The sequence below is a fragment of the Grampus griseus genome, assembly GCF_964374135.1.
Source record: "Grampus griseus genome assembly, chromosome: 3".
Lineage (NCBI taxonomy): Eukaryota > Metazoa > Chordata > Mammalia > Artiodactyla > Delphinidae > Grampus > Grampus griseus.
The window spans coordinates 28,941,809-29,201,109 of record NC_139019.1 but is presented as its reverse complement, the minus strand read 5'-3'; the positions used below and the strand labels follow the sequence as shown (position 1 = coordinate 29,201,109).

The window sequence follows — 259,301 nt, the reverse complement described above, 5'->3', positions numbered from 1 at the left end:
GACAAAAATCTAAACTGACAAACTTATCAGTTGCATGTCTGGGGTGAGTTTTGCTTTAAAGAAAGATTCTGCACTTAATGAAGTCATTTATTGCAGGTATATTTTAAATTGTCTACCTCTCATCTCAGAACATACACGCTAGAGAGTTCCACAAGCACAGTGTCTTTGTGTATCCCTGGTGGTTACTGATGCCTCACCCGTCATAGTAGGCGTTCAAGAATTATTTGTTTAATTTAGGAGTTGGCAAGCTATGGCCTAGGGGCCAAATTTGGCCTACCACTTGTTTTCGTAAGTAAAGTTCTGTTGTAACATGGCTGCTTTGGGGCTGCAAGAGCACAGTGAAGTCGCTGAGACGGAAACCGTACAGCACACAAAGTGTAAAATCTTCACCATCTAGCCCTTTACAGGAAAAGACCCCTTGTTTAAATAGTCTTCCCCATGTATGTAAAACGGGATTCTATTTGTGAAGATCTGATTGCCGCACTGCTTTGCAGTAACATACGGTACATGCAGACCACACTGGTACCTACTTATATGGGGCAGAAGCCTGAGACAATGACAGAGGTCACTCAGACTCTCCTTAACTAGTTTGTCCATCAAAATTGTCCCCAACGTGGCCTCATGGTTAAAGCAGTGATATTTGTTAAGCCTGGCTGACTTTTTAGCAATTGTTGGATGTTCCCCCTTAAACCATCATTCACGTTTGAAGGCACAGGTACATAGAGGTTCTGTCATCAACACACAGACAGGGCTCCTGAAGGGCATACTTCTTCTGCTCATGTCTTCTCACGGATAATCTAGCCCGGATTCTGGCCATGAAACACCACTGTCTTGATTCACCTTGGCTCTTTAAGAAAGAAGCCACTAGACTAGGATTATAAAGTGACAAGTACAGAGATGCTGAGTGGACAGTGACTTTTGAACTTCTGTTTAATTCACTGTTATTGGGTAAAATCGGTCCTATGGGCTTGTAAAAATGGCTATAGTAACCAAGATGAACAACATCTCCCCAAGTGTAAAACAGAGAGTCTTTGAAAGCTGCATAAGTTAGCTTGTCATCATTACAGTTACTGTGACAATCTCATAAGATGAGAAAAGAGGAGGTGGGGCATTTGTATCAGCCCCTGGAATCCCCTCTTCAGGGTTGAGGCAGATCCGTGACAGATACGGGATGCCCTGTTTATAGTCACACTCTGGACTACAAGCTCAAGGAACATTTCAGAGCAAGAAGCCAACTGAATGGGACATAATCTACCTCCTCCACCTGTTGCATCTTTCACACATCTTCCAGACCAAAGAAACGGTGACAGTTTTGTGCCTCAAATAATAATTTGTGTTCTCGTCTCTGATTGTGTTTTGAATGCTCAGTTAGAAAATCATAAGCCTGATTCACAAAAATCAGTGTGTTTTGCGTCTTGAGCTGAATATCCTTTCAAGAAAGCTCTAATTATAAATTTCCATGAACTAAATAAGTCCTCAAAGAGAAATCACAAATCATATCCATCCACCAACACAGACCTCATGAACTGCTCACAGACTGTCACTCCACAGGTGAGTAACTGGGTCATGTCTCTTTAAATTCTCTTGTTTATCATTTAAGTGGACTATCATTTTGATTGTATCTCTTTCCTTTAGTTGTGAAGATGTAAAAGAACAAAGCCAAGACACAATATTTTGGTACAGCATGTGCTAGTTTGCTCAGGGGATTTCCACGGGTGTACTTACTCTCTTTGGGTGGGGCAGGAGTTGCTGAAGGACCTCAGAGAGGAACCTAGATTAAGTGTGGGGCGCTCAAAGAAATGAGAAGCCTCCTTAGTCCTTCTAGACATTCTGGGGAAACAATGGTACCTTCTCTACTTTCTCTACCCAGATCTTTGGAAGCTTAGAAAAGCTTCCTTACTCCACCTATCCCCCAAAAGGAGACATTTACTATATTGCCTTGTCATTATTGGCTACGGGAGAAGGGAGAGTGGAGAGATGAGAACAGCAGATGTGGAAAGATGCTCAAGGCACCTGAACCTCCAACTGTGGAATCAGGATCTGAGCAAAAAAGCAGTCTTTGATGGGGCAACTTGATCAGAGCTTACATTTTCTCCTTCTCTTCTCTCATCATTTCTCCTCATCGCTACCTTTCTCTTCTTTCTGATGTCTTCCTTTAGCTTCTGGAGTTCCTATGATATGGTGAATCATAGCAAAAGCATTTTATTATTTCTCATATACAAAGAGAACAGAGTGACCTTGTGAGACTCCCAGGATCAGTTGATCCCATCTCTCCTTTCTGCCTTTTTTGTGATTATTTGGACCATTTGTGAGGCTGACAAAACACACAAAGATTTTCTTTTATTTTCATACTGTAAGAAGTTACGTGCCCTCTGTGTATAACTGGTCAGGGTCCTAAAGAGCTCAGGGAATTGACCTTCTAGCAAGATTTGAAATTCTGTAATGTTTGAGTTGGAGGAGTGCGTACACTCTTTGATTGTTTCTTGTTTGTTCACTTGGTAAAAGTCCCCTCAGGAAGTCCCATGTTTTCTGTTTTTCCCCAGTCCACAAGGACAAAGATATTGCTGAGCAAATTCAGGCTGAGAGCTTAACTTATTGATAATCTTCACTATCTCGACTCTTCTCTTAGGAAGAGAAATTTTATTTCCATCCTTGACGGAAATTATAGAGTTAGTGGGATAGACACCAACGTGTTGCCTCTTTCAACACCCTTGGGAAACAAACTGTTTCAAAAGCAGAAGTATTTCTCTGAGTCAGTTTTTAGATGAAGCTTATAAAATAGCCCCAAGCATTTAGTAATTTTTCCTAAATGAGAAAGATGTAAAAGTCACTCACCTTGAGATTGAATATTAAAGGAGAATAAAGTGAAAACACAGCAACAATAGTAATAATAGGCAGTATGTTGCTATAGGAATATACTGGGCAAAATCTGACGCTGGAAAAAATACTCAAAAAGTCCCAAAATAGATTCTTTGAAATCTGTAATCTGTTTTAACCTCCCCTCTGCCCACTGTCACTTTCCTTTTAAAATTAAAGATTAGATTTTACCCATAACAGGGAAAGCAATCATTGACCCTGCCTTCTGCCGGAAAAGAGAAACCAAGGTGAGCTCAGTGGTGTGACTGGGGACCCCCGAGCACTATGGGAAAAGAGAAATAAAAACACTCAAGGGTGTCAAGTGGGCGAAGAAGGCTGTGGGGAAATCTAACTTTGCCCTAGTCCTAAGTCATTCGTCTTTAGCATTTTATCAGTGTGTGCTGAGTCAGGCCCCAGGCTTCTAAGGGGGAGTCCCAGCATCGTGAAGTTTCATTTCCAGGAGCACAATATTTTCCTTGTTGTGGCTCTTCTTTCATTTCCCTTTCCTCCTTACCCCACGTCTTCAGCCTCATGACTTGCTGTTGCTTGTGTTTTTTCTGGGCAGAGTTTGACATGCCAGAGCTGTTTTGTCTTTACAAGATTTTAGTCTCTGTCCTTGGAGGCAACAAAAATGGAATATTTGAGTACCAACTGGTCACTCTTTGCTAAAGACATTTCTGCCAGAAAGTGAATAGTTTGATGCCAGGACATGCCCTCATTTTGATAAAAATGTGATCGCGAGTGCCGATCCTTCGGGAAAGTGGCACACCTTCTGGCCATGGCTGTAGACCCCGGAGCTTCTGCAGGCATCTGGCAGGACATGGGTCTACCTACAGCACATGGTTTCCCTTCGAGCCCTTCCTGAGACGGTCCACGGCAGGGTCCTGCTCATAACTGTCAGACACAGTGCCCCACTGTGCTTTGGAGAAAAATCTGGATTGACACCATCCTAGACTGTGGCCCATGGCCCTGCACAGATTTCTTTGCCTTAGGGTGAGCTCCTACCCTCCCACAGAACACTTTCTGAAGGACTGCCATGCTGATTGCATCCAAACCCAGACAACTGGGAAAATTGGCAAGAGCCCTCAATTCTACATCTTACACTTCCCCTGCCCTCTTAGATCCCAGCAGCTCCAAGAACAGCACTGGCATCCTCTGATGACCCAAGTGGAATATGCAAAGTCCACATGAAAAGTGACCCTGACTGATACGGTTCATGGAATTGCCACAGAGAGACAGCATTGTTCCCATACGATTTGACCCTGGGCCAAGTTTTTAAGATACAATTGTCACTTCCAGAAACTTTCCAAGAAAGTACTTCCTATTTTGGCTTACCCACATGTAAGCCTTTATGCTTGTTCCTTACCAGTCTCAGGAGACTTTGGAATGGAATATAACATGTTTTCATGGTTTTTGTATGTATTACTTGGGCCATGCTGCTGAAACAAGGAGGCCCAGAAATACAGTGGCTCTAAGACAGATGCAAATTTCTTACTCTTTCATAGTAGATGATCCTTGGCAGCTGGAAGTTCCACGAGTTCTTTAGTTAGGAACCCAGCCTACTCTTTTATTTCCTGGAATGTTGCTTGTGTCTACAGATTTGAGGTTAGTTTACCAGCACCATGATCCCACTCCAGCCCTTGGGAAATACAGACAACAAGTATGTGAAGAGAAATCAGTTTCCTTTTTAAGGACATGATCTGAGAGTTGCATATATCACTTCTCTTATCCTATTGGCCACAAAATAGTCACCATCTTTAGCTGCAAAGGAAAAAGGTAAAGGTAGTCTGCAAAGGGGTAACTATGTCCCCAACTAAAACTAGAGGTTCTATTAGTAAAAGGAAGAAGGGAAGAATGAATGTTGGGGAGAACAAGTAGCCTCTGCAAGAGCTGTACACTCAGTAGTTTTGCAAAATTGTGCTCGAGGAAGAACACAGGTAGTAGTATCTCTCTCCACCTGTGGGAGGGGAGGGTAGGCATTCCATCTTGGGATTAAAGTATTTGAAGTGACCTATCAGGAGAGTGGCCCTAAATCTGGGCAGGGCAGAGCTGGAACTTGGCCACTGGGGAAGTAAGACTTTTAAGGCTTATATCAGGGCCATTTTCTCTGATCTCCAATCTCTGATCCCGAGAGGCTTTAAAGAGAATCAAAAGTCTAAAGCCAGGGTTCCAAATCTGTGTACTCCATCTGAGAATCTCCTGAAACTTTAAGCAATATATAGGGGTAAAAGGTCCTTTTCCTTTGTTAGAATCTCAAAAGGGTCAGTGATTCAAAATTTTAAATTCCCACACATTGACCCAGAGGGGGATACCATGTCAAAGCAGTTGACTTGTCATCATAGGTCCTCTGGACTATGAGAGACCGGGCAGCTGTGTCTGAGACTCTTGATTTGGGTTTCTGTGTGTTGAGATACTGCAGAATCTTAGCCAGTTCTCTCCCCTCAGTCTTGGCAGGTGAGGGGAGGTATGTCCAACAGTGCAACTCACGCATTGAGCACGTGGGCTGGTCCTACCTTCCCTACTCAGGAGCAGATGGCAGAAGGCAGTCCTTTCTTATTCCAGCCCTGAGACAGGAGGGAGGTTGGTCTTGTTCCTAGGGAGGCTTCTCACCATTTTCTCCTTTGTAAACCCTGCTTGTGCCTTTTCCAAAGCAACTCTCTTCCTCTTTACAAACGACATAGTCTATTCCTTAACTCTGACCAAGTTGTGTGCTTTCTTAGCTAAACTCTCCTGCACTGCTGGAAACAGAGAGGATGGGATTTCTTTCTGCTAAATGTGGAATAATAAAGGGGCAGGGGCAGGCAGGGAACTTTAGACTTTATACCAGTGCACATCTTGTACTTGTTTTTTCACTCAAAAAACTCAGTTTTTCCAGTTCCTTATGGGAATCTGAATTTTGCTTACCCTGATCATTTTACAGTGTCTCCCCCAAAGGAAAAAATCTATTTTAAGTAACATATCAGGTCATTCTGGGCAGTGTTTTATGCGCAAGTTTCCAGAGTGTCCTTCATAAAAGCCTTCATAAGGATGTGGGTGGGAAGAGGCAGAGGCTGAGCCAGCATGCTATGCTAGCTCCAGCATGGTGGTGTTTAGGAAATATTAATCACTGTCCCTCCCTACCCCTGCCCATGGGTTTTACTTCCTTTTTCTTTCTTTCTTTCTTTTTTTTTTTTTTTTTCTCTTCTTATCCCCTGCTCCTCATGCAAGAGCCAGGCATTCTGAACTCTTGGGGAAGAAAGGTGCCAGTTGAAAACACCGAAGAGAAGAATCTCTTCCAGGCTTTTGAATTTCAAAATCCTGAGCATTAGAGGTAGTTAAAGAGAAAAGTGGCATAAATAGGGTCACAGAAGAAAGGATTATCAACTCCTCTGGCCCTGAAAATACCATTCCGTCCATCCCTCAGACTAGAAAAGGATTCATATTGGGGGAGAAGTGAAGGGAGAGAAGGATGGGGAAAGAGGGCAAGTTCCCAGGCTATGAAGGAGCAATTGGAGGAAATCAGGTGGGAAGTGATGGAGCCCAGAGCTGCAAAGTATCCACCAATATCCAGGGCCTCCTTGCAAGGTGAACCAGAGCCCCATCTCTCCACTCTGGGGTCCCCTGCACACCGCATAACTCAGAGCTCTGCCATATGTCCTTCCCATGGGACCAGTGAGGACTTCACTTCAACACAGCCATCAGTTTCCCCTCCAACTGCCCAATAAGGACAATACTCTAAGATGGTCTGGTTTTCCCCCAAAAAAGTTTCAGGTAATTGCAAAGTCCCGAGAAGAAGAAAAGTACAGCCTTGGATATTCAGAAGAGGTTGGAAATAGGGAAATGAAAATCCTGTTCTTTTATCCTCACCATGGACATGGAGGAAACAGAGTGAGAGTACTCTGGGTCAGAATGGTAACCTTCCTCCCGCACAAAAACCTGTTTTATAGTGTAGTTATCTGTGTAGGATTTTGTTTGAAAAATAAAGGAGTTCTGCTGCTTCAAATTTTTCAATCTCTGAATTCTAGTGAATAGCGATGGTCTCAGAATCACACTTGAGTTCCAATTCTGTCCTTGCCAGTGCTCACCTGCACTTGCCTAATCTGAAAAATGGGGCAATAGTACTTAATTCTGAGGGTCACTCTGTGGTTGAAGTACATGGTTCAGTGCCTGTCACACAGGTATTTAGTGCACGTAAGTTTTCTCCACCATCTGCTTTCATCAAGAGAGTAACAAATGTGGCAAATGATATTGTAAAATGTTAAACCACATGTCTCCCCTCCCATTAACTTTTACCCCTTCCTCCAGAAGGTCTCCAACACCCCAAGTGAAAATTGTGATACTAGGAAACAGAGACTTTAAATTCCTAATTTTCCATTTCAAAAGCCACACTCCATAAGACAAGGAAAGATTTGGAATAATTGTTTGCCAGGTCAGACACTTCTCCCTTCCCTCCCTCATCCTGAGCCAATCCAGATCTCTCTCTCTCTCTCAACTAAATAAAGAAAATCTAACTGGAAAAGGGGAGAAAAACAGTGGAAAACAGAGACTTGAGTGCTGATGAACACTTATGAGAAATGTAGACTAATAAAGGGGCAGGGGCAGGCAGGGAGCCCAGCATTCTAACACCTCCCGGCAGTGGGCTGTAAATCCAAGGAGAAGGAGAAGGTCCCTGGACAGGCTTGGGGCATTCACGAGTAGAGGGAACCTATGTTCCACTTCTCACTTGCATGCTTGGAGGTGGCCAACCCCACAGGTTTCCCTAAACCACTAGGGCACTGGAGAACAGAGTAGAGATGTCTGCCAAGGGTACCAATGCAGAAAGGCTTGAGCTAATCTCAGAGTCTCTGTGTGTCCCAAAGCCCCAGGGAGAAGCCTGAGGTTTCTCTCAGCATTTCTGACAGCTGTGCAGATATGACACAGATGCTCTGGGGTGAAGGACTGTTGTCAACAGATTTCACATGCATGGAGATGTTGGGGGCTGGATAACACCTAAGATACCTCAGCAGATGATGATATTGTAGAGAGATGATGTGCATGATGTCTGGGTAAAATGACATTCCAAAAGATGCCATAAAGGGGAAAAAGCGCTTTTGGAGAATCATGGGCTCAAGGGCTACTCGTCTGATGACATGACATCACAAAACCATCACTCATGTCAAACCCCAGACAAAACTAAAAGTCAACCATAGAAGAAGAGCAAGGAAAGGAGAAAAAACCAAACTAATTAATGTAGCTGAACAGTAGAACCTCAAAACTGGAAGTGGGGCAGTGTGTTTAGGAGACTCTTTACATGGATCCCCTCTTACTAAAGAGAAGCAAAGTAAAGCAAGCCCAAGTTTCAACGCCTGCCTAAAGCATTGGCTTCAGAGGTTACAGGGCAATTTTATAGGTGGAGTTCTTCTAATTGCTGCAGGTAGATGAGTTTGGATGTTACCTAAAATTGGTTTGGTTCTGTGAGAGCTTCTGGAAAACAAGAGATTCCTGATGAACTCTGTTGAGTCCTGGATGTCCTGCCCTTTCTACTGCAATTTATCTTTGTTTCTGTCCATATGGAGATTGCACTATTTTTCCATCATCAAAGAATGCTTTGATGTTCAAGAGATGTGATCCTTTATTTTTGGAACTCAGTTTTGTTTTTACCAAGGGTCCCTAGTCTAGCAATGGTGAAAAATTTGACCTTGCCAATTCAGAATAAAATTCATATGTTTAAATGATAGTTGGGTCCCATGCTTAACTATGGTTTGAGTTTCCGGAGATGGTTGTATGTAAAGAAAAGTAAATCTTGTGGAACACACTAGAATAGATTCTTTTAAAGCATGGAGAAGATCTATAGGTTTCTCCAAATTCCCAAGAGGTCTGTGACCTCAAAGATGTTAAGAAGAAGTGCTTGTATGGCTGAAAGCGGGAGGTAGGAGGCTGGACACAAAAAGGTCAGGTCAAGGGCTCAGCCTCCACTGTTGCTCCTGACTCCCTCTAGAACAGGGGTCCCCAACCCCCGGGCCTCGGACAGGTACAGTCTCCATCACTCCCCATCACTCACATTACTGCCTGAACCATACCACCCCACCATCCGTGGAGAAATTATCTTCCACGAAACCCGTCCCTGGTGCCAAAAAGATTGGGGACCGCGCCGCTCTAGAATCTGCTTTTCTAGTGGTTCTCAATCCTGGCTGAGCATCAGACTCACCTGTGGCACATGTAAGACTTAGCCTGCCCAGTCTTACCTTAGATTTGCTGTCTCAACATCTGCTAGGGTGGGACTGGGGAGTCCACTGGGGATTGTGGATGCAGGAGCGAAGGAGAACCACTGCCTTTCTCTTTCTCTGCCAGCTCCTTCCAACAGGCTGAGCTGGTTGCAGCTTTGACCACTGACTCTGAATGCTAGCGCTTCTGGCCCCTCCCTATCCTCAATGCTAATCTCTTTCTCACAGTTTAGTGGAACTGAAATTTTGAAAAGGGATCTTAAGAAATTTTTTTAAAAAAGAGTTTAGGGAGCATAGTTTTCTTTTCCCTGTTCAGATTTCCTAATGAAGTCTAATGAGCAATTGACTTGAGTGGCTACTCAACTCAAGTTGCTTTCCCATGCCTCCATCGGTCCTGACTGGCAAACATTACCTCAAAACCCCCATTGTCCTTGAAGGTCATTCCTACCTGCTTTCATTGCCTCTGGGAATGGCCAAAACTCTCCCCACTCCACTACCAAATAAATTCCATCTAAAGAAGAATTAGGACAGCTATATCCCCTCAGTGTTCCCGAATACCTGAGCCCCTAGACCAGTGATGCAGGGCTGGTCCACCACCGTCCTGGTTGCTGTGCTGTCCTGCTCTTTCCTCCATTCTGTGTCACATGTATCATTGTTCTCACATGCAACATTGTCATAGTCATGAGACAAGGAGAGAAGGCCCTCTCTGAATCAGGACTTCCAACTAAGTTAGCCTGCCTAACTTGGTACCTTCTCTAGAGACAGTCATGGAAACTCCTCCACAGCTTAGTTGGAGAACATGTGAGTGTTCCTCACTGCTGATCATCATCTGTATACTCTCACCCCTATCATCCAAGCCCTTCCATCACCTCTCATCACCCCTCACCCTCACTCCAGGCCAGGCTAGTGGCAGCCTTTGGATCTCTTACTGAAAAGTCTTATCGATGCAGTCTCAGAATATAACAGCTTTCCCAAAGTTCTCACCATTTCTCTAGGAAGAATTCTACCATATACAAAATGAAAAAGAACCTCATTCTTTTGCATATGTATATACCATCTTTGGAAAGGCTATTTGTTGAAAAGACTATTCTTTCTCCTTTCATTTGTCTTGACATTCTTGCCTGAAATCAATTAACCATAAATACGGTATAAGGTGATTTTCCATGGCCAGTACTACACTGTTTTTATTACTGTAGCTGTGTGGTAAGTTTTGAAATCAGGAAGTATGAGTCCTCTAGTTTTGTTCTTTTGTTTTCATTGCTTTGGCTATTCTGGGACACTTGCATTTCCATATGAATTTTAGGGCCCACTTCAGCTTGCCCATTTCTACAAATAAGGAGGCTGAAATCTGATAGGATTCAGCTGACTAAACATCTACTTGGGGAGTATTGACATCTTCACAATATTAAGTCTTCCAATATGTTAATAAAAAGTGTTTTTCCATTTTAAGGTTTTTATTAATTTCTTTCAACAATGTTTTATAGTTTTCAGTGTAAAAGTCTTACACTCTTTTTTTTGTTCTTTTTATTCCAAAGTCTTTTAATCTCTTTGATGGTCTTGTAAATGGACTTGTCTTCTTAATTTCTTTTTCATATTGTTAATTGCTTGTATAAAAATACAGTTTCTGGAAGGGCAAGCTGGGACAAAGTGAGAGAGTGGCATGGACATATATACACTACCAAACATAAAATAGATAGCTAGTGGGAAGCAGCCGCATAGCACAGGGAGATCAGCTCGGTGCTTTGTGACCACGTAGAGGGGTGGGATAGGGAGGGTGGGAGGGAGGGAGATGCAAGAAATATGGGGACATATGTATATGTATAACTGATTCACTTTGTTATAAAGCAGAAACTGACACACCATTGTAAAGCAATTATACTCCAATAAAGATGTTAAAAAAATACAATTGCTTTCAGAATATTGATCGAATGTCCTGCAATCTTTTTGAACTCATTAGCTCTTATAGCTATTTTTTTCTTGTGGATTTCTAAGGATTTTCTACCTACAAAATCATGTCATTTGTGAATAGATGGTTTTCCTTTTCTTGTTCCAATCTGAAACACTTTTATTTCTTTTATTTGACTAATTGCCTTGGTTAGAATCTCCAGTACAATGCTGAATGGAACTGGAGAGAGTGGACATCCTTGTCTTGTTCCTGATCACAGGAGAAAAGCATTCAGTCTTTCATCATTAAACATGACATTAGCTATGGCTTTTTCTTAGATAACCTTTATCAGGTTGACTAGTTCCCTTCCGAGTCCTACTTTGTTGAGTATTTTAATCATGAAAGCATGTCGCATTTTGTCAAATGCTTTTTCTGAATCTATTGAGGTGATTATGTGTTTTGTCCTTTATTTTACTAATATGATATATTACTTTTATTAATTTTCAGATGTTAAACCAAACTTCCATTCCTTGATTATGGCCTAATTATATTGCTGGATTCAAGTTTGCTAGTATTTTGCTGAGGATTTTTGCATATATATTCATACTGAACATTGTCTGTAGTTTTCTTGCAATGTCTTTGTTTGGTTTTGGTATAGGGTAATATCGGCATCATACAATAAATTGAAAAGTCTTCTATCCTCTTCTATTTTTTGGAATAATTTGTGAAGAATTATCATTAAATCTTTAAATGTTTGGTGGAATTTATCAGTGAAGCCATTTAAGCCTGGGCTTTTCATTGTGGGAAGTTTTAAAATGATTAATTCAATCTCTTTATTTGTTTAGGGTTATTCAGGTTTTCTATTTATTCTTGAGTCAGTTTTGGTAGTTTACATCTCTCTAGGAATTTGTCCACCATATAGGTTGTCTAATTTATTGGCATACAGTTGTTTATTGTATTTCCTTATAATTCTTTTGTTATTGTAAGATCAATAGTGATGTCTCCTCTTCCATTCCTGATTTTAGTAATTGGAGTCCTCACTCTTTTTTTCTTGGTCTAGTTAAAAGTCTGTGTAAATTTCATTGATCTTGTCAAATGTGTTTCTAATTTATCATGAGTGTAAATATTTTAAGCGAATAGTTAAGAGCAAAGAGGGGAGGGCAATTATCTCTGTGAGATTATCCCATAAAGTCCCATTCTGATATCTAATTAGGGAAAGTAACTAACAAGAGAAACTAACAAGAGAGTCATATTTTAATATTCTAGTCTGAGTAGCTAGAATCACAGCACAAATACAGGAAGAGATGAATCATAGTTCAGATGATGTGATTTGAAAAATTATATATTGTTCAGGGGACTGCAGTGGGATTGACTGAAAACCTCTCTTTTCATATTAAGTAATAAACTCACAGATATATACAGGGAACAGTGATCTCTCTTCTTTGAAACTGCATTTTATTTCATGGTAGCTACAAGCGTGGTGGAAAGCATATTGGAATAATAGGACACTGAGATGTTCTCTTTGGGTCTGAGAAATTGGACAAGGTTAGCGTGCAGCTGAAGGAATGGTGGCTGGCTCTCCAGGGGCTTGGTCCAAGGCACAGGGATCACGTGCGGCTGAGAACCAGGTGTTAGTATTGGTGGACAGGTGACTTGCTCTGTTTTCCTTAAGGAAAGAAATGGCTGTTGTATGTATGTGGGGAGAAACATGAGTGTGGATGTGGAGGACTTGAGCAGCCAGAGAAGAGAAGGGGATGGGAGATGAAGGACAGAGGGAGATACACTGAGCTGATATGACAACTGCCATATGGCGTAAAACTTTGGATAAACTGAGAGTCTTAGGTTATGTTATGGTGTGTTGTAACATTTGATAGCTCTGCTCCAAATTCTCAAGAAATCTGCAGTAAAATTATATTGGATATCAATGCCTTTACTGTGTGTGTGTGTGTGTGTGTGTGTGCGCGTGTGTGTTTGATGTGACTAGTTTCAGAATGGCTGTTTGGCAGGAGCAAGGTTATGAAAGGTATTTGATGGCTTTCACAGAGCTCTAGGCCTCTGTGGAGGTCCTCAGGGGACACGGAGAAAGGGTGGCAAGAGCACTACCTGCTTCCTCTATAATTAGTCCAGGTCCCTTGATAATTTTTTTTTTTTAAACATCTTTATTGGAGCATAATTGCTTTACAATGGTATGTTAGTTTCAGCTTCACAACAAAATGAATCAGTTATATATATACATATGTTCCCATATCTCTTCCCGCTTGCGTCACCCTCCCTCCCACCCTCCCTATCCCACCCCTCCAGGCGGTCACACAGCACCGAGCTGATCTCCCTGTGCTATGCGGCTGCTTCCCACTAGCTATCTACCTTACGTTTGGTAGTGTATACATGTCCATGCCTCTTTATGGCTTTGTCACCGTTTACCCTTCCCCCTCCCCATAGCCTCAAGTCCATTCTCTAGTAAGTCTGTGTCTTTATTCCTGTTTCACCCCTAGGTTTTTCATGACATTTTTTTTTCTTAAATTCCATATATATGTGTTAGCATACGGGTCTCTTGTAGACAGCAAATATATGGGTCTTGTTTTTGTATCCATTCAGCCAATCTGTGTCTTTTGGTGGGAGCATTTAGTCCATTTACATTTAAGGTAATTATCGATATGTGTGTTCCCATTCCCATTTTCTTAATTGTTTTGGGTTTGTTATTGTAGGTCTTTTCCTTCTTTTGTGTTTCTTGCCTAGAGAAGTTCCTTTAGCAGTTGTTGTAGAGCTGGTTTGGTGGTGCTGAACTCTCTCAGCTTTTGCTTGTCTCTAAAGGTTTTAATTTCTCCATCAAATCTGAATGAGATCCTTGCTGGGTAGAGTAATCTTGGTTGCAGGTTTTTCTCCTTCAACACTTTCAATATGTCCTGCCACTCCCTTCTGGCTTGCAGAGTTTCTGCTGAAAGATCAGCTGTTAACCTTATGGGGATTCCCTTGTGTGTTATTTGTTGTTTTTCCCTTGCTGCTTTTAATATGTTTTCTTTGTATTTAATTTTTGACAGTTTGATTAATATGTGTCTTGGCGTATTTCTCCTTGGATTTATCCTGTATGGGACTCTCTGTGCTTCCTGGACTTGATTAACTATTTCCTTTCCCATATTAGGGAAGTTTTCAACTATAATCTCTTCAAATATTTTCTCAGTCCCTTTCTTTTTCTCTTCTTCTTCTGGAACCCCTATAATTCGAATGTTGGTACGTTTAATGTTGTCCCAGAGGTCTCTGAGACTGTCCTCAGTTCTTTTCATTCTTTTTTCTTTATTCTGCTCTGCAGTAGTTATTTCCACTATTTTATCTTCCAGGTCACTTATCCGTTCTTCTGCCTCAGTTATTCTGCTATTGATCCCATCTAGAGTACTTTTAATTTCATTTATTGTGTTGTTCATCGTTGCTTGTTTCATCTTTAGTTCTTCTAGGTCCTTGTTAACTGATTCTTGCATTTTGTCCATTCTATTGTCCATTCTATCTCCAAGATTTCGGATCAACCTTACTATCATTATTTTGAATTCTTTTTCAGGTAGACTGCCTATTTCCTCTTCATTTGTTAGGTCTGATGGGTTTTTATCTTGCTCCTTCATCTGCGGTGTGTTTTTCTGTCTTTTCATTTTGCTTATCTTACTGTGTTTGGGGTCTCCTTTTTTGCAGGCTGAAGGTTCGTAGTTCCTGTTGTTTTTTGTGTCTGTCCCCAGTGGCTAAGGTTGGTTCAGTGGGTTGTGTCGGCTTCCTGGTGGAGGGTACTAGTGCCTGTGTTCTGGTGGATGAGGCTAGATCTTGTCTTTCTGGTGGGCAGGTCCACGTCTGGTGGTGTGTTTTGGGGTGTCTGTAGACTTATTATGATTTTGGGCCGCCTCTCTGCTAATGGGTGGGGTTGTGTTCCTGTCTTGCTAGTTGTTTGGCATAGGATGTCCAGCACTGTAGCTTGCTGGTCGTTGAGTGAAGCTGGGTGCTGGTGGTGAGATGGAGATCTCTCGGAAATTTTTGCTGTTTGATATTATGTGCAGCTGGGAGGTCTCTTGTGGATCAGTGTCCTGAAGTTGGCTCTCCCACCTCAGAGGCACAGCACTGACTCCTGGCTGCAGCACCAAGAGCCTTTCATCCACAGGGCTCCTTAATTTGGGATGATTGGTTGTCTATTCAGGTATTCCACAGATGCAGGGTACATCAAGTTGATTGTGGAGCTTTAATCCGCTGCTTCTGATGCTGCTGGGAGAGATTTCCCTTTCTCTTCTTTGTTCTCACAGCTCCCAGGGGCTCAGCTTTGGATTTAGCCCCGCCTGTGCGTGTAGGTCGCCGGAGGGCGTCTGTTCTTTGCTCAGACAGGACGGGGTTAAAGGAGCCGCTGATTCGGAGGCTCTGGCTCACTCAGGCCCGGGGGTAGGGAGGGGCACGGAGTGTGGGGCGGGCCTGCGGCGGCAGAGGCCGGCGAGACGTTGCAGCCTGAGGCGCGCCTGTGCGTTCTCCCGGGGGAGTTGTCCCTGGATCCCGAGACCCTGGCAGTGGCGGGCTGCACAGGCTCCCCGGAAGGGCGTGTGGCTAGTGACCTGTGTTCGCACACAGGCCTCCCGGTGGCGGCAGCAGCGGCCCTAGCGTCTCATGTCTGTCTCTGGGCTCCGCACTTTTAGCCGCGGCTCGCGCCCGTCCCTGGAGCTCTCTCAAGCAGCGTTCTTAATCCCCTCTCCTCGTGCACCAGGAAACAAAGAGGGACGTAAAAGTCTCTTGCCTCTTCGGCAGTTCCAGACTTCTCCCCGGACTCTCTCCCGGCCAGCCGCGGTGCACTAACGCCCTGCAGGCTGTGTTCACGCCGCCAGCCTCAGTCCTCTCCCGGCGCTCCGACAAAAGCCGGAGCCTCAGCTCCCAGTCCCGCCCGCCCCGGCGGGCGAGCAGACAAGCCTCTCGGCTGGCGAGTTCCGGTCGGCCCGATCCTCTGCGCTGGAATCTGTCCGCTTTGTCCTCCGCACCCCTGTTGCTGTGCTCTCCTCCGCGGCTCCCAAGCACCCCCACTCCGCCTCCCGAAGCCTCCACCCGCGAAGGGGCTTCCTAGTGTGTGGACACTTTTCCTCCTTCACAGCTCTCTCCCGCTGGTGCAGGACCCGTCCCTATCCTTTTGTCTCTGTTTAGTTTTTTCTTTTGCCCTACCCAGGTACGTGGGGGGTTTCTTGCCTTTTGGGAGGTCTGAGGTCTTCTGCCAGCGTTCAGTAGATGCTCTGTAGGAGTTGTTCCATGCGTAGATGTATTTCTGGTGTATCTGTGGGGAGGAACGTGATCTCCGCGTCTTACTCTTCCGCCATCTTCCCGGAAGTCCCCCTTGATAATTTTTTGATATATTGCAACTCTTTTTAAAATTTTCCTTTGAAGAGAAAATTTCACTCTTAAGAGCTTTTCACTGAAAAACAAGGAACTAGATGATCTCCAAAGTCATTGCTGTAGAGTTACAGGATAAATGTGAATACACTGAAGAATGAAATCAGAAGACACATCTGAGCTTTTAATTTTCCAGCAGTTTTGTTATTAGCAATAGTAAAGGAGAGACAGATGGGGGCAGTGAACACTCAAGAGTGACAATTTAAATTCTTAAAAAGGCAAAGTTTATTTCTTCAACTTATTTATCCTGTCCCTCTACTTTGGACTCTCTTCTTTGTCTAATTGAAGATTTGGCACTACTTCCTTTACGTTTCCTCTTGTTATTTGACATGAAATGCAGGAGGTACAGCAGTATCAGTAACTGATAAACTGATTCAAGAAGGCAAAAGTCGGCTGTCCTCTCTTCTTTTGATTATAGTGTTTAGTACATTCTGTCCTAGGCTGTGTGCAAAGAGAGAGAACAGACAGTAATAACAGCCTTGTATAACAGACGCTTCCCATAACTAACTCTTTAGATTAACCAATGGTCTCTGTCTGCTCCGTAAACATAAACTTGGGGCACACTGACCATCCCAGGTGCTCTGACCAGTAGAGCTGTTTATTTACCGAAGATAAATTGCATTTGCCACATTGTATTGCCAGATGTACTTATAGTAATTATACACATTAGTTACACACTACATGAACTGATGAACTATTAATACAATATACAAATTGTTATTTCTATGAAGACACGTTTGAATTGTCAACCACAAATTGGCACTTGCCATCTACCTCTACAAGGATTAAATCAAGAGCCACTGTAGCTGCTGACTTTCAACATCCCCTGAAAGGAGTTCAGGGTGGAAAATAGGAATGAAGCACTCTGTGCTCTGGGAAAAATTAGCAGAACAGGTCTTTAGATAGTTAGATATTTCCAGGAGAAGATTGTATGAGCCCAATTCTTGCATCTCTTAGTATCTAGAAAAGCACTAGAATTCTTCATGGTGACATCTGCTCCTTGTGACTAGCAGTAACTTTCTTCAAAAAATATGTACTTGATTGCATGCACTCCCCCTTCACCAAAATCACATATATACTGACCTTCCCCCCTACCTATTTGAAGCAGTTTCTCAGAGCTATCTGAAATGCTGTCTCCCGGCCTATAGTTGTCATTTTGCCCCAAATAAAACTTAACTCACAACTCTCATGTTGTGCATTTTTTTTCAGTCAACAGAGTTATTGAAAAAAAAGTTGATTCATTGAAATATTTCAATCAAATTAGGTGTAGGACAAATGTTAATGATTGTAAGGAAAAAAATTATAAACATCTAAACACATTCTTTACTCAGTTTCACAAGTATAATTAGCTTATTAGTCCATTTAAAAGAAATATAAACTGGAAATTATTGGATGAAGCCTTGGGAGTGTACATGAGAAACAACACCAAACTCCAATAAAATAATCTATATCACCCCCCCCAAGAAAAACCTTTAGTCTTATATCAAGATATTGTTAACTGAATTCACATTAATTTTTTTTATTAAACAAAAGAAAAATTTAGGTTATGAGTTTTAAATGATTTTACTCTTTATTCTATTATTTTTGAAATCAAGTAGGACACTGGAGGCCCTCTTGGGTACAAATCCTTTCCTTGTCTTGTTTCCTTTTTGTAGGAAATAGGCTTCATACAACCTCTGAGCCTTCCCTGAGTTTCAAAGGGCAGATTCAAACAGTTTCTAACTAGGGAACTGAGGGGATGCAGAAACAAAGAAGGAGCAGTCAAAAAAACACCAAAACTAAAACCAAACCAAACAACAACAACAAAAACCCCCAAACAAACGGAATAAAAAAGCAGAGTCTGGATTTCCTCCTCAAGGAATATACATAACAATATATCTTTGAGTTCTTCTACAAGAAATAAGGCCCCCAACCATGTAGAGGATAGTACTTAAATACTGAGACCCCAGACTGGTTGAAACCAGAAGGCTGATGATTGAGATTCATGGAACACCACCCTGAAAACCATTGGAGAGTTTGGATTTTTTGAACACAAGCTGTCCATTCTCCTTGCTTGACTCTGCAATAAACCTTTCTCTGCTCCAAACTCTTAGTTTTGGTTTGTTTGGCCTCACAGTGTGTCAGGCACACAAACTTGCCTTTGACAACAGATGCAACCCTTGAGCATTGTCTCCAAGTTAACCTGGCCCCACAAGGCTGGAGGAGATGGGTAGCTGGGGAAGAAGGAGCAAAACTGCACCATCTCTGGAATGATTTTAAAAAGTCGTCTTGCTGACAGAAGGAGGGTAGGAATAAGCAGTCTTCACTACAGTCTGAATTTATTTCAACACTTTATGGTAAACAAGTATTCCCTACATGTTATCTTTTCTTCTTATGTGAATTTTTATTTGCCCCTCACTTGGCAAAAAAAAAAAAAAATTTTAAAAAATTGTCATATTGTCAGTTTTTGTGAATGTAGATAGAGTTTTTTCCCCTTTTGTTTTCCCATCAACTTTGGCTCACTGTTGTGCAGAACATTTTCTCCTTTTTGGTTCTCAAGATGATAATTCATCACTGTGCTTCACATTCACAAATGAATAGAGAAATGGGATCCCAAAGTATATTTCACTATGTTTAAATTTATAGTTATTTGGAAATTTTAAATTTCATCACTTGGAAAATTTAATCAAAAATTTAGTTACAATAATAAAAAAGAATGTTGGAAGTATGTACTTAACACTACCCACCAACTCCAGACAAAGACGTCATCAACTTGAATAGTCTCATTTCTTCAAAAGTTTAGTCATAAAGCATCACTTTCAGTCTTTCTCTGATTAACACTGAAAAAAGAAACCGGTACCACTCCTCCTTTCCCTCAACTTTCTAGGTAGATGTTTTGCAATTACAAGAAATGTTTGTTTATGAAACGTTTAAGGGATTGACTATGATGCAAAGTAAAAATTCATTATTAATGCTAGCAGAGAGTTAGGAATCGCTAAGATCATCACTGAGGGTGGGAAATCATGAGTACTTTTATCAAAAGAAAAGTCTGAAAGTTCTGAAAGGTGAGTAGAAAGAACCCCAGGCAGGAGAGAGAAATATAGCTCATAGTAGGAAAGCTACGAGTGAAAAAGCAATTCCCTGAAGGGAAGGGCAACTCTAAGTAGGCTTGTAATTAGCAATGGTTCCTAAAAGAGCCAATTAGCACGTGCCTATGCACCGGGCTCACTATCCTACATCATCGTCATCGTCATCACCACCATCATTGCTAATACATGCTGAGCACCTTGTTTTATCTCATTTAATTATTACAACCTTACTTAGTAGGGGACTGAGACTTTGAGATGTTAAATAACTTCCCAGGACCACGCTGCTATTTTAAGGAGAATGCAGATTTGTATGATTCCAAACCCATCCTCTTAAGTGCTATACTAATCTGTCCTAAAGAACACAATTTAGAGATAATGTTTATACCTTGGAATGAGCCAAACTCTAAAAGTTAGTCTGGACCTAGAAAGACTCTCTCAAAAGCATCCCAGTAAGAGAAATCTGAATTCCATCTCAGAGAAACAGACTCCATAAGCTACTTTGACTCCGATGCTAGATGGTCCTCTTATATTGAACACGTACACACTTCAGTTGTCCCTCTGCTGCATTCCCATTGCCTCCTAAGTGCTCATGGTAATGGGAAGTAATGGTCTGTTTATTGGTCAGTGTCCTTCACTAAGTGGGGAGTTTCTGAAAAAAAGCTTGATGCCTTGTCCATTTCCATAGCACTATCATAGTACCTGGTGCATAATTGGTACTCAATAGGTATTGAGAAAATGAATGCATGGGTGAATATTTGTAGGTTTTTTTGTGAAGTAGGAGTCACAGAATCGTAACCATATGGAACTTCATTAGAGGTCTTCTAGTGATAGATTAATTCCTCATGAAAAGTTCACTGAATAAAAAGAGCTAAGCTAATTCCTTCATGCAGGGTTTAGGCTCATTTTCTTTTGTTAAGGTCAGTAAACATCAAGAGTTGCTACTGATTGATTTTCAGAGGAGCCTTCACATATACAAAGAGCATAACTAAATTATGTGCACACCTCAAATTATTTATGTTTTTATTGCCTTGTCATCTCCCAGCCCGTTAGCTCTCTGAATGGTTTTCCAATGTCTCTCCAAATCCTTCTGCTCCTGCTCAGTTTAAGATCACAGAATGGGATTTGGGATGCCAGCAAATGCCCATCAGCACTGACTCTTGAGAGTCCTACCGTATTTGCTATAATCTGAAAAAAATACCCCTGCACCTTCCATGAGGGCAAATGCATATGTTGATATTATTTCAATGAAACAAGTAGAAAATAACAATTTTTCAGTTTTTCCAGGGACAAGGTAGCTTTTTATATAAAAATTTTAAATATGAAAGTAAATGGATTGGCTTTGAGTTTAAAAAGAAAATTGTTAATCAACCTGTTTCAATATGCCCTATCATTCATATTTCAATTAATGAAAGCAAGACACAGTCTTAAACATGTTTTTGCTCCTCTTTCTTCCTCTTCAGTCCCTTCCCTCTTTTTTTGCAGATAACACAATTGGCTCAGGTCTGATTGGCTACAACTATTCCCATCTTGTTACCTTGCTATGATTACTATGAGTTACTCTGCGAATGACTGCGTCAAAGAAGCAATATCTCAACCATTGCAGGCAGCATCTTGATTTACCAACAGGTTTGCTGAACAACAACAAAACGTGCTCAGGTAGGAAACTTCAGAGAGATTAGGTTTTCCTGTTTATGTAGTTTAGAAAACAGCTCTGTCTTGACATATCAGCTTTTATTTTTGTGATGTACCAGAAGTTGATTTGGGTTGAGCCACTTTGAAGTAGTAGTATGCTATGAGACTGAGTTCAAATGTGTAGGGTTTGGTCTTGTTTTCTAGGCAAGAAGAACAATAAAAATCTTGAGCCAATTTTGAATTGAAATGAAAAGGATTCCCCACATTTCTCTTCTGCTTCGTTTTTGAAGTCCAGTTAATCCTAAACCCTTTATATCTGTAGACCCTTTACCTTTTGAGCTGTTAACCAGCATCTGTTCTAAGTCAGCACTTTGGGCCAGAACCATGTTGATATCAAGTTTTGCTTACGGATACAAATTGTTCTTGAACAAACTGCGGGAACAAAGAGTTTGTTTAATCTGACACTCTGCTTGTGGTTTATAGGTGTTAGAAACATTTTCCCCAATAAGGGAACACCCAAAATACATGTAATTAGCACTTTGGTAATTATATAATAAAAATGGATGGATGGATGATTTATCTGGGTAATTCTAGAACTTACAAACACTAGACCCTCCAAAAGCTTAATCTTGTACCATTTTGAGTTGTATTTCCATGTGTCCTAAATAGAGAACATTTTACGTGCAGCAGTGTTCAGGATCAAAAAAGTGATATTTGGGCAGTGTCTTACATGATACTAAAAAACAAAAATGAAAACGAAAAACAAACAACTCTACCAGATAATTTGTTCAAGTCCTGCAAACAGCTTTTTAATTCTGGGATTAAATAAATTCATTCAGCTATGAGTCATCATTCTAGTAAGATGAATTAAACTGGTCACTTAAGAGGAGGTAAGAGTTGACTAAAGGAGCAATTTGGTTCTTAAGGATAATTCTTAATGAATCATTAAGAACACACAAGGAGAAAAAAGAGGAATACAGAAAAGATGTCGCCCTCTGAATAGCAGAGTAGAATAGACTTTTATAGTAGAATTTTCTGTCATTTTGCTTCTGTCTAATTGAAGAGACAATTTCATAATGATTTTAATTCATGTGCCCTCTCAGTAAGTGTTTCAGAGAAACCTTATAGAATTGGAAAGAGGTCAGCCAGTGTTTGTAAGTGATTTGCAATCGTACAACCCATTCCCATCAAAGTAGGTCAGGTCAGTGTCCTGCTAAGCGCAATGCTACTTGTGTAAGAAGTAGCTCTGCTCTCACAATAAAAATCTATGTAACATTTGAAAACAAAGAGGAATAAAGTTAGGGTTACATAGCTCTTCTTCCAAAGTGATGCAGTATGAGTTGCAATCCATTCAATGGAATTGGGTAGAATGGCCCAGCCAGTCAGGCTTCAAGCCAAGAAGGAAACAGATAGACAACAATGGTAACAGTAAAAATTACCTTTAAAGGAAAATATTTTTAGTGTGGCACCAGATACTTCAGAATGTTGGTCAATTAGGTAAGCTAGAAGGATGTTTAATTAGGTAGTATCAATAAATAAAATACTTCCTAGGTCAATACATTTAAAACAAACAAACCAAAAACCTGAGATGGTATAATTGAGAGAACAACTTATTTTACAAGTACTTATAATTGCTTTAGAACCAAAAACATTTGTATGTGAATTACTTATTGCAATGCATCAAATCTAGATGACATTAATTTTAAGCCTCATTCCAATTTCAGAGATGTTAACTTGTGGGAAAAAAGTTAATTTATGAAAACTGTCGTTTGAACAAGAAGCACTTTTGTCACCCTAGTTCCTGTAACTGTTTGTCCTTAATATTTATAAACAATAGAATTGTACTGCTTGGAGAATGTCATATTGCTTATTCTTGTCCTTAATTCAGAAAGGAAGCCCTAGTAAATCATACAAATTACTATGTACCATGCTATGAAGTTATAAGACAGGGGGCACTAAAGCTGTAAAACACATGACTTGTATGTGCTAAATCTTATATCTTATCATGGGTTGTCCCTCCCGATCCATGGATCACCCTAGATTCCCCTGCAGTACTCTTTGGCTGCATTTCCAGGAACAAGCAACAGGTGTAGAACTCTGAATTCCCAATTGACTTTAATATTCTTAAGGTGCTGGGGAAAAGTCAGAGTGGGACTTTATCTCCCTGGTGCCTTCTTAACCTATCGAGGCTAATACTTTGTTGGGGGTGGGGTATCCTGGATACTTACTGCACAGGGGCAGTGTAATATTTGGCTGGAAGGGAAAGTTATGATGGATCAGCGGCTATGGTTCTTCCAATTGCCTTGGTGATGGCTCTCATTATCTTATTCAGACAGGCTTGGGGACTCTTTTTGTACTTGATGTTTCCCACAGATGGAGGGAGGGACACAAAGTTATTTGCCAAGGAAGACTAAATGTTTACATCTGGTAAGTGTCTGAAGCCCTCAGAACATCAACTTTTACAGACTCACCTTAACAAACCACGAGTAAACAGTATGCTGCCCATCAACACTATTGTGAGAAAAGTTAATGCAGGTGACAAGAAAAATGAGACAAGGAAGGCTATCTTTGTCCTAATCTTTGACTAGAAATTTCCTTTATGAAGGAAACTTCTCAGAAAAAGAAGGAAGCAGATAACAGATGTTTTGGATGTCTGGATGTCTAGATGTCTTAGTTCTTGTGAATTCGCCATAAAAATAAACATTTTAGGTGATAATAACTGAACGTATTAGATTACATGTTTGTTTACGTCTAATAATTTTGCCATTGAAGTCAAATTAAAATCTGCTCTGCATTTTGGAAGGAGAAAGAACTAGAAATCTAGTTCCATTTCTGAAATGGTTAAAACATTGCCCTGGATTATAAAACCAGAACAGTGGCTTGGAGGCAATCTTTGATATTATCTGAAAATCTTCAAAACAAAATGCAAGTGTGGCCATATTTTTTTCTAGCTGATCTGCCGTATGTGTATTTTAGGTGTCTGTCTGATTGCAGTCAGATGTGGGTAAGTGGTGGGGAGGAAAAAATAATGTTTCTTAACTCTGAGGATAAAAAGACTTGAAATTAGGTGCACCTCACATACTTTGGTAATCTGCCCCACATTCTGCACCGTGATGTGGGATAGATACTGCTAATTTGGTGTTTATTTCTTTGGGGGAGAACAAGCTTTGAAAAGAGCACTCTTACGGATAGGTGACAACTTCTGTGCTATATGAAGAGAAATGGATGGTACTGCTCAATGAAGACTTCAAGGGGATTTAATCAGTTACGGAGGCCACTCTTAGGAGCAACTGATTTTGGGAATCTCAAATCATGTCCTCTCTGGTCATTATTGAGATATCAAACTTCACTCTTTTTCTTTTTCTGCTGAAAGCAGCCAAACTGGGAGGTACCATGTAAGCACCAAGGAGCTAGGAAAAGCTTCTTGAACATTCATACCAAAGCCATTTTAAAGCAATTAAGAGAGGAAGACCATGTTCTAAGTACATCAAAGTCTCCTGTTTTAGCTTGAAACGTTATGTGTAGTTTGTTCCCTCTGGGCTAGAGCCTCAGAATGGAATTGCTGGGTTGATGACTTCAAATCTTTTTAATTTTAATAAATGTTGTCAGATCACTTTCCAAAAAGGAAGTACTAATTCACGTTACTACCAGGATGTATTAGAGTCAATACAGTGTTCTAAATACTTGCTATTCAATGTGTGATCCAGGGACCAGCAGCCTGGGCGTCACCTCGGAGCCTGTTAGAAGTGTGGAATCTTAGCCCTACTCAAGATTGACTCAATCAGAATCTTCATTTTAATAAGATCCCTGGGTGATTCATACATGCATTACCATTTGAAAATCACTGTTTGAAATCACTTGCAATCTGTGTTAAACTGAGAAGGATTGTATCGATCAAATATCTTCTCCGGAAGGATAATTAAGAAATTAGTACAGGTAGTTGACTCTTGGGTGGAGCATTGTGGGACTGACAGAGAGAACGGAGATGGGAACTGGCTTTTGACCATATATTCTTATAAGCTTTGAACTTTTCCATGAGCATGCATTATCTATTAAAAAAAATTTAAGAGCAACTTCTTGCAAATATAGAGATTACTTTCCACCCGCAAATCTCCAGGGAGATGGCAGCCCAGTGGTTCCACGTGTTCTCCTCACACACGTCTCCTGACTTTGTCATGTTGGTGTACTCTGGGTTAAGCAACATGGTGGAAAAGGAAAACTTTCCAAGCCACACAACTTCCTTTTTGAAGATATGAAAATGTAATGATGTCAATGGGGGTTTAATATGACAAGGGAAGCTTTGACTGAGCAGACAGAGTGAGTCAGTGTCATGGGGCACCTTTGAACATTTTCTGTAACATACCCATAGTTTGAACTGTGATTATCATCCCCCTGTTCCTTTTTGCAATACTATATGATTTCCCAGCACCAGAAAATTGCATTTAAAATGTTACGACTGATTCAACTTCTTGAAATACAAGAGTTCTTGGGTTTCTTGTAAGTCAGAGAGCTGGCAAGCCAGTCTGGAACATCTCAGTTTCAGAGTCCACACTGGATCTGCTGACACCAAGACGAGGGCAATTTTCAAGGAGTAAGAGAGGCAGCTCTACCTCTGGAGGATAGAAAAGGAGCATTCTCACCGCCCTCTCGCTTCCTGGAAATCTTCCTAGGACAAGAATCCCCTTCTCCCTCAGTGATCCATTGTTTATAGTACAACTTATTCTTAGGAAACGTTTCATACAGGCTAAATTGAAAACATACGGAAGTTTTATACAGGCTCTGAAGGTTAAAGTACATGAATCTTTTAGATCTAGTTTCTCCAGATGTTGCCACCTTACAGGTCTAAATAGTTTGATAAGAACAATAATTCAAACTTCCCTGGCGCTTGAACCCACCTACTCTCTCAGGACCACCAGCCTCCTGAAAAAGGTTGCCCAAGTATTCTGGGGAATCTTTGGGAGGATAGAGGTAGTTTTTACATGTGCTCGCAAACCAACGAGGTGGGCCACCAAAAATCCGCCATTTCTTTCTTTTCCCTGACTTTGGCCCCTTCCTCTGAGCATCACCCCTCCTGTCAGGGATTTTTTTTCCTTTTCTACAGAGTATCTTCTTTCCCCTAGTGGGCATCTGTCTCCAGCTGCATCTGGGACACCGGAGCCTCAGCGTATGTGGGGAGTGGAAGGGATCGAGGCTGCAGGATTTTCTGCTGGAGAGGAGCAAACAACTTAGCCCTCTTTTGGTGTCATTCTCTTTTAGAGACACCGTGTCCCAGGGTTCTTGTGAAACAGCCCTTGTAGCATTTACTTACATCACCCTCTGTCTTGAGTTCACAGCCATTTCATTGTTATTGAATCTACCTGCTCTAGCTCCTTCTATGCTCAAGGTACATTTTGTCTCAGGATTTTATCTTCTGCCAATGGGCTTCTGAGTCTCGTAAACCCCAAGTTTATGTTAGGGTTCCTGCTACACCCCCAGCAGAAACTCTAGGTTCATGAGAAATAATGGTTTATTGCCTGGACCTTTCTGGGCTCTGGGACCTAAATAAGAGGGTTCCGTGGCCAAACAGATATCACCTACTCAATTATTGCGGAGCTTCCTGGGGCAGGGGGCCAGCCAGCTGTTCAGTCACGGGCTTCATGGTGGGGATGTTTGGTGTCGGTGGGTGGGAGGGAGTGCTGGGATGGAGGTGGGGAACCAGAGAATGGGAGGAGCACAGCGGGAGTGCCTTCGCCCACAGAGCCCCTAGAATCAGTAACAAGCTTTTCAAAAGATACATTTTATTTTCATAAAATATTATTTTATTTCCCCAAAGAGTGAAGGTGGTGTGATGGTGGCAATGAAAGGGGACAGGGTGATGGGATAGGCATGGAGAAAACATCTCCTGACAATGCTCTTCTGTCTCTGGGAATTTCTGCAAAAAGAAGGGGGCGCCTTACGAAGTGAGTCTGCAGCCAATTTGGCGAGCGATCCACCAGCTGTGGTTTCCGGAACAACAGTGTGGTCACAATTGATACGTGCGTTGTTAATAATCACTACCTCCGTGGTCTTGCCTGTTCCTAGACATAGGGGGAGGGGTGGTGACAGGAAGCCGTGCTGGCTCTTCCATCTCAATTTAGTCTTGCAGGTGAAATTGAGAGTTCGGTAAGAGGTGCATGGCTAAGCAATCCCAAATCCAGGGAATGTGCGGGCAAATGCCTGGGCAGATGGTGGGCGGCTTTGTATGCTCCTTCTTGGATCTGCCCTAGGTCACCACCTCCAGGTTTCTTCAAAGCTCAGCCTTGTCTGTCTCACGCATAGCTCTCTTCTACCCTTCCGTGTCTAGCATAGATGGGAGATGCAGGCAACAAGAAGACGGGCTGCAGAGAGGGTGGTACCTCTGATCTTGGTCTAGCCGTGCACTCCTAGTCTACCGGGAGGTCGAATGCCTGGCAGCCCAGGATTTGCAGAAGGATAGCTGGAGAACCGTGGCCACTGACTGCCTTCCTTCTTCAGATTATTGTTTCTTTTCGTCCACGTGGTTGGAGCGTCCAGTTGTGCTGGATGGGACCACCTCAAGGCTGCTGTGCACGGCTGGGCAGTTTGTGTACTGTGAAAATGGGACCAGCTGAGAGGAGAGTGAGGGTGAGCTCTGTTAGCCCTGAACTAGATCTGCCGTGGCCTGCCATGGTGCCCTATCAGGCTGCAGGAAGGGGTGTCTCCCAGCAGGTGCCTGGTGCCGTATGAGCTAGTGGTGGCCATGGCTCAGGGTGCATTTGAAGCTGTGAAACGTGGGGCTTGGCAGCAGCCTCTGCCCTTGCTACCCCGACCAGCCCTCTGACTTGCTTGGAGTGAGCCCCTCTGGGAAACCCAGCCGTGGAAAACTGATAGACCGTGGGCCACACGCAAGGCCCACGAACGTAATTGTCTGGCTCACACAGAGTTGACCCACACAACGTTTTAAACTATTTGAACTAACTGTCAATATTTACAATTGAAGAGATTCTGCATGAGGATCAGAATCTCTGGCTTCCCACGGCCCTGCCAGGTCATATTGGGTCGCAGCCGATTACTGTGTGACAGTCCTCGACATGCCCTGCGGCCTCTCCAGCACTGAGGATGAGTGCTAATTGCTGTTTATCATAGTACCTGTGCTCTGTTCTTTGATAGTAGAATAAAGAGAAGGGAAATCTATCCTGTGCTGTCTTTGAAAAGTGGGAAAATTAAAGATAGGCTAAGAAGCCATTACAAAGATATCCTGACCTGCTATGTATTTTTTAAACACCTGCCAAGTCCTTCTAGCGCGGCTCCTCTGCAGGCGAGGGCTTAGCTTGGGAGGTGCGTTCTGGGACTTCATCTGTCCCTCTGCCCTCAAGCGTTTTTGTCAGGACAGAGGGTTTAGACCCTTCCTGCTGAACTGGGGGGCTAGGTCACATGCGGTCTGGTTGAAGGTCAGAGAGAGAGATACCGTGATCAGACATATGGAATCTGAAGGGGGGGGGGGACGAAGGACAGAGGAATTGAGAACACAGACATACCACAAAAAATACCTGACATACCACAAAAAAGTCAGGTATGTAAGTCAGTGGCACCAGATTGCATAAGGCAAGGCCCCTGGTGGCAATTTTCTATCGGTAGGGAGGCATTGCTCAAAGGGCAGAGGGCTGAATCCTTAGCTGAGGGAACTATTGGGAATTTTACACACGTGGTTATACCTTGGGATGCCTCTACCTGACGCCCACATGACAGAGAAGCAGCGTGGTCCAAGGGTCAAGGGCAAAGATCCTGGAAACAGATTGCTTCCCCCGCAGGTAGGAATCCTAGTCTCTTACTAGCTGTGCAAGTTAGGTGAGCTCCTTACCCCTTCACGCCTTAGCTTCCTCTGCTTTATAATGAGGATACGTATATACCTACATTTTAAGGTTGCCTATAGATGAGAATTCAATGAGTTAATTCTTAGAAAGTGCTTAGAAGAGTGGCTGGCACTTGTCAAATACTCAAGAAGTATTTATTACTACCAGCTTGCTATCTCTCCCGCCTCCCCTAGGAAAATGCAATATTTAGAAACATGGTTATCAGCTTGGAGGAAGTTGTACTCTGAAAGAAATAAAAGCAGCATATTTTTAGAGTTACTCCATTCAGAAAGAAGTTGTAAAGTTCTCCTGGAGCATGAGAAGCTAAGAGATGTCTTCCATCCAGGGCACTCTTCCTGCGGACACTTTTGCAAGGCGCATGGTGGCAAAGGCTCTCCTTGATTTATAGGAGCTTTACCGTGAAAGGGGCTCGAAAGGCGGTGACATTGGTGGGAGAAGGCTCAGCCCTCGCCCTTGGGAGTACATGGCGCAGTCTGCCCTATGCAGAACACAAGGATGTTGTGGTTTCAGCCTGGTTTGTGGGGCGCATAACAAGGTGAGGCTGCTTCAGACAGCGCTCAGTGTCGCTGTCTCCCTGCGGTTAGCCGTGAAGTGAGCAAAGACACAACAGTGTTTGTTTGGAGCTCAAGTGCTCGGAGTGCTGCTTTGAGCCCTGTGAGGCCCTTGTGGGGCTTTGAACTGTGGCCACAAGACGCTAGTGGCATCTCTTTCCAGATTTGTTTTGACACACGCTTGAAAACAACATTTCCCTCTGTCCTTCTGCTAAGAATCTGACAGTGAATGTGCTGGTAGATTTGTTTAGCCCTGCCTCAACAGAATCTTTGATGATGCCTTGAGTAACAGAGGATGCTCTAAGTCTGTATCAGAGAACATGGCAGAGAAAACTTTGGAGGTGGAAGGAGCTATCCAACAGGCAACGTAAATTTCTTACTAAGTCAAACGTGCCAGCTAAGTACAACAGGAGACAGAATAAGTTGCAAAAGGTGTTGGAAGCAGAGTTAGGGAACCTTTTATTTAGAGAAAAAAAGGGTAGGAGCAAGGGAGGAGCCTGAGGGAGCCCAGACGGCAGGGGTTGCTGCACTGACCTGTTCAGAGTTAGACTAGGCTCGCAGTGCTAAAAGGAGGTGATTATAATAGGATTCTTAGTTCTCATTAGCTTCGTGAGTCATTCAGCCTCTAGCAGATGTTCCCTGATGTCACTCAGCCTCCCTCCTCCAGAGCTGCAGGGGGCCATCTGGGGAGGAGGAAAGTGACCCTCCTTACACAGACACAGACACACACACACACACACACACACACACACAAATAATATTGAAAAGATTAAATCGGTTCTCTCCACAGATCTAGAATAAGGGACATATAAAGTTGTAGGAACATCTTTACTGTAAAAAGGTACTCTACACCTGCTAGAATTTCTGTAAAAAGGAGACATTCCTCTTCACTCATTAATCCATTTCGTATTTATTGAGTATCTAGTAAGTACCAGAAACCATGCTGAGGGAAGTTGTATCAAGTTGAGTGTGAAAAAGATGATAGGCATAGAAAGAGAGAATCAGATTCTAAATAACATCCTAAGAGATGCGGAATCTATTTGATAACAAGGAAGCAGAGGGAAGGTTTTTAAACAAAAATGTGACGTGCTTAAGTAAAGATTCAGAAAGATTATTTTGTGAACAGTGTAGAGGCTGGATTGGGGTAGAACGATGGAGGCTTTGGGAGAAGATACAGAAAGTAGGCGGGTCAAATGAGGACCATTGCAAGAGTCTAGAAGAAGGATTTTGAGGGATTTTGAAATAGGGTGGTGAGTGGGCGCTGAAAGGAAAGGAAAGATGTGAGAGATATTTGTAAGAAGTGATCAGTAAGATAGGGTGTGAAGGCGGGAAAAGGATGAAGAGACAAGGATACAGCCCCATTTCTGAGAATAGGAGTCCAGGAGAACCACAGGTGCTGCCATTAGTATAGCATGGGAGGTTGGGAGGAGAAGCTCTCCCAGGAGAACTTCAGAGGTGGGCTGGGCCATATAGTCATCCAGCCAAATGGTTCGTCCACTGTCTGTATCTCCTCTATTCCTATTTAATCCTCCCTTAGACAGCCCCAGGCTGGCTTGCACAGCTAAGTGGCTGGAGTGTGGTAATGGACGCCATGGGTAGGAATTCTAATGCAAGGAAATAGGGGGTGCTCACACAGTGGGATGAGCCTGCTCAAAGAGCTTTAAAGAAAGGAGAAATGCACACACGATGAAGAGGGCACTGAAAGGGCTCTTTGGAGAGATCGAAGTTGGGGTTGCAGAGCTAAGGAGCTGACTCAGTAGAGGTAAAACTACAGTCGGAGGAGGACAAAAGGGTAAAGTCCTAGGTTCCCTTCATGGTACCGCATGGTACCCTGCATCTGTCAGAATAATCCTGGCAACAGGGAGCTTGTCGCTTCTCATGGTCAGCTGGAATCTGCCACGCTGCAACATGCACCACTAGAGTTGGTTCATCCCTGGGGACCACAGAGAAGCTACTTCATCTGGACAGCTTTTCAAATAGTTGGAGATGGTTCCTTTGCCCCTTACATTGGAAGTTTCTCTACTTAAGGCTAAGACTATGGGGTTTTGAGTTTCCTCCCTTCTGAATATATATATATATATATATATATATATCAGTTCCTCTGCATACATAAACTGTGCATATATTCAAGTGTGTGGCCAGGAACTGCACACAGAATTGCCAGTGAGGTCTAACCAGCACCGATCAGAGGAAAATCAGCATCTCCCTTCCTACAAATGTTGCTCTGAGGACACTGGACTCTTCAGGGGACACAACACACAGCAAATTAGATTCAATTCACTTTGACCAAAACCCTTCTGTTTTTATTTTTAAACATCGCTAAGTCATACTTCTTCCATCCTGGGCTTATGCAATTGGTTATTTGTACTTCAAGTTGAGCAAACTAGGTAAGAGGATGGCTTTGGGTGTTCATATTGGGTTCCTAGTATATGTCTATAATTTACCAGCTGTGTGACTTTGGGCAAGTTACATAATCTCTCTACTTGTCATTTTCATTATGTGTAAATGGCCATCTTAAGAGTACTTACTTCACAGAGTTACGAGACTAAATGAGATAATGCCTCAGCACTCAGCACAGTGCCTGACTCATAGTAGACCTTCAATAATATTAGCTATTATTACATATTGTTACCTATTGTTAGTATCCTAACCTTGTTATTGAGTCCTCTTTTTCTTTTTCTTTTTTTTTTTTTTTGCGGCACGCGGGCCTCTCACTGTTGTGGCCTCTCCCGTTGCAGAGCACAGGCTCCGGACGCGCAGGCTCAGCGGCCATGGCTTATGGGCCCAGCCACTCCGCAGCATGTGGGATCTTCCCGGACCGGGATACGAACCCGTGTCCCCTGCATTGACAGGAAGACTCTCAACCACTGTGCCACCAGGGAAGCCCTCTTTTTCTTATTAAGCGTAATTTAATTCGAATTTCTTCCAACATTGTACCAACCACAATTATAATTCACATGAATTCTATCTCTCTCTTTGAATTTCTTTGTTGAAGTTTTGTAAATCACAGAAGTAAGAGAGACATAGTCAGTATTTCCTATAGCTAGCAGCCCATTAAGGGAGAGGGAAAATAAATAACTCATGTCATGAATCTTCTGTGTTTGAGAACCTCACTCTACTGGTTACAAATTCACTTGTCATTCAGTCCATATTTGTTTACCTTGTTCCCAAGGATAGGGTGAAGGTATCATGAATAACCCTGTAAAATGTCACATTGCTGTCCAGAGGAGAGCAACCAGGATAAGATTCAGATTCATCTCATAGAAATGAGAGCTGGAGAACATAGTCATATTTAGTGCCGAAAAGAGGGGAGATGGTGCACATAGTGGGAGATGTTGAAGAGGGTGACAATTTGGTGTGTGGGTTGGATGAGGGTGGAGAGAAGGTGGACATGGATGACGTGAACGTCCACTGAGGCCAATGGTATGTTGGCAGCAAATGATTCTGGAAGTAGCTATTTCAAGCAGCCCATGGTGATACCTCCTTGACCTATGATTTAGAAGAAACAGCGGCCCCCTTTCGGGTTTTTCTCATGAATTAGTCTAAAATATGTCTTTGTTAAAGAGGAAGAAATGGATCTGTGAAATAAGTGGACATTGACAGCCAGGCAAGAAGGAGGAGGAGGCCTATTCATGGGAAGAAAGAGAAGAAAAATTCACGGTAAAGTAGTGAACGTCCCCAGCTTCACTGCTCTCTCATTCATCTTAGGCATGCCGGAACCCTAACCCTTTGCCTGTTGCGTTAACGGACATTTTGTTTGCTTGACCATCTTTACCCAGGTAATCCCTTCATTGAGACATCACTGGTGATATATTTATTTTAGAAGAAAATAGCATCAGCTTCCTTTTCTTTTCATAGGAAATACTATATTATTTTTTGACAGCTTTAAAATGAGTTCTGGGTGATCCCCGAATCTTATAATCTAACACACACCAAAAGTGCAATGATGTACATCAGACCATCGCCTGGTAGAAAGGTTGGCTCAGCTGTTAATCATGTGACATGATGGCCTCTTGAAGGTTGGCTTTTCGAGATTGGTATTTGGGTTGAATGTACAGAGTCCTGAAAGGGATAGCCTCCTCTGGGAGATTTAAAATCAGATTAACTCTTTTGTTTTAAATTAGATGAGGACTTACAGGGGAGCATAGATGCCGCCACAGGAGATGGCAGACAGTTCGAGACTCCAGGAGTTTCCCAGGAGGGAGTGAGAGCCTTCCTGTCCCAGGGCTCTGAGACCAGGACAGCTATGCCACCACGTAAGTAGACAATACACATGTACTAGATGGTAGAATTGGGTTATAAATTTTCTTTTAACACCATGACAATAGAATACAAAAACATATTTGAAAGATGAATTTAATAGGGTTATATGTAAATACCTGTACTTTAATATTTTTAAAAAGTGGCCTCTGTTAAGACAGGTGGAAGTGTGGTTGAACTAAAGCACATGAAACAAAGGCTTAGAAGCTTTAGTTATTTGTAAGTTTAATATAAGTCATCAGTTTCTTTTGGTTACCTCAGACTCCTCAAAATCTGCAGGTGTGGGTTCATGTGTGTGTGTGTGTGTGTGTGTGTGTGCGCGTATGCCCATACACAATGGCTTTGACGTCCCGGTCTGCATTAAGAGAGGTATCTTGATGGTGTATCCAGAGTCCGAGATCAGAGACTTCAGATCCATCTCGCAAAAGCAGTAGCCGGAGGACATGGTAATGTGCAGGGCAAAAGCAGCCTCAGAATGACCTGAAGGTGGTTGGGCGTTCACTAGAATTATAAGACTTGGAAGGCTCTTGGGGAAAGGAGCTTACAGTACGTTCTTTCTTCTTCTGGCAGAATCCCATGCAGTCTGTGCTTTCAGTGTGAAGTTTCACCCTTGCCCACTCCAGAACCTGCAGTGCGAGAGCTCCATTTACATCTCTAGGTCATGTTCCACCACCAGGTCTGCTCCATCCTGCTGATGACTGGAGACTGACATGGTGGCAAATACCCCCCAGGGAGACCTTTGTGTGGGTTGCTCTCCTATAGTTCAGATGAGATAATGGGCCTCAGGAGGGAAATTCTGCAATTTCCTTCGTTAACTACACTGTGCAAGAACATTATTACAGCAAGCAATTACAAGGAAATATAAGGCATCATTACAGAGCCATTGTGTCTGCTTTTAATTTTTTTCTAGTGCAATGTAATGTTGCCTTGTCGTCTTCAATCCTTAATAAAATGTCGGTTGGTTGGCTGCCTGTGTCCTTATCATGATGTCTTATTTATTTGAATCCTATTTTCAGATGTTCCTCAGCTCCCTTCTCTAGAATAACTAGAACTACAAGTGAATCAGCTAGCTGAAACTGTGAAATCTCTGGCTGGGTTTCTTCTCCACCTCCTAAGCTTCTGCATCACCATCCTCCATCATCTTGAGGACAAGGGTTCTGGGAATGGAACCCACAAGAAGCAGATTTAGGCAATGTGTCACTCTCAAGAAATAGAATATAGGGCTTCCCTGGTGGCGCAGTGGTTGAGAGTCCGCCTGCCGATGCAGGGGACACGGGTTCGTGCCCCGGTCCGGGAGGATCCCACGTGCCGTGGAGTGGCTGGGTCCGTGAGCCATGGTTGCTGAGCCTGCGCGTCCGGAGCCTGTACTCCGCAGCGGGAGAGGCCACAACAGTGAGAGGCCCGCGTACCGCAAAAAAAAAAAAAAAAAAAAGAGAATATCATTCTCACTGACAGTTGAAATTGTCTTCGGAGGGCTCATTTTTTCAGTGATCAATCCAAATGTGATACCTCTACACGTTTTGCACAAATGTATTATAATGCCACTTAAAGCTGGCTATGATTTTTTAGTCTTAGGTTCAGGAGTATAGCAATAAGGAAAATACACAAAATCCCTTACTTCATGGAACTTACAACCTAGTGGAGTGACAGACAAACGAAAGAGTGAACATGCATTTGTCGGATGTTGATAAGTGCAATGGAAAAAAAAATTAAAGTGGGCATGAGAGGTATGGGGATGGTGGGTTATTTCTATGTTGTATTATGTGTTGAGGGAAGGCCTTGCTGACAAAGTGTCATTTGAACAGAGGCCTGAAGGAAGTCAGGGGGCAAACCATGCAGATATTTGGGACCAGGCAGAGAGAAAAGCAAGTGCAAAGGCCCTGAGGCAGGCATGTGTCTGTTGTGTTCCAGGGTCAACAAGGTACAATTGTTGCTTAAGCAGAGCGGGCTGGGGGAAAATATCGGGAAATGAGATCAGACAGGCAGCGAGGGGTAAACTCAAGGTAAGGACTTGGACCAGACTCTACATGAGATGGGACTCCACTAGAGGGTTGGAGCAGCGGGGTGACGTGAAGGCTCCCTCTCTTTGGCTTGGGTATGTTGAGTTTGTGATGATGATAAGCCATTCCTGTGGTAATCAAGTGGACAGTAAGAGAGAAGTTTGGATTTTGGGGGAAGATGGGAATAGAAACTTCACTTTGGCCCAATAAAGTAACGGAAATGGACGACTCCTCCAGAAATTGACTGTGGACAGAGAAGGCTGAGTGCTGGGGCCCTCCAACTCTTAGAGGCTGAGTAGAAGAGGAGGGTCCAGCAAAAATCCACAGAAGGAGCAGCCAGTGAGGAGACCCAGAGGGGGTTTCACAGAGGCCCAGCCACTGAAAATACATCAGTGCTCACTTAAAAATGCAACGAAAACAACAAAAACAAAATCACTTTCTTCAGGTAAGTATCACTGAATTTGAGTCACTAATTTATACAAGTGCTATAATTGTACCTCTATCTATACAAGAAACATATTCTATTAATAAAGAATTATGAATAGATAATAGGATCGTGACTATACCAGCAGCTGGTAACGCAGCCTTCTCCTAGGCTAGTGAGATACACCTTGGAATCTTATGGAGCGAGAACGACAAACTGTATGCAGCCATGCTGCCCTGACGTGGAGCTTTGGGGGAATTTTCACTGTATCTGCCTAATGTAGATACTTCTCACAGGGACTGTTCATGACTTAATGTGTATGTTTATATTTGAACATATTGTTCTGGTGCCTTTTGTTTTCGGAATCACTTCAAAATGCACTCCTTCTTACTTCGGATTTTTGCTTGGAAATTTAAAGTTTATTACAGAATATTCTCCAAGTTGAGGAAGACTCCCTTTTCCGTGCCCCTCATAGCCTGGTAGGGGTCATTTCTACACTTATGATGATAATGTATACAACAAACACCACGTTTACACTTGATGTCTGGAAGATTCATTGCCGCTCTCTTGTCTTCATTTCTTTTCCTCTGTGAGTCTGGAAGGAGACCTCTCTTCATCACTTCCTTGTACATGCTCACTCCTTTGGAGAATTATTTTAACATCCTAAGAGAAGAGATTCAAAGAGAAGTCACAAATATTAGTAAATGAGTTAGAATGAATGATCACCTAATATGTGGCAGTGATTAAACAGTAAGTTGTTTTTATTTTTTCCTTTGAGAAAATTGTTCTCTATTTAGCTTGAATCCTGCCTTGCAACTTACTAGTTGTGCCCTTGGAAAGACAGCAAAGATCTTGGAGATTCCATTTCCTCATCTAATAATATCTAATAACAGAGGTGTCATATCAGATTAAATAACATTTGTAAAGGCAGAGTTTGTCAATAATGGGAAAGGCAAAACATTATTTCCCTATCAATCAGTAACAAACAGTATCCACCTTCTATTAAAGGAAAAGTCTAATGCCAAGTTAATCATGTCTACAGATTTGTAGAATTTTAGAACAGCAGATTATTTTGAGGGTGGGGGGACTATCTCATTTCAGTTTTTTTTTTTTTAACATTAGAGATTGAATGATCTGTTTTTTCCCGCTTAAAATACCCAGCTATGTTACATTTTAAATCATAGATGTTTGTAAAATAAATTTAAGACATTATCATAAGGTAGAAGGGGTACAAGCACGTGTGAAAAATGTAGAATTATATTTATGCAGTTTCTAATTTTTTTTTTTTTAGGCAAGTGCTTTAAGAATATGTTTCTTTTCTTCAGCGCTGAGTTCCAAAGGTTTCTATTTTTGTTTAATTAATTAATTAATTTATTTTTGGCTGTGCCGGGTCCCTGCTGCTTTGAGCGGGCCCTCTCCAAAGAGCAGACACTGAATTCAGGAGTTGAAATGCCAGCTTTTTAGTTCATCCATGTACAATTTTGCACGGCTCAGAAATATTTCCTGTGAACTGCAACCACCAGCAGACCAGCAGTAATAATTATAGTAATAATAATTACTATGTATTGAGTGCTTTCTATCTACCAAGCACGGAGCTATGCACTTTATATGGATTAAGTCATTTCATCCATACAAGGACCCTGTGAGGTATGGTTGATAATTAACCCTATTTTACAGGTGGGGAAACCAAGGCACTACGAGGTCACTTGCCCAAGGTCACACAGTTCGTAAGTGTGAACCCAGTCAGCATGGTCCCTGACTCTGCTCTCCTAACCACAAAGCCAGGCCACCCACCAGAAGGAGCAAAAAATACAACGTATCAAAATAATTACGCACACTCGCTTTTTTTTCCACATGTATTTAAAATGCGTGTTGCTTCCAAACATGAACCTTGTAAACACAGAGCTGTTAGGCGACAACCTTCACTTCCCACTGTTTATAGCAGCAAACAACATTTTAACCTGAAAAACCACACTCTAGTTTTTGCTCTACTTATCTTGAAAGATCTTCAAATAACATCACTGTGGTTAAAGTTCATTTTAAAAATGTGATCTATTTACTTGTACATGGATATCTGGAGCAAAAAAATGATGACAGGATGAGAGTGTTGGTAACTGAGTCTTCAGAGATTTTTTTTTTTTCTTTTCCTTTCTTTCTTTTCTTTATTTGCTTAGTGAAAATGAGAATAGAGCACCTTACTGGAAAGGGAACCTCTTTGCTTTTTGAACATCACAGTTAGGCTTTTCAGGTCCAAGGCTCAGCTCTCCTTGGGTCACAATCAGATGAAAGCGCCCGGATTAGATGATAGCGGGTGGTCCATCGCCCTCTCATGAGATTCCAGGGTGGAGCGACAGGGAGGAGATGCAAAGGACCAGGATGGGGAGGGTTGAAGAAGCTGACTCAGTAGAAGCACCTTGGCAATGAAGGAATGAACCATCGGACAGACAGACAGACAGACTGATGAACTCTTTTTCTACTGTTAGAGTATCAGGTGATACCTGAGCTATGAGGCTGGTTCATGGGAGGTCAGATACCCTCCATTTGGGGGGCTCTCAGCCAGAGGAGTCTGCGCACCAGAGAGGATTTGGGGAATGTGCAGAGGTCATTTTGGTCATCAATGCATCAAGGTGCTCCTGGAATATAGTGGGCTGCAGCCCAGAATATCAGACATCCTGCCACAACGGAGTCGGTCCTGTGCTGCTCAAAAACGTCAGGAGTGCTTCAGCTGGGGTGCAAGTTGATAAAACTCCTTCCAAAATGAGGGAAATATGCAAACTAACAAAAGCCCTGTGGACTTCAGCTTTCCCTGGGCGTCAGAACACATCTTCAAGGGACTTGCCTTCGAAGGCAGTCAGTCATCTGTTGGTGGGTTTCTTTTTTCAGGAAAGTGCCAATAGAATCTTCTCTGCAAGTCAATCATATTAAGTCATTCTAAAGTCTCCAGAAGTAAGAATGTTCCCCAAATCGTCCTGACTTTGTAGGGAGTTCTTCTCCCATTATAGGAGGAAATAAGCGTGGCATCGTTTTAGGGTCCTAACTGTTCTTGGTAATGTAAGATAAACCCTATTATATATAATTCTAAGGATTTGAAAATTATTTTACTGGCTTAAAATAGGAGGGCCGTTCCCTGAAATGTGGAACAGAATGTGTAGGATGAAATGCAGTCTCAAGTGATTGGCTTCTGGAACACATCTCACACAGAATGACGGTTGCCCAGGGGAAGGCAAAAGCAGGGAGACACCCACAGCTGGCAGAATGCTGCCCATCCTTTCTGTGACACCGACCCACCCACTTCTCTCCACCCTTTGTCTAGCTCTGATGTGCTCTGTTCCCACTAATTCCAGGGTCATACTGACTTATCCCCTCATCCTAAGTGGGGAAGAAAGCTGGTCTTTATTAACGCAAGTATGGAGTATAAGATGCCGAAAAGGGACCTGTGACATATCAGTCTCAATGTGAAGAGTAAATGCTAGTGGGATGTATGAGTACAATGACTTAGAACATTGCCAACCACATTTCCAAATATTTTGGGCCTGTTTAAATAAAGAGACATAAATAATTTAAAAAAGAGGTCTGTTAAATGTAGAGACATAATGATATGATATGCTTAAGACGCAAAGAAACACTTAGGGACGAAGAAATTCACATCACAGCATGCCCCTGCTCAGAAGCCCTGCCATTCTCCATCGCTTTTCAGATTGAAACTATATTTCCCCACGTGATGTCTGGGTTCTTTGCGATCTGGCCTGATATTACTAATTCAACGGGATCACTCCAAGCCCTTCACAGCCTGCTGTCTGCTCTTCAACCAGTGGGGTTCCACTCCTCCACGCTGCCCAGCTTCCACGCCTTCCCCCGGGCCTCTCTTTCCAACCAGGATGTGGTCTCCTCTCCACCCCTACAGCAAAATCCACATAGACCTTCTCTCCCCACCCTCTCAACTTTCTTAAACTCCAGCCATCTTTGAAGACTCAGTTTCTAGCACAAAAAGTCCTATGTTTTGAATTCCTGTAATTTTGCACTTGGGTGTGGTTTACCTTCTATCATTCTGTTATTGATTTAATTCCTGTGAGTAAACATTCTGTTGCAGACAGAAGTGGAATTTGCCTGGGAACAGCAACTGAGTTTGGTACTCATGTTGCTGTCTCCCATGGAAACTTATTTTACTAGCCTCAGTGGTAAGTGCTCAGTATTGAATAGATATCCTAACAGCCATCCTTTCTGTAGTACTTGCCATGTGTCAGATACTGTGCCCCATGCTTTAGAGGCACCATCTCCTTTAATCCTTTCCACAACCCTTTGAATTAGGAATGGGTGTTATCCCCATTTAACAGGTGAGAAAGCCCGGGTCAAGAGAAAGTTAAGGTCCGGTATCTAGTGAGTGGTGGATCCGAGATTCAGTCCCATGACTTTATGAGTCCAGAAACTATGTTCTTAAATGCTGTCATCATACTTCACTACTGAAAGTGCTTAGTGTCTGCCAGCTGGTTAGAAATCAATTTCAATTATTGCCAACAGAAGTAATAAAATGTAAAAAGGATCATCAATTGAGAACAAATAAATGGAGGTACAAAGATATTTAAGTCTGGATAGACTGATTTCCGGGCATAGCAGGTTATCACTGAGGGGTCAGGAGAAACGCCTCTTAGATCACTTGCATCTTATCAAAGTGAAAGCGTTTTTATCTTAAACTCAGCAAACTCTTCGTAGTCCAATAAACAACTAACAGGAGGCAAATAGGAAGACTTCACGCTGTTAAGTGTGTGAGGCTTGTGAGAGGGTTGTAGCAACCTGCCACACTCTGAAAGGGGGTCACCCCCTGCTTTCTGTAGCCCTTACTGTTGGGGACCCGGGACCTGCCCGGTGGGTGCACATTCAGCACGTGTGTTTGAGATGTGCGTGGTTAAGGTAGCTCTGAGACACAGCTCTTCCTCTCTTCCTTCCTTTGTTCTGCTGACTTGGTCCGGTCTCTTTAGGTTTTGTCCTAAGTTTTCCCATCTTGAACAGTTTCTCTGAGGGAACCCTCACACATTCCTTCATAAGCACTGTCACTGCATGAGCTACAGAGACAATGTGTACCATGATTAGAGTACGGTGAACAAATCAGCACTTGGTTGGGGATCATGGTCCCCTTAGTTCTCTTCGGCAGGGGGACTCTATTTTCCATACTCTTCAATCATAAGCCAGGGCCATTCGATGGCTGGAATAATGCAGAACATGAATACGGCCACCCACCCAACTTTAACAGCCACCTACCTCCAGCCTTCTGTGGTAGACCCAAGTCCTTAGAGTCCCAATGGGGCAGCTCCATGGTACTATCCCTAGTACTGGTGGTCCTATCTGTAGTACTAATAGTATTATCCATACACTGATAGTCCTATCACGGTACCGGTGTACTGATAGTCACCTCTACTCTGTCTGAACTTGCTGCCATTTGGTTATTGAGGGCTGGCCTTTCTGGCCTGACACCATTACCAGTTTAGCTTCCTCAGACCCTGTTCCAGCCTAGTTCAGCTTCTTCCTTCCTTCTGCTCCTCCACATTTGTGATATCCCACCAAGCCCTGAACCTGAACTCAACCAAATTAAGACTGTATTAGGACCTTGGGGTAATACTCACAGGGATTTTATAGTCTGGATAACTTGAAATCAGATCTTGAATAAAAGGATGCTTCAGAAGAAGAGCAACTTCAATTGGCTCCAGATTCTTGGAACCTAGGTCCTGAAATACTTTTATGAAGTTCTTAAAAGGAAAAAATAAAGAAAGTTGATTAACTTTACAATCCTGATGATGTTAAAAGTTTTGTTTTTGAAAGGAATCATCATAATTTCTATATGATGATACATTTGGGGAGAAATTCTATGAACATAGGCTCAAAATTGAGGGATACTTTTCTTGGGTACAGGTTGCCCCTTTTATGAAATAATCTAACCAACCTCTGAATACATGTTCTCTGTCTCTTGGTGGCTGGCAAATCTGTTAGCGTCCTGAGCTTCGTTTGCTCCTCGGAACACTCTGAGTAGTGTTTCCATGGAAATCATTTCCGTGTTCGCATTTTCAGAGATTTCTTCTGCCTTTTCCTCCCCTTCCTCTTGTAATTCCCTTTCTTCACTTATAAAATTTTCCTCAAGTTCAGGATATTCCTCAATGGGTCTCATATGAGTAAAGGAGGAGGTCTGTGCAATTCAATGAAGAGAACATGAAGTCTTTCCAGGAATAGAGATCTTTAGAAAACACCAGTTTGGTCCCGCACTTTTTATGCCCTGGGATGATAGTGCCTACTGCAAACTAGCTAAACAAATCTAGAGATAGAATATGCTGGCTGCACTGGAAATCATGTTGAAATCCCAGACCAGTTCTGCTGGTAGTTGACAAAGGCCTCAGCGTAGGGGCGTTTTACTCACCTCCATACAGGCTTCTGCTCACTACCCTGCCAGATACACCGCATTCCTCAGTGAAAGGACAGTGGAATGAATTTGTGTAACCACTGTTTTACACATGAAGCTAGATTTCTGAACAGGATTTGCTTTGGAAATTGCCTGCAGTCGAGAGGTTGTGGGCAAGTTAATTTCTCAAGCTTGACAGATTCTAAGAAGCTTTGGGAATGTTTGTTTGGACACTGGAGGTTAAACCCGACTAAACATCCAGAAGGGAAAATAGAAAACAAATTGAATACGGACAGATTGGGATTCTTATTGCTGTTCATTGACACTTGGCCAAGAGCCATGAACTCAGACACCGGCATTCTGAGCATGGGAAAGTAAATTGTTCCTGATGTAATTTCTTACGTATCAAAAGCCTGAAAAATATGCCTACACTTTGATGCCATAATTATTGATCTAGGAATTGATTCTAAAGAACTATTCATGTACACAAAGACTTTTGTATAGGGATGTTCATTCCATGTTACTTACAGCACAAATAGAAAACCTATGGCTCCAAAAATGGGGAATGGTGACATCAGTGATAGAGTCGGTCTGTGGCAGAATACTATGCTGCTGTGAACATTTTGGTTTAGAAGGATACTGAGTGACATGAGAAAACGCTCATGGGATGAGTGCAGAAAGGAAACAGAACACAAATAATAAATATACCAGGATCCTCATTTTCTTATATAGCTATACTTAGAAATGAAAAAAAGAGAAACAGATACATTAAAGAATTGAAAGTAGTTACCTCTGATTGGTCAAACAGCTGATTTCTTTTTCACTTTGTTTTGTATTTTTCAAATTCTTTACAGTAGATTTGTACTTACTGTATTTACTGTTATAAATGTATGTGTGTGTTTCTGATGATGAGGTAATAGATATTCAACAATTTGCCATAGGAAAATGGGCATTTTCAGAATGTTGACTGGTCCAGTGTCAGAGAACACCTGAGGGCTGATTCTCCTTTATTCCGATGAAGGAAAAATGCTAATTTAGGCTTAAAATCAGAGCAGGGTGCCAATACCTGTAAACGCTCAATTCAGTAGAAGCATTAAGTGCATAGATCGCGCAAGTTCTTTCCAAAGAGCCACGTAAGTCCCATGTGTAAAAGGATTATAACACAGCACAGAATTAAGCCTCTGGTTGTCATAAGCCCCTCTGAGGGATTTGCAGGGGCTGAGGATAGTGCAGTAGAGACAGGTTGTATTTGCTCTAGCTCTGTGTGGTCACCTTGCTTTAGTTGGGTTTCCATATCCTTTGGTAAATTGGGAATTTAATCTAATCTTGGAGGGTGGGGGGAGAATGCTCTAGCAGCTGAAGTTTTTGGAATTAAGTACAAATATCTATCATCTGCCTATCTATCATCTATCTATCTATGTATCTATTTATCATCTACCTATTATCTATCTATCTATCTATCTATTTGTTCATCCAGCCTCTTATCCATTTTAAACAGTTGAAATACTACTCGGCAGAAATGTGAAACTAGCTTTTTTTGTCTCCATCTAAGAAGCCTGGGAATCATCACACTGGCTACCCGTCAATAATCCCCCCGGGGCGATAGAATATTTGGTGTACTGAAATGAACATAGTCGAGATGTAGAACATCTTGCTGAATGACTGAAGGATGAATGAATTTCTATTCAGAGGGCAGCACAGGTGCTACGTGGAGAAGACAGAGACAGAACCTGTGGGTGAGCACATGACTAGCTGGGCTGGATAAGCAGGCAATACCAAAATTGAACAGAGAAGGAACCTGCTCTCTCTGCACTAGTTCCATAACTACAGAGGGTCCAACTTCTCAAAGACTTGCTATAATCATCATGGGATAAATAGATTTTTTATTTTAGTCAAAAGATAACAGTTTAAACATTTGAGTGAAGAATCCTTAACTTGTTGTATCTGAGGATGCTTTATAAATGTTTGCTATTTTCGCTCTCTAGGGGGCTGGAACAGAATAGACTTAGTGGTTCAGTGGGAGGGGAGGGAGAAGAGGGAGGCCAAGATCAGGACCAAAGGAGCCAGTTCAGCATCCCGGCCGGACTGCAGTGTGTGCGCGAGAGGGGGCTCCCAACAGACGCTCTGAAAGACCACGACTGTGAATGTGGGTGGATGAACAAAACCAGGGATGCTGGTTTGGAGAAAAGCCAGGGCTTCTGAATGAGCAATAATTAGTGGCATCAAAACTCTGTGTGAGTCACATTATCTTCCAAGCAGCGGGGCAGATTGTGGCGCTAGCAAGCACTATGTCACACTCTCAGAGACGGCCCTCGAGGACTCCCAGCAAACGTGCCCCTGGAGTGGTGCCTGACTGTGCATTTCTTCCATTCAGTCTGTTTAGTTCCACATCTCAGAAGGCAGAACAGAAGATCAGTCCTTAGGACTAATGTGAGCAAAGCATCAATGAGCAGAATGGGATGCACATTTAAGTTTTTTGAAACCCAAGGCCTCAAACCATCTCTGTCAAGATGCTTTAACAAGACTCTCAAAATGTGGGAGGTTCAAGCTCATAATTTATTAACGTCCAATATCACAACCCCAACCTCCACAGGTCAGGGTGAACCATTTTCTCAAATATCAACTTATCTGAAGCTTCACGATGACTAGTGCCTGCTCCCGAGTGCTTTGCTCTTGAGCTTCTTTTAAATTACCCAGAAAGCCGTGGGTTTTAACAGGAGGTCTGTGCCACGGTGAATAAAACAGTGTGAGTAGCAGATATAGACTCAGAAAGAATGAAGTATCAGGGAGATTTCCAGTTGTTTTTTGGAAGGTAAAAGCCGAGATCCCACTAAATGTCTTGGGAGTGAACATAGATCTATTGGAGGTGTTATTTCTGAGCAGGCTCATTTTGCCTTCCTGGGATAAAGTTGCCCAGGGAACTAGAATACAGTTGGAAAGGGCACAGAAAGGGGGCGGCATAATTGGAGGCAGGATGGCGAGGGCTATAGGAGTAGGCAAGAATGAGGAAGGTGGGTGGGTCCTGTATTTCAAAAGCTCCTATGGTTCACTCCCAGCCAGGAGTAGTCCTGTGTGTGTGGTGTGTGACAGACCTGTGCCCCATCCCTGCCCAACCATGGTTTCATCTCTGTTGTGCAGTGGTCATGGGGCAGTTCCTGCGCAGTGTCCTTGGGCTTTAAAAGAGCTCTTGAGAGAAGTACTCCAGGGGAGTTGCTTCCTGGATGGGCACGAGCTCCCGGTGAATGACCCACCGGGTCAGGGACAGAAGGGATGCAGTGCCTTCCTGTGCTAGCTGGCTTGGCTGCTACCCACCCAGAGAGCTGTCTGTTGCTATGGCAACCATTGTAGCACATACTTCCTTTTCCTGGTCTTTCTGGCTAGGTGCGGCCTCCTGACCCTGCTGTTGCCTCTGCCTCTGGAATGTCTGCTCTCCTCCTCTCTACCTGGGAGACGGGAGTCCCTCCCTTCCTTCTCTCTTCGTCTCTTTCTCCCCTTCTTTCCCTGCCATGTTCACAAACACTAATCGAGTATTTGCTGTGTGCATTACTGAGGACATAAAGATGGGTAACAAGTCATCCCCAACTTGTTGGGGGACATAAAGATGGGTAACAAGTCATCTACTTTGGAGGACATAAAGATGGGTAACAAGTCATCCCCAACGCAAGGTAGGAAGAACAGCAGTAGGATTCAATAGATAAACCACCCCCTGCCTGAATGACTAGTTCTCCTTACTTCCCTCCTTTGCCCCCTACAGTCTGTCCTGTATGGGGGTACATTTTAAATCAAACGACCCTGCTCCGGTGACTTCTCATCTCATCTCTGGACACAGTCAAAGCCAGCGCCCCTCCAGGGCCCCTCGGAGCCCTCTCCCCCTCACTAGCCTTGCCTGCTACTCTCCTCCAGCTCAATCCTCCCCAACTACGCTGGCTGACTTGCGGTTCCTTAGGGTCCACCGGGCATGACCCACTTGAGAGATTTTGCACTTACTGCTGTCTTCACTTAAAATGCGCTTCCGCCAGGGGTCTATCTGCAAGGCCCTCTCCCTCACCAGTCTGGGCCTCTGCTTCCATGTCTTTTCACAGAGAGACCTTCTGTGACCATTCTATTTAACACGGCAACTCCCACCCAGACTCCTATATTTTTCCCTCTATTCTTTATTCCCCATGGTGTCTATCACCATTTGCCGTAGTCTTTATTTTACTTGCTTTATCCCCAGAGGTGCTGGATGAATGTTTGCTGAGTAAATGCACAGGTGCATGTGATGGTGCTCAGCCTTGCCGGAGAGGATCTGGATGTAAATGGGGCCCAGTTGCGGGAATGCCCCGTGGGTCAGGGGAAGCTTCATGAATGATCTGGCCTTGGGTACTGGGGAGCCCTCGAACCTTTCCAGATGAGCTGACGCGTACTCCAGGTGGAGGGGATAGCAAGAGCAAAGGTACGGAGGTGGCAAAGAAGAAGGTTTAGACCCCTCTTTTGATCTGTAAAGCCCCATGTTAATCTGTCCTTTATTCTGTGTTCCCTCCATGTGTGGGCCATCATTCTCCCATTCTTTCCTGTATGGATAAGGGCAATTAGATGGAATCCCTTTAGTGGAGCAAATTTGGCTTCTTCTATATCCTTTGCAGATCACAGGGCTACACAGAGGGTAGGATTTACAAAGCTAATTAATGAAGTGATTGATTGTTCCACTAAGTGAAAGGTTTACTGAGCTCTGTAGCAGTAAGTGAGATTCAGGAAGGCAGGTTAGGGGATGCAGAGCAAGACAGATGGCCCTGCCCACAGGGTGCCCAGAGTCCAGAAAGGAAGCTGACCCTGTAGACGTAGTTATCTATGAGGATTATGGTGAAGGGGGGCGCACAGCATGCTATGGGAACACAGGGCAGGGTTGCCTGCCACCATTCCAGGTCAGGGAAGGTCTCCCTGAGGACAGGTTGAGACCTCCAGGCAGGTTATGATCCATGCCAGTGTTGGGTGAAGGAGACCCAATCTGTAGAGAGATGTAGGCAGACCACATCTAACTCATCATTTATTTGGGAAAATGTAAATGGTCTTCCTATGTTCTAAGAAGACAGCATTCTTGAGTGGAAATAACAATAACTCCTTCCTGAACTTTCTGTCACTGTGTCAGTGTTAACGCTGAGTCTAAAGTACATCGAGGTGAAGAGCCTTGAGTTGTCAGCTTCCTAGGCAGCACTCTGGTCTCGCCCTGCCCCTGATGGAAGGGGTAGGACATCCTCCGGGTCATCTGCTCAGGGCTGAAATATAGGGCTGCCTGTAAAAGAGTCTATGTCTTCTGGGGTGTGAAAGCTGTCATAGGAACTTCCCATTGTTTTCTCAGACAACCCATTATACTCTGTTTTGACAAACATGTGTGAAAGGAAAAGAACTGCAGCTAGGACATCCGAGGAGTCTGAACTGTGCAGCATCCCTCTCCCCTCTGGGTCCACAAAGAGCAGAAAAAATCGTTCCATCATGAGGGCCACTGCTCTGTCCCAAAAGGTCAGGTGAAGAGTAAAAAGTCATGCCAATGGACACCTAATAAGTGTATTAGTCATTTCCCTGTTCTGAGGCTTTTCTACCTCCCCCAAAACAGGAAATGTCAACCCTTTAGAAATCGACAGGGGGATGTGAGGTTTTATTGGGCATTAAGCTTTTCTGTCACTGGATGCAGGTGATACAAAGTGCCTGTGGAATTCAGGTGGCCGGGTTTGGGCCTGAAATACTATCAAGTGTCATATGCATGTGGGATGTGTCTGAGGCCTGAACTTGTTTTACATAGAATTTCCACAGAGTGTGACAAATAGTCTGGGTTGATACCCAGTTCTTTCATTTCTCAGGATCAGCACTTCATGCAAAGTAAAGGCTGCCCTTTACAGAGCAAACTTCGGTTTCACCAAAGAAACTTTGAGCAAATTTGGATTTAACTACCAAAACATTTTTTAGATAGTGGGTCCCTGGTTCTTAATCCAATTGAGTAAGGCGTTATCGAAGACCTAGTAAAGCATCGTGTGAGGAACCTGGGAAAATACAGAGATTGATAAAAGCCAGTCTTTGTTCTTAGAAGTTTAGGATCTTTTGGAATCCCCTCCAGACCCCAACGCTAGTCCATTTCTGGACCACAATTACCTTTTCTGCACCAAGAGGAGGCCTTTCAATTGGCTGGAAGACGTGAGTCCCAGTGGCCACACTGAGGGCCCTGTAGACCCCTTCCACACTGTCTGGATGGCAAGCAAAATAAAGCAGCATCTGTGTATAGTCAAGCTGAGGTGGATCCTTCTCACAGTCAGCAAATAATCTAAAGAAAAACTGTCACACAAAAGAATTTCAGCCACAGGTCAAATGCATACACTTCGGTAGACAGTAGATGGACGGGCAATGAAGAATCCCTCCCAAAGTTTTGGAATATGGTCACTTTCTGAGGACTGAATTACTATAATTAACATGTAATGAATGGTATGAACTGAAGAGTATGCTAAGTAAAAAAACATAAAATATAGGGCTAGAAACATTCTGATGTTAAAGAAAATTGTATGCTAATCAATGGTACCGACATACTTCGGAATGAATGTGCTAATTAAGGTGGCAGGGATGACATGTTAAGTACGAAAAGGGAGCAAGGACCCCTCTGTCCATCCTCAGCTCCATCCTGACAAACTGGGCCCTGACTCCCAACCATGAAGATTCTGGTACATCTCACTCCCTGGGGAGTAGGGAGAAGGCAGGGAACAATGCCCAAAGTCACTGGAACTTGAGCCATTAGACTCTTTAAACTGGCCCACGTTGCACTGAACTCCCCAGACTATTGACTGTAATGTGACTTCTTCCAGTGTAGACTCCCATGCGGAAAGAGTGTGCTTATCACTGAATATCAGCTTGTTTGGCAAGTCTCTCTCGTATCCTAAATGACTGAGCTGACGCTCAGATCTAGATGCAGTGTCTCATGCATTTGACAGCGTGAGGAGTTAGTGCTCCGGGACCTAATATCCTCTGGGGCCCCGCAAATCCTAGGCCAAGCTCTGGGACACAGAGGTCACACTTAAGCAACTACGCGGCCCTGTTTGGGGAGGTGACTGGCTCTTCTCAAACATTTGCATGCAGTGACCTGGAGAATCTTTTTTTTTTTTTTTTTAATAAATATGTCTGTTTATAAAGTCATGGAACTGATTTTTTTAACATCTTAATTGTAGTATAATTGCTTTATATTGTTTAGTTTCTGCTGTATAACAAAGTAAATCAGCTATACGTATACATATATTCCCATATCTCCTCCCTCTTGTGTCTCCCTCCCACCCTCCCTATCTCACCCCTCTAGGTGGTCACAAAGCACCGAGCTCATCTCCCTGTGCTATGCAGCTGCTTCCCACTAGCCATTCATCTTACATTTGGTAGTGTATATATGTCCATGCTACTCTTGCACTTCTTCCCAGCTTACACCTCCCCTCCCCATGTCCTCAAGTCCATTCTCTATGTCTGCGTATTTATTCCTGTCCTGCCCCTAGGTTCGTCAGAACCATTTTCTTTTTTTTTTTTAATTCCATACATATGTGTTAGCATACGGTATTTGTTCTTCTCTCAATTTCGTTTCTTTTTATGGCTGAGTAATATTCCATTGTATATATGTGCCATGTCTTCTTTATCCATTCATTTGTCGATGGACACTTAGGTTGCATCCATGTCCTGGTTATTGTAAATAGAGGTGAAATGAAGATTGTGGTACATGTCTCTTTATTATTATTATTATTATTTATTTATTTTTTTGCAGTACGCGGGCCTCTCACTGTTGTGGCCTCTCCCATTGTGGAGCACAGGCTCCGGACGCGCAGGCTCAGCAGCCATGGCTCATGGGCCCAGCCGCTCCGAGGCATGTGGGATCTTCCAGGACCAGGGCAGAAACCCGCGTCCCTTGCATCGGCAGGCAGACTCTCAACCACTGCGCCACCAGGGAAGCCCCCGTGTCTCTTTTTAAATTATGGTTCTCAAGGTATATGCCTAGTAGTTCTATTTTTAGTTTCTTAAGGAACATTCATACTGTTCTCCATAGTGGCTGTATCAATTTACAGTCCCACCAAGAGTGCAAGTGGGTTCCCTTTTCTCCACACCCTCTCCAGCATTTATTGTTTATAGATTTTTTGATGATGGCCATTCTGACCAGTGTGAGGTGATACCTCATTGTAGTTTTGATTTGCATTCCTCTAATGATTAGTGATGTTGAACATCCTTTCATGTGTTTGTTGGCAATCTGTATATCTTTTTTGGAGAAATGTCTATTTAGGTCTTCTGCCCATTTTTGGATTGAGTGCTCTGTGTTTTGATATTGAGCTGCTTGTATATTTTGGATATTAATCCTTTGTCAGTTGCTTCGTTTGAAAATATTTTCTCCCATTCTGAGGGTTGTCTTTTAGTCTTGGTTATAGTTTCCTTCACTGTGCAAAAGTTTTTAAGTTTCATTAGGTCCCATTTGTTTATTTTTGTTTTTATTTCCATTTCTCTAGGAGGTGGGTCAAAAAAGATCTTACTGTGATTTATGTCAAAGAGTGTTCTTCCTATGTTTCCCTCTATGAGTTTTATAGTGTCCAGTCTTACATTTAGGTCTTTAATCCATTTTGAGTTTATTTTTGTGTATGGTGTTAGGGAGTGTTCTAATTTCATTCTTTTACATGTAGCTGTCCAGTTTTCCCAGCACCACTTATTGAAGAGCCTGTCTTTTCTCCAATGTATATTCTTGCCTCCTTTACCAAAGATAAGGTGACTGGGCTTCCCTGGTGGTGGAGTCCGCCTGCTGATGCAGGGGACACAGGTTTGTGCCCTGGTCCAGGAGGAGCCCACATGCTGCGAAGTGGCTAGGCCTGTGAGCCATGGCTGCTGAGCCTGTGCGTCCGGAGCCTGTGCTCCGCAACAGGAGAGGCCACAACAGTGAGAAGCCATGTACCACAAAAAAAAAAAAAAAAAAGATAAGGTAACCATATGTGTGTGGGTTTATCTCTAGGCTTTCTATCCTGTTCCATTGATCTATATTTCTGTTTTTGTTCCAGTACCATACTGTCTTGATTACTGTAGCTTTGTAGTATAGTCTGAAGTCAGGGAACCTGATTCCTCCAGCTCCGTTTTTCTTTCTCAAGATTGCTTTCACTATTTGGGGTCTTTTTTGTTTCCATACATATTGTGAAATTTTTTGTTCTAGTTCTGTGAAAAGTGACATTGGTAGTTTGATAGGGATTGCATTGAATCTGTAGATTGCTTTAGTCATTTTCACAGTGTTGATTCTTCCAATCCAAGAACATGGTATATCTCTCCATCTGTATCATCTTGAATTGCTTTCATCAGTGTCTTATAGTTTTCTGCATACAGGTTTCTTGTCTCCTTAGGTAGGTTTATCCCTAGGTATTTTATTCTTTTTGTTGCAGTGGTAAGTGGGAGTGTTTCCTTAATTTCTCTTTCAGATTTTTCATCATTAGTGTATAGGAATGCAAGAGATTTCTGTGCATTAATTTTGTATCCTGCTACTTTACCAAATGCATTGATTAGCTCTAGTAGTTTTCTGGTAGCATCTTTAGGATTCTCTGTGTATAGTATTATGTCATCTGCAAACAGTGACAGCTTTACTTCTTCTTTTCCATTTTGGATTCCTTTTATTTCTTTTTCTTCTCTGATTGCTGTGGCTAAAACTTCCAAAACTATGTTGAATAATAGTGGTGAGTGTGGGCAATCTTGTCTTTTCCTGATCTAAGTGGAATGGTTTCAGTTTTTCACCATTGAGAATGATGCTGGCTGTGGGTTTGTCATATATGGTCTTTATTATGTTGAAGTAAGTTCCCTCTATGCCTACTTTCTGGAGGGTTTTTATCATATATGGGTGTTGAATTTTGTCAAAAGCTTTATCTGCATCTATTGAGATGATCATATGGTATTTCTCCTTCACTTTGTTAATATGGTTTATCACATTGATTGATTTGTTTATATTGAAGAATCCTTGCGTTCCTGAGATAAACCCCAGTTGATCATCATGTATGATCCTTTTTTTTTTTAAACTCAAAATATAGTTTTATTCACCATACTCTTGAATGTCTCAAATACTTAAGTAACATATTTGTGCATTCATCTAATATTTGATGCATGCAAAAAGAACAAATCAAATTATGTTTTTCACTACAAAAATAAATTAAAAAACAGACCTAAAATATGTTCCATCTAGAAATGTCCATCTCGTTGCCTTTAAGCTTATTTTCTTCTTTTGTGATGCGCTTGCGATCTTTGCTCTTTCTGATTTCTTACTGTTAATTTACTGATGGTTTTGAGACATGTTTTTGTGCTTTGCACATGAATAACTATTAAACCAGCAAAGCAAAACGTAAACTACAGTTCTTCTTACGGGGAAATAATAAACCCTAAAACAAAGCAAAACCCAAAATAACTAGAAAAAAACCCATTTAAAACATTGTCTTTTTTTTTTTTTTTAAACATCTTTATTGGAGCATAATTGCTTTACAATGGTATGTTAGTTTCAGCTTCACAACAAAATGAATCAGTTATATATATACATATGTTCCCATATCTCTTCCCGCTTGCGTCACCCTCCCTCCCACCCTCCCTATCCCACCCCTCCAGGCGGTCACAAAGCACCGAGCTGATCTCCCTGTGCTATGCGGCTGCTTCCCACTAGCTATCTACCTTACGTTTGGTAGTGTATACATGTCCATGCCTCTTTATTGCTTTGTCACTGTTTACCCTTCCCCCTCCCCATAGCCTCAAGTCCATTCTCTAGTAAGTCTGTGTCTTTATTCCTGTTTCACCCCTAGGTTTTTCATGACATTTTTTTTTCTTAAATTCCATATATATGTGTTAGCATACGGGTCTCTTGTAGACAGCAAATATATGGGTCTTGTTTTTGTATCCATTCAGCCAATCTGTGTCTTTTGGTGGGAGCATTTAGTCCATTTACATTTAAGGTAATTATCGATATGTGTGTTCCCATTCCCATTTTCTTAATTGTTTTGGGTTTGTTATTGTAGGTCTTTTCCTTCTTTTGTGTTTCTTGCCTAGAGAAGTTCCTTTAGCAGTTGTTGTAGAGCTGGTTTGGTGGTGCTGAACTCTCTCAGCTTTTGCTTGTCTCTAAAGGTTTTAATTTCTCCATCAAATCTGAATGAGATCCTTGCTGGGTAGAGTAATCTTGGTTGCAGGTTTTTCTCCTTCAACACTTTCAATATGTCCTGCCACTCCCTTCTGGCTTGCAGAGTTTCTGCTGAAAGATCAGCTGTTAACCTTATGGGGATTCCCTTGTGTGTTATTTGTTGTTTTTCCCTTGCTGCTTTTAATATGTTTTCTTTGTATTTAATTTTTGACAGTTTGATTAATATGTGTCTTGGCGTATTTCTCCTTGGATTTATCCTGTATGGGACTCTCTGTGCTTCCTGGACTTGATTAACTATTTCCTTTCCCATATTAGGGAAGTTTTCAACTATAATCTCTTCAAATATTTTCTCAGTCCCTTTCTTTTTCTCTTCTTCTTCTGGAACCCCTATAATTCGAATGTTGGTACGTTTAATGTTGTCCCAGAGGTCTCTGAGACTGTCCTCAGTTCTTTTCATTCTTTTTTCTTTATTCTGCTCTGCAGTAGTTATTTCCACTATTTTATCTTCCAGATCACTTATCCGTTCTTCTGCCTCAGTTATTCTGCTATTGATCCCATCTAGAGTACTTTTAATTTCATTTATTGTGTTGTTCATCGTTGCTTGTTTCATCTTTAGTTCTTCTAGGTCCTTGTTAACTGATTCTTGCATTTTGTCCATTCTATTGTCCATTCTATCTCCAAGATTTCGGATCAACCTTACTATCATTATTTTGAATTCTTTTTCAGGTAGACTGCCTATTTCCTCTTCATTTGTTAGGTCTGATGGGTTTTTATCTTGCTCCTTCATCTGCGGTGTGTTTTTCTGTCTTTTCATTTTGCTTATCTTACTGTGTTTGGGGTCTCCTTTTTTGCAGGCTGAAGGTTCGTAGTTCCTGTTGTTTTTTGTGTCTGTCCCCAGTGGCTAAGGTTGGTTCAGTGGGTTGTGTCGGCTTCCTGGTGGAGGGTACTAGTGCCTGTGTTCTGGTGGATGAGGCTAGATCTTGTCTTTCTGGTGGGCAGGTCCACGTCTGGTGGTGTGTTTTGGGGTGTCTGTAGACTTATTATGATTTTGGGCCGCCTCTCTGCTAATGGGTGGGGTTGTGTTCCTGTCTTGCTAGTTGTTTGGCATAGGATGTCCAGCACTGTAGCTTGCTGGTCGTTGAGTGAAGCTGGGTGCTGGTGGTGAGATGGAGATCTCTCGGAAATTTTTGCTGTTTGATATTATGTGCAGCTGGGAGGTCTCTTGTGGATCAGTGTCCTGAAGTTGGCTCTCCCACCTCAGAGGCACAGCACTGACTCCTGGCTGCAGCACCAAGAGCCTTTCATCCACAGGGCTCCTTAATTTGGGATGATTGGTTGTCTATTCAGGTATTCCACAGATGCAGGGTACATCAAGTTGATTGTGGAGCTTTAATCCGCTGCTTCTGATGCTGCTGGGAGAGATTTCCCTTTCTCTTCTTTGTTCTCACAGCTCCCAGGGGCTCAGCTTTGGATTTAGCCCCGCCTGTGCGTGTAGGTCGCCGGAGGGCGTCTGTTCTTTGCTCAGACAGGACGGGGTTAAAGGAGCCGCTGATTCGGAGGCTCTGGCTCACTCAGGCCCGGGGGTAGGGAGGGGCACGGAGTGTGGGGCGGGCCTGCGGCGGCAGAGGCCGGCGAGACGTTGCAGCCTGAGGCGCGCCTGTGCGTTCTCCCGGGGGAGTTGTCCCTGGATCCCGGGACCCTGGCAGTGGCGGGCTGCACAGGCTCCCCGGAAGGGCGTGTGGCTAGTGACCTGTGTTCGCACACAGGCCTCCCGGTGGCGGCAGCAGCGGCCCCAGCGTCCCATGTCTGTCTCTGGGCTCCGCACTTTCAGCCGCGGCTCGCGCCCGTCCCTGGAGCTCTCTCAAGCAGCGTTCTTAATCCCCTCTCCTCGTGCACCAGGAAACAAAGAGGGACGTAAAAGTCTCTTGCCTCTTCGGCAGTTCCAGACTTCTCCCCGGACTCTCTCCCGGCCAGCCGCGGTGCACTAACGCCCTGCAGGCTGTGTTCACGCCGCCAACCTCAGTCCTCTCCCGGCGCTCCGACAAAAGCCGGAGCCTCAGCTCCCAGTCCCGCCCGCCCCGGCGGGCGAGCAGACAAGCCTCTCGGCTGGCGAGTTCCGGTCGGCCCGATCCTCTGCGCTGGAATCTGTCCGCTTTGTCCTCCGCACCCCTGTTGCTGTGCTCTCCTCCGCGGCTCCCAAGCTCCCCCACTCCGCCTCCCGAAGCCTCCACCCGCGAAGGGGCTTCCTAGTGTGTGGACACTTTTCCTCCTTCACAGCTCTCTCCCGCTGGTGCAGGACCCGTCCCTATCCTTTTGTCTCTGTTTAGTTTTTTCTTTTGCCCTACCCAGGTACGTGGGGGGTTTCTTGCCTTTTGGGAGGTCTGAGGTCTTCTGCCAGCGTTCAGTAGATGCTCTGTAGGAGTTGTTCCATGCGTAGATGTATTTCTGGTGTATCTGTGGGGAGGAACGTGATCTCCGCGTCTTACTCTTCCGCCATCTTCCCGGAAGTCCCATGTATGATCCTTTTAATGTGCTGTTGGATTCTGTTTGCTAGTATTTTTTTGAGGATTTTTGCATCTCTGTTCATCAGTGATATTGACCTATAGTTTTCTTTTTTTGTGACATCTTTTGTCTGGTTTTGGTATCAGGGTGATGGTGGCCTTGTAGAATGAGTTTGGGAGTGTTCCTCCCTGTGCTATATTTTGGAAGAGTTAGAGAAGGATAGGTGTTAGCTCTTCTCTAAAAGTTTGATAGAATTTGCCTGGGAAGCTGTCTGGTCCTGGGCTTTTGTTTGTTGGAAGATTTTTAATTTCAGTGCCTGTGATTGTTCTGTTTATATTTTCTATTTCTTCCTGATTCAGTATCCAAAGGTTGTGCTTTCCTAAGTATTTTTCCATTTCTTCCAGGTTGTCCATTTTACTGGTATAGAGTTGCTTGTAGTAGTCTCTTAGGATGCTTTGTGTTTCTGCAGTGTCTGTTGTAACTTCTTCTTTTTCATTTCTAATTTTATGATTTGAGTACACTCCCTCTTTTCCTTGATGAGTTTGCTAATGGTTTATCAATTTTGTTTACCTTCTGAAAGAACCAGCTTTTAGTTTTATTGATCTTTGCTATTGTTTCCTTCATTTTTTTTCATTTATTTCTGATCTGATCTTTATGATTTATTTCCTTTTTCTAACTTTGTGGTTCTTTTTGTTCTTCTTTCTCTAATTGCTTTAGGTGTAAGGTTAGGTTGTTTATTTGAGATTTTTCTTGTTTCTTGAGGTAAGATTGTATTGCTATAAACTTCCTTCTTAGAACTGCTTTGGTGCATCACATAGGTTTTGGGTCGTCATGTTTTCATTGTCATTTGTTTCTAGGTATTTTTTAAATTTCCTCTTTGATTTCTTCAGTGATCTCTTAGTTATTTAGTAGTGTATTGTTTAGCCTCCATGTGTTTGTATTTTTTACAGTTTTTTTCCTGTAATTGATATCTAGTCTCATAGCGTTGTGGTCGGAAAAGATACTTGATACAATTTCAATTTTCTTAAATTTACCAAGGCTTGATTTGTGACCCAGGATATGATCTATCCTGGAGAATGTTCCATGAGCACTTGAGAAGAAAGTGTATTCTGTTGTTTTTGGATGGAATGTCCTATAAATATCATTTAAGTCCATCTTGTTTAATGTGTCATTTAAAGCTTGTGTTTCCTTATTTATTTTCATTTTGGATGATCTGTCTATTGGTGAAAGTGGGGTGTTAAAGTCTCCTACTATGATTGTGTTACTGTCAATTTCCCCTTTTATGGCTGTTAGTATTTGCCTTATGTATTGCTGTGCTCCTATGTTGGGTGCATCAATATTTACAACTGTTATATCTTCTTTGATTGATCCTTTGATCATTATGTAGTGTCCTTCTTTGTCTCTTGTAATAGTCTTTATTTTAAAGTTTATTTTGTCTGATATGAGAATTGCTACTCCAGCTTTCTTTTGATTTCCATTTGCATGCTATATATTTTTCCCTCCCCTCACTTTAAGTCTGTATGTGTCCCTAGGTCTGAAGTGGGTCTCTTGTAGACTGCATATATACAGGTCTTGTTTTTGTATACATTCAGCCAGTCTATGTTTTTTGGTGGCAGCATTTAATCCATTTACATTTAAGGTAATTATTGATATGTACATTGCTATTACCATTTTCTTAATTGTTTTGGGTTTGTTATTGTAGTTCTTTTCCTTCTCTTGTGTTTCCTGCCTAGAGAAGTTCCTTTAGCATTTCTTGTAAAGCTGGTTTGGTGATGCTGAATTCTCTTAGCTTTTGCTTTTCTGTAAAGGTTTTAATTTCTCCGTCAAATCTGAATGAGATCCTTGCTGGGTAGAGTAATATTGGTTGTAGGTTTTTCCCTTTCATCACTTTCAATATGTCCTGCCACTCCCTTCTGTCTTGCAGAGTTTCTGCTGAAAGATCAGCTGTTAACCTTATGGGGATTCCCCTGTATGTTATTTGTTGCTTTCCCCTTGCTGCTTTTAATATTTTTTCTTTGTATTTAATTTTTGATAGTTTGATTAATATGTATCTTGGTGTGTTTCTCCTTGGATTTATCCTGTATGGCACTCTCTGTGCTTCCTGGAGTTGATTGACTATTTCCTTTCCCATATTAGGGAAGTTTTTAACTATAATCTCTTCAAATATTTTGTTAGTCCTTTTTTTTATTCTCTTCTTCTTCTGGGACCCCTATAATTCTAATGTTGGTGCATTTAATGTTGTCCCAGAGGTCTCTAAGACTGTCCTCAATTCTTTTCATGCTTTCTTCTTTATTCTGCTCTGCAGTAGTTATTTCCACTATTTTATCATCCAGGTCACTTGTCCATTCTTCTGCCTCAGTTATTCTGCTATTGATTCCTTCTAGAGCATTTTTAATTTCATTTATTGTGTTGTTCCTCACTGTTTGTTTGCTTGTTAGTTCTTCTAGGTCCTTGTTAAACGTTTCTTGTATTTTCTCCATTCTATTTACAAGATTTTGCATCATCTTTACTACCATTACTGTGAATTCTTTTTCAAGTAGACTCCCTCTTTCCTCTTCATTTGTTTGGTCTGGTGGGTTTTTACTTTGCTCCTTCATCTGCTGCATATTTCTCTGTTTTCTCATTTTCCTTAACTTACTGTGTTTTGAGTCTCCTTTTTGCAGGCTGCAGGTTCGTAGTTCCCGTTGTTTTTGGTTTCTGCCCCCAGTGGATGAGGTTGGTCCAGTGGGTTGTGTAGGCTTCCTGGTGGAGGGCACTGGTGCCTGTGTTCTGGTGGATGAGGCTGGATCTTGTCTTTCTGCTGGGCAGGGTTGCATCCAGTGGTAGGTTTTGAAGTGTCTGTGAACTTACTATGATTTTAGGCAGCCTCTTTGCTAATGGGTGGGATTGTGTTTGTCTTGCTGGCTGTTTGGCATAGGGTGTCCAGCAGTGGAGATTGCTGGTCATTGAGTGGAGCTGGGTCTTTGCATTGAGATGGAGATCTCTGGGAGAGCTCTCGCCGATTGATATTACATGGGGCCAGGAGGTCTCTGGTGGTCCAATGTCCTGAACTCAGCTCTCCCACCTCAGAGGCTAAGGCCTGACAGCTCGCCAGAGCACCAAAACCCTGTCAGTCACACAGCTCAGAAGAAAAGGGAGGGAAAAACATTACATAAAATAAAATAAAGTTATTAAAATAAAAAGTTTTTAAAAAATTATTTTAAAAAGAGTAATTAAAAAGAAAAAGAGAGCAGCCAAACCAATAAACAAATCCACTAATGATAACAAGTGCTAAAAACTATACTAAGATACACATAAAAATCAGAAACTATTCAATCACATACAACAAACCCCAAGTCTACAGTTGCTCTCAAAGTCCACCACCTCAATTTTGGGATGATTCATTGTCTGTTCAGGTATTCCACAGATGCAGGGTACATCAAGTTGATTGTGGAGATTTAATCTGCTGCTCCTGAGGCTGCTGGGAGAGATTTCCCTTTCTCTTCTTTGTTTGCACAGCTCCTGGGGCTCAGCTTTGGATTTGGCCCCGCCTCTCTGCATAGGTCACCTTCTGGCACCTGTTCTTTGCCCACACCAGAGGGTGTTAAAGGAGCGGCTGCTTAGGGGGCTCTGGCTCTCTGAGGCCAGGAGGGAGGGGCACGGAATGTGGGGCAAGCCTGTGAGGGCAGAGGCCAGCGTGACGTTGCACCAGCCTGAGCCGTACTGTGTGTTCTTCCGGCGAAGTTGTCTGTGGATCACGGGCCCCTGGCAGTTGTGGGCTGCACAGGTTCCTGGGAGGAGAGGTGTGGACAGTGACCTGTGCTTGCACACAGGCTTTCTGGTGGCTGCAGTAACAGCCTTAGCATCTCATGCCCGTCTCTGGGGTCCATGCTGATAGCCGCGGCTCGCGCCCATCTCTGGAGCTCCTTTAGGTGGTGCTCTGAATCCCCCCTCCTTGCACACCCCAAAACAATGGTCTGTTGCCTCTTAGGCAGGTCCAGACTTTTCCCTGGACTCCCTCCCAGCTAGCTGTGGCGCACTAACCCCCTGCAGGCTGTGTTCACGCCGCCAACCCCAGTCCTCTCCCTGCGCTCCGACCGAAGCCCGAGCCTCAGCTCCCAGCCCCCGCCCGCCCCGGCGGGTGAGCAGACAAGTCCCTCGGGCTGGCGAGTGCCGGTCGGCACCAATCCTCTGTGCGGGAATCTCTCCGCTTTGCCCTCTGCACCCCTGTTGCTGTGCCCTCCTCCACCGCCCCGAAGCTTCCCCCTTCTGCCACCCACAGTCTCTGCCCACGAAGGGGCTTCCTAGTGTGTGGAAACCTTTCCTCCTTCACAGCTCCCTCCCACTGGTGCAGGTCCAGTCCCTATTCTTTTGTCTCTGTTTTTTTGTTTGTTTTGTTTTCTTTGGCCCTACCCATGTACGTGGGGAGTATTTTGCCTTTTGGGAAGTCTGAGGTCTTCTGCCAGCATTCAGTAGGAGTTGTTCCACATGTAGATGTATTTTTGATGTATTTGTGGAAAGGAAGGTGATCTCTACGTCTTACTCCTCTGCCATCTTGAAGGTCCTCTGGAGAATCTTTTAAAAATGTATGTATATGTATAGCTGATTCACTTTGTTATAAAGCAGAAATGAACACACCATTGTAAAGCAATTATACTCCAATAAAGACGTTAAAAAATATAAAAATAAAATGTAGATTCTTATTAAGTAAACGGCTCTGGAGCAGTCTCAGATTCTGCATGTTGAGCAAGCTCCTATACAATTCCCAAGACACTGGCCCTGGCCTACACTTAAAGAAGCAAGTGCCTAGGTCTAGAGACACCATGTTATTCTTTATTACTGACAGTCCTTACAACTATGAGCAAGTCCAATTATATATCCATGAGATAACAATTGGAAAAATTATTTTCTATTTGACAAATCCAATAAAATTTAAATAAGAATAACTTTGATAGGAAAATACATGAAGTCTGTTATGCCATGAATCTGAAAAGAATCTTAGAGGTCAATGGGCTCTGCAAGCTCGTTCATTCAGTCACCCCTTTTTATCAAACGTTTACTGAGGGTCTGCTGTGGCACCGAGCTAGGCTCAGATGCTTTGAAACACTCTCTGATGGTAAGGCAGCCTTAGGCATTTGAAGAGTCATGATCCAGCTTTTGGGTTCCTTTAGGACCTTATATTTTCTTCATCTTCCCACTTGCCTTTGGAAGTCCTCAGGGATTCCCAGCAGGACTAGGGGTAGAAGGGAGCTGACACCAACAGATAACCATGGCATTGTCCTTTCATGTTTATCTTCCATTTCTTTCATATGAATCCTTGAACTTTAATACTATTTTCATTGAAATGCTCTTAAAAAGGCTGTGTAGGTGCAACCCATTATTTCCATTAACAAAGAAGTTCAATGTGATATACTGAAGGAAGATGGGCAAAAATAAAATAAGTTGACATGTGAACTCTTCCTGTAATTACACAGGCTTGATTTTAAACCAATGGATGAGACATTCAAAAAAGGTGAGGCCTGCTATGTTCTTAAGATCATTTAAGATGTTGTTATAGGAAGACTCCTAAGGAGGCTTCAGAGTTTCCCTGGAAAACCCCCTCAAATACATATCTTGTATAATCCCTTGCCCCTGAGTATGGGTGGGATTTGTAAATATGATGGAAAGCCAATTTTCAGGAGTAAAGGTAAAGAGATTTTGCAGACACAAGGTCCTTAATCAGTTGATTTTGTGTTAATCAAACGAGAGCTCAACCTTGGGCTCTGATCTAATCATGTGAGCCGTTTTAAAAAGGACCCAGGACTTCAGGGAGAGATTTGAAGCCAGCAAGATGCTTTCCTGCTGGCCATGAAGAGGCAAACTCTGAAACTGTGAGAGGGCGTGTGGCAGGGAACAACAGGCAGCCTCTCGGAGCTGAAGTTCTTAGTCCTACAACTGCATGGATCTGAATTCTGCCAGCAGCGCACCTTGGAAGCCAATCCTGGAACCAATATAGGAATTGGCCTCAGCTAAGATTGCAACCCCAGCTGACACCTTGATTTTAGCCTTCTGAGACCCTGAGCAGAGGACCCAGCTAAGCCATGACTGGACTTCTGACTTACAGAAACTCTGAGGTAATAATTGGGCCTTGGTTTAAGCCACTAAATTTGTGGAAGTTTCTTACATAGACTCAAAACCCAACACAAATACTATGGTTTCATTCATTCAATAAGCACTTATTGACTATGCAGAACCTTAGACGGCTCCAGAAAAGTACTTAGGACTGTTCTAGACTGTTCTACGTGCTTGAAATGCACTTACTAGGAAAGAGATAAAGATGCATGCTTTTAAGGAGCTTAATTTCTAGAAGAGGAAGACAGACAGAATAAATAAAGTAAATTAGATAGTCATTATGGAAACACAGGGAAAAAATGGAGGTCAAGGAAAGGGGAATTGGAGTGAAGGGTGGGGAAGAGGGGCAGGTTGCCGAATTGAGAAGATGAAAATTGGACAAAGGTTGGAGGTGGGCAGGGAGTAGGCAGGTAGGACACGCAGGGGAAGGGCCACACAGGCAGAGGAGAGTGCTGAGGCCAGTGTCCTCAGGTAGGAGCATGCCTGCACATTTGATCAACAGGGAGGAGGCCAGAGTGGCTGAGGCAGGGGACAGAAGAGGCAAGGCCGGTTGGTTTCTTGAGGACTTTGGGTTTTCCTCTGACTAAAACGCAGTGCTGTGGGATGACTGGAGTAGAGGCTGCTGTGATCTGCCTGTGACCTGAGCCAAGACAAGGGAGACATGGAGGACCTGTGATGAGGCCGCTGCTGTCACGCAGGTGAAGTTGGCTGGTTTGTTCCAGTGACAGCAATGGGACTTGGAACAGGTGGTCTGATCCTGGACGTATTTTGAGGGTAGAACTATGGGCATTTCCTGAAGGACTGGATGTAGGGTTTTGAAAAGGAAGAGAACTGGGGATGACTCCTAGGTTTTGGCCTGAGCAAGAGGAAGGACAGAGTTGCCACTGACCAACATGGAGAGGGCTCTAGGTGAAGGTGGGGCAGTGGGGTGGTGGGGATGGGAGGTCAGGGACCCAGTCTTGGACATGATGAGTTTGAAATGTCTACTAGAACATTCAAGTGGAGATGTCCAATAGACAGTCATGTCTAGGAGTCTAACGTTTGGAAGAGAGGTTAGGGGTGGTGAAAATAGACACTTGGGATTTGTTAGCAAAAAGCTAGTATTTCAAACCACGAGCCCGGCTTCAACAAATATTAACAGCCCAAAGAAATAGAAGGATTTCATGTGGACGGAAGCTGTGGAGAAGAGATTAAGACAAAACCGTAAATTTGCATACGGTGAGATTAAATTGCCTTTTCTCAAGAAATCCCTATGAATTTTTAAAACACTGGAATAGTTGCCCTTGATGTTGTGTGGAAAGCTGGGCAGCCAGGCCATGGCTGAACCTTGTCAGTTATAAGGAAGTGAGTGGTCACTGTCAGGGGACAACGATGTGATTGCAACACGGACGTGTCTCAGGGTTCCTTTTACGGATGCAACTGGACCTCTTACCCAGTGCCTAGGACTCTGAGGTCATCTGAGCCCACAGACAGCAGGAATTACAGTCTGTCCCTGGGACCCCTGGCAGCCCTGGATTGTAGAGAACACAGATGACAAAGCAGGGGAGCTGGGTGTGGCCAGCTAGATCGTAGGTCAAGCCCTCTTTTTAAGAGCTAGCAGAGGCCCCCGCAGGTGAAGAAATCCATTCAAGGTCCTACAGTGGGTCATGTCAGAACTGGGAGCAGAGGCCAGGGGTCCTGACGCTCAGAATTCCTCTTCATGGGGTGTTTTCTCCCCTGATTTGGTCTTTACTTACTCTAATTATGGCCAAAAAGGTAAACGTATTATATTGTTTTATGTTTTCCCTTTGCACCCCTTTCTTTAGCTTCTTAACCATTAACTGGTGTTTTACCATGTAGAGTTAGCGTGGTTAGCTTCTGTTTAGCTGACACTGACATCGGGCTAACTGTGTGCCAATCACTGTTCTAAAAGTACCACACATATGAACTCACGCTGCACAACACTCCCAGCAGAGAGGGATGAAAATAAAACAACAGCACAGAGAGGGTAGGTAATTCCATCGAGACCTCGCAGCTTGTCAGCCGTGGCATCTGTGCTTTTAATCCCAGCTGAAGGGTGTTGAGATTTATGAAATGCTGAGCATCCAGTCCATGGGGCAGAGAGGACACCACCCTCTTCTGTCCTCTGGACAACACACACACACACACACACACACACACACACACCTGTCAACCATCCTTTGCCCTGTAAGAGCGCTTCTTTCTCAGGCTCTGTGGTCCTGCCTCTGCCCCCCACTTTGTTCCTTTCCTATGTTCACTTTCCAGCAGTTTGGGTAGCAGCAGGTGGGAGCCACACCCTTCCTTGGCATCCCAAGGCCCTTTCCGGCCTCACTGTGTCGCAGTCCTCGGGACTGACCAACACAGGCTGTCTCCCGCCTTTAGCAGCTCTGTTAGCCATGGAAGGGCTCTGCTCTGATAAACACTTCTAAAAACTTGTGGCTGAAAAGGAAGTTACTTGACATCGTATTCAGACTGCTGGCTTCTTCCCAAGGAAGGAAGAACCTGTTTATATTGTTGACAGATTTGTTCAGAGAATCATATAGAGACACCTTCCAAAGCTTTACAGGAGAATTGAGCTCAGTTCTCCAGTTTATAAAACAACCAACAACCAAAACAAAAAACTGCCCGTGCAACTGCCAGCCTCATGTCTTGGACATTTTTTGGTAACTCCCTGACCCCTTTCTTTCACCTGCTCTCCTGCTAGCATCTAAGAGAGATGCTCAAAGAATATGCGTCCAATGGAAGGGAATTGCTCACTTTCAGGTTACGACTGGAGTCATGTTCAATTTTGCACTGCAATTTTTAACCCATGGCGGGCTGAATTGATCAATCGATAAAAAAGTTTGCTCTCATGTCTGAAACTACCATTCAACTTCTCTCATATTTTATTGAGCTTGGATGTGTTGAAGTCATAGTGGTTTTCAGATTTTAAGGGCTTGCATTCTATTGTGGCCTCAGGGATAGAAGCTAAAGATAACAATAATGATGATGATGATACTTCTGATGATAATAATGATAATCTGACAGGTAGTGGGCAATACAGTAGGCAAATTCTTGGAATGTTGCTCAAGTTAGTCAAAATCAAAGAGAAATGAACAAAGACATATATTGGTGAAAGTCAGTTCTTATCCAAAGCTTTTACAATTGGAAGGGCATTTAGCGAAAAGTGTGTTCAGTACCAGCTTATTTGCTAGATGAGAAGAGTGAAACCCGGAGAGCTCATGGATATTGTCTGGGATCACATAGTGAGTATACAGGAGAAGGCTGTCTAAGATTTTTGTCCCTGCTTCCCTCCAGACTCTCCTATGCTGTCGCCATAGTGAATATAAAACTCTGCACTTGGGGGATACAGCAAAGGACCCGGGAGTCGGGGTGGAGTCTAAGACTAATTACACAAGTGGGAGAAAAGACAAGAAATGGATCAATGTTATGGAATTACCTCTATAAGATGCTCCTGCCTATTGAATGGCAGAGGTTCAAGGGGATTTTCTGGAATTTTTATATCTTCGTCTCCCGTAAACCACAGACCAGCCTACACAGAAAACAAAAATGAGAATCATTAAAGTTACACTGAGATGTAATTGTTCCTCTGAAAACCACAGAGATTGAAGCCATCTCTGCAGGTGTCTAGAGCAGTGGTCTCCAAAGTAGGGTGCAGAAACCATGGGGATGCTGGAGAAAATACTAGAACTTCCATTCACATGTATTGGATCTCATTCTTTTGTAATTTTTATTTTAAAAAATTTGATAATGTATAGAATGCATTAGTGCAGTAGTACACATGAATAATTTATAAATGAAACCCCACACACTGGGGTGCCTGCTGCACTGTAACTGTTGCAGCATGCGATGAAGCTGGGAGGTCGCCGCCCTGGATGTTGCTTGCATAGCAGTACTTTGGAGGGGTCAGTGCCCTCCACTAGCTCATATCGCTCATGTCCTGTTCATGTTGCTCTCTGTTCTTGGAGCCTAGCGTGGTGCTGGGGCATATTGTTGGTGTTGGAAATCTTTGCTGAGTGAGTGACTGACTGAATCAAGAGCTCAGGACCTACTTTTTAATGACAACCTTCATTCTCAGCCCATGTCTGACACTAATTACCAAATCCCTCGGTTCCCATTTGGCGATGCCTCACCCCTTCTCCCTTCCCCTCACGTCTACTGCTGCCATGCTGGTGTACAGCCTCATTGCCTCCATCACAGGCTGCTCCAGCAACCTTGGAGCTGTCTTCATTTCCAGTCTTTCTCTTATTTGTTTCAGCTCAGACCATTTGACCATATCAGTTTTCTCAAAACTTTAATCTTGTCATGTCATTCTCTGCTTAGAACCATTTCCTACTCTTGCTCTTTTGCTCACATCATTACTCCTACCTGAGGTGACTACCTGTTCACCAATGTAAACCTACTCATCTTTCCAGACCCAGCTTAGATCACACCTCCTCAGGGAAGCCCTCTTTGATCTCTCCTCGAAACTCCAATTTGACTTGTTTATACCAGATATTTGGCATTCAGTTCATTCCTTTGGCTGTTTTCATTCATGTCTGCTACTGAACATCAGGTATTAATTCCTCAGGTTCAAAGAATGTGTCTTGCCAATCTTAACTTTTAAACATGTCAAGCACTTCATATACATAAGCATCTTGTTCCTAGGTCTTTCTCCCTTACCATCTTCCAGAGGGACAATCTACCCTTGGCACTGCCTACTTCCAAGAACCATTGGCCAGCCTAACCTGACTCTGGCCTGTGCTTGTGCCTTCTTTCCTTTGAAGAATCACCCGTGTTTTGAGAGAAGGCTGGAGTGACACTAGGTAGCTTGTAAGGGGATGCAGCCCCCAGAGGTGAGGACCGGGTTTTCTTTTCATTTAGAACAGAGGAGTGCTGGCCATGCAGAAGCCTGTGAGGGAGAAGACACAGAAGCAGCTAAGGTCCAGCACGGGCTCGGGCTTTGAATGTAAGTGCTTTGCACTGACTGGGAAGAATCCTTGCCCAGTGGTCAATCTGTGGACCATAAGTACCACTCCATGGAGAATAGAGAGATGAGGAATGTAGGTAAGATTTATGCTTCAGGTCATGATGGAGTGACAAAGCTCAGAATTACCCTCCTGCCTTAAACAATAAAAAAAAATGACCAATATATATGTAACATAATTTTTTCAGATGTTAGACAACAGGCAACTCAGGACAGTAATTCCTGAAATAAGGAGAACAATGAGGACCCAAGTATTGCTCAGGCTACAGTGTCAGGAGAGGCACCCAGATAGACCTGGCACATCCTGCTGGATTGACAAGATAGATTTGGAGCTGGGGGAGGCCACGATGACTAGAATTTTCAGGGCAAAACACTAGAGATGCACTGAAAGAGAGTGTGAGCCCTAGAGATCTGTAGAAAGATCTCCTCAAGTCTTGACTGAAAGCCAACCTCTGGATGTATGTGTGGAAAATGCCAGAAGCTGGAGAAAGAACCACAGGAAAGGAGTAAGCTGAACTGTTCCTGAATCTCACGCAGGGCTGGGACTATGTTACCACCAGGGAAAATTTTACCACCCGGCAGAGTGGAAGGACCTCCTGATACACAAGGCATTGGGTAGCACTCCCAGGAGGATATTGCCTTAGTAGTGGGGCTAGATTAGCCCTAAACTAAAGGTTGCTCTGGACCCACCCTTATCAATCTTAATGTAACCTTGAAAGGATAAAACTGATTGCAAATAACATTATTGCATGCCCGACAATATTTAAAGGTATATAAAATTGGACACCCACCAATATAAAATTTATAACATCTGGCATCCTATACAAAGGCATGCAAAAAAGCCAGAAAATATAACCCATAGTCAGAAGAAACATCAATCAATAGAAACAAACACCGAAATACACAGATGATAGAATGAACAGACAAGGATGTTCATTTAGCTGTTCTAAATATATTTCATTTATTCAAGGAGACAGAGAAAAATGCATATAATGAAGAGAGAAATGAAGAATATAAAAAAGACCCAACTTAAAGAGATCAAAAATATATTTCAAATAAAAATGCTCTGGATTGTATTAATAATAGATTTGACTCTGCAAAGGAAATGATCAGTGAACTAGAAGATGGAGAAGTAGAAATGAATACAAAATAAAGTCAGAGAGAAAAAAAAATTGGAAAGAAAAAAGAATCCAGGATCAGCATCCTGTGGGACAAACATGTGACTGGATTTTGAGAATGGGAGAGAGGAGTACAGAAAAAATATTTGGAAAAAAATTTCTGAAAATTTTCCAAATTTGACAAAAACGGCAAGCCCACAGGTGCAGGAAACTCAGTGAAACACAAGCAAAAGAAATATGAACAAAAGCACACCGAGGAACACGATAATCAAATTGCTGAAAACCAGTGATAAAGAGGAAATATTAAAAATCATCCCTGATTTCTCAACCATCAATTCCATATCCAATTGTTTCAATGCACAGGAGTTTTCCCTTATTCTTAAAACCAAGAATTCAGTCATGTTAGTTTTTAAAAAATAGATGATATTTTAAAGATTAGGAAACTGTTTCAAAGTGTTTCACATACAAGAGGGTCACATGAGAAAGAAGAAAGAACCTAATCAGAGAACAACTTATATTTTTAAAAAAGTCATCCATGAAAACATTAGCAGTGCGAAATGTTAAACGTGAACTGTAGGTTGGGTTTAAATTGATCAAGCAAGGTTCTGTCAACCACATCTTGCCCCACTGGATAATCAGGTGATTTATCCTTGAAATGTGGAAATGTCCTTTGTGGACATTTGGTCAAAGAATAAATAAAATATGGTCAAAGAATTTTAGGTTAGTTTACTTTTCCTTAGAGAACAAGTACTGTGCTGTTTGGATCTTAGAACATCTGATTCATTAAGCCTATGATAACCTGCGTTCTCATGGACAGAAGTTGAGTTGAGAGAGTTCACCATCAAAGCATTCTGCATGAGTGTGACTAAACCTCCACACGTGACAGAGGCAAGAGTGTGACAGCTGCAATCGGGCTGCAGCAAAGGCAGGTGCGCTTTTATGCTCGCGTGGCTTAGCCCAGGTATGCAGCCGCAGCAGCTTCACTAATGCTGTATCTTATTCCATGTTAGAAGCTGGGGAAATCAGCACACTCTTAAGTGGCGGTTATGATGAACTTGCAGTTAGTCAAAAGAAAAGAAAAAAGACAAAATAAAAAGCAGAGTAGGGAGCTTATTTATTTATTTACTTTCCCCCCAGAGAACTTCATTTCAGCAATGTAGTTGTACTATTCGACTACTGTATTCGAAGGTGGCATTTTCAACAAATCATAAAATTTTACCCTAGAAGCTGTTTTGACAGTCCCATGAAAGAACGCTGTGTGTGTGATGTGGAGAGCGCTAGAGATCTGTGAGTCATGTGGGGAGGTCAAGCGGGCCTCTCCAAATGGCCACCTTGTCCTGAGCCTCCTGAGGAGTGGGCGTTGGGTGCGTAAGCTGAGAGGGCAGAGCTCAGAAATCAACTGCTCCCAAAACCCAGGCAGTGTTCTGATAAGTATTTCTGAGTTTCTGTTTCATGCAGCAGCCAACTTTCTCTAAGAAATTCATGCTTTTGGTGAGGAAGCTTTCTGGTTTTGCTCAGCACTGTGGTACAAATTACAAACACCTAAGTTTGTCTCACGTTTGTGCAAAAAGATGTTTAAATGGACAACCTGTGTTCATTGACACATACTGTAAAGAGTGAAGGTTGGTACATTCACGAGAGCCCACTTTTAAAAATCTTAAGCCAACAAGAAAATAGAGTAAGTTTTGCCCTGCTGTTTATGTTTTTACACAAAACATCTCTATAAGTTGTAAGCCCAGGTCCAGGACAATGAAAGAATTCACAAAGTGCTTTACTTGGGAAGCATATAAATTAGAGCCCAATCAGCTATGTGCCTTTCTTGATCAGGCTGGAAGAACCTCTTCGATTTCCTCTGGCTCAACTGTCTGAGCGTGGGAACGTCAGGGCTGTCTATGAGCATGTCTTTCATTAATCAAGGAAGAAAAGAGAAGCAGGAAGAGATGTGATCTTTCAATGGTGAAATATACACGAGCTACAGGCACCTAGAGATTATCACCCTGTTTCAAAATCAGCACCATATAAACGTTTCCACCTTTCGTGTCTACCAGCAATGTGAAGTGGTGAGAATTAGGATGAATTCGATTAGTAGACACAAAATAAGTCATTCAGGCCCTTCTTAGTTATGGCATTTCATTCTTCCTCCCTCCTTAGTCAAGCTTCTCAAAAATGAATCGACTGTCTTATCTTCACTTCCTAAAGACCTATTTATTCCATCAATCCTCTGCAATCTAGACTCTGTATGCTCCCAAAATTGCTCTGGTGAAGGTCAGTAGTTACATCCTATCTACAAGTCCAATGGCCAGGTACCATGTTACTGGATTATCCATCACTTTACACACTTCCCTCGGGGGATCTGGTCCATTCATAACCCCAACAACTGCCTACGTGATAGTGATTGGCTTCTGCATCTGCCGTATCAGATGGGACATTTCTGTCTGCATTTCCCACAGACATTTCAAACTCAACGTGTCCAAAAACATCTTATCGTTCACCACGCTTGTGACTGAAAGAAAAAAATAAAAAACCCTTCCCCTTTCCCTGTGTTCATTGTAACTGCTGTTGCTACTCCCGGAGTATTTGGTATTGGGCATTGGGCTGATTAAAAGCTCTGCAGGCAATTCTAATGTACAGCCAAGGTTAAGAACCACTTGGTAGGACGACAATGATGTTTTCTGTGATTTCTTTCAGAACCCTTAGCTCTCCAAGCAGTTCTGACTTTTTCAGATCCTTCCCTGGGGGTGGGAGCCAGACTTCTACCTGGGACTTGGACAGTGCCTGTGCTGACTCTAGGTGCCTAGACATGGGCCATGAGACCTGGTGTTGTGAGATCAGGGAGCTTCTCAGGTCAGAAGTACTCTGGTAGGGTTAGTGCCACCAGGGGCTGGTAGTGACCTGCATATACTGCTCGAAAGTGACTGTGCCCAGGTGTTCCTCATCCACAGCCTGGAACCTCTTCAGGGTCTCCAAGAGCTCCTCCTCCAGAGGAATGGGCCAAGGCAGCGCAACTACTAACAAGAATTTCCGCCAGTCCACGAACTCCGAGTTTGTTACCAATAAAGATGTTAACTCCTGCAACTAGAAGAAAGCAGGAAATGCCATTGGAATGTTTGTATGACTCTCTTGTGACACTCTACCTGCTCGTGTTTCTTAGTAAGAGATTCTGATGAAGGAAGTAAGATTTTAGCTTGGCCAATAGGGTCAGTTCTCACTTTTGTTCCTTCAGGTTCTACCAAGCAATCCATGCCAGACAGAACTTAGAGAGTGTTTTTGATTTTTGCTTCCTTGACATTTGTGGGCTTTGCTTACCGTTACACAAGGAATTAACACTTTTGACTGTACTATACTTTGTACCTTTTCAGCAGAGAAGGAATAAAGAGGATAATTACGATTGTGGGAGGGCTCTACAACTTGTAGGGAAATACTCTTTACCACTTTGTTTTCTTAAGGAACAGAATACAAGGAAAAGAAAGCACCACCAGAATCATCTACTATTACTGGTTAGGATCACTCCATCTGGTAGTAATAAATACAAACTCACTGGCCGAGCCTCGTGGTCTCTGTAGAGTTTCATTGACTGTCAGCATCGTCACTTATTTTCAAATACTGAGCATGAACATACTAAGTGTCTTAACTTGAAGTTCATTCATTTGTTCATCCAGGTTTATTGGCTGCTACTACATGTCGGTTACTGTGCAGGTACTGGTTATTTGAAAACTCTTGACTTATTGATTAAAGAAGAAGAATTCTCAAAGCTTGAAACCCAAACAAAATAGAAGCTTACTTCAGGTTGAGTGAGGTTCATCCAACTACTAGGAAAGTTGTTTGTTCCAAGGTTCATGGTTACCAAATCCAGCAGAACGTCAGCAAATGCTTTGTTTCCTATCATGCCTAAAATACAATGAGAAATATTTTTCCATTTTATTATGTGATTTGTTTCTTTCACTAAAATAGAACAAATAATGGATATTTGTATAATCACTTTATTCATTCTCTTTAAAACTTTAGCCTTTAGAGAAACAGAAGACACTTTGGAAACATAAAAATAATAATCAATTTCCTGATTTTCTCCAATGGTTGTTTCTCAGCTAAGTCAGCACGTCTTTTTCAGTGAGTAATAAATTGTTCAGACTGAGTAAGATACTGAGGCTTTATATTTTAGTTTGGAGTCTTCTTTGACCTTGTACTCAGAATAGGTTGAATTTAAAAAACTACTGCAAATGGTTTCCCTGGTGCTGCAGTGGTTGAGAGTCCGCCTGCCGATGCAGGGGACGCGGGCTCGTGCCCCGGTCGGGGAGGATCCCACATGCCGCGGAGCAGCTAGGCCCATGAGCCATGGCCACTGAGCCTGCGCGTCCGGAGCCTGTGCTCTGCAACGGGAGAGGCCACAACGGGAGAGGCCACAACAGTGAGAGGCCCGCGTACCGCAAAAAAAGAGTGAAACGTAGATGTAGAATCTCAAATTTTTCTTCCTATATCTAAGTTTTTAGCATTTCTAAAGTCCAACATGAACTTTATCATTTCCTCTAAACTTCAGGAAAATGTAGTAATCCTTTTAAAATTTCAGTGGTTCAAATAACATGCGCAAGGTTCAGATCTGGAAGGCAATTTTCTGGGTAGCAAGAGCAGAATCTTCCTTTCTTTGATAAGACTGTATATCCAGCAGGTTGTTCAGAAATAAATTCTCTATCCTTTTTGATCAAACCTGAGTATCCAATTTTATAGAGATGAGAATAACTTTCCCAGGTAGTGGAACTTTTGGTAAAATGATCTTTACATGATACTATATTGGTTTACAGACAAGTTAGAAATTATCCATTCATGTTTCTCAAGATGAAACCACAAATAAACTCAACTGAAACCATGAAGAGGCTCAAAGTATTTAAAAATTCTGGTAGATACGTAAAATATTTCCACTGTCTCTAACAGCTATGGTGCAAGCAAAGTGTAAGAAAATACTTTCAGTTCACATAGGAATTGTTTATCTGGGAACCCTAGTGTGAAATGTGAAAACTATTTTGACATTTGGCCTTGTTACTTAAATGACCAAGGCATATAATAATATGGCCTTCACATATAATGCAGTAGCGGAAACAGATAAGCTTACAAATTTTGTTTACGGATCAAAAAAAATTCTCTTTCCATTTGGCCCTAAGTTAGTTACCTAATGCAACCGTCATTTAGAATTATCCAGGAAAAACTGTTAATTGTAAGCCAGGCCTAAAGGAACTCAGAACATAATTATAGTCTAGTTACCCTTAGCAGTAACTCTCAGAAAGAGGACATCAAAATAATACCATTGCTTAGAAGTATATACTTCACCCAAAGAATGTGTGAATATAGAACTAGAATTAGAAAGTCAGAGGAAAACCAATCTTTGGAGTTTTGCTCTGTAGGTCTGGATGATGCCAAATGCCTTTTGTGTTTGATATGAAGACTGGTGACTTTTACTTTTAACTTTCAGGTTTTTGAAAATAGTTCTTTTTGCTATGATCAATGATGAGGTCAACATTTGACACATTACTAATCACTTTCATCAAGCCTTTCTGAGTTTGATGAACAATCCGAGATAGGTCTTGTGTCACCAGTTGAAGACGGTGTTCTTGTATTCCATCAATGAATGGCTTTCCTAGGGTCAAAGTCATAAATGTCTGGAGAATTCAACTGAATTATCAGGAGATCTGTCATGCTATCAGCCTTGACCGTGGCATGCATGTGTGGCTTAGTGCCCTTCATCTGACTAAAGCCACGTTCTGCTTCAGCTGAACTTGCAAGGAGGCTCAGCGCTAGGTCCACGAGCGTTAGGATGTTCCGATACTTGCGTAAATAAACAGAATTCACAAAATCCCAGGTCAATGTGTGGATGTTCTGAAATCTAGGAGGAAAAATGAAAAATGTCAAAGATGGAGACTCCTAAGTTTTACTCCAATATTTATAAATATCAACTAGGTTACTTATGCTCACCTAGCATAAATCTCTAATTTCAACATGCTCCTTTCTGTGTCTACGTCGTCAATTTTCACCTTGGCAGCTTCCAGTACTGGTTTGTAATGTGCAATCAGGATGGACACCTCCTTTTCTCCAAATTCTGCAATCAATACGCCCAACAAAACGTCACATATCTTAGAGACATGTATACAGACAATCAAAGAACAACAGATTCAGAGCCGGAGTTCATACGTTACCTTGATTTATCTTTGCTGGCCGCAGTTGAAAGCTCCCAGTCGCGGCTGCCTTCACCACATCTTGGTTGACATCTCTGAAACAGCCTCGCAGCCTCTTGATAAGATGTGTTAAAACCATGTTTCTCACATCAGAAATGTTTCGCTTTCCTGCGAGGAGGCAGTTACACTGAAAGTGTGTGACTGAATCCACTGGGCGTTCTTTTGACCCTGGTCTGGGGAGGGGAAAAAAAAATCCCCCGAGTAGACAATTATGTGCAAAAGCACCTAGCAAATGGTTTCCCAAGTCCATCTGTCTGGTTGGATAGACTCTCAGATCATCCCGGACTCCTCACCTTGTCTGATATATTCTGAGCATTTCCAATGTTGACTCTAGGGTGGCAAATATATCAGCAATTGAAGAGTTTCTGTTCTGATTGACACGGGACAGAATGCTGAGGACATCAGTGACATCCAGCAAGAAGTGGACACATTTAACAATGTCTGCCTGCAGGAGGGACTCTACAAGGTCTTTGGCTTTCTGATGATTGGTGTCACTTCTGCCTTCCCTTGTCTGTAACATGGGCTAGGAAAAACAGTGGTTTATCTTTCTCAAAATTATTATTTCAAATGGCTCAGTAAAAGTATTCTTTTTATTCTGAAAAAACTAAAATAGTACAGTATTTCAAAATTACTTACCGAATGCAGCTGCTGGACAATTGATATCCTTTGAGAAGATTCTGGAGGGAGGCCTGTAATCCTTGAAGCCACCTCTGGCCTCCTAATTGAGAAGGTATCACAGGTCGAAGGTGAAGGCCTTTGAAAGTACCAGAGTACTCTTATGAACAGGAGAATTGTGATAGAAGTGGTAAGTGCTGCGGAGAAGGTCTCTGACATCGTTGTACAGGGGAACGCTCTGGAACGCCGCTTAGTAAGATACCTCGAGATGATGTGCAGAGCAATACACAGTCAGCGCACATGGCTGGATTTCTCTTAAAAGCAGGGCCACCCCGCTGCCGTCTTCTTGCTCTGAGCCATGGGCACCATCACTTGCGAAACCAACCAGTTTCTTTGCCCAGTCTTGGTTCGATAGTCGAAGTTGAAGATTTCTCTCTAGAGTGTTCTCAGGGGCATGTTTTATTGCCAGAGGTCCCTTCTTTCCCCCTGTCTGTACCCCAACGATTTGTCAGTGTCCTTTCCCTGCGCACGCTCACTGCTTGTACACAAGGTCAGCTTCCTCGATTGAACTGTCTGTGATCCCATCACTGAGGACGGAGAAAAACTTACTTTTTTCTAATTTCTCTTTTAGAGTTCTCTGTTCTACTTCAGCAATAAACTATGTAAACGTTCTGGCTGATTTGTTCGTTCTGAATACCAGGCCAGTATCATCACCCTTCATATCATGCAACGAGCACATCCAGATAAAATCATTGAGGGGACGTCCGATCTTGGCGATGGCATGGCAGGATGGGAACAAGTTCTCCACCCTCCTGAGGGTAACCGTGCTCATGGTCATCACCATCAGCTCGTGGTGGTTTTGCTCCCTGGGGAACCACTTGTCACTTCCACGAGGGAAGCCTTGGTGTGAGCCTGGCTGAGATGGTGCGTGTTGAGGAATTCAGTCCGGAAGTTGTTGGTGCTATAAAAAAAACCTCACTTGGTTTCCCTTCGACTTCACTCCATGTTTACGACACAGACCACAGAACATAAGATCTAGTATCTCATCATATACAAGCCAAGGCTATTTTTTAAGACAAGTTTTCAAAAATTGATTGTTCCTCTTTGGGAGGTTACGGTCAAGCTTCTGAGGACTTTTCTGCTTTTTGGTGACTTGACTCAGAATCCCTGCCTTTAAAATAACTCCATGTGGTTATTTTAAGTAATCACCAATGCCTATCTGCAGTTTTGCTTAATCCCTGTCCCCCCTACACTTGCTCATTATTCCTGGAACAATCTTAGTGAGTGCTTACTACTTAGCAGGCATTTTGGTTAGTATGTCAAGTGCTGTACATCATTTAATCGTCATCACCCAGTATCCCTATTTTATAGTTAAGAAAGTAGGCCAACTACTAGTATCCATCACCATTTTATGGGTCAAAAACCTAGGGCACAGAGAGGTTGATTAATTTGTCTGATGTCACAGTGGTCATATGTGGTGAAGCTGGAGGTCGCTAGCAGGCAGTCTTACCCTCCACGTTTACACACTTCATATTACAGGTTTCTCTTATGGGCAAAGGGTGCTATGGTCTCCTTCCCCCTAGAATCCATTTCTCCAGGCAGGAGAGGGGCACAGCATTTTGCTGTCATTTCCTTCCCGAGGTGAAAGACAAGAATCACAGGACATGCAGGGCAGTGTGTCTGCAGGATTTGCTTTGGACGCCTCTCCCCTCCTGCCTCAGCCCTGTCTTCTCTGGCAGCGGTAGGGCCAACTGACTACAAGAAGGGCATCCTTCCCGGATGGGTTTGAGGGACGATGAGACTGTTTCTGAGAGCGGCAGATGGCTACTGTCTCCCCCAAAAGCCTCAACTAACCAAGAGGCAGGGGTAAGCGTACCTGGCTTGTTCCCTAAACGGAGTAACTAGAAAGCTCTGTGGGTTTTCCTAGGCTTAGCATCTCTGAGAAAATTCTAAAACTATGATACTATATATTGGCAGGTAAGTAAGCCCCCTATTTTGGTCTGAAAGGTAGTTCAGTTAGTCTGACATTTACACAAATCAAGAAATACAGAAAGATTTCTGAGAAAAGGTACAATAAGAAAGGACTGATGCTATTGACAGGAATAGCTCACCAGGGGGCAAAATCTAGGGATCAGAGCAGAAAGGAGTGTGGCCCCCAGGTGCCCTGTGGTTTTCTCAGTGGGTAAACTCCTTCCGCTTGCTTAGATTCAGATCACAGAAATATGTCATGCACCTTCAAAATCTCAATGTAGATTCCATTTTCCCCGGTGCCTGGAATACTCCGCCCCTGTTTTGCTTCCTGGAAAGTTCTATCCAAAAGTTTCCCCTGGGCTACAGCCTTTGCTGACCCACACAGACAGCAACAACTACTTCCTCCTTGAATTCCTGTAAAAACCACGTAGCTGGATGATCTAGCCTGGCCAGTACAGCCTAGACTTCCTGAATTTGTGCCCTGTCTCTGAGACCAGTCACTGATTCTAAGGGTCTCTAAGAGCAGTTTGAAGGAGGGACCCTTGTCAGTTTTTAGAACCAAGTTATAGGCCTTGAACAACTAAATGCTGTGCCTCTTGAAGAAGGAGTGAGGGTAAAGAATTTGCTGGATGGTGTTCTCTCCTGATAGCCTCTCAGCAGAAGCCAAAATAGCTATGAACTGAATCTCTATAGACATTACATGAAGTACTGATGGGCTTACAAGGAAAAGGAGTTCTTATGGTTTAAGTGGGGACTTTGGAACACTGCAAAAGTGTTCTAGTTTCAACAGACTCCAGATTGCTTCCCTTGGAGAAAGACTGTCTTCCTGATGTGCTGACACTTGATGTTTGGGACAAGATGTACCTACCCAGAGCTCACTGCAGTACACAAAATGAGTGTTTTTGTTTTGGATGTTCACAATCCACAGGGAGCCACATACCTCATGGTTCAATTCCACCAGGTATTGTGGTTTGTTTCTGAAATTGCTCTGGGGTAATGCTGCAGGTGCCTACTAGGGTATGTGCACCTTCAGGATACTGAGCTCACATTTTGGATAATAATAAGTGTAGTTTGTATCAATATTGTATACTGTTATATATTATATAGATTCCACATATGTACATTAATATACGATATTTGTTTTTCTCTTTCTGCCTTATTTCCCTCTGTATGACAGTCTCTAGGTCCATCCACGTCTCTACAAATGACTCAGTTTCGTTCTTTTTTATGGCTGAGTAATATTCCAGTGTGTATATGTACCACATCTTCTTTACCCATTCATCTGTTGATGGGCATTTAGGTTGCTTCCATGACCTGGCTATTGTAAATAGTGCTGCAATGAACATTGGGTGCATGTGTCTTTTATTTTTTCTTTTTCAGTGTGATGTTATTTACTTTTTTTTTTTTTTAAATCTTTATTGGAGTATAATTGCTTTACAATGGTGTGTTAGTTTCTGCTGTATAACAAAGTGAATCAGCTATACATATATATATATATCCCCATATCTCCTCTCTCTTGGGTCTCCCTCCCACCCTCCCTATCCCACCCCTCTAGGCGGACACACAGCACCAAGCTGATCTCCCTGTGCTATGTGGCTGCTTCTCACTAGCTATCTCTTTTACATTTGGTAGTGTATATATGTCCATGCCACTCTCTCATTTCATCCCAGCTAACCTTTCCCCCTCCCTGTGTCTTCAAGTCCATTCTCTACATCTGTGTCTTTATTCCTGTCCTGCCCCTAGGTTCTTCAGAACCTTTTTTTTTTTTAGATTCCATATATATGTGTTAGCATATGGTATTTGTTTTTCTCTTTCTGACTTACTTCACTCTGTATGACAGTCTCTAGGTCCATCCACCTCACTACAAATAACTCAACTTCGTTTCTTTTTATGGCTGAGTAATATTCCATTGCATATACATACTACATCTTCTTTATCCATTCATCTGTTGATGGACACTTAGGTTGCTTCCATGCCCTGGATATTGTAAATAGAGCTGCAATGAATATTGTGGTACATGACTCTTTTTGAATTATGGTTTTCTCAGGGTATATGCCCAGTAGTGGGATTGCTGGGTCATATGGTAGTTCCATTTTTTTTTTTGTGGTACGCGGACCTCTCACTGTTGTGGCCTCTCCCACTGCGGAGCACAGGCTCTGGACGCACAGGCTCAGCGGCCATGGCTCACAGGCCTAGCCGCTCCGCAGCATGTGGGATCCTCCTGGACCAGGGCACTAACCCACATCCCCTGCATCGGCAGGTGGACTCTCAACCACTGAGCCACCAGGGAAGCCCCTATTTTTCATTTTTTAAGGGAACTCCATACTGTTCTCCATAGTGGCTGTATCAATTTACATTCCCACCAACAGTGCAAGAGGGTTCCCTTTTCTCCACACCTTCTCCAGCATTTATTGTTTACAGATTTTTTGATGATGGGTATTCTGACTGGTGTAAGGTAATACCTCATTGTAGTTTTGATTTGCATTTCTCTAGTGATTAGTGATGTTGAGCATCCTTTCATGTGTTTGTTGGCAATCTGTATATCTTCTTTGGAGAAATGTCTATGTAGGTCTTCTGCCCATTTTTGGATTGGGTTTTTGTTTTTTGATATTGAGCTGTATGAGCTGCTTGTATATTTTGAAGATTAATCCTTTGTCAGTTGCTTTGTTTGAAAATATTTTCTCCCATTCTGAGGGTTGTCTTTTAGTCTTGGTTATAGTTTCCTTCACTGTGCAAAAGTTTTTAAGTTTCATTAGGTCCCATTTGTTTATTTTTGTTTTTATTTCCATTACTCTAGGAGGTGGGTCAAAAAGATCTTGCTGAGATTTATGTCAAACAGTGTTCTTCCTATGTTTTCCTCTAAGAGTTTTATAGTGTCCAGTCTTACATTTAGGTCTTTAATCCATTTTGAGTTTATTTTTGTGTATGGTGTTAGGGAGTGTTCTAATTTCATTCTTTTACATGTAGCTGTCCAGTATTCCCAGCACCACTTATTGAAGAGACTATCTTTTCTGCATTGTATATTCTTGTCTCCTTTGTCATAGATTAGTTGACCATAGGTGCATGGGTTTATCTCTGGGCTTTCTATCCTGTTCCATTGATCTATATTTCTGTTTTTGTGCCAGTACCATATTGTCTTGATTACTGTAGCTTTGTAGTATAGTCTGAAGTCAGGGAGTCTGATTCCTTCAGCTCTGTTTCTTTCCCTCAAGACTGCTTTGGCTATTCGGGGTCTTTTGTGTCTCCATACAAATTTTAAGATTTTTTGTTCTAGTTCCATAAAAAATGCCATTGGTAATTTGATAGGGATTGCATTGAATCTGTAGCTTGCTTTGGGTAGTATAGTCATTTTCACAATATTGATTCTTCCAATCCAAGAACATGGTATATCTCTCCCTCTGTTTGAGTCATCTTTGATTTCTTTCATCAGTGTCTTATAGTTTTCTGAGTACAGGTCTTTTACCTCCTTAGATAGGTTTATTTCTAGGTATTTTATTCTTTTGGTTGCAATGGTGAATAACATGTTTTCCTTAATTTCTCTTTCTGATATTTCATTGTTAGTGTATAGGAATGCAAGTGATTTCTGTTCATTAATTTTGTATCCTGCAATTTTACCAAATTGATTGATTAGCTCTACTAGTTTTCTGGTGGCATCTTTAGGATTATCTATGTATAGTATCATGTCATCTGCAAACAGTGATGGTTTTACTTCTTCTTTTCCAATTTGTATTCCTTTTATTTCTTTTTCTTCTCTGATTGCTGTGGCTAAGACTTCCAAAACTATGTTGAATAAGAGTGGTTAGCGTGGGCATCCTTGTCTTGTTCCTGATTTTAGAGGAAATGCTTTTAGTTTTTCACTATTGAGAATGATGTTTGCTCTGGGTTTGTCGTATATGACATTTATTATGAAGTAGGTTCCCTCTATGCCCACTTTCTGGAGAGTTTTTATCATAAATCAGTGTTGAATTTTGTCAAAAGCTTTTTCTGCATCTATTGAGATGATCATATGGTTTTCATTCTTCAGTTTGTTAATATGGTGTATCACATGGATTGATTTGCATATATTGAAGAATCCTTGCATCCCTGGGATAAGTCCCACTTGATCATTGTGTATGACCCTTTTAATGTGCTTTTGGATTCTGTTTGCTAATATTTTGTTGAGGATTTTTGCATCTATATTCATAAGTAGTATTGGTCTGTAATTTTCTTTTTTCGTAGTTTCTTTGTCTGGTTTTGGTATCAGGGTGATGGTGGCCTTGTAGAATGAGTTTGGGAGTACTCCTTCCTCTGCAATTTTTTGGAAGAGTTTGAGAAGGATGGGTGTTAGTTCTTCTCTAAATTTTTGATAGAATTCACCTGTGAAGCCATCTGGTCCTGGACTTTTGTTTGTTGGAAGATTTTAAGTCACAGTTTCAATTTCATTATTTGTGATTTGTCTGTTCATATTTTCTATTTCTATTTTCTATTTCTTCCTGGTTCAGGAACGTTATACTTTTCTAAGAATTTGTTCATTTCTTTCAGGTTGTCATTTTAGTGGCATAGAGTTGCTTGTAGTAGTCTCTTAGGATGCTTTGTATTTCTGCAGTGTCTGTTGTAACTTCTTTTTCATTTCTAATTTTATTGATTTGAGTCCTCTCCCTCTTTTTCTTGATAAGTCTGGCTAAAGGTTTATAAATTTTGTTTATCTTCTCAAAGAACCAGCCTTTAGTTTTATTGATCTTTGCTATTGTTTCCTTTGTTTCTATTTTATTTATTTCTGCTCTGATCTTTATGATTTCTTTCCTTCTACTAACTTTGGGTTTTATTTGTTCTTCTTTCTCTAGTTCCTTTAGGTGTAAGGTTAGATTGTTTATTTGAGATTTTTCTTGTTTCTTGAGGTAGGATTGTATTGCTATAAACTTCCCTCTTAGAACTGATTTTGCTGCATCCCATAGGTTTTGGATCATCGTGTTTTCATTGTCATTTGTCTCTACATATTTTTTTTATTTCCTCTTTGATTTCTTCAGTGATCTCTTGGTTATTTAGTAGTGCATTGTTTACCTTCCATGTGTTTGTGATTTTTACATCTTTTCCCTGTAATTTATTTCTAATATAACGTTGTGGTCAGAAAAGATGCTTGATATGACTTTAATTTTCTTAAATTTACTGAGGCTTGATTTGTGACCCAAGATGTGATCTATCCTAGAGAATGTTCCATGTGCACTTGAGAAGAAAGTGTAATCTGCTGTTTTTGGATGGAATGTCCTATAAATATCAATTAAATCTATCTGGTCTATTGTGTCATTTAAAGATTTTGTTTTCCTTTTTAATTTTCTGTCTGGATGATCTGTCCATTGGTGTAAGTGAGATTTTAAAGTCCCCCACTATTATTGCGTTACTGTCGATTTCCTCTTTTATAGCTGTTGGTATTTGCCTTATGTATTGAGGTGCTCCTATGTTGGGTGCATATATATTTATAATTGTTATATCTTCTTCTTGGATTGATCCCTTGATCATTATGTAGTGTCCTTCCTTGTCTCTTGTAATGTTCTTTATTTTAAAGTCTATTTTATCTGATATGAGTATTGCTACTCTAGCTTTCTTTTGATTTCCATTTGCATGGAATATTCCATTCCCTCACTTTCAGTCGGTATGTGTCCCTAGGTCTGAAGTGGGTCTCTTGGAGACAGCCTATATATGGGTCTTGTCTTTGTATCCATTCAGAGAGCCTGTGTCTTTTGGTTGGAGCATTTAATCCATTCACATTTAAGGTAATTATTGGTATGTATGTTCCTATTACCATTTTCTTAATTGTTATGGTTTTGGTTTTGTGGGTCCCTTTCTTCTCTTGTGTTTCCCACTTAGAGAAGTTCCTTTAGCATTTGTTGTAGAGCTGGTTTGGTGGTGCTGAATTCTCTTAGCTTTTGCTTGCCTGTAAAGCTTTTGATTTCTCCATCGAATCTGAATGAGATCCTTGCTGGGTAGAGTAATCTTGGTTGTAGGTTATTTCCTTTCATCACTTTAAATATATCATGCCACTCCCTCTGTCTTGTAGAGTTTCTGCTGAGAAATCAGCTGTTAATCTCATGGGAGTTCCCTTGTATATTATTTGTCATTTTTCCCTTGTTGCTTTTAATAATTTTTATTTGTCTTTAATTTTTGTCAGTTTGATTACTATGTGTCTCGGCATGTTTCTCCTTGGGTTTGTCCTGCCTGGGACTCGCTGTGCTTCCTGGAATTGGGTGGCTATTTTCTTTCCCATGTTAGGGAAGTTTTCAACTATAATCTATTCAAATATTTTCTCGGGTCCTTTCTCTCTCTCTTCTTCTGGGATCCCTATAATGTGAATGTTGGTGTGTTTAATGTTGTCCCAGAAGTCTCTTAGGCTGTCTCCATTTCTTTTCATTCTTTTTTCTTTATTCTCTTCCACAGCAGTGAATTCCTCCATTCTGTCTTCCAGGTCACTCATCCGTTCTTCTGCCTCAGTTATTCTACTATTGAGTCCTTCTAGTGTATTTTTCATTTTAGTTATTGTATTGTTTATATTTGTTTGTTCTTTAATTCTTCTAGGTGTTTGTTCTTTAATTCTAGGTCTAGGTCTTTGTTAAACATGTCTTGCATCTTCTCCATCTTTGTCTCCATTCTTTTTCCAAGGTCCTGAATCATCTTCACTACCATTATTCTGAATTCTTTTTCTGGAAGGTTGCCTATCTCCACTTCATTTAATTGTTTTTCTTGGGTTTTTTCTTATTCCTTTATCTGGTACATAGTCCTCTGCCTTTTCGTTTTGTCTCTCTTTCTGTGACTGTGGTTTTTGTTCCACAGGCTGCAGGACTGTAGTTCTTCTTGCTTCTGCTGTCTGCCCTCTGGTGGATGAGGCTATCTAAGAGGCTTGTGCAGCTTCTTGATGGGAGGGACTGGTGGTGGGTAGAGCTGGGTGTTGCTCTGGTGGGCAGAGCTCAGAAAAACTTTAATCCACTTGTCTGCTGATGGGTGGGGCTGAGTTCTCTCCCTGTTGGTTGTTTGGCCTGAGGCAACCCAGCACTGGAGGCTACAGGATATTTGGTGGGGCTAATGGTGGACTCTGGGAGGGCTCATGCCAAGGAGTACTTCCTAGAACCTCTGCTGCCAGTGTCCTTGTCCCCACGGTGAGCCACAGCCACCCCCCACCTCTGCAGGACATCCACCAAAACTAGCAGGTAGGTCTGGTTCAGTCTCCTATGGGGTCACTGCTCCTTCCCCCTGGTTCCTGATGTGCACATTACTTTCTGTGTGCCCTCCAAGAGTGGAGTCTCTGTTTTCCCCAGTCCTGTCGAAGTCCTATAATCAAATCCTGCTAGCCTTCAAAAGTCTGATTCTCTGGGAATTCCTCCTCCTGCTGCCAGACCCCCAGGTTGGGAAGCCTGATGTGGGGCTCAGAACATTCACTCCAGTGGGTGGACTTCTGTGGTATAATTGTTCTCCAGTTTGTGAGTCACCCGCCCAGCAGTTATGGGATTTGAGTTTATTGTGATTGTGCCCCTCCTACCATCTTACTGCAGCTTCTCCTTTGTCTTTGGATGTGGGGTATTTTTTTGCTCAGTTCGTGTCTTCCTGTCAATGATTGTTCAGCAGTTAGTTGTGATTCTGGTGCTCTCACAAGATGGAGTGAGTGCATGTCCTTCTACTCTACCATCTTGAACCAATCTTCTCCATTAATATCTTGATACTAGTTACTCACAAGTATGTATTCAGTCATTTGTTTTAATGAAAGATTATTCATTTCTCTGAATAATTTTGTTTATGTAGCATAATTAAAGGGAACAAAATATAACTTAATCACATTGATACTCCTTGTAAATTTGCTAAAAAGAAAATCTTACTTTGGGTTTAGTATCATAATGATTGTTATATGCAAATATGTATGTTGCTTCCTAGAAAAAAATTCATCTATTCACCATATTTTAATATATTTTAGTGAGCTTGAAGTTTGCATCTTAAATATCATAGGTTAAATTGAAATATGTGAAACAGTGTAAGAAAATGCTCACACTTCTTGGCTTAGAAATAACAGCAATTTTCAAGTTCAAGCAGCAAGTTCTACAGGATTCCACATTTAGAAATGTACTACTTGCAGCCAGTTGCTCTATACTTTCAAAACTGTTATTACTTCAACTAAGATCGTCTTTTGAAATTGTAGATTTCTAGGGTAAATACCATGGGATGTATCGTAAAAGATTGTTTTCTAATTCTTGGAAGGAATATGACAAACACTTCATGTAAAAGACGGATTGGTGTGTATCCTTTGACAAGAATGAATAAGAAAGACTCAAGTCAAAGGATGTTTTTGGGGCCAGGGAAACTGGGAGAAGGAGTGAGTGGTAATCATTGGATTTCCTCAGGGAGGGGTAACATTAACATTTGCTGCCTGACTTCTAAGATGTCATCAGAGAACCTCTAATTCTGTGACTCTGGGATCCAGAAAATGGAATGATTATTATTTCACCTTCCCTTTATACATTAGAAAAATGATGACAATGAATATTATTTCTATTGATAGATCCCCTGATACTGTGCTAAGTATTTTACATGTATTTAAAAAGTGCCATATGCAATATATATATTTTCAAATAGTATAACTGAGCCAATAACAAAGAAAAGGGTTTAAACTCTTTGCTTATAGACCGTAACTCATTTTGTACTATCAAGATCCCCAAATCCCACAGTACTGTATAGCTTTGTCAATTCTGTGTTAATTACAACAATTATTCTTAAATCTGGATAATTCTCTAGATTGGGTGGCTGGAGGTGGTTCCCCAGACAGAGCTGACCTCTGCATCTGTTTTCCTGCAGTTCATGCAACTGGGGAGGGAGAAGCAGAGAGGTCCCTGACCTTTCCTCAAACATCCATACTCAAGCCGCAAACCTACACATTTTCTGGTGGCCGTTCCCCCAACTTTAAATATCCTCTGTATCCTTGACATCCAGTCACTCTTTACTTCTTTCAATTCCTCCCTCTGAGGTGTTTTTCCACACAATTTTCCTGACCAACCTCATTGCACACTGATTCACCTTTGCTTTGCATTCTTGAGCACTTTTATCAAGTTCAGATTCTGTTCCAGAGGAGCACCTAGATAGAAGTTTCTTCTTTGCTTGCCTTTTCAAATTACACTCTAAGTCCCTAGGGCAAGTGGTTTTCCTTTTACACCTACTTTTAAAAAATATATTTATACATAATTATCACCCTTCTCCTTTACCTCCCTTTCTTTCTTCTCCCTTCCTTCCTCTTCCTATCATACTTTGAAAGCCGTTGTATGCTACCAAACTCTGAAAATAGATAAATGTGTCAGTTGACATCTTTTAGTCTCAACGGTTTCTAGAGTTAATCTTCTAAGACATATGTATGTCAAGTTATAGCTGATATTTGTAATTTATGTTTAAACTTTTTTTTTTTTTTTTGCACTATGCGGGCCTCTCACTGTTGTGGCCTCTCCCATTGCGGAGCACAGGCTCCAGACGCGCAGGCCCAGCGGCCATGGCTCACGGGCCCAGCTGCTCCGCGGCATGTGGGATTTTCCCGGACCGGGGCATGAACCCCCTATCCCCTGCATCGGCAGGCGGACTTTCAACCACTGCGCCACCAGGGAAGCCCTATGTTTAAACTTTTAATTGAAATTCAAACTCTGATTTTAAGGTTGGACCCAAGAATGTATTACGATTATCGCCATGAATACTAAGGTCCTTTCTGAAAGGGATTATGAGTGGTTGATAATTTTCCTACTCAAATGCTCACCAAAACTTTAAATTTTGACCAGCTTCTAGTCACCCTAGTTTAGGATTAAAGCAAATTATACTTCACATACGTCTTCTTATTTTATATGTAAACAATATGGATAAAATGAAGAGCAAAAGCAACTTTGAAGAAGGAAATACATAATAAAAAGACATTGTAAGCCCACACAAAGGGAAAGAGGATGGAATCTACCTAACTGAAAGACTGAAGGGATTTCATGAGCTGGTTTTATACAACTGAGATTTTTTTCCTGTACCAGCTGATGGTCATATCTTTTTGACCAGCTGCTTCCTGCCTAAATGTTGCCAACCTGAGTTTGTGTTCATCCACTGCTGTAGTGTGTGCCTTTATATCTTGGAGGTGTAGGCCCACTCAAGCTGATTAGATGAGGTGACACTTGCTAGGGTAGGGGTCTACCCAGGGAAATGTTTACATCTGTTTCACCCACTGGGCTTAGCAAGGAAGTCTTCAGACTTAAAGTAAAGTAATACTCTTTTGACTAATGAGATCTAATGTGGTTTTCTGGGATAACTGAACTTTAAAAAAATAAGTGAAGTATAAACATTACGAAAGTGAAGTTGTGTTAGTACTAGACAAATGTCAGTTGACTATTCTCTAGGGAAAAGTAATGGTTTTTCCAGTAAGTAGGAGACGTTAGAAGATAAACCTCTTTATGAGAGGCAACTTAGTTTAGTGAGAAGGGGCAAAACCTTTGAACCTGAAGAGTCCTGATTGATATGTGACCATAGGCAAGTTCTCAACTGCTTGTGACTCAGTATCCTGACCTATAAAGTGGAGATGATAATCCTACATGTTCTCTCAGAATTACTTGTGCTATCAACTAATGGAATTCATTGATGAATATCTATAAGTAGAAAGATCCCAAATTAAAAAAAAAAGCCTGTGTAGATGCTACAGAGCCATAATAATAAAATTTGAAGGAAATCAAGAATTTGTGTGCAGAAAATAACATGTACACTTACATGTGAACAGATTAATTAATTAATCAATCAAGCAAATATGTGTTGACAAAGGTTCTGCTCTTGGTCTATGAAACATTGAGGGAAAAGGCAAACATAGAAGGGAAATTCTCTACTCCCTGGTCTCCCTTCCCAGACTAGTGGGGGAGACAGAAACACAAACTCAGAATCCCAGCACAAAACTTAAACTAGAAGTATGCACAAAGACAGTCTCTCAACTGCCAGACGGAGTAATACTCAAATTTACCCACCTGCCAGCCAGGGGCAGGGAGGGCAGGAGAGGAGAATTACCAGGGATGAGAATCACCGCACTGCCAATGTATTAAGCACTGTCTTGCTCTGTTTAATTCAGATCTATGTTGTATGAAGCAAATATGAGATAAATTAGAATGAAACAAGGGCTTGTTTTAGTGCCACACAATCCCAGAGGGCTGTTTTTCTTGTGGACAGGTGATGGCCATCCTGGTTAATCTTAACCTTATTTTGTGCTCTTTTCATAATAATTACTTTTCCTACCTTTGGGCGCCATCTCTAAGAACTGATCCCGAAGATTGCCAAGCCGTTCGATGGTCAGGGTGCCGTTTTCTTCCCTTTCTACAGGTGGAGGGCGTATTGGAGTAGACAGGTCTGGAAAGACTTTTATATCACCGTTAATGCAGAAGTCTTCTTGGTCTAAATAAAGTGCATTCTGAATTTTGGTTGATGTTTCAATGTGATAGCGAGCTACCTCAGTTAATTTTTCCACACTGAAAGTGGAAAAATGAATAGGGTTATCTCCATTAAAAATACTATCAGATTAATAGTGTTTGCTTATTAGATATACACACAGAGTTAACACATTGGAAAGTTTAGAAAATTTGGCTAAGCTAGAAAATTCAATCCGCATGATTAAAAAATTCTAATTTCTCCTCAAAGCCGTTTGTAAAAAAGCAGGGTATAAATAAATAAATGTAGATTAGAAATAAAATACATGCTCGTTCAGGGCTAAGAGTTACACATTTTATACAAAGTTGAGCAAAAAGAGACTCCACTAAAATGGTTTTATTAGTATTAGAACATATTTTACTATATAAACGATTATGTCAATAGATATATTCATTTTAAGTATGAACCAGAATAAAGTTATATGACAGAAAAGCCTGTAAAATATGACTGTTAGAATAACACATGTATTTGGAATCGGGACAAATTGTATGTAAAGTGAATCAAATTTGATAATGGATGTCTAGAAAAGTGGCTTTTCTCTAACTTTATAACAAGGAGTTTGATGTTATTGAAGACACATTTGACAGAGTGGACTCTGACGAGATAACCCATTGAAATTGCTTTGCTATCTTCACAGAGAATAACAATTCCCAGCTAAATCATGTGGTATAAGCAGCAGTAGTTCAGAACCTTGTGGTGCAGTGGGAAGAGCCCTGGAAGCTGAGCTCTCATTGCAGACCCCTCTCCAGCCATGGGTCCTTGGGAAATGACTCAAGCTCTCTGATTTCCTCATCTTTGCAATGGAGCCAAAAACACACAACTCCATACCTTATGGTTATTCATGTGAAACCACATAGGGCATAGATTTAGGCTGTACTGGGGATTATAGTTATGGCCTTAATTAAAGGTCACTTTAAAGGCCAGAGAAATTTAATACATAAGTACAATATTACTGTATTACAGAAACAATCTTATTTATGTCTTGCAATAAAGATTGAACATGGCAGAAAAATGCATATTTAATCTGCTTTTATATAACTCTGGAACACCAAATATTTGTATACTGAAAATTAAAAATATATATATTAGTCACTTTCTTTCAAAAGACAGTCTGGAATTTAATTCCAGCATACTGTATTTGTGAGTGTCCATATAGTCTGTATTATCCAGGTACTTTTTGTTTGATGGTGTTTACGTGCTGGAAGCAAAGGAAAAGGGCACTGGCTAGCTACAGAGCTTGTAGCCCTGAGTGAGGAGGGACTCCAAATGTAGACACCCAGCCAGAACCAGCACAGCAAAATAAGTGCGCCATCTAGTGGAAGGTTACCAAGAGTAACCTTCTCAGAAAGGGCAGGCGGCGGTGGTGGGGGGGCGGCTAGGGAAATCCCATGAAAATGGAAAGTGGGATTTGAAGTTCAAAGGGATCTGCTAGGTCGCACTATTTCTTTTTCTTCTTATCACTGGAGAATTTTTGCAAGAACCAAAAGAGAAAGCATAGCTTGACAGTCCTAGGTTTTAATTTCTTGTGGCCATATTCAGAGGTCAGATATATATATATCTGACCTCACACACACGCACAAGATAAATCTGAGAAATACGAGTTCATCTGATAAAAAAAAAAGAAACTTGGCCACGTGCCTCTTGATGTGGCCACAAGGATGGGCGCTGTGAACCCTAAGAATGAAGAAGATATGCTTTCATTTGTAGGCAGCAGGCAGAGAACAGAACTGAACATCACTGCTTCACAATGCTGATGAGTACCGGACAAAGTATTTTAAGCACTACTGCAGTGAGGTTACCGGGCCGAGGGGTGTGTGTGTGTGTTTTACTATAGAGCAACAGATACAAACAACTAGGCTGAGGATTTTACAACAGAACTTTCATTTTGAGACAAGGACTGGAGAAAACAAACCCTAACAACCGTCTTCTACCTGGCTGATGTTGCTTCTGAGAAAGTTGCCATTTGTATACTACGTACGCCACAACTTCCAAATTTTCAGTAAATGTTTATTGCAAACTGTAGTGTATCACAGAATCTAGATCTAGTAGAAACCTTTAAAATAGCCTGGTTGGAGTGCTTTCTTTTACAGATGAGGCCTATGGGGCCCGAAGTGGTTAGGCATGCTGTAATATGTGGACAAGGAGAGATTCTCCATCTCCTGGACCATCAGGTTTCCTGACTCTCCATTGAGGGCTGTTTCCGCCCTGCTGAGCTGCCTCTTTATGCCTTTCAGGGGAGAATTAAGAGGATGAGACTTGCTGTCACTCACTAGTAATGAGGATCTGGAAAGCCTTTGGAACCCAATAGAAAAGTAGAACTGGCTGTCACAAGGGAATCAGCCTAACGGGTAAAACATTCCTGTGAATGATTTCATCTCCCATTCATTGGCCCTGACTAATAAGTCTGGCATTAGAAAGATATGAAACATTATACTACTTCTAAAAAATATTTTTAAATTGCTTATAGTTTTACCTTGTAAGCTAAGGTCCTCACTGAGCAGGTGAAAACCAAACTCATAAATAATGCGCCATAGCGCCCTTTGATACATGACTTACTATTGTTAAAAAGAGGCAACACAAATGCATATGTGATTTCCCAAAAGGTCAAAATTTCCATTTGTAAATGTAATTCAAGTTTGTAAACACCTTAAAAATCTTTGTCAATTTTGGTCTTCAGGAATTAACAAAGTAAATATTTTAAAAAGTCACGCAGTACTTTACCTGGCCATTTCGTTCAAGTACCTCTCACCGAGCCACTTTTCCATGAGTTTATACACCTCAACTGCCTTTGTTACTAACTCTTCCAGGAAAGCCAGTGCTTTTACCTTGATCAGTTCAAGTCTGAACTGTGCAGCTGTCTCTATTTAAAAAGAGAAACAAACATTGTTTACACGTTTTATATGTCATGCATTTTCTGATTAGCCAAATTCAATTTTAAACCAATTACGCTTCAGTCTGTGAAACTTCAGGCGTACACCTGATACACCAGTATGGATAACTATACCCTATCCATCTCAGAAACAAAGCAATGTGTGGTTAGACAGTTTATTTAAACCAAAACTATAATTCAGCTTTACACGTAATTGCACTTTATTGCAATATACCCTTTGATAAATTGTAATGGGAAAACACAAATAGATAATTTCTGAATTTCAAAAAGGGGGAGGGTACTAAGTCTCTGGATCTCCCGTCTTAGAACAGGAGGGTGAAGCCCGTGGTCCCAGCGCCCATTGTTGCTCTGGGCACACAATGAGGTCTGTGGATTTTCCTCTAAAATATCTGTCCAATCTTTCTTCCTTGCTTTTTCTATCACCACGATTGGGCACTGCTTTATGTCTCGCCTCAACTACAGCAACCGCCTCCGTCCTGCTTTCTCCAAGTTCCTTTCCCCACCTCAAATCCAAATCCACTTCCACCCGCCCAAGAGTAACCCAGCTCATCTGCGCACGTGCTCACAGGTGCTTTCTGCTCAGAATTCTTCACTAGCTCCCAGTCGCCATAAGGGAAATGTAACTTTCTGGCCAGGGCCTATGCGACCCTCCACCTCCCTGATCACTCTTTCCCAGAATGTGCCTCAGACTCCACAGCTAATCCCCACTAGTCACCTAGCTCTCCTCCCCCTTCCCTGCCCCCGCTGTCCCCTGTGCACATTTCCCACATTCTTCCAGTTCTTCTCAAGCATGAATTCATCTGCTCAGAAGTCTTTCTTGACTCCCGCCATGCTTCCTTTGTCCTGTCCGCCTAATTCCAATATCACAACATATTATAAGTGATTGTTTGCATTTCTCTTCCTCTAGATTGGATTTTATTTTTGTCTGTTGTTTTGTATATATATGTGTATATTTCTCTCAACTACTACAGGACCTGGCACATAGTAGAAACTCAGTAAACATTTACTATATAAACGAGTGAATTTAGCTACACTAGGGGCCACATATAGAATGAACTGAAGGATGAAGCATACTTAGCTACTGAAAGCAGATGTGGGGACAGGCAACGGGACAAGCATGTGTCCTGACTTCCTGTGTTCAACATCCTTCAGATTTTACTCTTGCAATTATGAAAGCAGGTGGTAGGAGGACGGAGACAGGGAGAAAAGGAGAGAAGCAAGGGATGGAAAGCATCTTGAGGAGTTAATTGTTTGAGTAGTTAATGGGTCCCAGCTTACCCAATGCTGCATTTTTATGGTTTTGACATCTAGTTTATCGACCATGGTTTCTTTCCAATCAGGATACTTTGGCTCAATTTCTTGATCTTTTCAAATGCCATTTTGAATTTATTATATGACAACTGGAAGAGCCAGAAGAAGACTATGTCTTGTAAAATTGTTGCTCTCTTTAGAGGAGGAGGCCCTTGAACATTATCGATCTATGACTGGCTCTTCTGTGGCCCCTGCTCCCAAGAACTCACTTTCAGGACCCGTTAGCCTTTAGTCAGGGTTTACCTTCCTAACGAGAGGCCTAAATTATTCTTATTATAATATAGAAGAACTCCTTAGGTAGCCCCAAGCTTTCTTTTAGCCTGCAAAATCACACCAAGTCTAAAATACTGCTTGTTTCTTTTCTTTGAGATTTTAATTACTGCTGGTGCTCTCCTAACCTCTTCTCAAATTCCCTTTTTGAGATCCCAGCAGACAATAATAGGACAGTCAGATCTAGTCTTCATACGGTCACATGAAAACAGCCAACTGAATGTTGTACCTTTCAGTTAAGTTTGCTTTGTGTCCTCATAGACAAAAGCCAGCCAGGGGCTGTTTGCCTACTGGTCTGTTTTCTACTTAAAAGTATCATCTTAGTTCTTTCCAATTGCTACCTTCAAATTGCAGGGCAGCAAGATGCTCTTCCTTTATTCTGAGCCTCAGTTTGTTTTCTATTTCCATTTCTTCAGCCTCCTCTGCTGTTACTATTACAGGAGTGGTTTCTGCCATTGGTGGGGATTTACCTGAAAGGGCAATGAAACGTGCTGAGTTACCTGGCAACATACAAGTGTACACGAAGGGACTTGGATAAAATGAGGACAAAGTGAAGTGTGTAGGGTGATACACGTCTGGTGATTTGGAAAGGAGAAACCCTGGTGTGAGTGATGAAATATTGATAATCTTTCCTTGAGAATTCTCCATGTGGTGTCTGGCTGGACACATATAATAATACCCCCATTTGTCTAGCATCATGGAAAAATGAGGTGTGTGGCTCATGCAGACAGGGTTACAGACACCAAAGAGGATGCAATTTAGTGTTTGGGGACAGAAATTAGCAAACCCCAACATAGCGTTGGCCACCTGGAGAAGTACCGCTTCACAAGGGATACTTGTCTTGGCCAAGTGTTTCCCAGGTCCTCATCAAGAGAAGATCAGAGAATAACCTCAAGCAGATAGGTGGAAATGTAGCTGATGGTCAAGAATTCGTAATCTACTTATTGTCTTTTAACTAGTGCTTAAATACAAGTACTTTAATGATTACACACGAGAATTAGAAAATAAGAATTTGCCAGTGTTTGGGCTTCCCTGGTGGCGCAGTGGTTAAGAATCCACCTGCCAATGCAGGGGACACGAGTTCGAGCCCTGGTCCGGGAAGATGCCGTGGAGCAACTAAGCCTGTGCGCCAAAACTACTGAGCCTGCGCTCTAGAGCCTGTGAGCCACAACTACCGAAGCCTGCGTGCCTAGAGCCTGTGCTTCGCAACAAGAGAAGCCCCTGCTCACCACAACTAGAGAAAACCCATGCGCAGCAACAAAAGGCACAATGCAGTCAAAAAATAAAATAAATTAAAAAAAAAAAAGAATTTGTCAGTGTTTGAGAATTTGCCCATAAGAAATGGCAGTGAGATTCTAGCTGCAGGCCACGCTTGTACTATTCTACTTAGTTCAATAAATCTTTCTTGAAGGTCTGATCTCAAGGGGTTCAAATTTTGGGAAGAAGACAAATGTAAACAAAGAAATATAATAAGATGTGTTAATTTCAATAGCGAACTTAAGTATAAATTACAGATGAAAGAGCCCTTAATCTCTCTGGGTTTCTGTTTTAACATCTGTAAAATTAAGAGATTGGACCCAACCAATTATTCCACTAAAGTAAATAGGAAGCATTTCCTTCAAATGCTGCTTGTTTCCTTTATGTTCCGCATCTGAAATGGACCAAGGTCGCCTGTTCTTTACTGTGGGGCTACCCTCTAGCTGCTTGGATGGACTCCATCTGGAAAGCATTTTCTACCCCTCAGATGGAGTGAGATAACTGCGCTCTCCAGGGACCTCTACCTCCCCCATAAAGAACAATGACCGGTCACATGTCTGTCTCTGCCATTAGACTACAGTCCTATCAGGGCAGGGAGCACGTTTCTGCTTTTTTAAGTTTATCGCTGTGTCCTTAGTACCCATCCTCATCATGTTCTGCATGTCAGGGGCCTAACAAACACATCAGGAGCAACTGATCAGTGGAAGGACTTTTGCTCATGTGCTTCCCTCTCTTCCTCTCTTGCCTCAAGTCACTGCAAAAATGTGCAAGTGGAAACATTCAGAGGCCAGGGTAATGTTTGTGGTAGAGCCCACCCTTTCCCCTTTTCATTCCATCCTGCCTCTGAGGCTGAGTTTTAGGTAGGAGGCCTCCAGGAGAGAAGGACTTGCTTGAATGAAACCTGAAACCTGAAACCTGAATTAAACCTGAAACTTACATACTCAGAATTAGCTTTTAACACTTTCTTGATCAAGGCAGCCAGTGTCAGCCCCCTTGCACACACTTTTCAGATTACATAGTGTCATCTTGGAGTTCTTTTCACATGTTCAAAACTATCTTTGAGATTTATTTCACCCTGGATACACTTGGCTATTCGGATAAACGCTGGCATGGAGAATGTTTGCCAGCTAACACTCCGGCTCACAGAAGACTGGGTCTCGAAGTAAAACCTAATGAACAGCATTCTAGTAGCTCAGAGGCTCATGTGCCTGGTTAAGTGCTTGTTCTCCACCAAGGAGAGGTTAAGCATCCAGGGTTCTGGATGCTAAAGCCATGAATACCTTTTCCTTTTTTGTCCTCTTCTTTTTTCTTGGGCGGCTCCTTTTTCACTTTTTTATTTGCAGCTACCTGAGGAGGTTTTTCTTTTGCCTCTGCTGTCTGGTTTTCTTTTTCTTCTTCCATGAGTCTCCGATGAATTTCAGCAGCCACCTGGTTGTATAAGAGCCACATTTCAGTTAATACAACATTTATGAAAGACGATAGCTATTTGGATTTAGCCGTCACCCAATTCCATTGAAACCTCATTCTACAGCAAACATGCCATGTACTCAATCTTTACAGAACATTTAAAAGATTCTACTTAAATGGAAACCTGTCCCTGTCCCAAGATGTAGCTTCCCCGAGGCCACCAGTGTGGAGGCCACTCACTTTCTCAAGCCCTGCCTGCCATTCGTCTTTAGTTACACAAACATTTCTTTCTTTTTAATCTCAGACCCTATGGATTTAACACCCACTCTTCTTCCAAGTGCCTGTTATTTCTTGGCCTTCAACCTGGGGCATTCCTTTATATCATTGTTTCTCAGGTTTTTTTTCATTATTGATTGTTTTTAAGTCAGTTTCTCCTAACCATATTCCCCTTCCTGAAATTTCAATACTGCAGAAGGGTCTCTGCCTATGTATTTCATGTGTGTCTGTGCTTCGTACATAAAATTGGTGACAATTTTTCATGTCCTCCAGCCAAGTTTTTGGGGCACATGCCCTGTATTAATTGGGCTCATGGACACTTGAATCCTGGGCTTCCATTCTATTCTAACACTAGACATCACCCCAGCAAGGTGCAGTGTTCATGAGGATGGCCTGTCCCATAGGCTAACTGCATCGCTGCTTCTTAACTTCCTCTACTTGGGGGAAATTTCAGCTTCTTTTCATATCAGCACCCTCCTTTCACTCTCATAGATTTCCTGGTATGGGAGATTAGTTGTGTGGTCACAATACAATAGCTGATGAAGGGCAGAGAGGGAGATGTGCGAAGTGCTGCTGGGATCCCTCCATCTTGCCTATGAGGCTGGCTGTGCTCTGCAGGCAGCAGGAAAACCTTGTCTTGGGGCTTGTACAGCTGGGGCTGTGCCTGCAGGTAGAAAGACTGGACTTTTTTTTGCTGTACGCGGGCCTCTCACTGTTGTGGCCTCTCCCGTTGCGGAGCACAGGCTCTGGACGCGCAGGCTCAGCGGCCATGGCTCACAGGCCCAGCCGCTCCGCAGCATGTGAGATCTTCCCGGACTGGGGCACGAACCCGTGTCCCCTGCATCGGCAGGTGGACTCTCAACCACTGCGCCACCAGGGAAGCCCCAAGACTGGACCTTTTGAACCATGTTTTTCTCCGGATATATGCCCAGGAGTGGGATTCAATTTGAAAAAGAATAAATACATGTATATGTATAACTGAATCACTTTGCTGTACATCTGAAACTAACACAACATTGTTAATGAACCATGCTCCAATACAAAATAAAAATTAAAAACATAAAAAAGAGAAAGACTGGACCTGCTAAAATAAGTTCACCTGCCGCTGGTGAGGTGAAGGGCGTTTATGGCTGTAAATCTGAGAAATGAGAGCTGGGACGAGACTCCCAAAATGAAGAAAGAAAACCCGCACACACCATGGGGGCAGTAGCAACATATGGTTGAAAACTTAAAAATCTCAATAAGGCAACTGGTGAGGAAATGGAGGTCCATGGGAGTTTATTTATTTATTACAGTGCTTACTGTGTCCAAGCCTGATGTTATTTCTGGGGAGAACTGGGGGAGGGTCCCAGAGGAGAAACAGGAAGTTGGATAGAGGTGACTAGAAAGACGAAGAAGGCACAATCTAATCTCTTCTCTCAAAGAAGCTTTCAGTCCTGCGGGGGCGATAGACCAGCTAATTCCTGTCCTCTCCAGACTCCCACCACGCTTCATACCCATAGTGCAGCATATGACTCTGCACAACTGTTCTATGAGTGTTAAATCTTGTCCCCAATCTCCAACTGAAATGAGCGCTCCGGAGGGCTGAGCCAGCCCTGCTTCTTGGTTTTCTCCATAGCTTTCAGCATCTGTGCTGTGCTCATAGAAGATGTCCAGAAAATGCTTATTGATTGATGGAATTTCTTTGAAAATAATCATATGATACAGAATACACCCACAGCTTCTTCAGTATTAGCAGAACCTTGGAGGGATGCAGAAATGTTTCAGAGAGCTAGGCAGCTTTTTTGTGGGTGTGTATGCGTTTTTTTATTTTTTATTTTTTGTGGTACGCAGGCCTCTCACTGTTGTGGCCTCTCCCGTTGCGGAGCACAGGCTCCGGACGCGCAGGCTCAGCGGCCATGGCTCACGGGCCCAGCCGCTTCGCAGCATGTGGGATCTTCCCGGACTGGGGTACGAACGCATGTCCCCTGCATCGGCAGGCAGACTCTCAACCACTGCACCACCACCTATATGCATTTTTTTAATCAGATGTTCTGTTGATAAAAATGGATTTCATGATATATACTGTACTTTCAAATTCTTGGTAAAGCTGAAAGCAGACTTGTTAACATTCTCCCCTAAATTGCAAGCAATTCATTTTTGAATGTGTTCTTGCAAACCACGGTGAGTTAGCAATTTCCTTTAAAATTGGATTTTTCTCCTCTGTAAACAACCTTGTGATGATAATTATCATCATCCGCATTTTTCTGGTCCACTTCCCTCAAACACCTCTGGGTCTCTTTCAAAAATTAACATAATTCACAGTACATCCAATAATCGAGCTTGTAAGGCTGAAGAAACTCTAGAAATAATGCTTTGACGCTGTGAGTGTTAAACATGACTTATTTCTTTGAAATCATTGCACACCTGCTAATTACAAGAAAGTTTTACTAAAAATTAACATAACGTACTAAATGAATAGCTCCTGGTAAAACTGCTGTGTAGCGAAAAGCCCATGTTAAAGTGCTCTCATTCCAATTGCCCTGATCTCAGCTGGTCCTGTTCTCTCAGGCCTGTTTCATCTGAAACTCAAAGTTCACTTAAAGACATGTAATATCAAAGTCATAAAAGTCTATTAGAAATATAAAAGCAGGATTCAAATGTAATTATTAGGAATATTAATTACTAAACAATCCTTCCTCCTATGCTTTCTATGTGGTTTTCAAAGGTTCACAAGCAAAGTGGTACAGTTTTGAATAAACTTCTTAATATAATAACCTATTATATTTAATTTCTAAAAAACTTTCATATGCATTATTTCATTGGATCTTTTCAACCATTCAAGAAAGGAAAGATAAGGTAGAATGTCTCCCATGTTACAGATAAAGAATCGAAGACTCAGAGAGGTTAAGTGATTTTCCTAAAATCACACAGCTTAAACAAGAAGTGTAGCCAGTGCTCTTTGTGCTGTATGATACTCTCTTTCTAATAATCTAATATTTAAAATCTCATTTCCTCAGGTAATTTTAATGGGATTCATAAGATTTGTAAGTTGTCTTTATGTTCAATTAACAGTAAGGATACTAATTCATCTACTTTTTTTAGAACTTCTAGATCCGGTTTCCCACTCTCTGGTCCTTGGTAGTTGTAGTCCTTGCGGTGATCCTCCTTGCCATGACCATCATCATTTATATGAACATCAATGTCACCAGCATAGCGGCAGCAGCATCTCAAGAATGTACTGAGGACTCAGTATTGTGTTAGATGTGGGCATTATGCTAGGTGTAGTGGATACAGAAAGTTTTAGAACCTAGTTAAGTATTCAGGAAAACATTAATAAGGTAAAAATCACAAACAATAACCTAGATACTAAGAGTCAAAAGTGGGAGAGACAATAAATGCTACAAGGATTAGAAGAGCATGCAATCAGAGAAGGCTCAGTCTTCAGGAAACAGACAACCAACTGGTTGGGAATCAAGGTAGGAACTAGTTTTGAAGACTTAAAGAAAGTAGAGGCTGAATTTCTGACTTTAAAACTTGAAAATCTGGCCCTACTGGACACCATGCTTAAATGGCAAGGTTGGCTAGGAGCCTCTTTAGATGGGGTTGCTACTTCCACTTGGCCACAGTCCCACTCCACCCTATTGCCTTATACTTAACCCATCTCATTGACATTTCCTGCTTGGCCCTGTAGAGCCCTGCACTTGGAACCCTGGGCCAGCATAGAAAATAATCTAAATGTTGGTTCACTCCTTTCTTGTCCTCATATATTTGCTGATTGAACTTTTTCTTTCAGATAAAAAGAAAAAACTTCTGGGAGGTATAGATTTATATTGTGAACATTGTGTAAATTTTCTGTTCATAGCATATTACCAACTTTGGAAGTTAATGAATGGGTATTACTGAAAGGAAACGTAGTAACCAGCACTGCTTACCATGTGAGATATTGCTAAAGAAGACTGCTGCCACGTGTCCATCACCATCTTCTCATCGGCCTCAAAGTTTAACTCTATGTTTTCCAGTGAGTAATCAATCTTGCTCTTCAGTATGGCTTTTGTTTTTGGTTTGGATAAAGATGACGCTGGAGAATTGGGTCTTTGATGAACTAGGGGAATTCTTGGGAAAACCAACAAAAAAGAAATATAAAGATTTTATTTAACAGAATCCTATTTTTGTGTCCATGTTACTTGGTGAATTTCATTGTCCTGCTTTAATCTCAATTTTCACAGTTTTCTTGGAAGAACTCTTTAGATGGAGAAATGACTATGAAAGGCTGTATTGTGGTCTACACCTCCTAGAGAAATGGAAATAAAAACAAAAATAAACAAATGGGACCTAATGAAACCTAAAAGTTTTTGCAAAGCAAAGGAAAACATAAACAAGACAAAAAGACAACCCTCAGAATGGGAGAAAATATTTGCAAATGAAGTAACTGACAAAGGATTAATCTCCAAAATTTACAAGCAGCTCATGCAGCTCAATATCAAAAACTCAAACAACCCAATCCAAAAATGGGCAGAAGACCTAAGTAGACATTTCTCCAAAGAAGATATACAGACTGCCAACAAACATATGAAAGGATGCTCAACATCACTAATCATTAGAGGAATGCAAATCAAAACTACAGTGAGGTATCACCTCACACCGGTCAGAATGGCCATCATCAAAAAATCTGTAAACAATAAATGCTGGAGAAGGTGTGGAGAAAAGGGAACCCTCTTGCACTGTTGGTGGGAATGTAAATTGGTACAGCCACTATGGAGAACAGTATGGAGGTTCCTTAAAAAACTACAAATAGAACTACCATATGACCCAGCAATCCCACTACTGGGCATATACCCTGAGAAAACCATAATTCAAAAAGAGTCATGTACCATAATGTTCATTGCAGCTCTATGTACAATAACCAGGACATGGAAGCAACCTAAGTGTCCATCGACAGATGAATGGATAAAGAAGATGTGGCACATATATACAACAGAATATTACTCAGTCATAAAAAGAAACGAAATTGAGTTATTTGTAGTGAGGTGGATGGACCTAGAGTCTGTCATACAGAGTGAAGTAAGTCAGAAAGAGAAAAACAAATACCGTATGCTAACACGTATATAATGGAATATATAAAAAAAAAAAACACAAAAGTGGTTCGGAAGAACCTAGGGGCAGGATAGGAATAAAGACGCAGACATAGAGAATGGACTTGAGGACACGGGGAGGGGGAAGGGTAAGCTGTGACAAAGTGAGAGAGTGGCATGGACATATATACACTACCAAATGTAAAATAGATAGTTAATGGGAAGTAGCCGCATAGCACAGGGAGATCAGCTTGGTGCTTTGTGACCACCTAGAGGGGTGGGATAGGGAGGGTGGGAGGGAGATGCAAAAGGGAGGAGATATGGGGATATATGTATATGTATAGCTGATTCACTTTGATATAAAGCAGAAACTAACACACCCTTGTAAAGCAATTATATTCCAGTAAAGATGTTAAAAAAGAAAAAAAAAATGTTTTATGGTCTAGAAAGTCTAACAAGAGGAAACTAGAGACAAGCAATGCTAAAACATAATTTTTAGGTCTAATTCTCAGTAATTATGAGGAGGGGGATTAAACAATGGCAATTATGAAGACATGCAAGTTTGAAATTTATCTGGGATATAAACTTCTGACAAGGTATAAATCAGTCATGAAAAGCAAACCAATAGAACTGGACGTCACTTCTTTAAAACGACTAGCAGTTGGCTTCCGGAAGTAGACAGTTAAAAAGCAGGATATGACAGATGTGAGGTCTGCAAGGGGGTTACCCACGGAGGTGTGAGAGCTCCAGCAGCCCTCCCTACTCTTGAGAATGGGCGATGAAGGCTGTCTCTGTTTCGTAAAGTGCTGTGGGAACACAGAGTTAAGCTGCCTCTCCCCCTTTCTCGACCATATTGCTGCCCCTAGGTAGAGATTTTAGAGCTGCCCCTGAGAATGTCCTATCCTTGAAGGATCCCAGGATCTCAAAGGCTAACTGCAGGGAACGATCCACCGAGCAGAATGCTAATTGCGCTGGGATCCCCCTCGGTGATAGAACATAGGAAGAGTTTTCGGCTAGGGCGAGGAACGGACAGAGAGGAGCTCCAGGGATGCCTTTGCTAACATTGGAGGAGGAACAAGCATTTGGCTTGCAGACTCAAGTTGCCAGGGACCAGAGCAGTGATGCAGAAAGCTGGCTGTGAACTCCAGCACGCAATTAGCTTGGCCTTGTTTTGAAGCATCGGACAAGGTTTTCTGAAGTTGGCTCTTTGATTCTCATAGCGCTTGGAATTCTGACAGTGCACCATGCCTTATAAAAGCAACGTGTTGAGGGTCTACAACTCAGTATATGTCCACCCACAAGGAGAGCTGACGTTTTAATAATCAAGTAGTGCTTAATCTCAGTCACTGAGACGTGAGATTCACGTGTCTAATAAGATAAAGGCTGTGTGATCATCTCTACATGTTTAATACGGGGCGATAGGCGTTCCTAACACCTTGCTTTGGAGGACAGCAGTGGTAACATATCATTTAGAAAAGGGATTTGGATTTAGAATTCATTTACTGGGAAAAATTCTGGTCAGCTAGCTCTCTCACTATCAGTAGATGTATCAGTAGATACGAACTGGGGCATGTCACTCGACTTTCTGAGGCTCCATTCCTTCTGGAAAAATACAAATATAATAATAATATTGTTACACATTATTGGTTATTAGTTAACACCATTATTATTATTATTATTAGGTTGTTGGAGGAATAAAATAGACAAGCTGTGTGAACATGCTTAACACTCTGCTCGTTTCCCTATACATATGAAAGAGACTGGTTGGTTGGTTGACGCATTCATTGGCTGAGAGTTCCAGGGTATACTCACAGCAGTGATCTGAGGTTGAGACTGGTGCAGAGTGTTTTGCAAAAAGTAAGAACTGGCTGTTCTTTTGCCTGTTTCATTCTACTAACCAACATTAATAGCTTCCCCATTATGCCTGACTTGCTATTTTGTGCTAAGAACAGAATGCCCTGCTACTGTAGACATTGAAACTTGGCCTCTTTTGATGACTCTGACTGTTCCTATCACTTTGGGAAATTTTTATTGTTCTTAATTACAAAGGTCTCTTTCAGAAGCTTGCTGAGTTAAACATTTCGCTTGTATCTGTGTCAAAAAGAGGGTTCAGACTTCTTGTGTTTTCTTGCTTACTCGTAGTCCTGACAAGGACATGATGGGCAGATGGAAGAAGCCTAGAGAGAAATGGGCCTCAGATCACTGTGGAATCCTATCATGCACAGGCCATTGCAAATCCTTTCTGGAATAAGGGAGGGTAAAATGAGGAATGTAAGAACATGCGATACTCATAATTAAAACAGTGCATGTGAGGAAGAAGGGTTTGTTGTCATATTATGCGATAATATGATGACGATAATAGTCATCACTTATTGAGAGGCACTGGGACTAGGTCTCAAGTCTTCTGACTCCCAGGCACGGTGCTACATGTTTTGAGGATTTCATTTTCTGTAATCTTCACAACAACCCTACTTTACAGATAAGGAAACCAAGTCTTAAGAGAGTTGGGGTGACTTTCCCAAACAAATTGTTTTAATTTACTTACATATAGCTAGTAATTGCCTGAAAATGTCATTTTTCTTCCACCCTTACCACCAAGTTTATTCTCTTACCGGTGGGAATCTGATGTTAGACTGCTACTAAGTTTCAGTCTCACAAAGTCATAATCACATATGACTGAGTCTCTACTGTTTCTCAATTTCCTAACCTGTAAAAGAGGACTCATAACACCTGCCATTGTCATTTATATAATGCCATGCACACACACAAATGCCCACATACGCACAGAGCAGCTTGGGACCTTTCATAAAAGTGGTAGAGGGTCACGATCCCTTACTAGAAACCCTTGTGGTCAAAAGTGTTTCAGAATTCAGAATTTGTATATACTATATATTCCATAATATCCCCAGCAGTCTGTTGGAAGCACTCTGTAACAAAACACACTACATCTCTGCAGCAAAAATGAGTAGATATTCACTATAAGTGGGATAAATAACGCATATCAATAGTCTTGAGTCGAAGTTTTCAGTTTTTAGAGTTTTTTTTGGATTTTGGATTAGCAGATACAAGACTGTGGTTTTATTAGTGGCATTCAATTTAAAATCACAAAGCTTTATGTTGAGACTGATTACAGTGCAACGTGATAGCCCGCCTTACCTAAGCTGGAAGTCCAAAGTATCTTTACTATCCAGTTGGACCAATGGGACTCGAGTAAACCTCTTAGTGTCATCTGCTGGGATTTTACATTCCATTCCCCTGTAATAATCTTGAAGCAGTCTCTTCGTATCTTGGAAACGGTTCAGTTCTGCCTTTAATAGAAAATACGAATGTTAATACCCAAGACAGAACAAGCTGATCTGTACATATGTTCTGTATAAGCCCTGTAAGCACTATTTTATTTTTTTATTATTTATTTATTTATTGTTTTTGCGCGGTATGTGGGCCTCTCACTGTTGTGGCCTCTCCCGTTGCGGAGCACAGGCTCCGGACGCGCAGGCTCAGCGGCCATGGCTCACGGGCCCAGCCGCTCCGCGGCATGTGGGATCTTCCCAGACCGGGGCACGAAGCCGTGTCCCCTGCATCGGCAGGCGGACTCTCAACAACTGCGTCACCAGGGAAGCCCTGAATAAGATGCCATCATATATCATATGAGCAGAATTGATCAAAAGTCCTCTCAGATTTATGGTAACTAGTAAATAATGCTTTCTTACTGTTTCTCTCATCACAAAAACTTAGTTTTGAAAGAAATCTTAGAAATTCCCTAGAATAGCATTTTCTAAAATTTATTTTGTAGAAGCTTTGTCCTATAAGCTCTTAAGGAGCACCATGCTGGGAAAAAAACAAACAAAAACTTTGCAAAGTCAAATAATTTCAGAAATGTTAGGTTAACATACCAAAAGAGTTTCCTTATTGCAGGGCATCTTAATATCTTAATATGTCAATATGCTTGCCAATCTCCCAGGGAGAGGGAAGGGTAGAGTACAGAGCCCTTCCCAAAGTCTTCTGATCATCAAGTCCTTGTTTTGTGAAACATCTTGTAGGACTAGTGTTCTGTGGAATCCACTTTGGGAAACACTTATCTAGGCACAGGCCCTTGAAAACTTTCATGAAGATTCTTTCCCCTCCATAAACATGTGCAAGCTTCTGCTTATGAGCTCCTGGACCAGCAGCTCAAGTACCTGAAAAGTCTGTTATTCGATGGACAGTTCCAATCATTAGGATTGTTTTTCATTTATTGAACTGAAATCTACTACTCTCCTGTAGTTTACAGCTTTGGTTCTTCATAGAATCATGCCAATCAGCGCAGAACTAGGCTTCTTCTGTTCTAGGTGGCCAGCCTTTAACTATGTGAACACTGATGACAAAGCAGTGGTTAGGGCTACTGGCTCAAGAGTTAGATTCCCTCAGTCCAAATCCCAGCTCTCCTACTACTGACACGTGGCATTGGGCAAATCACTTCATCTAGGTTTGCCTCAGTTTCCTCATCTGTGAAATGAGGATTGTGAAAGAATTGACAGCCTAGGGTTGTTGTGAAGGTTTAACCTTCACATGAAGGATCCTTAGAACAGAGTAAGAACTTAATAAATATTAGCTTTTATTTCCTTTGCCCTCTTTTTTCCTAGTTGGCTTTAGATGTGGATTCTGTTTCTCAGGGAGAGGGTCTGAAATGTAGGTCTTGTGGGGTGTAAGAGTTTTACCATTTCTGAAAAAGGCATATATTGCTTGGACTAATGGGAATGATTTACAAAAATTCTCTAATCCCTTTGCCTTCGTTACTGGGTTTCAGTTATTTCTACCATAAACCTTTGAAACAGCTGTTCCAGCATTCAATCTCTGCTTACCCAAACTGGTGTCCCAGGGATGTTACCCAGGCAGGTTTAGGCTGCTGGCTGTCTTGCCTTCATCCTCAGCACAGCCAATGACTTGTGGCCCCCACCTGGATCCCAGAGCTAGCAATCAGTGAGGCTGCTACTGCTTCTCAGGCTGCTGCCTCCTGTGGTCCAGCTTGCTCCCGAACCAGGGGCTTGTCCCTGTGAGTGCTGGAAGTACTCGCATCCACGGTCATTTGTTGAACAAGGATTTATTGAACACCTACTATGCGCTAGATCCAGTGATCCTCAGCTAAATATTCTCATTTCCTGCAGTAACTCCTCCTGTAAGCTAATCAGTTCAAGATCTGAAAGGTACCCTTTTCTACTCTATCCTCACTGCTATTTTCTTAGGAAAATATACTCATGTAGACACAGCTTAACCAAGACAGCCTTCATAATCCTCTCAGCATGACTAAACTATAGACAGGTTTCTTCCTAACTCCAGACTCCTGACCTCCCTTTTCTCAGAGTATTTACTTTAGGAAACTTGTCTTTGTAAGTCCATTCTCTGTCCCTTTGATATGTAAATCTTTTCAAAACCCTCCTGCTGGTTTTAGAAATCAGAACTGTCTCTCTCAAGAACCTGGAAACCATCTCTTTGAAATGTAAGCATATGAAATGAAAATGGAACTCCTATGTCCTGGTCCTCTGGGAGGAGCGGAGTCTGACTTAGAAAGACCCCTTGCTCCAAGTTGTAAAACTACGTGCATCAAGAAGAGAAGGGAGGGCTTCCCTGGTGGCACAGTGGTTGAGAGTCTGCCTCCTGATGCAGGGGACACGGGTTCGCGCCCTGGTCCGGGAAGATCCCACATGCCACAGAGCGGCTGGGTCTGTGAGCCATGGCCGCGGAGCCTGTGCTCCGCAGCGGGAGAGGCCACAAAAAAAAAAAAAAAGAGAGAAGGGAAAGTTACTTTTCCTTTAGACGAGGCCAATCAAGCAACACAGGTTGTGCATGACACCCCACCTTGCGCCAGTTCTTAAAAACCCTCCAGCCCTTATTCTTGGCATAAAATCTACGTCTGTCTCTTCAACTTGTCCAGTGCAATTCATTATTTTAACGGGCTGCAAAAATAAATTAATCAGATTTTTCCAATGAATGGTCTATTTTTCCAATCTGGACACAAACGTTTTTCAGGAATCGAGTGCCTGCTGAGTCTGATCCAGCCCACGCTCTTGTGGCAGGGCTGCTTTCCCGGGGACACTGTGGGTGTCCGCTGGGAGAGGCTGGCATGGTAACGACCCAGGACAGACACCATCTCTGCTGTCCCCTCCACAGCTCTAGGCCACCTGGAAACAGCTGGTGAGCTGTAGCTTGAGATGCTACCAGTTCCGGCGTTTGTTTGGCTGGGGACAGAATGGCTTATTTCAGCTAACCTCCTTGGCAAGTGGGAGCTCAGGCTGGGCAGAGTGCTGTGAGTAAAACAATCCCCTCACATTCCCAGAGGAGTGGTTACAGGACGGACATGGCCGTGGAGAGAAGTCTGTGTCATCCTGACCGGCCGCTCTTACCTGCATCAGCGAGAAGAAATGGTTCATCGCGATTCCGATCACGTCCTGCAACCAGCTCTCGTTAATGATGTCCAGACACTCCTGCTCTGCCTCTCCCCTGCGGGCATCACAGATGTCCCATAGGCGGTCCCGTAAGTCCTGCACACAAACACTGCTCTGAGACTTCAGAATCACAGCTCAGACGACCTCCGTATAATAAAACTAGAATCCTTTGCCTGTCTTAATGCGTCTGAAGAAATTTAGACCTAATACACTCATATATATTATCCCTTCGGTAAACAGATATTTATTTTGCTTCTACTCTGTCAGGCCTTAACTTTCTAAGACCCCCTCAGCACACCTTGTGCCCAGGTCCACGGTTTACTTTATTCATGAGGGGCTATGTTTTATGTATTCTAATCCTTCCTCACAAGATTTGATTGAGCAAAAAAGACCTTTCAGGGAATTTTTGAGGAAATGGTGTATTGTTGGTGTAAGAAATATGCCGCTTTATTGAATCCGAGGGCAGAGGCCCATTAATTAATCATGAGTGGAGCATGTCATTCTCCAAGAAATAGGGTCTGAGCTTAATAGGACTGTCTGAAAATAAGCTTTGTATTACAGAACTAGCAGTGAAAAAAAATCTTTCAAAGATCCCAGCTCTGCCACTTACCAGATCCTGAGGAATAATGTTGATGACACCTTTCTATGTGTGTCAGTGTTCAGAATATAAGTCATTAGACTTATATTGACTCATTTAATGCCTCACAACCACCTCGGGTACTATTATTTCCTTCATTTTGCAGATGAGGATACTGAGTCAGTCACAGAGAGGTTATTTTCCTAAAGTCACATTATGAGCAAGTGGTGGAGGCAGGATATGAGCCTGTGGGCTTGTCTGTACCACTAGATTAGGGCTCAGTTCCTTGACCTGTAAGATGGGGATATTGTTTACCCTTTGGATGTGCTGCAGTTAACCTAAGCCTGTAAAGCACTTAGCACAGTATTTAGCGCACAATAATTCCTCAGTTATAAACAGTATCATAATCTTATTCATAGCAATAACATATCTGTTTAATTAAAATTCCATTGAGAAAATATATACAGTCCAATAAAACTTGACAGTTTTCACGATCATAATAATTGATTGAACATTTACTGTGTGTTGGGCATTGTGTTAAGTGCCTGACGTTGATTACCTCACAAATCCCCACAGTAACCAAGGGAGAAGTTTCTGATGAGAAATTTGATGCCCAGAGATGTTGAGTCACTTGCCTATGGTTTCAGTGCGGTGAAGTCAGGAATTCGAACGCAAGCAGTTTGGTTCCAGTGCCTATAGTGGATTTTACTTCTGTGATGCTGTGTTTATGGAACACTTAGCATTTTGGTTTGTTATCTTGTGGGGGCTTCACATGAAATGAAAACATCACAGGCATTTTTATAGCTATACACTAATATCAGAACAGTACGCCATTCTTTTAGAGCTGACCTTGATGTCTCCCTGGTCTTTCCACAAATGCTATATCAGACATCCAGTGAGGACTGGCTTCTGCTCCTCAAACATTTATACATTTTAAAAAGACAGGAGAGGAAGCAGTTGAGGAGAAAGTACAAAAGCAGGAGCCTGGGACCTTGTTTCTAGCTCTCTTTCTGCTCCCGACTCACTGGGAGGCGTTAGCAAGTACCAGTGTCTCTGTGGCTTGGTTTTCTAATGGTAAAGTGAGGACAACATGATAGCAGAACCTTTCCATTAACTTCTTAGGATTGGAATGAAAGAAGCCAAGAACAAGGAATATTACCAGGAATAAAGAGGTTAACTACTGGCAAATAGGATGATGGATTTGTCATTTCCAATTTTGCTTCTTTTAAATATCTAATCTGTCTGTAATAAACATATGGTACTTCTGGAATACAGGAGGGCCAGGATTGTGAATAGGCAGGAAGGAGATAGGAAAGGCAGGTATGTTTTAGGATTACCATTTGAGGAATGTCTAAGAACAGGTAAAAGACTTCAGTTTATTGGGACATTGATTAGTGCAATACCTCCTGGATTAAACCCTCCAGCACCCTGGTCATCCAAGTTACCATAATGCCTTCACTTAATTTCAATAGCTTCCCAGCTGGTTTTCCAACTGCTCTCAAACACACCAAGCATCCTCCCTCTTCAGTGCCTTCGCTTTTCCCTATGCCTGATACACTCTTCCTCCCCAAATCTGCATGGCTTATCTCACTCAATCTCTCCTGTCCTGAGTTTGCTCAAATATTGCCTTCTCAGTGGGCCTTTCCACAACTACCATATACTAAAAGGTATATCAACGTTCCTTCCCTCACTGCCCTGCTTTCCTCCTTCACGTAACTCATATTATCAGTGACGTACTCGCTATACATTTACTTATTTATTGCTCATCCTTTGCACTCTGGCCCCCAGAACATAAACATCCTGAGGTCATAGGCTTTTTGTTCAGTGTTGAACCCCCTGCCCCTTGAGCAGTGCCAGGACCATGGTAGATGCTCAATAAATATTCACAGAGCAGATGAATGGGTCATGGGGGTAGAGCTTGGGAATTTGTTGTCGTTGATAAATAAATACTGAGATTATAATCAGCTATGACTACTAGTAGCCTATACTTAAGGTTGTGGAAGGGGAAAGACTTCCCCTGACAGGATAAGGGGCTCTGTAAATCTACATAGGAAAGACAAAAGGTGAGAGATTGAAATCAGGCTTCTTGTACATCAGAGGACCTTTTCTAAAGCATCAGGGTAATATACTCTGAATTTATCATGTACTTATGAATTTATCAAAATCTGCCTGTCTACCAAGTGACAGGCACTGTGCTGCTGGAATACCAAGATGTATGAGATTTGGTACCTTCCCTCAAGGGATCTATTCAACAGAGGCAACACTTCAGGCTTTCTGGGATGTTCCCTCATTCCTCTTCTCCCTGACATCAACCAACCATATAAATGTAGCCAAGAGAGGCACGTACTTAATACCAGGCTTGGACACACTTACATGACCCAACAAAAGCGTTAGGAGTCTACAAAGTAGATGCCCAGAATGCTCTTGCACCGCTGGCCTTGGCTTCTCCTTTCACAAGCATTGGCTACCATATTCTCATTCTGAGCTCAAAGTACAGAAGAGCGATTGTTCTTGAAAGTCGGCAGGTTGGTGTTCAAACCATTTCTCCCCTCATCCTCACACCTCATGAGAGTAAGAAGGGGATGAATTAGGCTTTTTTTGTTTGTTTGTTTTGTTTTGCGGTACGCGGGCCTCTCACTGCTGTGGCCTCTCCCGTTGCGGAGCACAGGCCCCGGACGCGCAGGCTCAGCGGCCATGGCTCACGGGCCCAGCCGCTCTGTGGCATGTGGGATCTTCCCGGATCGGGGCACGAACCCGTGTCCCCTGCATCGGCAGGCGGACTCTCAACCACTGCGCCACCAGGGAAGCCCTGAATTAGGCTTTTGAAGTACAAGATTTGAGAGTGTGGAAACTCTGGCCCCGCGGGTCATGGATTCCCTTACATTCACTCTTTGGTGTCGTTCAGCCTTCATTTCCTCATCATCCCACAGGTCATCAGGAAGAGAGTTGAAATCAGCCTGCCACTGAGATACAAAATCTTGCTTGTGGTCCGGACGCCTTAGAAACTGCTGGAAATCTGTTCTGTAAGGCATTCAGAGAATCAGACGGAGCTTATATGTCCTGCCTGTAAACTACACGGTTGTAACTTTGGAAACTTTACTTACCTAATATCATATAAGTAGGCAAGCACCGTATGCTGGCCTTCTCTCAGGTGCCTGAGTACTGTTTTGATGGAATTTATATAGGAATTTTCTACCAGTTTCCAGTAAGGTACTAAAAATGATTGTATTTCCTGTTAAATGGTAAAGCATAAAAATCATAATTTCAAAGTGAAAATTCTTCTGCGTAATTGAGTCAAAAGGGCACTACTAAGCAAGAAGATCAAGTTGCAACTGTAGCCACTTACGGCAACTCTGTGAAACTTCTTGCTCCTCCTTCCTCCCCTCCCCCAGCTAATTCCTATTTCAAATCATTTTTCATGTCTGAGCGCAGACATATTTTTTTCCAGAAATCCTTCCCTGATCCATCAAGTGTATAGGGTCATCCTCTGAAGTTCTGAAGTCCCACCTTAGCACCCTGTACTTCTCTCATTAGAGAACTGATGGCATTAATTATAACTGTTTATTTATTTGTCTATATTCACCTCTAGAACAGCAGTCTCATAAAACCAGGAAGAATTACTATCTTATTCACCACTAAACAGTTTTTCCTATAATTACCACAATGTCTGGGACATAGTAAGTGCTCAGGAAATATTTATTGAATGAGTGAATTGAATAATCACAGACCTCACATTTTGCCTAAGTTGGAGAACACCTAGGGTTCTTGTCAGGGTGATGATGAGTTATTTCTCTGAATTCTCCCTTGAGGTTTTACCTTTGCTGTAAAGTGCACCATGAAAATCAGAAAGTTTCTTTTACATTATCTTTAATGATGCAAATAAACAATGAAAAATAAGAAGTAATCAAATTGAAATAAAGTTGAAGATTTTTTTTTTTTTTTTTTTTTGCGGTACGCGGGCCTCTCACCGCTGTGGCATCTCCTGTTGCGGAGCACAGCCTCTGGACGCGCAGACCCAGCGGCCATGGCCCACGGGCCCAGCCGTTCCGCGGCACGTGGGATCCTCCCGGACTGGGGCATGAACCCGTGTCCCCTGCATCGGCAGACGGACTCCCAACCACTGCGCCACCAGGGAAGCCCCCATATTATATTTTAATATAAACTTTCTGTACGAATTTTTCCCTTATTGGTTGTGCATTTATTTATTCAGGGGCTTGCACATGGGGACCTTGGAGGTCATCTGGGCTAACTTCCTCTTCAACTGAGAAATGCCAAGAGATCTAGACACAGATTATCCAACCTCTGTGGACCTCACTGATACATTAGGCACATTTCAATGCAACCCCCTTTAGGGTCACACAACTTGTGTTAGTGGAAAATGCTTCCTGTGTTGAGCAGAAATTTGCCTTTCTGTATTTTCTACTTATAAGCCCTAGCTGTGCCCTTTGGAGAAGGACAGTCTACATTCACACCATCTTCTCTATGACAGCCTGTCAAATATTTGAAGACATTGGTGAGGAGAAGTAGGCTGGGATTCAGGATGAAACTCGCTTGCTTTTGTATTTCCAGCATCTAGTACAGCATTTGCAAACAACAGGTACTCAACAAATGTTAATATAGATGTAAGCGGAGTCACCTGAACCCAATTTTATCATGAGTTAAATTTTCAGGAGACTGGATGGCACTGGATGGCTTCATCTGGTTCTAAAGGCCTATGATTCTATGTCTAACCATACTTCAAGTATTCATTTATCATACACATTTACAGTTCTTTCAATGCTCCTCTGAAATTATTTTAACACCTTTCTCTTACCTAGAGCCCCTCTCTGGTTTCTAGTTTTTCATGATCTCTCTTAAAAGATGTGGTATCCAGAGTGGTGCTGAAGACCATTTTAAGTAAGCTGACTACTAAACTTCCCTCCTGGTGACTTCAAGTCATTAATTAACACTCTGTGCGAGGAGAGTTACCACCTAGGAATGGACCTAATTGAACTAACATCCTGTTCACAGTTCTTAGTTATTTACAAGAACTTCATGAGAAATTGTCAAATGGTATTTTGAATTCAAGGTATACTATGTTCATGGTACCTCTCTGACCCACCTACTCGACCTTGCTATCAAAGAAAAGGAACAGGCCAGTTCAGCAGGACTTAGTCTTAGTAAACCTGTCTGACCTCTGGGTGATCACTTTGTATGTTACAAGTGCTTAGAGGCATGTGTTTAATAATTTTCTTTCCAATTTTGTCAGGGATTAACATCTGGATCATTGGTCTTGTATGCTACTAAATCCCGTCCACCTTTTGTTAAACATTTAGTCATTAGCCCACATCTGGTCTTCTAGATTCTCCCGTATCTTCTGTGATTTCTATGAGTTATTGATAATGTCCCATCTGTAGTTTATTTAATTCTCTGGGACGTTATTTTTCTGGGTCTAGGCACTTGAACTTATGTGACGTGACTAGATGTTAAGACCTATCCTTTCCAATTAAATAGTCTTCTCTTCATTGACTGAAGCGTAATAGGAAATTGGGCAGCCAAAGCAAGTATCCTCCAAGCTTCAGAAGCTAGAAAGCAAAGACCTATCACTCCACTGCCTCCTTGGTGGTCTCTGAACCTTCCCTTGGGGCTGGCAAAGGGATAAGGACCCAGGCTCCCCTTGAACTTGGTTGCTGCCTCCACCTGAGAGAGCCAGATATGCAAGCAATCCTCCTCTTTCTCTCACTCTCTCTCCTTCCCCATGCCTACTGAGGTAAGATATATCTGGGGTCCCTGGAAGGCCTGGAACTAGGGTTGCCAGATAAAGTATAGGATGCCTATATATACTTCACTGATTATCTCAAATTTAAATTCATTTAACTGGGCATCTGTTTTTCCTCTCCATTAGTAGGTAAGCTGTGCAGCTCATGTGTGAGAAGCTTAGAGTAGAAAAGGACTAGGGTAGGTCATGTGGTCTGCTTTGTTTCCAGGTTCTAGGCTAATTCTGCTTGTAGCAAAAAGGAGTTCTCTACATGGTTTCACTTAGGTAACTAGAGGTCCAGGCTGTATATCCTCCCATTGTCCCTCCAGACCAACTCCCCATCCTTCACTCTCCATCCTGCTCAGTGATTGCTCTAGGAGGCTAACTCATGTGAATTACTTCAGGAAACTCCCTTGCCTTCCACCTCCCAGTCAAGAGATGAGAGAGCAGGAAGGACATGAGGTTTGGTTATATGCTTCCCTGCTCCTCTCTGCTGGTCACTGTGGGTGGCTGCATCCTCTGGGAAGGCCACAGCCCCGGGCAGGTGGCCTTCTCCATGCACAGGTCTTCCTGAGGTCTGGACATCTGCTTCCTGTCCTCAGCTTCTCAGGTCTAGGGGCCATAATAGCTCCTGGCTCTCTCTTGTTGAGGGTAACAATCTAATCCTTGTAGATTTTCTCATTTACTGGCCACATACATATAAATCATCCTTTATTCAACTTTCTTTAAATTATCTTCTGTTTTCTACCAGGATCCTGACTAGAAGATCTACAATGGAAGCTGATACCATATCTCAGTGTGAATATTTATTTTTCACTCATGTTCTCTATTTCCCTCTTGTCCTCTATGAATTTATTTCTCTCAAGGGCTTGAATGTTTGGATTTAAGGATCAGATTTTAATATTTTTGTCCCTCACTCTCCAACTCCTACCAAATAATATCATTTTAATTTTATCTCCTTCCCAACAACCACTTCTGTATCCTGCTTCTATGACAGTTCTTGAATATATTTATTTTTCAAAGTAGCTACTATTTGGCTGAGTGATAGTAATTACACACATCTGTAATTCTATCATTTAATGTTCTCATCTTCGAATATTTTCTGTTCTAACTTCTCCCTCAATGCTAATTAATTCATCAAAGACTTATCGGTCTTCCCTGGTGGCGCAGTGGTTGAGAGTCCGCCTGCCGATGCAGGGGACACGGGTTCGTGCCCCAGTCCGGGAAAATCCACTGGACCCGTGAGACATGGCCGCTGAGCCTGCGCCTCCAGAGCCTGTGCTCCGCAACGGGAGAGGCCACAACAGTGAGAGGCCCGCGTACTACAACAACAACAACAAAGAAGCCTTATCAAGAATCTCTAACATACTCTTCACTGTATTTGATTCTGTATTGAATACAGTGAATGTTTACAATTTAATTGAGGAGATAAGTAAGACATTTCCCTAGGAATGTTCAATAACAATTGCAATTCATGATTGGGTCTCAAGTGCCTGGCACAGATGGTCAGGGCTAACAGTTCATAAGAGTAAGAAGCCATGGAGGATTGGAATTAAGAAGACAGGGACTGAGTCTTTCAAAAAACCCTTTGTCTTTTAAAAAGTTTTAAAAGAAAGACCGTTCTGTGTGATTGTCCCAAGATGATTTATCTATTAAAGCAGCCGGATTTGCCTAGGTGACAACTGGGCTTTGCAGCTGTCAGAGCATAAAGAACTGAATAGAGCTTCCAGGGCTCACCTGGGCATCTCCTTGCCTGACACTAGGGTACCCATTTAAAGAGCTGAGGCCAGATAGCTCTCTGTTCTTTTATTAGTTTAGTTAGCTTCAAAATTTTCCTTCTATTTCTAAAAAGTCAGGGGTTAAACTTCATTTGAAAGCATTATGGTGTGGGCATGACAGCACGGTCGGAGGGCTATAATTTGCTGGATATGTGTTCTGGGGAAGATATTCTTCCAGGAAACTGCATCTCTGCTTGTCCCTGGGGTGAAAATTGGTCCTCAAAGAACCCATTTGTTCCCCTGATTGCAGCACTCAACAGCCGCTCAAAGCATGACTCAGAAATTTTAGGGAGGAGAGAAAGCATGGGATGTGATGCAATGAGTATTCTCAAAAGATCACCTCGGCCTTTTGATGAATATATATATTACCAGCTACAAAAGGCCTTTTGGATGGTGCAAATAATGGTGTGAATCTTCCTATAAAGAGGAGAAAAAACAGATTCTACTAGCTTGAGTCTAAACTGCCGTACCTCAGAAATCGGTTCATTCACATAAACCCATTCTTCTGATCCTGGCTTAGGTGGGGGTGGCGCTACTGGAGCAGGTGACACATCTGTAGAGTCAGCAGGTGATTTCTTTACTGGAACTTTCCCTCCTGGAGATTTTCCTCTGGGAGAACCTTAAACATGCATATTAAATCATGCCATTACAAGGAGATGAATGGGACCAGATTGTGGTGGGTGGATAAACCTATGATACCATGGATCTCAGGCAATTCATTAACTACTTTTTAAGCAAATTTGGGCAGCCTTATCAAATAAAAAATTTAAAAAGTCATTCTCTGTAGCCCCCAAATTAACGAATAATACCAAAAGCAATTTTTTTTTAAAGCAATGCAACTTCTCTTGTCCAATTAGCTATGGAAAACAACTTGATATTTTATTTTCATCTCTGTCCTTGCTTCCACAATGAACACACGGGTTTTACAAAGTTTAGGCGCCAGAGAAAAGTGTATTTTATTTACTATTGCAAAAACTGGCAAACTAAACACTCACCCTGAATGAGAAAGAGAGTAGCTGTAACAGGAGTGGTGTTCTTGGTGTTTTTTGAAACCCAGGGGAGGAGCAGGGAGAAAGAATGCTATTGTAGGAGTCAGTGAGGGATGTAGGGGAGGAGAAGGGGTACCTCCTGAATATTCCCACATTCCCTGGATGAGACAGAGGGCTTCTGAGCGGGGAATCTATATCTGTTTCTACAGTCAGGGTGTAGGGATGAAGGCGACTGCTGTGCCGTGGGTCTGGCTGAATTAAGGCATGGGCGGGAGGGGAGAAGAAGGGAGCGGGGAGAAGGAGAGGGAATGGAAAGAGAGAGGAAGGAGGAGAAGAAAGAAAAGGAAGTGGAGAAGGAGGAAGAGAAAGAGGCCTAATTTCAGCTCAGAATCCAGAAAGGGCATGTGCCCCACTCTCTGTGAGAACATCCAGGGGGGAATCCAGACCCGCGAAGCAGTACCCTTATGGTCTGAAAGATCTTGTGACTGATCAAACTACCTTAACTCAGAAAGCACTGATATTTCCTTAAAGGATCAAAGTTATAGTTTAGAAATTCACTCAGTTTAAATTCCACTTATTTTCAGTTTCCTTATTAAGATTTTAGATGCAGTTTATAGATGCCTACAGAATTTGCAGCACTTTCTTTCTCCAAAATATATTTCTTTGAGTATTATTTAACAATAATGCTGTTTAGAAAAGTAAATACATCTTCCACTTTTATACTAGTTTAAAATATATGGATTATAAGTAAAGGGGATATTGTTAATTATGTCATATGAACAGTTTAAATGACTTCTACTTATACAATTAAAACAAGTATTCGTCATCTACAAGTTTAAATTTCCATCTAGGTATTTTTAATTAGAAAAATTTAAGAGCATCTTTTTTCAGGTGAAAACTAAAAATGTTCATAACTTGATATATTTTTCTGTATGATAATTTTTCATTCTCTGAACTGAATCTCTGGTGAAATAAAAGTGACAATACTATGGCCACTTTAAGATGAATTTCTCAAAGGAGAATTCCTAAGGAGAACTTTGTAATTATAAACGTGAGACTGGAATGGGTTCCTTTTTCTTCTTTTCTTACATATCATGATCATTCAGTGAAAACTAAGGGAGCCAGGGAACATTTTTGGACGATGTGCTTTGATCTCATTTAACTTTTATCTAATTGTTAACAATGAAAATGCAAGGGTAAAAGATTTGAATGAATAAAAAAATGTATCTATGTCACAGTGAGTGAAAGTAGATGCCACTTTTGAACAAAATCTATCGACATCTCAAATGTCATGAGGGTCATTCCTTGCACCACCCACGCAACCATATGAAGACTTCAGTTTCTAATAAGATATTTGCTTTCATTTGGAAGTTGGATTATTGAGTCCTCAGTGTGGTCATTCTTCATGCATAAAATTCTGGAGAGTAATCTATGCTTAGCATATAGTAAAGATAGATTTTAGCAATTTTTTTTTTTTGTCCAGTTATAAGAACCTAATGGTATTACACAGAAGCACGTGGAGCGAGAACAAGTATAAATAAAATAAGGTCAAAAGAAAAATGTAATTTTAGGACATGGAATTTATTTAATCATTTTATCTGTAAAGAAATGGTCAAAGTTGAACCTATAGAGCAATAGGCTTGAGCAAAGAAAATAACATAGTAGGAGCTCAGTAAAGGTAAGGATAAATTTCATCTATTGATGAGAGGACATTAAGAAAACTAGAACACTTTCAGATTAAGTTGGCACTACTCAGGGAGCTGAGAGGATTGTAGGAAGAAGGAAAAGATGCAAAAAGTCTGACTGTTTTTTTAAAGAAAGGCATTATTATTACCTTTCAGTCCTAAAATATTTCCTAGTAGGATCTGGCTTAATTAAGGGCTTCCCTAGGTAGAAGTTAGAAGACTGGTTAACAGTGATGGCTTTCTTATTGCCTTGGTTCAGTGAAAAATGACTCTGGTTGGTGACTGAAGTGGAGACTCAGGATGCCTTGGATAAGATGAAAATTTCTGCTCTGCAGCGATGTGGCCAGGAAGAGAAAGAGGTCAGTGCCAGGTAAGGAGCCAGAGATGGAAAATGAATCAGCTTATTCTCCAAATCGCTATTGAGAAGGTATTTTGGAAAAGTTTTCTCTCCTTGGTGTCCTAGAGTTCATGTTGTTAGTCTAAGTGGAGCTGGAGTTATGGAACGTGGACAACTATAAAGTAATGAGGACTGGTTATTTGGAATCCTTTATAGGACCTGATTTTAGTATAATTATACTCAGTGATAAGTGTTGGCAACTCCTTAAGTCAATTTTGCAAAGGATTCCCCTTTTTGCCCACAGTCTTTAATAACTTGGTCTAGAGTCAATAATCATATCCCATACTTATTTAGCCCCATTTACTCTGAGCCAGATTCTGTTCCAGCTGCTTTTTTGTAGATTTACTAATTCCTTACTACAGCCACAGAGAAGTTACTTTTATGACCTCATTTTACATACGAGAGAACTGAGACTCACTAAGGTCAAGTTACTTGCCCTAAGTCACTCGTATGGTAAATGGCAGAGCTAGAATGTCGGCCCAGGCAGGCTGGCTCCAGAGTCCATGCATTTGACTGTCCTACTTTATTGCCTTTTAGTGTCTATTGATGTAATTCATGTTCAAAAGTGTTCATGCTTTAGAGTAGTTCTTTTAATACTATTTGCTTAGCTCATAAATTGATTTTAAGACTGTGTTCTATTTACATTGCATTACAATTAAATTACAATTTAATTTTTCTACTTGTGGTGAAAATTTTATTAAAAGCTACAGTCTGAGAAGTCAATTCATTGAAAGACTCATACTAAAGAGTATAAATAATATTATTTAACTCATTTATATTAGATGATGGTATTAAGGCAAAATCCAGGGAAGCTATGAGAATAGTGTTGAGAGTTAATATGGAGTGTTGATGACATTCGCCAAAGTGTAAAGAGGCTCTAACTTTCCCTTCTCATAGGTTAATGATTCCTAACAAAACACTACCTTATTTATTTATTTATTTATTTATTTTGCAGTACGCTGGCCTCTCACTGTTGTGGCCTCTCCCGTTGCGGAGCACAGGCTCCGGACGCGCAGGCTCAGCGGCCATGTCTCACGGGCCCAGCCGCTCCGCGGCATGTGGGACCCTGCCGGACCGGGGCACGAACCCGTGTCCCTTGCATCAGCAGGCGGATTCCCAACGACTGCGCCACCAGGGAAGCCCTACCTTATTTATTTTGACTCTCCATTTCCTCATCTTTGAAGTGGGAAATGATCATTTATACTTCACAGGTGGTTATGAGGATTATGCAAGAATATAAAAATTATCTTGTATAGTGCCTGGCGTAGGGTAGGTACTCCATAAGAGGTAGTTTGTTACTATGATTATGAATTATGTTATCAAAGGAGATTGTGGAATTTTGATATCTGAACCATGATTGTACATTAATCATCAACTTTCTGATGTGTGGCATCAACTTTCAGATGAAACCTAATGTGTTTTGCATGTGCTCTAAAATCTATTAAGACCTTGTACATTGCACCACATACTCTCCTCTATTTAAGGTCCCAGGTGATAAAAAATGTATTTTAGAAATTAATCTTAGAAAAAATTAGGGCTTTTTATTTCTATTTCAAAGTATTGTTATATACATGTTGTTTTTAAAATTGTAATCCAACTTAAATATTTTGGGGAACAGGACATATTATAAGTAATACGTTAGAAATAACTGAATGTTTCTGATATTCCAATGGCTAAAATAGAACAATAAGTCTTGGGCATCAATATAGTAGTTCTTCAACTTTAGGGATCACCAGCATTCCCTAGAGGGCTTATTAAAACACAAATTGCTGGACCCCTCCAGGAGTTTCAGATTCAGTAGATCTGGGGTGGGACCAAGCATTTGTTTTTCTAATAAGTTCCCAGGTAATGCAGGTGCTGCTGGTACAGGACTGAGTTTAAAAAGCCACCATGTTAGTAGATGCATCTAGGTATTTCAATTCCATTTCACTTTCATCTTTTTTCTCTGTTCTTCCATGTCTTTCCAATTAAATGTCATTAACGTTTATAACATGGACATAGCATTTATTGCTACGTGGCCTGGTAGCACCTAAACTTTAAGTCAGATCAGAAGGCAAGCACTGGGACAGTCCCAATACTAATACATGGGCAGGCCAGAAGAACTAAAGAGATCATGATTTCCAAACATTTATTCCACAGAGCTCTAGTCCCAGTGGATACCCCTCCAACAGAGAGTTCTGCAGCCACAATGTTTTGGGATATTGCATAGTGTATCTCCTACTGCCTTAGAGATAGATGATTACAGAAGATACATATCTATATTGTCATCTATCTCAGTTGAGATGAAAAACATTTTAATTTGGTGTAACTCAGCATTTTCTGAAATTGGTTGATTAAGGAAAACTCTTCATTTAGCCCTTAATTAACACCTCCTATGTAAGGTCATAGAGTTGAAAAGCCCTTATTTTATGAAGGAGTAAAATGGGGCCATGGCAAATGGTTGAAGATAATAAGAAATGCTTTAAGAACACCATAAATACAATTGCAAATGGCATTTCCGTGTCAAGATTTTGGAGGGAGAAGGTTGGAATTGATCTAATACACAGAGAAAAATAGGGATGAATTGAAGATGCCAATAGCAGGAAACAATGATAAGTCTGAAGGAAGGAAAAAGGAGATGGTTCCTCAAACCGTAAGAGATGTTTTCAGTATAATTGGTGTCAAACAGCCTGTGAGGTAAACAGATAACCAATCAATAGTGTTCACCCCCAATGGAATTAGTTCCAAATATTAGGAATTAAAATCATTAAGACTTCCTCTTAATGAAGGAAATCCTGTTATACATGCCAAAACAACAGCATTTCTATGTAAAAGAAAGACTTCTAGATATTGATCCAGAGTTTACCTGTTTCAAATATTATTGAACACAGTAGAAATTGTGTTTATGGAAATAGAAACACAATAGTAAAATAAAAGCAAAAAAATGTTTGAAAGTTCTTGGAGGTACTTAAACTGAGCTAACTGCATGACTCCAGTGAATATATATTTTCCTGGTTGAACTTGTAGTTGCTTATGGTTTGAGTGTGTATACTTTCATCTAAGGATGCTCTCAAAGCATGTGAATTATTATGTCTAACTTGACGATTTTCACCTAATATGCATAAATATATTCAATTCCTATTTTTGATGATTCTATGCTGATCCTTCATTTGCTTTTGCTGATCACAATAAGAAAGCAAGGGATGCATAATGTAAATGTGAAAATTATTCTCCTATTTGTAAACAGGTGAGATAGAGCAGAGCATAAATTATAGCCAAAATTATAGGTAAATTTTTCATCTCAGTGTTAACTCACCAATGACTCTAGTTATATATGCCTATCAGGTCATATAATCAGAGAAGGGTAAGATTCTTTGAGAATCATGGTTATGCATCTTTAAATGCCAAAATCAAGATCCTTTTAAGCCCATCATTTTGTGAACATGGCACAGTCTTGGGCTGCTACTACACTAGCAATTTGTAATGAAAAATTAAACAAAGGTACATACTTCATGACAACCCCCTTTGTACGTACCCTGCAAAAGTCAACTGTATGTGTCCATAACTGCATTTCAATCTTTCATTGGTTGGTGTAGCAGCTTCAATGTACAATCTAACTAATATGCTTTTTAAAACCTATTTTCTTCTACCAACTATCAATTATTTACAAAATTTTATCCTCCTTATTTCATAGAAATAGTTAAAATAAAATAGAAAAAAAAAAGAAATTAGGGTCAGGAAAAATGCAACTTAAAGTAGAAGGTCAAAACCAGGAGAGGAATTAGAAAGCAGACTCTGGGATCTAGGTCCTTGCGCAGATACTAAAATCTTATAGGCACGAATTTGTTTCTGTACTTCTAGACAGCCAAAACAGAAAAGGAAGTGCTATCATTTAGAGGTGCTAACTATCTAGCCATGCAGAGGAAGAAAGATTTTCCAGTTCCTTGATTCTGAATGAAATTTCCCACCTAGGATTTCAAATAGGGGTGACTGAATGATGTAGTGGGCATACTATCTCTTCAGAAAATAAAATACCAGGTTATTATTGATATAATAAATGTTTTAGCTCCACTGCTATTGTGTTGAGGACTTTATATCAAAGTGCTTATCAGTGAAAGCAATTCTATGGGGGACCCAAGAAAATATGGTTCAGCATGTAGTTTTCTGATGGCATAGCTTAGCCCAAGGATAACACCTATAATATCTATGATGAATGGATATTCTGTATCTTAGATATTCTCTAAATTATTCCTCACAAGCATCACTTTTCTTAGCAGGACCTTTGCTAAGACCCAGGCTACAGAAACACTGAGGTTCTGTTTCATCGGCAAGCGCTTATGGTTTACAAATGCCTGAGAGAGGTATTCAGTGTATACTACTACATAAATATAGCTATTTTCACTGAAAATTATAAAATGCAGAATTATATTTAATCATATCTATCTTGATCTGTACCTTTTCTTTGGAGTGAAGTTTCACTTTTCTTCCCTTTTCCTTCCTGAAGGGGTTCTCGATTACCATGAGGGGGTTCTAAACAAAATTCAACACATAATTATCATTGATGATTTTCTTCAATATCCTGGGCTATGATTTGTAAGCAATCAAATGCTATTTCTCAAAAACAGTTATATTTGTGAACTGCCTAAAATGGCTTAGGCCTTTACTGTGAGTTAAAATTAATCTGAAGACAGACTGTGGATTGAAATTTCTTGAATGACAACCCTGATAGTACTATTCTATTTTGTGACATTGAGAAGTTGAGTCCTAAGCTTAATATCAACATTTGGTAGTGAATTTGATTGTAAACTCTTTAGTGCAACATAGTTGCAGAATCTTAAAAGTTAGTCACAAGTCCATTTGAAGCAGATGGCTCTATTTGGATATAGTTCACTGGAATGATTCCTATACAATAAGACAACTGGGTCTGTGATAAGAATGATGCCAAAACACCTTGAAGAAGAGTTAAATAACCACATTGCTTTGCTATGGAGCATCCTTGAACTTCTATTGACCCCACACTTGGTTGCCTTGTGACGTCTACATTCCACTGTGCATTGACTGTAACTTGTAATGCAAAGGATGGTTTGGGAATATATACGCTGGGTTCCCCGGAATCTAATTCAAAAATATATTGGAAAGGGGAAAATGGGAAACTGATGAACTGGAGGTCAATAAGATGTCCCAAATAATAATTAGTTCTTTGAAAAAATCACTACATCCCACATAATTTACCAAACAAGTTCAGTCGTCTTCCTCCCTTTGCCCTGGGCTACAGTTTTTTGTTTTGATTTTTTTTTTCCTTCATTGGAAGAATGCACATATGGGACAATTTAAATGCTTGTGATGGAGAGATCATCTGACCTATCTTTGTATTTAGAAGTGTTAGTTATAAGAATGTGTAAATACATAACTCATATCACTTACATTTAAACATCTCAGCTCCAAAAACCAAGATTCCATAGAAATAAGACAAGGAAAGAAGGATTAACCTTGAAACTTTGTTAACCTCCATAAAAGGACTTTTAAACATCAAAATAGTTGAACACCAAACTCATTCATAAGTAAATAAATAAATCCAAACATTTGAATTAGTTCCTTTTTTTTTTTCTTAGAAATAAGCTTAATAAAAAAAGTCTAGATAAGCTCTTAGTTCCTTTAATAACAATACTCTGGGTAACCAACCATTGCTCTAAACTTTAGCAAAAGGCAACAGCAAAGAGGGTAAAATAGAGACACCTAAGATGTTGAACTTATAAAATATTGTGAGCAAGTCTAATTTCTGCTGGGGATAGCATGCATTCTGCCTATTTTTAAAAATTATTTCCAAAATGTATTCTGAAATTGCAAAATATATTCCTAGCAGCATGGATAGCAAGCATTACCATACTCTGTCACACTCAGAGCTTGAGTTTTAAATTAAATTCTGACATTTGGTAGTAGACTTGATAATAAACCCTTTAATGGGACATACCTGTGAAGTTTTTCAAATTTAATCTCAAGTGCATTTGAAGCAGATATAAAATACAGAACTGTAAAAAATTAATAAACAGAAAGCACAAATAAATAGAGTCAGGAAACCAGAAGGGGGAGCTCTCATGCCCTAAGAGGACAGCATTGCCCAACAGGAGGAAGGAAGACTCCTCTTCTTTCCTGGCAAGGACTCAGCCAATGAAAAGCCATGGACTCATCAAGTACTATGGCCCTCCCAACTTCCTTTTCCCCTCTATAGAAGCATTCTCCTTCTCTTGTCATGCGGAGACTTGCACATGGCTTGCCATGGTTGCAGACCCTGAATTATAATTTCCTGCTAATTCTGAATAAACCCATCTTTGCTGGAGAAATATCTGGCAGTCTATTTGTTTCAGGCCAACAGACTCATATACAATGTAGAACTATATTTGGACAAAATGACTTTTAGTACTTAGTGTACTATGCTTCCTTCTTTACCCTATTTCCACCCTTTTTTTTTTTTTTTAGTAAATAATTTCTCTTTTCTTCTCAACTTTTAAAGAAGATTGTAATTGGATGTTTGCTTTGGGCTTGTTCAGAAGCCTTAGGCTTTTAGTTCTGCAAGTATGTTCTTTTGAAAAAAACTGTAAGTTATTTATATAAAAATAAACAAACCTGGGAACTTCCCTTCCTAAAATCATTTATCCCAGCTTCCCTGAGCTGTAAGGGCAGCGCAGCCTGTGCTATTGCCTCATCAACGTCTACTAGCACTGAGATCTCCTTGCAATGATGCGTTGCAGTTGGAAGGCAGTAACTGGGCCCCTGGGGATTAATTCTTCTATATATTTTTAAAGATCAGGCACTAACCCAGCCCTTGGTGGAAAAAAAAGACAGATACAACCACTCTTTGAAGCAACAATAGCTTTATTATTCATCCAATGCACTGTATTCAAGTATACAATTTTATTTAATGTCACGAGCAAACTTAAGAAATTTAAAGACTGAACCGTGTTGTAACCAGAAATGCTAAAGATGGGTTTCAGGGAATGGCTCCAATCCACAGATACTCCTGACTGTGAGGCCGAGGGGAGGAAAGGGAGGGGAGGCCACGGCCATAGGTTAAAGGCCTAGATGGGTAACTCCAGGCTCCCTTGAGCCTCTGTGGAAACTGTCTTCCCTGGCTAAACAGCATTTTTAAGGTTTCCATTTGTCCTTCAGACCACTGCTTTGTTTTTCTAACGGGGAAAGTATGTATGGTTAATTAATTGCTTTGTGCTTTATTGTTTCATATGATAAAATATTTTTTTTTAGAATTTGCGTATTTTGCCTTTAGTTAAGCCCCATTTTATTGAAGTACAACCGTCTTTAATAGACCATAATATATGTTATTAAAGTTTTCAAATGAATTTGTTTAATATAAATAAATCTAATTAAAAAAATCAGACCCATCTCAAATCTCCACGAAGTAGAAATATTATGGAGTTTAGAAATGCAATCATGACACAATATCAAGAATACCTAGGTAGACTTGTGTAACTGCACAGCCAGCTACTTACAAAGCTAAAACCAGCTACTAGAGCCACATTTGTTTCATACACACAGCACCAAACTGATCCTGGCATTCTCCCAATATCACACATTTCAACAATTGAGGATTTTACTTTTGTCATTATATTGTCTACCACGTAACTTAATGGTCCTTAGTGGTTTAAGCTAAAAAATATTCTCTATACAAACTCTATTCATGTATGTTATATATTATAAATATACAAGTTTACTGAGATGTCAGGTGCTTGTTTCTACCCTTTTATAATCACATAACACTGAAGAGTGACAGTTGCGTATAAATTTTAGTCTCTAAAGAATGCTGTTGTTATGTTTCCTTATTCCTGTGGACAACAGGTTGTGCTAACTCTCATTTTCTGAAGATGGTCTTGCTTTTTACATAAACACAACTCTATCACTCTGCAAATAGACGTCTGTCCTCTTGATCTGCTCTAAGCTCCTTCTGGTATTCTCTGCGCCTTCCCTCCTCTCATCTGTGGTCTTATTCTAATCAGTAGATCTGGGTGTGAGGACTCCACATTCCTTCCCACACAGTAAAGTACCTCCGCTTTGTGACAGCCGTGCTCTCAGTGACTACTGCTTTTCCTCTTCATCAGAGCAGACAGCTTGCTTTCATATGGCTGAAGTTGCTCAAAGCCTGAATCTAGATAAATGGACTGGTACTATAATTTATAATTCTTTTCTAAAATGAAAATGAGAAACTGGCAAACAGGATTAGAAATCGTTCTGTCAATCACCTGATGCTGGTTTTCCTTTTGCAGCAGGAGTTTTGGAACGCTCACGCTGACCGTGGACTTCCTTCTCTTTTTCTGGTTCAGGAGGAGGGGGGAGAGGTGATGTAGCCTCAGTTGGGGAAACAACTTCTTTTTCCTCAGCTTCCTTTTCTTCTAATTTCTTTTTCACTTCAAAAGGATGATAAGAATGGACTTTTATTAGCGGCTCCAGACACCTACTATTACACTTGAACTAAGATAAACCTAAATTAATATAAAATTGCTCTTACTGAATTAGGGCGAACTTCATGTTTTAGGGATCTCCTTTAAATCATTCAGTCCTTAAAACTAAGATTTGAAGTCTTCTCTGCCTGGTTAGAAATACCGTTTACCCTGCCTCTGATGGGGATGATGATGATGATGATGATGATGATGTGTGTGTGTGTGTGTGTGTGTGTGTGTGTGTGTGTGTATCAGGTGGGAAGGCTTGTTGTGCCATGTGTAAAACCAACAATCTAGAAGTAGCTGGTGTGTTGCGATAGAAAAATAAATAATTATGTCAAAATTTCCAGGGGAAAAGCAAGGTGAAAAAGCACAAAGAGAAGATGTCGAAAGGACACGGAAGGGAAAAGAAATGTGCGGCACCGACATCTAGGGGTAAATACATATGAAGCATTTAGAACGGTGCTCAGTACACAACTAAGTCTTAGCATTTCATTCTTTCATGCAGCAACTACTTATTGAATCTGAGTTGTGCCGTGAAGAAAAGGAAGGGTTATAACAATAAGGTAAAACTACGCTAGTACTGTCAGTAATAATAATAATACGAACAATGCTAGGCACAGTTGTGGTTGCCAGAGATACAAAAGTAAAACAAAAGAGAAAAATCACTGCCTTGTGAAGCTAAATAGGACAGAGTAAAGGGGGTCAGGAGTGCTGTGGGGCAGCTCTTAAAGTGTATTTAACCAGAGTGCTTTGCAGGGTAGACCCGCTGAGAAGGTGGCATCTGAGAAAAGACTTGAACAGGTTCAGGGAATGTGTGCTCCAGGCAGAGCAGACAGTCAGCCCGAGGGGCTTGAGGGGCGGAGCAGGGCTGGTTCCCGAAGGTCTAGGCTCCTATCGTTGTTATGGCCCTTTGCCTTTCGGGATTCAGGCTCACTCTTCCCAGCATGCCCTCCCCACCCTTCCTGACTTCCCAGCCCTCCACCCTGGAAACGGCCGCAACTTTACCCCTGTAGCAGGGGCAGTGAATAACTGCACCCATGTATGGCTTTTCGCGGGCCTCTCACTGCTGTGGCCTCTCCCGTTGCGGAGCACAGGCTCCAGAGGTGCAGGCTGAGCGGCCATGGCCCACGGGCCCAGCCGCTCCGCGGCATGTGGGATCTTCCCGGACCGGGGCACGAACCCGTGTCCCCTGCATTGGCAGGTGGACTCTCAACCACTGCGCCACCAGGGAAGCCCCATGTATGGCTTTTATATCCATACTCCCTTTGCCCTCAGATTATTCTTTTCAATTCAGCAAGGCAAGGAGGCTTCATTCTATTAGATTTTTTTTTTCAAACTGGATTTTTTTTTCTGATTATAAAAGTGATATATAATTATTGTTTTAAAAATTCCCACAATTTAGACAAATAAGCAGAAAGAGAAATTTCCTGTTGACTCTTTGTCATCCTTCTCCCTCATCAAGGATTGTACGGCTAAAGAGAAAACCACAGGCCACAAATGGCATCACATAAAGCCCACGATACCAAACCTAGACTTACTACCTGCCTCAGTTGCAGTTTCTACCTTCTTCAGAAATGTAATTTTAATCAACCAGCTTGGAATTTTCTGGTCAGCGCTAATGAGGTGATCTGTCATGTGGGTCCTCTCTATATATCCCCAGCCCCGCAAAGAAGAGGCAATCTGCATGGTAAAGACCCCTGCAGTTCCCTTCCTCCAAAAAGAAGATGTCCTGGCCCAAAATAACCCTTTTTTCCCCCCCTTTTGCTAATGACTTCCCTGCCCCATCCTCCTATCTAAAAAAGCCTTCCATTCCTACTGTTCCACGAAGTGCCCTTCTAGTTGTTAGATGGGATGCTGCCCAGTTCACGAATAGTTGAACAAAACCAGTTAGAGCTTTGAATTTACTGGGTTGAATTTTGTTTTTTCTTAGCATATATTGTCAGACTCTTTTCTGTGCCTACATATTTAATAATAGACATACTTTTAAAAACAAAAAAGGGACAATTTAAATATAACCTGATTTCCCCTACTTAACAGTATATTATGATCATTTTTAAACAGCAGAATATTTATAGAAGTACCGTATCCTTTTATTTTTTGTTTTTAGCTTAATCAGGATGTTTAATACAGAGCACTGGGCTAGGTAAATGTTTATTATTTTAATGACATAATATTTATTAAAAATAATTAACTGATTGGAATGTAAATCTTAAATAAGTGGCAGTAGAGTCTGTTAATGTAATAAGTGATCAGAATGTAAAATCTTTAGGAAAATGTTGAAGTGAGTCTGATAGCTGGCAAAAACACTGATTCTAATTGGTAGATGTTTGACGCTACAGCCTAGAATCAGTTTGCTTTTGCCTCCCAATCAAGACCCTAGAGGTTTCCTCCCTCCTCTCCGCCTAATTTCTGAGTGTTAAATAACATGTTAAGCCTCTTATATAATATATGGATTGATTTTTGTTTTGTCTGGAAGCTTCACATGGGTGTTTTTGGGGAGCAGACATTTCGATGTGGGTGCTTGTCTTTCTAAGTGTGAGCTCCTGGGTCCCCAAGGTGACTGTGGCTTATATCTATGCACTATTTTGGTGTCAGTTCACCGATCCATTATAGTAGTTAGGTCATAAATCTAGGGATGGGAGACAGCATGCTACCAAGGCAGTTTTAGAATCCTTGTGATATTATGAATTTTGACCATTTTTTATTATACCAAGAAATTGCAGTTGTCAATAGAGTCAGGGGTGATTGATAAACAAAAGGGAAAGATTTTTTTCTGAATTCATTTCTCAAAGGTAAGATTTCCATTGAAGTCTGGCATTGGCAGTGTATGAGACTAAAATTCCTTTCAATAACAAATTCCAATAATACTGTGAAAAGTTAATGGGCAATTACTATTGGTTGAATGAAGGAGGAGGGAGGTCGGGATGGTTTAATGTAGGTGAGATGCACCCAGGGGCAGGCTTATAAATAAGTAGTTAATAGTCAGTAAATTCATACCAACACAAAAAGATTTGGGGGGAATAATCTGCCTAGTGTTTTCATCCTAAAAGGATAATTCACTCATTGTTTCCTTATAATGCTGAGGTCAACAGATTGAAATCTTTACCCTTCTCTATAACATCCTTAATTTTAACTCTGCTATTTTTTTCACCTGAAAACAACCTTTCAGCAAGATGACCTCTTTTGATTAAATTAAATTAAAATGAAGAAAGAAAAATCTTTTATTTAGAAACATTTGCAGTGGAAAGCGAAAATCAGAGGTAGAAGATACTTATAGATGGTATGATCCAAAGAGAAGAGAGAAATTTGCAATCGCATTTTTACTTCCTCCTAAATTCATTAAAACCACACATTTTCATTATGCAAGCTCAAAATTATAAAGAACTGTAATTACCTTTATTCTCTTTTTTCATTATTTCAGTCATAAACGTTTCCTTTACTTTTTGGCACAAAGACTGCTCATCTATGTCAGCATTCATTTTTATCAAAATGTTTTCTGGCTCTGTAAACCATTGCTCCAATAAAGGCCAGTTGTCCAAGAAGCCTACAATTCTGCAAAACCCAAATGTTCTATGAATATAGCATATTGACTGAAAGATTAGAGTAACATTAAGCATGATTTATCTGATGAATGTAATGAAAAAATAAGTTGCCAAAAAAAATCTGAAAAAGCAACTTTAAGAAATCTACAGGCAATGAAATACTATCCACTTTAAAGAAGAAATCATTTAATGCTGTCTAGCCATATATTTTGAGGTATATGAATGAGGAAAAGAAGGTTTGGCAATTCTATCATTTCAGGAAACCTTTAGTGTGGGTTCACGTCTGTAAGTGAAGATCTAAGGAAACATCACCTATACTCATAGCAGACTAAACGCTGAACACCCTTCTGATGGTAGCTACAGCCTGGGCCACATAGGTCACCTACTTTTTCTTGAAGAAGTTAAAGAGACCTTTGAGTAAGTATAGATGGTTCTGACTTATTTGCTTTACTCAAATATACTCTTGGAATGATTTTTGAAACAGCCTTGTCTTCCAAGAGTAGACAGGCTTAATGTAGCTCAAATTCCTCTTCCCTGGTTCACTTCATATTTTTAGAGTTCTCAAGGTTTCAAAAAATTGTCTAATTTTTTTCCCAATGAGCAAATTGCATACGATTGAAAGAAGGTTTTTGAAGCATAACTTCATTTTAGTAACACAAAAGTGGTTTTAGAATTACACTCTATAGTCTGATGCCTAGCTCTTTGACATTCCACGATCTTCATTGGCATTTGCTGAATGAGGGCTGAATTAGGATTCCATATAATGAACTTGTAAGTTCATGTAGCCATAAAGGGAAATGTTGCCTGATTTAATTCTTTTCTTTCCAGACTATGATGACTTGTGCTCTGAATATAAAAGCTAACACATAAATATTTCACTCAACATCAAAGCTACTTAGTTTTGTTTTACCTGTAAAAGACTGAATGCTAAGAAATACATTTATTTTCTAGATCTGATGATTCCAAAGAGACTAGTTGTCAGTCTGTTCAAAGGGTAAGAAACAAGAAGCAAGACATTGAGTTTTAAACTAACCTATGCTGTATTTGATCTCTTAAATTCTGGTCTTCATCCACATCTTGGTTTTTAGCAGCTACACGTTGATTGATGTCTTCATGAGGAGTTTCACTTGAAAATGCTTCAGCTATGTTATGGAAATTACTTAATTAGACATTTTGCTAAAGCAGTCAAAGTTGCAGTAGCACTGCTAAAAGGTACTGATACAAGAAAGGCAAATAGACATGGTCCTGCCTTTGGTCCAATATTAATTAAAATGTTTAACAAAATGTTGAAAAAGTATAGTTTTGGGATCAGCATTCAAATTTCCCTTGGAAATTGGGGAAAAGGAGGTAAAATACAACATTAAAGAGGAGCTGTAGTTTTAAGGTAGAGCGTCTTGGGACTGACCTTGAAGAGATGAGAATGAAAAATGATGGTTTGTCATGAATAACAAATTAGGAAACAATTAGAAAATCAACACCATGCTGTAAAAGCTAAGAATGAAATAGCAGGGTGGCCATAAAGTCAAATATGCAACTTATTTGTGGATATTATATTACAGTACAATAAAGCAATTTATCTTTCTTTCTAAACTTTATGATTTTTCTAGAAGAGACATAAAGGAATATACGACAAGAGACCAAAACCAAAAACGATCTCAACTTCTCTGATTGAGTCCTATTCAGGATTAAGGTACAAAGTCCAGAATACTCATGAATTCAGAATAAATGGAAAATCATAAAGAGGAAAAAAAGCCTTGAACTACAGTAAAAGGAATTAGATTACTCAGTCAATGCAAGAGAACATTGAAGAGCGAATTAATAGTGTTCAAGAAAATGAAGGACCTTCACAGGATATAGCAATCGATTGTTCTCCCTTTACATTCATGATAGAAAAAGAGGAAATTAAGTATTATAAGTAATCTAGAGATGACTTAAGGTATATGGGAGGATATGCATAGGTTCAATGCAAATATCACACCGTTTTATATAAGGGACTTAAGCATCCTTGGATTTTGGTATCTGAGGGGGCTCTGGAATTAATCCCCTATGAATGCTGAGGGAAGACTGTATTACATTATTTTATATTCACAACAAAACTTGTGAAGTAGGATTGTGATCCTAAAATTGTCCCAAATGGCATAGTTCATAAATGACAGAGAAAGGATTTGATTCCAGTCAATCTAATTCCAAGCCCTGAACTTCTTTTTAATTTTTAAACGATTTCTTGAACTATACCTGCCAAAAAGAATGCATACATGATTATACAGCTCAATGACTTCCCAAACTGAAAACAGCACCCAGATCAAGAAACAAACATTATCAGCCCTAGAAGCCCCCTCATATTTCTTTTCAGTCACTATAAATGACTAAAGTTATCCATCCAGAGCCTGCACTCAAAGCCTCTCAGTACCTCTCCCCATATTATGAACACCACTGTTCCCTCTCAGGCTGACCAATGGCCCAAGGCACTGGCTAAAAACCCAGGCAGCCACGTACTCTTCCTTTCTGACAAAAGCTTATGCTCCCACACTGGCTGAACCTTCTCCTTAGGTCTCCTGGTCTCCTACCAGTTGGCTTTGAGTCTGGGCCACTCCTCTCTGCCCAGCCCTAGCAGGACTGATGTTCAGTCTTTGAGGCCGCTTGCCTTTGGCCTCATGAAGGCTGCTTCCCTGTGATGACATCCTTCAGGCTTCCCCACGGACCCCAAGCTTTGCAGGGCCATGCTGCAGGCAATGCTGGTGACTGGGCTCCCACACCCCAGCCCAGGCCTCAGGACCCCAGCCCACTGGTCTGGGAGGAGGAGAGAATAACACCTTTATTTTGAAAATCTGTCCTCCTTTGGCTTATATGACATTACTCTCCCTGGATTTCTTCCTTTCTCTCTAGCTGCTGCTTCTAAACACCTCTTCCTTTGCTCTCCCCACTAGCTGTCTTGGCTGTCATCCTGGGTATTTTTTAAAATACACTTTTCTTCCTAGATGATTTGTCTTACCTTCAAGCCCTTAACTTTAGTACACACTTCCCTCCTGACATCGAGACCCATTTATAGAACTGCCCTCTGAACATCTTAGCTTAAAAGTCCCATAGGTACCAGGTACTTCAAGTTCAACATGTCCCTAAAGAGGCTCTTGTGTTTCTTTCCATATTGTCTAAGTGAATGGTATTATCATTCAAAAAATTGTTGCAGTCAACAACTTGAAGTCACCCTGTTCTCCCTGCAGTAAATTCACAACAAAATGAATGCCCCCATCCCCACTGATCAGTAAGTTCTACAGTTTCCCCCTAAATAGCACCTGAAGCTGACTCTTTTTACCTTGCCTCTCTAGCTGTCTTAATGCCTTTGTTGCTTTTCAGATGGTGATAGTTTTATAACTCATTTCATTGTTTCCAGTCTCACTCCCCTTCCAAGGCATCCTCCACACTGCAGCTAGAATGACCATTACGAAAAGCATATTGAATTGCATTAAATCTCAGCTTTAATAGAATTCGGTGACCTCACATGGCTTCAGGATAAAGTTCAAACACTTTAACTTGGGGCAAGACTTTTCAGCTGGCCCCTGCCTACCCTCCAGGCTCATTTCTGTCACTCTTCCACACCCTGCTGCCTCTCAGTCCTAACGATAAACTTGCTGTTCTCTAGACGGACCCTGCTTGCCGATTCCCTCGCCCTTCCTCCCTGTCTTGGTCTGGTAAATCTCTTCCCATGCTGGGCTCACCTAGTATAGCATATAAGTGACTATATTATAATAATCAGCTTACTTTTGTTTCTTCTCCCACTACATTGTCAACGACTCGAGGACAGGGACTTGCCCTTCATTTCTGTACTGTCAGTTCCTGGCATGTTATAAATGTTAGATACATATTTACTAGTGGCACCCTTTTAGCTCCCATCAGTCTATAACAGTGTTATCTGATAAGACAGATCTTTCTGAGATGATGAAAATGTTCTGCATCAGTGCTGTCCAGTATGATAGCCACTAGTCACATATGTATATGAAATGTGGTCAGTGTGACTGAGGAACTGAATTTTTAATTTTAAATCATTTAAATAACACCTGTGGCTATTGGCTGCCGTGTTGGAAGTACAACTCAATACTATAACTCCTTGGTTCCTTAGCTACAATTTCCACTAAATTCTTTGAAGGCAGGATCCATTTCTTCTTTATTACAGAATCACCAGTGCCAATCACAGTGTCTGGCATTTAGCAAGCACGCAATAAATAATAAGTGAATATGTGAATGAACAAGATATTTTTGAAGGATAGAATTTCATCTGTCCAAAAGAGTTCAGGTGGGGTCTTACTTAAGATGAGGAGAGCAAATTGGCAAAGTGATCTTTCAATGGCCATTCCAATCTTACATTCTAAAAAAGAAAAACCTTAAGCTATGTAAGAGTCACACTTTATCTTAACTTAAAATACTTGAACATAAAAGCTGCAGATAGATTTTCAAAGTTGTGGACATATTTAGCCTACTCATTTCTGACCAAAACATGTAAGAACTATAAACTCAATGATTTCATACTAGTTTTTGTGATTTAGAAGAACCTAATCTAGTAGTTGGCTCAGTTCACTTCAGACCTAGAATATATATGATTAGAAATACATATAAAAATAAAAAAATTAATAGTGCTTAACACTAAGTTCTGAGGGTAGATAAATAAGATTATTTATGTGTATCTGTACAAAAAACTTGACAAAAAAAATTCTCCCTGTCGTAGTGAATAAAGGGCAATTCTGAGCCTAGTTATAAGTAAGTGGTCTAGAATTAAGAAATTAAACTAGTTAGATGCTAACATCAGCTTTGATACATTTTCCAGAACCATTTGTCATGTGATTTTGATAGGGAATTGAAAGAACTCACACTGGATTGAGTAGATTTCTTGAAAAATTTGTGCCAATTGGTTTCCTTCTATTTTTTGAAACACACAACAAATGCTTCCTAGGGATCCTCAAGAGGGTAGGCAAAACTTCTAAGGCCCTTGTAGGATTATAATCAGCTCTCAGGGACCATCTCACCCACAGGTCTTTGTGTGTACTTAATAACTCGTCATATCTTGAAAGCAAGTCAGACTGATTTGAGTTCAGGGCCTTATTCCGTCAGTAGATGGCCATGGATTGGCAGTATTCTTTGCCAACCGTCAGATGATCCTGAACAGGGATGAGAACTTGGCTGAACAAGCGGAATCATCACTACTGTCAGGATAGCTCCCTTGTATGGAGAGAAGTAAATTCTCCCTTTTGAGATCTGATGAACAGCATCCAGTTTAAACTACTGGGCTCAACAGCTGAAGTCATATCTAATGGCTTTGTCATTTTATTTAAGTAAACAATGAAAGGAAGATCTCAAGATGTTACAAACTCAAAATAAGGAAGAGTGTGGCCTTGGATGAGTCAAGTGCTCACGCTTTAAATTTCCACCTATAAATAAAGGCACTGGAATAGATGATCCCGCTAAGTCTCTCCTAGCTTCGAATGTCATTGTGTTAGTAGTAACAGCAATAATGAAAGAATGATGTTACCACTTGTTAAAGGGCAGTTTTTTAAAAAGGTAAAATCAAGACACTCAAACAAATGTAAAATGACATCATCTAAATTTTCAAGTAATGAGGGAACCAGTAAGATGTGATGTTACAACTAGTACAAATGCCAATCTGAATAACAGACCTATTTACAGGTAGTCAGGAATGCTGAAATAGATGGTAATAGATGAAAGACTGGTTACTATGTATACAGCAATGTAATATTTGGAATAATCTTTTCAAAGTATAGAAATTAATTTTACCTTAATTAAATCAAATTCATCTGCATGTTCACGAACCAGAATCATTTGAAATACCATTAAGTCTCCTACAATTTATAGTTACAGAAGAGCTGAGTCAAAGCCAATGAAAGGCATAGACCCCTCTGAAACCAGACCCTCCTCAGGGTCCAAAAGACAGTACTCAACCTTCTAATGAAAGGGTATCCAATAATCTTTTGTTCATTTCAAAGTCTTCCACTATTTTTCCTAGTGGATACTATGTGCCTAGTATCATGTACCAGATTCTATCCTAAATGTTTAACATTTATCTCATTTAATGCCTGTGATATTGTGATATAATAAGAAATATATATTTGGACTTTGGCTCCTGACACAGAGCTCTGAAAACCCTTGTAATTTCCTGAGTGATAGAGGTAAAAGGAGCATTTATTTTTATTCATAATATACCCCTTTCAACTTTATCTGAGTTTATGTCAAAGAGGTGACTCTTGGATGGTAGGACCTGTTGCCTGAGAAACCAAGTGACTCGAGGGCTAGAACTTTCAGTCCTACCCCCTGATCTCTAAGGAGGGGAAGGGACTAGAGACTGATCACCAATGCTCAATGATTTAGTCAGTCATGCCTACATAATGGAACCCCCATAAAAACTCTAAAGAAGGGATTCAGAGAGCTTGTGGGTTGGTGAATGCATCCACGTGCCAGGAGTGTGGTACCCCCCGAAACTCCATGAGGATAGAAGCTCCTGAGCCTGGGACTCTTCCAGACCTTGCACTATGTACCTCTTCATCTGGCTGCTCATCTGTATCCTTTATGGCATTCTTTATAATAAAACAGTAATAGTAAGTAAAGTGTTGCCTTGAGTTCTGTGAGTCATTATAGAAAATTATCAGACCTGAGGAGGGGTCATGGAAACCCCCAATTTGTAGTCAGGTCAGACAGGAGTGTGGGTAACCTGGGGATCCACTACTTGAGACTGGCATCTGAAGTGGGGAGAAGTCTTGTGGGACTGAGCCCTTAACCTGTGAAAACCTGTGATAACCCTGAGGAGTTAGTGCCAGAATTAGCCTAAATTATAGGACCCCCAGTGGGTGTTTTTCAAGAACTGGAGAACAGGGTGGTATGGAAAACCCACACAGCTTTGTTGTCAGAAGTGTTGTGAGTAAAGAAGCAGTTTTCCCTTAATATCCAAAACAATACAATGAAGCATTCTATTATATAGGATGCGAAATGGAGGTTTAGAAGGATGAAGTACCTTTCCCAAGGTCAAATGCCTAATAACCTGGAAAGCCAGGGTTCAAGAATATGTGCTTTTACCTATAACCACTGAATTTGTGGAATAAAGTAATATTTTCATTTCAACAATGAGAAGTAGTTAAATAAACCATGAATCTTGGCAAGACTATTTGACCCCAGTGTGGAAGGACTGCAGCCAACGGATACTTGCTCCTCAGTTAACACGCAATCCAAGGGAAGGATGTTACCAGATGCTTGCCTGCAGCACCAGTGTGGTTCATGAGTTTCATCTGGGTGGCACACCAGGATGTACTAGGTAGCTACAGGAAGCTCCTCCACGTATGCAAGCCTCGAAAAGGAGGGCGCCTCTCTGCCAGGGGAGCTGCCAAGTTGATGGAAGGGTTGAATGAGATGCTTGTAGTTGGCATGGAATTCTCCACGAGCTCCAGGCTTGGGCTATAGTGCTGAACACTGACGGAGCCCCAGGAGGCAACTGTGCTGGACTAGGTAATTCTTTGGAAGCCTAAATGGATTCTTTATTATCCACTTATAATTGTAAATGGGAATATTCACCCTTTCAGGCAAAGAAAAAGAAAGAGCTCTGAATTATAGAAAAGAATATTTTTTAAAAGGTGTCCAGCTTACCCATGATGTCATTCATGCGATTCAGTGAGGAATTATCTGAAATATCTAATAACATGACAAAATCCAGTGCAGAAGGGGGGAGACGCACTTCTCTGGAAGCTGTAGGGTCAACAGCCAATGTGGACATTTGTGATTTATTTCCCTCCAGTTCTATGAGGTTTCTGTTGCAGCCTGTGAGTGCTTCCTCCAGAAGCTTCGCTTGGTTTAATGTCATTGGAAAGCCATCCAGGATCCAGCCTTTATATATGGGTATCTGACTAAATCAGGAAAGGACAAATCATTAACATTTTGATAGACACAAGTCCTTTAGGAATAATAACACAGTGAATCTTGCCTTTATCTTTCTTTCAGTTTCACAGTAACCTCCTTCTGCATGAATTTTATTTCTTTACAGCCAGAATTAGGTTTCCTAATGTACCACAATCTCTCCCTTGCTCAAAATCCTTCTGTGGGTCCCTGCTGCCTCCAAATCTATTCTAGAAGCCATAACATGGTATTTAAAATGAACTGGCCACAACTTACTTCCCTATAACTTCTTCTCTCACAATTTTGAACCATTCACTTTGAACACACCGATCTCCTCCCTGTTATGTGAGTATAAATTGTACTTCCTAGCTGGGTTCATAGGCTGTTCCTCTTGAAAATCTCAATTTCCTCATCTATACAGCGGGACAATATAACACACCTCACAAGATGCTGGTGAGGATGAACTGAAATGACACATTTTGAGAACCCAGCACAGAGTGTAGCATATGGTGGATACTCACATTGCCAACCTAGAAATTTCTTCCTACCCCACCCAATCCAGCATGGAGTCATAACAGCCTGATCTGAACCCCTCTGGACCCTCATTCACTTCACCACACAATTTTTAACTCTTATATTTCTTGACAGAAAAATTCAAGTGAGTCTTCTTTATCTCAGTTAGATTGTAAGTTGCTGAAGGGTATGGGTCATTTCTTTGGTTTTTGTACCCAGTGCAGCATCCTCTATAGAGAATAGGTGCTCCAGGAATTATTTTAGTTCTTTAAATTGGAAAAAAGCTTCAACTTTGCTCTTCCAAAACCCTTCAATGGTGTAAGATTAAGATTTTGATTTTTGGATAAAAAGTTATGATTTCATTTCTCTCTCTGCTAAAACTCATTTAAACAATTAGAATCCCTTTCTAAAGGCTTGGAAGTCTGCTTTGGTGCCTGTACATGATCCTTCTATCAGTGTGGCAAGGAAGAAGGGGGGAAAACCAAAGTTCAGAGAGGTTTTATTACTTGTTCAAAGTCATAAAATTGCATGTGACCCCAAATCCAGTGATCTTTCCACAGTATCCAGCTGCCTTCAAGTCACTGTTCCTATTACCCCTATTAGGCTATGAAGAGAAAGGAGAGCCTGCATTTTGCTTTGATAATTTGTCCAGAGTGTGGTAAGCATTCTGCACAGAATGAGTTTGTTGATTCATTGGCCTCAGCTAGAGGAGAGAAATTTCTTGAGCACGTTACCAGGTCTGAGGGACCTCTTCTCCCACCTCCAGTCTCAGGAGCTACTTCAGAGGGAGGAGAAGGTCAGGGCCACACTTGTCATGCTGTAGTGTGAGGACACCAGATAACAGGGAGTGAGGAGGCCTGGGCTTTGGTTCTCGCTATGCCACTAACCAGATACGTGACTGGATTGCCTAACTGAGCTGCCACGTGCCTTCCCTTCCTCACTGAAAAAGGACGCATTTGGACTAAATGAAAGGATGTCAAACTGATGACAGTTCTCTAACGGTGCCTCAGGGGCAGAGGGGATGACGGTAGTGGTGGTGGTGGCGGGAGGGTAGTGGAGTTCTGGGGATGGGGTGTAGACACTCCAACTTCAGTGAAACCACAGCTAAGATCTGCTTTACAGCTGATGCTTTTCATATACAATTTTCTTTGAACAAGGACTCCCATGGCTTATTCCAGTACTGAAAAATGTGGCAACTATTAGAATGAGATCCCTTGCAGCTTTGAGAATAGCATCACTGTAGCCCAGTTTCTTCAGTGTTGCATTCAAAGAGTAATCAGTCTAAGATACATCACAACTGAGAGGCAACTTAAATCTTTAATGAGGTCTCTTAAGAAAACTCTAATGGGGGAGTCCATTCCAGATGCCTGGCAAAACTTCTCCAAAACCTCCTGTTCTCACATCTCTCGGTCTTAACGTTTCTCAGGCAGCAGAGCTACCCCAAACCCCTCACTCACTCGAAGCTCTGCAACACCCTGCAACAGGAGCCTTGTTGATTCCTTTTTCCAGCCTGTTCAGCCTCATTTCTTTATTGCACGGATCAACCGAGCACCTATCGATTCTTTTAATTTCTCTCTTTTCTGTATTGTAAAGGAGGGCTGAGGAGAATCCTCTATCCTTAGAAAGGAGGAATTACAATATTATAGCCTACTTAAATTTTTTCTTTACCCTTATTGCACATCATCTCTGTGCTATGCATATATGTGAGTCCTTGCCTGTGCAACCTCTACTTTCTCATGGCCTTCCTACCCTGCACTGCCCAGCCTTTGTGTTGCAGGGGTCACTCCCTCCTCCGGAAACACAAAATGAGGAAACACACTGGCCCGTGACCACATCGTTAGGGTCTCTCTTCTCCAAATCCCTTGGCTTTCCCAAGTATCTAATTTCTCCTTGAATTCCCCACACAGGATAGAACTTAACCTGAATTCACATCTGGGTGAATGAAGTCAAGGTTGGTAAAGGGTGGGGCGGGGGATTGAAATATAGACATGTAAATCACAAAATTTATCTTGCTGTGTTTTCTTAGGTAAATTCATTAGATGCTGAACATAAAAATATTTCTGTATTATTCTTTATACAACTCTATTTGATAAAGAACATATTAAATAGATATAAAAGAGAAAAGTGTGATACATACTTAATAGCATTTACCACAATGCTGACTAGCAATGGATCAGATATGCTCTTTCCTTTCTTCAGCAACTTTTCTGATTTTGCACCAAGCTGAGCGCGCACAGTGAGCTGTGAAAATAAACAATGGTAGGGGACAGCTAACTTAAAAGTCAGATTCCAAATATTTGGAGGGAAAAAAATTAAGTGGTCGTGTTCTCTGGTGAAGACACTTGTGATCGTTTAGCACAATTTTGGAATCAGTCAAGCGTTTAAGAAAATGTAGATGCAGATTTCGGGGCTCCTCCTCTGACTCCCTCCTTTCCAAGATCTTCCTCCTTAATTACCAGCTGCTCTGGCATCCTCAAACTTCACTCTCTAATATCTTAAATCAAAGAGATGAGGGCTTTCTTCTCAAGTTCTAACCACTCACGGCACGCAGATGCGGGATGTCCTCTGGGGTAACTTGCATACGCCTGGCTTTTGCCCACTGAAGTTTTCTTCTGTCAATGGTCAAATCCCATATATTTTCTGCCTGGTTTTTGCTGTTTGCTTTTTTGCTGCCTGCTTCAGGCCCTCAGATAATTAGCTTTTGTATTTTGTCCAGCCTTTATATTGTTATCTGTAGGAAGGCTAGTCTAATTAAGCTACTTCATATCCACAGGAACATCCCTTAGCGCCTATTCTGAAATAGAGTCAGCCACCAGAGTGAACATTTTATGAGTCAAATGATACTCTGTCTCTACTGAAAACCCTGCAAAGGCTCCTCCTTTACTGCCAATGTCCTCATCACTGCCTATAAGGCTCTGGCTGGCCTGATTCTTCTCCCTTTCCACTCATCTCTCTAACCTCATCCTTTCTCTTCCCCCACCTTGCTGGCCAACCACCTTTCTGCTTCAAGACTGTCATCCAGCTGTTCTGGCAGCCTGAAATGGTTCCCCAGATCCAGTGGGTGATTCTTTCAATCTGCTTAAATATCAGTCTCTCAAGGTGATCTCCTTACCCTCCTTTTTCTTTTTTGATGGCATCATCACCATCTAATGGTTCATATAATTCATTTATTTGTGTATTCATGGTTTATTATCTCTTTCCATCTTTTAGAATGTAAACTCCATAAAGTCCAGGAACCCTGACTTTTTGGTTCACTGACATACCCACTCCCCCTTTACAACAACGCATGGAACAAAGTATGCCCTTTGAACTGAATTGAATATGGAATTTGGGGGATTTGTAACTCAATAAATGTAAATATAAAAATATACTTAGTCTTTCTGCTAATTTACATTTAAAATACACAGAGTAAAAATTATAAGTCCCCCTTTATCACTTTCTCTAAACCCATTTCTCTCCCCATAGGTCATCACATTTACAAGTTGCTGTATATTCTTCCAAAACTTTTTCTATCTTTAAGCAGTTTTGAAATCTAAAATATTATGAAACTGGTTTCCTTGATGAAACAAACAATAAAAGTAATCAAATATACTTTTATTTATTTACTTTCATTTTATTTAATAAAATCCCACTTGATTAATCTGACCATTCTATTTGATGATCAAAAATGTTTCCAATATACAGTAAAGCAATACTATATATAGAAATATTAGTTTGCATTAGAAGCAATAGCCTGTAGATTGTTGTAAACCTTTTTTCAGGGATTAATAAAAAATTCTGCAGAGTCAACAGTAAGTCTAAGGATAAATTCTGGAAAAAAAATCTTTAAAGGTAAAGAAATTGTGAAAGGAAATAAAAGTCATAAATTAAGAGGTAAAGAAAAATACATAAATATAAATTTGGCATAAGTCTAAAATTTTTAAAAGCATGTGTTTACTTTCTTACCTGGCAAAACTGAAAGCAATTTCCACTGCTTTAGATTCAAATAATATAAAAAATATCAAGTAGATTCAGGTTTAGCTAATTTCACCATCAGATTTATTTTAAGCCAGAGGAGCACATTGCTATTTCATTTCATTTGAAGATGAAAATGCTGTGAAAAGGCTATGAGTCAAAACACATTTCAATACACTAGTAGCCAAAGTTAGGTTATAGTACTTACTTCAGAGAAACTATCACTTGCTATGACTTCTTTAGCTTTTGGTGTTTTTCTAGTATTGGTACCTAGCAATAGAAAAAGTGGTAAGAACATACTCCGGTATTTACAGCTAACAACCATGTCAACATTTGACCGTCTATGGCTTTGGACATGTGGGTTATTGGATTCAGCTATGCCTGAGACCCTCAGAGGAAAGAAGTAAAAGCATCAGCACAGCATGGCGTTTACCTTCATTCCACAACATTAAGTCCTGGCCACTGTGTGGTTTGGTGTTTGCTATTTCCTTCCAGTATGGCTCACTCAGAACAATATCATTAGAAATACTTGAACATAGTTTGGGTTCTCTTTGTGGAAAACAAGCCAAGATCTCAAGAGAAGTCATTAAGATGTTAATTTGTTATGTTTTTACTTTCCTGGATTATCAAGTTATAGGTAACAAACACTTCTGAAAGTGGAAAACTCTAGAAGTCAGAGGGTTTTTTTAGTTAAATTCAGTGGAAAAAATAAGTTTTCAGAGTCTGTTTATAATTTACTGGACTTCTGTAATAGAATATGTCACAAAATATACTTATGATAGTTTAAAACATCAATTAAGATTATCTTGTAAGAAACAAATAACTGAAACAAGGGACAGGTTATGTTCTTTTAAAGGATGGGAAACTTGACTGCTCTGACGGAGTTGCCTGCTCATAATAAATGTGCACATTGTTCAAGGGTGATAGCAAGAATGGTGATGACACAGAAAGAACCGATTTTATGCTAGAATATGAGGCAATGATTGAATATGGCAAAGCCTTACTAGCACAAATAGAAAAGATATTTAAGATTTAAAATTGTTTTCCTTCAATGGTTCTACCAAGGATCTGAAGGATTAAAGCCCAGATCCCAAGGGAGGTAACTTTTCATTGGGTTTGGGAAGCTTGGTTCTGTTTGCTTTGCTGAAGGCTGGGAATAAACTTAGCTTTATCTAAGGAACCACTGCTCAGGTGGATGGAAGAGACAGAGCCGCAGCCTTCCTCATCACAGTGAACAAAGCAGCAGCTTGCAGAGAGCACAGCAGTCCTCCCCCCAGCTGCATGGGTGAGAAGAAACCATAAACTACTGTCTCCCTGCAAAGCCAGGAAGACTGACGATGATTTAGCCTGACTGTTTTCAAAACCACAGCAAAACTGAGCAACTACTTGAAGGGGTGTGAGAAGATTCCTTTGAAATTGTCATCTCTTATCCCCAGCTGTAGACAGTGGTTAGGGACGTCTGGGTTTATCTTGCTGTCTCTGTCACGTGATCATGTAGACAGCCATGCATCCCTCCCCGTCTCCCCTTTCTTTCCCTGAAAGCTGGTTTGTGCTCACATCCGTGTGCTCTTACTGTTTGTCTATCTGTCTCTCTCATGAAAATGATGGATGATTTGTTTCGATATCTTACTTACTAAGTCTGCTTTTATCTTCTGTTTCTGGTAATGCTTCAGCTGAAAATACATTTTGCAGATCCTTTGGGGAGGAAACACATGTGAGCACACATGGAGAGATTTTAACATTGTCATATTTTAATAACATTCTTAATTTTATGTCTATAAGTAGGGTTTAAAAACATAGACTATTTTATCTAAAACATTAATGATATTAAGAAGAGCTCAGCGAGTTCTGGAAGCAAACAAAATTTGATAATTGTACTTATAGAAACACACAGTAACCCATGGTATAATCTGTCTTTCAATTTCTATGTAAAATAAAGCAACTTCCATTTTGAAAGTATAATGGGAGCTGAGAACGACGTAGAGTTTGTGGAAAACCACCTTAGAAAGAACAATCTTAGAGGTGTCAGTCATAGCCAAAAGGGAAATAAAGGAAAAACATGTACATTATCTATCACTGTATTGATTAGAATACAGAGTACCACAACAGAGAAGAGGCAGCCCACCGTGAAGAAAAACTCCCCCAGTTATTTCCAGAATCACGTTTAAACGGTATTTATTTTGCAGCTCATGCAAATGACCTGGATTAGATTCTCTGCTAATTTATTCAATTTCAGAAACAGGATAAGGCAGGGAAAAGAGTACTGGATCTAGAATCTGGGATTCCAATCACAGCCTAGCCGTCAACAAGCCTCTGACCCCAAGCAAATCAACTCACGCTTAGGGTCTCTACTGTCTCCCTTTAAAATGAGCAGGTTGGACCACACCATGATTCTCGGGGGCTGGGGGGGGGCACATTCTCCTAATTCCTGCCCTAGTATCTTTATGTAATAATGTAGCAAGATGCAACACTGACGGAAACGGTAATGCAGGTAAACCGCAAGAGACCTTCCCCTACCAGCCACCCGTCAAAACTGAGATCTATTAGTCTAGATCAGAGGTCTGCAAACTATGGTCCCTGGACCAAAATCAACTGGCTGTTTTTACACCCTCACCCTCTGTCTGCTCCTCTCCAGCACCCTCCTTGGCTGCTGCCCAGGACTGGCATCAGGCTGCATGTACGAGATGGGGACTTGCCATTGGCCACTGTCAGGCTCTCGGGAGTGGACTTCCATTCTGAGAGCTGGTGACGTGGTGAACTTGTCCAAAACACTCACCCCTCTCCAAGCCCTCACAATTGGGCCCCTCCACCCCTTTACCAGCTTTACCAGCTGGTGGCTCCTTCCTCAGGAGAAGGTCTCCAGCTGATGGTAACTGGGCACAAAGCCAGCCCACCACCCTGGATGGCCCACCTAGGCAAACTGATGTGTGTGTGTGTATGTGGGGAGTGGAGAGGGGAGTTGAAATTTTCTCTCGTTATATAAGTACCTATGTAATAGCCTCGATATTTCTTCTGGGCCCATAAAACTTAAAATATTTACCCTCTGGACCTTTACAGAAAAGTCTGACAACCTCTGGTCTAGAGGATCTCTTTAGATGCCATCCAGTTGGAAATCTCTAATGTACGAGGTAAAGAAAAGAAAACTAAACTCTCACTTGCCTGGTTTTCTTTACTACTCTCTTGCCTAACTGGTAGAGCCTTTTCTTCGGCCGCTTTCTGAAGGGCTCCGCTGATCTTCTCATTGTTGTGAAATGCTTGGATCGCTTCTTGGACAAGAGTGTCAATAGAAAGTACCTGAATAGGAAAGTCTAAAATACAAAAGACAATTTTATTAATAACTTTTCAAATAGGAAATTGACACCATTGTTCTTCTGTGCTGGCTTCACCCTTAGAGTACACTGTTCAGGGTGCCCCAGCAATGTTTTTTGGATCAAGCTGCTTTTTTTACTATGGCAGTAAAATTCACATAACATAAAATGAACCATTTTAACCGTTCTAAAAGACGCAATTCGGTGATATTTAGGTCATTACAATGTTGTCCAATCATCACCACTACCTTTTTCCAGAAAATTTTCATTACCCCAAAGGAAACCCTGTATCCATTAAGCAGTCACTCCCTGTCTCCCTACCCTTGCCAACAACTAATTTGCTTTCTGTCTATGGATTGGTATATTCTAGATGTTTCTTATCCATGGAATCATACAATATGTGGTCTTTTGTGTTCGACTCTTTCACTTAGTATAACGTTTTCAAAGTCTATCCATAGCACATAGAGTACTTCACTCCTTTTATGGCTGAATAATATTCCATTGTATGGATATATCACATCTTGTTATCAGTTCAGCAGGTGATGAACATTTGGATGGTTTCCATCTTTTGTCTATTATTAATAATGCTGCTATGAACATCACTGCATACGGTTTTTTTTGAACACCTCTTTTCAGTCCTTTTGGGTATATACCAGTGGTGGAATTGCTGGGGTCATATGGTAATGTTTTATTTAACTTAATGAGGAATCACCAACTACTTTCCATAGTGGCTACACCATTTTACATTCTCACCAGCAATGTATGAGAGTTCCAACTTCTCTATATCCTCACCAACACTCTATTTCCAATTTTAAAAAATTATACCCATCCTACAGGTTGTGGAGTGGCATCTCACTGAGCTTTTGTTAGGCTGCCTTTTAAAGAGGTCTATTTAACGTCTCAATAATGACTTACTGTTCTCTGCCTTGGACTGTTACAAGACAGACTGGCCTCAGTGAAAAATTTGAGTTTTCCAGTAAAAACAGTAAAAGGTAAGTATTAGTGAAGAAAAACTAATTAAATAGATGGAAAACTATGATTTCACTTCTAACTGAAAGAACTTCTAGATAAAAAGCCAAAAGTTTATTAAAGGGAAAGAACTCAATCAATGTGAAGAATTAAAGCATTTATAATTTTAAGTTGATTTCCTGTCTTTCTTTTTTTAAAATTAATTAATTAATTTATTTTTGGCTGTGTAGGGTCTTTGTTGCTGCGTGCGGGCTTTCTCTAGTTGCGGCGAGCAGGGGCTACGCTTCTTTGCGGTTCCCGGGCTTCTCATTGCAGTGGCTTCTCTTGTTGCAGAGCATGGGCTCTAGGCGTGTGGACTTCAGTAGTTGTGGCTCGCGGGCTCAGTGGTTGTGGCTCACAGGCTCCAGAGTGCAGGCTCAGTAGTTGTGGCACATGGGATTGGTTGCTCCACAGCATGTGGGACCTTCCCGGACCAGGGCTCGAACCCGTGTCCCCTGCATTGGTAGGCGGATTCTTAACCACTGCGCCACCAGGGAAGTCATGGTTTCTTTTCTATTTGTGACAAGTTATTTCTTTCCTACTTCATCTATTGGTAAAGTAAAATCTATGATGAAAATTTAAGTAAAGTTTAAGACATTATTTCTCTTTATACTGTGCATCATAATTATATAGCAAGCTCATATATCCGGGTTTCCCTGGGACAGTCCCAATTTATAACTCTCTACTCCTAAAAGTGTCTGACTTGGACAATAAATTATGTGATCACCTTATTACAAAATTCTTGATGACAGAATTTCCCAATATATTTGCAGATTCTCATGTATGTTTTCTACAGACATAGCCATTTGCAGCTACAGTCATTGCAAATAAAATCCAATAAAGGAAGAAAACACAAACAAGAAAGAAATTTTACTTTTCTCTAGAGACTTTAGAGCAGTAGTTTTTCCACTAAATGTTTTCCCCAACACACATCCTTTTATAACAAATGAAGGTAACTCAGGTACTGTTGATTCAACTTGAGAAGGAAGAGAGCTTCCAATTAGTCTGTGAATCACATGGCCCAATATGCAATTGTTGGAGGGTGGTAAATTATCAACCATTTCCTCTGGTAAGGCCCATTCTCCAACCATGTTCTGCAAAAATAATAATGAAACAAACAAAACAGAAATATTCTTAAAAGTGGAATTTAAGTATGTAGGAAATATGAAAATTGAAAGTAAATACAAATTATAGCAAACAAAAGTAAATCAATACTTTAAATAATTACATTACATAAATGAGTAATAACATGAATATTACTTTCATATTAGACAATGAAAAATGAGCTTCCCATATTAAAGTAAAAAAAAAAAACAAGCCTCTAAAATACTTAACAGTTTATGAAAGTAGGCATATTGAGTTGAAACAAATTGTAAGGCAAGCTGAGCATAAGACACTTAAATTGATATTATCAGTAGAGAGATAAAAGACAGTAAGAGTTATCCGGCTACCCTATGCAAGTACTAAGCATATTGGATGGATTAACAACAAGGTCCTACTGTATAGCACAGGGAAATATATTCAATATCCTGTAATAAACAATAATGGAAAAGGATATGAAAAAGAATGTATATATATACATGTATAACTGAATCACTTTGTTGTACAGCAGAAGTTTACACAACATTGTAGATCAACTATACTTCAACAAAATTTAAGAAAAGAAAAAAGAAAAAAAGTAGCAGTGTTCCTAGAAGTAGCAATTGAGTTCCTGGTGCAGAGGTAGCTGCTGCAACCTGAACCTCTAGTGCTCCGTGGTGGTGACAGTTTTCTCATCAGAACTTGCTGTGATGGTTCTGATCATTTTCCTTGGAAGTTTAACCTTGAGCCTGGTTCTTGAATCTACCTACTGGTTCACTAAACTACCCAACATATTTTGAATGTGTTTTCTGCTTACTCAGCATAAGTCAACTTTTTTGCTTGCAGTTAGAAACTTTGACAAAAATCATTGGAATTGACAAGAAATAAAGAGAGAGCCTATATATAAACAGCCTCATATTTCTACTGAGGAGTGTAAGAAAAATGACTTGAATAAAGGGAAAGTCAAGAAGGTCCAATATTATAAGCCATTTAATTCTTCTCCAAATTAATCTGACTTAATGAAATGAAACAAAAGTGTCATTTTTGTTTTCCTTCAGGATGATATCCAAAATGGTTCTAAAGTTGAAGCAGAAAAAGAATTGTAACAGATAAAAACATTCACTTAAAAACTGAAAAAGAAAAGTAATATGGGAGTGTTGCCTAACCAGATATTAAAGCACTTATTAAGAACAAAGTAATGAAAAGAAAGATTTGCAGAAACAGGGTGTTCAGTGCACAAAAATATAAATTCTAGAAACAAATCTAAGTGTGTGTAAGAATTTAGTACCTAGTGAGATTTATATGTCACATTAGCAGACAAAAAATTAGATTATTTTACAACTGGTATTATCTGGTTTGGTGCCTGAATTTATGATATGAAAACACAAGAGATAAAGAAATACTTTTTGAAACAAAAAAATAAAGAAGTATTCATAATAGGTTTTTCTTTTAAATTGGTAGAATTTATTAGTATATACATATATTTGTCACTTCTATACAAACTACCCTTTATTTATAACGTTTATTTTGTTTTAGTTTAATATCTTTGGTTTTTCTAACAACTCTGTGCATAATAATTACATGCATTATTCAAAATTAGGTAAATACTGAATTGATTTGCATAATTATTGATTATTATGATTTATTACTTGTTTCTGCTTTCATTCATTGGAATCATTTATACTTCTAACTAGACAAGTGATAATTATTCTATGTAATGTGGCAATCAGAAAATAACCAAATAAAAAATGGAAACCAGAGAAACTGTGCTATTTTAAAATTATAAAGGCTATAAGTCCAAGGTCAAGTTTAAGTGGAAAGTTTTGAATGTTCTAATGATTTTTGTGCTATGCAGTCATTTAATTCATTCTGAAGGACTTAAATCAGATGACCTGGGTTCCCATAATAGTTCTCCTACTTAACTTGTTTTGCACCCTTGTCAATTCCCTCATCTTTGTATGATAATAATATCTATCTCACAGGGTTGTTGTAAAGATTGAGTGAAAGGCTTGGGTAAGTAGCCTATGTGACCACTGACTTAAAATGCTTAACTAGAAATTCTCAGGCTGCTGCTGCAGGCACATAGTAGTGCCCTGAAGGAGGGGTGACAGCAGTCACATTTCTGCCCAAAGAGAAGCCACGTCCAGCTTGTGCCACAATCAGAAAGGCGCGCTTCCTCACAAAGGGGTCAGAAGAAAACCCTATTCTATCCCTGATTAGTTGTAGAATGTGGACAAACACAATGGGATAGAATGTTGACTGTGAAGAGCACTGAATGCTGAGGTGGGGGAAAGGACTGAAGCCTGACCAGTGGAGATGGACAAATAGAGGATTTGGTAGAACACGTTTTACAGCATCACCTTAAAGATACAGTTGTGAAATTCCTAATAAGACTAAAGATAAAGGATAAGTAAAGGGAAACATGTCAGGTTGGAACAAGAACATGATGAGGGAAAAGGAGGTCAGGGAACCAGAAATTTTTACCAGATCATTAGTTTATATGTTTGTTATATATAATTACACTAATTATATGATAAAATTAAATAAAATTATAAAATAAAGTATATAATTCTTATTCCTTCAGGTATTATTATAAATTGACATCTGGCTATTAGTTTCAAGACTTCGATGTCCAGAGTGGGCAACACCAGGTAAGTATCACCTGGTACAAACTATTAGTTTACTAAGACACATTTTCTGTGTAGATGTGCTCCATGATACTTGCCCTTGATTACTATAACTGTCATGCATATATAACAAATAATTATTATCTCTTTATTTTAATATTAATATTTTTATTGTACCTGCATAAATATCATCTGTATGCATTTTTGAGAAGGTATAAGGTCCACCATCACCTACAGTCCACCTGTCTTTGTGAATTCTTGTCTACCTACACACAGAGGTCATGAAATACAACAGAGAGTAAACAGCCTCTGCCTTTGGTCACAACCTGTTCACCAGTACTGTTTTTTATTAATTTACCTACACTGAATTTTCTGGAGACTGAATCCTGAACCCTTGAGACCACGGTATCCACCTATTCTTCCCATCTTCATAGACTACATGGGCCTAACACTGTTTTCCAAGCTGGATCCAATACACTCACATGCTTCCTTGTATTCTGTTGTAGGTACCGCATGGTTACCCAGACTTCCCACTCTGGTTACTTCCACCCTGTCAAATCCTTTTTGTTTCCTGTGGCCTAATGTGTCAGTACCCTTGGTCCTCTTGTTAGTAATCATGGCTAAGAGCATCATGAGTATTTACAGACAGCATCAGCTCGGAATCAATGTGCTTGAATGTGGGCTGAAGTGCGCACTTCAAGGGCAAGCCTAAGATTGTCCACGTGTTCAGTCCACTAGATTCCTCCTTGCCTGTAACATTGCCCAAGTGGTTGGATAATGATGCTGGTGGAGCTGCGTGGTTTTTGCAACAGATTCTGATTATTTCCCTGCACATGATTATCCCTGGACCAAAGCAAATGCATCTCATTCTCATTTCTTGCCACTTCTAAAGATTCAAATTGGAAATACAGCTTTCTGATCTACCCTTTAAAGAGGGGGAGATGTGGTTCACTTTGACCAACTTACATAAACAGAATCTGGGCCTTGGGAGATATTCACTAGTCCATAAAGTCTGAGTGTCACTAGCACAACATTCAATAAAAAAACATTGGGCTATGCCAGTGATATTTAGCAGTGATATTCAAATGTGGCTTTTGAAGAGTGGTGGTACTAATTTGAAAGTACACACACGATCCAGTGTTTGTCCTCATAGATTGCTAGAATTTATCAACACCTGCATGGCCTGAAGTACCCCAGATATTCCCAGTTTGGTAGGCTCTAAGTGTTTCACTATTCAATTACTGATGCATTTGGAAAAACAGGACAAATGCCTTTTCTCCTAAGACAGAGAAAGAACCTCCTAGGGGATAAAACACACTGTTTTTGACACCTGCTAGTTTCCTTGAGCTTTCCTGAAATGCAATCTTCTTACTTACAGATGAAAAAACCCAACAATAGACAGATTATATTGACGCAATGGCCAAAGGACTTAGGGTGAAAGCTTCTGATAAACCGACTTCAAGAAACAACACAGGTAGCAACTCCACAGATCAAGGCTATGCCCCTTTTAGAGTACAGCTTACCAAGACATTGGAGCTACCTTAATTCTGCTTTTCCCATGGCTGGCTTTCTCTTGGCACACCACTCTGCAGGCAGTGAGGAAGAGATGACCCTTCGTGATACCTGAAATACAACTAAGGCTTGTAGTAGCAGCCTCAGGGGTTGTTGTAGCTATCGTCAATCCTCGAGTCCCAGGGGACATTATACTTATATTCATCATGACGGACTTCTCTCTAGCCATTCAAGGCTTCTGGGTCAACCACTTCACCCGATGTCTCCATTATTTATTGGTCTGAACCGCTGTGAGGGTACCTCAACCTGCCCAGCTTCTCTTGTTGCACAATTTCCACTTGTACTGCATCTTCTAAGACATTTTTTTTTAACCAGGTCCTTCCATAAAAAATACGTTTTTGCATTGTTACCTAGTATTTGTATACAGGTATATATAGAACAGAAAAGAAAAAGTTTTATGAAATGCTCATCCTTACTACCTGGTAATGTGCTTTATTTTCTATTATATTGCGTTGCATTGTATTTCTCTTATTTTGTTGTGTTTTCATTTTTTAAAATAAATAATGGTAGTGATCCATAAGTTAATTTCATAATCTAGTCTCAATCCATTGTTTGAAAAATAAAAAATAAAGGATCTTTTATTCGACAAGACATCAGGAATCCTCAGTTCTGATTTCATGTCTTTAAGTACCACCTTGGATTCATCTCTTAGATATTTGCAAATAGGAAGAGTAAATGTTTAACTTTATACTAACGATGACTCAAACCAGAGAGGTACAGAGTAGATATTTACTTATCAAATACATTTTTAACATAATAATACAATTCTCAGTGAAATTTCTCATAATTGGTAATAATTAAAGATCCAGGTCATATTTTTAGATCTTATTTTGTGTGATTTAGATCTTAGTTTAGCTTGCTTATTTTATAGTATCTTAGAAAATAGTTCTTTGTACAATTCCTGTTTTTAAAAGTTTTTCATAATGTAAGTCTCTAAAAACTATTACCAATTATTTTTATTACTCAAAATGAAATAAAATTTTCAGGCCTGTTGGAAAACAGACCAACTAATAGCTAAATTGTATCCAAAGGAAAAGTTTTTGTGAGTGGGAGATGAGGGGATTTGTTAACTCAAGACCAAATGCCTTGGGCAGGAAATGTCTTAACCAGGTACATTTGCCCAATTGTCCACTTATAATATTTAAATTCACTGGAAAATCTACATATTTCTCTTTAAAGTTTTTTGGACATTCTCAAGGTGATATCTTTAGCAGTTACTGAAAAATTCTGACGAGGCAGGTGACTCTTAGTTAGGACATCGAAAATACTTCCTGAGCTTAGCTTTCTCTACATGCTTGAAATTAAATGAAATCATGGAGAAAATACAAAGACAGGGAGAGAGTACAAGTATAAGCTCACAGTTCATAGGATTAGGTCAGTTTTGAGTTAATACCTTTAAACCAACTGACATCTACTCATATCTCACAATTCAGTTGAAACTCATCCCTTCTAATGGGCCCCCTCATAACCTCCGTGTTTATCCATACTTAATATCATACTCTGAAATGGTTTTTCTCTCATCCCCACTAAATTGTGAGCACCAAGAGGGAAGGATCTCTATCTTAATCAACTTTATATCCCTAGTTGCCAGAACAGTGCTGGAACATAATAGGTGTTCAGTATTTATTGACTGACTGAATGAATGAATCAATTAGCCATATAGGCTCAATATATGTGAACAGAATAAATGAGTAAACACATGGATATTGCATTTTATTAATTTTGATTAAATACAAAGATGACTTAGTTCTCCAAATAAGATAGGCACAACCCAACCTAAAATCTAGGAACAAGATCAGAAAGTGTCATCCTCACAGATGGAAGTAGGCAAGAATCCACACACTATGTATGAAATTAGCTAACCCTGGAAGCATTTTCTAGAAGTAACAGCTTGTAGTATGATTTTGAAAGAGCTTCTCTATTAAATCAAGCCATCCTTTTTTATGGCAGCAGAAAACATATCAGTTAAAATGTACTAAATTATAAATAATTTATTAATTGGGACTTGTAAGTTCTGCCAGAGATTTTAACAGGGTCCAGAGGGGGTAAGGAGCAGGCTGGGTGAATGGATAGGTAAGGTCTGCTCTATGGCAAGCTGTTATGACCTGGTTACTTTCATATCCCTAACTGGATATTTGTCCTGGGTCTCCTAAACTACGTTGACCCAAAGGTGTACCACATGCCTGGCAGATAATAAAAATAAGCTGCAAAAATTCCAGCTCTTTTTGTGGCAATTGCCCAGGGCCTCCTTACTTAACTTCCCAGCCTTTCATCTGAGTCCTGGCCTGTTCCAGTACTGCCTAGTTTCCAACCTGCTGGCTTCGTTTCCACTTTCTAGTCTGTTTCTTACCCAGGCTCAGCTTTGATCATTGACTTGCTCAAAGGACTTGGCTTGATCCCACCTCTGCCTCTTCCCATTTCTGGCTACTTCAGGTAAATTATCTTGACCACCTTTGTTCCAGCTCTAACAACCCAACCCCTGGCACTAGCTCTCATGGTTGACATTTTGTTGGGGTCTGTCCTGTCTCCTACCAGAAGGAATCAGATATAGAAGCACATCTATTATTATGGCAACATGGAAAGTCTAGTGGCTCTATTCCAGTTACTGTGCTTGGGGAATTTGGCACTCAGGAAAAAACCAAACTTCCCAGGAAAGTACTGAGGTAAAACTTTGTAGCTTTTGGAGCGTCTGTTCTTTGCCTTCTCTTCCCAGGCTCTCTGTCCTCCAACCACCTAAAAACCCTGAGAGAATCTGGAGGAACTGCTTAAATTTGTAATTCAGCTGTTAAAATTCCTCACAATTATCCATGGTTCTCAGGAGAAGAAGAAAGGATGGTTGGATATCTTGCCTGATGGGGAGTTCAGCTCACGTAACCTGGCAGCCCTACAGGGCTTCTTGACCACTGTGTGGGACCTGTTTGATAGGCAGGTTCCTATCAAAGATTGGCAAGATTGATGGAAAGATGGATGCTGCCCTCTACTGCCTCTGACAAAGAGGAAAGGAGGATGGGGAGTTAGCTGATATGTAACTCAATCCTGACCTCTTATAAAAGAATTGTCATGGAACGGGCTCTCTATCGGGACCCATTTCCAAGAAGCCCTCAGAAAAACTTGAAAAGATGAGCTGGCCCTGCTGAGTGAGTTTGGCAGCCTTTCCAAGTCGCCTGACCTCCAGTCAGGTCAGAGTATGGTCAGCTGCCTGGCCACACCTTCCTGCCAGACAGTTTGGCCTTCAGCTTCCAGAGAAGGCAGGGGCATGGTGATGTTCAGTTCTCACTGACATTGGCACGGTAGGTGCATCTGCAGAGAGGAGACATGCCTCTGCACTAGAGTGCTGAGTGTGGACCACATCTTATCTATGGCCAGGAAGTGCAAGCGTCGCCCATGGTAACGAGGGAAAGGCAGATGTTATCACTACTTCACCTGCTGTGCTCAGCTGAAGACTGTTCGGGCTAGAAGCAGCATTGTGAGTAGCCAGTGCCTTTCTATAGGTTGATCCCATGGTTAATTCTCATCAGGAAAGCTGAAGAACGGTCCTAGTCCAACAATGGCTTTCATTCAGCAGCTTGCTCACTTCTGTCCCAGCAGTAGCCTTCCCCAGTCTGCCCTGATTGAATACTACGGGAACAGACATATTTAATTCTAGTCTGTCACAAAAGAAGACCCAGGACAACAGACTCCATCTACCTTGTGGTTATTTTTGGAGGGAAATTCAAATTGGCCATGGTCAGTTAGTTAGAATGTGACAAAGATCACTGTCAAAGCCTACAGGCCCACACTTGAGGGAGCCTGGCACCTCCCTATGCAATCCAGTAACTCTAGCTTCTAACAAGTCCAGAAGTTCAGAAAGCTCAGCTGTTGTGAGCAATGGCAGGCTTCTTTTTCCAAACCTCCGAGCTACTGATTACTTGTAAGCCAGCCAGCTAGAATCACTGGGCTGATACTTTGTCTTACAGGTTTGATTACCAGGGGTAACTGAGACTAAGCCACTCTGACAGATCCTCTGTCCTGAAAACTTACATTTCAGTGCTGCTGAAATTCAAGGACAAATCAGATGCAAATAGTGGGAAGGGGCTTCTGCTTAGCACTCTGATTCGACACACGCAAAGCGACCCACTGAGATCATGTGGAAGAGTAGCTTACTTGCCCCCAAATGACGGGCTCCTACTCCTGGTTCCATTCTCTGTCCTGGAATGCCACATGGCCCTCCAAGGCATTGATCATGGCACGCTGGGAGCTGCAGCAGCTGTGCAGCTAGCCCAGTGCTTTTCAAAGCAGAATTGCCTGGATCTACAACAAATTAAGACTAAGGCTACTGAATTTCTCCTGATGCCCTAGTGCCCTTGGGACAGCATCACACTGGACTTTATATCACATCTCTCCTTGTGCCATAGACAATTCTGGTGGTAGTGGCCATCCTTATGAAAACAGTAATCTCATTCCTTAGATGCTCAAACTACGCTCTGTTCATCATCAGGGAGGTGGTAGTCTTCCTCAAGATCACTTTTTTACTAATTTCTGTGGTCTTGTGGACCACAGAAAGAACTTTTCCAGAGACTTCTACATCCAAATTCACCTATCTGTTGCCACTGCCCAGCCAAGGACAGTCAGATAGGCTTGGTTAAAATTTCTCAAATGTCACAAAGCATGGAGACACTGTGCCTTGGTCTAACTATCTTGTCACTGCAAAATTCACACATTTTTCCACACAGAATACCCTCTCTCATAATAATGACCACTGTCACTCTCTCTATTTTCTTTGTTTCACTGCTAAGATTGATACCTCAAAGAGGTGTAGAGCACCCCAAAACAGCTTAGAAATGACATTGACCAATATATGAAAGACTACTCTAGGGCCAATGTGCTAAAGAATATGGCTGACAGACTCTCTGGGTACTGGACAGGAGTGGTAGGGTACGGGGTCTTCTGGATGGGAGTTTCTCCGGTTCTCAGCCCAACACATCTGCCCAACACCAAAATTCAAAGACTTTCTTGGATCCATTCAAGTTTCTTGTGGTTACCAACCCCAACGTATTCTTGCCATATTTATCTGCCAAGACATAGCTTTAGTGTTCAGATCCCCAGAGCTAGCTCTAAAACACTAGATGGGAAGTCTGAGCAATTGATTGAAGAGAAGCTGGACTTGAGGTATAGAAGCTGGCTTCCACAGTTGTCCAAGTAGGTGAAGGATGAACCTTGTGGCAGGAAACCCAGGGAAGACTTGACCACTCTCTGTCTTGCCTGGTCCCGGATGAGAGGGAGCCTGGGAGAGAATTAGATTCTCCCTATTCTATGTGATCTAGAGCAAGCAAAGATGAGTGGTGAACGTTTACTCTAGTCTCATTCATATCAGTCACCCAGGGATCTTCTCGTTGGCTATGTCCTTCTCACTCGTCTTTCCATTCCACTTCTATCTGGGTGCCAGTTCTTTAACTCTGCAAACCATTTCTCAATTCTGGTCTAACGCCTTGAACCTGACACCTTAATTCAACTATTCCTACCATGGTTTTCTAATGAACTCAGCTTGTCTTCAATTCTAGTAATTTGAAGCCAAATACCCTTCCCATGACCCAGGCTTCCCTTCTATTACACAAGACACATACTCGATAGACACAGCCCCAGACCTCTGCCAAGCCTACTCCAGCCATCCGAAGTCCTTGGCCCACAACAGTTAGAAGACACCCTTAGGCCTGGGGCAACTATAGCTCCCTTTGAAGACTAATATAGTGACATTTTGCTTTGTGAGTTAGTATCACTATGCGTGATAACCATTAATCAGTATTGTAGGGCATAATGGTGATTCCACCAAGACACAGACACACAATGAGGTCTAACCTGAGAAAGCCTTACCATTAGAGGAGAAATTTAGTGAGAGCCTGAGTCAAAAATGTAATCAAAGGGAGAGGAAAATTACAGCAATGAATGCATAGGACGAACCTGGAAACATTCCTTTCAGTATCAAACTTCTTTCTTAGCCCCTATTTTGGAGGCTGATAATGGTTTTGTTACCTATCTTGGAAAATGTTTGTATTTTAGCAGATGCCTCTGATGTCTCCATCCATGTCTTTAGCCCACATGATAATGTGGGCCATCAGGTACAATGGCAGGCAGGAGTTTTAAAGCAGAATGGCCTGACGGAAAATCTCAACTCCCTTCATGTAAGCAAGTGCTTACTCCACCTACTTAACAGTCACATATATTCCTGCATATCTGAAAATAAAAGATATAACCATCATAAATTCACAGTCAAAAAGTAAGTCATTAAGATTTCTTAGCAGGGCACAAAAGAGGCCATGAAAAAAAAATTTCATTTGAAATTAGGGGTTCCTTGCCTGAGTAGTAAGTTTGCACTTTGCGACATTTTATGTGTCCTGAATAAGCACATATGTCATAGACTGAATTGTGTCTCTCCAAAAGTCATTTATTGAGGCCCTAACCCCCACTGTGATGGTATTTGGAGGTGGGGCCTTTGGGAGGTAGTTAGGTTTAGATGAGGTTATGAGGGGGGAGGCCCCATGACAGGATTAGTGTCCTTTTAAGAAGAAGAAGAGAGATCAAAGTTCTCTTTCTTTCTTCTCTATGTGAGGACATGACAAGAAGGTGGCCATTTGTAATTCAGGAATAGAGTCCTCACTGGGGAACCAAATCAGCTGGGACCTTGATCTTGGATTTCCTAGAACTGTGAGAAATAAATTCCTATAGTTGAAGCCACCCAGTCTACAGTATTTTCTTATGGTAGCTTGAGCTAATACAATGGGTATCTTTAAACACACACACACAACAAAAACAACAACGATAACAGCCACAAAAAAAATAAGATGATCTATTCACATGACCTTAAGACTCATCTACTAAAATCTATCACTGTGCTTGGGTCAGTTATCCAGTGATATCACTTGAGTGATACAGGCTTCAAACTGATATTCTGCCCACAGGGAACTGATTAAATACTAAACCATGAAAATTTGGGTCATTCATTGGGAAGCCAGGGAGAAAGGCAAGAGCTAGGCTGGAGAGTCCACTGTCAGAAGTCAAATCTACAAAGCCACTGGATCAACGCCAAAGGCTGGGATTGGAGAGGAAGAAGAAGATAGTATCTGGATAGTGCCTTCAGGTCAAACAAGTCAGATGAGACCTACATAGGAAGACAAACTACCCAATGGTGCATTTAGCCCCACATTCTTATTCCTCAGTGGAAAAAGACCTCGTGATGATAAATGTCATTCTATAAGTAAATTTGGGGATGGGTAGGTATACATCTGCTGTAGTGACAAGAGTATGAATGTTAAACCATAACATGTACAATTACATCTTAAAGTCTAGTTAAGGGAAAATCATAAGCCAAAAGTGTGGCTGATAAAAACGTGCGTTTCAACACACACTGTAGGGTTAGCCCAACAACCACAGCAAACTCAAGTGATCATTAACTTCAGAAGTAATTTTCATTAAAAACAAAAATAACAGCAATTAAAAACTATGACCAGCTTCAGACAACACGGATGATGTGCTGGACACAAAACATCCTTCCTCCAAATTGTAGGAATTCCAACTACAACCTGTTCGTGAGCATGCGCAGTAGAGCCCTGCAAATTGCCAAGTGCTTCGTGGCATGGACTTCTTAGAAAAATCTGCACCAGCAGGAAACCGTGGCCATGAGCTAATTTTAGTTTATGAACACCCCATTTTAGTATCTCAAACTCATTCAGTAGATAACTGCTAATAAGCAACTTATGTTAAAATAAAATACTATGGAATTGTGAGTCATTTGCCAGGAAGAATCATGGAAAGGATTTGCATTTGGGGGAGTCTGGGGTTTACCAGGAGGAGTCCACTGCATAACTGAGAACCAGTGCCTGCTATGTGGGGGGTATGCTGTTAGCTGAACTGGAGCAGCTGGGCTCCTGGCTTAGCCTGCTGCCGGTGGTCCATAGCATTTCGGGACTCCTCCCCACTCTCTATTAAACAACTCCTTGTTATCCTATGGCGGTTGGCTGGGAATCCCAGTAGGGTTTGGCTGCTCCATGATGCTGTTTCTGCCTCCTTCTTAGGAGAGATAAATGATATTTTTGGCCACACCATTCCTGGGCTACAGCTCTCTCACATGTAGCCAGTCTATAAAAAGAGTATGATGATTAGGAAATAATGTTACATTATTGACAGATATATGACATGGACATAAGCAAAATTTTGTTTTTATGCCAGTTTCTAGGTGTGATATTTAAAATTTTTAAACATGATAGCTTACTCTAACAGAGCTTTAAAAGTATGATCTCAAAACCAGAAAGCATCAGTTCTACACTGATGGTGGGTATAGGCATTAATAAAATATGCTAAGAATGTAAACTTTTTGAAGATCAATTTCTAAGCTACGTGTTTGATTGATGGATTAAAAATCCTGAGCAAAGTTAGCACTTTGCTAAAACTGTTCCACGTTTATTAAGCCAGATGTGTTGATCCTCTGCCTGTTGTGAAAGACTATTTAAGCCAGATAATGTATTTTTCAAGTTGAAACATTTATTTTTTACTTAAATGCAAAACATTTAACAAGTATCTGAAGAGACAAAAGCTCTAATAATAGGGAATGATAATAGGATAGTTTACAGTATATGCTAACACCTGTATGTGGTATATTTTCCATCATGTAGTCAAAATGAACACAGCATATAAACACATATCAGAAATCCTAAGGTAATATTCACTTCTAGGACAACAGCAAAGGCCATAAACAAAATAAACTGCATTACCAGATGTCCACGTACTCCTAAAAAAATGTTTATAATTTCTTGCAAAAGAAACGTACCGGCTGCTTCAGGATGTGGGTGAGACAAGCATGTTCCTGTGGTAACAATTTCCCAAACAAGAAAATAGTTAAAAAGACAAATCTTTGCTAAGCTCCAGACTACCAGGTCTCCTGATTTATGAAAGCAACAAGATAGAGCTGGTTAAGAAATAACTCAGAAATAAATATTTCATGAATCAGCAAAATCTGTCAAGTAAAATGACTTTTGAATTTACAATGCAAAGAAATACCTTCACATAGTCTGACACTGTCAAAGCATTTTATTATGTAGCGTTGAACTTTAGGTTGACATACTAGATCTAGAATATTCTACGAACATGCAAAATAAATATGCACATATATCCCGTAAGGTTCTGGCCAATCCTTAATAAATAATAATTATTATAATGATCTAAATATAGATTCATCCAATTAAAATATGGTGTACGTTTAGTTTCTCATAATCTCATTTTCTTTCCTTCTTTTTTAAAATAAGCTTGTCTTCTTCAATATTACATATTAGTGATATTTTACACTTTGCCCTGTTCATTGTCATTCATTCATTTTATTCATGAATCCTTTCAGCAAACATTGAGTATTTGCTAAATACCAGCAAATGATAGGGTCAAATCATCTTTTCTTTTTTTTTTTTTAATTAATTAATTTATTTTTGGCTGCATTGGGTCTTCGTTGCTGCGCGTGGGTTTTCTCTAGTTGCGGTGAGTGGGGGCTACTCTTCATTGCGGTGCGTGGGCTTCTCATTGCGGTGGCTTCTCTTGTTGCAGAGCACGGGCTCTAGGCGCGTGGGCTTCAGTAGTTGTGGCACGGACTCTAGAGCACAGGCTCAGTAGTTGTGGTACACAGGCTTGGTTGCTCCATGGCATGTGGGATCTTCCCAGACCAGGGCTCAAACCCATGTCCCCTGCATTGGCAGGCAGATTCTTAACCACTGCGCCACCAGGGAAGTCCAATTTTTTCTTTTTTTTCATGTTGAATTTACTACTCTTCTGAAACTCATTCAATAATATTTCTAATAATTAAAAGCCTCATTCTTCACCCCATTGCTGATGATCTACCCAGAACTTCTAACCCATAGCCATTCATTTCACATCTTTCCCACTAAAAGTGAGATGAAGTGGGGTAGGGAGGACAGGGTGGTGAGGAAAGAAACTGGTACGTATTATTTGCATCCAACACTCAGTGCACTTGATTAAGTGTTTAACACATATTACCTTAAATAAGTTTCACAACAACAAAATAAGGTAATCATATTATTATCCCCATTTCATATATCGTGAAACCGAGACTCTTAGCACTTAAAGGACTGGCCACATAAGGTCTCACAGTTAGCAGTTGGCAGTGCCAATAATGGGACCTTGGCCTGTTTACCCCAAAGGCTTTTCAGCAGCTCTTCTAAGAAGCACAGTTGGCACCCCATACTTTTTAAAAACTCATTGAATAAAATTTTGTTTTCATCTATACTACTTGGAAAACTCAGACCTCCTCTTCTTCCATTTCCTCCGAGAACAATATGCTATTTAGATAAATTACTAGAAAAATACATTTAATCAGGGGTTTTGAAGCAAAGGTAGACAGCTCACACAAAGAAAATTGCTAATGAATAATGAAAAACCTTAAAATTCTGAAATCTACCTATTGTATTATGTGTAATTTTTTTTCAGGCCACCCTCTAGTATTACTGGAAGTAACAGATAATAGATTATGCATAGGTTAGGTATTTAAAAGTTAGTACTATAAATACAAATTAAACCAAGGGAAAATGTAAACATAAAATGCCCATTTTCATTAGTAGAGATGAAAAGAAATAATGTCACAAAATTAATGCTAAAGCAACACTATTTATTATGTTGCATTCTCTTTAATTATTCCACATCAGTAGGTACCTTATAGTCTTCATAATCTTTGTTATCTAGCAAGTCCCTTTTCTCCAGTTCTATAAGCTGTTCTGCAGAGAGCTTAGCTGGTAGATGCTTAAGAGATGCTTGCTCATATATGGGCTTTCCATTAAAAAACAGTTCCTTCCAATCATGCATCAACTTATATGGAATCAGGCTACAGCAAAAAAGAAGAAAAAAAGGTCGAGAGGAATCAATGGTTAATCAAATACACATCTTAAATCTTAGTCTTTCTATTACCATGTTCGTTCACCAGGATCTGCTATTTGAGGCCAGAGGTTCCTCTTACTATGACATTTCTAATAGCCAGGAAAATGGCTGAAACTTAGTAGGTTTGAATGAATAAATGTTACCTAAACACATTGGTTCTTCGAATTTTCTTTGATTGTGCACTGAAAGCACAAAATATCTAAAAATACTGACGACTGGGCTTCCCTGGTGGTGCAGTGGTTGAGAGTCCGCCTGCCGATGCAGGGGACACGGGTTTGTGCCCCGGTTCGGGAAGATCCCACATGCCGCGGAGTGGCTGGGCCCGTGAGCCGTGGCCGCTGAGCCTGCGCGTCCGGAGCCTGTGCTCCGCAATGGAAGAGGCCACACAGTGAGAGGCCCGCGTACCGCAAAAAAAAACCCAAAAAACAAAACAAAACAAGACAATACTGACGACTATCACAAAACTTACGTTCTTTGATTTCTGGCTGTGATACTAAATGGCTGTGCAAGCTTTAGAAATCAGTTAAATGCTCCAATATCAGTGTCCTCCTATGCAAAATGAACAGACTGAATACTTTCCAAGGCCTCTTTAAGATGACAGTTGGTTTACATATTTGCAAATAACTTGTAACAGAAAAAAAATCTAATGTTGTGGTAGTCTTATTGTCATTGCACGTTTGGTAACCTGTGCAATTATTTTTCAGTACTTTTTCTATTTAAGTCAGATGAATGACTTGGTAATCAGGACAGAATGATGGGAAAGTAGTTCCAAGAGGAACAAAATGTGCAAAGGAAGGAAAGAGCCTGACATGATTCAGATGCATTTCTCTAAAAATAGTGGTACTAAAGCTTGAAATTGCAACTTAAAAAGTTGTATTTCATTCTGATACATGCTAAAACATGGATAAACCTTGAAGACATTATACTAAATGAAATAAGCCAGACACAAAAGGACAAATATTGTATGATTCCACTTACATGAGGACCCTAAAAGAGAAAAATTCATAGAGACAGAAAGTAGAACAGAGGTTAGCAGGGCTGGAGGGAAGGGGAATGGGGAGTTATTATTGTATTTAATGGGTACAGCACTTCAGTTTGGGATGATGAAAAAGTTCTGGAGGTGGATGGTGGAGATGGGTGCACAGCAGTGTGACTGTACCTAATGCCAGCGAACTCATAAATGGTTGAAAACCACTTAAAAACGGTTAAAATGCTAAATTTTATGTTATGTATGTTTCTCCACAATAATAAAGTAGTATTTCAATTAAATGTGAACTTCAAATATAATCATTGTTTTCCATTAATAAAATATTGATATTTGTTAAAGATTATAGAGATATGAAGTTTAGAAATTAATAGCTTAGGCATAGAAAAATTCTTTTTTAAAAAATAAAGCCCTCTTTGTTTTCTTTTCTGGTTTTTTTTGTTTGTTTATTTGTTTATTTTTGGTTGCATTGGGTCTGGGTCTTCGTTCCCGTACGCGGGCTTTCTCTAGTTGCAGTGAGCGGGGGCTACTCTTCGTTGTGGTGAGTGGGCTTATCACTGTGGCAGCTTCGCTTGTTACAGAGCACAGGCTCTAGAGCACAGGCTCAGTAGTTGTGGTACACGGGCTTAGTTGCTCCGTGGCACGTGGGATCCTCCCTGACCAGGGTTCGAACCCGTATCCCCTGCACTGGAAGTCAGATTCTTAACCACTGCACCACCAGGGAAGTCCCACATAGAAAAATTCTAACATCAGAATTATTGAAATGGCATTGGCTCCTATGGTGAAGTAAATGATTAACAACATATATTGTCCAAAACTTAATGTTGCAATTACTGAATTAATAATCTATTATCTGAATATCAATTACTTTATTAAGGAGCAGTCTTAACAAAAGTTAGTTCATATAAGTAGTCTGATACCAAGAATATCCCTGTGCTTTAGAAAGAAATATAATTGATAACATCTTGTTTAGGGAAGTACATAGAGAGAATAATGTGAGTTTATCTCGACTGTTAGTAGTGTAGACTAAAAAGATCTTAACATATACGTGTAATCATTGTATTCAGTTGCAAGTAAAAGACACTTATAATTTCAAAGTAAAAGACCCCTTCAAAGTTTAGGGTACCAATACCTCTGGAACTTTAAAATTTTTTGTATTTTTTCATTAAAATAAAAATGGCTTCATATGACCAATATATTCTCAATATTAATTTTCACGAAGCAGGATTTACAGAGTAATAAAAGGCAGACTATATATGAGTCTGTGAAATATTATATTAGTCAAACTCAATACACACAGGAGGTCCTCAACTGGGCCATGGCTCACAGGCCCAGCCGCTCTGCGGCATGCGGCACCCCCCCGGACCGGGCCACGAACCCGCGTCCCCTGCATCGGCAGGCGGACCCCCAATCACTGCGTCACCAGGGAAGCCCTCCTCTCTATGTCTTATAAGGACACCAGTCATATTTAATTAAGGTCCCATCCTACACAAGTATGACCTTATCTTAACTAATCTATCAGTAATGACTATTTCCAAATAAGGTTACACTCTGAGGTATGGGGGATTACAACTTTAACATATCTTTCTGGGGGGACACGATTCAACCCATATATAAGCATCTATATAGTGTCTTTTTAGACACTTAAAATTTCAAAGTATTAATAAAAGCTCCCTTAAAAGTTTATGATACCAATACCTCTAGAACTTTAATTTTATACACTCAGTTTTTACATTCAGTTTGAGCTCTCCCTGGTTGTCGGTATGATGCATGAGTTGTTGTTGAAGTCTGCACACTTGTGGATTATGTTGCAAGACTCTGAATCTTGCATAAACCTTCTGTTCTAGCTGTTTTTTTCTGCCGTTGCTCAGACAAGGAAAGAGAAGGGGCCATCGTGTTACTGGCAGGTGTGGACAGAAGTCGTCACGTGGCCTTCCTCACCACCTGAGGGGAGGGCATCCTTGTTACTGCAGGAGAAGGTAGCAGTTCTGGCTCTCCACATGGTCTCCACTGCAGTGCGGGTGGCCTTGTGACCACTGGGCGATGGTGAAAGTCCCGACCCTCTCTAGGCTTCTCTAACACCGCCCCAGTAGGGAGGGGAGGAGTGGCCAGTACTGCCAGGTGGGGGTGGAAGTCCATGCTTCCTACTTGGCTACTGGGACACCATTCTCGTGGTGTCCCAGAGGTCCCTCATTACAGCCTTGTGAGGGTGGAAGACAGGCTCTCTACTTGGCCTTTGCTGGCACGGGTGGGAATGGGGCTACACTTGTGTGTGTGTGTGTGTGTGTGTGTGTGTGTGTGTGTGTGTGTGTGTGTGTGGTATTTGGGGAAGAGTGGTTATTGTCTAAAAGTTTTTCATCTTGCTAGGCTGCTCCTAGCAAGCTCCTAGCTCCTAGCAGCTCCTAGCAGCTCCTAGCTGCTCCTCTTTGACTAGAGACAGCAGGCTTCTGTTGGGGCTATTTTTTTTTTTTTTTTTTTGCGGTACGCGGGCCTCTCACTGTTGTGGCCTCTCCCGCTGCGGAGCACAGGCTCCGGACGCGCAGGCTCAGCGGCCATGGTTCACGGGCCCAGCCACTCCGCGGCATGTGGGATCTTCCCGGGCCGGGGCACGAACCCGTGTCCCCTGCATCGGCAGGCAGACTCTCAACCACTGCGCCACCAGGGAAGCCCTGTTGGGGCTATTTTTGTCTACACCATTGGCATGTCTGTTGCCGGAATATTCAGTTCCAATCTGGGATGTGTGAGGACAGGGAGAACCCAGGAAGCTCACCACTGTGTCCTGAGGTCCCCACTTCTTCTGTCCATCTTCAGAGTCTTCTTATGTTTGTTTCACACACAATGTTCAGGAATTTTCATTGTACTTAGTGGGAAGAATAGGAAAAAACGCATTCTACTCCATTTTCCCAGAGCAGAATGGGATTTGCATTTATGTTTTAATTTGGAATTATGAGCCTTTATTTGTTTAGGGAAATCAATCTGTACTTTTTCCCCCTCTGAGTTATCTTGTGTTATGTTTTTATATTTAAATCCACTATATTTATCTTCTGTAATTTAATCTATTTTTTTTACCCTTATAATGCATTGTATCACCTTTCCTTTTTAACCCTTTTATAGATTACCTTCCTCACAATTTTATTCTTATACTTTCTGAACTTTTGAATTTATATTAATCTGAAAAGTATTTTTAAACATTTACTCTTGAATTCATTTCAATTTTTATTCTTATTTATTTTCTTTTCTCAATCTTGTACTCTTATAGTTTTATCTTCAAAATGTCCTCATCATTATGTTATTTCATTTAGTAGTTTTTATATGGCAGTGCATCAGAAATATAGCTGTTGAGGTGAGAGCTGTGGAGAAAGCTCCTATCAAGGGGTGATGGGATGGTTTACCCATCTTCTATTTGACCCTGAATATCATGTGGATTTCATTGTTTTCACTGTGGGTTCTCAAGAAGATCTCAGTCTGGGTAATATTAGAGGTCAAAACTTTAAGTGGAGTGACTTATCCTTGTCCTTGCGGAGATGCTTTCACTGAGATCTGTTGTGATGTCATTCCTCTTCAGCTTCCAGGAAAGGTCATCACAAGAGATAGGTCTCTGAAGCCAGGTGCCAGAATGCTGAGGTCATTCTCTACCAGACCTACTACACTACTCATTATACCTTAGGTGGGGCCACATGAGAAAATCATTATTCTAAACTGAGGACCAAGAAAAGTTTTGTATTTTGTAAAGAACTAGAATGGAAAACAGAAATCATAGGACAAACTGTGTTGCCCTTTTTGCTTTGGCCACCTGGAAGCTCAGATAAAATTTGCAGCTCAGTTGCAGTATCTGGCAAATCTACTGGTACCGGTATAACTGTGTTTTCATGTATTCCTTGTTTTTAACTTTCTACTTTATTTGAATTTTCTTTTTCTTCTTCTTTTTTTTTTTGTCGCACCATGCAGCTTGCGGGATCTCAGTTCCCCAGTCAGGGATTGAACCCAGGCCGCGGCAGTGAAAGTCTGGAACCCCAACCACTAGGCAACAAGGGAACTGCCATCCTCTGTTCTTATTTTGGCATATTCTTAATCTTTTTTGTATTGTTAAATGTTTCCTTACAAATAGGTTGACTCCTTTTAGAAAGAAGGTGAAATGAAAATCGATTTAATGATTAGTAAAATAATCTTTAAGTAATTCCTGTCTTCTAGGAAGTTCCTAGTGTTTCAAATAAATTATCATAGCTGTCTTTGTAAATTATAGAAAAGTTAGACACAAAGTTTAAATGTTAAAAGACATAAATACACCTTAAATCAGGCTAGTCATTGGGTGAATTAAGTCTGTAATCAAGGTATCCTGGACCCCATGTCTTAGTCTTCATTTCACAAAATATTGTTATCTCTCTTTACTTATCAACTTAGTGCCTACATCACAATCTTACCCTTTTCTCGTTTGCTGTGGTGTCTCTATTGTATTAACTATTGTAATAAAAACCAACACTTACTTATTTGTCAACATTCGATAGTCCGCCACTTTAGTGGACAAATCAAGGATTTGATCCAAAATTTCTGCACATATTGAATAATGCTTTCTGTAACGAGCCTGAACCCTTTCCATGGCGATCTGCTCATGAATTTCCTTAACTCTGAGGGCTTGTTCTTCAAAATCAATCTTGGCTTGTTTGGCCAAAGCCTAAGAAGCAAAGACATATTTTTAAGTCACTGTAATTGGGCAATGATTCAAGTAGAAATAGTGTCATCATTTCAATAGCCAAAAAAAAAAAAAATCTCTAAATAGAATGAAACTTCCTTTTATATCAGAAAAAAATAAATCATGAGGGAGCACTTTCTCCTTAATATGTTAAGTACTGAGTGTGATGGCAAAGACAATATCGGAAATATCCCACCCTTAGCTTATGTTCTCAGCAAAACCCAGTACAGAGAAAAGTGTGCTATGTGGATTAATGATAAATTAGATCTGAAATGTTTAAAAAGAAGTCCTGAGTTCATGGACTGCAAATACAGTTGGGGAACACAGAGAAACAGGCAAGCATAGCTGGCTTCTGTGTACCCATCTCAGGAGACTTAACCTGACACATCTGCTCTGGCCAATGCCCCGTCTTTTAGTGGGAGACTTCTAGGATACTGATTTATACCTAGAAAATATTTTGGAAATTCCCTGATTATACTGGCTTGATAATATCACACATTTGCCAATAAATGTTAAATGTGTTTAGACAACAAAACCTTCTGCTGTTACAGCCTTAATAAATAGATACAATTCATTCATAGAGACATGTATTTCTGCAGAAAGGAAGAAAATACTTAGTTTGGCATTACCCTCTGTTTGCTTTGCACTATTATTTTGTTTAGGGAACCCACTCTTCACACTAAGTACAAAGGTCAAACTTGGCATGACCAAATGTTGCTTTTCAAACAGTTATACCAACTCCTTGAGAAATTCTATCCTGTGCTCACGTGCTCCAGAAACAAGAGCTGCCTCCTGAAACTTAACCCAACAAGTGTACGATGGCGGTAAACATGGGTCTGCAGGAGCTGTGCTCGAATTTAAGCCTCAGCTGGTACAGGTGTCAAGTACTAGCTGCGGGACCTTGGCCAAATTGGAGCTTCCCTACGTCTCCACTCCCTCTCTGTGAAGCGGGGATGGTAAAAAGACTTGGCATGAACAGAAATTAACTGTCAGAGCGAATACCTGTTATCAGGATACTATTCACAAGTACCTGAATGCGTGACAACGGGCTGCTACTGTCCACTGAACCAAATGGAAGCTTCATTTGGTTTGTTACTGTTGTTTGATTTTGTTAGTTTGCTTTAGTTTTGTTGGGAAAGAAGTTGGTCTGGGTGACCTCTGAGGTCAATTCTGTACATTTGGCACGTTCAGAATGACACCAGAATTTGTTATCGTTGTATTGTTTTGTAGGCCCTGCTTTCATGGAGAAAGCGTCCAGTTTAAGTACAGAGCCTTGTGGCATGCTTCATGAAGTATGAAGACTTCAGAGGGAAGAGGAATCTGAGAGAGTAGGAGCCACCAGATGAGAATTTACGAAGCGAGCCAGTGAAATGGGTTGTGAGGCTGGTTTACTACTGAGTGCCTGGAAAGCATGTGGAAATGTTTAAGATGCCACGGAACCAAAACCTTGACGGGAGCCCAGGAGCACCCCCTGCGGGAATGGAGCAACTTTCTCCCAGTGTTCTCTCCCTCCTTGCTCCCTCTCTCCTTCCAGGCCTTTCTTCCTTCTTTTTTAGCCATGGAGTCTGCTATTTCTACCCTCTCCCCAGCCCCTGTGCTAAACCCACCACAATTTCCAGTCCCATTACAGCAAAGCGGCTTGTAGCCCTAAAGAAAGAAAGAAGGAAAAGGAAGAAGTCCGTGGGAGCTAGTAACTCTCAGCGGTGATGAGCCTGGACTTTAGACTCTGAGAACCGCTGTGCTAGGGCCACACCGCCAAGCTGCGCAACTTTGAGCTTTCTAAGTTCCATCCTCCCGACAGATGAAATGTACACAGGAACAGGGTCCACTGCCAAATGGTGCTGTGAGAATTATAATGCATGTAATGAACGTAGCGCAATGCTGGACTCAGAGCGGATGCTCACAAGTGTTAAATGCTATTGCAGTGAATTACTGTGAATAATAGTAGGTGGCACTGAAATTTGAAATCGGCAACTGTTTTAATTAATATAGAATAGATGCCCATTTGCCTTCAAAAAAGAGATCATCAGATTTAACCTAAAAACCAAACAAAGCAAACAAAAACTCCTGATGGTGAAAAACATGAAGTTCTCTTTCCCTTTCTCCCTTTCCTCCTCCCTGCTTACTTAGGAACCAGCCTAAGTACTTAGGAACCACTCCTGCTGGAGGACGTGATGCATTCAAACTGTGAAATCAGGCCATCTCAGAGGGAGGGGTGCCCAGCAAGTAGATACCTCAACTTTGGGAAAAGGTTATTGTGTAAATGTTTTTCAGGGGCTTCGGAGCCTCACAATTCTGGCCTCTGAGGCTCTAGCAGACCAAGTGTCCCAATCCTCTGAAGTGAGTCCAAGCCCAGGTTAGGAAAGAACAGGTCATGCTTCTCATCACAGTGAGACCGGTCCTTCTCTGAGACCGGTGCTTTGCTATTTTGCACTGAATTAACAGGGCTTGTGAAGCAAACATGTTTAGCAAACAGGCACTTATTTCCAATGTAAGCAAATGCCACTCAATCCATTCAAGTTTACTGTTGTCAAAAAAGAGAGATGAGGGCTTCCCCGGTGGCACGGTGGTTGAGAGTCCGCCTGCCGATGCAGGGGACACGGGTTCGTGCCCCGGTCCGGGAAGATCCCACATGCCGCGGAGCGGCTGGGCCTGTGATCCATGGCTGCTGAGCCTGTGCGTCCGGAGCCTGTGCTCCGCAACGAGAGAGGCCACAGCAGTGACAGGCCCGCGTATCGCAAAAAAACAAAGAGAGAGAGATGAAACAATTATCCAGATAATTCGGCTATTAAAGACACTTGAGATCATGCAGGTCAAATTCATGGCATATGGCTCCCCGCTCTCCGCCTAACGTTTTGGCTATGTCTGTTCTACAAAGGCAAAAGCACCATTTCCCTGACTCTGGAGAATACTGTACTTTCCAAATGACATTTCTCGAAATTGCATAATTTTGTCAAAAAATGTGTTCCACTTTCATGGAAAATCACAGTGGAAACCATGATGCTGATAAATAAAGCATTGCCTTCTTATTTTCTGTAAGGTTTTCTCTTCTGCTCAGCCTGGTTTTATGAATATTTTATGACAGTAAAGGCAGGCTATCTAAAATGCCACTCACACGAACTTTATATTTCTTCAGTCACATCTGGCTTAACAGACTGAATAAATTTGAAACCGCCCCAAGAGGAACAAGACAAGAAGGGATTCATATAAATCCCTTGATAAAATAAATCTATTTTGGTTATTAGAACTGTACATATAAAGATAAGGAAGATGTTAATTTATCAAATAACTAAAAGATTAGATAATTTGATGTTCAGAGTTATAAAGGGCCTAGACACAATGATACCATGGTGGCCAAGAGCATACCTGGCACCCAAATCTTGGCTTCTGTAACCATTCTCAACTACAATGAACCAGGGTACCCTAGAAAAATGGCTTGTTCTAGTTCTGAGGAAGGAATAGTACAGTATGGGCCTGGGAAATCTTGTTTTACCAGAAAGCAAGGAATTGCTTATTCAAGACTAATGGTGTCTTATAAAAAGGAGGAGGCTTGAAAGTGCTCTCACTGCCTGAAAATAGTTTTCACTTAGAATAATGAACACCAAATAGCATTCCAGTGAACTTTAAAGAAAAAGAAAGTCCTTTATGCGTCTAGAAAACAAGAGTAATGACTCAAGGAAACAAAATTTAGATTATCACTCATTTTTTTTGACAGCACACTTTATACCTGAAGAAAATGGAATAATGTATTTAAGATATTCAAGGAAAGAAAATGTGAACTAAGGATTTTATATACAACAAAACTGACGAGTATAAAAGGCACATACAGTTATCAATATGCAAGCACTCAGGGAATATTGTTCCCATGAGCTGTTCTTGAGGAATCTATTGGAGAGCTTCAGACAACAGAAATGACCAGAGAGATGTGGACATAAGGACTGAGGGTCAGCACTAAATATTTGTAGAATCAGGACTAAAGGGAGAGTGTATAGTATGTAGATGCTATGTGTGCTGTCAGTGCAGTTGTACAAAGATAAAAATGGGGAGATAATAGAGAGATGATACAAAAAAGTAACTCATTAAATGATTGGCATCTAAACGCAGCCTTGTTTACCTTGACTTGGTAGGAAGGATCAAAAGTAACCTTAGGAGGATTTTTAAGGGATATATGGTTTACCGCTTCTCGATCGAGAGCATCCTGGAAATCTTTAAGCCGTCTTTCCTCATATTGTTTTTCTCTGAAAATTCTGTTTTGCCGTAAAACTTCCTTTTCGTGCCGAACGTGCATGAGCTGCACGGCGATCCTGCGCTCCTGCTGGGACTGTCGCATCAGCCGGTTGATCAGCTGCTCCTTCCGATAAGCCTCCTGGAAACACCATTGCGAGAGCCAATCATTTGTCAAGGTGACGTCCACATTTCCCGCTGGGCTGAGAAGCCTACACGTAAACCATGTGTAAAAGGCATAGTATTCACCTGCAGAATTGATATTCTGCTATCTGATTTAAATTTGAACATGGCAAAAATTGAGTTATAAAAATGAGAATTTCCACCGACAGTTGTATAATTTTGGTATCCGGAAACACATGGTTTTGCAACTCCTTATTCTAAATGAATTATTACTTCCTTTAAAATCGGATCAAAAAATAGATTAGGTAATTTCTTTCAAGGTTTTATAAACAAAGGGTGTAATTCTCCATTTATAAGCATGTTTTCAGAAACTTGGAATTGTGCTATATGCACTCTTAACATAAAAACTAGTTGTAAAAACAAACGCAGACATTGTCTGGCTGAGGACGGCAGATCTGCTTAGTTCCCAGGGTGGCCATCTCAATTCCTACATGATAGATTGGGCAGATTGGAGAAGAGGCCAAGAGGAAATGACTTACAGTTTATCTTAGAAAATCTGAGTGGATGTAACCTGAGAGAGAAACTAGATGCACTCTCTTGGCTCCCTTGGCTATTTTAAGAGAACCGAAGGGGAACCAGTGAACAGTGGAAGAAGCATCAAACTGGGAATCAGAGTCCCTTGCCAGTGCAGCCCCAGCTGTACCATTAACTGGCTTGCAGCCTTGGGCAAGTAACTCGGATTTTCTGGGCCTATTTCTTAACAGGGGAAATGAAGAGTTTGGGTAGAAGATGATCTGCAAGGCATCTTCAAGCTCTCTCACTCTGTCTAAACAGAGACACCATGTGGAAGGAGGCCGTAATTATAGTTCTCCAGGGAGAAGACTTAGAAGAACATCTAACGAAACATTGGGGTTGTCGATTTAACACTCAACAATTGAATTGTTCAGGAAGAAAATCTGGCATCACTAGTGACACTGTTTCAGATTGTGGGAGAAATACTACATGTATGTTCAGAATCAAGATACAAATAACAATAACACTCTGTGGAAAATACCAAAACTTGAACTTGGGGATTATATAAAAACGTAGATTAAATAAAATTCAACTGAAAGTAAATATGAAATTTTTTCTGTTATTAATATATCAGATAAGAATAAAATCATGAACAACTTTGAAACATATGTCTCATCTAGTTAAAACATTCTAGAAGCTTTAATGTTAATCATTTGTTTCTTTTGAGGTCCAATAGTGGAGGTGAGGCAAAATGTAAAAATGGCCACAGATTCTTCAGTTTTCTTCATCCACAGCCTCCAATGCTATCCTGCAGATATTCCCATCAAAAATAGAATCTATTTCTTTACTCCTTAAATATGGGGTATGGGGTGACCTCTGACTTGAACTCACCAATGGGACATTAGCAAAAATAAAACAAAACAAAACACTTGTGGTCTGACTTTCTTAATTCTCTTGCGACCCTTGCCACTGTCACCACAGTTTCTGCTCAGCTAGAATATGAGAAACCATAGAGAGACACCAGCCTTCTCAGCTGGAACTAACGAAACTCTTCCAAGTCAGCCAGCCTCAGCCAACCCACCAGCTGACCAAAGACATCTGAGAGAAGCCAGGTAAGACCAGCAAAAGGCATGTATCTGAGCCCAGCCCAAACTGCCTACCACATTTTTGGGATACATAAAGCACAGTCACGGCCATATTTTTTAAAAGTAGAGCCTTGATTTATCATTCCAAGTGAATTCTATATTGAATTTGGAATATATTCTATATTTGTCTGTGTGTACACAACAAGGCAATTTGGTTGTTGAGATGAGAGCTGGTCATTCTGACCCTGATGAAGAACGGGGTTGGTCAGATATGTCTTGGTTATTGCTTAGATGACAACACATTATGATTGAAAAGGAAAAGAAAAGAAATTACTGTTGAATGGCTGAGTCAATGCTATGTATATGAAGCTTCAGTATGAAGAACCATCAAGTGTATTAAGACCTGCAACCAAAAGTTGAGTGGAAAGGATTCTTTTCTTGTTCCATTGTACAAGTAGCTCATGTTTTAGAAACATACTTTTTCCCAAAGTTTCATTACAACTTGGGACACATGTTCTCATAGAAAAATATGTTATGGTTAAGTGCTTAGGGCAGCCTACAGATGTCTGTTTAACCCTTAACGTAGATGAAATAGTCTACATCTGCAATGAATAAAATAGAAAATAAGAGAAGTCACATTTCTCTTTTTAGTATATTTAATCATATTTGGGGAAGACTTACAGATACACAATCCAAAACATGCTCAGTTTGATTGCCGAGACCTCTGCCTTTCCCATGAGTTGGAGCTAGGAGCTTACTCTGGTGCATACCATTACTTTAATTCTCCAAAGATGCCCGAGCGGCTCTCCTGGAGGAATGGAGCATGGCAGGAAAGACGTGGAAGCTAAGCATTCAAGGGTCTTTTAGTTAAGAGATGGGGGAGGTGTCTGGTGTTCAAATGCCAGTTCCAAGGAAATAATCCAGAAAAGGTTCTGGGCAGGTAGAGATAGGTGCGCTGGAATGAATCCCAAGAACAAGCTAAGATGCTGGCCAAATGATCACACTACCAGTTGGGAGTGTGCTTTTCACGGTCTGAAAATCTTCACTTAAATGCCTATGAAGTACTTAACCTCAACAAGTCCTAAACTAAACTCACTATCTCCCCTTTAGACCTGGTCCTCCCCCAGTATTTCCCCGTCTCCATTGATGACACTATTAACCTATGACTTGGTGACCTAAAATGTTAGGGTCATCCTAAGTCCATTCCTCTTGTCACCCTAACAATTCTTGAAGAAGTAGTCTATTTTGCCTCCTATGTATGGTTTTAAATCACTGTCTACTCCATTCGGTACCTATTGACACTGCCCATTGACACCCCATAGTGGACATCAGCCCCTCCCCATACCTTGCCTTCCCCCCCATCCCTCTCCAGAATCTATCCTCTAAAAAAGTTAAAGTGATCCTTCTAACCTTAAGTCTCATCATTTCATTCACATAATGACATTTCTTTATGGATAACTAGGCAAGATAGCAACCTGAGCACAGATCTCTGGCTCTCTCTTTATAAGCCCAACTAAAACAAGGGTCTGTAAACTCCAGGGGGAGATTGCAACGACTTGGAGGCTAGAGAAGATATTATGAGGCATTTCTGATAGATTCACTGCAAATGGAGCCAAATCAAAGTATCCAGGGCTGATACAAGATTCATGTCACGCTCCCGAAAAGCAGCAGATACTTGAGGGAAGCAGAGGAAATGTTAACCCTGACAAGTACCATTTTCGCTTTGGAGGAGAGGAGGATGGATGGGAAGGCAGACCATGGTGCACATTCCACCGCTGTGGAGCAGAGGCACTTGGGTCAGCGGCACAGGGAGGTGGGGACACTTGATGGGAAGGAAGCAGTGGGAGCAGAGGTCCCTTGCTGCATGACCCAGCCTGGTTCTAGATGTAGCAGCTTCCCCAAACACAGAGAAGAAGCAACACAGAGATGAGCTCCCTTGGTGGAAATATCATTAGTTGGAGCACTGACTTCCTCCAATGTCTCTTAGGTTGCTGGATCCCTGAACAGATCTCCAGCTAGAGCCTTAAAAAATCAATGCTAAGAGCATCCTCGTTGAAAGTGAGGAAAGCTAGAAAGAATTCATTCACCCCACTTTCTAGGTAAATATCAATTATGGATTATAAGCAGAAAAATAGAAAGAAAAAACCTAGCAGCCAACACACAACTGTTTTGTAAAATAAATGAAAGTGTGTTCAAAATCCCATTGCTAGTTAATGAAACTTGAAATAGTTAGTTATTCTAAAATCTACTTTTTAATCATCTAATTTTCATAATTTGTAATTCTTTTAATTAAAAGAGTGACTATCAAGCTGACTGAGTAAAAATATATGTGAATCTGAAGTAAGAAATAACCTTTTAGCACAAAGAGATGGCAGAGTTATTCTCTGAATTTTTCACTAGGAAAGGAGTGACCGCATGGATAAACCGTTTCACTTCTTCATACTTACATGAAGCTTGGATCTCCCTTCAGTTAACAGAACCACTGAGCAGACCAGATGTAGTCAGGTGAATAAAATAAGTATCTTCAAATGGTCTTTCACATTTCAGACATACAGATTTGTCCTACTTACTTTAACAACTCAAATCACCTTCCTCCCCAAGTGCGTTCCTCTTACCATCTTCTGTATCACAGCAAATGACTCCTCCATCCACTCAGCTGCCCAAGCCAGACACTGGGCCCCTCATCCCACGTTTTCACTCCCCCATGTCTAATGAATCAGTAAGTCCCATTGATTTTACTTCTAAAATATCTCCTGAAGTCACTTCTCTCCATCTCTACTGCCACTCCCCTAAATTTAAATGGGGATAGTTTCTTACCTGGATTACAGCAACAGCTATAACATGGTTAGCCCTCCTGTAATCTATTCTTAAAACTAAAGCCAGAGCGATCTTTCTACAAGGCAAATCTAGCCTTGTCACTCTTGTTCCCCTTTGCACTCAGGATAAAATCTGCTATTTGCCTCTTTATATCTTACAAGGCCCATTATGATTTGACCTCTGGTGACTCCTGCCTGATGACATTTAGTTTGCTGAAAGCCCTGAGCCTTTCCATACGATATTCTCTCTGGAGACACAGTTTGCCTTCCACCATTTTGGCTTCTGCTGGAAACTAACCCTCATCCCCACCCCCTAAAATCACCCCCACCTTCAATTAGCTAACTCTGACCCTTCCTCATGCTTCTGTGCTATCCCCCTCCAGAAATCATCTCTGAACCAGGCCAGGGCTGGACTTCCCTCCCATGTGTCACCTGTCCCTCCCATCACCCTCATGGCACCTCCACACTCCAATGTAGTTGCTTGTTTACAGATCCTCTCCCAAACAGCAAGGTCTGTGAGAGAAGATTTCCCATTATTCTTGTTCATGGTTGTATCCTGGGACTAGGACAAGTGCCCAGAGCACAGAGGAGGTTCAGTAAATATATGTTCAACATAAGAGCTGATCAGTGATTCTCAATCTATAGCTGCATCAAATTACCTAGTGGGCTTGTTAACATGGATGATGGGACCTAATTATTCACATTCCTAAAAGTTTCCTGCTTATGCTCATGTTGTTGGTCCAAGAACTACACTTTGAGAACCACTGGAGTAGATCAAACTGAGAGGACTAACTAATTTTCCATGTTTTCATTTAAAAGTTCCCTTTTTGATAATATCAACTGATACAGAAAAAACATTTGAAACAATTCAGTATCCTTCCATGATAAAAATTCTCAACAAATTAGGTATAGAAGGAATGTAACTCAACATAATAAAGGTCATATATGATAAGCTCACAGTTAACATCATACCTAAAGGTATGATGCTAAAAGCTTTTAGATTTTCACCATTCCTCTAAGATCAAAAATAAGACAAGTATGCCCACTCTCACCACTTCTATTGGTACTGGAAGTCCTAACCAGGGAAACTGGCAAGAAAGAAAAAGAAAAGGCATCCAAATCAGAAAGGAAGAGGTAAAACATCTCTGTTTGCAGATTACATGATCTTACATATAGAAAACTCTAAAGACTGACTAAAAAAAAATGTTAGAACCAAAAAACAAATTCAGTAGTTTCAGTATACAAAATAAACATATAAAAATCATTTGCATTCCTACACACTAACAATGAACTATCTGAAATGAAATTAAGAAAACAATCCCATTTACAATAGCATCAAAAATAATAAAATATTTAAGAATAAATTCAACCAAGGAGGCAAAAGAGCCACAGTGAAAACTATCAAACATTACTTAAAGGAATTGAAGAAGACACAAATAAATGGAAAAGATAGCCCATGTTCCTGGACTGGAAGAACTAATAATGTTAAAATGTCCATAATACCTAAAGTGATCTATAGAGTCAATGCAATTCCTATCAAAATTCCAATGGCATTTTTTACAGAAATAGAAAAACAATACTAAAATTCATATGGAGCCACAAAAGACTCCAAACAGCCAAAGCAATCTTGAGTAAGAAGAACAGAACTGTAGGCATCACACTTCCTGATTTCAAAATATATTACAGAGATGAAGTATTCAAAACAGTATGGTACTGATATAAAAACAGACATATAGACCAGTGAAAGAGAAGAAAGAGCCCAGAAATAAATCTACATATGTACAGTCAATTGATCTTCAATAAGGGTGCCAAGGCTGTACAATGGGGAAAGGACAGTCTCTACAACAAATGGTGCTGGGAAAACTGGATATCCACATTCAGGAGAATGATACTGTACCCTTATCCCACACCATATATAAAAATCAATTCAAAATGGATTAGAGACTTACACATAAGACCTAAAACTATAAAACTACTAGAAGCAAATATAGGGAAAAACATTTCTTGACACTAGTTTAGGCAATTATTTTTTTAAATTATTAGTTTAACAATTATTTTTTAATTATTTTTTTAACATGACCCCAAAAGTACAGGCAACAAAAGTAAAAATAGACAAGTGGGATTTGATCTAGCTAAAAATTCTGCACAGGAAAGGAGACAATTGGAAGAGTGAAGAGGCAACCTACAAAATGGGGGAAATTACTACTTGTGAAACATACATTTTGGTTAATATCCAAAATATGTAAGGAATTCAAATAACTCAATAGCCAAACACCAAATAACCCAATTTAAAAAATGGTCAAAGGACCTGAATAGACATTTCCCAAAAGAAGACAAACAAATGGCCAACAGGTATTTGAAAAGATGATCAACGTTACTAATCATCAGAGAAATGCAAATCAAAACCGAATAAGATATCACCTCATATCTGTTAGAATGGCTATTATCAAAAAATATAAAATAAAAGCAAGAGATAACAAGTGTTGGCAAGAATGTGGTGAAAGGGGAACCCTTGTAAACTGTTGGTGGGAATGTAAATTGGTACAGCCACTATGGAAAACTGGATAGTGTTTACTTGAAAAATTAGAAATAGAACTACCATATGACCCAGCAATCCTACTTCCGGTACATATTCAAAGGAAGTGAAATCAGTATCTCAGAGAGATGTTTACACCCCCATGTTCACTGCAGCGCTATTCCCAATGGCCATGATATAGAAACAACCTAAGTGTCCATTGATGGATGAATGGATAAAGAAAATGTGAGACATAAACATACACACATATGTGTGTGTGTATATATGGAATACAGTCAGCCTTAAAAAAGAAGAAAATCCTGTCAGTTGTGACAACATGTTTGAACTTGGAGGACATTATGTTAAATGAAATAAGCCAGACATAGAAAGACAAATACTGCATGATCTCACTTAAATGTGGAATCTAAAAAAAGTTGAACTTATAAAAATAGATCTTAAGTATTCTCACCAAATACACACACAAAAATGGTAACTATTTTTTTTTTGTTGAGGTGATGAGTGTGTTAATTAGTTTGATTATGGTAATCATTTCACAATGTGTTCATATATCAAAACATCACATTATACATCTTAAATATATACAATTTTTATTTGTCAATTATACCTAATAAAACCTGGATGAAAAGTTTCCTTTTACCTCTAAATGTAACAATAGATATACATGGCTGACATAGATTTTAGATTCCTATTTTGTCAGTATTTTTTATTGTGGTAAAATATGTGTAACATAAAATTTACCATTTCAATTCATTTTTAAGTGTATAATTCAATGTACAATTAAGTAAATTCACAGTGCTGTATAACCATTACCAGATTTTAGATTCTTTAGTAAATGTTTTATGTAGATTTGTTTTCTGAATGTTATTTGCTGTTATGATGTGAGGATGTGACATTGATTCAGAGTAGCACATAATACATACATAAGATACACATATGTGTGCATAAAAGACTACATTTTGTAAAATCTTCCAGCACTGTTATTCAATCAACAATTAAATATCTTACCTCTTGTGCCTCGTGGGCTATTAACTGGTCCATTAAGAGTCTCCGCCGTCTTTTCTCCCTTTGCTGTCGTGCAAAAGCATCTTCTTCGAGGCGCTTTTGGAGTTTTTTAATGTAGTCATCATCCGAATAAGTGTTTAACAAATCAGCGGTTGTCTGGCCTGTTGTATCTAAAGAAGTCTTGGATGCACTAAGGACAATAGTTTTTATTTAAATTTTAAAAAATAACTCAATCACACACCACTACTGTGACTGTGGAGGAAGACCTCTGGAGATGGCTCCCTTGAGTGCTCTGTTCATTTATTCATACAAGCATCTAAGCAAATATTAGAACTTCAGTGTGAGATCCACAGCTTATCAACAGATTCCATTTGCCTCACCCCATTTCTGGACTCTGTATCTGTGAGGTCCTTAGCATAGCCTTCTTTCTAGGACTGGCGCCTACTTACTTACTCTTTTACTTCTCATGACCTTCACTGTGCCCAGAGATTCTGGATTTCTCTCCCTCTTCTTCCTGCTGGCTCTAGGCCTCCTGCCTCCCCTGCTTGGAGTCAAGAGTAAGGCAATATTGATAACCCAAGTGTCAGGGAAGGCATACTTCTACAAGAGTTGGCCAGGTGCACTAATGTGAGGACCCTGAGAGTACTTCCATGGATGGTTCTGTCCACTACAACTCTCCTCTCACCTATGTGAATGCAAGTTGCTCTATGAGCTCCCAGTAACTTTCCGACTCCTTAGGGCAGCAGCCCAGCTCTTACTAGAAGCTCAGCAGTGGAGAGTTGACTTGTACCACGGGTCTGACCTAGCCTCTTGCCCAAGTCCTGGAGACCCAAGTGAGAAGATCTACCTTGGGGCTCTTGTCCTACCTCATGTCCAGAACTCACAGATCAGGAAGAGTTGGTGGTCTCACCAACAGAAAGCAAACACACTCAATTTAGTGAGGCAAATGGTGGCTTAGTACAGAATTTATAGATTCATTCAAAAGTTGCCTTTAAAATTAAAAGATACATTTTTGTGTACATAAGGATCAAATAATCAATTCTCATCTGCATACTCTTTAAAAAATAAAAAGAATACAACAGTACAATGGTATAAGATATAACGTTACTTGCCAAGAAATAATGACTTTTAATATTATGAATAATTATTATTCTTAATGTCATAAGTTATTGATGTGTTCAGTTTAAAATATAACTTATAATCTTATTCAAAAGACAAGGACACATTATTATGGTAGGCAGGGATTAAACAGTCATCAATTCTCATATAGACAGAAGTGTTCTTATAAAAGCATAGCTAATTCATGTTTAATGAATAATCACACGTGTTGTTTTTAATCTGAGGCCATGCAGTTTCATTAAATCAAAGATCAAAATCATTTACATAGTTGAATTAAAATTCTTAAATTATAATTAGTTCTGTTTAATAATCACATATTTATGGTATGGATATTTTATTATAGTTCATTATTTGTACATTTGCTGCTTCCAGTTGAACTCTGAGCGCAGAAGAAAAGTATCCTAGTTTACTCTCCTGTGTACCTGTGCCTCATAGTCCTGACATGTAGCTAATGTCTGCTAAATTTCAAATAATACGCTAAGAAGCACTATACAAGTAATATAACTTAAAAAATCACACATTGAAATTCTGGTTATTTTATCAGCAGGCGCTCAACCTTCGATTGTATTCTGTCACTGAGAGTCACTGAGCAGAAACTGTGTAGCTAACAAAGCCTCAGTAAGATCAAGGACAAATTTTAACCATATTTATTTATTAAGATTTAGTGCAATTAAGTATTTATGAAAATTGTGTGGCGTAACTTTTTCAGATCCTTCATCAAAATCCTTACTATATTTTTACTTAAATGTGTTGTTTAAAAGATTTTGCCTCAGGTTGAGCATGGGTTAATAGCTCTGTCAACACTGTATTTATGTCACCAACAATATACTTAAGATACTGGTTCTCCTTTGTTCATCAATCAGTCTGTCCAACCATCCATCCATACACCCATCTGCTGTCTTATGCCAATTAAGGCCTGAAGAAAGCTACGTGATATTTACTTGAATAAATATTCATTTTACTGAGATGTGGGTTTCTTGAGGGCAATAATTATGTTTTCTTTATATCTGTTTGCTTTCCAGGCCTCCATAGAGTTAATAATTGTACGTGTATGAATTATTAGTGATAGGAACCTTGGCAAAATTTGTGTATATATATAAGCAGTTGCTAGAAGGAGACTAAGGTAAATCTGTGAATCCAAATGTCAGATTACAGCAGCCAACAGCCTCAGCTAAAGAAACAACGAGCAGACGGCATTTATTATTTGTCTTAAAAAATAAAGAAATAGTTCATGTGGGGAAAAAGCAGCAGTGGTTGTTCTTGCATTGCTCTCACTGAGACATCATTTCATTCTTTCACAAAAGAGAAAAGATAGACTTTGAAGTGACATCCCTGGGAAAGTCTTTCAAAGGCAGGCTGTGAAAGGGGCAGCTGTGGAAATTGCTCCTAAGGTCAACCCAAGAGATGATTTTAGTGCTCTCTGTCATCAAGTAGTGTGAAGTTTCTGGAAAAGCCCAGAACATGCTTGATTCTAAGCTAAGGATTCAGAATGAACTAAAGAAGCAGTGGTCAATAACAGAGATTAAGAACGGACATATTGTACCATAGCTCTTTTCTCTTTAAAAGTTTGCTCTAGACCAGCGCTTCTCAACATTTTTTATTTGGGGGTCCATCAGAAAAAATGTCTTTTGTGAAGTGTACTGGAAGGGATTTGGAGTCACAGATGGGGCTGCTCACAGCCACAGGTGACTGGTCCAGGGACTCTAGCTGCCCCAGGCCCTATCCTGCTGCTCTGAGAAGTGAGGATGTCCATATCTCATGGGCCCGCAGTGGTAAATCTCTGGCAAGACCAAGTGGAGGCTTCTGCAGAGAAAGGACTTGTGATAGACACTTCTATTTCCCTCCCTTTTCCCTCAAAACAGAGCCACGGTTTTACTCAGGAAAACAACTTACCCAGCTAAAGTCTACAATTCCCAGCCTCCCAATCTGCTAGGTATGGCCATGTGACTGAATTCTGACTAATAAGGCATAAGCAGAAATGTTATATGGGGCTTCTTGGAAGGCTCGTATAAGGAGCGATTTCAGATTGGATGTCCACTTTTTGCCTCTCCTCCTTCCTGATATTGGAACGTGGGCCAAATGGCCGGAGCCTCGGAAGCTATCTCTTATTTGCGAATGTGACTTTGAAGACAGAAACCACACATCAGGACGGTGGAACTAAAAGGAAGGCTCAGTCCTCGTTGCCCTTGGAGCAGCAACACATGCCCTGGGCTGCTTACCTTCTGATTTCTATTAATATTATAGGAGAGAGAAGTAAATATCCATCTAATTTAACCCACTCTGGTTTTGGGGTTTCTAAGCTAACTGATAGAGAGGCCTAGGGTTCAGGTTGGGTTGGGAAGGCAATGAGGATGAGGGTGAATGTTTGTACAGGAAGGATCTTTAAAACATTGAACCACAGACAGGGCAAGGACACTAATGAATCAAAATGGATGCTGGTACAGGGATTGGGAGATGCTGCTGTGCTTGGTGTTGATTCTGGTTGCTAAACTGTGTGGAAATCGAGGAGTCCCAAGAAAGGAGTAGGCTGCGGGGCTGCAGAGAATACCATTCACGAAAAGCAACAGAGTGTTTCAACATTTTAAGATAGTCATTCTGGTGGACACCGTCTGTTTATCACTCCGGAACATGTGGCTGGGGAGATGAGTGAAAGAGTTGGAAGAAGTGGAGTGGTTTCACGGGCCAAGGTCAAGGGTGGGCGTGGTGGGGGTCAGGTGGCAGCTGCATGGGGGAGTAGGCTTGGGCTGTGGTTATTTTAGGAGTGAGGTGAGCACTGATGAATATGGGGAGGGTTCAGAGTAGGACATCAGGAGTTTCTGCACAGGGAAGGGGGAAAGGCGATTAATGTATACATTCTTCATTCTGCTTCACTTTCCTTTCACCCTTGACTTCCTCACCACTTCTCCTTCTAGCTCATTCTTATTCCTCCTCATTTGACTCTATTCCCTCTCCTCAAAAGTATTTATATGGAACTGAAGTGTATAATTCATGTATTTTTTCTTCTTTAAGAGATTTATTTCCTATTCTATAAAACATAAAGGAGAAGAGTTTAGATAGTTTCCATGAAAAAAATGCAGAGAAATTCAAGCTGTTCCTATATGTGTAGTCCCTAATCAATTATTTTCTGTGAGTCAATGACCCCTAATAGGAAACAAAAGGGGAGAAGATCTTTATCTTTAGGAAAAAGAAGCCCATTAACCAGGCACTTTCTGTAAAGAACTCATTGACTGTTTTAGTGACATTCAGTCAACAAACTCATTCAACAACTTTTTACTGCTGGTCCCTGTGCTAAATGCTGAGGATGCAACATGACAGCAACCAAACTAGAGTCTAATAATGGCTTTTTTGTGACAAATGTAAATTCATAGTAACTTGAAAAAATGTTAGTGAGTGTTTAAAAAATATGTGTGAACTTACAAGGGTAAGTATAACATAGAAAAATAAATTAACCTCACATCTCATAATAGCCACTTTCCCTTTTGATTTTACAAAAATTGTTAATGAACAGCTAATCTGAATTTTAGCTCATTTATCTTCCTTAATATACGCTCTTAATGAAGATTCTACAAGGTGAAAATATCTTTGGAACAGCTATTTCAGGTAAACTATTTCTAAATATTCAAAAGTTAGAGTAGAACAGAATGCAGTTTTGTGATTACTGAGATAATTTGCATCCCACCTTTCTTTTGCTTGGAGATCCTTTTTTATTAATGCTTCAAACTTCTTAATCTCATTGGCCACATCCTTTAAAGGAAATTCATTATCAGTTTTTCACCTCTAAAAAAACATTGAAAATTTTCATTTACCACATTCATTCAAATGTATAAAGTGACATGCGTTACTAATTCAAGCTAATTAGGAAGCAAGATCTGAAAAGCTACATTCTAGAATATTTTTCTATTCTGATTTGTTACTTTTAGACTAGGCTAAATATATATAAAAGAAGGTGAAAATTGCCTAACCCGAATCATTCAGTTCACAAGTCTAGCTCTGACAGTACATCAAAGGGCATTTAATGAGAATAAAGATTATCAAACAGTCAGGATGTGCATTCTTAATTACAATTCTTTTAAATGAGAATAAGCATTTTTTTGGACATAAATATTTCTTTTTTTTTTTTTTTTTTTTTGCAGTACGCAGGCCTCTCACTGCTGTGGCCTCTCCCGTTGCGGAGCACAGGCTCCGGACGCGCAGGCTCAGTGGCCACGGCTCACGGGCCCAGCCGCTCCGCGGCATGTGTGATCTTCCCGGACCGGGCCACGAACCCGTGTCCCCTGCATCAGCAGGTGGACTCTCAACCACTGCGCCACCAGGGAAACCTTGACATAAATATTTCTTTAAAATCATCTTGAGTGTTTTAAACATTTAAGGTTGTGCAACCTTACTTACACTATTAATTTGCTCTCTGAAAATTAATTTTAGCTAATCCTCTGCCTACTGCAAATCCTTATTAATAAGCTTTAATCAACTCAGGGAAACATGAGAATTAAATACTTTTACTAAAATGGGGTCAGAAAAAAAGCCTCTGTGGGTAGTACTTTTTAGAATCTAACTATAGGATTTTTTAATATTAAAAAAATGTGAATTAATATAAAATACAATGGATTTAGAAATCCAATCTCAATCTCCGCTTTAACAGCATTGTGTACTTGAGTAAAACATGTCAGTTTTCTGAGTCTCATTTTCCTTATCTAAAAAATGGGGAAAATAATACCCTACTTAGAGAATTATTTACAAATTAAAGATGATGTGAAGTGCCCAACCCACAACCTGGCATATAGCAGATGATCAATAAATGGTAGTTATTAATCTTTTTTCTTAAGGGAGAGAATATCCCTAACAATCATTATAGTAGTATACAGTGTAGATTGCAGGAATTAGTATCAAAATGTAGTATTGTTCCCTTGTGAAATATAATGAGATTATATCCTATTGGAATGATTGACAGCTGGCATGGTCTAGTAAAATATCAATAGTGTAAGTATCTTAAATTTAAATATGATGAGAGCAAGCAAGTTGCTTAACATTTCTAGGATTTATAGAAAGACAGTGCAGCATGGGGAGGAGGTATTGAGGAAAAGCAAATAGTAGGAATGGCACACGCATGGTATGGGTACTTGGACTGGCCCCTGTTGGGTCATGGGTATCATGACCCATTACAACAGCACCCACTCTGGCATAGTTTGTTAGTAACCACAGAATCCACAACACAGGAGCCGCACAGGTTCTGTCATTTATTAGAATTTGCCATCTCTGTCCTAAAGCTACATTCTCTGTTTCTGAACAAATAACTATAAAGTGGATTGGATATGCATATGGTGGAGGAGTTTTCAATGAGAAGGGACAATACCAGAAGTAATTCAAAAAGGAAGTAGGGAGTTCAGGGAAGTCTCTATATGTTTTAGGGAAAGATCATCCTTTCATTAAGATAAACACAACACATTATTAAAGGGTTATCACTTACCTCTGCCTCTTTTTTCTTTTTCAACGCTTTTTGAGTGTCAAGTGCTTTCAGAATACGATTTGATGTGGGTTTGGGAATCTGTATGATAGCTGCTTGGATTTTAGCCATTATTTCATTTTGTCGTCTTCTGCTCAAGTGTTGCTAAATATCCCATACACATTAGTTTAGTTATTCAGTTCATCAGAATAATATGCAATGTTATACACTCACAGGTACACAGATACACAAATTTTCCATTGAAATTTTCGGAACTCAGCAATTAACCAATGGAAGAGTCAATATAACTTATTTTGAAAAGTATGATATTGAAACACAATTTTGGAATCCCCAAATTATGCCAATCAAATATGTGTATTTTCATTCTGGGTAGCAACCCTCCCCCATATCACTGAAGCATCTGAAGCATTCATTTCTACCAGACAACTTAAAAAGAGGTCAAGTTGTCCCACTGTTCCAGAGAATGGCAGTTCTAGTTCTTTGCCGCAGGAAGATGCGACCATCAGCAAAGGTGGAGACAGAGAAAGGGGAAAAGTGAGGGAGAGAAAGGTGAGAGCAGGCAGAGCATGAGGCTTGTACCAGGAACTGGCAGCTCGGGCTGGATTCATGCCTATGTAATGCGTAATATAGACATAAGTGGCAAACAATATACTATGCACTAATGAGTTTCTGGAAAAATTGTTCTATAAAACCTTTTAGATTTTAAAAGATCTTTGTTCTTCCTGGAGTTTTTGAAATTTTTCAAGTTTCTCAAAATGCATGTGGACAAGATCTTTGTTCATGTGTTTATATTTTTCTTGAAACCTATGTGTAACCTGCATCAGATTGAAATCAGTTTGACGTGGTATCAGGTTTCTATGTCTCTAAATGAAGAAAGCATTTCAAGAAGATTCCATTATTAGAGAAAAAAGAGTATATTGTCATTATAAGCACACATAAAATTTGCCTTCAGAATAAAATTTCTATGAATTACTACTGTTGATGGCTAAAGCAAATTCAAGTCCCATACCAATCACTCACACCCTTAATTGATGTAAGGACAATAAAAATGCATGATATATGCTTTTATAATTAAACTTTTTGCCCTGAGTTTAATTTTCAATGCATGGTATTTGTATCCTTACAAATACATTTTCATAAAAGTAATTTATAAAACCAATTTCAACATAAAAGAGATAATATAAGAAGCTAGATTCTTTCCATTACTTAAGCCACTTCCTAGTAAAAAGTGAAGAAATAATGAAAACTTCCAGGCCACCGGCAATGAGGGTACAATAGTAAAAGAAAATGAACTCTCAGTGATGATTGTGAAGTGGGACACAGAGCAATGACTAACGTATTTAACTAAAACTTTTATATTCGAAAGTAATCTACTTAGAAGCTGATGACTTACTAAAAAATTTTTTTTAAATGGTACCATTGCTCAAACCATTCTTGGTCCTTCTTTTCTAAAACTGCCTCAGTAGATACTGACACTTACTCAGAAGATCAGTTAAGGCCCTGTGAGCTGTCTTTAAGCACTTATACACACCTCTGCTCTTTTCACTGTTAAAAATGTCCTGGCCTCCATCTTCACAGTGGCAACGAACATGTAAGGTCCTTCAACATCCTACCACCCCACTTCAACATATATATATATATTTTTTTTCTTTTTCTTCAACTTAATTCTATTTCCCCCCAGCCCAGGAAATATCCATTGAGCCATCAAATAACCTGCTGTTAAATGTGTGGAGTCAGAGTGCCTAGGTTTGAGGTTTAGCTCTACTACCTACTAGCTTCATGAAGTTGAGCAAGTTACCTAATCTCTCTCAGTTTCATCATCTGTAAAATGGGAACACTAAAAGTACCTATCTCATAAGATGGTTGTGAAGGTCAAATGAGATAATACACATAAAGCACCTGGAACAGGGCCTGGCATCTCACTATGTATGTTCAATAAATTTTCATCATTATCGATATTAATATGTAATAGACACATGCATCTTCCTCCACCTATATCAAAGAAAAAAGGCATCTCTACTTTTTTCATAAGATATCTCCTCCTTCATCTGAACCATTGACTCATTCTTCCTCTTTTCTTCCCCAGAGGGTCTCCTTCCACTTGGGTCTTCACACCACTCATCACCTGCCACTGATTCTTTTTCTCAACTGCCAAGTTGTCCCAGTCTCCATGTCCATAAAATGAACAAATAATCTCACACTTCTGTTGAGCTTCTCCCCTGCAGCTACTGTTATTCTCTCTTCCCCTTTATCTCCACATGTCTTGAAAGAATAGTCTATGCTCCATTCTTCCTCATCTCCACTGCAATCCATACCACTCTGCTGAAACATTTTTCTCTCCCCAAAATGTAAGCTCTAAGAGAATTGGGGGGTTTCCTGTACTACTCACTTCTGAGTGCCTGACATAAAGTAGGAGCCCAACAGATCTTTGTTCAATAAATGGGTAATTGACTTTGGAAAGTCACCGTGGCCAACATTAAACCCAATGGTTTTTTGTTTGGACTCAGCTCTACAGCACTTGTAGCACTTGTTTACACTGACTCTTTTATACTTTACAAAGAATTTTCTTATATATTGTTTTTCTTGAAGTTACCAAAAAACCTAACTCTCAGGCAGGTAGAGATAAACATCCTTCTTTTTACAGTTTGAAAAAGTGAGACTGAGACTGTTCCAGGGACTAACCCAAAGTTAACCAGCTTGCACATGAAGGAAGCAGGATGAGATACTAAGTTACTGACTTTCAGCCTAATCTAATTTCTAGCTCTCTGTGGGTGCTGAGTTCATTCTGCTACCAGACTCATAAGGATGTCCACCAAGAGTAGACAAATCTAAAAGTGGAATTAGCTCCCACATTTATTGCCATTGCTGCTTCATAAATTAAATTTTAAAATTTAATTATTTTCATTTATTATTGTGCACTACATCAGTACAGTACTCCCCATTATCCTACAGACCTGGAAAAGTTAATGGCCTTCACTTATCGTAAGGAAACAGCACAGGAACTACAGAGATTTGTCAACTAAAGAGTTGTATCAAATAATCAAGAGACAATGAGTATTTGCAACGTTGAAAGCATTGTACTGGGCATATTTCTTGAACTTGAGGAACTAAAAATCTTGTGAGGCCATATGACAGATAAATAATGAAAGTTAGTCAATACTACCAGCAACAGGAGGTTAACACCAAAGAGTAACAATTACCTGTGCCCTACAAGCTCTGCAGAAAGAGTCCATGTATACTGGGAAGGCTGCACAGAGTAGACGGAGGAAAGTTTGGGGGAAGCGGAGAAAGGAGAAGGGTGAGCTTGGGTGGTAGAGAGGGAAGAGCAGAAATATACAAGTCCTATTTAAGGACAGGCTGCCAATCAATGCAGAAGAAAGACTTTATTCTGAGGTTTATGAAGAAATGAAGTTAGAAAGACAGAATGAGACTCTTTAGTGAAAGAACTTGGATGCTAGTCTAATTTGGTGACAAGATTATTTGTAAATTAGCAAGGTTTCTGTGCAGAAGAAACCAACAAAAGTGGAACTGAGGGCAGATTCACCTAGCGGTTGATTAACCTCCAGTAGGAAGCCTGAAGATCGGAAGCCGCGTTAGTAGGTTACTGCAGTAGCTCAGCAGGAGGTCTGAGCAGATAGTATGGGGTAGAAATGGAAAAGAGAGGAGCAGGCACAAAAAGCACTGGGAATTAGGAGCAAACAGTTGATAAGTTATTGGCAATTGGTGGATAGGATGGAGAGAGGCATCAAAAATGGATAAATGAATTGAAAATATTAATATAAAATAAAACCCAAATATGGCCAATAACATACATCAGAGACATATATGCCCGATGGGGCTTCTTTGAGAATGCAACATCACTGCTGTGTCCCTTTACCAAGCTTTATATTGCGATATGCTTATAATGTTTCTTTATGTACTTACATCTGGAAAAGTCTCGCTTTTCATGTTTTGAACTTTTGTATTTGTCAGGGGTTGCATGGTTTGCATTTCCACTCCAGTCAGCACACTTTTCTTTTTTCTCTGGAGAGCAATGTACAATTGATATAAGAGTTTTGTGGCTGCCCCAGGCTTTTCTGTGATGATATCGTGGGCCACGTTCTGATCAAACTGCACACCCAGAAGGTGAAGTGTGGGCTCCAAGCGAGAAAAATTATTAAGTTTGGCACTTGAAATCCTAGGCATTAAAATATTTTACATAATTAGACACTGAAATAAAGCAAACAACAAATATCAGAGGTATTACCATGATCCCATATTATGAATTATCCCATGTTCTTTTAAATATATCAATCCTCTCTAAAACCACTTAATCACGTAGATACATTGAGATTTTGTGTATTGTCTTAACTCCATGCATTTATTTCTCTTGAATGGCTAAAGTAAAACCCATTAATTTCATATACTCTTCTACTTAAATAGATGCTAGAATTTCTGCAAGAAGTCAGTACAAAAACATAACTAAATTTCTTCTTCTAAATGGAAAATCTTAACTATTGTTTTGAAAAATATTTTACTCAGAAGACAAAATTGCAATTTAAATGTCCATTTCTTCAACTGATGTCATTACTAGAACCTGAAAATAATCTTATTTTCAGTTGCAGTGACAACTTTCACAGTAATCCCCTCAGGCATTATCAGAAATATTTAATTAAATAACATTAGCTATACAACTAAATTAGTTATGTAACCTTCACTGTACACTTCACATTACTTCTTCAAGAATCGCTAAAGACTTTCTACAATATATGTATTATTGAATCACCTATCATCAAATTAGGCTCACATTTTAGAAGAAATTCATTAATTCATTTATTAATTTACTCTCTCAACTATACCAATAATTTGTTTAATTTAATAAATTTTTATAAATTTTTTAAAGTCTTACAAAGATAAGACACCCTGCCCTTTAGGAGTTCATAGTGGGAAAACAGATGAATAACAAGTAGTGATACATTGATGTAACTGTTGTAATAGAGGTCTCAAATGACCTAGGGCTGTCAATAAGCCTGTGAATCCAGTGGCAGAAAGAAAGCAAAAGATGTTAGATGCATTTTCAACTTTTGTGCCTCTCTGTGATCCAACTGAATGCAAATGTCAATTTTAACCATTGGTCTATTTTCTCCTTACTTTAACTTCCAAAATCTCAGTGACATTCTTTGATGGAAAAAATACACTGAATATACTTAAATATAAGTCAAAGTCACATCCTCTCCCTGAAAAAAGATGATACTTTAGAACAGAGGGAGTTGGTGGAATTTCTAATATTATAGGGTTACTCACTCAGTAACTTCATTTTGGACTATAATATTATTTGGGGAAGATACAATGACTTTTAATGACCTCAACTGAATGTTTAGAAGCTGAAAGAGATCACTTAGCACTTCTTTTTAAAATTTATTTAATTAATTAATTTATTTTTGGCTGCATTGGGTCTTCGTTGTTGCGTGCAGGCTTTCTCTAGTTGCAGTGAGTGGGGGCTACTGTTCATTGCGGTGCGTGGGCTTCTCTTGCTGTGGAGCACAGGCTCTAGGCATGCAAGCTTCAGTAGTTGTTGCACGTGGGCTCAGTAGTTGTGGCTCGTGTACTCTGGAGCACAGGCTCAGTAGTTATGGCGCACGGGCTTAGTTGCTCTGCGGCATGTGGGATCCTCCCGGACCAGGGATCGAACCTGTGTCCCCTGCCCTGGCAAGCGGATTCTTAACCACTGAGCCACCAGGGAAGCCCAATTAGCACTTCTTAAACTTTATATACTGTTCCTAGTATATTATTTCTCAAGAGATAGCTCTCAAGCAGTGGTTCTAAACCTTTTTTTTTAAATCACATATACCATCCTTTGGAAATCTGATGAGAGCTATGAAACCTTTTCCACAGGAAAGAAAACACACATTCATGCAGATACACAAAATGTGTATACAATTTGCTGGTATTTGTGAACCTCCTAAAATCTAGTCTAAAAGTGCCTGTCAGCTGCCAAGGAGGTGGATCTGGGGAAATATAGGAATGATTTATAAATATAAATAAGGAGCCAGTATCATGGAAAGGCCAATGTCAACAAATGTAGTGACACAAGACACTGAATTCCTTTTCCAGTTCTGTGGTATAACTTATCGTATTTCCTATTTCCTCTATTTGGTTAAGTATATTTAGTGTGGCATACCACATCAACCAAACTTTGAATGAAATATTTTAAATTGATAAAGAGAAACAGATCTTAGAGGGGATAAGAAGAGATAAGGAATGCTACAAGGTAATCTTATCAACAAAAAGGGTAAAACATTGTTTTAGGTCTTCTCATGTCATGTCCAGTTTTGCAATTTGTTCCCCCACAAATGACCTTACAGTTTGAGATAACAAACACAGGACTAAAATGATTAGGGTACAGCAGACCATGTTTTGAAGAGTCTTATTGTGACAGAGGATGGTCAAATCAAAGACCTGTGTTCACATTCCTTGGACGGGCACCTGGCATCCCCTTTTGATCTTCCATCTCAGTTCATCATTTCATGTCCTTCCTATCCTAGGAGTCCTGTATGCCTTGTCCACTACACTTACTTGGAAAGATATGGCCTGAGAGCCGCTTTTCAGAGATTTTGCCTGGGTCATAACCTTGGGCTTCAGAGGTTAGAGGCACCATAATTCGGGAGGGAGAATCCAAAAGCAAACACTATTCATTTCCAAATTTTATCAAAATTTAGCCCTGTACCCAATAAAAGTGAAGAACACTTCCCCTCCTCTTTCTTGTATTACACAACCCCCAGAATGCAGTGTAGCCTGCTAACACTAGGGTTCAGTGACACAGTAGGCTTTAAAATGGCTTTTACGGTCTGGCCGAAGTGTCCAGGTGTAATAGTATTTCCCTCTGGAAGCTTTTAATATATACTCTAAATTTCCAACCAAAATTTTGGGAATATAACTGGTGTGTAAATTGGTGGAGTCCACTCTTGTTACAGTATATGCTCAATCAGTATAACATGATAATCAACAGTTGGTTTTGAACCCAGAGAATCCACTGGGACATCTTTGCTCTGAAGACATAGCATATGATGTAAATGATGACACCCGAGGGGATAAGGAATGTATTCTGGGAAAAGTCTTCTCCCTCTCTACTTGCAGTCCTTATTTGCCAAGGGATGATCAATCTCCTCTCCTCCTTGCCACTTGGTGATGGAATACATCTCACAAAGTAATTAGAAGCTGCCCTCCCAAGGGATATCCATGTTCCTTTACTTTTTATTCTTTTAACTAATCTGCTCATTTTTCACCCTCTGAGATGGACTAAAGATATCCCAAAACAGAATTCTTTCAGAGTTAGATGAGTTATTCTTAGGATTAAGTAATTCCCAAAGCAAATAACTTCTAATTATTAGCAACATAGATTTAGTTTACTGTTAACATTTTAGACTAAAGACCCTAGAAAATATTACACAAAAATCCCCAAATCATGAGCTCTGGCACTAGCTAGCTGTCGAAAACACAGGCTTTACAAAGAAGGGTCCTTTTCCCCACTAAATACACTATTACAAAGGTCATATCCACAGATTTACTAATTCTTGCCTTCTTTAAAATACCATGTGCCCTGGAAAAAATGTGGGTTGTTCCAGGAACTAAAGATGGATAGTATTTGGTTGTCAGGACAAGTAGGTCCCTCTCCCCATGTTAAGAAAGGTAATGACTCAGTGGAACAGAAAGTGAGTCCTTTTCAGTGAGTGAAAGGCAGGACTGCTACACATGATAATACTCAGGGCACACTCCTGTGCAGGGGTGGGGCAATACCTGGCATGAGGTTGTTTTATCCAAAAAGGGGCTTCTTTTTCTTTGCCCAGAGGTCTTTCTGCTCACTAAGACCTGTGTCTTCACAGTTACCTCCATCCATATGGGGTCCCTATCTCCATTTCACACAAAGGCCTTCCATGGCCTGGCTAACAAGAGCCAACTTAGTACACGTGAAATACTGCACGCATGATCTGATCAGTATGGTTCTTTAAGTTTTCTGTACCGAACCAGATATGCTTTCTGAAATCATTCATTTATTTAATAGAGAAACATTATTGTGTGCCTGCTATGGTCCAGGGACAATGCCTGGAGCACAGAGAATAAACATACTATGCAACTTTGAGCAACTTTGCAATCTAGTTAAGGAGTAAACATTCATATATTCATTATCAAACATTATTTGGGCTCCTTCACGTGGCAGTAACTCTGATAAGAACTGACATATAAATAAATAATTATAACTTAATGTAATAAAAAAAAGGGACATCCAAAGTGTTATTAAAACAAAGAGAAAAAAACAAAGAGGAAAAGAAAATTAAATCTGCTAGGGGACCAAACACAGTTTAGAGAAGGGATGGATTTTTAGCTGGATCTTAAGGATGAATAAAAGTTTCTCATAGTGGAAGTGAAGGACAAATGTTAATATGCAAAATTGCAAAGCATAACAAAAGCACATGACATGTTTGTGGACCAAAGCAGTTTATGTTAGGGCTCCAGACCGGTGGAAAATGCAGCTGGAAAGATGGATGAGGGTCACACAGGGAAGCATTTTGTAAGACAGGCCTTGAGAAACAGAAACTGGAATATCTAAAGTTTCTTAAGCTGATGGGGAAACCACACTTAAAAATGTGGGTGTAGAGCTCTATCTGCCTACGGAGAAGTTCAAACAAGGTGTCTAAATGCAGGATTTATCAGGATATGTAGCCATTCATTAATTCAAAAAACATTTACTGAAAGCTAAACATGTGCCAGGCCTGTGATGGCCCTGGGGTTGCAAAGAAAAATAACTCATACCCATAACTTTAAGGCACTTGAATGTACAATGTGCAACGTGAAAGAGACACAAAAAAAGAAACTGACAACAAAGTGACCAGTGTTATAATAAGTAAATGTACAAGATAACTTTATAACTTTCATAAAGGGATAATAAGCAACAACAACAAAAAAGGGTTGGAAACCTGGTTACATGCAGACCATCACAAATCAATCTGGTCATATGAGAACTTGTGAGAAAGCAAAAGGAGAAAAGAAGGGCATAGACACTGACTTAGCTACCCTGGAAATCTTATACCTTAGAGGCTGATCCTGGCTTCCACTGGAGGGGAGGAAATTAAGGTAGAAGCAGAGTGGGCACAGGGCTAGGAGCTCAGGCAGAGGAGGCAGTCGGGGCTAAGCTGTGAAGGATCGTGTACCCCTTGCCCTTGAGGAAGAGATGTGAGACATGGGGTGTAGGGTATGTATTAGAATGTTACCCAGTACCCTATAAGCTTAAGAAATGGTCTGGGATTAGCAACAGATGCTTATTTGGCATGAAAATGTATTTCCAGTCCATGGCTCCTCTTGTATTATACTATTATTACCTGTACAACTAGCATAATCTGGATTGTGAAAGAATGACTCACCTCTAGAATGGAGGTACCAGATTCTTTTGCCTTAAAGTCTTGCAACATAGGTACTGCTCAATGGAAGCCTACTATTCCAAGCAACCAAAAACTAAGAAATACTTGAGTGGGAAATATCAGGTTAAAACATGGAGATGGAGCAGGATGTCAGGAATGGTAGAGCAAGGACCTCCAAAAATCCATTCCTCCATAAAGGCAATAATAAAACTGACAAAAATTATGAAAATCAACTTTTTCATAACTCCAGAAATTATCCAAAGGCTTGTAACAATCTAAGAAACATTTATTTAAGAAAAAAACTTAATCTTAGTTAAAACAGAGAGTTTTTGATCGTTTTAACTTGCACTACTCACATTCCCTTCTCCCCAGCTCTACAGTAGCCTTGCAACAATAGGAGCTGTAAAAACCAGCAGCCTAGCAGCCATCAGAGAGGACAAACAGGTTTCAACCTTCTCAAAAAGTCCTATCCTCAGGACATTGTCATTATTTGATATTTTTTAGAGCTCAATCACTGAAAGAAGACTTATTCCCAGGGTATTAGTGAAAAACAATCAGTGGCAATTGTTTAAGATCACAGCGACCTAAGGCAGTGATACCACTGGAGCAAATAAGAGTCTACCCAAAAACTTAAAAGGAAGATATAAGAATAAAATATCCATTGGGCGCTTTGAAAAGCTCTGATATATTCCTGGAGATCTAGAGGGCCATATGCATGTGTAGGAATGTTTGGATAAGCAGGAAAGACAGAAGGAGGCCCAAATCTCTCACCTCTGGCTGATCTTGAGGTCCTGTACAAGCAGGAAGTAAAGGCTAAGGCAGGGTTGTAAACTGTGAAAGCATTGGAGACACCTCAACAGACTCACAGTCTCTCAGTCAGGAAAGATTTATCAGTTTAAGATATTTTTAAATACCTCTGTTCATTTGCTGAGCTCTGTTCATTTGCTCTATTCACTAAGCTAACCAAGCAGAGTCTTCAGCTGCTGTACACAACAAGGAATACAGACTTTCCAAAATTAGTCCAAGAGAGTCATTAAACAAACAAGCAGCAGCAGCAACAACCACAAACCATGGGAAGGTGGGATAATCTGAGCTAACTCGTATTATTTTAAATGTCTATTTTCAACAATTATGAGACACACAGAGAAAAAGGAAAGTATGGTCCATATATAGGGGGAACAAAGCTCAATAGAAACTCTCTGAGGAAGCCCAGATGCTGAACTTATTAGACAAAGACCTTAAGTCAGCTATTATAAATGTTAAAACAACTAAAACAATTCATTTTTTAACCATTAAAAAAGAAAGTATGAGAACAACATCTCAACAAAAATAGAATATCAATAAGGAAATCGAAATTATAAAAATAAGAACCAAGTGGAGTTCTAAGGTTGAAAAGTACAATAACTGAAATGTAAAAATTCACTAGAATAGCTCAACAGGAGATTTGAGTTATCATCAGAAAGAATTGGTACACTCATAGATAGATCAACTGAAATTATTTATAGGAGAAGCAGAAAGGAAAAAGAATGAAGAAAAATGAACAGAATTTCAAAACACATAAACTCATTCTAATCATGAGAAAAAATATCAGACAAATTCCAACTGAGGAGCAATGTACAAAATACCTGACCAGTTATTAATTTTTCTAAACTGTAAAGATTATCAAAAACAAGGAAAGTCTGAGAAAGTATCTCAGCCAAGAAGAATCTAAGAGACATGGCTATAAAATATAATGTGGTATCCTGGTGAGATACTGGAACAAAAAAGACATTAGATAAAAATTACAACAAATCTTTGGTACAAAATGTACCATACGAATATAAGATGGTAGCAGTAGGGGGAACTGGATATGAACAATATGGGAACTCTCTGTACTATCTTTGCAATTTTTCTGTAAATCTAAAACTGTTCAAAATAAGAAGTTTATTTTTAAAAATCAACAAAGCCTCAGAAACCTGTGGGATACTGTCAAGTATACTAACATACACATAGTGGGAGTCCCAGAAGAAGAGAAAGAAATGGGCAGAAAGAACTTTTGGAGAAATGATGGGCAAAAGCTTCACCAATTTGATAAAACACAGGACTGCAGGAATACAGAAGGTATTAAAATGGGGCCCATCTAGAGATGAGGGCTTGCTGCAACCTTACAACTTTCTCTCCATTATACTCCTGGGACTATGAAGTATGTATACGTGAGGAAGCAGCAATTTCCATACCAATGGATGCTTGGCTGGTTTAGGGGAATCTTGTGGTAAATGATTCTTTAATGTTAACTTTGGGCTAAAACCATCCAAATGCCAAAGGAATTGACCTTTTTTAAAGTAAGGAATAATCTCACTAACCTGCTTTCTGAAAATTCTGCAAAATCATCCTGAAGTGCAAACTTGTGCAAAACTTCTCCAATTAGATAGCCATTGGAAAATGCCTTTGCAAATGACTTGGGACCTGAATTTTAGAATGTAGAGATTAAAAAAGTAAATATAATGTTGTACATAGAGTTTATATATTTTCATTATGTACACATAGAGTAAAACTTCATAATTTAACTTGAACTCAAAATGCCATGAAAATACTTCTAAAAGCATCTTGTAATAACCAAATGAAAATATTGAAGTTTAACAGTAGACATCTTATAAAGACCCCTGAATAAATGTAGATCAGCAGTTGATAACATATGACATTTTGAAGGAAAAGACAACTTTTGATCAAACCAAACAAAACACAACCAATAAAACATATAACCTTAGCTCTAAAAACAAACCCTCAGCATATTTTATAAAATTATACTCTAATACCTTAGTTATCAGTAAAACCTGTGGATGATGATTTCATATTCTGGCCAGGTAAGGTACAATCTAACTTCTTTAAACCTCAAAACTTAATTTTAACCATTTTGCAATGGAAATTTTACAGAAATCATCTGCACCTTCTTAAATAAAGCCTGCTGAACATAATCAAGCTTTTCCTTGTTGGCTCCAGGGTTTACTCCAGTCTAGTTGGTCTTCTGTGCAATGATGGAGACAGCCCAGAGGAAGACAGACTTTGGAGCCAGAGATACCTATGTAGGAATCTTGGCTCTGCCTTTTACTAGCTGTGCAACCTCTTCCAAGCTGCTTAAGCTTAAGCTTCCTGAGTTTCTATCCCCTCATCATATCTATATCTATCTCGGAGAGCTATTTTAAAGATTAAAGGTAATGTATGAGAATTCCTTGATACCATGCCTGCCACATAGTATGAAAGTAATGATGAGCGCAGAAAAAGAAGTTAAGTGTTAAACAGAATTTGCTTTCTTTAAAAATGTCCTTAGTTTGGGGTCCCTTGTATTTTTCTTATGAAGTGAAGGGTATAGGGTTACACAGTATTCAAGAATGATATACAAAATCGATACATAAAATAAATTATATTGTCATAAGACAAAGCCATCATCTCTCAAATGACTTCAAAATCGTCCAAAAATCTTCAGTGTATTTCTATCAGAGTCCTTTAGGCAAAAGCAATACTAAATATCTATAAAATATTATATATTATCACAGTATCGCAAACTCATTCATACTGAATTATCCTCTTTTATCTATTTGACTAGTAATAAGGTGGCTATCTGAAAATGAAGAAAAAATAATTTCTTCATGATTTGTAGAACTGATGCTTGGTGCGTGGTTGCAGGGAGGTGAGTTGAGTTGCTCCATAAAGGCCACTGTACAGAGTCCTTACTCAGAAGACTTCACATTATCATAAAACTCTTGCATATTTGACATCAGCCCACAATTTTGCCCAAAGCTTTCCCAATATCTGTTCTCAAAGTATTTTATACTCAATAATACCCCAATTCTTAGGTTAAATCAATATAATTATAAAGTAGTTTAAAAAGATGTCAACTATTCTCACTGATTCTGTTTTCTTGGGGTGAGCCCCTAAGCTATCTACCACTAAAATCTAGTGAGTGCCTTCTGGCATCATACAGCAGTAGTCTTGGAAGCAACTGAAATCCAAATAGCTACTTCTGCCCCCAAAAGGCAGAGGTGTGCCAGCTCCTCCTGCTGAGTCACTGCAGATTTCTCCTTTCCTCAGAGACTCACCACTGCTGGCCTCCAACGCTGTTCCCTGGTTTTCGGCTGCCACCACTGTCCTCACTGTGCCATCTGGGCTGCTCTGGCTGTGCACTGCACCTCTTCTGGCTGTTGCTTTCTCCTTTCTGCTTCTTTCCTTTTTCTCTTCTATAGCCCGTCCCCATTCTTAGCTTTCTGAAGTGCCATTGGACATACAGTCATCGTCAGACTATGGATTCCTACTAAAAATCTAAAGACTATTATTTTGTATTCAGGGGCTACTGCTATGTCGCCTTTGGGCGGTCTCGTTCCTCCACTCTCACTGGATTTTGCCCTTTGCCTATTGTTCCTGTTGACTGAAGACCTGAAATCTAGCCTGTGAATAACTGGGGAATAACTGTATCCTAGTCCATCACTCTCAATTTATCAGGCAAATGGTCTGTAGCAAACTCTTTGCTACAAAGAGTCACTAGAAAAATAAAATCATAATTCACTTCCTTTGAAGTGGCAGGACTTATTAATAAGGCAATTCTGATATGGTTAAAATAGGGGCATTTTGGATATAAAGGTCAAAGAAGAACAGTAAACACATTATTTCACTGTCAAGTAGTTTACTATAAATAAGCATGAAAGCATGTGTCTGCAGCTCTGTGTGTATTAGACACTCTCCGATTTTTTTCTTTTTTTTTTTTTTACACCCCAGGAACACAGAAGAGAATAATGAGTGAAGAGCTATAGCAAAAGTAACAGAGAGAAAACACATAGAAAAAATGAAAGAGGAGGAAAAAGAAGAATACATGCAAGAAATCAGATGAAGAAAGAGCAGATAACCAGGAATATGTAGATTAAAAAGTATGGAAAGGAAGATAAGAAGCCAGAGAGAGAAAGAGAAATGGAGAGAGGCGAGGGGAGGGAAACAGTAAGGAGAAAAGAAAACTCAAAGGAAAGATTATTTTTTTCCCTTTGGTTTATCAAATTTTCCTTCCCAGTACATGTTCTGGAATACCATGACTAACTTCATGACGGCCACCTCTATAAGTTAATTTGCACTCACAACTGGAATTACCTACAGGGAAGAAGAGGTGGGTTGACTCTAGGATAAGGAGCAATGCAGAATATGAGAAATACATGAACCATGGGACCCCAGTGACGTTCTTCACCCTGAGCTCTAAAATGATCTACATCTGGGAAACGTTGTTCAGCAGCCACTCAGCCATGCCTCCAGTCTTCCAAGCCTCAGATCTGATACCCATCATTTTCATTTGCTGAAATCTTTGATGTGGGCCTTTGTCTACCTTAGGCTGGGACAGAGGGCAAAATGGTCTATGTGTTTCTCCACCTGAGCCAGCTGGAGAAAGCACAAAAGAAGATAAGCCTTCTACATTCCAAATGGTAATGAGGAGAGCACAGGCTCTGGAGATATATTCTCTAGTTTGACTCTTTCACCATTTATAAGCCCTAAGACCTTGGATAGTTACACAGCCTCAGTGTCCTGTCTTTAAAAGAGAGAGAATGATGGGTTCTACCTCCTGAGAGTTGGTTTGAGAATTAAATGAGATAATTCCATGTAAAGTGCGTAGCATAATTCCTGGCATATAGTAAGTGCTCAGTGATCATTTTATTGTTATTATTACTGCCTCCTAATCTAAGACAACAGGTTATATCAATTACACAACTGTTAAGCTCAGTAATAGATCCTCAATGACTACAGTACAAACATCTTTATCTAAAGGTAACTCAGTACTCAGAGAACAAATAGTTGACCCTATCCTTAAATTCAGATACAGGCCTACTCTTGGGGCCAGGTAAGCTATAACACTCTCGCCAGTCTGGGGAAGCACATGTAATCAGACATAGTTGATTTTTACAGCAAACCATTTGAGTGGGAGAAATAAAGACAAAACGTAGCCTCACAGCATTTCTGGTCAAGTTTTGCCACCAAATGACTAAAGAGATTTGGGGATTTGCGGATTGTAGACAAGGGGCTATAGACCTACACATTCTATGCTAAGTGCCCTTTGCTCCTCCTTCACTAGAAGATCAAAGACCTAGCCTAGGTTTTTTTTTTTTTTTTTTACATCTTTATTGGAGTATAATTGCTTTACAACCACATTTTAACAGCCACTATGGAGAACAGTATGGAGGTTCCTTAAAAAACTACACATAGAGCTACCATATGACCCAGCAATCCCACTACTGGGCATATACCCTGAGAAAACCATAATTCAAAAAGAGTCATGTACCAAAATGTTCACTGCAGCTCTATTTACAATAGCCTGGAGATGGAAACAACCTAAGTGTCCATCATCAGATGAATGGATAAAGAAGAGGTGGCACATATATACAATGGAATATTACTCACCATAAAATGAAATGAAATTGAGCTATTTGTAATGAGGTGGATAGACCTAGAGTCTGTCATACAGAGTGAAGTAAGTCAGAAAGAGAAAGACCAATACCGTATGCTAACACATATATATGGAATTTAAGAAAAAAAAATGTCATGAAGAACCTAGGGGTAAGACAGGAATAAAGACACAGACCTACTAGAGAATGGACTTGAGGATATGGGGAGGGGGAAGGGTAAGCTGTGACAAAGAGAGAGAGAGGTATGGACATATATACACTACCAAACATAAAATAGATAGCTAGTGGGAAGCAGCCGCATAGCACAGGGAGATCAGCTCGGTGCTTTGTGACGCCTGGAAGGGTGGGATAGGGAGGGTGAGAGGGAGGGAGATGCAAGAGGGAAGAGATATGGGAACATATGTGTATGTATAACTGATTCACTTTGTTATAAAGCAGAAACTAACACACCATTGTAAAGCAATTATACTCCAATAAAGATGTAAAAAAAAAAAAGCCAAGCAAATTTACTTTCATTTGAGAGAGAAAAGCAGCTGCTGGTGGCTGGGTACTGGCCTGGCCCAATTAGGCCCTGGTGTTGCTAGGAGTTTGCCCAGCACTCACAGCTAGACCTCGGCCTTCTGCCGAACATAATTTCACATCACACCAACACCAGACAAGGCTACTCAGTGACCCTGATGGATTAAGACAGAAACAAAATCTCTCTGTAATCATGTCTGAACTCAGCCCGAAACAGTATTGGCCAAAACACAAAAAATGATCAAATATCATCCCCCTATTCTGACTGATATGAGTGGTTGCTGCTTTTTCTTTTTCCTTGCTTTGCTCTCCCCACTTCCTAGATAAGTTTTGTTAAGATATCCAATCATAGAGTTGTCTATGCTCCCTTTACAGGTTCCAATTCAGAGCAAAGCGCTGCTTCCTTGAGCCCTCCCCACAAAACACCTAATACAAACCCAAATGCTATAAGGCCTTTCTAACATCCTCTTCTAGAGAAGCCCCACAGTTCCTCACGGTATGTGTTGCAACAAGTCAGTAACTCAATTTTGTTCAACTACAGGTGTATCCTGTGCTCTTTGGCTGGAGGACCTTGACAATTTCTTTTCTTCCAGTACCAGAATAGGATGATCAATTTTTATAATTTTCTCCTTTGAAGACTTCATCATAATTCTCAAGATTTACTATCTGAAACAAAATCTCAATTGCTATATTATATAACCTTCTTTAATGGTTAAAATTTTGGGTGGCATTCTTGGAACTTCATATCTTAAAATTTTGACATTGATTTATACAAGTCTTCCGTTATTAGATTTGCTGTCTCAATTTCTAGTCAACAGAGGCCAAATTTCAATCAAGGAAAATGCTGCTGAACCAACCAGGAAATATCAAATAATTTGTTACATTACATGACAAACCATGTATTTCCTAATGACCCTGAAAGGCTAAAGTATGAGAAAATGTGTGGTTTAATAATACCTGGGGGAAAGGGGAATGAACTAAAAGTCAGCATACTCAGAATCTGCTACTAACTTTCCACTACCTAGTTGTATAACCCTAAACAAATCTCTACACATATCTGATCTGATTTCCTCACGTGCCAAAGAAGAATTAAATGATGTCTAAGATTCTTTTTCAGATCTAAAATTTTATGTCTCTATGATACGTCACAGGCTAATAAAAGGTCACTACAATACATTATAAAATATGGTATATAAATAAATATTCAATAGGATTTTTTGATATCTCTATTTTTTTCTTAAAATAAAATTTGGTACTTTTGAAAAAATGTGGACATAAGACCTTTAGTTAGTGTACAAGGGAACCCAGATTAAGTATAGTTAGTGCACAAGGGGTTAGTTAGTCAGTGCACAAGGGGGTCCAAATTAAGGATGTCCCTAAAATTTGGGATATCAGTAGAAAATATCACTCTCTAAAACAAAAACTACTGAGATTTAATACAAAAGGACAGACTTAGCCACCTATGGAAACCCACTTATAAACCCAATTAACAAGGAATATAGGCCATCTCTTAAAACTCACAATAATTTATCTATTTAAATTTTGTATGCATCATGTAAATGATAATCTTGAAATGTATTAAACTTATTCAGAATAGAGATATGCTGCAATGGAAGAAAAATACACAAATATCATAATTTTAGAAGCTTTTGTAGTAGCAGTAACACTGGAAAGTATCATTGAACAGTATGATTTCCCCAAGCACTGGGGGGAGAGAAGGAGGGAATCTGACTTTAATCTAATCTAACTTAATCTAATCGAATCTAACCACTCACTGATATCTAGATAAAATATCTCTAGAGCAGAAAAGTAAAACACATCAAGTATTAGCTTGATTTGAGGATTCTTTTGGTAATGTCTAATTTCTAACTGTCAAGGAGCAATCTGATCTATAAATTTGGTCTCCTCCTGAGTGTACCAGCCCACCAAGACATGCATTACTTTCCATTGCCAGTATACATTATTCTGCTGTCCTTTTCCACATGATGAATTGGTACTGTAGCTGATAAAATCAGCAGAATGTAATTTCTGTTAGCATGTGACAATTCCTAAGAAGTTGCTTTAAGTAAGAAAGCAGAGCTTCTGAAATCACAAAGGTGAGGATCAAAGCACCCAGGGTGACCTTTTTGAGATGAACAAATCCATAAGTTTCGGTCAAAAACAATACTTTGCCCTACTTTTGTCTCACTCATACATTCTCATGTAATAGACAATTATTTACTAAGTGCCTATTATGTGACAGACACTATAATAGACATACTTCTAAAGTGAGAGGCAGAAAAGTGGTTGAAATAATATTTGAGTATCTAGCTCTAGTATAGATGATAGGCACTGTGGTAGATATTTTCCATTTGCAATCTCATTAGATATCCTCCCAAATATATAGCAATTATTATTACTTCTCAGGGTATAAAATTGCGACTAGAGATCATTATTTATAATTTGGCTACTACAAAATCAAGACTTAGGGATACTAAACTTTCTTAACTCAGTTTTCTCTTTATTGGTTCCTTGTTACTATTGATAACAAGGTTTAAGACTATTGAAACAATAAAAATATGCATAATGAGGTATTTACAATTTTCAATATAGCTCCATCCAAAATCCAAAATCATATGGACTGTCTTATGCATCCATTTTTACAAAGAATCTGATCTGTTCAGTACATGGAATTCAAATGCTTCTACTCATTTGTGGAGAATGTTTAGTTATGACATTCTGATGCCAGTTTCCTCTTACAGTGTATTCACAGGCGTTTTGTAAAACAGAGGCAATGCTTATTCTTGAAAATAACTGAGAGTTTGTAAAGAATTTTACAGCAGATCTCTTAGTAACATTATTCTATTTTGCTTATTTTTGTTATAAAAATAATTGCTTGAATTTCAGATGTGATTTTATGTTGAACAACTTTTTGTATTTTAAGACATTTCATTAACATATACGTCTAAGCATTATTTTCCAGGTCAAATGGTTTTGTTAAACTTAACTCACTGGAGATCCTTAGCTTTAGCAACATAGATGTTGTCATAGATGTAGTGTCAGGTGTTGACACTAATCAAGCCTCTGGTGACTCCCAGAAACCTCATTAAGTGGAGGGAGACTATTCTCAACTGAGGATCATTGAAATTCATTTTCTTACTGCTGATATTCAGGGTAGTGCAGACAATACAAAATTCAACATGAGGTGTTTTATCCAAATTGACTTCTACCTTTCAGAATAATCCAGAAATCAATCGGCTTTAGCTACCTCTCCAATGACAGCAATGCATTCACTTGGCATTCTCATTCTGTTTTCTCTGTCCCAGCAAGCAACATATGGACTGAACCACTTTTTAAAAACATCAATAAATCCACCTTTGTCATTTAAGCATCTAGGAATTAGGTTATGCCCTGTGAAGTTACAACATGCCTGGGGGGTTGAATTTCTGTACTGCTTGTGATTTCAAAATGGACAATAATCCTCATTAAAAGGAGCTCAAATGAATACACTTGGGAGGGTAAATTTTTTTTTAAATATATTCCTTAAGCATACACTCTAATATATAATACAGTGCCTAAGAGCACTAGTCAAAGATCTAGCTTCAAATTCTAGTTCTAGTACCTACTAGATGGGTGACCCTGAACAAATTACCAAGCTCACTCAGCCTCTTTTACTCATCTGTACAACTGGGACAATGCCTCTTAGAGCTTTTTTAAAGATTAAAAAAGAAAACCCATGTAAAAGGCTTAGCACGGCGTCTGGTGTAAGTACCTAAGTGTTCAAGAAGGGATAACTTTTATTCTTCTTCTTCTTCCATTTATAAACTTTATTAGAGAAAATAACTCTTATGTAACCCTCCAATACTTCAAGATACTTACTATATTTCAACCAAAATGTTAAACCTCTTTTTCTCCTATTTTGTCATGTGATGTTTGATCTACTTCTTTAATTTTATATTTAAGCAAAAAGCCAAATAACACAGATGTACAAAAAAAAAAGCCAGCAATCTTCTTTCCCAGGGTAACCAATACCAATACACTGGTTTATATCCTTCCACACTTCTCTCTATGCTTACACAAACCACAAAATGAAGAGTCCTGTGTATGTCAACAGCCCAGTATATGCCTCTCCACACTCTTCTCTCACACATCCTCATGCAACAATGAAATTATACTGGTTACAATAAGCTATAAATTTTGTGTTTTACTTGAGCATTCTTTTTTTTTTTTTTTTTTTGCGGTACACGGGCCTCTCACCTTTGTGGCCTCTCCCGCTGCGGAGCACAGGCTCCGGACGCGCAGGCTCAGCGGCCATGGCTCACGGGCCCAGCCGCTCCGCGGCATGTGGGATCCTCGTGGACCGGGGCACGAACCCGTGTCCCCTGCATCGGCAGGCGGACTCCCAACCACTGCGCCACCAGGGAAGCCCTACTTGAGCATTCTTTAGGTCAAAAGTTATAGCAACTAACTCATTTGTTCTAACAACTGCATAGCAATCCATAGCATCATCTACCCAAGTATTCTGCTACTGAAGGGTATTCAAACTGTTTGCATTTTTTTTCTTTTTGCCCCTACCATCCATGTAGCAATAAACATCCTTGTTCAAATGTCCTTACATATTGGTGATTTTATTTTTGTATGATAGTTTCTGTAAAGGAAGACTTGGCATTACTATGTCTCAGGGACTATTCTAAATGTTTTACATTTATTATCTCATTTAGTCTTGACACAACTCAATGCGATATTATTATTACCCCTATTTTGAATATCATAAAATTTAGGTAAATAAATTGCCCAAGGTCACTAGCTAGGAAGTGTGAATAAGTGATTTCAACCTAAACAGTCTGGCCTCCAAATCCTTGCTCTTAACAGGATCCTTATCCAGCAATTGCCCAATTACTTTCCCCAGAGGTTGTACCCACTTAACAGTCCTTCCGTAAGAGTTCCTCTAAACCATTCTAAGCCTTCCATTGTACACCATAGGATGGCTTATCTAATGACAGAAATCAACTGGCAGTGTGCTTCTTAGGTGCACAAATCCTATCTTGTTTGTTTCCAAACACAGTTGAATGTGTGCCCTATAGTCAGAAAAGCCTTTTACAATATGGAATTTGGTTACTTAGGGGATTGTCTCTCTCTTTTTAGGCTCCTCTTAGCAACTCGGATCAAAAAATGAATATGTATTGCTAGTGAATGGGATGCAGAATACTGCAGCTGTTATGCTTCGGGAAAGCAAACACTGGGAATTTTCCATTTATAGTTTATGTTATTTAAATTCTTACTTAAAAAGTCTCCAGTCTTTTAATATTTACGGAATGAAGTAATTCTTCCTCCTCCTCTCAAAACCAAAATTCCCAAACTGATTACAATTAGAATGGCATACTACTGTTTTTCTATATTTCTTATGAATTTTATTTACTTTTCTCAGAAGTGTTTCAATATACAACAGAGTCTTAGGGACTTGAGCAAAGGGTGCGGTTTTTATTAATCAAGTAAATAAACCAAATTAAACTCAGCAATTTATAACTGCTTTTCTTCGGAAGAGTGTATCTTAAGGGCATGTTATTACATTTTGGCTCCTATGGTGAGAAAGAAATATGAAAAGAAAAATGCTAAACGCCACCCTGAGATCAGCATCGTATTTTAGGTGAGGAACAGTCAGAGACACATGGGATGATCATAGAATCCTGGGGAAAAAAGTTACTGCGATTCTGGGCATGTGCCGGTGGTGGTTTGGCAAAGAAAAAATCCGGGTTTTATGCCTCAAGAAAGGCAACTGGAGAAGCTCCAAAAGTTAAAGATCTTAAACGCTGATAACAAATACTGTGTGGCTGCAGAGACACGACTGATCTAGCAAATTCTGTGGATGACTTAAGACTTAAGGTTGAGTTGGCACTATTGCCCCTCTGGTAGCAAGTTGGCATTATGCAAGGATGCTTCTGGGAAAAACAGACTGAAATGATTCGGTCTGAAAACATCTTGCTTTGAGCAAAAACATTACCAGCTGGAAAATGAACTGCTTAAGAGACAACAGAAAGAAGTTGAATGGGGGGGGGGGTAGTGCTATTCTGGAATTTTGGTTGTCACAGAAGGTGCCAACATGTAAAACTGCCTCTGTGGTTGTGAGATTTAGAAACTTGGGGCGGCAACTTCATGGCTCGGGGAAAATCAGGTTAGTGAAGAAGGTCAGCTTTGGGAAGAGTGAAAAGTGGTCAGAAGCAGCTAATGTGTACATTTGAGCTAAGACTGCTGAAATTTGTAAAAGTTAACAGATTCTGCATTAACTCATTTCACACACCCTCCTCTCCTGCGAGGCAGTTAGGTATGGCAAGTATGGCTGGCTCTGTTTTATACTGGAGGAAACACACCGGAAGAAGGAGAAGGTGTTGTAACTTGTCCCGGGGCACACATTCAGTAGCGCGGTAGCTGGCTTTCAGGCTTCATACTTCGTTGGCTTAGTACTACACCACGCTTGAGTGTGAAAGGAGCAATGTCAGGGCCAGACGATAGAGTCTAGAAAATTCTTCTCTCCAAAGGAGCAAGGGAGCCCTCCCTGAAGCCTCTGATGGCTGAGCACCACGGTAGGTCAGAACCTGCGGGATTGGGACCACCGTGATGATGGATACCTCTGAGCGGCAGAGCGGAGGCGGGAGAAGCCCTGCAGCGGCTGAGGTGAGCCGGAGCGGGCAGCTAGCCCCTGCCCCGCCGCCACCTTCCATCAGCGCGCCGCGCTCCAGGCTCCGCGGCCCCCTCGCCCCCGGCCCGCTCTCCCCAGGCTGTGACACTCACTCACGGTCTGGGACACCTTCAACTCCTGGTTGAGCCACTGGCACAGGATCTCCGACATGGCTCGGCCTGCGCCTCCCACCGCAGGCAGGTGCCAGGAACGCGCGGGAAACCCAGTCAGCCCGCCCGCGTCCTCCTGTTGCCAAGGGCGACCCGTTGCTAAGGAAGCGTCTCCAGGCCAGGGCTAAGGGAGAAGGCTGGGAGAAGAAGGGCGCCAGAGCCCAGCCGAGGAGGACAGAAAATCGTGACTTGCCCCCTGCTGGCGGGTAAGACCTGGATGTGCGCAAGCGCAGTGGGCTTCGAAGGCCGGGGGACGGCGGTGCGGACCTTCAAGAGCGCTGTTAGCAGAAGTGGGGTGCGGAGGGGCGAAGCAGGGAAGCTAGTGGACTGAGCAAGGGGTTCTTGGACAAGCAGAAAGGAAAGAAAGAGTCTTGATTGAAAGGGAATTCTTTTCTTCCTGTTTGTCTCTTAAAGAAACCTATGGAAGGTCCTACTCTAATGGCCAGTTTTAATTGCTACATTGTATGGGCTACACAGACAGGGACAGAATAGGTCTTATTCACCTTTTAATCCCAGAGCTGGTATAGGTCCTGACCCGCAGGAAGCATTCAAGTTTTGTCGGTGGTGGTGACAGAACTAACATTTAGGGTAATTCACATCTTTATATTGTTTTGAGAGGTGAATGTTTAATGAGCTTCTTTTCTGGTCAGTTTTGCCTTCCAGGTAATATTTTAAATTGTATTTTGAGAAAGACTCTCACTTTGCCCAAACCCGAGTCAGCCTCCTCTGAGCCCTCTTCCCTCTGAGGTCCCACCTTGAACTCTGTCCTTGGCCCCTTTGTCAAGTTTTAGCAAAAATCCTGCTGGATCAGTTTAGTGAAAATCCCCCACCCATATCTGATCTAATACCTCATTCCTCACCCTTGATAGCTGATCATTCTGGCCTGTCTTCAGCAAGAATCCTGTCAAGTAAGTTTAGCCTTTAGCCCTGCTGTTTCCTCTTAGTAGTTTTCCACCCATAGACCCAACCCTGCTCCTTGGCTGTAAATCCCCACTTTTCCTTGTTGTATTCAGAATTGAGCCCAAACTCTATCCCCTACTGCAAAACCTCACTGCAGTAGTCCCTTGAATAAAGTCTTCCTTATGGTCTTTAACAATGGTAAGAAAAATTTTCCTTTAATAATTTCTACAGGTTTAGATAGAATAATGGGAAAAATTATATACATATATAATAGTATATATATGTATGTCACAAATATAAGGAATTTCCCCCCTAAAAGCTTGGATACATCAAATTATGATTCTTTTAAACTGTAAGAATAATAACAGTAATGTCCTAATAGAAGAAATGTCTTTTAGGATTAATCTGAAATTGATCCATGTGTCCTGATTGGATAAAAGTTTAGTACTATTTCACTGTTGGCTTTACTTAACTTTGAAATCTCCTATCCCATGAGTTTCCTCACATCCAACACAGCAGGCATAACTAAATACAATGGGAATTCTGAGGGAGATTTATTGCCAACAGAATTGGAGCCTGATGCATTTGATATGTCTCACATTAGAGTTATCCAAATTCGGAAAACAGCCTCTATAGCTTGAGGGAATATATCTAATAAACCTTTATCCATTGGAAATAAGTCATCCCTGAAAATGCTTCTAAGGGATGAATACCTGCCTGGAAATGACCTCCAAGACACTCCTGCTGCTTGTCATCCCAGTAGTATATTTAAACCGAAGACTAGTGTTACACATTTATTAAGAAGTTCCAAGCTTTAATTTCAGTCTATAAAGCCTGGGGGATAGAAACCAATGTTTTCTAGATTGCTGAGAAAATTACTTTTGGGGAAGGATGTAGATGAGGGTGCATCGAATTCCACAGCTGCACCAGAAGAGAATGCCTGAGCTCATAAACAATCCATAGCTATGTGCTATTATTCCCATGTCAGAGCAAAATATTTCTGTGCCCATCTGTAGGAGCTGTTTGGTTGTTGTTTGTTGTTTGTTTCAAAGAGTTATTTATAGTGTTTGTGTTTGGAACCCAGCTCCCAGTCTGCCAATGTGGTATTTTGGAAAAGAAGTTTTTATACAGAATTTAGAGAAATGAAGAACAGACACTACAAAATTAAGGCAAAGTCTTTCATTTCACAAAAAGAGCATGATAATTTTTTTCAGTTCCTAAAGCATCCCACTTGAAAGTGATCTGACATTAAAATATTAATGAAAACTGAGCTATTACTGAAATACATGCATTTTACTGTGTGTTTTTTCTTGAAATTGCTAGTTTAGTTATTATTCCAAGTTTACCATTAAATCTATTGTCTTTCCATTGAAATCCCAGCTCTGGGCAAGGTTTCTAGCACTGCTCATGTTGGAGTTTTGCATTAATATGATATGTGACTTGTTTGTTTCCCCATGTGGAATCAGCTGGGAGAGGAGATGATTAAAGAAATGGACAGTTTCCCATCTGTTCTTGAGATGGCATCCTTATTGTTTTTTAATTAAATTTTTAGTGTATCTGGATCTTGCATTTAATCGTAACTATCACAGCAATTTTAAAACTAAATTAAAAATTTATTTTTTAAAACGTTACCTGTCATTTATTTATAAATCCTTATTTATTCTTTGTAAATAGTCCAGGATGGATTACAAAGAGTTATTTTGAGACCACAAGTTGGCTTGAAAAGTCCTGCTGTGTACCGAAATGAAATATACCTTATTCTTTTAAAAAATAATTGCAACATTTTTTCATAAATAGAATTTTACACTATCAATAAAGCCCAAGCTTTGGAATCAGACACACCTGGCTCTAGATGTTTGCTTTTGATCTAACTAGTTTTTTGACTTTGGAAAAACTACTTAACTTCTGAGGCTCAGTTCCTTGTCTGTAGAACAAGGACATCAATATTTGTTTGACAGATTTATGAGGATTAAATGAGAAATTGCACATATTAATGTCTGACTCATGGTAGATGCTAAACATTTCTTCCCTTTTCTCCTGAGGCTATATGAATTTTTCCATTACACTGCTGGTTGGCTTAGTTTTGAGTAGTTTAGATTTGCTTATAATATTTCAATAAGTTTTTGAGACATTTATTTCATAAATCTGCTTTGATTTTATTTATTACTAATTCAATATTTATACATACATAAGTATATATACATAGACGGATTTTTAGAAAATCTTATTTGGTCCTCTACATATGTCTTGCATGCATTTCTTCATTTCTCTCTCATCACCTTAGATCATTCTCTCATTCCCTCTCCTCGACATGTTTTGCAATGTCCTTGCTCACTTTATATTCATTAATTCAACAAATGTTTCCCCTAGTGCCCATAATTAGCAGCCAAGCCAGATTTCCCTGTCTCTTCCCCTCTAGTCACTCTCTGCAACCAGTCCAATTCATATTCCTTCTCTACTCTTCAACTCAGACACTTTCATGAATTTCACGAGAGCAGCATTTACTGACTGTGGGTTTTGACCTCTTAAAAGAATATGTAATTCCTATAGTGGATCATGTCAGAATTCTTTAAAAATGAAACAGTGAAGAATACAATGGAACAGAAAATATCAGAGGGCTTTTCATGTAGGGAGGGTGAAGGTAAGGTGGGGATGGAAACATTTTTGGAGCCACTGTCCTGGAGGAAAAAGACCCCATTGGAGGTTCTTTACAACCTAGCTTCAATCCAAACTTAACTGTAAGCCACAAATTCCCTTTGCACAACTTGCTCACATTTCTTTACTATATCCCACTTTTCCCATCTCTACGTCCTCTCTTTGCAAAAAAGGCAGCTTCCTATCTCAGCCAATTCTACCTGTCCTTCAGGGTCCAGCTCATCAGTTACCACCTTCACAAAACCTCCTGATCTCTCCATCATCCCAATGCCTTCTCAATTCTGAAAGCTCAGAATTAGTGCTTTCCTTTCAACTTTCATCCAAGACACCTAACTCTTACCAACTACCCATAACTTGGCCAACAACTCAGTTTTGCAATCTTCTAATGTCTTTCTCAACACATTTTCAAACAAGTATTGATTTAGGTTCATATTATTTGTGGCAAATAACTATAATGCTGTGAGAATTTAATTCTGTTTCAAAATTCTTGAGGTCTTTTCTATTGAAGCAGATATGACCTTTTCTTTTATGTGTCATATTTTCCAGGCCACATGATTTGTCTTATATATGGGTTGTGCTTTCTCAGGCAAACACTTAAATTTTCAATCTTAGAGAGCAATCAGATTTGAAACAATATCAAGTTAAAAACAAAGCAAAATAAGACAAGTAACTTGGTACCATATGAGAAAAAGTGAGTCATATGTTCTATGACTGAGATAAGCCAAAGTTCATTTGTCAGAATTCTTGCTTTAATTTCTTATTTTCCCATATTGAAGTTTTCAGAGAAACCAAAACACCTTTAGTATCTTAAATTTAGAGCCATGAATTCATTTCTTACTTTTTCATTCCCCAGAAAAAAAAAAAAACCATTGCCAGTAAACCCTCTTAGTTTTGCTGAATCTGATCAAATTATTCTTATTGCAACATTGCACTTGTGCACATAGGCCCACATCCTTATCTCTCTCATGGAATATGCTTTAGAGCAAACTGGATCTCTACATGTACCAAGGTTGACAACTAACTCCACTGTAGTTTCTCTGTAAATGAATAATTTCCAGAGAATTACAGTTTTGATTAATTGAGTAATTCTTGAAAGTCATTATCCTATATACTTCTACTCTTTTTTAAAAAATACATTTATTTATTTATTTTTGGCTGTGTTGGGTCTTCACTGCTGTGTGTGGACTTCCTCTAGTTGCGGCGAGCAGGGGCTACGCTTCGTTGCGGGCTCTCATTGCAGTGGCTTTTCTTGTTGCGGAGCATGGGCTCTAGGTGCACAAGCTTCAGTAGTTGTGGTGCACAGGCTCTAGGGCATGCAGGCTTCAGTAGTTGTGGCACACGGGCTCAGTAGTTATGGTTTGCAGGCTCTAGAGTGCAGGATCAGTAGTTGTGGCACACGGGCTTGGTTGCTCCGTGGCATGTGGGATCTTCTTGGACCAAGGATTAAACCGGTGTCCCCTGCATTGGCAGGCAAATTCTTAATGACTGCACCACCAGGGAAGTCCCTATACTTCTACTCTTGATGGGATCTTTTTTTATTATGATTCCAATTTTCCATATGCAGATAAAGACTTATCCTGTTATTTCTGAATACTTCTGGCAGTCTAATCTTCCTTCATCATGCTATTCCTTCCTTATACATTACAAAACTGCTGTGGTTCCCCACCTCCTGTTAAAAGTACATGCCAGCCTTTCCAGACACTCCAGAATCTCTAATTCCACACATTCCATCATGAATAACAATATACTATACCAATTCCTGACTCTTCTTCCTGACCAATTGCACCAAAGCCTACTCTTTCATTCAAGTCAGATTTCTTTCTTGAAATTATTATTGACAGCCCTAATTGGTAACCTTTTTCTCTCAATTCCAGTGGGCTAAAATGTACCAGTAGAATCTCGGATATCCGAATACATGTATTGCTTTTCGTTTTCAGATATACAGAACCTAGAAAAATTTTCACAGACCCAAACCTACAACTGTCAAAATGCTCACTCAGTAAATATTGTGAATCTGTGTATGCCAACAGGATGTTTAACATGTACCACTCATTTTAACACCTATATTTATGTTGTATAATTTGTTTTTGTTCTGTGTTCACAGGCTAGGTCCCATTCCTCTGCACTTAGGACAATGATGATCACAAAGGGACATGTGAACATAAGAATTGCTTCTTCCCATGTTCTGCTTCTGGTTATGACCATGATGGAATTAAGAGTATCATGCTTCCCATCCACTGTAATCAATTATAAAACTAGAAAAATATATAAAGCAAGTTTTCAGGCAGTGGACATATAGTACACAGTCTCCCCAGATTTCTTCCTGGGGGATATTTCCTGACTGTAACTTGAAGAAATGGACACTAAACAGAGAGAAAATGTCTCACTAGGTGGAGGAAACAGAGATTGGAGTTTCAGGCTGAAGAAGCAGCTGGAATTTATGGGATAGAATAATGGAGTAGAAGAAGCTATGTACAGAAGTAGCTCTAGAAATTAGCTCAGTGTCTCCTTGGAGCTGGTCAAAAACAAGCCTTCCCATACACAGGGGGATTGGGAGCTGATTGGACATTCTGGAAGTTTCACACTTCTAGAAGTGACTGGAGTTTCAACCTGCCAAAGTGAAGAAACCTCACTAAAGACTCTGAAAATTAGGGTGAGAACCCAGAAAGAAAAGATGTCTTTCATTGTAGGGATACTTTAACCATAACATAAGAGTTAACAAAGCCTAAAAAGAAATTCTAGTAAGATAAAGTTGATTATCCAATAAATTAACTGCCAACCAGAGAAAAAAAACCTTAATCTTTACAGGAAGACAACAAATTTTAGAGTTTAAACAATGTAGCATCTTTGATATCAAGCAAACAGTCAAGAAGCAGAAAAATATAACCCATAATCAGAAAAAAAAATCAAAAGAAACAGACTCAGAAATGACACAGATGTTGGAATTAGCAAAGACAATAAACAACTGTACAAAATATAAATATTTTAAGGATGTAAATGAAAATATGGATGTAATATGTGAACAGATACAGAAGCCAAGCAGTGCAATGGAAATTAGTTTTTTAAAAATAGATGGAAGTTCTACATCTGAAAAATATTTTTTCTAAAACGTGAAATGTATTGAATGGACTTAACAGTTGATTGGAGACTTTAGATGAAAATATAAATGAACTTGAAGTAAGACACCAGAAACTATCCAAACTAAGCACAAAGAGTAAAAAGTGTGAAAAAAAAAATAAACAGAGCTCCAGTGACCTATGGAAAAATATCAAAAATTCTAATATGTGTGACTGAAGATTCAAATGAAGAGAAAAGAGATATTGGTGCAGAAAAAAATCTTTGAACACACAATGGCCATTTTCTGAAGTTGATTAAGAATATATATACATATACAATTATAATATACATATAATTTCACAAACAGAAAAAACACAAAGAAAATTACACAAAGGCTTATTGTCAAATGTCAAATTGTCAAATTGCATAAAGAATAAGAGAAAACCTTAAAGTACATAGAGAAGAAAAAAATATTACATACACTAGAGGAAAGCAATGAGAAAAATGACAACTGATGGGATTAAAGAAATGCAAACCAGGAGACAATAGAATATCCTTAAAGTAGTGAAAGAAAAAACCTTCAACCCATAATTCCATATCCAGCAAAAATAACCCCTCAACAATGAATGCAAAATGAAGACATTTTCAGATAAAAAAGCTGAGGAAATTTGATACAAGCAGACCTGCACTGTAAGGATGTTAAAGTAAATTCTTCAGGCTTAAGGAAAATGGTACCTCATGGAAACTCATATCTACATGAAGGAAGGAAGAACACTGGAAATGGGGAATGTATTGGTTAATAAATATGGAAGACTTTTTTCTTGTCTCCTATTTTTTAAAGGCAATCAATGAATGCATGTACAATAACAATGTATTTTGGTGTTTATAACATATATAGAAGTAAATATATATGCCACCAATATGGCACAATGAAAGAGAGGGGAGTAAGTAGAACTACATTATTGTAAAGTTCTTAACAATAACTTAAGGTACTGTATAATATAAATTAAGGTGTACATTAATAAATTCTGGTTACATATTTAATCCCTAAAGCAACCCACTAAATTTTTTAATGATATAGCTAAAAAACTGGTAGAGAAAATTTAGGAAAACTAAGCAAATACTTAAGTCAACAGCTTGTAGGAAAAGAGGGAAAAAGGAATAAGAAAAAATGGGACAATTATAAAATAAGTAGAAATATAATAGACTTAAACCCCAATGCATCAATAATTCCATTGAACATGAATTAAACAATTAATTTTCATAGATCATCAAATTTGATTTTTTAAAAAAACAAGACCCAAATGTATATTGTTTAAAAGAAATGCACTTTAAATATAGAGATACATATAAGTTAAAAGTAAAATTGTGGAGAAACACTTTATTATGTTAACATCATTCCTGAGAAAGCTAAAGTGGAATCAATTTCTGACAAAGTAGACTTCAAGACAGGAGTATTGCTAAAGTTAAAGAGATACACTTCATAAGATTTTTAAAGTTAATTAATCAAATATATATATATATATATAATAATCCCAAATACCTAAATGTGAGGCCAGATACTATAAAATTCTTAGAGGAAAACATAGACATAACACTCTCTGACATATACCACGGCAATATTTTTTGTAATCCACCTCCTAGAGTAACTAAAATAAAAACAGAAATAAACAAACAGGACCTAATCAGACTTAGAAGCTTTTGCACAGCAAAGGAAACCATAAACAAAATGAAACGACAACCCACAGATTGGGAGAAAATATTTGCAAATGAAGCGACTGACAAGGGATTAATCTCCAAAATACATAAACAGCTCATGCAGCTCAATGTCAAAAAAATAAACAACCCAATTGAAAAATGGGTGGAAGACCTAAATAGACATTTCTCCAAAGTAGACATACAGATGGCCAAAAAGCACATGAAAAGATGCTTAACATCACTAATTATTAGAGAAATGCAAATCAAAACTACAATGAGGTATCACCTCTCTCTGGTCAGAATGGCCATCATCAAAAAAATCTACAAACAATAAATGCTGGAGAGGGTGTGGAGAAAAGGGAACCCTCCTACACTGTTGGTGGGAATATATACAACCATTATGGAAAACAGTATGGAGGTTTCTTAAAAAATTAAATATAGAACTGCCATGTGACCCAGTAATCCCACTCCTGGGCCTATATCCGGAGAAAACCATAATTCAAAAGGATACATTCAACCCACTGTTCATTGCAGCACTATTTACAATAGCCAAGATATGGAAGCAACCTAAATGTCCATCGGCAGAGGAGTGGATAAAGATGTTGTAAATATATACAATGAAATATTACTCAGTCATAAAAAAGAATGAAATAATACCATTTACAGCAACATGTATGGACCTAGAGATTGTCATACTGAGTGAAGTAAGTCAGACAGAGAAAGACAGATATCATATGATATCACTTATATGTAGAATGTAAAAAAAAATGCTACAAATGAACTTATTTACAAAACAGAAATAGAGTCACGGAGGTAGAAAACAAACTTATGGCTAACGGGGGAAAAGGGGGAGGATAAATTGAGAGATTGGGATTGACATATACACACTACTATATATAAAATAGCTAACTAATAAGAACCTACTGTATAGCACAGGGAACTCTACTCAATATTCTGTAATGACCTATATGAGAAAAGAATCTGAAAAAGAGTGGATATATGTATAACTGATTCACTTTGCTGTACACCTGAAACTAACAAAACATTATATATCAACTATAGTCCAATAAAAATTAAATATATATATATAATAATCCTATTTGTCACACAACTAATAATAGAAGCAAAAACTGGCAGAACTAAAGGAAAATTAAAATTATATAAAATTAAAAGTATATGAAATTATATTTGAGACTTTGAAAATTTACTCTTAATCAATAAAGTAAATAAAATATTCTTTAAAGATATAGAAAACCTGAAAAAACACAATATCAATCAAATTAACATAATCGATATTTATAAAATAATATACCTAACAGTATACATTCACCACCCATTTTGAAAGGAAAGAGCCATTGAAGGCTGATTAACTACACGGTAGTACAACTAGAAATAGAGGTAGTATAGATTAGGTTGACTCTCTGATGACTTCAAAAATCACATGGAGAAAGTTACTTTTAATTTTTCTTCTCTCTATGAATCTGTATTTTCATCACGATGCATTAGGTTCTACACAGTTAAGCTCTCATTGATTTTTCAAACTTCATCTGTTCACATTTTTTATTGGTACCTTTCAAATATGTTATCAAAAATTACCATTTCATAATCATTTCCCTAGATTACTAGAAGAAAGTTTATTGAATTATGTGATATATTTAGGTCAAAGGAAATCACAATACTAATTTTATAGGAAATATGGAATTAGAGGGAAAGAAATATGATATCTTGGCAGCAATTCAAACATATATGTACTTCATGAAATAAGATATAACCATACTATAGTTACATTCCCTCTTGATTATTTATTTACTTTTTAGCTTGTTTTTTTGTTTGTTTGTTTTTGGTTTTTTGTGAAGGGAACTTCTCTGAATGGACAGAGCAATAACAAAAAAAGTTCTTTGGAATGGTTTATAAAACCAAAATAATAATTCCCTTTCATTTAGCAAGAATGAAGGAAGGATGTGTGCTCCATGCTCCAAGTGTGATAATGATTTCCAGACTCTTGGATTTTACCAGCTGGTAATATTTCAAAAGCAAAGTTGAAAGCCAATGTCAGGTTGACAATTTGCTTTCTTTTTTTTTTTTTTTCCAAGTAAAAACATAAAAACAAGCACCATATCTTCTCTGGCCATCATTTCACATAGGAAAGAATATTTTACACCAAAAGAAGGATCAGAAAATTTGAGAATGAAGAACAGTACTTTAAACTGAATAGACTTTATGAAAAACCCACAGTATGTTATAATAGACTTGTGAATGTCTTTTTAGATTGGACCTATTGTTGCCAAACTCTGTCCCAGAACCTGATACCTAGGTACCACTTGAATCTGGATCCTCTATCTCCATGGTATTTGCAACCTTGCCACATTGGAATGCTGGAGAGCTGGGAGGTTTATGTGTGTGTGTGTGCATGTGTATGTGTGTGTGTGTGTGTATATGTTAAAGGCAAAGTATCTGTGGGTACTTTTTTCAGACTTAGCCAGTTTCTTTTTTTTGAGTATTATCTATCTTTCTATGTCCTTCAAAAGAATAAATAGAGGGTTAAATGTTGGGGGGAATATTCTTAAGGCCTACATGAAGATACAAACTTTCATAGAATTTGAAGGTCTTCTATAGGATCAATAGACACCACAGCCACAAACTTTACCTGAGCATTCCACAAAATTCCACATTGTAGGAGACAATTGCCTTTAATAAGTCAAATCCCCAAGGAGAAAACAGTTTGCCTTCAGATTATGTGCCACCTTGGAGACAGCTGACTTCTTGTACTACTAAACTGGATGCTTTAAATCATGCTATTTTGAATTGCATCAGGAAGTCCAATCCAAAGTAAGGCCTGTAGTTGCTCTGGCTACTAGCAATTTCCATACATATTCTTACATATCTGATCTAAGCATGTGATTAAACTGTCAAATCCTCTAAAAGTTTGAGGAGACTGGCTAGAGGCATGCAAAATAGATCCAGACATTTAAATGAAGCATGAGGTTAACTTCAGTGTTCTTACTTAGTTATCATCTACGGTATTTCACCAAGTTAATAACAGGTCTTCAAAAATTTTATTTATTCCAAACCACTCAGATGTGAGGAAGGCAACTGTGATGAAGTTATAATGAAAACACATCAATATTTGTTAAGGAATTGATTTTTTATGCTTAATTAGTTTTTGAAAAGTGGAACTCAGTGTCCAAGTACTATTAATAATTTGATATATCTACCAGATGGATCTCTGCTTATATTAAATTCCTGCTGGCTTGCTAAATAATTCCTATTAAAGATACTTAGGGTGTCTCCAAAGACAAGGCAGGATTTTAACAGCATCAGGAAATTAATGATTGTAATGTATGCTAAAATTGTGATGATGTGAAGACCAATAATTATATTAAGTTCCATTGCTTTGAAAGTAACATTATTTCGTTAGTCAAGGTGGAATTTTTATTCTGACAAGATGTTCATGAGGATAAGTCTACTGCATATGAATTTAAATAAATTGTCAGTAGAAAATGAAAATATGCTGTATCAGGAAGTCATATCCAAAGAATGGATTCTATCTTTGTCTCTTCATGCTAGCTACTAGCAATTTCCATACCATATTCTTTGATATGTGTATACATATACATATATATTTATATGTGTGTGTGTATAAAACCTTGCATAAAAAATGGAAAGAGAAGAAATTACTGTGCTTATTTCTAGTACAGGTTGAAAATGCATGAGTATTTGGAAGCACAGAATAGACTAACATTACATAAGAAGCCTGTTAAAATATAAGCCCAATGTCTATCATATAATTCTAAAAGCTGCTTTTCTTTGAGTATTTAAAGTTTTTAGAAATCAGGAGCCCTCTGTTAACCCGAAGACCGTTGGCAACTTAAGGGATCACATCTTATACCTTATTCCACTTACACCATAGTTTTATGTTAATTTCTTAAAAAAGATTAGCAGAAAATGGGATGCAGGAAGTTGTAGATGAGCTGAGTGTCATGAAAGAGATAGTAATCCTGGAAATGGAAGTGGGGACTGATAAAGGGAAGGACAGACAAACTTTTATTCCTTGTGAAATTTACATAAGATTAAGTCTGATCTTTAGGGTGAAATCTGGGGTCAAAAGATGCTACGTAAGGGAAAAATCAAACAAATTCTGATTAAAATATAATATTGGGTTGGCCAAAAATTCTTTCAGGTTTTTCTTTATGATGTTATGGAAAAACCCAAACGAATTTTTTGACCAACCCAATATTAGGACTCCCAGAATTGATATCCACTTTGAACTACCATGAACGACTGCATGGGGTGTGGGGCAGAAAGTGAACCAAAAGAACCTTCTGACAAGGAATGGGCAGAGAAACTCAAAGATGAATGATGTAATATATCTCCTTCTCCATTATAGCCACAAATACAAGAGTGAAAGATGTGGCAAGAGAGGTAAAAGTCAAGAACCCCAATGGAGAAAAAGCTGTTAGTTGTTTAAAAATTCACCCAGTTACAATTTGATGTTGACTTGGCATTTTTCTCGACGCCTTACTCATATTACGGAAATAGCTAATGAGGGAGAAAACCAAAGATGGAAAATTTGATATGGTGATTTCCTTTTGCCAAAAACATCAATCATGTAATTATTATCAACAACAGGAAAGGTATGCCAAGTGACCGAATTCCTTTATATAATATGAATCCTTGTAACTTCTCACTGTTCCTCAGTGAATGTACCACCTGACCATGCATTCCGCTCCAAACCTGTAAATCTATTGACAGTTTAGCACCCAGAGGTAAGTTGGTTTAACCAAATTTAGGGTTCTAAAGCTTCTGCAAAGTGGAAGAACTGAATCTGAGCCACTGACATAAAGCCAGTAGCCTCAAAGTACTCCCTCATGAGCTAGAAGATTCCAACCACCACCTCAGAGAAATGCTGAGAAAACTTACATGTTTTTGTGTTTTTTTATCTTTCAGACAGCTGGAGATGTGGGCAAAGTCATCCAAAAAAAAAAAAACAACAACAACAACAACAACCAAAAAACTCCCAAAGCTTTAAGACAATACTATGTGTCAGATTTTCATTTATACAACCTGTGTGGTGCCAGAACTGAAACAAACAAACAAAACTAACATAAAAACAAATGAAAGGCAGTAAAACATGACATGATCCAACAATAATACATTCTGGAAAAGGCAAAACTATGGAGACAGTATAAAGATCAGTGGTTGTCAGGGGTTTAGGGGGAAGGAAGGATGAATAAGTGGAGCACAGAGGATTTTGGAGGCAGTGAAAATACTCTGATACTGTAATGGTGGATACATGACATTATGTATTTATCAAAACTCATTCAATGTACAACACAAAAAAATGAACCCTAATGTAAACTGTGGACTTTGGGTGATAAAAAATAAACAAAAATCCAAACAAAATAAAGCCTTTCCCCACACAATATGTACTTGAAAATTAACCAGAGGTGTACACGTACACACACACACACACATGCACACACTTCTATTTAATCAGTGCATCAGGGACAAAATCACAACACAAATTACAAAAAATTTGGAACTGAGAAGCACTTGAAGAACTACATATAAAAAATTGTGGACTGTAACTAAAACAATATTTACCAGAAAATTTACTTTCTTAAATATAGATATTAGAAAATAAAAAATTTGGAAATCAATGTGCCTAGGCCTTTCTCAAGAAACTGGAAATTAGAAATGTTTTTTTAAAAAGAAAAGAAATAATGTGTTAGAATTGAAATTATTTTTAAAAATGGAGCTGATCAAATTAGAGATGTGCATGCCTATAGTAGGGTCTCAGTGACTGTGAGTTATTATTATAGTTATTTAATTGTAAAGAGGTAACGGAAACATATGTTATCTACTTAGGGTCTGGAGATCTGTTTTTTAGTTCTTTTTATTTAAATGACTAGATATTGTGTCACTTGGGTGATTCACTTTGCTCTTCTGGACCTTGATTAATAGTTAATTAATGTAAAATGAAGAAGCTGGAGGAAGAGTCACACCCAGCTCTTCTGGGATTCTACTTTTCCAGGGCTCTTGGGGAAGCAACACTTTGCCTGATAGAAAATTCAGCATATAGAGACCATTGTCAGACGGACCGCTAGTGCCTGCTTGGGAGCCTGGAAAGTGAAACAGTGAGTTACATCTACACAGTGCACAACACTATTATTATGGTTAGTAGTAGCAGTGATGGTGGTGGTAATGGTAGTAGTGTAACATTTACAGTAAAGATGACTCTCTAGCTACTATTATTTCCTTCGAGTGTGGTCACCATTAGTTCATAACTAAATTCTCAGCACTAAGACCCAAAACCTTTCCTCTCTTTACAATATTTTCAGTAAAATTTATAACTCTCTTCCAAGGGGCTTTATAGAAGTTCCAAGTTGCTGCTAAGTGTTCCTAGGGCAAAGTGACTGACAATTGTCTTGTTACATCAGTATTGTGTTCAATTACTCGAGACTCTGGTCTGAAAAAATAGTCAGGCAGGCTCTTTCATTTTTCTTACAATGAGAATAAAATAAGAATCTTTCTTTTTCAAAGTTAGAGAAAAAATTCACAGTGCGTTTTTGCTCATAATGTAGAAAAGTCTTCCTTCACTCTGTCTTGCTCCTTCCCTTTTGCCACATTGTGAAAAGATGAATGACAGCTGGGAACAGGATACCAGTGGACCTACTTTTTCTCCCCTCTCTCCTACCTGTTCTCTCTAAACCAGTGGTTCTCAGTGTATTGTCAGAGACCCTTCCAAGGGGTCTGTAAAGTCAAAATTATTTTCCTAATAATACTAAAACATTATTTACCTCTTTCATTCTCATTCTCCCATGAGTGTACAATGGAGTTTTCCAGAACTATATGACATGTAATGTCACAGCAGCTTGAATATGGAAGCAGACGTTAGAATCTAGCTGTCTTCTGTTAAACCAAAAGTTAAAGATATTTACAAGAATGCAAAACAATGCCATTCTTCCCACAAAGTATTTCTGGCTTTGAACATATGTTTTTCATAAAAATATGTTATTTATGTTAATATGTCAAGGGTTTATTATTATAATATATATTAATGTACTATACATAATTTTAATGTAGTATTTATATATTTATTATATAAATAATAATTATATTGAAATTAAACTAAGAATTATATACATTTATTATATATTTAATTTATTTTGATATATATGTTAATAACTAACATATATAGTAAGTGAATAATTCTCCATTTTAATTTCAAAGGTGATAAATATTGATAGATACTAATCCACATGAACAAAATTTCTTTATAATGTTAAAGAATGTAAAGAGTTCCTGAGATCAAAAATTTGAGAACCACAGCTTTAAGTAGTTCCTTCTATAGCAAAGAAGAAAAATAGAAAATAAATGAACCTAAAATCCAGAGAAAAGGATAAGAGGCACTTAGATGCTGAGCTAACCCCAAAAAGGAAGATAAAGCACTTGGAAAATTTCTCCCAACCTCCATAATTGTTTAGACTCAATGTCACTAACAAATAAGCTCTTTAATTCAAAATCATGTATGAGATTAGTCTGGGATGAATAAAATAAAAGAAGAGTTAAGGATAAGTGCGAAAGGGATCAAACTGGACTCTAGATTTTTAATGCTTTATAAGGCACTCTTACTGCTTGTCTTAAAATATACTATTTGCTTAATGCTCCATGAATCTGAGTGTTTTAAATGTCTGGGTTGTTGTATGTGTGGCATCTGTGTACATTGTTTAAAGTTTACAGTTCAGAACATGTTGCCCTGTCCTCCAATTCTGGATGGGAATGGTAGTGGAGGCTGTAAAGGTTCAGAGCAGAGATTCTGGAATCAGCCTGGCTGGGTTGAATCCTAGTCTTTCAAGTTACTTAGCTTCTTCATCTATAAAATGGGGTTGATAACAATAGCGACTCTGCCATGCGGTTGCCATGATGAAAAAGTGATTAATATTCGTGACTACTTGATAAGTGCTTAGCACAGTGCCTGGACCACAGTGTGTGCCATATACATGTTGAATTAGCAAATAAGTATAACCAGAGCTGCCCAGGTTAGACACCAGGAAAAAACAAGGGCCGGGGCTGTGAAGCAAACACAACATGGGGGAGCAGATCGGAGTGAGTTGCTAAGTAGGAAAAACAGACAGCAGCCTTTGGGGTTAGAATGAGTGGGCATAGACAGACCCCACAGCAAGTCGTCAAAGCTCAAGGAGCCAAAGAGGCTTTAAATGAGGGGGCAGGGCTTGGGTTTGGGCCAAACACCCTCTCAGGAGAACTGTTTCACGGAGACTGAGCGTCGTGTGAAGGGCTGAAGGAGGCTTTGCCCCTGCTAGCTGACTTCCTCAGGGCCAGAGGCACCACCCTCTGAACCCAAGCATCTACTCCTCTAGTTATAAAAAATTACCACCACCGCTTGATGGCAGTGTGTTCAAATCACGCACATCACACCATTTTCCGTTACTAGATCATTTCCAAATGCTGTCCCAATGCACTGAAAAAATGTATTTGAAATATTCTGAGATCCAAAGAAGGCAGAGACTTTTTTTTTTTTTAAGTCATGCCACATTTTTCTTTCCAGGGGAAATTTAATTAAATTTGAAAAAAGTGAACTTTGATTTACCCTGGCATTTATATTAATCTGTTCTAATCTCATTAAGAAGTCCAAATGCTTTTGAAAACACCCTTGTTAAGTATTTTATAATAATTAAATTTTAATTAAATGTACTATTTATTTAACTAATCTTGTTCAAAAATTGGGCCTTGCTAATATATATTAAACGTATAACTCACAGTTTGGCACGTACGGTTTTATATATATATATTTTTTAAACAACAAAGACTTTTAACCGTTGTATATTCAGAAGTGAATACTGGGCTTAATATTTTAAGGTCAGACACAATTTAATTTCCTATAATTAAATGCATCACAATAGCTAAACTTCAGAGTTGCAACGGAAATCCCTTTGTTTCTATGTAGCTTTAGATAGTTGAGGTAGGAGGAATTATTCTCTGAACACAAAGTGCCTATTGTCTTTTCCACCCCAATACAGGATCAAGTCACCATCTTTAAGCTTATGATATAACTCCAGAATGGCAGGATTAAACGTTTGGAGAAAGATGAACTTTCTAGTATGCACACTTCCCGTAGTAGGAATTCAGTAAATGTACAGATAATGATTATAATCGGAAGGCTTCTTCTAGAAGCAAAGTAGAGGAACACAGCCTTCCAAAAGTTCCAAGCTGATTTCTTCTCGGTGGTATTATATAAAAGAATGCTGATGCTATGTACTAGGGAGTGGCTTGTCTTCCTTCTGTTCCTCTTTAAGAACAATAGGGAGGGACTTCCCTGACAGTCCAGTGGTTAAGACTTTGCCTTCTAATGCAGGAGGTGCAGGTTCAATCCCTGGTCAGGGAGCTAGGATTCCCACATGCCTTGTGGCCAAAAAACCTAAACATAAAACAGGAGCAATATTGTAACAAATTCAATAAAGACTTTAAAAATGGTCTACATCAAAAAAAAAAAAAAAACAATCTTTTTTAAAAAAAAAGAACAGTAGGGAAAAGTTAAATAGGTATATTTGCTTTCATTGGGAGAGGAACTTGAATTGAATACTTGTACTTTGAAAGTGACATCTCTGCTGAGTGCTCGTGAAGTGTTTTGTATGTATAAATTTTTAAGCAGCCTCTGGAACGAAGCATAAGAAATACAAGGATTGGGCTTCCCTGGTGGGGCAGTGGTTGAGAGTCCACCTGCTGATGCAGGGGACACGGGTTCGTGCCCCGATCTGGGAAGATCCCACATGCCGCGGAGCGGCTGGGTCCGTGAGCCATGGCCGCTGAGCCTGCGTGTCGGAGCCTGTGCTCCACAACGGGAGAGGCCGCAACAGTGAGAGGCCCACGTACCGGAGGAAAAAAAAAAAAAAAAAAAGAAATACAAGGATTATGCAGGTTATGGGCACGCCCCTGATTCTTTCAAGAGCAAACTTTTCTAGAGAGTTTAATAATGAATTCGTAACACCTGAGGACAAAGTCAGTTTCGTTTCTGAAGGAAGCTTTGAAAAAGATTTTCAAGGAGAACATTATAAGTCTTCTTTCCCATTCCTTTCTATTCCTTGGTTGTCCTTTCACTTACCTCCTTGCCTAAGGGGTATTCATTCATTTATTCAACAAATAATTGTTGGGTGCCTATTCTATGGCAGCCACTGTTTTGGGACTGGTTGACAGTGTTGAATTTTACCTGGGCCTGTAAAACAGGATTCTCCCGGACAACAGTGAGAATCATTGAAGAGAAGATCCCCACACATGCAGGGAGACCTAAGGAATCAAACTCTTGTCTTCAGGTCCAGTAGTAGTGAAATAAGTCCTCCTAAAACTGAGTTCCTCTGATGAGTTTATAATTAACCTCTCTATCCAAAACTTTATTCCCTTTCTTGTCTTACCCCTATTCCCCTCAGGACTGAAGAGTGTTAAAGAAAAGTGGGGATTAAAACTGAAAGGGCCCTGTGGGACCCTCCTGGTACAAAGCACCTTTGTGCCCCACATTTCATGTTTGTAGAAAAAGGCATTAATCTCCTAGGTCTTCCCTGACTTCCAAAGAGCAGACTAAGCAGTTATTAATTAGGGAAGTGAGGGAATGCAGAAACAAAGGAAAAGCAATCAAGCAAGAAAAGGAATGATAGCTTAAACAATAAAAAAATAAAAGAGTCCTAGTTCCTCAAGGGATATGCACTACAATCTGCCATATATCTTTGAGTTGTTCTGCAGAAACTAAGACCCCTCACCCAGGTGGAGGATGGTGACTACACGCTGACCACTAGCACATAGATGCCAAACTGGAACCAGAGGTTTGATGATTAAGATTCCTGGAACATCACCCCATTACCTCTTACCTCACCACCAACCAATCAGAAGAAAGTCCACCAGCTGCAACCCTCACCCCAAGTGTTGCCCTTAAAGACCCTTTTCTGAAAGTCATCAGGGAGTTCAGGTCTTTTGAGCATGAGCTGCCCATTCTCCTTGCTTGATGCCCTGCAATAAACACTGTACCTTCCTTCACCATAACCCAGTGTCAGTAGATAGGCTTGGCTGAGTGGGGGGCAAGTAGACCCAAGTTTGGTTCAGTAACAGTAGTTCAAAGTCAAGGCTTTTGACTTGCAATGGCCTGATATATATATATATATATATATATATATATAGAGAGAGAGAGAGAGAGAGAGAGAGAGAGAGAGAGAGAGGGAGAGAGAGAGAGAGGGAGAGAGAGAGAGAGAGAGAGGGAGAGAGAGAGAGAGATGCCCGATGGTCTTGCAACCACAAACTAGATAAAGACCTTACTAGCTTGGGGGTAAAAGGGGGATGAATAAGGAAACACAAACGGGGGAGTCCCTATACCCTGCCCCTCTATCTCTTGCCTGAGGCTGAGTCCCTGTTGTGAGTGAGGTAAATGATAAAACCTTTGCATGCATTTGGGAATCTGTGATCTGAGAATACCTCACTTCTTTTGTGGACCCCCCAAAAATTCCAGACTTCTTGGGTAGCCCCTTCCACTCCTCCCTGTTCCCTCACACCCAAGCATGCTGAAGCAGCCATAGAGGAGAAATGGTAACATAAAATGTTCAGGCAGAGAGGGCTGAGGCTCTCTCCCCATAACCTCGCCCCACCCACAATATACACAACCCCAAAAAGAGCAGAAGAATGAACAAAATTTCTCTCCAGCTTCTGTGTGTTGGGAAGAGGTGGCTGAGAGTGAGCTGCAGTTTGGGAGTGGTCTCCCAAGGTTGAGGAGAACACAGTTCTTCATAGGCTGGTTTCTGCAGAGCAGAGAGAGAAGGAGCTATTATAGCAAATACATTGAGACTCAATGGAGGAAACCAGATGGGACAGACACTGATGACTAGGTACCAGAAACCCCTCTCCTAGTGATGGTAGGACAGTGCATGAGCTACAGTTTAGGAGTCTTTTGGGGAGAAGAGGAACAGTGGGATTAAAGGAGGAAGCCCTGATTTCACTGAGTTCATACAAGAAATAATGGAAGCAAAACCTATATACCCTGAATTGATCAGACTAGGTTTTCTACAGTCAGATGAAATACAGTCTTAAATAGAGATTGAGCTGAATATGTGGTCTGAAGTATCACACTAGTTCCATTATTTTATAGTGTTAATTATTCTTAGTATTAATAAGTAGTGAAGCCATCCCACATTATAGTGCTGTTTCTCTGATTCTATATTTTGTTTCCCAATATCTGGCAGAACACTTCTGGTACTGATGTTTCGCTCTTTAATTTTGGACATTCAGTAAGCATCTTCTTGTTTGGCTGTTAGTCTTTTTGTGTCTTCCTCATGAAAATTCCCTTTAGGTATCCCTTCACGTTAGCCAGAAGGGGACCTGTGCCCGCTAGTCAAAGAGAATAAAAAGTTCAAGAGTTGCACCAGTGTTATTTCACTGTACAACTCCAGGGGGTGACACTTATATTGATTCTATGTAAATGGCACTTTCTTGAGTTGGGCAACATGAACCTCACCATTCACAGGCAGCCATTCTGTAATGATCTGGGTATGTTCCCTTCCACCCAGCATTTTTGTATGCATACTTCATACTCTTTGTAAACATTATTTTAATCCTTGCTTAATAATTTTAATACATATGACATAATTACATAGTTTATTTCTTTTAGAGAAGTATGTTTACAAGATTCTGCTATTAAAAAAATAAATGTATAAACGTTCGCATGTACAATTATGTCTCCACATTTTGAGTTGTTGCTTTAGGATAAATTCTCAGAAATAGGTCAAAGGGTGTGGATATTCTCAAGACTCTTAACACTCAGCTAAAAATTGTTTTCCAGGAATATTGTTCTGATTTACTCTTCCATTAACTGTGTATGAGCGTGGCTTTACCATGCAACTTTGCTAGCACGAGAAGTCTCATTTATCAAATGGCAAATTGGCAGAGGTTAAGACAGTAAGTGAGCTGGAGGGAGCAAAATTTTGTACACTTCAGGAAAACAATTTGTCTTTGTCTTTCTGAAATGATGTACGCAAAGACACTAGAAACATACACACCATTTGAACTAGTTATACCAATCACAAAAGTTTTTCCTAAGAAAAAATGGACAGCGAGGGCAATAACGAGCATTTAAAATGTTAATTGTGGTGTTACAAAATAGTGAAAAATAGAAGCAACTTATACAGGGATTATTGAATAAATTGTAAAATAACTACATGATAGAGCATTACAAAGCTACTAAAAATGTACAAACATATTTAACATGGAATGCTAATGAGGTACTAAGCAAAAAAAGAATCATCTAACCTATCAGTAAAAAAACATTTTTGAATTTTTAAAAAACTATATGTTGATTTTTTTTTAAAAAGTCTGGAAAGAGATACCAAAAAGTTAACAATAGCTTTTGGGGTGTTTTGTGTTTGTTAGTTTTGTTTCTCTCATGCTTTATTTCATATCTCATCTTTGTAGAATACATATTTTAAGGGAAGGACATATAAGGATAAAATCCTTATTTCTATGTCTATAAAACTATTATCATTGGTTCAAAAACTTACCAAAATCCATTATAAGTAATATTAGCATTTTAAATACTGTTATTTTCCATATTAATCAAAGCCATTGTTATCCGCTTTGTTTTTCTTCTTGGGAAAATGGATTTTCTTCCTCAGCTCTACTAATGGGTTGAATTATTTTTTATCATGCCTTTAACTGCAATTGTGAGTGCATGCAATGCTTTATATTTTACCTAATTTGTTTCATGAAAACTCATAAAACCTGCCTGTATTTCCATATGTATTTCCATATATTTTACCATTAATAAGGATTAATTGGCTTTTTAAAAATCAAAAAGTTTAAGATTTTTAAATACATTAAAATGTGTGACTCTTGGCAGTCCATCTAAACAGGGAGTGAGTCTCTGCCAGTTTTCTTTCCCAATGTCTCCCTCCCAGTCAAATCTAATTATTGCTACGTCAATGCACCCCTTTGATGCTCCAGATGTGGTCTGTTAACCAGTGGCATGGCTGTCTCCAGGGAGTTTTTGAAAATGCAAAATCTTCAGCCCCCATTTTAGACCCACAGATTGAGAATCCATGGGTTAAGTTTTCCAAAAGATTCATATGCACGTTAACATTTGAGAATCACTGGGCCAAGAGTGATGAGAATAAGCTCTTTCAATCTTCCTCCACTTTTTGTTGTTTTGTACTTGTTGAACCCTATTTAAATCTGACCTTAAAGGTAAAAACAACTATTATAGTACTTTTCTGCCCAGCTTGAAACAAACTTTTTTTTCTTTGACTGACTGGGGACAAGTGTGGCTGCATGATTTTAAACCAAACAAATCAAGACAAAGCTGAAGTTTCCCTGGAAAATTCAAAGGTGGAAAAACAAATCACAGACAACTGTTTAAGTATACCTGTCAAAACTAGATATATTTTTCAAGTGATAAGATTTCTTCTTTCTATATCACACAAAAACATAAGTTCCTGTACATAAGCAATTACTACATCACAATTTATGGGTGACATTTTCTGCTGCCAGGACTTCTTTCTAGCGAAGATGGGTTCTGTCAAAACTATGCTTTTAAAAAATATGAATATTTCGACTAAAACAATTCAGAAATATAACGTGACACTATTTGACAACTTACACTGAACACATCTGGTGGAAAATAATACCCCTGGTTTAAAAGAGCAGATGGAAAATTTTCACCTGGAAATCAATGCTAATAAAACAATCTTTTCAATCTTTCCAAGAATTTCACTATGTATACACCTGTAAACAGAATAACAGGGAAAAATAGGATTATTTTCTTCCTATGATCCCAGTGGAAATAATTACTCTACTCAGCCTATAAGGAGTAGAGAGGTAAAAATCTCTGAAACAAGTTCTTCCACAGTTGGTGTATCTTTTCTGAGAGGGGTTCCTGTGACCATTCTAGAAGCTGGATTTTAGGTAGCTAACTGAGCAATACTTGGCAGATTAAGATGTCATAAATTCTTTGATATTCCTCCTTTCAAAAGGTGAGGTCTAATGCCCCTCTTTTTGCAGCTGGGGTGACCTTACAACCAATAGAATTCAGGGAAAGTGACACTTGTGCAGTCCAGGGCTAGATCCAAAGAAACCGTGCAGCTCCTGCCCTACCTCTTGGAATCTAGGCTGTCTAGATATTTCACGTTGGGTCTCCCCTCTTGAAACTCAGTTTTCACACTGCAAGAAACCCAGGGTATACAAAGAGGCCTTATTACATTGCTCTGGGTGACAGCCCAGCTGAGAGCCCTGTGAGTGAGTCATGTTGACGTTTGTTGCAGTCAAGTATTTAGATGCCCAGAGCCCCAGCCAACATATGACTGTAACAGCATGTGAGGCCATAAGTAAGAACCTTCTGAGCTCTTCCTGAATTCTGAACCACAAAATTATTGGCAAAATCAAATGGCTGTTTTAAGATGCTAAATTTTGAAGTAATTTCTTTTACAGCAATAGAAGAAAACACCAACAAATGCCCACAATCCCCATATGCAGAGACTATGCTTTCCTTTCCCTGCTCCATGTCTCACATAGCACTGACTATTTCTTTAGCACTAATATTAACCATAGCTTTTTCTGGTCATGAATAACTTGATCTCAGGTTGCTAAAATGTATTTACCTAATTTCATTTTGTCAAAACTTAATAAACTGATTGAGTTAAATGATGCCAAAAATAAACTTAGAGAATATTATTGCTGTTGCTAGGATTGGACTGTAGAATGAAGGTAATAGCTTTGGGTGCCTGGATCCATGAAAAGGCTAAGTACAGGCTCAAAAGAGGATTATCTAAGAGGTAAGCAAAAACTGGTGAATGAGAGCATAAAAACACTGTTGGCTACTTATGCAGAAGGCTTTTCTAAATAGGACATTGTTCCATAATCTGTTCTAGAGCAAAACTATTTTTACCAAGAACTTTAACATTTATGTTTGTGAAAACAAGCCAACTGTTTTCAACTACTAAATTGTGTTGGTGTTGATTTCTAATGCATAGAAAAAGGAATTTCGAATTTGAAATTAAAGGTTGTTTGCTTAAGTGACAGGCTAGTTTCAGGCCACAGCTTGGTCTTCTTGACTTAAACTATAACTATATGAAATGTTAGAAGTAAAGACCTCAATCATTTTATGTCATTTTTAACCAGAGTCCATATTTATCTTTCCTGCCCCTGCAGGCCAGCTAACCCATCTCCACTCTCTAAATGTAGAATATACTAGAGGCTTGCCATCTAAAATCCTTTCTTCTTTCGGTACCCACCTGGGCCATGTTTTGGCATATTCAAATAAGGCATAGGAATCCTGGATATTGGCAGTAGATCTGTATCTCTTTTAAAGCTGAGCGGTGAGGGAATGTCAGGATGTTATAAAAGGCCAGAAGATCTAGAAGTAGCTAATTTCTACTGTGGGGTCTGATGCCCTCTTCTTTCTGGGAGGGTCCACTGGGATTTATATACTCAGTGGGACAATGACAAATGGGAAATGAAATCATCACTTTACTGTGAACTAGACTACTGCCTGATACCATAATATAATAATCCCCCATAAAGCTGGAAAATGCAGCTTGGGCTTAAGGACCAAGCAGCTCTCTCTTTTCCAAGTCCCTAGGTCTGCTTTCAATCCTAAAGTAATGCAAGCTCCCTAGGGTCCAAGTGATGTTCAAAATGAGCAAAGAGGAAACACAATGACTAGCCCATTAGGATAACTTATCCATCCTACCTCATGTAAGCAAGAACGTAGAGAGGACAAGAGTGAGAGCAAGATTCAGGGCCATACCAACTTCTGTTATCTGAGCACATAGAAACTGGAAGTCAAAGGCCATGAGCTAGACCATATAGTCACTCACAGCGGCCATGCCAACTGGGAAAAGTGGCTCAGTTGTATTAGCAACTCCAGTCATTATCACCTGTACCTTCCCATAGTCTCAGCAGAGTGACAAGAAGAAAATAGAAAAAGAGAAGCTCTCTCAGCTTTATTCATGTGAGGAAAGTTTTCCTTCCGCCTAATTTTGTGAAGCAGGAACTGATATATATATTGATCCTCATCGTCATCCAATTAATGAAGTTAATAAAATCTCTATGGAATAGCTGTGAAAATTAACTTTGTTAGAGGAATTGATGTCTGTGTCTCCTTGTTTTTTTTTTTTTTTTTTGGTGGTACGCGGGCCTCTCACTGTTGTGGCCTCTCCCATTGCAGAGCACAGGCTCCGGACGCGCAGGCTCAATGGCCATGGCTCACGGGCCCAGCCACTCTGCGGCATGTGGGATCTTTCTGGCCCGGGGCACAAACCCATGTCCCCTGTATCAGCAGGAGGACTCTCAACCACTGCGCCACCAGGGAAGCCCGTCTGTGACTCTTTAAACTTCAGACATAGTTTCTTTGATTAAAATACTGATACAATGGTAAAATCAAATAATACGTTTTTAAAAGAAAGTTTTAAAAAATATTTAATAAATGAGTAATTTTTATGATAAATGATTAATTATACTGATCATGTAAACATTAGGTGGCTGGCCTTCCTAATGGGATGTTATGTCTCAGTGTCCACAGATTCATCTGTTTTCACTTATCCCTTAATACTTTTGACTTTACAACTAAGTATTACTTAATGTTCAGTTTTGTCACGGTTATTAATCCATTACTTTTTACTACATTAACTTTTATACGAGCATATAAGATCACAATGGGATGAAGGACAAAGAGGGTTCAGACTCATAACTTTGACCTATGTCTTTGATTTGTTTCAAAATTAATTTTTCCTGTTTTATATATTAAAACACAGGGCAAGCTTCTTGGCTACCCCCTATCTGAGTCTCTCCTCATCAAAATGAGAAGTAAAAAGTTTATCATTCCAAAATGTGTATTGAAGAAGTATTACAATATTTTAAGTAGACCTTCTGGGGCAAGCTCAGTCTTGCTAGAAAGATATGCAAACAAGAGTATGCCGCTCTCAAAATTCCACTTAGGGAAATATGATGGAATGCAGAATTTCCTCCTTATTTTATATTTTAATACAAATTTTCTCATGGTGAAGAGCAGCTATAATACTTTACAACTAGTAAGCATTTATTTTGTTTACCTGCTTACTCATTCTCCACCTGTTTAATTATTTACTCATTCTACATCTGAAAAGAATTCAGTTGTTGAAAATAAAAGTAAACACACAATAAGAGAATTAAAAATAAAACCAGAAAGACCAGAATCCATACAGTGGTAAGAAACTTCAGGTTTAGTTGAAAGTTAAAGAAATCACATGGACACTGGGTGAAGCTGAATTACTGCTAGATAGAATCAACAAAACTATACGAATATTTATAGTTTGGCCCATATTGTAATAGCAGATGACCTTGCTTTTTCATCCCACTGAGAAAATGGAAGCAATCAGAAGAGAACTTCCCTGTCCTCCGACACCGTGGATTATATCTGAACACGTATTCTGCTTTCCTTTGTGTTTCCGTAGATGATTAGTGTCTCTCATCTAAGGGCAATCACTCTTCCAGCGCCTTGGATTCCATGCATTCCTTTCATCTAGTGAAGGACTTGGTTCCTGCAATTATCCTCTCCCCTGCATCTTCTATTATTTGTTCCTTACTATTGGATCATCCTATTACATACAAATACATTGTCTTAGCTCCCATTTAAAAAAACAAACAAACAAAAAAACACCTGTCTTTACCCTACATTACCCTTCATTCCACTGCCATATTGATTTGCTGCCTTTATAGCAAAAGTTATTGAGAATGCTGTCTCTACAGGCGTTTGAAACAACTAGTAAATAAGGCCTTGTTTCCTGCTCCAGGTGAGATCCAAATTGAGAGAGAAACAGAGGATCTAGAGAAATTGATATTGATGACAAAAAGAATATGGGAAATCATAGCTTAGGTCTTCTAGTCCATAGGTTGGTTAATATTTCTCTACCTAATTAGACAGGCTGACAGCCCAGTCATTAGCTGGGACAGGCATAAGCCTCTCCTGCAAGGGCAGCCCCCTTTGTCTCAAGAGAGCAGAGCAGAATGAGTGTGCTCTGCAGGTCGGAAGATCCAGAGTGAGGGTGGAGGGAATATGACACCTCATCTCTGTTCTCTCTTTGCAATTCAGCATCAGGTCAGCTCCTCGTTTCCTGGGGAGGAGTGAAGAGGCAGAGAGAGGCCAGGAATGTGATCCTAGAGAAGGTCTTCTTCTGGAGTCAGGAAGCAAGGGGAAGGAGGCTCCTTCCTAAACTCACTGTGTCCGCTTCTTCCGAGGTTTCTTGAGTCTAATCCAATCCAGCTTTCACCCTGCTGGTCCACCAACACTCCTATTATCCAGTCCCCGGTGAGTGCCAGGTTGTCAGTAAAAGCCCAGTGCCGATGGGGCACAGCTGCAGTGAAGTCATAGTGATGTGTCGTGTTGAGGCATGGGAGGACTTGAGGCAGCCCCAGCCTCCTTCCCCTTAGTTCCTGTGAGGTGTGGAGCAGATCCAAAAAGTTCTTTGTGGGACCTCTGTGGGGCAGTAAGAAGGAGGAAAGAGAGGATGTAGAAAATGACTCAGAATTAAGGCAGGGTGGTTGGAATGGCACAAGGGAGGGAATCTAGTAAGGCTATGGAGTGGAGAGGCCAAGGTCTAGTGCAGCCAAGTCTCTGAGGTTCAAGGGAGGAAGGAGGGAAGCCCAGGCAGTAGGGGGAGATGGCTGTGTTTCCCAGAAGCAATTGCGATCACAGTTCTTGTCTGTGCTGAGAGCAGAGCATTAGCCAAAGAGACTTGAGCAGCATCTCTAGCAGGGACAGAGTCCAGCACCCAAGGGCCAGCTAGAGACAGCAGAAAAGAGACACCTTCTCTGGAGCAGACAATAGACGTTTCTCTCTATACCCAGATGCCATCTCATGAAATAGGCAGGGTGGTCACTTCTTGAGACAGGCAACAATAGTCTTCATAAGGGGTCTGAACTTTGAATGAACTTCATAAGGATTTTAACTAAATATTTACTTGAAAAAAAGGCTTTAAACTATAAGAGACTGAATCACCTCAGATGATCAGATTAAAGTTTATTCAACTATTATGGAATAATAGGTACCCAAGAGCAAGTCAGCTCACTTATATGATGTAAAGCTACTCTTCTGTGCATTTTGTAGAAATATATTCTGAGCCCTCTGTAACTGTATATACCTCCTAAGTGGACGATGAGCTGAAATTATGCTCCTATATGTGAAGTTTTGTTTCAGAAAATAGTAATGTCATTTGCTAATCACGCTGCTTCATTTTTATAATCAATATTGACAGCTGGGAATTTGTAGCATCTCAAACATAAACACAGGTTTAATTATGATGAAAAGCACAGGAAATAAAACTTTTAGCAGGAAATGACTCACACATGAATGTGTGGGACCCATGAAATTGTTCCATAGATGGAATTTTTAGACTCATGGCATCAGCTCTTTATTTAGAAATCTAACAAGAGAACAGGGCGATTTTGGCAGGAATTTAGACACATCCTCATTATGACTGAGAGGATCAGACATCTCCTATTAAGGGAGAGAGGCTTACTTCTGAACCTCTTTTCCCACCTGGACGGATATTCTGGATTTATACTGTGCGGGAACAACTAATAAGTGCTCACTGTAACTCTGCTGTTTTGGGAGGAGTGTTGATCTTCTCATGAACAATGCTGCTGCATTTCCCAGGAGTGGCCCAGGGAATAATGGGACTGTATCTCACAGGGGAAGGTTAAAAATAAAGGCATTGCCCTGTAGGGCCTTGAACTAGGTAGAAGGCAAAGGGACTCCCAGAAACATAATTTATAGCAATGTGCTATAATTACTAATTACTGGGAATTTCATCACTTTTGAAAAAAGGGGGAAAAAAAGATTTACTCAATTAAGGTACCATCTTCATATCAGTGACTCAGATCTAGAGTTGCAGAATGAACTCAAAGTATAGGTGACAGGGGTGTTGAACACGTTAAAAAAAAACTTTCCATTTAGGGTTATCTTAAGTTTAGATGCTAACTCACTTGTTTTTGAATATGACTACCCATAAATCAAAAATAAAAAGAAATGCAAGAAGCAATATAATAAAATGCAAAAGCAATTCAATTGTATAAATTCATTTTGGTTCCTTGATATCTGTAATACAAACGATAATCTCTAAACATTATATTTTATGTTGTCTGTGTCTCCAACTCAGACTTCCTTGGCATCCGATGAAGTAGTGGTTCCAAATTAAATGCTACATATTTTGAGCATCCTTTCATGTGTTTGTTGGCAATCTGTATATCCTCTTTGGAGAAATGTCTCTTTAGGTCTTCTGCCCATTTTTGGACTGGGTTGTTTGTTTTTTTGATATTCAGCTGCATGAGCTGCTTGTAAATTCTGGAGATTAATCCTTTGTCTGTTGATTCATTTGCGTATATTTTCTCCCATTCTGCGGGTTGTCTTTTCATCTTCTTTATGGTTTCCTTTGCTGTGTAAAAGCTTTTAACTTTAATTAGGTCACATTTGTTTATTTTTGTTTTTATTTCCATTTCCCTAGGAGTTGGGTCAAAAAAGATTTTGCTGTGATTTATGTCATAGAGAGTTCTACCTATGTTTTCCTCTAAGAATTTTATAGTGTATGGCCTTACATTTCGGTCTTTAATCCATTTTGAATTTATTTTTGTGTATGGTGTTAGGGAGTATTCTAATTTCATTCTTTTACATTGGGTCCAGTTTTCCCAGCACCACTTATTGAAGAGGCTGTCTTTTCTCCATTGTATATTCTTGCCTCCTTTATCAAAGATAAGGTGACCATATGTGGGTTTATCTCTGGGCTTTCTATCCTGTTCCATTGATCTATATTCCTGCTTTTGTGCCATACCTTACTGTCTTGATTACTGTAGCTTTGTAGTATAGTCTGAAGTCAGGGATCCTCATTCCCCCAGCTCTATTTTCCTTTCTCAAGTTTGCTTTGGCTATTCGGGGTTTTTTGTGTTTCCATACAAATTGTGAAATTTTTTGTTCTAGTTCTGTGAAAAATGTCATTGGTAGTTTGATAGGGATTGCATTGAATCTGTAGCTTGCTCTGGGTAGTATAGTCATTTTCACAGTGTTGATTCTTCCAATCCAAGAACATGGTATATCTCTCCATCTGTTTGTATCATCTTTAATTTTTTCATCAGTGTCTTATACTTTTCTGCATACAGGTCTTTTGCATCCTTAGGTAGGTTTATTCCTAGGCACTCTATTCTTTTTGTCACAATGGTAAATGGGAGTGTTTCCTTAATTTTTCTTTCAGATTTTTCATCATTAGTGTATATGAATGCAAGATATTTCTGTGCATTAATTTTGTATCCTGCTACTTTACCAAATTCATTGATTAGCTCTAGGAGTTTTCTGGTAGCGTCTTTAGGGTTCTCTATGTATAGTATTGTGTCATCTGCAAACAGTGACAACTTTACTTCTTTTCTGATTTGGATTCCTTTTATTTCTTCATTTTCTCTGATTGCTGCAGCTAAAACTTCCAAAACTATGTTGAATAATAGTGGTGAGAATGGACAACCTTGTCTTTTTCCTGATCTTAGAGGAAATGGCTTCAGTTTTTCACAATTGAGAACAATGCTAGCTGTGGGTTTGTCATATATGGCCTTTATTATGTTGAGGTAACTTGCCTCTATACTACTTTCTGGAGGGCTTTTAAACGTAAATCGGTGTTGAATTTTGTCAAAAGCTTTTTCTGCATCTATTGAGATGATCATATGGTTTTTCTCCTTCAATCTGTTAATATGGTGTATCACATTGATTGATTTGCGTATATTGAAGAATCCTTGCATTCCTGGGATAAACTCCACTTGTTCATGGTGTATGATCCTTTTAATGTGCTGTTGGATTCTGTTTGCTAGTATTTTGTTGAGGATTTTTGCATCTTTGTTCATCAGTGATATTGGCCTGTAGTTTTCTTTCCTTGTGACATCTTTGTTTTGGTATCCCTGGTTTTGGTATCAGGGTGACAGTGGCCTTGTAGAATGAGTTTGGGAGTGTTCCTCCCTCTATTTTGGAGGAATTTGAGAAGGATAGGTGTTAGCTCTTCTCTAAATATTTGATAGAATTCACCTGTGAAGCCATGTGGTCCTGGGCTTTTGTTTGTTGGAAGATTTTTAATCACAATCTCTATTTCAGTGCTTGTGATTAGTCAGCTTATATTTTCTATTTCTTCCTGGTTCAGTCTCAGAAGGTTGTGCTTTTCTAAGAATTTGTCCATTTCTTCCAGGTTGTCCATTTTATTGGCAAATACTTGCTTGTAGTAATCTCTCATGATCCTTTGTATTTCTGCAATGTCAGTTGTTACTTCTCCTTTTTCATTTCTAGTTCTATTGATTTGAGTCTTCTCCCTTTTTTTCTTTATGAGTCTGGTTAGTAGTTTATCAATTTTGTTTATCTTCTCAAATAACCAGCTTTTAGTTTTATTGATCTTTGCTATTGTTTCCATCATTTCTTTTTCATTTATTTCTAGTCTGATTTTATGATTTCTTTCCTTCTGCTAACTTAGGGATTTTTTTTTTTTGTTCTTCTTTCTCTAATTGCTTTAGGTGTAAAGTTAGGTTGTTTATTTGAGATGTTTCTTGTTTCTTGATGTAGGGCTGTATTGCTATAAACTTCCCTCTTAGAACTGCTTTTGCTGCATCCCATTGGTTTTGGGTTGTCGTGTTTTCATCGTCATTTTTTTCTAGGTATTTTTTGATTTCCTCTTTTATTTCTTCAGTGATCTCTTGGTTATTTAGTAGTGTATTGTTTAGCTTCCATGTGTTTGCATTTTTTACAGATTTTTTCCTATAATTGTTTATCATAGCTTTTTGAGAGAAGAATATGAGATATGTGTGTAACATTTCACACAGTGCTTGTCATGTGCTCAGTAAATGTCACCATTGTTATAATTAACAGCATTACTGTTATTATCTCAATATTTTCTAGGGGTGGAAAATGTTTTTATTCTTTCCTTCTAGGTTCTTTGGCTGGCCCAATACCTGCAAACCTCGGAGATATGCAGGTTTTGATCAAGACCACCTCAATAAAGCAAATATTGCAATAAAGTGAGTCACACAAAATTTTTGGTTTTCCAATACATATAAAGTTGTGTTTACACCATACTGTAGTCTATTAAGTGTGGAATGATGTGATGTCTGAAAAACCAACGTATATACCTTAATTGAAAAATGCTTTATTGCTAAAAAATGCTAACAATCATCAACCTTCTACGAGTTGTAATCTTTTTGCGGGTGGAGGGTCTTGCCTTGTTGTTGATGGCTGCTGACTGATCAGTCTGTTGGCTGCTGAAGATTGAGGTTGCCATGACAATTTCTTAACATAAGACAACAATGAAGTTTACTGCAACAATTGACTCTTCCATGAATGATTTTTCTGGAGCATGCGATGCTGTTTGACAGCATTTTATCCACAGCAGAACTTCTGTCAAAATTGGAGTCAGTCTTCTTAAACCTTGTTGCTGCTTTATCAACTAAGCTTACATAGTATTCTAAATCCTTGTTGCCATTTCAACAATCTTCACAGCATCTTCACCAGGGGTAGATTCCATCTCATGAAACCACTTTCTTCACTCATCTGTAACAAGTAACTCCTCAGCCATTAAAGCTTTATCATGAGATTGCAGCAATTCAGTCCCATCTTCAGAACTTCAAATTCTAGTTGTCTTGCTATTTCCACCACATCTGTACTTATTTCCTCCACTGAAGTCTTTAACCACTCAAAGTCATCTGTGAGGGTTGGAATCAAATTATTCCAAACTCCTGTTAATGTTGATATTTTGACCTCTTCCCATGAATCATGAATGTTCTTAATGGCATCTAGAATGGTGAATCCTTTCCAGAAGGTTTTCAATTGACTTTGCCCAGATCCATCAGATAAATCACTATCTATGGCAGCTATAGCCTTATGAAATGTATTTCTTGAATAATAAGACTTGAAAGTAGAAAGGACTCCTTGATCCGTGGGCTGCAGAATGAATATTGTGTTAACAGGCATGAAAACAACATGAATCTTGTTGTACATCTCCATCAGAGCTCTTATATGACCAGGTGCATTGTCAATGAGCAGTAATATTTTGAAAGGAATCTTTTTTTCTGAGCAGTAGGTCTCAATGGTGGGCTTAAAATATTCAGTGAACTATGTTGAACAATTGTACTGTCATCCAGGCTTTGTTGTTCCATTTATAGAACACAGGCATAGTAGATTTAGCATAATTCTTAAGGGCCTTAAGATTTTCAGAATGGTAAGTAAGCATTGGCTTCAACTTAAAGTGACCAGCTGCATTAGCCCCTAACAAGAGAGTCAGCCTGTCCATTGAAGTTGGTTTCCTCCTCTCTAGCTGTGAAAGTTCCAGATGGCATCTTCTTCGGGTATAAGCCTGTTTTGCCTACATTGAAAATCTGTTGTTTAGCGTAGCCACCTTCGTTAATAATCTTAGCTGGATCTTCTGGACAACTTGTTGCAGCTTCTACTTCAGCACTTGCAGATTCACCTTGCACTTTTATGTTATAGAGATGGCTTCTTTCCTTCAACCTCATGAACCAACCTCTGCTAGCTTCAAACTTTTCTTCTGTAGCCTCCTCATCTCTCTCAGCCTTCACAGAATTGAAAAGAGTTAGGGCTTTGCTCTGGAGTAGGCTTGTTTATGGGATATTGTGGCTCATTTGATCTTCTCTCCAGACCACTCAAACTTTCTCCATATCATCAATAGGACTGCTTCACTTTCTTATCAGTTATGTGTTCATCGGAGTAGTGCTTTTAATTTTCCTCAATAACTTTTCCTTTGAATTCGCAATTTTGCTAATTACTTGGGGCAAGAAACCTAGCTTTGGGCCTACCTCAGCTTTCAACATGCTTTTCTCAGTATGCTTAATCATTTCTAGCTTTTGATTTAAAGTGACAGATATGCAACTCTTCCTTTTACTTGAACACTTAGAGGCCATTATGGATTATTAATTGGCCTAATTTCAATATTGCTGTGTCTCAGGGGCTAGAGAGGCCTGAGGAGAGAGAGAGAGAGATGGGGAAACAGCTGGTCAGTGAAACAGTCAGAATACACACAATGCTTATTAAGTTTGCCAGCTTGTATGGGTGCAGTTCATGGACACCCCAAAACAAGTACAATATTAACATCAAAGATCATTGATCACAGACCACCATGACAGTTATAATAATAATTAAAAAGTATGAGATATTATGAGAATTACCAAAATCTGACACAGAGATAGAAAGTCAGCAAATGCTGTTGGAAAAATAGTGTCAATAGACTTGCTGGATATAGGGTTGCCATAAACTTTCAGTTTGTAAAAACAAACCAATATTTGCAAAAAGCAATAAAGCAAAGCACAATAGAATGAGGTATGCCTGTGATTAAGTTGGCATAAGACAGATTAACAGGAGAAAAACAAATTTAATTCTCTATGTATGGGAGCATTATAAAAAAATATTAGACTCACAGAAGTGACCGAAGCAGGCAGCTTTTATACCTTTTAAACAAAGAAACAATAAATTTGTGAAAAATTGACAGGACATACAAGTTTGTGCTTGAGGTATTAGATTTGTTAGGAAGTAACCAGTTTTGTTATACAGGCTTCTTGGCCCTAAATTCCCTATTTCTGGTGATAAGTAAGCCTGGTACAGGGAGGGTACCTTTCACATGGCAGAGTCACTTCCTGTTTTCAGGGGGACAAAGGAGGGTCAGAGTGTTCTTCTTGCACCAACTGTTTCTTAAGCAACTAATTCAAAATAATCAATATGCCAAAATAGCATCTTTGGGGGGTGGCATATTCTGCTCTCCTTCAATTTTAAAGTAAGAAATTTCAAGCTAGAGAGGTTAAGTGACTTGCGAAAGGTCACACAATGAACAAATAGTAAGGCAGGAAAGAGAATCAAATTTCTAGTCTCCCACAAGACATTCTGTTTTTCACTTCATTGTGAGGCCTTCTATGTTAGAAAAGTATCTCTATTAAGTTACCGCTGTCAAGGACCCTAAATTTTATAGTTTCTTTTCCACTCTCTAAAGTAATGGCACACTAGCCAGTATTTTGATTTAACTGCTCCTTCCTTGTAAGACATTTGTTTTACTTTTCAAACACTCACATTTATCTTCATGTTTACTCCTGAGGAAGTGGTAACACAAAATAAAACCCCCCAAACTCCATCTTAAGAGCTGCAAAATTGAAAGCAAAAAGGAGTAAAGGCTGTATATTTTGTTTTATCAGATAATAACTATTCTGTCTTCCTGGCTGTCAACTCACTTCTTTTTTCTTTTCACTGTTTCCTTATAATGAGAGGAGAACCAGAAAGTATAGAGCTATACCCCAAGGGGAGAGCTTGGAAAATGGGGAGTGATAATTCAAAGAACATTAGGGAAGAAACTACCCCATTTTCACCCCATTTGCTCCAATTTCCTAACTCCTCCACAAACTGAAGCAGCAGATAATTTTTATTGTTCCTGATGATATCATAGATGTCTGGAAAAACTTATTTCACATGAGTTTTGTTCATAATAGACTAAGCTGCTTTGATTTTTATGTTTTGTCCTGACCTTTTGATTTCAGGACAAGACTGGTTGTTAATTCTCACAGCATTTCCTAGCAGAGTTGTGCTATGCAAAGAAATGAAGCTTTCTTTGTCAACTCTGTGTCATTGTGCAGTGGAAATCATGAAATGTGGTATTATTCTTTGGTAGAGTCATCTCCCAAAGAAGTAATGTTCTCCCATTAAAATTTTAAAAATTATTTTAGAGACTCAGGGCATTGGAATTGCCTAAAAGTTAGACAAGCTGGAAAAATACTGTTTCTCTAAGATTACCAAAAGCTTTTTCAGTCAAATAAGTTACTGTGTCCTCATCACAGTTCCCTGCAATTTCAGACTCAGGGTGGGAGAATCAGCACAGAAATTGACTTACCAGTGCCGCATACCAAGTAAGCCATGGGAAGAATAAAATCCTCCTACACAGCTGAGCACATCCATTGATATTTGCAATGGCTTGAATGGTTGATTCCTGCAAATCATTCCATCTCAGGTACACAGGGTATCAGTAGTGCTATTTCCCTTACCAGTGGTTGGTCTAGACATGGCTATATGATGCCATTGAAGCTGATGAGGCAGGAGGGGAAGTCAGGAGGAGGTGAGGGAGGGGGGATTCTGGGATGAATGAAATACAAAGATTGTATCTGAGGCTGAGTTGCCTAAAGAAGAGCCTGAGAAGTGGATGCTTATAAAAGGTATTTACTGACAGTGTGGTCTCTGGAGAACAGGAATGAGGGAAGCAGAATAGGGTGTAGAAAACAGCGGAGCAAGAATGTGTTCTCAGTTGGTGAAGGACTTCAGTCTGGTCCTATGGGAAAACCTGGAGCAAAAATTGCACCATGGAGTTGGTTCCACCTTGAGGTGAAGGGTGAAGGGAAATGAGCTTGGAGAGGTAGACAGGAGTCAGATCATGGAAGGCTTTGAGTGCCAAGCCAGAGAGCTTGTGTGTGATTCTGTAGTTGATGAGAAGCCATTAAAGCTTTTAAACTAGTCAGATATAGCTACTGAATAAGTCCTCTGTTGCAGATAGGAGAATGGATTTAAGGGGAGATGAGAGTCAGGCTGACACGGCAGACATTTTACTGTCAAGGTTTGAACTGATGAGAGACTGACTCAGGACATGATGTGAGGAGTAATTAGGGAGAGAAAGATTTGAGGCATAGCTCAGAAGTGGAATGAGCAAACATGATGATTGATTAGAGTGGGGTTAAGTGAAAAAGAGGAAACAAGTAACATCCCAAGTTTTCTAGCTGGTGACTGCTGTGTCCACTGATGAGCCAATATCCAATAAGAGGTGGAAAGGACAAGCAGAGGTGATAAGTTCAATTTGGGATACCCTGAGTTTATGGTATCTGTGGGGCATTTAAGAAGAAATAGACAGCAAACATTTTACTGTGGAAGCCTGAAGATCCATGAGGATAAACTTGGGCCGAAGATGCCTATGCAGTTGTCATCAGAGTACTTATTGCAGGTGGCAGGCAAAACCAAAGGAAAGTCCGGAAGGGGTTGTGTGACTATTGTAGACAAATAATTGTCCCCCTAAAAATGTCTATGTCATAATCCCTGGAACCTGTGAATATGTTACCTCACATGGTAAAAGAGCTTGTAGACATGATTAGATTAAAGATCTTACGATGAGGAGACTATTCTGGATTATCGAGGTGAGCCCAATGTAATCACAAAGACCCTTAAAGAGGAATGCAGGAAGGTCAGAGTCAGGGGAGGACAGAGGTCAGAGAAAGAGAGAGAGAGAGATTGGAAAATGCTACACTTCTGGCTTTGACGCTGGAGTATGTGGAAACCAGCCAAAGAAGACAGACCATCACTAGAAGCTGCACAAGGCAAGAGAACAAATTCTCCCTCAGATCTTCCAGAAGAAAACATCCCTGCTGATACCTTGATTTGAGCCCATTAGGGCCAATTTTGGATTTCTAACCTCTAGAACTGTAAGACAATAAATTTGTGCTGATCTAAGCCACTATATTTGTGGTAATTTGTTACAGCAGCAAATGGAGACGATCACAGTGACCTTGTGTGAGTCAGCTGACCTCCACAGACTACAGTTAATTCTGTTCTTCCAAAAATATGTGCAGAATAGTTACTCTGTGCCAATATGTAGCCTTTAGAAACCAATATATGAGTGGAAGAGAAAGAAACAGAAACAAATAATTGTAAATACAGTGTGAGAGGAGCTGAGATAAATGGAATTTTGTAAGGTCAGAAAAGGTGGAGGGGTCAATTCTCTCAAAGATAAGGAAGGCTCCACCACTGTGGTGAAACTTAGCTGAGTCGCAAGGGATGCCTGCAAAAATTACAAGATGATCTCTGAGACTCCTCAAAAAGGCAAAATTCTGAGATTACAGAACTCTTTTTAAACAGAGTGATGAATTGCAAGATATCTTGAGAGATGGGCAGCCATGCTGGATTGAAGTAATTGGTTTCCTCAATTGCTCTTTCTCAACTTCTCTGACTCACACTTCTGTCTCCTTGGGATGGTGACATTTGATATAGATTGTCATTCTTAAAAACCCAAATAGTTAGAATTTATTATACTTCTATCTTTAGTTGTTGGTTTTTAAAAATGTATTAATATATTAGTTTCCTACCAAAAAACTGGGTGGTTCAAAACAACAGTAATTTCTTGTCTCACAGTTATGGAGGCCAGAAATCCAAAATCAAGGTGCTGACAGGGCTGTGCTCCCTCAGAAGGCTCTAGGGGAGAATCCTTCCTTGCTTCCTCCAGCTTCTGGTGCTTGCTGATAACCTGTGGCATTCCAGGGCTTGTAGACACACCATTTCAGTCACATGGCCAACTTCTTCCTGTGTGTCTTCATATTGTCATTCCTCAGTGTGTGTCTGTCTCTGTGTCCAAATTTCTCTTTTAATAAGGGCACCAGTCATATGGGATTAGAGCCCACTTTAACAACATATCTTTTTAAACTTGATTACCCCTCTAAAGACCCTATCTTCAAATGAGACACATTGTGAGGAACTAGAGATTAGGATTCCAAAATATTTTTGGGAAGGGGACACAATTCAACCCATAACAATTGATAGCTTCAGTTCATTTATACTTATGAATGGATTAAAAAGAGCTATAATATTAAGAAGCTACTTTATCCTTTCCTATGCAGAGGAGAAAACTTAGAGAAAACTTATTGGAGATAAATAGGATAAGAGTAAGAACAAGAAGACAAAAGTCAGAGAAAAAATACGCAAATAGTGGGCTTCCCTGGTGGCGCAGTGGTTCAGAGTCCGCCTGCCGGTGCAGGGGACACGGGTTCGTGCCCCGGTCTGGGAAGATCCCACATGCCGCGGAGGGGCTGGGCCCGTGAGCCACGGTCACTGAGCCTGCGGCGCGTCCGGAGCCTGTGCTCCGCAACGGGAGAGGCCACAACAGTGAGAGGCCCGTGTACCGCAAAAAAAAAAAAAAAATGCAAATAGTCACAAAATCATTATTATGCTTTGCCTTTAAACATATTAATTTTCCTATTTGAATATTAAATATCGATTTCCATTTAAATAGAATAAATTCTATTTAAATATTAAATGTTCTATCTAAATATTAAAACAATTTTTTAAACTCTTTTAGAAGATGGTTTGTGACATCACCCAAGATTTTTGTAAGTACGAGTTATTTCTTATGGTAATCTGAATATGAAAACAAACTAAAAGAAATAACCAATGGATGCAGAAATTTTTTTCATATAAGGAAGTAAAAAAGTTCATGATGAGGTTGGCAAGTGAGAGGAGGAAAAAGGGAAGAGATGATCAGTAATATCAGGCTATTCTGCTGCTTTTCATTCCCTAGTTTCTCACGCAAGAATTCAAGAAAGCAGGAAGGTAAACTTTCAGGAAATGGATTTTTTCATCAGGAAGCTATTAAAGAGGCTGCCAATATGACACCCTGTAGTAAATTACCCATCACCACAGCTGCAAGGAACTCTGAGGCGAATGCCAAGCTGGGCTGCTTCTCAGACACTGGACCACCCTGCATCATCAGAACATGGCCAAGAAAGAAACAGCAGCTCTAAGAACATAAAAGAGAACAAGTTCCAGGCATATACTGATCAAGTGTGCTTTAGATAGGAGTTAAAAAGGGATAAAAAGAGTTAAGAATTAATGACAAAAACACTTGTTTTAATGTTCTTCTTCAAATCTGCTCTCCACAGTTAAACATTTTCACTACTCAGTGTGTGTACCTTTTTTTTGTTTTAAAATAATGCAAGGAAATATGGAAATATGGAGTCAACTTGAAAAAAATATCAGACTATTTAACAGATAAGGTCATCATCACCAAGGTACCTTCTCTCTTCTGTTGACAGAACTATCAGAGAAGTACTACATGGTTTCTTGAATACTTATTAGTTTCCTATGGCTGCTGGTATTCTTCGACTTGTGGCCATATCACTCCAGTACGTGCCATCATTTCCACATTTTCTTCTCCTCTTCCATCTGTTTCTAATCCGCTCTGCCTCTCTTTTATAAGGATGCATGTGATTGCATGTAGGGACCTTTTGGATAATCTAGGTTAATCTCCTTATCTTGAAATCCTTTACTTAATTACACCTGCAAAGACCCCTTTTCCAAATAAGGTCACATTTACAGGTTCCAGGGATTAGGATGTCTCTGGGGGACATATTTACAAATACAGCGACTATTACAAATGCAGAGCTTACAAAACTAAAAATACTGCACAATGATAGTAAACATGAAAGGCAGTATAAGGTCAGCTCTAGAGTCATCTAGACTTGGGTTCAAGTCCCTGCTCTGCATCTATTAACCTGTGTGACTTTGAGCAGATGATTTAACATTTCTGTATACCTCCCTGCTCTTATCTGTAAAATGTGGCCAATATTACCCACTCCATAAAAGGGTTGTGAGGAGGAATAAATGAGATAATTCATTTAAAACAATTAGCATGTGATTTGCAGCGAGCAATCTTTCAGTATCTATTGATAAAATTATTAAGAGTAGTGGTAAAAAAGCAGAACTCTGTGAAATGCCCAATATTATTGTCAATTATGCTCTTTGACATTTAAAATTACCTCCTCTTGAACCTCAGAAAAAGGGAGAGACCAGCTGAGTACTTTAAGAAAAAGACATCAAAATAACCTTTATAAAGTAATGGAATCAATACATTAGGAGCAAGAGATGCCACAAAATGAAATACTGAATACAAACAAATGGGAACTTCAGTCTAAATCGTTTGCCTCATAGCAATACAAATACAGAACCGATTTCCAAGAAAAGGCACAAAGCAAATAGCAGAAGTGCTTTTTTTTTTTTTTTTTTTTTTTTTTTTTCAGAAGTGCTTTTAAACTTGTAGACATTAATTGCTTAAAAGATGACTAAGGGAGAAGCCATAATTTTAAAATAAATAGAATAAAATGGATATGATTACTAGTCTAAGCAGCCGTTTTTAGTGCCCATAGTCATTATGTTTTTTTATTTTTAAATGATTTAAAAAATACTATCATGGAAGAGAAAGGTCCTGCAGAACTCTCTCTTCTTTAAGACAGCAGTTTATGAAGCCACATGGGATGAAGAATGTTTTTGTCAGCAGGCAGAAGTGTGTGGTGCTTTCATTCTGGTGAAAATGACTTCCTGTCATTTCCTTTATTTTTAATTCAGAGTTGAAGAAAAATTTGAGAGAAAGACAGGGGTCCAAATCTATTTCACATGAACTGTAAATTTGATTTTGGGGAGGAAGCCGTGGGTGAAGTTTTAGGTGAATAACAATGAGGTCAATTTTAGGGGAAAAATTCTCCAGCACCACAAAGTAGATATCGGAATGACTGAATCAGCTAAATATCGCTCCTTATCAATTTTACATGCAAAATGGTTGCATTCAAAATGAAGTCCAGTTTTTTCCCCTGAAATTATGTGTGAATAGCAACGTTTTCCTGGAGAACAGGATCTATATGTGAAACTGTAGTTCCTCCTTGCTGATACAAGAAGGAATGCTTCAGCAATCCTATTCTTTTTCCTGGTCTTATCTTTATCAGTTCTTATCAATTTCCTTGTTTTTTTCCAGTCTACCACAACTATTTCTCTGACACCAAATTATAATGGGATCCTTACTGCTTCCCTATAATTGAATTATAAAATGCCTCTGTCTGTGATCATCAGCATACCTTTCATTATAGTCAACATTATTATTCATTCTAACAGAAGAGGCCATGATGTGAAAAACCTTGAAATAACTCTCATCTTGGGAGGGTCTGATTCAGTAGGTTTGTCCTAGTCTCAGGAATCTGGATTTCTTAAAATCCCTCCAGTAGCTTCATTTATATGGTGCTTTCTGGTCGTTTAAATAAATCAATGTACAGGTTAGTATAAGTACCGTCTCTTGGGGGCTTCCCTGGTGGCGCAGTGGTTGGGAGTCCGCCTACCGATGCAGGGGGCGAGGGTTCGTGACCCGATCGGGAAGATCCCACATGCCGCGGAGCGGCTGGGCCGGTGAGCCATGGCCGCTGGGCCTGCGCGTCCGGAGCCTGTGCTCCGCGGCGGGAGGGGCCGCAGCAGTGAGAGGCCCACATACCACAAAAAAAAAAAGAAAAAGGAAGTACCTTGTCTCTAGAAGAGTGCCATGGGCTGTTCTTTAGAGAGATACTATTCTTTTGCTCCTTGTGACTTCTAGTGCCCTGGACATAGTAATATTTATAGCATGTGTGTGTGTGTGTGTGTGTGTGTGTGTGTGTGCGCACATGTGCATGTGTGTGTTTTAGAATGTATGTAATAATGCCTATTTATTTCCAAACATTTGGAGAAATCTTGATTTAGACTATTAGTGGAAATGAGAAAGCAAAAAGTAATCCCCTTAACAACTCAAAAATGTTAAAATTATCTGAAGATTGATTATAATTCCAATGACAAAGATTATTAAAGATACAATCAGAATAACAAAGCAGTGATCAGTCTAGACTATCATAACTCCATATTCTTAATCTTATTCATTTCCTTCTAATTATGACCTGTTATGAACTGCACGTATCTTTGAAGCTCTTTTAAATACTTTTTTGAGCAAACTTGTCAATAACTAACAATGACAATAATAACAATACTGGCAACAGTCAACACTCATTTAACATTTAAGTTCCAGGCAAGATGGCAAACACTTTACATATAGTTTATCTAAGTTAACAACTACCTAATTGGGGGGATATTATTACTCTTGCTGTTTTATTGATGAGGAAAAAATGGTCACACAAATGAAAAGTAGTTGGACTGAGAAGATCTCAAGAAATCTGATTCTAAAGCTTAACACTCCACTAAATAAATAAAACCATTCACATTTAAAGAAGTGGTAAAGTTTTGCCTCAGCACATCACGCCCTGAGACCAGATTTTCATTGCATCTTTCGTTATTTATACTATGTCTGCCTCCCAAAGGAATCTAGGTTGGGTTACAAGAGCAGACACATTTACACTGGAGTGAAACAACCCAAGAACCTTTAAGAACAGCAGGGAGAAAAAAAAAAAAAAAAAAACAGAAGGGAATAGGAAGAGGTGTTGGCTCCAGATGGCCTAGTTGAAATGAAACCACTGATTCAAAACAAAATCTTGCCACTGAGGCACAAAAATGAACAGCATGAGTTTGCAGATTTATTTTTTTGTTTGGTTTCCGGAGTGTAGTGGGAAGGCTTCTTGAGATACTAATCTCAGAGAGTTTTCTTTTATGCTGTTCTTTCCTGTCTTTTCCTTGTCAGTCTGAGACATGTTCCAGCCCATGGCTTTGAGGGGAACAAGGGTTGTTACAGCATAAATGTAAAGAGAAAACAAAATTGTTTGCAGTTATCGTTTTAATTCCCACGCTGGGCTTCCGAGAATCAAAAGGGAAGTCTTGCAGGAGAATTTTTGCCACAGAAGTGATTAGAAAGAGAATTGTGCCCCATCTCTGGGCGATTCCACCATGACCTTTGTCTGGGAGATGGGCATCATGAATTTAGAGGAGGTCAGGGGTCTAAGGGAGATGAAGCCTGGCCACTTCCCTCTGCTCCTGAGCAAAGGCGTCACATCCACTGTCTTCAAAACCCTTTGGGCGAGGGCCTTCCATCCCTATGGCTGCCTGCATGTCTTCTACAGTCTATCCAGCAGAAGGACCTCACCTGTACTGCTGGAGACTTGCCCCATGAGAACAACAGCCCAGGACAAAAGACAGGTCCTTGATCCTTAAAGGGGATGGGAGTGGTATGGGATTAAAAGCCTCAGCAGAAGAACTAAGGGAAACCAATCCTACACTATCACTGACAAAGGAGGAATTTAGTGTTTCAGTACACACACACACACACACACACACACACGCACACTGATATTTTTTTAAAAGACATTGGTTATTGCCATAAAAAATACATCCTTTTATATTGCATTTTTCACTTAAAAAAGCACCTTCACATGGGGTCTGAATAGTGTAATAGAAATTTTGAAAATGCAAAAACCTGTTTCAATAAATAACTTCTCATTCCCTATTTTGAACTGTAGTTCATTGGAGGCCTTTGTATAATAAATTAAATTAGTGCTGTTCAGATATATTTCTTTCGGACTATTGAATTTAATAAGAAGTTATTGCTTAAGGCAGAAGTTACACATCAGAATCTCCTGGAGGACCTGTAAAAACACAGATCGCTGGCCCCCGCCTCCAGATTCAGTAGGTCTGGGGTAAGACCCTTGAATTTATGTTTCTAATGAGTTCCTAGCTACTGCTGCAGCTGCTGGTCTGTGATCATAACTTGACAAGCAGTAACCTGGGAGATTTAGAAACATGAATATTTAGCATATCCTTTAAGATTTGTCTCAACTACCAATGGCCTCACTTTACAAGGCTGGGATTAAGCAAACATATTAAGTACTTCCTTTGGGTCAGGGAATGATAGCCCATAGCTAGTCAAAATTCAGATTGGGCGAAGATTCTTCTGCTGCAGAATCATACGCAAGAGAAGTCTAGGGCAATTAGGGAAATGTGACCAACCATGTTGTCCCAGGCCAAGCTGAATATTTTGTATAAAGGCAGCTAAAACTCACACTCATATTTGTCGGGGACTCATAATGTATGCCAGCCATTTATTTACCGTTCTTCAATAAGCTGAAGACATATATCCAATAAGGATGAAATTAGGCTGAAAAATAAAGTGTTTTTAAGGGACGAGCATAAAACACTAAAACTAATGTTTTTTCTTTTTAAATCTGATTTTTTTTTCTGCCATTTGCAACAACATGGATGGACTTGGAAGGTATTATGCTAAGTGAGATAAGTCAGACAGAGGAAGACAAATACTGTATAGTATCACTTATATGTGGAATCTAAAAAAAAATACAGCAAATGTGAATATAACAAAAAAGAAGCAGCCTCACAGATATAGAGAAAAAACTGTTTACTAGTGGGGAGAGGGGCAATAAAGGGGTAGGGAATTAAGAGGTACAAACCATTAGGTATAAAATAAGCTACAAGGATATATTGTACAACACAGAGAATATAGCCAATATTTTATAATAACTATAAATGAAGTATAATCTTAAAAAATTATGCATCACTACATTGTACACCTGTAACATATAATATTATACATAAATCTACTTCAATAAAAAGAGAAAAGTCTGAATTATTTTAATATGGATGCACAGCTCACTGGAAATTGAAAAAAGTATTAATGAAGGAAATGTAGCAATTGCTCTACAAGTAATATATTCCAAAGAAACGAGTATGCATTTGTGCAAATATATAGCTACCAGAATGTTAATTAAGCAGCTATATATTATGTTAAAAAATAAAAATACCTATAAATCCATTAAGATGTATGGCATTATGAAGAACAATGATAGGGCTTCCCTGGTGGTGCAGTGGTTGAGAGTCCTCCTGCCGATGCAGGGGACACGGGTTCGTGCCCTGGTCAGGGAAAATCCCACATGCCGCGAAGCGGCTGGGCCCGTGAGCCATGGCCGCTGAGCCTGCACGTCCGGAGCCTGTGCTCCGCAACGGGAGAGGCCACAACAGTGAGAGGCCCGCGTACCGCAAAAAAAAAAAAAGAAAAAAAAAAGAAAAATGATAAAGTTATTAAGACAACAGGCTAGAAGAATATTCAACAACATAGAAAAATGTACACGATATATTTTAGTGAGAAAAGCTGGTCATAAAACTATATGCATAGGGACTTCCCTGGCGGTCCCGTGGGCGCGGGTTCCATCCCAGGTTGGGGAACTAAGATCCTGCATTCTGTGCGGCGCGGTCAAAAACAAACAAACAAACAAAACCCCCAAAAAGAAACAAACAAACAAAAAGAAACAAAAAAAATTGTATGCATAAAAGAACCGGTCTTGTGAACATAATGCATATGTGTGCATATGCTTTTCTTCTAAGTCTTCAGAAAATCGTTTGTTCGTTTTCTCCTCCATCAGACCAAGAATATGGATTTCTCTTGCTTTTTTCTCTTTCAAGTTTTGTAGGGATCAAATTCATTCTCAGGTTTGTATATGGTGGCAAAGATATAGACAAGTCCCAGCACGACTACCAATTTTTGACTGATAATCACTTTTTTTCAATTTTGTCCTATTCTCCTTCTTTGCTCACAAATGATTATTTGATAGAACAATTGAAATAGATGAAACACTCTGTAAAATTACTGGCTGTACTTCCCGTCTTAACTCTAACATATGAACTTTTACACCCGGAGACTACACTAAATTAGGAGTCGCTGCATTCAAATGGATCTAGAATAAAGAGGTGGAGGCAAGACACACTCCTCTCTCTGTCTCTTAAAAAGCAAAGTCTTTGTGGAAGAGAAACCAATCCCACCCCAGTCATCTGGTTAAAACTGTCCCTGGTGACCTAAGTCAAAGAGCACACAGTAGTAGTGGTTAAAAGATTCTCACTTGTTTTTTCCCAGGTAGTCTACATTTGAAGAAGAGAAACTGGACCGGCCATGAGGTAAAGTCTACATAGCTTTTAATCAACCCTGATCCATCTGCCTTATTATTACAGGCAAGTTCTGACAATTTCTGTTTTTAAGGTGTACATTTGACAATGTTCAGTGGACATTTATCAAGTCTCTGCAGTATGCCGGGGGCTGTGCTGTTTGCTGGGATAACAGTGGTGATTAAAACAGAAATGGGGGCTTCTCTGGTGGCGCAGCGGTTGAGAGTCCGCCTGCCGATGCAGGGGACACAGGTTCGTGCCCCTGTCCAGGAGGATCCCACATGCTGTGGAGCAGCTGGGCCCATGAGCCATGGCCTCTGAGCCTGTGCGTCCAGAGCCTGTGCTCTGCAACGGGAGAAGCCACAACAGTGAGAGGCCCACGTACAGCAAAAAAAAAAAAAAAAAGAGAGAAATGGTTCTTGCCTTCATACAGTTTAGACTCTCATTTGTTCATCAGTTTTAATTTTTGTTATGATGCTTTTTTTTTTCTTTTCTGTGTTCCCTTTGGTCTTTTAGTGGGAAATTGAGACGCCAGAGGTAGAAGGGGGAAGGGGGTGGGAAGTGCTCTTACTTAAAGACTAATTTGGACATGAAATCACCTTTTATGCATTGTCTTTAACCCTTGGTTTGCATTCCACATGTGGATGTCAATGCAACAATTTACAGAGAGAATGAATTATACACAAGGCAGTGGGATGTTCACCAAAAGCCCCTGTATTAGTTTCCTATTGGTGCTGTTACAAATTACCACAAAGTGACTTAAGAAAACACAAATATATTATCTTGCAGTTCTGAAGGTCAGAGTCCAAAATCAGTTTCACTGGGATAAAATCGAGGTGTTGGCAGAAATGCCTTCCTTCTAGCGAGGGATCAATTCCTGTGCCTTTTCAAGCTTCTAGAAGCTACCTACTTTCCTTGACTTGTGACTCATTCCTTCATCCTTCATCTTCATTTAAAGTTCATCACTCCAACCTCTCCTTCCTTTGTCACATCTCCTTTTCTGACTCTGATCCTCTTGCCTCCATTTTACAATGACCCTTGTAATTAGATTGCATCCAACTGGATAGTCAAGGATAACCTCCCCGTGTTGAGAACCTTAACTTAATTGCAGCTACAGGCTCCCCTTTTCCACAGGAAAGTAACATATTCACGGTTTCTATGGGTTAGAATGTGGACATCTTTGGGGGCCATTTTTTCTATCCACCTCAACCCCATTGCCCTACTTTTCTAGGTGAAATCATGCTTAGAATATTATCAAATATACTCATTCCCAAAATCTCAATGTTGTTAGTACAACTGTATTAGCTATCTATTGCTACATTAACTAATTACCCCCAAATTCAGCAGCTTACAACAACAAATATTTATCATCTCACAGTTTCTATGGCTCAGCAATCTGGGGACAGGTTAGCTGTGCCTAG

General features: G+C 40.0%; 1 protein-coding gene and 1 long non-coding RNA gene across 2 annotated transcripts; one reads left to right on the top strand and one right to left on the bottom strand.

Annotated features, from left to right (window-relative positions):
• The first annotated feature begins 33,026 nt into the window (after window positions 1–33,026).
• On the top strand, window positions 33,027–34,453 carry LOC309820307. Its single transcript, XR_014296501.1, has 3 exons — window positions 33,027–33,078; window positions 33,543–33,674; window positions 34,249–34,453. It is a non-coding gene; the product is annotated as an uncharacterized lncRNA (long non-coding RNA).
• A 2,222-nt stretch (window positions 34,454–36,675) lies between these two features.
• On the bottom strand, window positions 36,676–211,119 carry SPEF2 (sperm flagellar 2; the record flags this gene model as incomplete). The annotated part of the gene is made up of 36 exons (XM_082651380.1): window positions 36,676–36,765; window positions 41,721–41,843; window positions 42,038–42,277; window positions 48,614–48,793; window positions 65,647–65,739; window positions 71,184–71,366; window positions 72,073–72,179; window positions 88,346–88,575; window positions 91,256–91,394; window positions 93,347–93,475; window positions 95,543–95,690; window positions 99,860–100,040; window positions 104,156–104,307; window positions 107,380–107,517; window positions 110,881–111,019; window positions 111,103–111,230; window positions 115,984–116,132; window positions 123,019–123,093; window positions 126,816–126,980; window positions 130,411–130,568; window positions 131,592–131,700; window positions 138,200–138,456; window positions 141,096–141,199; window positions 143,121–143,182; window positions 144,547–144,607; window positions 146,072–146,220; window positions 148,103–148,322; window positions 163,191–163,359; window positions 168,882–169,069; window positions 173,265–173,453; window positions 181,390–181,576; window positions 186,185–186,249; window positions 187,970–188,110; window positions 191,891–192,143; window positions 199,704–199,806; window positions 211,062–211,119. The coding sequence occupies 36 exons, from the start codon at window positions 211,117–211,119 to the stop codon at window positions 36,676–36,678; spliced, it is 5,262 nt and encodes a 1,753-aa protein (XP_082507506.1).
• Between the last annotated feature and the right edge of the window lie 48,182 nt (window positions 211,120–259,301).